Below are 288,358 nucleotides of genomic sequence, written 5' to 3'. Positions count from 1 at the left end.
TTTCAACTCACGACATGAGAGCAAGGCATCAATGAAGTCATGCAATAAAAATACTGCAGTAATGAACCCCCCACCCTGCCTTTCCTCTGTGAGTCAATTTTCTTCAATGAAACTGGATAATTAACTTATTTTCAACAAGCTAATTTCAGTGTCTCTGTTTTCAGCTCCAAGAGTGTTGCTGAAGCCATTTTAAATGCAGTACCCCTTCTGTCTCTGTTTTGGTGAGAACAAAGTCCTTGCTAATATAATGCTACAGTAGATTTGCTTACCTCCTAAGAACAGTGAGGTATGCTGTAAAATATGATACTCCTATCAAAACATTCATAATCAAATCCCAATAAAGTTACAAAGCTGGAATAGAAAGAAATTATTGTGTTTCCCTAAACTGAATGTCACAGTGTAATCCTTATAAAAGGTAATGATCAAAAAAGTCTTGAGAGAAAAACTGTAACAAGGAGACAGAATAAGCTGGCTCCTGGAAACAGAACAAGAAGTCCCTCTACTCTCTACCAAAACTGAGGACAGTTTTTAATGATGTGCCTTACAGTTTCTGATCATAATCAATTACATTCCAATGCAGATGAGTTTCTCTCACTCCTGTTGGGTTTTGTTAGAAGCAATCGTTAGTTCGTCCTGTTTAACATAGACCTTTAATTGTACAACAGGTTGATACCTCTGCTATTTGCAGTCATGTTAAAGGAATAAAAAATTTCCTTTATGAAGATGTGCCTAACAAGCCAAACACAGCACCTCAAAACATATAACAACATTTACAGCATAGAGCCTTTTTTCCTATATGTAGGGAAAGAACAACCTGCTTGCTATCAGAGCACAAATGCTGTGCACAAATGATCACTGCATTCTGGCTATATTCTGTAATTCCTTCTTTAACTTTAACTACTATTGTAAAACACCATGCTTAATTTCCCACTAAAGCATTAGCATATGACTATGAATTTCACAGTATAGAAAACCTATTTTTATGATAGATATAACTAAATCTCATTCAGAAAGATATTGAATAGGATCTATTGCCCTGTTATCCAGAGTCTTGTTACTCAGTTTTACATCCTCAAAATGTTTTGCATTCATGCTACACTCCATTCCACAGCAGTAATTTTTTTTAACAGTTAAAGTGCTGTAATCTCTCTACTACGGGCTAGGTCAGTTATTTCTTTTGTAAAAGTAGCAAGAAAGAATAAACCCAGAATGTTATGTTCTCCTCTCTGTGTTAGGGAAAATGGGGACAGAAGTGCACACAATGGAAAGTTTTCTCATGTGATCTGGGGAAGAAGGGGAATGCACATGGGGCTATGATGAGCTGTATCTTGTGTTTGCTTTGTTCTACTGCATGGCTGCATCCCCACAGTAAACTATTGGAGAATTGGACATTAATAACTTTACTCTCACTAATTGGTTATGGACTTTATGGTACTAATCAATAAACTAATTAAGCTGGGTCAGTTGGTCTCCTGAGCCCTTCTTAAGAACAACAAATAGGCAATTGTCAAACCCACGGGTCACAGACACTGCCAGAAGGAAGTGAGTGATGTACCTGGAGGATGTGGGCAAACACAGATGTCTGTGGGCCTGGGAGGGGGGCACCAAGGTCTGTGGAGGAGCTGCTGCTGCTGGGAGCAAGGACACCTACAGAAATACTTGAAGCATGGCCTTAAGGGAAAGACAAGAAAAAAAAAATTCTGAGAAGGGCATTGGCAGGAAACACCTCAGAAATGTCTTCCCCTTGTGCCTCACTAATTTAAAGTTTCTTTTCAAAAAATATATGGAATAGTATTAAAAGCAAATCTGCCTCTGTCATTAACTTCATCTTCCAAATAGATCTAGCCTATAATATTTCAGCATCTGTCTTAAGGGATTGGGTAAAAAAAAAAATTGAAGTGATTTTCCTTCTTTTCTCTTGAGCATACACTACCATTCCTGCCTCTGTAAATACTGAATATTATTTAGATTTGCTTCTGCGTGGAACTTCAACAAAGCCATTTGTTTTTCTCCTCATGAGCATATTACAGAAATTTACTTTCAGTTGATTGACCCAGGCAATATATGATAAACATGATCCTTTATATTATATCTGCTTAATGCAATAATCTGGTAAAGGTTGAAATAAAAGAAATACAATCATATAATCTATAGTTTTAGTGAATTGGAGTAAGTGATCCATACTTCCAGGACTGTCCCACTATAATTTTCTTTCTGAATATGAATTGACACCAAACATATTTTGTCTTCAGAGTAAGTAGCATTTGTTTACTGAATTCTACATGGTATTGCTAAGGATGTAACAATTCTTCATGTAATTGCACTAACTGCTTGGCACACTGAGCTTCTCAACTAAGCAAGTGACATATTAAGGCTAGACTGGGAGAGAGGCCTCTGCTGCTCCATAATTCCACAAATTGGTACATGTTATCAAGTAACATGATGTTTCTTTTCTTATTATAATTCTTTTTTAATAATTCCATCACTAGTAAGTGATATCTCATCATAAAGGACTGGGCTTTTATTATTTGTTTCATATGGATCCTTGGGTATGGCTTGGCTGAACATCTGTTGTTTTGTACTGAGAGGAAAAAAAACCATGCCCAGTAACACTTTATATGTAGCATGAAAGGATAGTTTAATTCATTTGTTTTGAACAATATGGTGATTTGTTTAGGTGTTAACTTCTCCCTCATAAGAAAATTAACTCTTCTGTTAACAAAACAGTCATCATATTTTTGCAATTTTTCCTTTTCTACAGAACCATAAAAGTAAGTGATTTTCCTCTTAGCTTTGGATGTAATTAAAAATAAAAATTCACTTCAGTCAACCTGAACTATTTTTTCTTACTTCAACCATTTTTAATGTTATTTTCATAATATATATGAGTAATTATATTATTCATATATATTAATGAATATATAATTATATGAAGAATTATTTTTAACTTACATTGGAGTATTTTGTTATGACACAGTTTCATCCATGTACGTTTTGTACTGATATTAAATTTGATTTAAATTTGAAACAAAAGCCTACTTTATAGCAAAATAGATTTAAGAAACAATGAAGTACTGAATTTAAATGAATATATTATTTTTCTAAATCACATTCAAAATTCTGGCCCTAATCTCTATGAGGTTTTTCTGATTACAGGTCTTTTCTGCATACTTTAAATTTCTAGCCTTTAAATCGACAAAGGCAGTGTGCTAATATAGAGACAACACCACTAGGATGTCCTCTATCTTTTCTTATTTTCATGTGTAAAATGGAAGGAAGTCTATTTTCTGAAAGAGTAGACATATTGTGGAGACAAAGGGTGAGTTCTTTGGAAAATGATATATTGGAATGTTTGTTGAGAATGAGTTTGGTACATACTTCTAATGCTATGGATAGTGTTTCATCATGAATCCTTTTTGGAGGGTTTATCTGTGAAAATTTCATAATCTGTCTCTAAGGGGATTGTATATACAAATGCATTAATTCTTTGTTTGAGTATCTTATGACCATCCTAAACATGGGATCCTGCAGAAGGGTCCTGCCTAATCATGTGTTTACAAAGTTTATGTTTGTTTGCATACTGTATGGTTGCCAAAATGTCTGGATGTGGGACTGTCACTGCACAGCTGAGAGATGAGCTGTGCTATTTTCCATTCAGTAAAAATGATCTAACGTTTGCTGTTCCTAGAAAAGTTCCTCTCAAGACCATATTTTAAAGGTCGTTGTAAGATTTTCTCAAAAAAAAAAGAATAAAAATATTTCTCATTATAATGAAAATGTTTTCACATTATAACACTTTCAAATGTTTGGAATTATCTTTAGAGCAAACTTGACTGCAAGGCTTAAGAACCTACTCATTTCTTTGGTTATTTTGTTTTTTTTTATATTAGCTAGATTCTTGGAAGGCATTTTCCATATTTAGTTACTTGTATGTGTCCCAAAACTAAGAACATATATAGGAAAAAATACACAGACATAAAGGAATCTTGATCTTTATTGCAGAAGTAAAGTTTGATCTGTATTACATTAAAAAAAATTGGCATAACAAAGCATTGTTTTAGGGGCACTGAGTAATATGATGATTAATGGAAATGAGAAATGAAGGGATGTGTTTTGCTGTAGAGTTATGCAGTTTTCAGCTCAGAGACAAGAAGATGACTTCTTTGCCTTCCTTTATTTATCATATAATCCAAGTACATTAAAACACCACATGATCTCCTCCTCGCCTAATGACATCTTGCACCTCTATTTAAATTCAGCTGGCATTTATGCATCCTTCAAGGTATAGTGTAAACAATTCTTGGTAATCCCACCACATGATTCTGTAAGAAAATAAAAGCAATTTCCGTGTGTTAGAAATTACTTCAATTAACAAGACATTCTTTTTCTTTCAGCTCTGACATCACTGGGAATTCTCTTTACATGGCAAAAATAATTTCAGATAATCTTTACCAGATATGCTTTCCTTCTTTTCCAGTACTTGTAAGCTCTTTGCTACATTGCATAGTGCATGGTAATTCTCTCACAAAATATTCATGGGATATCCTGAGCTGGAAGACACCCATGGAATCATCAAAGTCCAGCTCATGGCCCAGCACAGGACTATGCCCCAAGAAGCACCCCAAGTGTCTGAGAGCATTGTCCAAACCCTTCTTGAACTCTGTCAGGATTGATGCTCTGGCCACTTCCCTGAGGAGCCTGCTCCAGTGCCCAACCAGCCTCTGGGTGAAGAACATTTCTCTGATTCCAACATAAACCTCCCCTGACATAATTTCAATCCATTCCCATCACTGGGCATCAGAAAGAAAGATCAGTACCTGCCTGTAAACATCTTACTCATGAGGAATCTCTGGACTGAGAAAACTTTCAATCTCCCGCAGACTGAATAAACCAGGTGATGTCAGCCACACCTCAGACCTTCACTGTCTTTGTTACCCTCCTTTGGACACTCTCTAACTGCTTAATATTCTTCTTATATTGTGACACCCAAAACTTACCCCAGGACTCAAGGTTAGACCACCGCAGAGCAGAGCAGAGCAGAGCAGAGCAGAGCAGAGCAGAGCAGAGCAGAGCAGGACAATCCCCTCCCTTGCCTGGCTGGTGATGCTGTGCCTGATGCCCTCAGGGTGTGTTTGGCTCTCCTGGCTGCCAGGGCACTGCTTACACATACTCAATTTTCCAGTGACCAGGGTTCCCAGGTCCCTTTGCACAATGCTGCTCTCCAACCTCATTGCCCAGTCTGTCCATACATTCAGAGTTGCCCCATCCCAGGTGCAGAATCCAGCACTTGTGTTTGTGAGACTTCACACAGCTGGTGATCGCCCATCCTTCTGATTTGTTGAGGTCTCTTTACAGGACCTATTATTATGTATAGGCCCTCTGCAGGGGGTATATCATAGACTACAAATTTTTCAACATCCACCTGATGCGGCCCATAAATTCCTCCAGTAACCAATGTCTTCAAGATCATGTTGCTGAAAGCGTTTTTCTTGGTTCTCCAAATTTCTATTTGCACCATCTATTGTACTTGCTTAATGATCTGTCACATTTTTTTCTTGTTCATAGTTATGCTACTTCTGTGTAGTGGTTTAGAGGAGCTTCTACAACACAAGTGGAGGGAAATTATTTAAAATCACATGCCTAAGAATAATTTAACTGAAAGCTCATCCCTCCATTAGCATTCTGATTCAGTAAATCTGTAGCAGTTAGAAGAGAGATTGCCACCCACTGAATTATCAATACCAATTCTGTTCACATCCCATGTTTTTCTTACAGATTCCTTAACTTAATACTGATAAAGCCCTGTACTAGATGGTTCTGATGTTTGGGTAAACCACAAACCAAAGAAGTATGATTTCACAATTCTTATAACAGGAGACTGAATTTTTAGGCTGTTGAAATGAAATATAAAAAAAGAAGCATTAATATAGTTTGCAATACATTGCATTTGAAAAGGGAAGCAAGTAGAATTTAAGGAGTTTTATGCAATTAAAAATTCTGAGAATCAAAGTAGCATCAACAAAGATATTTTATATTTGAAAAGGAGATACTTGTGGATCATAGACCACAATACTGTTAAATCTCTAAAATCTGAGCCAGGTGTAGTTTATTCTGAAGTAGATCTGTAAACTTAGCAGGTTTGATCTTGAAACTACTGAAATAAAATAGTATGCAAAAATATGGGCCAGGGCTATTTTCCCTGTGTCAGTTTGCCTTCAAGAATGTGCATAACCCAGGGGAGAGTAAGGCCACGAAGAATCTTCTTACAATGTTTTTTTCTGATGACAATCCCAGTTCTGCTATTCTATTATGCCACCCAGTCTTATGCAATAGTCACATTGCCATTACAGCCATCCACATTCATATAATAAAAAAAAATAGGTTATTACTTGTAAGGTCAGGCCAGCATTTTGGGTGTAAGTGTAAATGACCTTTGCTATACTTGGTAGCATTTTTTTATACAGCAATGACACTCAAAGGAAGAAACAGTAGAAATCAGTGCAGCTTTCAAATTAAGTAGATAATGGCATTAACATCTGCTGTGTAAAACAAAGAGAGCACAACTCCCAGTCTCAATTTTTTTTGAAATTAGGTCACATCATAGGAGAATGAAAACCCTCTTCTAAATGATACATCTGAATATAACAGTACGTTTTCATATCCTATAGTCATTCAAGATAATTTAGAATAAGAACTTTATTTGTCATTTAAATATGCACATTAGCTCTGAATACCACAAAGAAAGCTGTACTCACATTCCACTCCAGAGCTGAAATATTATCCCATAATTCATATGGAAATTTGTACCTGAAAAACAAGGACAAGAATCATTGAGTCCATACTGTTGTTTTGTATGGCTATACTAGGCATAAAAATGAATTTCCATTTGTGCATTTAATTTTTTTTATATACAATTCAACAACAGATATAAATGTTTAGATGTTGTAAATAATATAAGACATGGACACAAGCAATAAGAAAATACCTTATTTTTGAACAAAACTGACATGCATTTCAAGGGTACTTAAAATAATCAATCATCCAAATAAGAATATGTGCTTGGTAGGGTACTGAGTCTCACAGGACAGGGCACTGATCTGTTAAGCCACATATGATGATAAGTAAAAGAGAGGAAAATTGGCTGGCAACAACTGACATATTGATACTGAATAAATATTTCCTGGGCATGAGCAGAAAGAGACGGAGGACAAGGAACCTGCCTTGACCATCGTCCAGTGCAGCAGAGGCAGGGAGGGAGCTCAGAGGGGGCAGCAGGACTGTGCTGCTGCTGTGCTGTGGCTGGCAGGTGCAGGCCCCCTTAATCTCCCTTGCTAGGTGAGCTTGCGATGACAGTCCAGCACCTTTCAAAGCTACAAGTACTCAACAATATGCTCAGATAATATTTTAATGACTTAAAAAGACTTTTAGAAACAGCCTGATCTGAAGGAATGTCTATGGGCAGACAGCACTTGCTGTCAACCTTAAAAGTAATTTAATGTTAATTGATTAAAGTAACAAACATTCCCTTGGAATTTGTGTTATTTCCTGTAAGGAGATGTACAAAGAAAATCATAGTATGATTAACACTACTTTTAGTTAATTCTTCTTTTACCATTCGTACAAAACATTTTTCTCTCTGGGTTCCCCATCTCTGAAGTGGTGTAAAAACAACTGCTATTCACAGGGTTGTTGTGACTAGATGGTTAAATTACTTCTCATTCAACAAAGAAAGCTTTGTTTATCTAGGGCAAGCCATTTGCAAACAGAGTTCGCACTTCACAAATACAGCCTGCTCATAATTGTTTAATGGGCAAGATTTACAAAGACCAGTGGTAGAGTTGGCTCTGAGTGATTTCCTCTGCTTGAGATTTCCACAGGGTAGTTGGTCATTTTAGCCACACCATTTTGGTTCTGCTCTTCTTAAAAACTGAAGTGATTTAAGGAGGAATTGACATCTCTTAAGTTATGACAGTGAGACAGGTATGTTTTCCCATATGATGGATTTTTTTTTTTTATTCAAAGCTCATTGAATTTTTCAGTTTCTTCTGAAATAGAGTCTTGGGGGAGATCACTGAGGGCTGTCCCAAATAACCAAAATGCTTGACAGAAAGAGCTGGAAACAAGCAGGGAACAAGCAAACAGAATCACCACTTAGAATCTAAGTGGCATTTTTGAGCCTGGTCTCAAAGTATTCCTGAGCTCTCACTGCTACTATGAGGATTAATAGAATATGTAGAAGATGCATATAACCATTACCTTCTTAATATATCTCATTGCTGGGGTTTTTTATACCTGATAATACTTGATTCTTTTCTTTAGCTTATTTGTCACAACATAAAGTGTTTTTTATGAATACTATTAGCATGGTCTTTCTTTGAGTCCCAGCAAAACAGTGAGCACTGCTGTTTGATGATAACATATGATAACTCACAATATTTATTCAAGGTTCGGTTCCTACTACTACCATTTTCAGGCCAATCTCTGTGTTTTGGCCTTAATCCCCTCCCCTGCCACTCTTCGACGTGAAAGGAAACGTTAGGGAAAGCACAGAATGAATTAGAACTTTCAAACTTCCATCAAACAAAAAAGCAACAACCAAAAAACCCCTTCATCCTTCTCTCGTTATGGTTTGTTGAATCTTCTTTTGTCTTGTTGTATAATAGGAATAATGTTCATGGCACTGGAGTATACACACAATAAATAGCTTCTGTGGTTATCAAACACCTCAGCTTCACTTCAGTATTTAATCACCCACAAAAGCCATTTCTTGCCTTGTATACTTCTCTGCCACAAACATTATCCTGTAGCTAACATACACCCTGGAGTGCCAGACCTTCATTTTGCACTCTGAAAACTGAATTGGAAGAATGAAAAACCCAAGACTTGCTTTTTAAAATAACAGTTGAAAAGTTAAAAAGGGGGTAATAGTAATCAAAATCCCCATGCTCCCATTATGTAGTAGAGAGAAAGGGCTGCCTTAAACAGTCTCCCAAAATTACCTGCTGGAAGGATTCCAAGAAAAAGCATAGTTATGATAGACATATGCTAGCAAATTATGATAATAACTTGTTTCTGGGAGGAATTAACTTTTCTCCCATGTTAAAAATAACCCTGACAGAGCCCAAAATGCTCTTCATTTTGAAAAGTTTTGAACAATAAATATAAATGACTCTCTCAAGCTGCACCGGCAGACCCTAAATGTTAATGACCTGAAAGGCATAAAGAAACATAATATAAAATTAATATTCTCCTAGTTCATCTTCCCTGCCTTTTCCATTTACGTCTCTACACCATTCCTCAGTTTGCCTCTTTAAACTCTTGACAGCACTGGAGAGCTCCTGATATGCTCAAAACTGCTGAGTTCTTTATTCTTTTATTCTTGGGCAGTTTTGTTTTAGCAAACTGTGTGCTCCTGGTCAGTCCAGCTGTACTCTTCATTTATCTCACCTTGATCAACAGTATTTGGTCAAACTAAGTTACTCCAGTTCCTACTTGGATATTGTTTGTGGCTTCTAAGTACTTAGTCAAAAAAAGGAGAGCTGAGGGAGAACTGAGCCTGTGGGAAAGCAAGGCAATGAATAAAACTTTCTCTATTAATGTCAGAAAAGAAATATTCTGGGAGAATATTAAAACAAAGAAAACGCTTCTGAAGAGAAAGAAAAAAAAAGTGAGAAAAGGGTGGAAGGCATAAAAAAAGAAAATGATAATGGAATCTCTACAGAGAGAAAGTAGTTGGTTAACCAGAGAAATTAATGCATCAGCAAAAGGAAGAGAGATCATGCTATAAAGAGAAAAATAGAAATGACAAAAGAAGAAGGAAGAAATAAACAAGTTCCACAGTGACTGGAAGTAGAACTGAAGTTTAGTAAGAAGGGAAAGGCATTAAAATACTGGAAAGAGGGACAAAGAACTGGAAATGAGTAAGAGAAGGTCAAAAGAGAAAGAAGGGATGAAAAGAAAAAGCTAGATAGAGGGAAGAACAAAGCAGCTAATGTTTGGCTGATGGATGTATTTTTCAGTGCTTTGGCCACCTTGAAATTATGAAAGTGAAAACCCAGGAACTACTGTGTTATACATTCTGTTGTATAAGCTAGAGTTGGATGAGAAACACCATGCACATAAAAGCAATGAGAGCTTGCACTGGAGCTTAGCTCTTTTCCTACATCCTTTTGATTTATTCTGAATTTGTTAACTTGATTTCAAGGGAAGAACTAAAAGGTGAAGCTGCAAGATGAATGAGCCTGTTCTGGTGCATGTTAGCTGCCTCCCCCGACTCTTTAGAAGGAATTTAAATGCAATAGTGAGTGTCTTTTGCCTGCATGGGAAGGGAGGCTGCTCCAGGTTCAAAACGTGGCACAGGAAGCACTTTAGAGACAGACATTGTTTGAGCTGTTTCTTCTAGAAAAGCAGAGGTTGTTGGAATGTTGCTCAAATAAACTTTTCAATGTTAATTTCCAGTATGTGTGGTTTCAGGTTTGATCTTAATATGAGGCTCACAGAGAAAGACTTGTTTAAGAAGGTTGCACATTTACTGTGTTAGATAATATGATGCATTGCAGCTTTGCCAGTCTGTCTCCAGAAGGCTAGAAGAGAAACAGGTAGAGTGAAGTCAGGAATATCTCAATTTAGATATATTATTGAAAGGTTAATTTTAATTAAAGATATCAGCTGGTGTAGAGAAGATTTACACCAGGTAGTCACCCTGGCCCCTCTACTGCATAACACACATCCAACTACAGGAAAAAAGGAAGGAAGTCATCTCAAGGGGGAAGTGAACAGAGAGATTTATTTTCTGCTGTGTTGAACTTTGTCATGTTAAAGCATCCTGCCATCTAATGGAGTTCCCAGTCCTGATTTGGTCAGTTCTCAGGGGCTCCCTATACAGTGAATAGGAAGGGGTGGATATGAAGAATCACATTCATGAAAGCAGAATGATGACCTTTTTAAGGAGAAGGTTTTATTTATATTAATCTCATTCAAGTATCTAAAAAAATCACATTTTCTTGCCTTTATCCATTCACTAGCCCAAATAAATGTTGCATTATGTCATATAGATTCATATGATAGACAGAGGAGTTTCTGTTGCACATCACCTCACAGCCAAGGGTGTTCTCTGGGGCACCAAAAGATGTGATCTGAGGGCCCCACAGCAAGGAAAGATTTAAAGATTTTAAATTAAAGGACATTTCACAATCCAAATTAATAGAAAAGCCACAGACTCCCCAGGTAAAAATGTGGAAGCAGTCACTCTCCTGTCCTCTTTTTCTGTTACCCAAGCCTGACAAATCCAGTCCCACTGGTGGCACACAGGAAGACTAACCTGTGACTAATGCACAGACAGTGAGCCTAGGTGCTTTGCTCTCTCTGGAGTTAGCAGTTTCTTGCTTTCTCAAGTGTCAGGGAAGCTGAGGTACCTACAGGGTTAGACAAGGTGATACAGTGTCATTAGATACCAGACATACCTACCTATGTGTTGGACTCAGGTGCCAAACGAGGCATTGTGATATGTAATAAATTGAGCCCCATGTTCTGTCAGCATCCTTTTTCTTTTCATAAAAGTTCATTTTGATTGTGTTTTTTTCTTTTGTAAAACCTAATTTTCATTCTTTGTTGTTTCTATAAACATGTAAAATTACCCTGTTTTATAGAAATGTAAGTCACTTAAGTCAACTAAAAATATTAGATCTGTTCAAGACACTCAGGGTAAAACAGCTGTATAAGCTTTAACCCTTTGTGCCAGTCTCTGTTTATTATCCTTACTTATTTAACTCCCACACTGAAATAACTTCCTCGTCCTGAGCCATGCACTTCTGACCCAGCTTTAATATCTTCAGTTTGGAATTCACACTGTTTTTTCAGCACATTAGAGCTGGGACTGGAAACACATCCTGTCATTTACCAGACATTCTGCCGATTTCAAGGACTGACAACTTAGCCAAATTTCATCTGTTTGGGATAAAATAATGTTATATGCCTTCTGTCTGACCCAGGCTGCGTTCTTTGACAAAATTTCAGCAAGGGTAATTGAGTCCTGTATTTCTCATTTTGAAAAATATTGGTACCATTGCTGTGAATAATGTCACCTTTTCTTTGTACTAAGGCATGGACTATGGCTTGGACTAAGTGATCTTTGTATCAAGCCACAAGCAAGATAAAGCCAGCCTGCATAAGGCTGCCTGTCATCTCAGTTGGATCTGCTGTTGAAAGCCAGACCACTTAAGTGGTAATATATGCCAGTGTAGGTGGTCAAGGTGGGGAAGCAGGCCAGCTAATCTTATTTTCTCCCATGGCCTGCTCTCCAGCTGGAGTCTTATATCACCAGGATAGGAAGGCATGGCTAATGAGGGAATAAGTCTTCTTCCTACAAATGTGCAGCTGGTGTAAATTTGCTGGTCCCAGGTCTGCAACAGAACTGTGCAAAACAATTCTTCTCTAACAAAATTTGTCCCAGTTTTTGCTGTGACGTGTATGCACTGCTGCTCAGTGGGATGAAGCCTTCAAGGAGTGTGGCAGGGAGGCCACAAGTGGCTACAGAAAAGTTTTCATGTGACATGCTGAAATGAGAGGAGTCAGGGAGCACAGACCTTCGAATGAAAAAATGGCACCAAGTCAGATTCGTCACACCAGGGATAAGAAAGGTCAGATGTCTGTGTACAGAATGGATGTGAAATTGCACTAGATATCAGGAAGAAATTTTTTCATATGAGGGTGGTGAGGCACTGGAACAGGTTGTCTAGAAAAGCTGTGGCTGCCCTGGAAGTATTGGAGGTCAGGTTGGATGGAATTTAGAGCAGTCTGACCCAGTGGGAGGTGTTCCTGCCCAAGGAGGGCAGGTTGGAGCTAAGTGATCTTTAAGGTGCCTCCCAACCCAAACCATTCTATGGTTCTACGATTCAGACCACAGCAAAAAGAGTTGGACCAAAGCAAAATGTATTGCATAAAGTGTCAGGATTGAGTGATGTTGGACCACTACTTAAACCAGATTTTCTACAATGTTTCAGTGAGCATATTAATTTCCTGGGTTCTAATTTCAGAGTGGGATGTTTGTCTATGTCTAACCAAAATGAAAGAGAGGTGTTTATATGTGCAGGGATGCCACAGAGTCCTCCCAAAGACTCAAAAAATCAGATCCTAGGTATATCTGGTGGACAATTAGAGTAAGCTTTCAATTTTCATGAAAATTTGTTTCATCTTTAGCCTGTAAATAATAACAGCACCATAATTACCCACATGATGAGACTTTTTGAGAAAAACGAATCAGTCAAGCACTCAGATGCACTGCTGGCAGGGCAGGATTTGTAGGAGGCACTGCATGGCATGCACTTGCAGGTGTTGCATCTCCATCTTGTGACACTGCAGCAGTTGCATGGCTCTCCCCACTGCTGTTACAGCTACCAATGAGCACCCGAGAGGAGCCCAAAAATAACTGACTGCCTTTGGGGAAGGTATGAAAAGAGTGCTATAAATACAGTCACAGCACACACTGAGCAATGAGGAGACAACAAATGCAGAACAAAAGCTGATGAAGTGGGGATTGTCCATCAGGTAGGATGGATGAGGAAGGGCTTTGTGCACAGCTAGATGTTAGCCATGCAGTTCAGGGCTGTACCAGAATGAATGCAAAAATTGAGCCAGATCAATGATGCCCAAGCCATATTTTCTAGCATTTGAGTGGCTGATTCTGAAAACCTTAATGAAGTTCTTCAAAGCTTTTCTTTGTGTGTATGTGCATGTATTTATGAAATTAAGTACTTCACTCGGTCATTTTCATAAGCTACTTTTGTTCCTTACTTTTTGCATATATTCATTAATCTTCATTTTTATTTAAAATTAAATGAAAAAAGTATTCTGATATCAATGATAATGGTACTTTATTAAAGACTATTATCTACAGATGACACCTGATATTTATAGTGCCTGCATTCATTGTGGTGGCATCATAATACTGCAATTATTTGATATAATAAAAGGTATTATTTCTCTGTGTAAATCTCACCCTAATCCAAGTAACCAATTTGGCTCATTGATTCTTCCTACCAGGAGTATCCATCCACCAATGATTTCCTGTAAATCTAAACCATGATAATAAGGAGACCAGGCCATGTTCATTATTTGTTACTTTCATCAAAGGCAGTGTATCAAGGATACATTTGACCTTATTATCTTTAACTCAGTGTTAAATTTATAATAACATTCATGAAGATGTTTAACTCCAACACATGACACCAGACCCAGATTAAAACCATTAGTGAACAAAATCAACACGTAATTGTTTTAGGAGTTCAGGCTGTTGCAGAAGGCTTGCAAAATCAGCCTAGAACTAGATGAAACATTTTTAAAATGCAGACAACAAAAGTGAATGTTGGTGTAAAAAAAGTATTGCAGTAAAGCTAAAGTGTGGTAAATGCAACTACCAAAATGCTTTCTTGAGTTAAACAGATAAGCAAGATTTGGTGTTTCTGTTTATTTGGGTTGTGTTGATTAATGCAAGAGGGGTTTTGGAAAAACCATGTAAGAGATACTACATTTAAACAGGAAACAGATGGCCCTTAACTGGGCATGCAGGTGAGGAAACAGTAGCTTCCTAATTTCACTGAGCCAGCAAAACAAAAAGAAATGTGATGGCCTCTTTGTTCCCTTCAGTCCAGTATACCCTGGATTTGATATTACTTTTTAGCTTTTTAAAATGTATTTTAACTTTTTTTAAAGACTTTCATAACAAGATTACACTCTGACCATGGGCTTATTTCTGATGAGTAACCTTCCTAATTATGTATTTTCAGAGATGCAAACCATTCCTGTTGAATTACACTTATGGTGGTACTACAGCAAACAACAGAAATCTGTGCAAAGTCAACTATTTGCAAGGCATGACGGGCCTGGAAGAAACCACAATAATTTATAGAATGCATTAAAACTGGATTGCAAGGAAATTTATGATAGGCAGACGCACAATAATGAAAAAAACACAAAGATTAATTAACATAAAAATTCTAGCTGTCATATTTCTCTAAGTAGAAATAATTACAAGGCAATTTTATTTCACTGAATGAACCTCCAAATGGGCACAGAGTAAAGTCAACATGAAAATGAAAGTCACCTTTAGACTGGTAAAAGAACAGGTCACAAACTATCTGGGTGGGCTGGTAATAATGCAATTTCTTTGTAAAATGAAACTGAACTCGTAACAATATGAAGTTAAAGACAAAACAATTTAAAGGATTTTTAAAAATTTATTTTCCTTGCCTTTTTGGAAATATAGGAAAAAAATAAAAGCATCCTTAAAAACAAATGCATAAAGAAAGGGTAGGAAAACAGGGTTTTTTTTTTTACTTTTTAATGTCAGAGGAAGATTCTCTATGAAAAGTGTTATAATCCTGATCTGTATAACAGTATATATATATTTATGTAACAGTATATAAGCACATACGTGTGTGTGTGTGTGTGTAACAGTATTTAAGCACATATATATATTTACCTCACACAAATATACAAAAATCAAACACAAAAGGCCACATCTTAGGTACAAAATGGAATAACACCAAGTTTCAGTGTCAAAGAAGAATTTTCCCCAGAATTTGAGTTTAGTCTCTTTTGCATTGCTCTGAATGGGGAGGCAGCACACTGAAGTCAGTAACATCCCATCTCTGACACTGTGTTAAAGGGAAAGATTAATATATTCCTCCAGCTGACCTGGAAAACAAAATCTGAATACATTTTTTTAAGTCACTCTTCTTCTGCAACCCATGACTACTGTTGCTGTATCAGATATGGCTGATGACACTGAAGTGGGAAGTGGAATGTTTTCTAGAGAAAACGTCTGTGACAGAGTGCTGAGGAGGCTGACCTGTATGCCCTGCTTTCATCCTTTCTAATTAAGCTGGAGCAGATACATTCCTTGTCAAAATTGATAGCTGGTGGCAGATCCAAATGAATTTTCACATATTTCTGATGATGTACAATACAGTCTTGTTGTTTATGCAGCATCATGCTGTATGCCAATATGATGCACCATACCATGTGAGACTGGCAAACTTACAAAGGGAACAACCCAAGGGAACAATTTTAATAGCTTTCTTTCAGAGTGGATTGTAGGTATCTGATCTAAACTTTAGGTGATTTCTCTTGAAGTACATATCAGTAAAGGTTGATGATTTAAATATCTCCAAATACTTTTAATCTTCAGATATTTTAGTGCCAAGTTCTTTTTAGTGAATATAATGGATTTCAATGTTGAGAGTGATGAAGAGGGTGGGGTTTTCATATACATGCAGCTCCAAGCTTCTTGAATGCCCTTTGAAATGTAGTAGAACAAAGATGCTTTCTTCTCTGATTTAGCCAAATGGAAGTGAGGGTTTATTTACATTTAGACTCATTTAAGGCTATATTTCTTCCTCTTAATTGTATCTATCATATTATATTTAAGAGATTCGAATGGACTTTATCTACTCTTTCAAATCTATTTTTCAGCTTATTACATTAACTGTCTCATCAATTCTTAGCTAGTTTTCTAATTTTCACCTAAAATTTTTCTCTTCTATTTATATTTTTGTATTTCGGACCTTTTTCCTTTATGTAAATTTGATCAAAATATACATATTTCTAGTAAATGGGGAGAAGAATTGTGGTCTTGTGGTTAGACCACAAGGCCAAAAAGAGAAGTGTGTATGAAACAAGCCTCTGGTTTTGTAACTTACACCCCTCACACATCTGTTCCGTTAGCATTGTTTCCCTGTCCTATCATGGACCTCCAGCTTCCTTCTTCTGGCTTCTTATCCTGTGAGTTGCACTTTCTTAGACTTCATTAATGTCATTTAAATGTTTGCATGGATCATCTTGCATTTCTTCTCTGCATTTTGGATGGCAAAGCAGGAGTCAAAGATATTTAGTTTTTCATTCACAACTGGGTTCTTCAGGTTTTCCAGTCTTTCAGTCTAGTGTGTTACAATCTGCTTCACAGGAATGTTGTGATATTTCAGTAACTCATTTTTGTTATTAAAGCACATATGGGAGCAATGATGATGCCCTCTCATTTGTGTGCATCTGAACACTGCATCTTCAAACAGCAGATCTGCACACAAAGATCTCTGACCTCTTGTATGACATTAAAGCAGCAAGGCAGCGATCTCTGTGTAAAGTGCCACATTTTCAAAATCACCTCACCAATCAGCAGTTCCTAAAATTTGGCCTCAATTACATGAACTGAGCTCTTTGAAGGACCATTCTGATTTGTATTGAATGTGCACATTAATCAAACATGGAGAGTATGGCATGCTGACAATACTTTGTTCTGTAAAAATGTATCTGTGCTGATAATGCCTGGATTTGTTTTCTCTGAACCAGCTGTGAACTCACACTGATGAGTGTGAAGTAGGTATGAGATTATGCCAAATCAGAAGAGCCTTTATTTTATGTCCACTTTCAACCAGTGATGAACCTATGCAAGGAAGAAAAATATGTGTGCCCAAACTAGTCCAAATCTTGCATGTGGTTACACGTCTGCGTACTTCTTATTTTGTAGGAGGATGAAGCATGGTGGGAGACTGTGCAAGTCTGTGCTACCACTGCTCAGTGCACGGCTCAGCAACTGAGCAGCTGAACAAAGCCAGTCTGTTCTGAAAGAGAAGAAGCAGTGGTTACTTAAAATGAAAAAGATCAATATCATGAACAGGTTCCTTAGGGCAAGCTTGGGGTAGAGGGAAACAGTCATGTAAGTTGCAGTAAATAAAGGAAATGTCATTTGTAAGTCTTATAAATACAATACCATTATTAACTTCAGTAATAAATAAAATGTGCTGTACTATCTGCAATGGTTACACACACTGAGACTATTATTTTTGGTAACTAGTTGTAAAGGTTCTGGTGCATTGCTGAAATAACAGCTGAAATCTCTGAAATAGAGGGTCTGGGTAGTGATGAGACTTTTCCTTCTCCAGGCTTCCTTTCGCTGCCTATTGTTCAACAATTTTTATAGACCTTGTAAAAACTGGAATTCCCTATCCTACTAATGAGACATTAGTATGCAAAATGGGGTGATACAAAATGCAGTATTTTTATGAAACAAGCCGTATTCCTGTAATCTTCACAACAGCAATTTTCCTTGATGATATCCGCTCCATGATTTTTACCTTGCCTGACGTTGGATTTGTGATGTGGTAAAATTAATGCATTAAGACAATAATTTAGCAAAAACTGTCCAAGAATGTGTAAATCAACTAAAACTGAAACATTAATCCACTTTTATGTTGTGTGTTATTTTACTATATATCTCTCTATATAAACATGTTCTAGTTGAAATAAGGGGTGATCATGAATGTTGACCAAAACAAGAATATTCAAAAAAATTGAGGGAATTGAACAAATTAATGCTTGGTAGTGATTTGTAAATTGCAATAAGCAATTCAAGAAACACTGAAAATAGAAGCAGCAGTGGCATATGCAGTATTTGAACATCCTATCTTTTGTGACTGTGCCATCAAAGTCCAATACAAACACAGTATGCTGTACCTAGAGAATCACTTGGTGCAAAAACACTACATATTTAACAATCTAGATGTTCAGTTATGATGAATGTCAACAAAAGCAGCCACAAGAATGACCCTCCTGACTGCACTTCAAAATCTTGCCAAGAAATGTATTCCCTATACTGTCATAAACAATCTATTTACCTTCATTGTCTACTGATAAACATTTCCTATCCGTTCTTTTGAAGCACGTAATATTGACATACACTGAGATAACAATAGGTACTCTAAAACAAAACCCATTTGGGTTAACTCTTATGCTCAGTGTCTACTTTCCTAATAAATAAAGTGATTTTTAATTGTCATAAGCAGTCATCAAATGCTGTGAAGTGCTTTGGGTGTTTCAACTTTAGAAACACAACTGTGTCTTAGCAGCATTATCATTTTCCAGTGGTGACAGAGCTTTCTTGTGCAGAGGTGATACTCCTAAATTGGCAGCATAGTCTGAAAAAAATCCCTCAAAAATCAGAATACTGTTTCATCATGCAGCAGTCATGAAGTGGCTTTTTGTTCTTTAGCTGAACTGGTAGAATTTGAGTCAGAGCATCCTGCCAGTTATCAGTAAACAACTGATCCATAGTCTCCAAGAGCCTTTTATCTCTAAATATATTATTTATCAATCAATTTGCCTACTTTGTATTAACACGTACATTGGCCGTGTTCACAATGTCAGGAATGTTTACTGAATAAAGCATAGCTGTCATGCAGATAATAGTATTAAACCATTGGTATTAATATTGACTCACTACAGTTCCCAACTATGCTTTTAATGCATAGTATTTTACCACAGATAAATAGAACACATAAAAAAAGTTACTATAAATGTGAATTAATCATATGGTGCTATATTTAACTGATGTCTAAGTAAAACGGGTGTTTCAGAAGAAAAAAGAGGTTCCACATGCATTGATGTTTCATCCTGGATTAGTCATGTGTCAACAGTCATGGAACACTTCCTAAATAAAATTTCAAGGCTTTTTTAATATTTTATGTTGAAGGTTTTCTGAACATGTATCACATCTTGTCCAGTCCATAAGAGAGACTTAACTTCTACCACATCGCTTTTACAGCTTGAAAGAGTTAAAAAACCTGGCACATATATATTAGTCATAATTCTAAAGGCAATTGTGTAAGCCAGGCACTGGGGCTCTGTGTCCATACCAGAGTACTGTCAGTAACTCTGATAATGCACAGAAATACAGGTATATTTGTGGCAATTATATTACACAGAAATGCAGATATGTTTAGAACAATTTCTAAGGAGGCAGGAATAATAGAGTTGAGATTCATATTTTTTGCAGACTCAGAGAAAGAAGTGATGAGAGAAATAAACACATATTCAGTTTTGTTTTTCTTTACCAAGTAAATTAGAAAGGCTTATTTCTAAAACCATCAATTTTCCAATACTGTGCACAATATTCATTCTAAGATACTACATAGCTAAGACATCTCTCTGAGCCACAATAGCTGAATTATGCTGTGTATTCCCAAATAAACACTCAGAGCCCCAGCACCTGCTGCTTGAAGTCGGTAAGGAAATGCCTTTCTGAGTAAGGTAAAAATCTCTTAGGAAAACCGGCAGTATCACCCAAGAATCTTCAAGATGTAGGGAAAAGTGTGTCATTTTCTCACCAATAATCTGCACTTTTATCTTACATGAAACAATTTTTCACAAAAAAGTCTGCACTCCTTGTATTTGATAAAGAAGAATTAGAAATAGGTCCAATTTCCTTCTGAAAAGCAGGCTTCTTCTGCTTTTGATTGGACTCTATACAAGAAGACAGATAATAAATATAATGATTTGTATTGAAAAGAAAACTGTAAGGATAATGGCCCAAACAGTGTAGCTTTTTTATAATGTTACCATAGTAAATAATAGCAGTATAGTTCATATGGTTATAGTTATGGCTGCATCCGTGTTTCCATTATAAATCCTCTTTTTCACAAGTTTATAATTTCATTTTAATAAATTTTCCCTTGGATGAACTGCAACATAGAAGGTTTCAACAAGGAATGCTTTTTCTTTAATTAAAAAAATAATAATTTTTGGCTAGTCTCAAGCCATCTGTTAATCAAAAAGAACAATTTACTTGTTTATAACAATGTTTTGCTCTATCTAACAGAAAAAAAACCCCAACTTGAAATGAAGTAAGGAAACGAGGCAATTGATTAACCTATAGCAAACTGTCATCAGTCTCGATTGTGAAACAAGTTTTTTTCTCGTCTGCTGAATGTACTTTTTGACTACACATACTAATATCTCCTCCAAGCCCCCATTCTGCAGTTAAGCATATGCTTAAACTCCCTCTTCAATAGGAATGCTTTGCAGAGCTCAGGCCCTAGAAATATATACATATTTAATTAGGTGGTAGTGCTTGAAGATAATTCAATCCTCTCCAAGCAGCATGTGGTTTTACTGACTTCTGCATGTCTAACAGCAATGAATTTTTTTGTCTGTGTATTAATGATCAAATATTGCTTTCTTCCCTCCACACTAGTCCTATATCTTGATGGGCATGTTTTCTAATAAAGGAAAGGTGAAGGTACACCTGAATATCTGCTTAAATTCTACAATGCCTCTGCAGACAGCACGTACTAATTTCACTAAGTATTTTATATTGCACGGCCTCAGCAAAATGATGGCTTGTTTACCATATATTCATTTGATTGGTCTGTGTCAAAGCACTGGAATTACTTAAATGCAGAGATGTGTGTTAATAGGGAATATTATTCATTAAACATAATGGCAATGGATCTATTTTACTACATATTAATATACCATAGTGTTTCACAGTACTATGCTGATCTATTTTACTTTACATGGTTAGATATTAGTGACATAATTTATTAGTGACAGAATTTAACATTCTAAATATAAAAATAATATTTCATCATTGAATAACAATATATATATATATCCGAGGTGCAGGGAGCTGCAACATTTTAAGCAGCCATGTTTAGAAATTTGGAAAAGATGTCTGGAAAAGATCTCCTGTAAACAAGTCAAAAACCGAACCTGGGCAAGCACCAAAGTGTCAAAGGCCCCCAGCAAGAGTCACCAATTATTATTCTGCAACAGCCTTTCTAGTTTCTCCTTTTTAGAAAGGGAAATACCTGCTGTGCTACTCAAAGACTCTCTGCAGCTGCTGAGACCAGCATGGTCTTCTGCAAAGCAGGGATGGGATAATCCTGTTGAGGGAGGTGGGAGAACTCTGCTGCCGTATGCAGGGGAAGCAGCATTGTGCTAAGACTTCTCAAGTGCTCCATGGATTATGAGGACTCTGTCTGTGAATATACTTTACATTCAGGATGCTGGATAAATTCTGGTCTAAAAATAGGATTCAGTTTTTATTCTTTCATCCTGCACACCAGACTCATTCTTGGCCTTTATCCTGCACTAGAGCATCTGCACTTACTCATATTCAGTGGAGCTGCTGCCTTCCCACCGCTCAAGGATGCCAAAAAAGATGGTTTATGCCAACTGCTGGTGTCTGTAGCTGGGGACTCAGGGTGGGTGAAAGGGACAATGCAAAGCTATGGGGCAGCAATATGGGGGGCCACTAGGCCGTGGGACTCCCCTCACATAGTCACATTCCTCATCTCATCCTCTTCCTCCCTGCTTGCTCTGATGTGTGGTCCCACGGGGTAGGAATGTAGTAACTAAAGAGAGCACTGTGCTAGGGACATTACAGCTAAAAGGAGTATACTAATAAAACATAGGAGCCTCCATATTACCACTTGCCTGCATGATAAACAGCTCTAGAAATGTTAATTTCTGCAATGTTACTAGAAGTACAAACAGTACATATTGCTTCAATGCTGCTGCACACGGCTCGTGCATTCAGGGGGAATGTGTTTAGTTTTTCTATTTACTAGGGACACAAATTTTAACAACATGAAATATTTTGCTTGTATGATACGAACACCAATAGTTTAACATAAACTATGGAAGGAATCCAGGCTGTGTTGACATATTTTATGAATGTTATGGGATGCCAGATTGGAGGTGTACATCTGTGTGGGTTGGCCAGTCATCCCACTGCCGTCTGTGTATCTGTATGCTTAAATGAATTAGCTATTATAAAAACACTGCATAAACAAGTTTAATGCTGTACACTTTCCTTTTGCTGATCTAAATGTATCTGAATTGCAGCAAAGCAAGCTAACAATGGTATTCAAATATTCTTTCACTACTCTCATGTAAAAAGTTGGAAAGCTATGCACCTTAAATCGTTTCATCTCCAACGCTGATGGAGTCCCTTTGACTCCATCTCCCTCCATGTCATTGGCAGCAATCTTCTTGCAGCCCCTCATGGCAGGAAGTGCCACTGCATAATCCTGCAGTCAAAATCATTACCCAGTGACTGCCATCCACAAGGTCATTCAAGGTCGCTGAAATCCCTTCCAACCCGCTCAGCCTGGAGCAATGAGTGCCAGAAAGCAGCACCAGATTGCCCTGCTACCAGTGCCAGGATACCAATATAGAAGTCAGGAGCTGTGAGATACCTTAGGGATTCCTCATACCTGAGGCCATCGTGCTGGCTATAAAGTCAGACATGGGAATTGTAAAGAAATGACAAAGAAAACGTTTTTCTCCTGTGTATCTGAAAATGCTACAACAAGTCTGCTGCTACTTTCTTTTTGCACAGCACATAGCAACAAAGGCTTTGGGTTCAATTATTGTAACATTTACATTTGCCAGAGGATAAACATAGGAACCTTAGTGCTCAACACACTCAGTTAGAAGTTGGATACTCAGCACTGAGACAAATCACAGGGGAACAGGAAAATCAAGCAGTTTCTATCTTACTGTATGAATAAACATTTATAACCTTGACTTTATTCATCTTGTTCTGAATACGCTGGTCAAATGGAATAAAAAATGGATTAGAAGAAAAGTTTCTGTGTTTACTTAGAGAATTTGATCTTTGAATCAAATTAGAAACAATAAAACATTTTGAACTTTTTTTTTCAGCTAACAGTTTGTAGGCTAATTTTGAATTTGAATTTGTTCCAAGCATGATAGCTTAGATTTGCCCCAGATGGACTTTCAGTTCTGTTCAAATCGCTTGACAGCACCATAACAGCCATTTGTAACTAAGTCTGCAGAAATGGGCTGGCACTAGCAGCCTACTAGTATTGCTGATCTTTTTGTATGGGAAAAGCACCCATAAATCACAGTGCATTAAAAAGGCATACGCATCTCAAGCAAACATCATGGAGAATCCATTGTCCTGTAGATAAGTATACAAATAAGTGCAAAGCATCACTTAAATTTTATATAAGGCACATATTTTTTGGAAGGCAACCAATGCAGTTTCACATGCTGTACTTTTTCTAATCTGACTGACTCACAGTCTTGTGATAGTGAGATAAGCTAGGTAGGCAAATTTTTACAGAGTTGCAATTACTGAAATTGTCATTACGCTGCTCACTGTAAAATAAATATAGATAGAAGTGAAATTATGCACAGGCTAGAAGTAGAAAGTGTTTTGCTTCTGTTTGCTAAATTAATCTCTTCCTAAATGGCTGCAGGCCAGGTAGGTTAGCATTTGTGGTTTCAAAGGTTTTCAGCGCTTGCAATGAGCCATGAAATTACTGCATGCTGCTGAAAATGGCAGCTGATGAAAGGAAAAGAGCGAATCCCAAAGGCAGAAAGACAGGAGGAAGCAAAATTACAGGCAGAAAGTCTGATTTTTGATGTTGCTCATTGTGAAATGTACACCCAAACTTTTAATAAAACATAAAACATTAATAAACCTGCTAACAATTCCTTACAATTTCTTTTGAAGTCTCAGTATAATTTCTGAATACTTATTAAAACAGGCAATGATTCAATGGTGGCTGAGCAGTTTCTGTCTGCTGGATATGGTATATTGGTATACTAGTGACTTTTGAAATTAGATTTTTATTGATGTTTTTTAATTGAATTATCCAAAGGATTGATGTTTTCTGTTAATAATGTGACCCTAAACTCTTGAATTGTTGATCAAGTTTAACTAATATTAAATTAGGTATTCAATGGCAAAACACACTGTATGATCAATGCTACTTCACCATTCCAAATCCTCTCAACTCGGTTGGAAAAATAAATGTGGCTTCAGCTAATCATATTGCTGAAAGCTAGTTTATTATATTACATGTGTATGCCACAAGAATGACAGTGTTACTTCTGGGGAGGGACGAAACAATCGTTTTAAGCACTAAGAAAAAGAGGACACTGGAAGAGGAATCATGCACAGCAGTAACTGGGATATTTTAGTTTAGTACCATCTTAGTTTAAAAGAAACATGCAAATGACAAGCCCTTTGGGTCAGTATTGTCATCAATTCTTTGGCAGCATTATCTACTAATTTCAAAGACTCACAGTGTGGCAGGATCATTTGTAATTATTAAAACACAATTTTTGATAGAAGAAGATTGTTGACAAAAAAAAACCAAAACAATTTTCAAGGACATAATATTAAGAAATCGTGTTTCTATTAACAAAATACCGAACAGATTAATGAATTATCCTAGAATATGGTTATGTTCTCACGGGCTCTGTGCAGGCAGATAACTTGCTTACTGTGATCAACCCCAATGTACTTTGGGGTACTTCCTTGCAGAAATAAGCCTGCATCCAGTATCTTTGGAGACTGAAGAAGCTTATACCTTTCTGGTATGATTGGCTGTGTAAAGGAGTGTCTGTTTTTGAAGCTTATACCATTCTGATATGATTGGTTGTGTAAAGCAGTGTCTGGTTTTGTGGTCCCTTTAAATAGACAGATTTGAATCAGGCAAGACAAACAGGCAAGAACTGAATGCACTACTATGTCTGCAAGGCATAGAAATTAAGATCACATCCTAAAATTTCATTATTAGAGAAGAATGGCTTTTAAGATTTCTTTACCTTTACCTTATTTCTGACCTGGATTGTCTCCAAAACTTTTTAAAAGTGTTCTTTAAGATACTGAAATTATCTGCAATTAAAGGTGGCCACTAGGAGTGCAGTATAGGATGTATAGGGAGAAGGTATTTTGGCAAAGGGACCTGGTCAAGGGCACTTCTGGAAGGTCACGGGCTTCTCGGGGTCTGTTGGCTTTTAATGTATCGTCCACCTAAGGAAGAAGCACACAGAAAATTGCATCCAGGCAATCACACTGTAATTTGAATAGACCTAAAAAAATCATAGCCTGCCTGAACTGTGTTGCCACTGTATCCCACACAGCAGAGCTGCTGTGGCCAAATATCTTCCAAACAGAAGAATACAGAGGGCAGCTAAAACTGCAGGAGGAGTGTCACTGGTAAGAAGAAAGCAACTGCTAAATTGGAATCACAAGCATGTACATGCACACAAATTGGGATTTTGCGTGCATAAGTTCAGTATGTGGTAATGCATGTGCAAAATGTCACGCCCTTATCTATTCAGGTGCTCATTCATACCACACTAATCACTGTCTCAGCACCTAATTTTGAAGACTATAAATATTTTATTATCCACACAAAAATCAGAGGTGGAAACTGAGCTCAAGCTGTGCCCTGAGGAAAATAAAGCAAATTGTGCTACATAATAAAAGATAGATATACAAAACCATTGCATGGACATAATTCATATTCATATTGAGGAGTCCTATATTAGATCTAAAGTAATCACATTATTCATTATATACTGTATGCTATAGAAATAGAAATTGTGTACTACATACATATATTGTAGTATAAGAAGCATTTTTAATTATGTTTTTATTAAAACTTGAAACATAGAACATGCTTACCCCTCAGTGTGATAGGAAGAATTTACTGCTGCACTACAGAAAAAGATAGCACAGCACATGTCCAACATTTAAAACCAAATTGTGTATACTCAATCTATGTTATCCCTTACCAGACTGAAGGAATCTTATATTCCTGTAACAGAAGACAAACAATGTCAGCATATACCAAGTCCCACATGCACAAAGAATAGCACTGAGCTTAGTGAAAAACATGGCAATTTTGAAGCTGTCTTAAAAACCTATGGATATTTCTGATTTTTAAATCTTAAAAGTCAAGCCACAAAAGAAAGAAGGAAGGAAGGAAGGAAGGAAGGAAGGAAGGAAGGAAGGAAGGAAGGAAGGAAGGAAGGAAGGAAGGAAGGAAGGAAGGAAGAAAGAAAGAAAGAAAGAAAGAAAGAAAGAAAGAAAGAAAGAAAGAAAGAAAGAAAGAAAGAAAGAAAGAAAGAAAGAAAGAAAGAAAGAAAGAAAGAAAGAAAGAAAGAAAGAAAGAAAGAAAGAAAGAAAGAAAGAAAGAAAGAAAGAAAGAAAGAATCCCAGGATTAAAAGTCTATTTAAAAATACATGAGGAAAAAAATAGTTGAGAATAAAAGAATACTCATGAGTTTTGGGCTGAATTCTGTTGAAGTCCCACTTTAAAAAAATACTGTTAGAAATGAAGATAAATCTACAGCTGAGGCAAACTAAATGTTTGCAATGTCACTCTTTCTTCAGAGTCATCTAGAAGAGAATTTTTGGGTGGATGCTCCATAAGGAAACAATGCTACATGTGATAAGTAGAGATATAGAGGTATGCATTATTTGATGGATTATTCTGTAATGAATGCATGGGGAATACCTAAGTGAGTTTGGGCAGAGAAATAAATTAATTCCATATGTAGAGCACTGCAGAGTGGAAATATTATGCAGGCAGGACTTATAGAGGAAGTTACAATTTATGTGCCGTTTCTGTGAGGGAGAAAAGGGACAGAAGGAAAGAAGGCACCTAAATCACTCATCAGGTCATGCACTGTCTCTTTGAATCAAGAGAAAATAGTTCGAGCTCCCAAAACTGCTACTCTACTACTGAGAGAGCTTTAGGTGAGGTTGGTTACTTCATCACATGAAGTGTGAATTAAAATTGCATATGAGTTGGATGGGTGAACTGAACAGTAGAGCTTGCCTGCAAGTGTTTATCTACTGAAGATTTAAGTCTGATGCTATACATTCTTTACTACCACCAAGTAAAGAATTAAATATAATGATTACACCATGGGCATACACACCATGGAAAAGCAAATAGGTCTATACTGATGTGAATCAAAACAGTCTGCAATTCTGCCGAAATGACAGGAAGCATTTTCCAACTAGATTGCCACTTTTCTTTGTGGTGCTTTGGGCTCACATGCTCCCTCAGCAGGATTCATTTTGAAGATGGAGAGGTTTGACTAAGTGATTTGATTAAAAGTGATTAAAATCAAAGCTATTTCTTCCTCTGTAGCAGGTGGAGTTTCATAGTAAATGGCTTCATAGAAACATGGGTTTGTTTCGTTTCATTTGACCTCCTCTCTCGCATGCACTGGATTAGAAATGAAAATGAATCTCAGAAAAAATCTCCAAGGAACTGTCATGACCTGTACAGATTCACCTTGCAGTATGCCCAAGGAAGCTTGAAGATCTCCATTTTGCCCTACTGTAGTTATCTTTGAAAACTGATTCTTTCCTGTGGGAAGCAGATTTCATTTATTCCCTGTAGGATTCAACCATCTTTCTTCATATATTGTTACTAACACAACTCAATTCAAGTTGCTTAGTTGCAGATATTTTGCAGCAGAAATTGCAATTAAATGTAGGAAACTTACATGGTATGACACAGATTTCCCCCATATGAATAAAAAAAGTTCAGAAGATTTTTACCACTGAATTTGAAGCTGAACCATTGTTTTACTCTTGCACAAGGTTGATAATATGTGCCCAGATGACATCTTCATCTACTTGTGACTGTGAATATTCTTAAATCTAAGATTCTATAGGCTTGGTGCAACTATTACTGAAAAACTGAACATCAAAAAGTTGCAAGGAGTTTGGTAAAGGGCCACAGGAATGACTGAAAATGTAGATCTCCCCTGGTAGAGATACAAAGCTTTATTTCTTCAGTTTGTCAAAGAGAAGGTGAAAGAAGCCGCCTGATCAGAGCTTGTAAGTGAGTGTTGAGGCAGAAGGTCTCTGCTTGCAGAGGACTCTTTCTACCTTCAAAGAGTGAACAAAATTCAGAATATGGCAGGTAAAGCCAGAAAAATTTCAAGTAGATGTGGCATAATGTTCTAAACACTGGGAATAATTAACTACAAATTTTTACCTAAGGAGGTGATAGACATCACTGGGAATGCTACACTTAATATCTTTCTAAAGGCTACACTTCATTACAAGTGCATTGGAAGCAGTGAAGTTATAGCTTCTATTTTATGAAGTCAAATTATCATTGTGTGTCTTCTAGTTAAAAAAAAAAAAAAAGAAAAAAAGAAAAAAAAGCAGATCTACAGGCAAACAAAAGAACAGGTGGCAGTTATAAGAACAGACAAATCAGAGAAAAAAATTAGGCAAGCCAAGCCAAACCATCGTGAATTCCTCTTGTTGATTATTCAGGCCACATGTTCTCTTTTCAAAATTTGCCAAATCATTTGTGCTCACATAGGAGCCCATTCTACTCAAACAGATATCATTTTTCCACTCATAAAGTAGTGGTCTTTTGAACTGTTAAAGTGGTATTTAGTCAACAGAAAAGACAAAAGTACCCCCCCAGCAGAGAAGTGCATCAGGCTAAAAATGAGTAAAACCTCTCTGTTTCTGAAAGCAGTGGCACACTGGGGAGCGAGATAGCCAAGGCACATCCAGCTACAGCCCAAAGAGCCAGTGCCTGCTTCCTGATGTGCTGGATGGAGCCAGACATCAGTGCAAGTCCCAAGCAAAACTTCAACTCAATATTCCTTGTCATGTCCCTTAGCTGCACTATTATCTCAGTCCACCAAGGCTGCATGAGGGAAGAAAGATGAAACAGGCTGGAGATGTTTTAAGTTGTCTCGTTCCACGCAGTTATTCTGCTCCCAGTTACCTGCACCTGCTGCCACTGCTGGGGAGCTCCTTTGCAAAGTTACCACTCTGGAAAACACTACTAGGTACTACTGATAAAGAGACAGCCTCAGCTAAAGGTTGACGCTTCATCTGAAACACAAGCATGAAGGCATTCTTAAGATGCTTGAAGCAAAGAAATATCCTAAACTCATGACTCCACTCATAATGTACCTCCATGCACACAAGTGACAATACATGTCAAAGGAAATATATATATGGGGTTTTTTGTTGGTTGGTTTTTGGTTTTTTAAAATTTATTTATGCACTTTCCCCAAATGGTGACTGTGGTGTTGCTCTCTGGATGCAGCTGTGTGCAGGAGAACAGCAGGTTAAAGCTGCCCCAGCTGCCTCTGGGGAGCAAGCAGGGACTCCAGGAGGCTGAGCACTGCAGCCTGCTTGCTCAGGGCTTTGCTAATTGCCGAGAAATAGATGGTTTTGTTATCTTGATTTGTGTTTGCAAAGGCCCTTTCCTACTAACAAACCTCACTACATTTTGTTGCATTTATTTCTACTCAGTTATTTTACCAGCCTCTGTTTCACCACCTGGCTGGGTCATGGCCATTGGGTGAGTGAGTGGAAAGTGACAGACTCATCTATGCATTCAACATGTGAGAAAAAGGGACAAAACCCAAGCAGGACTCTGCAAAAGGCATATTCAAAAAGTATTCAGAATAGTTAAACACAGGCAAATGGGGAAATAAACGTTTGCTTTTGTCAAACTAAAGGAGCATGTGTATAAATTGTCGTTTAATTTCAGGAGTTCAGGAGCCAGTTCTGCTTTCCCTAAAATCATACATAAAAAAGGTCAAGCAGTTATTTATACACATCTATAAATTAAATAAATACATATATATACATACATATATATAAATCAATCCTCCAAATGGTCACCCCTCCACATGTTGTCATGTGTCATTGGGTATGTTATTATGTCTGGTTTGCAGAAGATGTCATCATATGTATTCTGAGCTTTAACATCTTTAGCAAATGGTTGCTTTTCATCAGTATATTTCTCCAACGTGTTCAGACTAAGAAAATAATAATAATTATGTTGAAATAGAGGGAATGGAGGGAATTCAAGGAATAGAATATCTGAAAGCTCTGTAAAGGAGAGAATGTCTCCTTATGAATAGCCTCAGTAGAGATCAATTTGTCAAAACCCAAGAATGACATTCAAGGTATTTAGAAAGACTATAAAGATGTTTTATGAAGATGGCACAGGGAAAAAAATACTCCTCTCTTATGAACAGGGAGTTCAACTTAGAATTTCAAATTAACTTATTGTATGATGCATTATTTAATAAATGTTAGCATTAATTTTTGAACAGTTCAATTTGCATAGTATTACTGGGCCAAATGGTTGATGAGGATCACAATTAAAGAAAGATGCACCATTCGTTTGGCTAAAAACGAAGTATCAAACGAAGTCAAACCCTCATCATTACACAGAATAAAGGTGGCCTCTAACTGTCAAAAATATCAAGCTCTGTGACAGAGGTATTTAAAGTTCTGATAATATTTAAATCAAATTTCTTGTAGTTTGACCCTATACAGAAACTCAAGATTCTCTCCTAGACTCAGTTAAAATATTTTAAGAACAAAAGTTTCTAGCCTAGATAAAAGACATAGAGAAAGAGAAGTAAATTAGAGCTTTTTTTAGGTCAATATCTGATGTAAGTGTTCATCACATCATCTCTTACTCACTTTCTGATTTTTTCCATGAAAAATATTTGAACAAAATTGTTAGCATTTACTTACCCAACCAGCTATATAGGTTTTACTAAATAATATTACAGCTACAAATAAACATTGGCATTTAGAAGAAATGAACCATAAAAGATGGTCTTACAGATTCATGGATTATTATGCTGAAAGAGATGATTGTGACCCTCTAGTGTGACCTTCTGCATAATGCAGGCCACGGGACTTCTTTGAATTAATTCCTTATTGAACCAGGACATCTCCAATAGACTTAGAGTTCAAAGGCTCCCATAGCCTACCACCTTTTCCATGGTACACAGAGATCTTCCTTGCAGATCCTAGTTTGCCACATCACCTTTGCTTTTGGATTCAGATAAAAAGATTAAATTAAATAATATTTTTCAAAGTATTTTTCATACCCCTAAAGATTCGTTTGTGGGGAAAAAAACCCAACCAAAAACCAAAACCAACCAACCAAACAAACAAAAAAACCCCAAAAGCAAAAAAAAAACCAAAAACAAAAAAAACAACAAAAACCAAACAAAAACAAATAAACAAAGAAAACCCCAAAACAACACACCCCTAAGTGAAAAATGTTCAGAATTTCCAGTCTTTCATCAAAAGCTGGAAAATCTATATCAAAATATATTTTGAGAGAGGATGAAGGGAGGAGTTGTTGGAAAAAAATGGTCCAGTAAAAGACTTCAGCTGTTCTCTTTTAACCTCAGTACAATTGCCTTCAGGGACAAAAATTAGTTTCTTTTCTGATGGGCCATTTTGGAAAGACTGAAACCCTCAGCTGATCTGGCCTGACATCTCTGCAGGGGATAGAGGGTTTCTTCCTCATCTTCATGCCTCTTGAATCCTGTCTGCTTTGTCAAAGCCATGAAAAGCCACTTCAGATGCTGTTAAGAGAAATTGATGCTGAGTACAATATTGATGAAGCATCTGGCATTTCTAGCTTTGGATCAGGACTGCATTGTAGTTGGGACTTCACAAAATGGAGCAGAAGGAAAATCATGTCATAGAGACAATGTTTTGGAGACAAAACGAGGATAGCATGTAGTTTCAATGTCACCTTCTCTTGTCCTAGAAGTCCAATACAGAAGAAAGAACAAAAACTTGAAAGTTGGCCTGCTGGGAGTCAACATCCACCTTTCAGCTATTGAATCAGTGCTGAGTGGACACTGGCTGAGCCTTGTACATGAAGACAAGTAGGGCTTATTTTCTGAGGTGATAAAGAGTAGAGAATCACTTGAAGACTTGGAGAGAGGATTCTCTTGAAAACCCATTCCTGCAAGGATCTGCAAAATAATTGTTACAATGACTAGTATTGTCTCATTATTTTCTTGAGCTTCCCTAGCTGCCTGCACCATCTATTATTTTTTAGAGTTCCTAGGCCATAATATGTAAAGCTGAGCCGTAACTTGGACATGAAAACTAAAACTCAAAGCCATGAGCAAAGACAATGTCCATGTTAGTGGTGTGAACAGCAGGCAGAACGGTGCCAGTGTTTATGGCAACACAGAAATGTCTAGGGCAGAAAAGAACGAGATTTTTCTTAGTCATGTTGCACTCGAGTTGAAAGTTGCATCCATGAAGAGATATAAAGGTTTAGCTTTTCAACACAAAGATCAGTTTCAGGACAGAGCATTAGAGATACATGTATATGATTCATCTGCACAGATATAGTAACTGAAGTTGGGTTATTTAACTAAATTGCCAAGGTATCAGATGCTGAGGAAATGTTATAGCATTAATGTCTTCCAAAAGTAGAGCTGACACACAGCATAACATTGGGAGGCCAATGTCCATGGAAGCTTTATCTGGTATTGAATGTTATGGTTCATTTTATCAGAATGGTACACTGTACTCATAGTCCGTGCTTTTCCCTGGCTACCCATCTACTGCCAGGTCAAAGTGTTGGTTATAATCTTTAAATCCCTACAAAGCTTTAGGGTCTGCAGTTCTGGAGACTGTCTCTCTATTTTATATTCTCACACAACAGTTAATCCTAGTTATGGCTGTTTCAGGTAAATGGGAAAAAGTAAAGGATGCTGTTTAATGAAGCCACAACTCAATTTATTTGAGAACTATTATCTGTACCATGAAGCCATTTGTAAATTTTTCCCAACTGAAGAAGACTGCCACTAACTCCACCCCACTGAGACACTGGACTTGTTTGTGTGTGTTAAATACTAGAAACTGGAATCTATACTACTATTTTATAAAGAGATACCTTTCCCTGAAGCCATTTCCAATGTAGATTCATGAGGAAATATTTTCCACCAAGGACTGAATATCCCCGTTAGAGGACCCTCTAAGATAAACGTTGGTTAATAGTAAATAGGTAACATCATGACTGATTAACCAAACAATGTAAAACAACCAGTCTGATACTGAACAGTTTAAAGGTGAGAGGGAAATTATTTTGAAATAATCTAATGTACAGTATCTCCAGCTGAATATACTAATCTTGGGGTAAGGACCAGTAATCCAGATATCTGAGCAGGATCAGACTTCAGAAAGCCAGCAGAGTTTTTATCCCTTTCTGTATACAAATCTACATCCAGTAGTTCATAGGAGTCAAAGGGATTTGGGGAAGTGGGGTGAGGGAGAAGGACCCTTAAAAAACATGTCCTTCTCAGTCTAGCTTCGTATACAAGGCATTTTTTCCTAGGAATTGTGGGTACTCCATTGTCCAAAGCTATATTAACATCAGTTACTACTTTGAAGAAGCTTTCTCTTCTCTTGATATGACAACGGCCAGCAACTTGGACTTTTTCCTATGCTGCTTACCCATTCATAAACTAAAGATGGTGAAACTTACCTTAACTACAATCCATCATATTTGAGAAGCCTTAGAAGTCCAGTGACATTCCCACTGATTGGAGAAGGGGAAGCAGAATCAACTCCCATTTTTAAAGCAGGAAAAAAGAAAAGACCCAGGAATACAGTCCAGTCAGTCTCCTACCTCTGTAACAGGCAAGATCATGCCACTGTTTAACATCAGTCCCTGCTGGTGACAGAGACAGTGGGATTGAGTGCACCCTCGGTAAGTTTGCTGATGTCACCAAGCTGTGTGGTGTGGTTGACATGCTGGAGGGAAGGAATGCCATCCAGAAGGATTTTGACAAGCCTGAGAGATGGGCCTGTGCAAATCTCATGAAGTTCAGCAAGGCCAAGTGCATGTGGGTCAGGGTTATCCCAAACACAGGCTGGGCAGAGAATGGATTGAGATCAGCACTGAGGAGAAGGATTTGAGAGTGTTGATTGATAAGAAGCTCAACACAAGCCATCAATGTGCACTTGCAGCCCAGAAAACCAAACTTGAGCTGTATAAAAGCAGCGTGGCCAGCAGAGTGATGGAGGTGATTCTCCCCCTCCACTCCTGCCCCATGAAAGCTCACCTGGAATTCTGTGTCCAGCTCTGGGACCCTGGCATAAGGGGACATGGACTTCCTGGAATGAGGCCAGAGAAGGTTCATGAAGATGATTAGAGGGCTGGAGAACTTCTCCCAGGAAGCTGAGAGTTGTGTTTTTTCAGCCTGAAGAAGAAAAGGCTCTGTGCAGACATAGCAGCCTTTCAGGGAGCTACTAGCTGCTTACAAGAGCACACAGTGATAGGACGAGGTGCAGGGTGGCTTCAGATGGTAAGGGTGTAGATTTTGATTACAAATTAGGAAGAAATTTTTTATTGTGAGGGTGGTGAAGCACAGGACTGCTTGGCTGGAGAAGCTGTGGCTGTCCCACCCCTGGAAGTATTCAAGGCCAGGCTGGATGGGGCTTTGGGCAATCTGGTCCAGTGGAAGATATCCTGGTCCATGGAGAGGAGATTGGAGGTAGGTGATATTTAAGGGCCCTTCCAACTACATCCATTTCATGTTTCCGTAGTTCAGTGATAATTCTGTGAAGAAGCTTTGATGTCTCTCTTGAAAAGGGCTACAGTGATGTTAAAAATTTGTGTTAATCTATTTGCATTTTGAAAATGCAAGCTAAGGTAGTAATAATCTTGCCCTAATTTGTTTTAGCTTGACTTGCTGTTGCTAGACCTGCAACCTGTAGTTGCCTCATTTCTAGTAAAGAAAAGTTGGGGATGTATTTAGAAAGTTTTGAGCACATTTAAGCAGTAGGTACCCAAAAATATATTTTATGAAATAAGTATTTTATAGCAGATTGTGCTAAGAAAGAATCCACCTGAATACACCTGTATTGAGAACCTTTTTCCAACTAAAATGTCTTGGCAGTTTGAAAAAGGCCCTTATATATAATGCTAAAAGTAATTACAACATACTATGAACAACTTCCTTGCCAAATTATCCAGCTGACGTGACAACACTTTCCAAGTTACACAACCACTAAAAAAAGCCTTAATAGAAAAAAAAAATCAAACACCAAAGCCATTATCTTTGGAAATTTATTTTATAACTTCGTATCAATCCCAAACTGAATCCTTGAAGCTCTGGATGCCAACTTTCAAACTACTGTTTATTTGGAGTTTTTTTAATATTGGGCTTTAAAACTCAGAAATGAAAGTTTATAAGGCAAGTAATTATCCATTCTTATTATGGTGTCCCTGGATGCTGCTATAACATATAATATATTCTTAGACTATGAATAGAAAAAAATACAACAAATATAAAATAAAGAAATAAAGGTAGAAAGTGAACCTTTTTTCAAGGTTATGCCACTATGATATTGGAGACTGATTTTAACTTTTTAGATGTACTCTATTGACCCTTTATAGATTTGCTCTTCCGATGACCCTTGTTACTTACAGTGAGATTAATCTATTCACATATCATTCCTCAAAAAAGAGCCATTAACACACAACAGTGCAATGTGATCTAAGGCAATGAAGTTAAAACATTCTCTAGTCAAGTTAATTTAAGTATTTTTTCTTCTGTCACTAATAGACTAATGGGAATTATGACAAGTGTTGTTAAACTGTTAAATATATGAGCCTTGATACCATCTGAAGCACTTTTTTTTTCCCTGAAAGTATTAGTATTTAGTAGTTTAGAAGAAAATATTATTTTGGTTTTGTTCTGTTAAAACAATGTGAAGTGGAAGTCTCTGTTGAGAATAAATAATTCAGGTAGGGTGTTGTCAGCTGAAAGATGTTGTCACCCAGTAAATATCATCAGTTGCATTGTCCAGTGGTGATTCAGAGAATTCTGGACCCAGCAGCCTTTGGGGGTTAAGCTCTCACAGCTATAGAAAGAGGGATAAAATGTACCATCTCTAGGAAAAGTTGAAAGTATCCAGAGTTTATCTGAAAATCTTCAGAATTTAGCTATGTCTAGTATTTTTATCATCTCTGGTGTATTTAGAACTTTTAACTATCTATTCATGGTATTGACAAATGAAGCATCAAGTGTTTAAAGCATCGGCCAGTATCAAAGCTGCACTTGTTTCAGAGGAGGTATTTAAATGTATGGCTCTTTCTGTTTGCTCTCAGACACCAGGCCAAGTGCTTTGCTCCCACAGGACTTGCTTCCTTTTCAGAGAAGGTCAGCCACGTCTGCAGGACTCTTGGCTCAAGATGTCCCAGAGCCACACCTGGCAGCTGGGAGTCCTGGAACTTTTATCTTTTTGATGGGTTTTCAGTGGAAAATGCCTGATGTGTCGTGAGTTGTGTCAGAGCCCACCAGAGAGGTTTTCAATTGCAAGACAATAAAAGCACCTTTTGCATGCCTTGGAGCACGAATGAAGTTTGAAGGAGATATGAACAAGAACTTTGAGGCTATTTGAGACATAAAGGATATTCTTGTATTTCTTTTTAGATCTAGCCTGTGCTAGAGCCCCATCATAGGGGGTCTGAACTCTCTGGGAAGGGCCAAGGGAGAAACACTGTCTCAGCTCGAATTACTGACAGCACAGTCACTTCCAGTAACACTGCTGGGATATAAACCTATATCTCTATTTCTTATGTGTATTACATTATTGAGAAAGCTAATAATCAGGAAAGAAACTAAATAGCAGATGAGATTTCATTGCAAATATTGGAAAACAAAAAAGAAAGGTCCATAAACTGAGCTCACCAAACTTCCACATGGTCTAACAGCACACTAAGAAAGAGAAACACTTTGGAGAAATGAGCAAATCTGTTCTATTGTGTTAGCAGGCCCTAACTCGAGGAACAAATCACACATTTTCCAAGAAATTTGTTACTCTGCCACAGACAAAGCAAAGAGCCCTTTACAATCCAAGATGTATCAGGTCTAAGTATTAATATGTGACTTACACGAATTTGAATACCCATCTCCACTATTAGTATTCCACATTACTGGTTTGACTGTATTCTATGATCCAAGTTCTGCCTTTCAATATCTCTGCAAATCATTGTATATCTCAGAAGATCTCTGCTGCACGTGTGCAGAAGGAACATTCTTCTTGTGCTGAATGGTAGAATAGAAAATCACAACACTTTGCATGCTAATATGGTTGCATGAGTGATGTCTGATACATTTTATTCAAGTAATTCCTGTTTTTACCATAAATCATGAGCAGAGAAAATTATTTATCATCCTTTTTTCAGTATCTTTATTTAAAAGATTAGTTAAAATATTTTAGTTACTTGTATTAAACCTTAATAAGAGCCTATAGAAATTAAAAACAGGGGTTGTGAGATATCAATTAACATAAGAATCAATTTAATGGTAATTTAAATAGCTAACTTATAATTTTTGCATAATGAAGTGGCCTGTGGGCTTGAAGTCCTAATCATGACTAATTAATTTAAAGGATGTTACTTTTTATTATCATTAAAATGTCTGACAGGTGATAAAACATTTAGGGTTGCAGTCACAAACTTTTTACATCAGCTATAATATAAGGTGACAGGCTATATAAACCCTTCCCCTGAAAAATGAATATTTAAGGAAAATAGTGTTAAGCAATTTGGATCAAATTCAGCTGTGGTAGAAATAGGTGAGAGTCCCTTGAAGAAATGACTTTTGCCTATGTGAAGGTTCAGTTTTATCCTATCTTTCAGCAGGACCAAGATTGAGAAAGTCTGGGTTTCTTTGCTATGTGTACAGACTCTTATTGAAATGATTGTATGCATCATGTAAGGAAGTCTTCACCAGGTTTTCAGACCGACATTTTCAGTCAAGAATTTCTTTCATTTTCCATCCATGAATCAGAAAAAAATTAAAAAGTAACCCAATCAAATCTTAATATGTAGTATCTTCTGTTAAAGGAAATAATGAGTCGGGGTGAAGACAACTCTAGTCCCCTCCCCCTAAGACACAGTAGCTGCAACCTGCAGTGTGTTTGTGTCTTCACGAGTTGTACCAGAGGTCAGTGCCCTGTGGATCCAGCATCCTGGCATTCTGTGAGGTGTCTGCTGGAGCCTGCTCTCTCCTCCACCTCCTGCTGGATTCCTGCCCTGATGGCCCTGAGGTTAAAAAAGTTCTTCACATCCTTCAGTTCTTCTGCTTGTAGGTAATCCAGGTTGTAGGAATCTCTAATAGCAGGGAAAGAGGGCAGGCCATAGAGTACATGAGGATAACACAACTCAGGGACCTGCAGTCAGTGTCAGGTGGGAAATGGAGAGAGCCTTCAAAGGGCTGCATAAGAGGTGCCACTCCAGGTGAATCCAGAGCCCTCTCCCTGTGGTCAGGAGTTTGTTCTTGCAGACTTTTTGAATAATCTGTGAAGGCAGCTTTTCCAAAGCAGGCATAAAGTCTCAACACCTAGAGCAATGGAATAAAGCTATATGGAAATTGAGACTAGGCTATCTCCAGAAGCTGCAAGAACAGGGCTGTACCAGGCTGTAAGGAGCACTGTAATCTGAGCAACTCATGTAACTAGATAAGCTGTCAGAAAATTTTCAAGATTTGTCAGCTGTCACCCAGCTCACAGGCCATGGAAGCAGCTTTCAGGAGATACAGTAATGTTTCCCTCCATTCTGTGAGAGATATCCTATGGGGAAACTTCTCAGGAACTTGCATGCAATATATTTGTTAGGCTAAAGAAGGAAAATTATTACTTAAGTGAAATCCAGTATTTAGACCCCTGCACATGCATTAAGGATTTAGCCTGTTGTCATGTTTCACCAAGACTAGGAATGTTAACCTAGATTTTTACCTATGTCTTCCAGGTGACTGAAGAAATTATTGGTATTTACTGCCCTCAGTGAAGAAACTCTTGATAGCTAGACTGTCTCTCAACAAAGAATTGAAAATGCATAATTTTCATACTGATAGGAAGATAAATGTCTTTAGAAATTAGATTTTTCAGATGCACTACTCACCTTTTTGTAAAACACTTTAACTTTAGCAATCTGTATTGAAGTTTTTAAAAAGTTCAATAAAATGAGACAATATTTCATTAAGAAATTATTTCATATCATAGGTTCCAGTAACAATAATGAAGAAGAAATTATTTGAACAGGTGAAAATCTGAGGAAAAAAAATGAAAAAAATATGCAACAGTAAAGGCAGGATCAGTAATGAAGTGTATTCTGAAATTATTAGGACTACACAGATGAGGAGAGGAAATTTGTGTACGAACCATGAGCACAAAACTGGCTATTAGTTCAGTTTAATAGTAGACTATATGTCTACTGTTAGTAGACATTTGGGTCATTGGTACATAAGAAAAGCACAAAGAAACTACTATACAGATACTAATGTATGGATGAGTAGGAGACAAGTTCAATAGATCTTACATGAAGTTACATTATGTGCTGGTTTTGGCTGGGATAATTTTTTTTTTTTTCACAGAGGCTGGTGTGGAGCTGCGTTTTGGATTTGTGCTGAACATGGAGTTAATATAGAGATTTTTTTTTAATTGCTGAGCAGAGCTTACACAGAACCAAGGCCTTTTCTGCTTTTCCTGCTGCCACCCTTGTTAGGAGACAGAGTGTGCATGAGAAACTGGGAGGACACCAGAAATCTGTGAGAGCTGAGCCCAGCTGAACAAAAGGATTTTCCAGAGCATATGATGTCATGGTGAGTATATAAAGTGGGGGAAATAAGGAGGAAGGGAGGGTGTTTGGAGTGATGGTATTCGTCTTCTCTTGACTACTGCATGTGATGGGACATTGCTCTCCTGGAGATGGCTGAACACCTGCCTGCCCATGCAAAGCAGTGAATCAATTCTTTGTTTTACTTTGCTTGTGTGCATGTTTTTGTTTTCCCTGTTAAACAATCTTTATCTCAATCCATAAGTTTTCCAGCTTTTATGCTCTGATTGTCTCTCATGTCTGGCTGGTAGGGAGGTGAGTGAGCAGCTGTGGAATAGTTGGTGGCTGGCTGGGGTTAAGTCATGACAATGCAAATAAACACTTTTAGCATAGTAGATTCCAAAATATAAAATGCCATACAACCCCCACAGTGAAGAGGGAGCATGCCAGACTCTTTGTGTTGCCCTAAATACAACTAATACAAGGGAAGAATCCAAATGAAAACCACATTTTGTTTATAGAAAGATATTCAGCTAATTGTGTTCAGTTATTATCATAGAAATTACATGTTTTCTGCTTTAGCTACATTCTGCCACAGTTAATAATTAAAACATAAACACGTGAAACACTAATTTAATGGCAGACTTCGTAATTACACAAGTACCGTAAATGTTTGTTTTGTAAACATATGTGAAATTCTTTTGTACATACTGTAATTAGGAGATCATAAAAATCAGAGACTATCTCAAAAGGAAAAACTAACCTACTTTTTTCTTCTAAAACAACTGTAATTGTAAAGGAGCCGTCATCAAAACAGGTTTTTCAGAAAGCCTCAAATACGTAAGTGCAGAAGATAGTCAACAAATGTCTATTGACTATTCTAGAGTTTTGTTTTTAGAAAATTATAGCTGTTGGCTCAACATACTCATAGCTGTGGGAAGAAACCCAAGTGTGGCAGTGCTTGGGGGCTCACTGAAGAAAAGGCAGGGCTGCTAAACCTGTTTTGAAGTCTGAAGAAAAGTGACAGTGACTCCAAGGGTCAGTCCAAAGATCACTTCAGTGACCTTTATTTGAGCAGTTACAGGGAAGGATTTGGATTTACATCCTATGGTGAGTTTGTCAGTAAAAAATGTCAGGAGTTGGAAACCTTTGTTTGCAAAGAACTTGCCCAAATTGGGGTTTTTTGTTACTACCTGGCTCAGTGTCTCTTCTTCTGTGTTTATCTCATGGCAAAGAGTAGTTGGGGAACAAGTAAGGCAGAAGAGAGATCCAAGGAAGTAACTTGAGGAAAGAAGGAAAGAAACATTACAAAAATAAATGGACTGTGCCACAGGAGAGCAGGACGCAGGCTAAGGAAAGCACTGAGGCCAGAGAGGAGAATGATACACTAAGGCAGATGGTAAGACAGAGGACAAGGTAGAAACATCTGAAGATTTGAAATAGAAATGAAAAGAGTGAAGGTCTTCAGTAAGACAGAAAGAAAATGAGACAGGCTTCCAATTTCTTACCAGGCCCTCTTTGCCTTTGATGCTCTTGTCATCCTCCTCAACTTCCTACAGAAAAGCTGGCAGCTTGGATGACCAGACAAACTGCCTTTCACACACCACAGCCACCTTTCTCCCAGGCAATTACTTTCAAGTTCTTTTGCGACTCAGTTAATTTTTGATCTTGAACCGTTGCATGCTTGCAGCTGGACTTCTTTATTTTGTTTGCAACAGGGATGTTTGTTCCTTTTTAAAAGAAACACGAGATGAAAAAGCTGGAATTCTAACCCCTAGAATTCCTATAGTCACTGGTTCTTGTCTACAACTACTCCGTTTCTCATCATGCTCAGTATTTTCTTTTCATCTGAGAGTAAAATCTCTGTAAAGCACAGATGCTGTGCTGATTTTTCCCTCTCACCTATTACACACCTCCCTGCTAACTCTTTTTTTTTGCCATCAGGACTCTCTGGGCTCTAGAAACAGCCTTCTCTGGGTGAAGAAGCAGAATATCCACCCTGGCCTCCAGAGCTCAACCATCGCCCACCCTCTGGTTATTTTAAAACATTAGCCTAGTTTTCTATTCAAAAGAGACAACTTTTGGACACTGTTCTAATACATAATTAGTCTTGAGTGAACAATTTTCGGTATTTTTCATGATTTTTTTTTCATTCAGGTCACCCTGCCTTCAACTAGAACCATCACCTCCCCTTCAAAGACTGTTTGAAAGCCAGCTCTGTCAACACACTTCTCAAATCAGCATCCGAACAACCAGACAAGCTGCTTCTATTGACTTCTGCTGCTGTTTCAGGACATAAAACATCTTCTCATTTTGTATCCCGTCTTCACCTGCCCTTGTAGTCATGTTGCCTCATTTCAATGTTTCCTTTGAAATCCACTCAGTCATCAGCAGCTGAAATCTCTTCTGAAATCCATCCATGCACAGTTCATGTATCCTGGTGAGCCTGTTCATTGATGCTTATCTTGGCACTGCTTTCATTGAACTAGGCTTTTACATTCACACCAAGGCTGCTCTGAAGGTTTACATAAGTACATGCAAGCAGTCCTGCACAGTGAAAAAAATTCAAAAGGAAGTACTGCAAAAACAGCCACTTCTGATTCTCTAAGGTCCAGACACTGCAACAGAGAGTACGTGTTCATATAGTGTACATAGGTAAAAGGAGAGCATCAAATGCATGCAAATGTCTCAATTCTTCTTGGGATGAGCATCAAAACCGTACAGAAGACACTTGGATTTACTGTTACATTTTGTTTGTGCCCTGGTCTTTTTCCTAATAATTCCTTGCATTCTGTTTTGGTTTTGTTAATTTGTTTGTTTTCAACAGCTACCGTGTGTTATGCTAATATTTTCTTAGAATTACCTATTATGACTTTGGGATTTCTTTACTGTGTGGTAACAGCTCAGAGCCTAATACCATGTTTGTAAAATTAAGCTTGTTTTTCTCCAACTGCATTACTCTGCATTTATTAGCACTGAATTTCATCTCCCATTTTACTGCCCAATTACTCAACACTGTGAGATTCTTCCACAGCTCTTCAGAACCAGCTTTCATTTTTACTACACTGAATAATTTAACATCATCAAGCTTTATCAGTCTCTACCACCTTTTCTAGATCCTGTACAAATATGCTGAATAGAACAAGCCTTAGCCCAGGTCTCCGTAGGGTGCACTATTTTCCCTCTCTTAATGACCATTTACTCCTACCTTTCTTCTGCTGTCTTTTAAGAAGACATTTATCTGTGCTAGATATTTATCTGTTCTTGCTAAACTGATCACAAGCAAGGTGAAGCCTCTGAAATGTCAGAACACTGTTATCTCATGTGGTGTGCACATGCTCAATGAGTCTTTCAAATAGATTACCTGAGATGTAAGTTCTCTGTGCAAAATCCATATTAACACTTCTGTCTATATTGGTCAAATTGTTTGCTGGTTAATTTCTTTTATGATAATTTCCACGAAGCTTCCCAGCCATGGCATCAGACTCACAAAGCATTCAGGAGACTGTTTTAAAAATTAGCATCTTATTTGCAAGCTTGTATTTCAAGGAGGAAGATCCATGTGATACGTCATGCTCTGTAAACAGGTCAAAACTTTTGTGGTATCGTCATAATAGGTACCCAGATACATACAATCCCCATCTGAACATTTTTTGTTGTCATAGAATATATACATTAGAGAATACCTATATATATATATATATATATATATATATATATATATCTCATATAATATCAACACATCAACACATTCATATAATATCAACACATCAACACATTTGCTGACATTTGGGTTCAAGCAGACTCTCTAAGGCATTTTCCAGAAAGGTTCTATAGTTGAAACCTCTTTAGAGTGAACATAAATGCAAATAAATTCTTCAGCTTTCCATCTACAGTCAAATTTTTGTGTTTGCTGTACATTCTGGTGGGCACTATTGGTCCCTAGGATCCCTGAGAACATCAGAAAAGCTTTTTAGTCCTGAAAAGTCCATAAAAAAATCCTAGTGATTAAAATTAATAGGTTCAGCAAACCTCTACATGATGCTTTACTTTCCCAACCCTTCCTTTATCTCTCTGGTGTTTTGTTATATGCTATGAATCCCAGATGCAGTGATAATCTGTGACACTTGTAACATTGCCTTTTAATTATCTTTGTCACTTTACTATTGGAACCAAAGGCATTGAAACATCCAGAAGAGTTAGAAGCTAAGAATGGATCTAAGATCTCCTCTGGCAGGTTTCAGGACCCACTGGATGACTAAGGCTGTCCCATGGGTCTATCTGCAGAAAGTTCTACATGCTTAGCTGATGATGTGCTTCCCTCTAGTCCCCTTTTCTTTCCTAAGGTGTGGCCCTGCTAATCCTTTACCGTTTTTTCAGTGTGTGGTTTTAACAGAGGAGCCAATAAAAATTAAGGCGTTGTCCCAAAATAGAGAGGAAATAAAGCAGAAAACTTTACCTTTACAAAAATAAGCTAAAGAGAGCTTATAGCTTAGGTCACCTCTGCTTTACCATAGGTTGAGAGTAGGTAGGACAGACCCCCCAGTGTGCACATATACTCTGCTGACATCCTCTTCTATGTTTACACCATATACTATGGTCAGACCAAGCTCCATTTGCTGAACAATCACAACATTATGTCAAACCATTATGGGTTTAAATTCTTATTTTGTTAAAATATCCACTCAAGTATGAATTGAAGAGCTCCCTAAAGTCTATTTCTGACACTGTGGAGAAGGTAAAATTGCAGCAATTGTATTTAAATAGTACTGATATTAGTAAGCTCTGCACCATCTTTTTGGTAAGTTTTTATACACTTATCAGAGAATCAGCAAGGGATAAAAAGAGAAAAAATGGTGAGAATATTATGAGAAAGACACATTCTAGTACGTTTTTCATTCCTATCTTTTGCACCAAAAGACATAGCATAACATTGGAAGTAAAACAGGAAAACTTAATAAGAGTTTGAAATACTTATCTGCAGAAGAAGAAGGAAAGGAAATAAAGAATAACAACTTGCCACCTGCATTGTTGGCCTTTGATGAAAAGAAAAAGTCCTCCTGTGGATATCTGGTATTAGGTCAAAGAAGACAGTAAAAATTCAACCAGAGTCAGAAAGGCTTGAGCTATTCAAAAAGAAGACACAAAAATAGAAAGGAGTGTCTGCTTTCTGCATATCTCAGCTATATCACCTGTTTTTTTTCACTGTGTCTGCTTGCATTTTCTTCTCTACAGCTTTCATCCATCTACCTTTCCTTCTTCTCTATACTGCTTTTGCCTTTCCATTTCCTCAGAAACTGGGCTCACTGTCCAGGTTCCAAGGCATCAGACATGAGTTTCTCTTTCACTGAATATTTCGTCTCATGTATCTCAAGTCCATTTTTGTACAAGATGAGTTGGCTCAACGCTGTCATATTTTCAGAAGCAATACAAAAAAGTATTTCTTTTACTATCATGTGACTTTTTAATCTGTACTATATTAATGAAACTTTTCATGGGAAAAAGCCCCACAGTAATGTTAGTAGAATACCTTTCAACTGAATATGCCAGCCCTCTCTACTGGGGATTTGTTTGAAAATCAGAGCTGTCTATAGCCCTTCAAGTCAGATGATACTCAGCTAAGGTGCACTACATGAAACAGGAGTTCACTTTTTCTCTCATCAGCACATACACAGGAATTGATAGCTGAGGGAGTTTGTGAAAATAATAGAGCCCCAAGAGTGATTTTAAGCTTGCATTCACTACATGGCCATCTGCTGTTATTTCAAATAGAAGTTTTATTAACTTTTCAATTTTAACCATAGTATTTCTACAAAGGTCACAATTAAATATTAACACTTCAACTTGTAAAAAAAATTAATCATTCCTTTTCTACTAATAACACTTGGTCTTTGCTTCTGAACATGTCATAAATGTGATAAAGAAAGTGCTAGAGTGCAAGGGAGGTTTCATCAGCAATCTGGTCAGTGAGGTTAGAAAATTTGTGTGTCATTTCTCTCTATCAAGTGACGAGTAATTAGGTTGTTTTGTGATGAGAAGAAAAATCATGCACATTTTAATCTTCATGTGCATGTTCTATTTTGGAAATACAGAGCAGGTCTTTTTTTGAGCATATTGCAAACTAGAATTAAAATGTTGGAACTACTAAAGTTGACATATTCACTTTATGCTGAAATGCTAAATAGGATAGACACCTGATGGTTTTTGTTGGAATCAGTTTTGAAGCACTGATCACATCTGTAGTACTTATTAGCTGATGTAAATTGAAGTATACAATGTTTGGGAATGCAGTGTAACAAGTAGTCAACAGGAATATGAAAAGACGCACTCATAACTTTGAAGATACCAGGCTTGAATATCCAGTTTAAGTTTTCTTGCATATGATTTAAATGTCTGAAATAACTGCCTGGGTTTTTTGGGGGATTTTTTGTGTGTTTTAGGTAGAAACCATGGAGCATAAACAGTTTCAATTCTGAAAAGGCTGAGATGAGTACATTATGAAACCATGGATTTTACTGCTTTTTGAATGACCATTCTTGAAAGAACTTCTGATTCACAAAACACAGGTTAAGAGAGCCCACAAAACAGAGAAGATATTCTAAAAAAATGAAGCCAGTGAAATAGTGATAGGGGTCTTGCAACGACTCTTGGATATCAGAAGATAACTTTATCAGCATAAGTGATATGGGAAAAACATAAACAAAAAGAATTTACAGCAATCATATCACCAGGAAGGCGACATCTCTGATGTTTAAAGTCATAGTCTTGCACCACTAACATATCTTTCAACATTGAAGACAACAACAAATTAGCAAGAACCATTTTGTCAAAGGCAAGCTAAGTGTAAGGAGAAATAAAAGTACATAATATTGAGTGGGAAACATGAGTATTGCAGTGCATCTTAGGTTCATTACATAATACATGGAACCATGAAAAATGTTTGGAAGCCTCTAAGTATTATCCTTATCAAAGAGTTAAGCCAGTAAAGAGTTTTTAGAAATCCATCTTCACATACATGTCTTACTTAAAAAAAACAAACCAAAAACAAAACCAAAAAAAGCCAAAAACATCCTAACCATCTTTGAAACATTTAGAAAATGTGGAGCTGGTAGTATGACAATGAAACAAAATCAAACACTACATTTAACACAGCATGGTGCAAGACACATGGCTTAACATGGAAGTAATTTCCAGACAAAAAGAATCCACTCAAGACTTTTTAATATATTACAATCATCTGGACTGTAGCATATAATGACTCACTGCAGAGCCTTATACTGAGCTCAGGTAAATCCTGGTAGGGACCTGGAGAACACAGAAAAACCCTGTGGTACCACATGAAAACCTACTGTTTACCAGAGTAGATTATTTTATCCCCCAATGGAAAATCTACAAACTCCAGATATCTTCTGTGAAGTGTTTCCTTATTGGCAAAATCTTTTGCTTTCTGAAACAAAAATATCTTGTCCGGAAGATTTTTAACATCTAAAGTTTGAAAATGTAACCCACTACCTCTCATTATTTCATCATAACTTGATTGTACTTCCAAGACTTTACTTTTCTGAAGAGGAAATGAGTCATATCGATATGCCAGGGAAGAGAAAAAGGATCAGATAAAGGGGACTGTACTGCTCTTCTGCTGTAAACACTACATAACTGTAGCTCCTGGCAAGCAAACACCAAACCCAGGGCAACAAATGCACTAAAAGCTTATTTCCTGAGCATGAAGGAACTCCCTATTAGCTGCCAGCAGCAACAAGTTTGGACAAACAGTGCCATGAAGTACCTAGTGGGTATCCCCACACAGGGCAGCCATAATCCCAACATGGATCTGGCTGTGTTGTGGCACATGCCTTCCCACGTCTAATTGTCTCCTTGATCTGATGCTTTGAACAGGCACAGCACTTTCAAAGTGCTTTTGCTTCAAATTCTGTAGTTAATTCATCTGATGCTGTCTCAGATAAATCTTTAGATAGAGAAGAAATCTCTCCTTTACTCTTACATTTCAAATGAAAATAACAGTAAAACACAAATGATTTTCAGTCCAACACCAAAATGTACAGAGAAGCACATCTTCATGGAGCATACATTTTGCAAACTCTTGTCTCCTGCTGAGATGAATAATAAAAATACACTTTATATGGAAAAGTGATACTAGGAAAAGAATGGAACAGAATCCAAAATGAGGGCTCTGACACAGGTTTTAACCATTGTCATTGGATACACTGTGAAATCTACAGAAAGACAAATATGAGTGACATCCATCCTTATTAATATGTTTCATATCAACTCATGGAGAGTTTCACTAAGGCTGCAGAAACTGGAATCACTCTAAGATATCTTTGCATTCACTTGAGAATGCAAGCTCTGGAAACATCTAGCCTTATTCTCGACTTCACAGAAAGTGAAGCCCTTAATGTCAGGTACGTAACGTTAGATAACTGAGTATGCGTCTCTGAAGTTAACAAACCACAGATTAGGTGAACCATAAGTTTAATAAAAGTATTGGAGAAAATACATGGAGCTTTACTATTTAAACATAAGTATTAAGAAGCCAGATTGATGGAAACATTGTTTTGCTTTATAAAGAAAATATTCAACTACTGTAAAGGCATTCTGTTCTACACATAACATCTTTAAGTCCCATATGCAAAACATTGTTGTTTAACACACACACCCTCAAGCATGTGTGTGCATCACCACTGCTTGTTCTCCTGATTCCACTCAAAATTTTCATGTATTATAGCAAATTAAGCAGGTTTTTTTAACATTTTAAAGAAACTTTGAAGAATTTTCTATACAAGGCTTCTAATATATAAATGACCACTACAGAGAGACTTTCGTTGGCAGAGCCCTAGGACTACATAGATGTTTAACACTTTTTTAATTCCCCAAGCTTTTCAATCAGCTTTGCCCAGTGATTCTATTGACCTTGACTACAGATTTTTCCCTGGGGACCACCAGTAATCTGCCTAAAAGCATTCGGCCTTCAGGCTATATTATTGCTATCTTTGAAATCCTGAAGATACTGTAGCTTTGGGATTTGGGAGCATTAGGAAAAGTCTAAAAGTTCTGGTATTGTTACTTTTTTTTGTCTCTGACGATAATTTCATAGACATTATAGTTTGATGTAAATTTGTATTGCTGTTAATTCATGTTGTCTTTCCCCCTATCCTCCACCATTCCTTTCTGCTAACTCCACAGTGCTGGCAGTAGCCTTGACACAGCCCTTCAGAGAGCTGGGTACCGCTGAGAATTAATTTAAGGGATCACCCCATCATCTCTGAGCCCACAGTCCTGAACAGCCCTTTCACAGAGGGCGCACATTTATGGCAGATATAAGTAACATAACTACAACCTCTGCAAACTTATACTTCAAGTAAGATGTGCTTTAAAATGTCACTGCACAGTTCAAGTGTTAGGGAATTCTGGTAGAGGAGGGAAAGGAGCCTTAACACCACCATTTAAAGTCTTCTCTCCCCTAATCATTTTTCTTTCCATTTGGAAAACAACACCAGTATTTAAATAAATATTGTATAAATTGGATAGTGTCTTATAGTTGTTGTCAGACCTATTATAGAGACTAACCTGAAGCACTAAACAAGCTTCATCTTTGGATGAAGCACCTGTTCACAGCATGTAAATACATATGCAAAAAAAAAAAAAAAAAAAAGACATAAAATGCAAGGGGTTTCCTTTTGTTTACTAATTCCTGCCTTCACAACACAGGCATGCATTTCCTTCACTGTTAGATTCTATTCCTGAATCAAGGATTTGAATGGTGCAGCCTTTTATAATTGGGATTTCCTTAAAAATATTGAACATTTTTACTATTAACTGCTATCTGCAAAATCCTAGGGCAACGTTCCAAGAGCTTTGATTTTCCCCCAAATGATTTGGTTCCCAGAATGTTTCAATTTCTGGATTTAGCAACTCTGAGCTGTGGTGCAGAAAAATATGTTTTAAAAAATCTTTGAAGCTAAGTGCAGGGAAGAGCCCAGTAGCTAGCTAGAAATTGCAGCACGCATTATTTTATTTTTTTCAGCATCAGGATTCCAGCCCAGCAGGCATACAAACATCCAGTGTGTGCCAGAAAACACAACGAATGAACTCGATATCAGGACTTAACTTTTTCTAATAATAAAAAGACAGAAAAAATGTGGCTGTTGATATTAGTTTGGTAATTATCTGTCATTTTTTTCTTTCATTTCTGATGGACACAGCCTACAGAATTCTACTTTCATGTTTGTACTCCTAGCCATAGGTAAACCAGTGGTAGTACTAGAATGACTTAAATAAAGGTAATTTTGTTTCTATCCCCACCTCCTCATCTTCAGCAAAGGAAGTAAGCCCTTAAACTAACAGTAGCTGTGTGCCAAGGATCTCAGTTTTCAAGCCTGGCTTTGCTAGCTGATGAGCTGGCAAGAAACTCAAGGCAATAAGAGAGATTATACTTAGTCCTGGAGGAATCTGGATGGATATCCAGATACTCCCACCAACTAAGTAAAGAGGTGATGTCAATATTTTCTGAAAAATCTTTCTGGGAAGAGAGTGACTGTGTAGAAATTGGAAACATTACCTGGTGGATTTCTAGGAAGGTATTTAGGTCCAGTCTTATTTAACATTTTCATTAATGAGTTGGAAATGAAAGTAACTAGCCTGTAATTACATTTGCTGATACTAAATGGAAAGGAGTTTCAAACTTCACTAGGGACAGAGAAATAATGCAGAGTGACTTATGGTATAGATATAGGCAGAAAAATCACAAAATGAATGGGAAGGATGGGAGTGAAGGAAAGAAGAAAGGAAATAGAATACCATTTTAATTATTTTTTAATTGATTTGTGTGCATATCCGTTAATTTGCTTTGTATCACATACAGACAAACAGTAGTTCCAGGTATTAAGTAGTCATTCAAATACTATAATTAGGTATTTGGAAGACATCTAATAGGAATATGAAGCAGTTTCAGGGTGGGAATCAGGGGTCTGTGACTACCAGGACAGTTATGGGATCGTTGTGTGTGAGAAGCAGATTCACAAGCAGCAGATGTGATTTGCTCTTGATATGGTTTGAGAAGCCCTTGCCTTCAGTCTCTAGACAGAAGGTGCTTTTGTAAAAGTGCATGGACCTGTGCTGGTAAATCTGGGGACCAAGAAGTAACTGATTGTCTCTTTACAGGGAAGTGAAACCATTTTGTTCATTTGATTAATTCAGAAATTGAAGAAGGTTTTTTTTTAATGTTCCCCATGTCTTTTCATAAAATGATCTTTGTTCCATGGTGAGATGATTTGTTTTCTCTTATTAATTAGGAATTTTTGGTGACTTAAGTGTCAGAAAAATAGACACTTGTATGTGCTTATTCATACATAAAGAAATGACCAGTTAAAAAGAATGAAAACCAAATAAAGGATCTTTGACAGAAAGCAAAAGATGCAGAGAGCCTCCATCATGTTACTAAAAAAGGCCCAAGACGTCAGAAGGCAGAGCAAGTACTGTATGTTAAAATATTAATGTTAGTAAACATTGATTTGTTTAGATTTAATATAGAGGATTAAGGAACGAGGAATGAGGAAATGGGCATCAGGTTGTGCCCAAGGAAAAATGCAGCTTGGTAGTTATGAAAATTTAATTTGACTGCATTGGGAATAATTGCTCCTATTTGATAGCAGGCCTAAGCCAGTAAGATAAGAGTGACTCAAATGGACATCACCCTGTGTACACTCTTAAGCAACTGCATAATATTCTCAATTGGAGAATGATGTTTTATCCCACTGTTACAGGAGAACCATGCACCTGAAAAAGACACTAAATCAGACGGAATAGTACTCTACTGAAATATTGTTGCTGTAATGAACTTTCCTTTTGTTGTCACATAAAAGTCTTCTTAAAAGCCAAAAAAAATTTCTTCTGAAAGTGAAAAATCCATTACAACATTGAAAACTCAAATATTTTTCAGTGTATTTTCATTGAGGTTCTCCTTTCTCCTCTCCTCTCCTCTCCTCTCCTCTCCTCTCCTCTCCTCTCCTCTCCTCTCCTCTCCTCTCCTCTCCTCTCCTCTCTTCTCCTCTCCTCTCCTTTCTTCTCCTCTATAATAATGTAAAAGCTCTTTAAAAGTGTGTTGATTATATCCATATATTAAACAAATAAATTCTATTTATGTTTAATGCAGGATATTTTGACATTTCCAGGACAGGATAGAAGTGTCTTGTAAAGGAACTAAGTCCTTATGCTTAATCTGTCAGATTCTGTCTTTTAAATTTGCTGCTAGATCCCAAAAAAGTGACTATTCTGAATAGAACAGAGAATAAGTGAGCAAGGAATCAGCACTGCAGCTGAGGATTTACAGTAGCAAATATACTCATTCCCTGTCTGAATTTTCTATAACACTTTTCCCATTCATCCTTTTCCTCTTCTGTTTTCCACAACACTTCATGAGTACTGAAAAAATGTCATTAATAACTGATACAAAGAATCACACATGAGCATATAGATAAACTGGGGATGACAAAATATCAACTTGCAGCTGCTCAATTGGAAGCCGTATCTACACAACGGGTAATTGCTTTTAATTTAATTAGGACTCCTGGTATTGTTTCTATCTCATAGATTACATTATAACATGCAATGTGTTAAAGCAGGAAGGCGAACTGTGAGAAGACTGAAAATATTACCTATTTTGTCTAGAAGTGCCATACTTCAATGCCTCTAAGCAATTCCTGCTCATGGGCAATGATCAGTTCTTCCTTGCTGCTCTGTTTTAGCACTTTGGTATATTCAAAATACTCAAGTAATATGATTTAGAAATAAACAGTTCAGCTTTGCAGAAGTAACACAAATTGACTTATATATACGGCAAAATTTTCACCAATTTTATCCACCAAAAATTGCAAATTATTCAAAATAAACTTCAGTTAATCAGCTACAAAGTGTAATCATCAAGTGCAAAGACCAAAATATATGACTTACAGAAATCAGTTCCAACATTAAAGTCATGTTTTGTAAAATCCAGTGGGACAGTATTCCTACTGGTGTAAATGGGAATAGTTCCTTCTTCTTCACTCATGCCTCCAGAGAATATATCAGCTCTTAGAAGGGCAGTAAACTGAATGAAAAAAAAAATAGTCCCTAAAATCCGATAAAATCTTGAATTATTCATGTGAATAGATGAATTTCAGTGCTGTAACAGGCATTACACAATATGATGAGCCTTCAATCTATTATGATGCATAATTTTTGGATAGAACCTGATTCTGTACTCAGAATGCAGCCTCTCATTTTAGCATATACCAGAGCCCATAACTTTTATTGATGTTTCCCCTTTATGTAGCCATTTGCTATTTGTCAGCAAACCCCAATAAACATATTCAGCCAAAAGTTCAGATATTTTTGCTTTATTATTTTAATGAGTTGGTCAAACAGATCTATTGAAGTAACTCCTGAAGGCTCAAGGTAGCATCTGGCTCATCTCTTTCTCCTCCTCTCCTCACTCCTATCCACCACCATTTAAAATCCTCCTGCATTGTCAGTGCAGGACAACCAGGGGAGGAGAGGCTATGTACATGGTACATTGTCAGACCAGAATAATGTCCACTTTGTATTATATGTCATTTCCACTCACCCTAAGAACATTCCACAGGAAAATCCTCTCTTTTTATATTGCTCATTGGCTTCCAAAGTCCCTTTATCTTTACTACTAATGCTAGAAATTACTTGGAGGCTGATTTTAGCCATATAACAACCTGAAATTTCCTCACTTTATGCAATTAAATAAAAGTGAGCCTCAGACCATTGTTCTAGTTCCACAACAAGTAATAAACATATTTCCTATAAAAAGGTCAAATTCTGACCTTGAAAAAACAGTTTTTCATATGACTTCAACAGAAAATGAGGGTAACCTGCAATTTAGACATGAAGAACCATAGCCAAACCACCAGGGTTTCACTGATGGCTCTTTCAGTAAATTGTTCTGTGTATTGAGCAAGTTCAGTTCTCCAAGGCTGGTGCGTATGACTAATGCTAAATAAAAGCCTCCATAGCAGATATAGCAAACATTACGTGCAACCTGAATAATCGTAGTATGAAAACATCACTCTTATACACTGAAGTGAATAACATTCATAAATCTTCACTGCCCCTGCCCAAAAAATAAATAAAATTACATGGGAAACCAACTATACAGACAAAAAAAACCCCAGCTGTCAACTGCTGCACTTCTTATACTTTCTACTAAAATGATTCATCCTTTGAGAATTCCTTTGTAAATTTTCTCTGAATTTAAGTGCATGATTCATGCACCTTGACAGTCCTATCCTGAATCTAACATTTTGTTCCTGGAGTCACTCATACCACTTGCAGCATAATACTTCATAATATTCCTGGTAAAGGAGCAATATTTTTTATACACTTGTAAAAATATAAGTGATTAATTCTTTCCATTTGGACACATTAAAAATAGCCAAATAGCAGGACACTGAGGGACATGGATTCCAGAAGAGCCTGATGAAGGATGCTATCCTTCCCTGAGATGAGTGTGTTGGAGGACTGATAAACTCCCTGCAAACAGGAGATAACTGACAAACTTAGACCTTTCAGAGCTGTGCTGGCATCACAAGACATCATAATTCTTCAGAGACTAAGACTAATTAACAGAAAGAGATGAAGACCCAGGGCCCAGGTTTAATAGAAAGTTCAGAGCCACTTCGCTGAGTCTGAACCCAAATGTCATCAGTGAAAGTCTTAAAAGCTGGTATTGGCAAGAGTTATGGCACACAGTTTTGAAGACGTTTTCCTTCTCTAATCGTTTAATTTCTGTTTAAATACTGGCTACCCAAGGTATTCTAGAAGGTGACAATAGATATATCTCTTTAGCCTGGCTGGCTTTGCCAAAACCAAGATTAACTTGAAGACAACATTGACAAATTATGAAAATCATGACTGTTTTGCTTAAGAGGAGGAAAATAAGAAAGATTTGAAAGGACTGATAAGAATACCTCTTGGTAATCCCCTTGGTGGTAAGCATTTATTTATGTCAAGGGAGAACACCATGCATGTAATAACTGTACAAAATTTCATCTCAGTATGAATGGACTGAAACAATTTACATAGAATCATGGGATAGCTTGAGTTGAAGGGATCTATAAGGACCATTGAGTCCAACTCCCTGCTCCTCAGAGGGCTACCTAGAACTAAACTATGTATTTTGCATAGCTAGCAGCATTTGAAACTACAATACTCTCTACTTGGGGAGTCGTCTGATCTTCAGCAGAAGGTGGATCTGCTTCTGTCAACTCATCTATTTATTTCTCTCAGGTCCAAACTACGTGCACTCTGAAGTGCTACTTAGCATTTCCCTGACAATTATTTCACTCTGAGGTGAAACTCATGTGTGACCCTCTGTGTTTTTGCTCTAAGATGAAAGGAAACTCTGTTGAAGTCCTATGACAGTGAGCTATATACTTACAAGTATATGTGCCCCTGCCCATTTCATGTCTTGCCACTGCCCATAGTATGCATCACATTTGCAGCATGGCACTATAAAACACTGTGTCATAGGCCATGACAGAACTGTCACATCTGAGTCACTTCAAACTGAAAATAAAATTATATTTTAAAGTGCATTTCAGAAGAGTGCCTATGACCTGAAAATACCTGGAGCAAGCATTACATATCACATTTGGGGCAGTGGGCCTAGATCAGTGTGGGATATTTTTTTTCCTTTTGTTCTGTAGGTCAGAGACTGTTCCTACAGCACTGTAGATACAGTCAGAAATTATGAAACGCCTAAACAAATCCATCTTGTCTTTTATTTAACTTGACTATGTTCTTTAGCTTTAACAAAAGTAATCTTCAAGGAGGTCATTGGCATTGCCTACATTACCAGGGAGCATTAGAGGACTGGGACTGTGTAGCCAGAGGGGCTTTTGTCAGGCTCAGTGTCCACATCATGTATCAGGATAAGCTCCAGCCTTCCCTGGCCAGAAAACCCCATAGTGGCTGGATCATACCAGGAGCAGTCCTTTTAGAACTTTGCCTAGATAGTTTCCTCCAGTGGAAATCCAGGCTTTATGCTTTGAGACCGCCCTGCAATGTCAATCTTGGACCTGGTCAGGGGATTTTCTTAAAAACCACACTCATCAAACGTGAATGGAAAAATGCACCTATGGCAGGAACCTCTGTAAAAAGGACAATAAAGCAGACTATGATGAAATGTGGTCAGTTAACCTCTGCTAACATCTAAGCCACAGTGTGTTACAGGAAGAAAATAGGATGAAAAAGTGCAAGGGTTGAGATGAAGACAAGAAGATAACTTGCTATTTATTGTCAGTCAGGGGCAAAATGGGACTGGACTTGACAAAAATAAATTTATTTTACTGACAATTAAAATATATTTGAAAAATAATCACTTTTAGCATTTTCCTTTGCTGCTTAGCCATGCTAATTTTGAAAACTAATGATGACCCCTTTCATGTGACTTATAATTTCTTCCTGTCCATATTTCAAGTCTTTCCAAGCAGACTATTGAAATGAATGAGGAAGAGATTTATCTTGTTGTATTGATAGCTAATCTTATAGACATGATCCAGGTGTCACAAACATTGCTGATCAAAGCAGACATTAATACCATCTTTTTTGTCACTTGCTTTTTACTACCACGAATCACAAAATTCTGAGACTTCTCTCTCTCCAAATAAATGAACACTGTACTGGCTTTACCCCAGCTCTCTGAAAGACTCCAGAGATATCAATAGGTATTTGTTCTTCATATCTGAGGTTTTAATCCTTTAACCTTTCTTATTCAATTCCTGGGTGTAAAATGGGTGACATGGCCAAACTTGCAGTCTGTGGATTACACCCAAGAGCATATCTTCTTCAACAAATGGAGTCCAGGTAATAGTATTTCTACAGAACACTATCTGAAAAAAATGAAGAAACAAACAAATACCAAAATAAAATCATTCAGAGATAAGTTTAGGAAAGATAAAGGAAATATATGGTGAAAGAGGAAAATCACTGACAAAAAATTACATATTTCCAGTGAACAAAGTCAGTCAGTTTCCAAAGCCATGCAATTTATAAATGTTAAAGTATATTAAAAAAATCTACAGTTACAAAAAAAAATTTCCTCTATTAATTTCTTATACATAAGTTATTAATATTTATCAATTATGAAGTGCTAAACCAGCGAGACATGCCCTCCTCACCTGCAGACTAAAAGATACAAAAATGTAAGTAATGCAGACTGAAAGATCTTTCAACTTAAAAAAATTTATTAGGAGCAATCTCTAGAAACTTTCCAAAGTCTGTAAAGTTGCAAAACAAAATTCCAAACAAACTTATTAATCAGAAAAGAAATACCAAGTGGATTAAAAATCCTGGAACAGAGGTTTGACAAAAAATAAAACTAAAATCAGCAGCAGAACAGTCAAGAGATCCCTTAAGAAAAAAAAAATGGCAGGACCAGATGTTGTCCATATTTTTGGCTTTAGTATCTTTTATTTTGGTACGATGACCAGCTCAAAATTCCAGTGAGTTGTCTCAGGAGTAACCATTATGATGCACGTTAGAGTAGTATTAATTATGGAAAACAAAAGCACTGGCCATCAAGTAGTTCCCAGCTCCTATATAATCATATTTCTCAACTATTTGCAAACTGTTAACATTGATCATATCAGAAAAAAATCTACTCCGGAGTGGTTACCAATGCAAATTACACATGGGAATGAAAAGGATGCAAAAAGAAATAGCAGTACTTTTGGGGATTGGTTTCTGATTGACATGTAGAGTATAAAGACTGCCAAAACCAGAAAATCTCTGGACAATATGCAAAGACTATGAGGTCTTTGATTTTGTCCCTCATACATGAATAAAGAAAGCATTAAGAATGTATAGCAGTACAATAACATAGTTCTTGAAATTTACATAAAACTGTCGTGAAGACAGAGACCTCCCCCTCTAAGATTGCAGCTTATACCCAGTCCATAACCCCTTGGGAAGTTTAGGGAACTTGTTATTATCCCAACTTTCATAATTAACAGCTTGTCATTATTCAGCCTTCAAAGGAAAACTTGAATGGAAATTCAATGCAACTTGCAAAACATTACTAATAACCACCCTACATATAAATAATCTTACATGATTACTAAATCAGGTAGAATTATCTTAACCTCATGAAGATCATCAAGTCTTTCCAGAAATCACACAGCTCAGACAAGTTGCAACAAATGATTTACTTTTAATTACAGAAGAAGCCATTCAACCATTATACCTCAGAGAAAACTCACTCCTTAAACACAAAATTAGCACAAACAGCCTCTCTTCAAGGCAACTACTGCCATCCTCTATTTTGAATATATGTTGTAGGGACTTTAGTAGAACTGAGACTGTTGGAAGAATAATCAAAAAAGGGACTTGCTCCATAAAGAGTATTACACCCAAAACCAGGCACTGAGATATTAAATATACCTAGAAGGACAGCTGGAAGAAGTCTGAAAAACTTCTGTCTGGAGAGTTGTTTCTTAGACAAGCTATAAAGTTATCGGCTAGGGGAGTAATTGTGGAAACACGGGGAAAAAAATCCAATCGTGGAAAGAAAATCAGTTTTAGAGGCAGAAGGCCCTGATACAGGAAATGTGTGAAGAGACATTAAAATGTCAATAAAGACTCTTCTGGGTAAGATAGCTGAGCTAAAATCACTCACTGCAGTCCTGGCTGCAGTTGCACACTGCCTCTTGACACACAAAAGGAGGAGGGATAACACACGTGAAAGGCCATAAAACATAATGCCATAATACATTTGGCCCAATGTGTAAACCACAGATAGCATCAACATCGCCCTTCACTATGATCTGTGTGGCCAATATTCCTTTCCTAGACATCACAGACAATGAGATCAGAAGCCTGATCTACTGGCAGATGAAAGAAAAAAGGGAAGAAGAACCTTTGGGACTTTGTATCTGGATAGATCAGTAAAAGGCAGAAAAACAGATTCCAGAGACTTCAAGATCATCAACACTATCAAAAACACAGCCTGCCCATCAGCTTAACATATGACAGAAAGGGAAGTACAATTCCAATATTTCTTCACTACCACTTTGAACATAAGCCTTCAGGAGAGCACTGAAAAAGACAGGAAGGAGAATGATCAGAGGACTAATGATTTTTACAACTCCCTAAAAAAATTCCTGGGCAATCTCTTAACAACTTGAACAATGATATGAACAATTTCCATCAGACACTAGAGTTCCTGGAAACATGGCTGTTTCTTTCTCTGACATCTCTGACATTTTTCCTAAAGATCTTGGGGTTTAGCTGGAAGTGAAACATTGCCAATTTATAAACAATTTCACCAATACACTAGAATGTGATATGAGAAAATAACAAAAAAAAGACAACTTTATTTTTCCAAGAAACTAGAGGATAAACAAGACAGTATCACAAGGATAAAGTAATCACATAAACTCAGAGTGGTAATTGCAAGTTCTGCAGTATAGTGTTCAAAGATAAGAACTTATTCCTTACAAAAAAAATTGCTATCTGTCCTCTGTTGGCAAAATCTACTGCCCTCGACCATGATCTGTGAGTTAAGAAGGGTGTAAAGCTGAATGCAACTTCATATAGCACGAGAATAGCTACCACCTTGTGACAGAAGAGGGTGGAGTAAGGCAGGACAAGGTGGAATGAGTTGCTCTGAATATTAGTTACTTAAAAAAACAAAGAAATTTCTGACTTTGGAACTGCTTAGAATGGTTAAAATAAAAATTTTAAAAGTTATGAAAAATACTGTAAATGGTCAATAAAAAGCATTAACAAACTGCTGCCCAATCCTTTGGGTTTGACTGCTGTGTTCTTTTGCTGTCACAGTGGTGAAACTCATTTGCACACTGGGCATACATTGTCACATGCCACATTTCTAGTGAACAACTCATAAAGAGCTTTCATTGAAAAGCAATCTTAATCTTTGTTTCACAGGGTGGACAATAAGCTTCTTTATAGACAGGAAAACGAGTTTGACTTGAGCAGTTGGTCTGGATTTGCGCAGACAGGATCTGGCACACAGAGCTGAGATGCGGCAATGTTGGGGTGGAGCACAGCATGTGAAATCAAATGTGACCTCTTGTCCCTCTTCCTGCTTTTTCTTTTTGTATCATAGCACTCAGATCCTTCAGTATGTATCTTCTAGAGCTGTTTCAGTGCCAGCACTTTTAGTCTATGTCATTGCCAGAGTGAATTTTTTTAACACAAGCAGTGATCTCAACAGTACACTGCATTTGATCAATTGTGACTACTGTTCTCATTTCTCTTCTCCAGCATCATTATCAGATGGTCCTGTCTCTTATACAACTGGAGAAGAAATTATTTCATCTAGAAGAAAATGATACAGTTTGCCATGGTTCTGTATCTTCCTACATGCTGTTTAGCTACTGCAGATAGAGTTAAAGCTGTTCACATCCACTGAGGACACACACACACACCTGACTGAGAGCACAGGATGGCATAAAGCAGCTGCCTGTGAACCTTCTGTGAGAGAAATGACCCAGTAGAGTGGCATAAAATGATACAAGCTGCAGACATCCCTTCTGGGCCCTGCAGTGAGGAATCCATATGGATTCAATACTCACTGAATCATTATGTTATGGTTAACAAAACTTGCAGTAAAGAAAGTTATTTTATAACCACTGACATGTATGAGCTATAATTAAAAAACTTTCTATCATCTTTTTCAATTTAAGTAATATGTAGAAGTGAGGTGCTCCAGTAAAATTTCCTTTTAATAAAACTTCATTATTTTTTGCTGAACACATTCCATGCAGTGTTATTATAAATAATTAAAATTAAGTGAGAAAAAAGCCCCAAACCAACATATCTTGAAATATAGCTTTTTGGACTTCAAGTTGTGAGTTTTTGTTTTGCTTTTTTACTCACATTCAAAATTCACTAAGTTATAATGAGTCTCCAATGTCTGTAGTGCAAATCAAAACATTTCCTCTATATTGCTGAACATCAATTCTCTTTCAATCTAACAGGTTTTACACATAATAGTTTATGCTTAACATAATAAGTAGGATATACCAATACCAAACAAGATATTGATGCTATAAACTTCAGTTGTCTGAAAGCTGTTGTCTACCTTGAAGGTTCTGATAGAAGAGGAACAATGTTTAAAAACTCAGCAGCAGAAGGAAAATCTGCTTTGCATCTGTGAAATGACTAGCCAGCCTAAGGCCAGAACGCCTGATCCACACACAGATTTACTACTGGTCCTCTACTCTGTCCTATACAGGTTTAAAGGCTGCAGTGCTTCAGGAGCTCATTAATATGTAGATGAGATGCTTCCTAAGGGCAGAAATATTTTGCAGAAATTTGGGTAGATGTCTGTGGGGCAGAAACAAATTCAGTAAAACATTTTAATGTTCTGCAGTATTTTATCAGAGCTTATGCTTGTCATCTAGGCTCCCTCTGTAGGCAGTGGACTGATACTCTTCATCATAGTGCGATGAATTACACTCGAATTTCCTCTCTCTTTACTGACCACAGAATAAGTGGCTAGCTTAGGTTATATTTCCAACTCCTATATAGTCAATTTTAAGTACACTGAATCCCACTTCAAGCTCTTTATAGTTGTCACCACATTGACCTTCTTTGATTTGACACATGACTGTGTTTCTTTTCTTGGTGCTTCATGTTAACTGTGTTTTAACTTGCATCTGTCATCATTTTAAAATTTTGGTGAATTTAATGAGGGTCATAAAAATCTTAGAAGCTTGACTACAATGCAAGTTTAATTGCTTAATTGTTAGAATTCATCAAAAGCTCTATGCCTATCAGATTTTCTTGACTTCATTTTGGGCAGAGTCTAAAATAGCAAAAGGTAAAAATCCTTATTTCAAGGCAGGAAACACTTTTATAAATGAAAACTAAAAATCAAGAAAATGAAGACATGCAGTTTTCGTAGTCAAAACAGTGCATCTTATTGAATATTTTTTCTTTTCTGGGAAGACTTCACCCTGAGTTTTTCTCTCATTTATGTTTGGTGGGTTTTTTCCTGTTGCTAAGTGCTATCTAGAGCTTTTCTAAAATGACTTGTATTTTCTATGTTCTCTTTTTCTTTGAAAGGTCTGAATTTAGGAAGTATTTTTTCTTTTTCATTTGTTTCACATTTAAGAGAATAGAAAATTCCAAACATTCTTTAAGGCTAAATCTTACAGACAAACAGATAAAACAGTGATAGTTTTGACTAATATTCCATGCCTGGCTAATTCTGCATTCAAGTAGTATCTGGATTGCAGTTTCAAGTGTTTGCTACAATGGTGTGATTTTTGGAATTTTTGTTTGCTTGCTTTGATTTTTGTTTGTTTGTTTGTTTTTTAAATAACAGTGCAAAAGCTTCTTGTGTCTCTATAATTATTTACTGGCAATTTGATTTTCTAACATATTTTCTGACTATGTAAAATACATTTAAATAAGCTTATAGTCAATTGTAGAAACAGTGTGTGACTCCATTGTCCCTGCGACAGACTGGGCTTTTAGACTCCTTTTAGTCTTAGCAGCTTTGAGGCTTCTGCTATCACAACAGGACTTCAGTTTTTCTGAAGCATTTAGTGTCCTGGATGCTGACTTTTTAAATATTGTCTCTCTGGAAGGCAGCAGAAGAACCTGTCTTTTGAGTGGTAATGCTTTCACCATGGTTTCCACTTCTTTTCTTCTGTTGGAGTCATATTTGAGCAGTTTTGGTTCAAAGGATTTGCATAACCATCTTGTGACTCTGCCTGTTCTGGTACTAGTGCTGGCATTCATGACACTATAGCAAGAGTTTGCTGGAAGTTCCTTCCATTAACATCTGATTAGTTTTAGTACAATAAAATGCTGCTGGCTCATGCTTAAAAGTTCTAATAAAAAATTCCTTACTCCCTTTCCCTAATTCTATCCCACTATTCTCTCTCTCTTTTCCCTCTTCTCTGCCCCCCAGTCCCCTATTGTTTACCTCTGAATGAAGAAGCATATACACATGCACAGGTGCAGTCTCCCCATAAATAATACCCTGCCCCTGTTTTGGGTTTTGACAGATTTCTGCCTATTTGGTGGCTCTCTCAGCATTGCAGCTCCAGTCAGACTTGCTCTTCACTGGAATCCTAATGGGCAATTTTAGGTTCATGATGAAGAGTAAGACAAACAGGCAAATGGCTGTAAGCACGCAGGCTTGAAGGGGTTTCATTGCCAGCTCATTATAGCTCCACTAATGAGATTTTCATCCAATTTGTGGGATAGCAGAGCTCAACTCAAAAGAGGGACAGAGCTACCAATACAGTAGGATTAGTATGCCTTATTACAAAAAATAACCTTTGTTAAATCAAGACTCAGTGTTTAGGGCAGTGACCTTATACACTGGCACAATACAAAAACAATTGCTGGATTATTTACATTACACTCATCAGCTTGGCATAATTGCAGAAGTGATGTAAAACTCATATAATTCACTTAGGCAATAACAAATATATACTTTATGCACAACCTGGAGTAAAGTACAATGAGTAAGATTTTTCCTAGCAAGTTAAAATAACTGTGAAACTGCTTTTACAATGAATCTTGGGATGCATAAAGAAAATGACATAAAACCTAGAGATTCTTAGACACTAAAATAGAAAACTGTGAGGAAATATAAAGGCATTCCCCAATTCTATGAAGAAAGTGAAATTCAAAAAGAAGTGACCAGGTTCTAGAAATTTAGCAGAAGTTTCTTTTTAATTTACCCAGTAATCTGCCATTTGCCCTCCACGGTTACTAACCTTCAAGTCTCAAATTAATTGGTATGTGTTACTTGCTTAGGTATAATAATTTCTTTTGATTAACCCAATCCCTATATAAACCCCCTTGAAGCACAGACCTACCTCTTTTAGTTGTTACTGAGTACCTAAACTCATTAACAAAAGGTGATCTCTTTGTTATTCAAGTATGCAGTTATACATTTCAATAGGCCTTTTATAAGGACAGAACAGGCATGTAGCCTTGCTGAAAATAGTTATAAATTTGTTTCATATCTACCAGAAGTAGATCTTAGCTCCCTAAACTGTATTGCCTTTGCCATAACCACAAAGGATATGATGTAGGTCTCTGTGTTCTGAGGGCTTCACTATCCTGGACTTCAGGAAGTAGCAAGAAATATTCAAACTAAAACTAACATTTGTCCTCTCTGAACACTGCTCTGTCTCCATGGAGGCAGATATTTCTGTCTAAATCCACGTGATTTTTTTTTAAACTGCAAAGCACTGTAACAGGATTTTTTTTCACAGTAGCAAAACCTCAGTTCTGTAACCAAATGGAGTCATTCTGGTTTAATCAGGCTATCAATCACCCTGCAGAAACTAGAGGGGAGGCAAATAATTTTTTCCATCTCCTGCAAGGCACAGAATACGCCATCAAAATGTCTCAGTGTTGCAGTGGATCAAATTTGGCATGAACTTCCACCAGAAGGTAGAAATATCAGTCTCTGCTAGCTTAGAACACAGCAAGTAATTTTAAAGTCATGCTGGGAAAAGGGAAAGCTACATTTAGGGACCTTCTTAAAAATGTTAGAGGGTAGAAAGATCATTAGAAGATGCTATCAGACTGCTAATCAATCAGCCATCAGCCAATATTTATTGCAACAGGCTGGAGGTTCAAAGCACCTGCTGGTCTTGTAAGGCAGGTTCTGAAAGCAGCACACACATGCATCAGCCTGCCAGTTTTCACTGCACACCACCAAGAGCAGCTGCCAGCTGAAGTGTCCTGGTAAGAACCAGACTCAGCAAGGAATCCTCCATGCTATGGGCTCTCAGGGCAGCAGGAGAGCTGAGCAGAGCTGCCTTGAGCTCCACTCCCATGTACCAATTATGGCCTTCTCTGCAATTACAGCTTCATCTTAGGAGGCTTTAGAGTTGAGCATGCCACACCAGACAACTAATATCCCTCATAAGCAGCAGAAATGGAAGACTTTATTAAAATATCAGTGTTCTCAAGTACTCTATTGACATAAACTGAAACAATTCAACACTGGCATCTAAAATAAAATAGTTTAACTACAGACAAATCTGGCAGGACCTGCTGGTGTCATTAGTATTTTCCTCAGGGCAAACCACTACCTTGTTGTTTAACCCACAGATATAGTGGGAGATAGATTGAATATCATGACTTGTCTATTTTAAAGCCTCATTAGTTGTATTTCTCACCCGGTGTGGGAGAGCATCAGCTTGCCCAAGTCAGATATTGATATGTTCTGGCATAATGATACTCAAAGGAAATTGGAGGAATGTGCTGTTTGTTCAGGAGCCTGCAAGTAGCTCTAGCATTTTTGTACAGATAAATGCAACAGTTTTATAGTTTGATAAGGAAAGAAACCACCACAATCTGCTGTGGCAGCATGTTCACTGTGATTTCTGCAGTGTGTGAACACAGCAAGGAGAGTGACAGGGTTTGGGGGATTTCTCAGCCAAGCAGCATAAGTCAGAAACAAGTTCAACTCGGGAAAATTCTCTAAGTCTTTAATTATCATTTCCTTGTGTATTTCTAAAATCTGCTTGCTTTAGGACAAGTGTTAATATATACCTGGGCTTTTTAAAATTAATTCTTTCTCATAAACTTATTAATTGCTTTTCCTCTCAACATAAATGAGATGAGAGATCTGGCATGTTCCTTGTGGAGTCTAAAGAGAAAGGAATGATTTACAATGGCTTTGTGCATATGTTACTTTGGAATTTCAGTCTAAGTATTCTCATGATAAAAATTTTCAGACATGGAAATTCTCCTGATTCTGCACAATTTCAGAATATTTCTCACCAAGTACTTATGCCAGTAGATACTTCAGGAGTTCGACTGGATTAATAGTCTCAAAACTATTTTGGATCAATGCACACCAGACACCATTGCTATCCTGTTTTTCAATAGTACATTATGGAAGGAAGCCTCACCGGACTGTAGGCATAAAAATTAGGAAAAACTTCGAGGAAATTCGAGGTTTCTCAGGGAAATACATTAATATCCATACACCTTCCAGAAAATTTAGCTCAATAACTTGCTTTAAAAATTTCCTGTTTTTCACAGAACCTTGTGGCAGCAGATGTAGCTACAGCCGCTAATTATGAAGTAATTTCAGACCATAGCTTTTCTAATGGAGTCCAAAGAAAGACACTCTGTTGCAAGGCACGCCTTAAAGAGCAGGTTGCAGTGACTAACTCTATTTCACCTGAAATAACTGGTTCATATCTTTTCCTGGTCTCAAACCAGAGGCAGTGCAGAATTTAGGGCACTAATTTGCTTCTATGAGCTACAATTGTTACATTGCTTGATTCATATGGAACCTAAAGGACAAATATAGCAATGGAAATCTCTTCAGCTGAGGACATTCTGCTTTATTTTTCATATAATTGCTATTGAAGGAAGAGAGTTTTCCAGGGAATGAATGTAAGCCATAGGAATTAGCTTTAAATCAAGTATCTACCTGCTGTAGGAATTAGATTTTTAAGTGTCTTCCTGCAAACAAAGAATTTACTCCATGACTACAAAATTAAGGACAAAAATTTTTTATGAGTTCCAGCTCAAATCCATGTGGTAAAATAAGCTTCTAAACTGCTTGTCAACTTGTCAACAGACTATGAAAAAAACCTTTAAAATAAGTATAGTTTCCTTCTTTTCCCTACACCTACTTTATGAACATTTTTTACTTTCAGATCTGGGACATAAATACCTTACTTGTTTTTACATTAGTATGGCTTGTATCATGACTGATTTTGGCTCAACTAGCTGACAGCAGGGTCCCTGTCTCTTTGTCTCCTTCAACCCAGGGTGGAAAATCATTCTCATGAGGCCCATTGTCCCAGTACAGAGCTGTGGAAGTGAGCTGAGGAACAGGAGGGGCTGGGACACTCTGCTGGGAAAGGAAGGTGCCTGTGCTGGGAAGGGAAGGAGCCTTGGCTGTGCCCAGGCACCAGGCAGAAACCTGGATGGGGGCTGCCAGCCTGGGTGCACTATCAAAGCCAGGATTGCTAAAGAGCATGCAGCAGCCTGGTGTTTTAATTAAACACCAGAGTCTAAGAATTAAGGAGTCGGTTCCTTATTCTACCACAGAATTTCTGTGTGACCATGCTAATAATACTCATTTTTTCCTGGAATAAGAACTGTTTCAAGGATATGCAGACAGCAGTGCATTAGAGAGATAACTGAGCTTTAACCAGGAAGGATAACTACTGCCTATCATACCATGAGACTATGCACAAATATCTGTACTGCTTTTGGTAGCCAGGCTACCTTGGATATCTTTGAACTGTGCTTGGTTTATACTAAAACCCTGTCCTTAGTATGGCAACATCTACCACAGATAAATCCTAACCTAAGATGAGGCTTGCAGTTGTGAACATCGAATAGCTGCTGAGATGTACAATTCCTGAGTGTACTTCTAATTTAGGCACCATTTTCTGGACCAGGCAGTGACACTTCTACTCAGGGCAGAGCCATTCTTTTTCTCCCTGGTTTCAGCAATCCTATTTGTTTTAGATAGAGTTACTGCTCAGTAGTTATGATGGTCATAGCTTGGCTAATTAAGGGAAACAGACAGAAACTTTTGGAAATTTAATTTTTTTTTAAATTTCCAGCTGTTTTCTTCATTTGCTGTTGGGACATCTCATTTATCCTTCTCTAACCAGACATCTTCAGTGTGCTATAGTTTTTGGGAGGTGTGCATAGAACTGTATTTTAGGAGTTGCCTTGGGCTGAGATAGGGACAGATGATGAAATTTTGAGAGCTCTAAAAAACAAGCAAGAACATAGATGAAATATGGTAGAGGGCTAGAGCTGTGGAACAGTCACAAAAATATTCTCCAACTTATTCAGCACTTAAATAGTTAACAATTGTTGCACTCCTATTTTCTTTAAGTTTCACAATGGACAATCAAACTGAATGAAGCAGTTTGGTTACATCTCTGTTACAGATAAAATTTCAGGCTCCCTGAAGATTCAGAAAAGAGTGGGGTTTTTTTATCATCTCGTACCTGGCGCACATTTTAAAAGATCACAGTGATGAACATACAGTAGCTGTTTTCATTTTTTTATAGTTTTTTTGATTCAACATCAAGGAGATGATTCTGCAGCCAGTGATAACTATGAAGAGAAAATCCTGGGGGTTTAGTTTTAAACATAAAACAATGCAATAATCCCTATCAGCTGGGTGACTGCAAAAATATAGGTTAACCAGACCCCTCATCCCAACCAGTAAGAATTCTATGGTCTTGGTTTGTAGGCTTGCATGGGTTTTATTTTCTAAAACCTGACATCTCTGCCTTTAACTACCTCAAGTAACTGACTCCTTTCAAGTGAACATGAACAAAACTTTACTACTTTATACCATGGTTGAATCATAGCTGCAATTTTATCACTTTCATTACTGACTTTCAGGGAATGAGCAAGCCCAGAAGCAGAATTGTCTCTCTTTTCATTTGTGAGATTCTTGACAATATTGGAGTGGTAAAGGAATCCAGAAACAAGGGTGGTCACGATGGAGCTAAAGGACTTATTCTAGTGATAATATCAGTGATATTATATGTTGTCAATCTGTTCATGGCCTCTCTGTTCTTAACCTCTTTATGCAGTCATACAGAAGCTTTGTTGTGAAAGCCAAGAGGATTTTTGCAGATCTTTACCTGTCTCAGCTAACAACACATGCTTCATCCTGGCTCTTGCCATGCAACAGCAAATCTGCCCAGTCATAAGGCCAAGATATACCTGGCTCATTTGTAAAGGAAAAGTTCCTTCTCCTGCAAAAGTCTGGATCAGAGATTTTTTGAGGTACATTCAAACCTGAGCTATTCTGCATTTCTATGCCATTAAATGTCACCTACAGGGTCTCATTTTCCAAGTTTTGATGTTAGTTTTCATGCTCAATTTGTAGAGAATTCAGTCTCACAGAAAATGCTCATTATAGGCCACTTCAGCTTTTAACTCAAATTTCCTTCTTTGTGTAGCATCTACTCTCTGTTGATTAAGAATAATCTTCCTGTACTCAAGAGCTGATCATCAGGCCTTTTTTAACATAGTGATTCAGCTAGGAATGTCCTGGTATTCCAACACTACTTTGCAGAAAGTTTCAACGTGTCTGTGGAGCTGTGTCTTCATGCAGAACTCCACCTCAGAGCTTACACAGGGCTGATGCTCACTCTGCTGTTGGTGTCACTGCAGTTTTGATGCTTCATCCCCCTTGTGCATCATGTACTGAAGGAGTCTGTGCTCTGTTACAGACATAAGGAGGCTATTGTAAACCTCTAGTGGATTCCACCACAAACAAGTTTCTGATATTTATTTGTTATTCTATGATGCCAAACAATGTGTGAAGCAGTGACTAGATGTAATTTCAGCCTCTCAAGTCTTAGCAGCTATTGTTTTGCAGAACATACTTCTCAGCCACAATGAAAAAACATAATTGTTCAAATATCCCCATACACTTTTAGGATAATTCACCTGGCCAATATATTTAAACTCCATGTCTTAGCCACTCAGACTTTTATATTCAGTGGAGTGCAACTGGCAACTGGCAATCTAGAATAGAAATCTAAAATAGTATTCCTAAGATCCTGTTCTTTTCCACTAAATGAAAGCTATTTAACTGTGGGAAAGTCAGGTGTAGAGTTACTTTTACTGTACATCCCTCAATATAACGTGTTTAGTCAAAACAAAGGCTATGAAGTGACTTTATAAGCATTTGTTGTGAGGAACATAAAAAAAGACAGAGGATATTAATGGGATAGTTTCATTCTAGCAATAGCTTAAGATAAGAGAACATAAAGAATGTAAACTAACACTGTTAATATGTAACAATGATGGGCAGAAAGGGTGAAAAACAATCCAACAAAATTTTCGGTGACATAACGTCATTCAGAATGACCAGCACACACAAAGATAAGGAGGAGCACCATGCAAGACTGTGTGAACAGGCATCCAAAAAGCAGTCAGGTTTTTTTGGCTAAAGACAGAAATAATGTATAAGATTGAATAAAGACTTGGATATAAAATTACCCTGACAAGTTAGGTCATAAACAAGCAGCTCATTCCCAACTTGAGCACTATGATCAGCTGTGGTTCTATCTTAAAGACAATAGGTAAAGATTTACTGGCAGCTGATTACAACTGTTAGATTTATGAGAGAACTAATTTAAAATAATTCTGAAAAATGTGTTTGGTTGTTTGAATAAACAAAAAAATTAGCGTCAAGTAATAAAAAGTGTGTAGTAAGGGATAGTTGGTTTTGCTACTTTGTTCATGTTTCATTCATGCTCCTAGGTAACAAATACAAAATATTCTGACTAAGGACATGTGCATAATGGGAAAATAGAGTGGTGAGGAAACCATCTAGTATTCCCCCTGCTCTGACAGAGGATCTAACATGCAATACATAAGTGTTTGGTTTACTTGATATGAAAAAACATCAATTGAGATTGCCTAAGTTTCTTCATTTGGGTGCTCTGTTGCTGAAATATCTAATTTTAAAAGTCATGTCTAATATATAACTCAAATTTTTACAGAAAAACATTCCAATTTTTACTGAATCTACCTGTAGTCAACAAGTAATTTCAGTCCTTTTGTAACAAACTTTTACATATTGAAAGGCTACTACCATGTCTGTCTCCCAGTCTGTTTTCTCGTAGACTAAACAAACCAAATTCTTTCAATCTTTCTTCATAGACCATGCTTTCTAAACCTCTAATCACTCTTGTCACTCTGTCCTGGACTCTTGCCAAACTCAGTTTTTCTTAAAGCATGGTGCCCAAATCTGGATAAAATATTCCACCAGTGGTAGATAGACCAGAATAATTACCTCCCAAATCTCACATCCTTCTTCTGCATCCTTAAGGTTTTATTTTTGAAACAACATCACATTTCTGCCTCACATTCAGTCTGTGGTGCTGAAGATATTATCTGCACTACATTATTCCTTCTTGTTACTGTCCACTTTGTGTTTTTGCGTTTGACTTCTTCTTTCTGCATGTATCACTTCATATTTTTCCCCCTCAGGTTCAATCTCATTAATTGCAGATTTCAATGTTTTATTTTATTTTATTCTTCAAAGTGTGTGTAATTCTCCTTCCCAGTTTTGGCATTCACCAATTATGCTTTCCAGGTTTTAATCCAGGTCACAAAAATGACTGTGCATGGTTCAATTTGCAGTTTTATAGAACGTTATTGATGCATTCTCTTTGAGTATTGTTTTCCAACCAGTTGTTCATCTAAAATGTAATTATTTAATCAAGTTAATATACGCTTTTCTTGAGAATGTATTATGACAGCATAAAAATCTTTACAAATGGCAAGATAAATCATCATTATCTTTTTCCAGTTTATTCCAGTCACTTTGACAAAGAAAGAAAATAGATAGGGTTGAGATCATTTTGTCTGGAAAAAAACATGTTTATCTTCTATGTACTTCATATTATTGGCTAATAATTTGATCCAAGGTTTGTTTTTTTTTTTTTTTTTAAAAAAAAAAGCTTACCATGTCCTATGAAATTTTTTGTGGGGTTTTTTTTCCATTTTTATGAGTTGAGTGCTTTTTTTTTCCCCTATTCCTTGGTCTTGCGAATCTCCTCCACACATTGTTGGAGTTCCTAAACATGATAATTTACTGGATTGTTTTGACTGGTGAAAATGCATCTCATTTGTCAATGTATTATCTAGTCTCCTTCCCTTCCCTTCCCTTCCCTTCTTTTCTTCATTTTTTGACTGCATTAAAGATTTCAATATTGGTTATGCATTGCTTATGTTCCACAACTATTTACTGCTGTGACTTTAATCTTGTCTCTCTTATGAATGACCAGTTCTTCTGAACTTCATTTTGCTTCACAAAATTGTTTCCCAAGGAATTTACCTAACCATAGCTTACCAACATTTTCCTTTTCGAAGTTTATTGTGAATACTTTCCTATTCTTCTTCCTTTCACTAGAATCAGGACCTTTTCATTTCATAAATCTTCTGCCCACAAATTTGTCAAAGCTGCTCCCAGGCTAAATCAAATATATATTAATTATCCAATTTATCTTTTTCTCCCAAAATAAAAGCTCTTTCCCCCAAAACAGTCCAAAGATTTCTATGAATAATAGGAACTGACTGATCTATATTTTTTCATAGTACAAAAGAAAAAAAATTAGTAGTATTGAAATTCGTTAAGTTTCAAGGTAAAGAAACGATGTTTTTTCCCCCACAATAAACACATTATAGAACACACTCCTGCTAGATATTGTGAAAGCAAGGAGTCAAATTTGCAGAAGTATTCAATTTAAAAAATATTAATGATATAAAATACTGGGGCTCAGGGAAAAATTCAACCACTGTAATGTCTTAGAGTAGGTAATTTGGAAACATCCTGTTCCTTTTTTTCTCTTTCCCCTCTCCTTTCTTTCTAGAAATATCTGGGGTTAGCCACTGTCAAGATAAGAAAAGTGAACTCCTAAGCTGATCCAGTTCTTCTACTTTCATGGATAACCTTGGCATTTAGCTTGTCTACAAATTGTTTCTAGTCTAAACACCAGAAAGTAAATTAAAGCCGTAAATAAAAAAAAAATTGGCAAGCCAAAAAAGAATTTGAGGAATAACTTTCTAACAGTATAAGAAGCTAACAATAAAACCATCTTTAGACCATTAACAAAACCCAGAAGTCAGCCAGGGAATCTATACAGCTGATAGATGGTAAAGGTGCAAGAGGGAAGTTCAATGAAACTAAAACTTTAACAATTAGAAAACCTCAGAGAATTACTTGCACTAATGTTCACTCTTGGGGAGCATAAAGGGAGTCCAACACTTGCCTCTCTCAATGAAAAGGACAAGTTAGAAGAACCATCTCAATCAAGAGCATAAATTAAGCTTTAGAGCCTATGGCTGAAATTAACAACAAATCTCTAGAACCATTCACTCAAGAGCTGGGAAAGGTCTCAGTATGTTGCTGGACTCTGCTCTGATACTCTGATACTGCTGTGCTCCAGCTCAGTCTCAGCACAGAACATGAGAACAGGAAAATGTGACTTCAGTTTCTAAAAAGAGCTTCAGGAGACACTCTTTACACCATGGGTCAGTAAGTCTCATTTCTGTACCAGAAAACCTGGTAGCAACAGACACGAGTTAATCTTGGAGTATAAAGGAGGGGAAACAAAGAATGTAGTTACACTGACAGTGGACAAAGACTACTAGAAGGTACTCATGCATCTTTGTGGAGTTTCAATGAATCTAAAGTAAGGTACATTGGGAAAGTAATCCTAAAGGGTAAACGAAATAGCAATAATAGAATAACAGATAGCTGTTACTCATCAAAATGAGATTCTGAAGATGGTCTGGCTATTTTTTTTTGCAAACCTCAGGCCAGCACTGTACTGCAACCACTAAGTGCTGACAGCACATTAATGAGCTGTTACATGGGCAGCCTCTGTCTCCGGAAATCCCTAATCCATGATGAGAGTATGCTCTATACCAGGAAAAATACTGTTCTCTTCTTGCCCTGGGTTTATTTGCTTGGTTTGGGATTTTTTTTGAATCTGCTACTGGCAACTGTTGGACACAAGACAACAGTCTAAATGGATGTTTCATCATCTCCAGTACAAACATTCTAATGTTCACATGAATTATTGTTGGATTTGAAAGCTAGCCCTGAATTCACACTGAAGAAGCAGCCACCAAATTCCCCACGTCATACAGTGATATATTCCCCCCTGGAACCTTTTCTGGTTTTGGTTGAATATTTCTTGAGTTACCTGAAAATTTATGGCCAGATTTTTAAAACTGCACATAAACAGATTTTTTTAATCAGCTAATGCAGCAGATAAATTCATGTTTAGACACCTAAAACTAGAGATAAAAACATGCTTAGGTGCCTAAATACCTTTAAAATATGGCCCTACACATCTTTGAAGATGATGCCAAGACTTCTGTGGACATCGTTAACATAGGGCTGAACTTCAAACATATTCAGCAGGATTCAGATAATGCACAGAGCCCATCTTGGCATGAGCTCCTCTTAAAGGTTAAGAACTAAAAAAGGAAATTCTCCTACAGAGATGGATTATACAAAGAAACTTTTGGGAAATAGACCGTTTTGGGGCCCTCCTTTATCTTGATGAATAACACAAGAGCAATGAAAAACAAGGAAAGATAGATAAGGAAACAGAGATAAGAAAATAGATAAGAAAAGAACGCCAAAGTTTTTACTATTTACTGCCATTAGAGAGCAATATGCCAACTGGGTAAGTGAAAAGATTATAAGTTTCAAAAACAGCATCTTGGATACTTTTTTTTACCTGACAGAAGCACCTGAAGAACTTCTCAGTGATATGAAACAGCTTTCAGACACAGGACGGACTCTATGGATGAAAACTTACAAGTCTATCCCTTTTTAAGAAAAAAATAATACAGCAGATATGAAATAAAATGTAATTAATACTGTTTCACAGATCTGAATTGAAACAATCTTTGAGAAAAAAATTGTCATGACCAAATTCTATCCTTTTTTTTTTTTTTCTTTCGAAGATACACACCTTTTTGGAACAGAACATCAATACTAAGCGATATTTCAATTAATTTGTTTGCAGTGAACATTAATCTATTAAAAATAAAAAAAAATCCATTATCTTCCCAGGATCCAGTTTCATTCTGCATTATGAAAAGGCATTGCATCTCTTTCTGAAGACTTTGGTCTTCTGGCACTAATTTTACTAATTAGCCTGACTTAAGTCTTTAGTCAAGATGATTGGTGACCAAATGACTTTTAAGAATCCTTCACTGCTCATGTCTTGCAGTGGAATTGCTGTGATGAATACTTCCATGCCTATGGCCCTGAAATCTACAGCAAATTTACTTTTTAAAGATTTCAGTAACAGCTTTTTACAAATATTAATATTTTTCTGGTGGACTAAGTCTGGTCTGTGATTCTGCTCTTTCACCTTTGACTCACACTTTTTGTTGCTATTTATGGCTGAGAAAACTGTATTCTATTGTCCTGACATAGAAACATTCCTCATGTAAACTATGGAGATGTAAATGAATTCATATGGGGTTTATATAATAAAATACATTGAGCATGTATTGTTCCAGATGATGGGCATTTTTCTTACATTAGTCAGCACGTATACTTCTCCAGAGATCACACTGGCAATGGAGAATATCCTGATAAAATGGACTAAAACAACACCAGAAGGAAAAAAGATATCTCTCTGTAAATCAGAATTTGCTAATAAACCTGAAAAACTTGAAAGGTTTGTACAAGTGAAATCAAGAGCAATCACAATATGCAGTGGTAGTTAATGCAGTCAATCAGTTCCACAGCTATATCTGTCTATATTGGACTGACTAACAACAATTCTATTGCTATGACTTTCTTGATATTGAAACTGGGTTTTAGTTCACATTTTATAAGCCTTAAAGCAGCTACATAGTTGCAGCTAAATAATGATTATCAGTTCCATGTTATTATACTGAGCAAAATATATTGTGATAATTGTAATGGACTTTTGATGTTATTTTGCTTATCAGCTGCACCATTTTAGTAGTTTTCCACATCTGTATATGTGACACTAGTTATGTTCAGGAATTCTTAATTAAAGAGAATTTAAAATAATATACAATCTCCATAGCATGTGCAGCAACAAAATATGTGAACTATCTTCATTTCACATTTCTTTACTTAGTTATGACCTCAGTTATATATTCAAATAAAATTTAGTTCATATTCATTTTAAATTTCTAATAAAAGACTTAATTCCTTTGTCTCTTTGTCAATGTTGATTTTATTAACTTCAATTTTCAAACATGCTTGTTAAACAGTCAGTAGTTATCATGAGGTTATGTAAATGAAAAACAAACACAATGCTTCCTTATATTCCAGACTGGAAAATAGTACAATATCTCACAGCCCACCACTGGTAAATGCTTTCCCTTGTTCCTCACTTGAGTTTTTTACCCAATTTTTTAGATAATGTAATTAAAAGGAGTGCTGAACTTAAAATATAGTGTTTATTTAATAAGATTGATTGGCCTCAGGAGAGTATCTAAACAGATTTGGTACTTTAATACTTAGGGGAAATTCATTCTTGGCTTAACTCTTGATAGATACACCCAGGAATGTGTTTTGTCCTTTTATTTTGCAGAAATAGATTGCATTGATTTATCCCTTTATTCAGTTTGGCATCATCCAAAACTTAGAAAGATGTAGGAATATTATGGACTATCACTTTAAATCCCATTCCACTCAAAAATCCTTTGAGTAAAGTAAGGCAACTAAATTTAAAGTTTAAAATAAGACAATCCTTGCAGTAAAAATCAGCCACTTATCAGTATACTTCCATGCAGCTCATTTGGAATTCAGAATTTGGAACACAAATTTAGAATATTGAACATGGCATTATTCATTACCTGGCACACAGTCATTCAAGGCAGTTAGCCAAACAAGCTATCTCTCTACTTACAGGTGAAACAACATTTTTGAGAATCTTAAAAATTTGAAAACATTCATAAATCAAAATATGAGGATTTCTAAAAGGGAAGCTAACATCATGCCAATTTTAAGTATACTGGATATGGAAACAAGTCAGCAGTTTAAAAGGATTCTCTGACAGGCACTTCCACTTATTCAGACAATATCAATTAGTGTCTGCAGAGCGGACTTACCCACGATGATATTTCAATCCTTGTGTTTTCCACATGCAGAGACTCTATTAAGAGACTCTATTTTTCCTCTCTGTTTTATACTGCTTCAAAAGGAGCAATTAATAGTGAAGGTTAGGACATGAATTGGGGTATAGAATTGGTGTTTAAACATAAGTTTGAAAACCTGTCAGTTCCAGAAACTTTTCCTGTGATTGTCACCACTCTTCACAATGATTTTTCTTTAACAGCAAACTATTTTACTCTTTTTTCCATGGCTATACACAGTGAAGTAAGTGGCAGGATTGCAATGGTGGGAAGGGCTGGTGGAAACTGGTCCAGGATGGGACAGAGGTCCCAGCCACGTAGCCTGTTCCTGGGGAAGGGCTGCCTGCCTGTGCCTCAGCCACTGCACTGCTTCCAGCCCCTTCAACCTTGTCATCCTGGGAAATGAGCAGCAATTGCCAGGATGGTGGATGGGATGGTGTGGTGGTTTGTGTAAATTTTCTGAAATAGCTCCCTGAAGAGCTTGGATGTATCCAGGAGGAGCAGTCCCACCCCACCAAGGTGCTGTACACCCAGGACCTTCTTCCCTCCTTGTCGGCTTCTCCCAGAACCAGTTCCAATAAAAGGAAGGGAACTTGGGAATTTGAGGTAGACATTTACTTAGTCACAAGACTGATGACTGAGCAATAGGAATAAAGTCCAAATGGACTTACAGCCTGTAAGTTGTGATTTCCAGGGTGGCCTCATATCCATGCAGAAAAGGAGATCCAGAAATAAACTGGCTCTGAGGCGTTCTTCTGTTATGGTGCCAGTGCTCCTTTGCACCATCTTACCAGCAGCTTACTGGCTGAGAGTGAAGAGAGACCTCCAGGACCATTTGGACAATTGCAGTGGTTGAATGAATACAAGAATTGATTAATTTTGAAAAGTAAAGTGTTAACACTGTTTATTTCGGCCACTGTATCTTAGATATGCTGAAAATTTCCACTTTGCTTAGAATGTTGTGATTTCAAAGACTTTTAGTATTTTCAGCATTAATATTTATATGAATACAATGTTTTGGCATTCATTTTACATCCTTTGGTATTCCATTCAATAAAGGATGCACAGGGTCTTAAAGAGTAACCATCCATCAGGAATACAGAGTATTAGCATAACGTTTAGATTATGAGCTATGCCCTATGGATAACAAGTATTAATTATAATAAGCCCCCATCAGTGCTTAAAAAATATATTGATTGTAATATCTTTATGATATTACAAAAGCAAACACTGGTGAATAAAATATATCCACATTAATATTACCCTTAGTGGATGATACAGTTTATGATACAACAACAAGGTTCAGAAAAATAGCCCTAAATTCAGGACTAAATGGGGAAAAAGCATTCACAACAAGTAAGTTAATCGCATCTGCAAATATTCTGTCTGCTTGGAACCCCTTGGAATTTCGGCTAGATTAGTTCTCCTTCACTTCCTGTCCTAAACATTTGTTTTGTGTTTCTGTCTCCTGTTAAACAGAAATTGTCTTTCGTTTCAATGGATGCCAGCATTTCAGTGATGCAGGAAGAGTTTTACATGTGTATCCTATAGAAAGTTAGAAAGAAATATAAGGATAGATAAATGGGTAAGTGTGTGATATGCTCATTAGTATAAAATAAAAATCAACATGTCTGTGCAATACTTGTAACCTGAGCTGGATTTATATCAGTAGAAAAGGGTATCACTGCTGTAATTTCAATAGTGCGAGAACTCATGTAAACCCTTCTATCCGAAGAAATCAATATTTATGTAGGTCCTTCAATTCAAAAGGATTCTAAAGTGCCTGGTGTTTTAGTAAAAATCTCTTATCTGTATTATAGCCGGATGGATAGTACTTAAGGAATACATTACCTGTGAAATTTACCATTTTTCATCAAATAATGTGTTCAACAAGTAATTTTATGAGGTGTTAGAGTAACTCAAAGTAGTTGAATACTACACATGCTTAAATAAAGAATTCAGTAAATAATGGTAATATTTACCAAAAATGTGTTCAATTATTTTACTCCTTTAAAAATGAAATTTAATTTCTATGTTAAGAAATACTAATACAGCTCTAATGCTGACCACCTTTAATATTGTATCAATATTTCCCTACCCTTACCCTCCAAAGGAATAAACATCTGAATGAAATCTTCTATTCTCATCTCACAGACCAGAGACCCAGGGATGTGAAATATAGACTCAGATCTATTTTTCCTCGTGTACACAAACAGAGAGTAAGTCCCTTCTAGGAACTTCTGATTGTTTGCAGTCAATAAATGACAGTAAATAGGATCTACATTTCCCTCTTATTCTCTGGTTCTGTTGAGGGGCTGACAAAGGGTGGATGTTTCTTATCCTGCTGATCATTTCCCCACTCAGAGATCTTCTGGTTCACCTTTGTCCACCCAGGGTGCACAGCCTGGCTTTCTTCCTTTCCAATTGCCCATCTCACCTTTTCTTTTAAAACACTGTAACCTCCACTGATGTAATCTACTTTTCGTAAAATATCATACTGATTATCCCTTCACACAAGAAAATATCAGACTTCTTTTAACAGCCAGCTCACTCTGAATGGTTTAAACACTCATCCAACTGGCCAGAGGAGTAGAGTGGTTGACTTAGAAAAGGTAGAGTTGAATTTTTAGACACTGCTTAAGAAAAAATCTGTACTTGATAGAAAGAAAAATATAGAAATAAATCTTGAATCAGGTCTTGAGAGGCAACCCTCCCACTTCTCTGCTCCCCCTCCCTTCTTATCCTCTCCCTTTCTCTCTCTCCCTCTCTATCTCTCTCACCAGAGAAATCATGTTTTATTTTGTTCATCTGCTACACCCTCTGCAACAGACTAAATCAAATCCAGGCCTACAGTTATGTACTAATTTCTGGATCAGTCTTCTTCCCTACTTACTGATACAAACAGTGCAGAATATCTCAATAAAAATGTACCTCCGATATAGACATAGTTCTTTTATTAAAAGCATAGCTCTTTAATGAAGAAGCAGCAGACATAGTTGCTAAACTCTTCAGTATCCTACACAATGAAAGGAGCATTATAAGTTACTATTAGTGGTACCAAAGCCTTTGTAGTGTATTATCCTGGACAGATTCTTACAGCTCAAGAGACAAGGATATATTCAGTGTTTTAAAAATTGTGATCTACCACGATCATACCTAATTTTATCTCATTGGGATTCTTCTGCATACATTTAAATAATGATCAAATCTTCCTTCATCTTTATCTTTTCCGAGTGCTCATGCAGCCAGAATTATATCAAGGTATTAAAATTCAAGTGTTATTCTTTTAAAAACCAATTTTTCTTTTTCTATAAGTGTATGGTTTAATTCCATCTAAATTAATTTTACTCACGAAAGTATTTTTTCACTTCAAGTATCTTTTAAATGCTTCTTTTTACACCCAACCTGCAGGCAAAAAAATTATAAAGCAAACAAATGAGATGACTTGTGGTGAAAAGATGGGATGCCTAAAGAGCACAGTATATAATTGGAAGAGCACAAGAGAATGTTTAAAATAAGTTCAAGAACAGCGATAAGGCTAAAGATGATGTTATCTGTTGGACAGAAGAAGCCATTAACATACACCAGAGTGTTTTCAATCACTTAATCAGAAAACCCTTTGCTTGAGCACTGTTTCTTGTCCGCGTGCCATGAACAAACATAAATATTTTGGATTTCCTGCATCCTTCACTCTGATAATGGGCTCTTAACTATAAGCCCTTCCCACCTCAAAGAAAGAGCTAAAAACAAATGATAAAACATGAACCCTAGAGATGATTTCTAGACCAGAGAAGTTACAGAATTCAACTGCGTGTTCAAAACAGCTTTTTCATTGCCCTGTTAGTCCTAGTTTAGTATGAATGTAATTTAATATGAGACAAAAGGAGAATGGATGGATGAGGATGAAAATGTTCTCAATGAGCTAAAATGACTAAATTATCACTGACTGCAGTGGTATATATTCAGCAACACAGAAACAAAAGCTTAACTGTTCTACTTTTGCATAAATAGAAGCAAATACAAAATTCTGATTTTCAGTGAAATAACATTTAATTTCATAGAAGTAAAATTAGAGAAAGACAACCTTGTGAGGTATTTTTTTCCTCTTCATATGCATTTTATATGTGTGGGAAAAGTTCAAGAGCTCAAATATGTACTTATTCTAAAGGGGATCTTTGAGAGGGCTTGTGGATGTCATTGTCTCTGCCTCTGGAGATTTTTCCATTAGTTTCTAATGATTAAAGGAAAAAAAATAGGTGATGTTAACTCTTCTATATAAAAACAGCAACTGGATGATTTCTGTAGCTGCACAATTCCATCAAAGCTTCATTCATATATTCACTCTTCTTCCTTACAGCTGAATGGCAGTCAAGTCCTTATAGTATTGCAAATCCAAATATTGCACCAGGAAAGGGCAAAACAGCATTCACTCTATACCACAGTATATTATCAAAACTATCCCAACTTTGGCAACAGCATTAAGGCTTCAGGGGCTATTTTCAGATCATTCTGACCCTGCTGATGCAATGTTTTCCTTGGTCCAAATGAGCTGTATCAGTCATTTGAATTATAATGAACCAGAAACTGCACAGTGTGTTTCAACAAATAAATCAATGTGGAATACTTGGGCATCTGGTGAAACCAACTTTAAGTAATCATTACATGGAAAAAAAGTAGATGCACTTTTAAATGGTTTTGTAATGCTGCAAATGACCAGGAGACAAATTTGTTTGCTGTGTTACAACATATAACGGGAAAAACACACCATAGAGTAGATTGATCACTAGTCAAGATTCAACTTCTCAAAAGTTATGTGAAAATAAATAGTGCCAGACAGTCAGCTGGTGTAAGCAGCAACTGTGCACTGAACAATACCAACTTACATCTGGTAAGGATCTGGCTGTCACACTAGTTCAGGTACTCAAAAGTGATAATTTTCATGGTTTTAAAGTAAACATTTTAAAAAGGAAAGAAAAGTTGTTTTAAATTTTGAATTAGACTACAGGAATATAAAATACATATAAATGTATAAACAAACAAAAAAAAGGGGGGTATTCTGGCATTGAAAGTCATAGAAAATAATTTCTCAGTTCCATTAAAATATTTGGAAATATTATACCATTGAATAAATGTGTGAAATCTGCATTTTTTCCAGATGGCATGTAATAGTTATGAGTTTTTTACTTAGAAATAGAAGGTCTTTATTTTTTTGCCATCACAGAATGTGTTTATGGGCTCACACTTGTATTCTACATAAAACAAACAAAATCTTGCATACATGCAGAATGCTGAAAGCAGAATTGAGTTGATTCAGTGTTTTTGGTGTATATTCCCTTTGTATATGCGAAGTAGCAACAGTAAAATGTTTATGACATTTTCCATTTGTTTTTCTTACGGGTGAAATGCATTTTTTTATAATAAAAAGGTGATTTTTTTTTCCTGTGGTAACTGCTAAGGAAATCTGATGGCTCATTAGAGACACTGTTTTCCCATCATAAACATTTCCTCTCATTACTGAGAAAACTGCCACTAATCAAATGCATTTCTGAAGCACTACAAAAGGATTTGGCATTAAATTTCAAGATAATGGTTGTTAAGTGTGGCTTGTTTCCTTCTTAGGCTTTATTTTAGTCGGTTACTGCTTTATTCTTTTTCCGTACGCTGGAAAATGTGCAGCATTGTTTGTTGTAGAGTATGGGACACAAATACGAATCAAACCTGTTTACATTTGATTCTGCTTTTGGGGGGAGGAATTACTTCTCGAACAATCAGACTTAATAACTGCTACAGAAACAGAATGCAAAGTTGGTTTGTCTCTCGTTTTAAAAAATGTTGGTTGAATCACATCAGAATCTCAAGACAATTCCAAGATGAACTGACTCTGAGAGTAAATGACCTCTTCATCTCAGTGATAAAGTTCCAGCCAAAATATTCTCTCGGCCTGAGACGTGATTCATTAGAAATATGTGCATGGTGTGGAGCTCTACTTTCTATCTGGCAGAGTCCAGCCTGCAGACTGATAAGAAGCAAATGCAAATGTCCTGATAAGAACTGAATGCAAATATTTATGATATGATATTCCCTGGGAATTATGTGCAGATAAAACAAAGTGTATTATTTTCCCGCTTCTCTTTCAGGTTTGCCAAAATGCCCTTTTTCGCTTTCGGAATTTGCATTTCTTCAAAATTGATTCGGCTTGCGTATTATGTTAAGCTATTTGTTTGCTAAGGATGGTAATTAGTTACTGTAATTACAGCAATGACAGTTGCTAAATTGTTTTTAAAGCATTACAGTGAGCCTGTGCCAGAAGATTGCAGTATTTTTTTGGATTTAAGCAGAGGCTGGAAAAACTCCCACTCTAAGGCCAGCATGGGATTTTCAACTACAAAGCTGCTTTTCCTGATTGAAATATTTTTTTTAAGAAATCATTAATTTGCATTGATTGTAAGTACTAACTTTAAATTTTGGTTTATTCACAGATCACAGAAATATTAGTGATAGTGGGCCCTGTGGGAAAGGAGATACAAGGGGGACTCCCATCGTAAATAAAAGTGAAAGCTGATAGCAGAGGAAAAATGGTATAACTATTACTCTGAGCCTGTTAATTAAACTCTTTAGCTTAGTTTTTAGATAAATTAAAAACAATTTAAAAATGCCTGATTGAAAGTCACTCCTGAACTTTTCTGAGGTGCTCAAAGCTAAGCAAGAAACTCAGAAACAACTATATTCACCAAGTTCTTATTGTATAACATGCTCTGCATCAAGACAGAGCAGAAAAAGGAAATGGACAGCTCTTGTAAATAAATTCACAGTCACAAAGTCAAATAAAGGTTTATTTCCTGTGGCATCTTGACATTGTAATCATTGCTTTCCATTTTTATTTACAGGCTAACACTGGACACTTGCATCCTGAGAATGTCCAGGGTGACTATTTGATGATTATCCCAGAAAGCTCCAAGTTTCATCCTTCCCTCCTTCCCTCTAGCATTTCCTCCAAAGGAGTTATTGTCACAGCAGGAAGAGTGTGCAGCTCAGCAGTGGAAGAGCCCCAGGCGTCATAGCATGAGCTCTTCCTCTTCCAAGACATGTGGTCTCGGGAGATTAGCTGGTGTGTGTGTGTGGGAACCCTAAGGCTTTCACCCATCTCTTCATTCTGTTCCTCCTTCCACTCCACCCCCGTATAATCTCATTCCCCACAGTTTATAGGAACAGACATAATTACTGCACTTTTCTTCCTTCAGAGAAAAGGCAGCCTCCTTTGAGGCTACAGTTCAGCCCTGTAACCGGGAAGAACACCTGTAACCCACCTTCCATACGCTTCATCCCTCTCTCGGGTGCCAATTCACCTAAAGCCCTGATGCCTCAAGTCCTGGGATTTATTTTGAGATTCCTCCCACCCTCAAAACCAGCCTTTCCTGGCTGTTTCTCAGCGTACCTTGATTCCTCTCCTGCCCATGTGCTGCAGATGGCAGCGTGCAGTGCCCGCAGGCAGCACACCCCGCTGCACTTGCCTGGGTGGAGTGCACACATCCTCCGAGCCTCATGGCACTGGGTTTAAGCACACAGCAGCGTTTGCTTCATGGTTTGCAGGTCTCTGCTTTCATTTTGACATTAGAGTCAGTCTTTCAAAGGTGCATTGTGCTTTGCAGCATCATTTATCTAGTTACCATTTAATAGTCATTTGTAGACAATTAACTGAATATCCAGAACACCAGCTTGAATCAGCTACTATCCTCTGACTTACCCAAAATTCCATTATTCTGATGATATAGAGGTTTTACACTTATTTTCAGGAAAAAAAATCTGTTCTCTGCTGTCTTTATGAAGTAGCTAAAGATCCAGAGAAATGCAAGTCTCATGATATAATCAGATCATTCAACACAGGGGAATCTTGCAGTTTCTAATCATGAGGGAATAGCATGCTAACAGCTCATGAGAAACACATGGTGTGACATTCTGAGGTCACTTTTCTATCCCATATATAAACTTACAATAGTGGATTTTGACTGAGCAGTATTGGATCAAAGAACAACTTCAGGAAACATAAGTTAAGATTCAAATATCAGCTAAGTGATTGCTTAGCTACAGAAAGAAAACCATTTCTCCTGAAGTGAGAGAGTTTTCTTGTCCTGAGTTTCAAAGGCTTATTTCTTACAAAGTTTATTAGCTTATATTTGGATTATACTCTTCACTTTGAAACTCCTACAAAGGATTTACTTCCAAGGCCCTCCACTAGCTACATAGACAATACATCAGGACATAACAGCCCCATCTGCTGCTAAGCAGATTCGTATCTAATTTATACTTGTATTTGGATGATAGTGTTTTAGAGATGGATGAGAGATATCTTTAGGCATTAATTTGGATCAAACCTTATATGTCATTTTCATCTTAAAATGGAAAATAAGTTGATAGTGTGATCATGGATGGTATGTCATAAACTATTCTCAGAAAGGAGCTGTGAGAGATGAATACAAGAATCTTAATTATCATTAGGCTTTGCAAAAACTTATAAGTAGTGATAATTCAGTGGGTAACACATCTGGTAAGCATTTAGTACCATTTATTGACCTTTCAAAATCATCATATAAGATCTAATCAAGCAAATGAGAAATGTTCATATATTGTGTCTCTTATGGAAAGTGTGATGCTACCTACTTTGGGGTTCTGAGAGCAACACAATGGCAGAATATATTTATTTTTAACTTACATAATAAATGAGCAAATATGTTTGATTACTGAAAGAGTAGGCATGACTGTAAAATTACCTTCTACCTCTATAATGACTTTCTTTTGTTTTGTGTGTATATACATATATATGCAATGCTATCATTTGCATTATGCATGCAGAGCCTCAAACTGCACTACTTGTGAGTTCAGCAGATATCATAGAGCTAGATGCATAGTGAGATACATGTGAAAATATGCAACGTAAAGCACAGAACAGTGATATACATATTTGCATAAACACACAAAACATAGCAATCTACTTCTTGAAATCAGGACCAAGGCTGTGAAAACAGGCATTGATCCAACTCAAAGGTTAGCACAGCAGGTTACAAAGGACATATGCAGATATACATTGCCAGCTTGATTTTAGAGTAAAATAAGTCTTGCAAAACACAAATTGGTGTCTGTTTTGATTTTTCCTGGGATACAGGACAGTGACTTTGTCAGGGAAGAGTCCTGGAGGAAGGGGCATGTTGCACTGTCTGAGCATCTGAGGCGCTCTTGGAAAGATTGCATCTGAAATCCATGCTGGGTGGGAACGAAAAATACAGGGACTCACAGAGATGATTTGGGATTCTCAGGAGAAAGTGCTGGGAAGGGAAGGGGAAAAATGCACAGCTAGGATGGGCAAAGCTCAAGGACAAAAAAGGAGTGTGCAAAATGGGTGTGATCCAGCTGACAGTTTCTAAGTGGTCTGAACCATGCAGGGAAGCAGAGACAGACCTGGGAGGATTCATATGGTTGTAGCAAAGGGCTTTTTCCCCTGCTCATGACTTCTCTGCACTTGACCCAATTATTTTGGTTTTAGTCTGTATGAGAATTTATTAATTACCTTAGTTTGGATTACAATAAAAACTGGCATTTTGAATTAAAAGCCTTTATTTTGAGTGAGGTTTGCCATTTGCAGTGGATAAAATCTAGGCAGAATGCCCAACTACATTAGGATTCTATTATTCTCCTTTCTTGTTTTTTTTTGTTTTGTTTTGTTTTGTTTGATGTGTTTTGGGTTGGGTTTGGATTTTTGTTTTGAGGTTTGCTTTGTTATTTTTTTCTGAAAATTCTCATCTCTTGGAATCACAAAATAACAGAAGTATATTCTTTAAAACACAGTCCCAGACCATGCAGAAGCTAAGGAAATATTGAAATTCACTCAAATGAAAACAAAAATGCTCAGAACACAAAACATTCACAATAAGGAAAAAAAGCCCTAAATGGTATACTTTTTAAAATGTTGTTTTTAAACTAGTCTCAGGTTTTTTGCAAACTTGAGGTTGCTAATGCTTTAACTGTTTTACTCTGTGCTGTCTAGGGACTGTGAATACAGAGTATCATAATACCATATGAAGAAGTTTTACACTCTCAGAATAATAAAGCAAATGATTAAATAGATTTCTCTGATGTGATGCATTGTATAAGGTGTTGTCTTCTTGTGTGAACCCTGGCAAATGATAGGGATTAAAATCCCACACAGCATCTAATTAACATTAGGGCTCTGGCTATAATAAAAGTTCAACAGATAGATGCAATGCATAGAAATGAGTGTTTGTTGTCTAGCTTGAAATACATGAAAAAGATGAAGTTAATAAATGATTGCAACTCTCTCACTTGACCAAGGCCAAGAGACTCTGATTATTGTAACAACTGTTGATTTTCTTCTAAGTCAAAGACAGAAAAAGAATGTATCAACACTTAAGTGTGAATTTCTGTGTTATTATATTCTAACATGAGAAAATACGGATGCCTTGACTCTGCTTAGGTGTCTGCAGTTGACTGTGCTTTTTCTAATAATGTCTCTTCCTGCAGTTCTGTCACTGCCTTGCACAGGTTTGCTGGAACTGATGATCTATCAGGGACGACTGAAAAAAAAGAGTTATGAAGTGTGGGTCATTATCAGTGAACAACCTGTCGTCAGCCCCATGGTGAGCCAGTGACTGGATGCAGCTGTGACGGGGACAGGGTGAGGAGCAGGCTGGAGAGTCACTATGGGATCATTTCCCCAACTAGGGCAGGTCACACTAATGGGATCTGAACGGGGAGGAAGCAGTACTTGTCCTTTTGCACTTTTTCATGCATCCACTGTAAATCCACCACTGACCTTGCTATAACTCAGTGTTTTACATTATTGCCTAAGGTGTTGCTTAACTCCTCAACTCTTAAAAATCTCTCCTATGTGCTGCATGCTATCCATTTCAGTCTTCTGCACAAAATTTGAACTACAACTAAATTGACAGGAATTTTCCACCTGAAGTCTTTTTTTCCTATCACAGAATCTTCCAAATGATCAGTTTAGATGCTATTCTCACATACACCATGAAGTCAAACTCAGCTTTAGTATGGTTGTACTGCCACTCCTCATCCTGTGACATGGAATGAGCATGCTGCACTGGAAGAGGCTAAGAGAGAGCAGTTACAGCCTCTATACCTAAGAAATTCTTAATATCTTCTTCTTATGCTAAGTGCTTTGAAGAAGTATGTTGAATCTGATGAGGTCTCATCAATACACAAAAAGAATGTCAGTGGAATGGACCAGGCTGTTAGGACACAGAGGTCGGTGAGATTCACTGATTTGGCCAATTCTGCCTTAGCCACAGGACTGGAGATCTTTCAGGTTCCCTACTACAACTTAGAGCTGTCTACATAACTTGCTTCTCATGAATCTTGGAACCCTGTCAAAACCAGGAGAATGGAAGTTCTGCAGTACTCAGTATGAATTGACTTTCTAGACTTCTATCCTTCCAGCTTTGAGACAGAGGACTTTCCCAAATGAGAGGACTTCCCCAGAATAATAAAGACCTTTCAGGCAAATCAGGTTTCCCCAGTTAAGTCCCTTGAATGAGAGACAGCTTCTGTGTCCTTTGACAGAGGACAATGTGGTGAGATTCCAGGAACTAGGATATCCGCCTTCTCTTTTCTTTTTCTTGAGAAATATAATAAAACATAACAACTTATAAAAATCCCACATGGCTATTTTCTCAACACATAGGTAGATGGTAGATATCTGCTTAAGATGAGTGTAGTCACTCTTCAGCCTCTATTAACTAGATTCTGTATTAACTATAAGAGAAGCTTAGGAACATTATGGCCCATGTGGACATCTGCTTGTAGAGCCCTGAATTTAGGTGCTAGATCTTATCATATAGCTGACACCCCAAGAATAAGTTATATCAGCAGTGTGTCGATATTTGCCACCAGTCCCCCTTAGTGCAACACTATTTCAAATCATATAAAGGAGAATTGACAATTAACTGACACTTCACAGCTTCATCTAACAATTTGATAGAAGACAACAATTTGATAAACAATTTGCTTATTTGAGAGATTTTCAGTTGTTAGTGTAAAGAAAAAACCAGCAGTAAAATAGAGTAACTTATGAATGAATTGTCTAAGGAAAACTTGTGATAAATGTTTTTATGGTTGCATACAGGTATGAGGAAAGTACGCCTATAACTTTAATAACTTTAATATTTTAATAAATTTAATTTTAACTTGAATAAATGCACACTGTGCATTGTCTTAATGTGCAATGAAGACATATCTAAATAGGATAAACCAAACAAGTTTAGGTATACATGACAATTCATCTGTGGAAGAGTAGGGATCAGAATTACCTGAGAAATTTCTGCAGTCTATTGGGTGGCTATATCCTTACAGGTTTATAATGACTTATGATTAGGAATGTGCTACAAATACAAATAAAATTTGTATGTGTATAAAATGCATCACGGTTTAGGAAGGAAAATAGCCTTTCTGATCAAATGACTAACAAATGAATGTATCCAAATCTAATATTTGAGGAACTCTGAAATATGTATGATGTGTTGACACAAACCAAGTCTTGCTAACACCAATTAGAAGATGGCTCTGTTGTGTTCCATTAAGAGGATGAATGTGTCCTAACCACAAGTCCTAAAATAGTCTCAAACTCCATCAAAAGAAATTAAATTCAGTCCAGGTGCACCTCTTTTCCAATAAAGTCTTGATGGTAGATGATAGCTGGTAAATATAAATTAGCTGCACTGGATCAAAGACCAGCTGTAATGATGGGAGAGAAGAAAGGCTGCATTCATCACACCATAAAGCAGAGAGAGACATGAAATGGTACTGGTGAAGCAGAGCTGAGTAAATATGAAGAGGAGAAAAACTAAAGGAAACCTAAGATAAAGAAGAGAGATTATGAATCATCATGCACAATCAGTATCCATATCTTATAAAAAAACTATAATAGAAAAGTGAAAAAACTATTATTTCCCAAAACACTCCATAGGTCATTTTAGATCACTTTCATTTCCTTGTGCTGAAGCCTCTCAAAACATTGTGAAAAGAGATTGTAATCCTAGTTTGGTTTTGAATTCTTGGATGTTTTAATGTTAACATTAACTTTTTACCAAAATATAAAATCCATGTAGAAGCCATCAATAATCTTAAGGCTTTTGCTAAGTAAGAAATCCACTTGTAGATGAAAGCAATACAATTTTTACACAATTAGGAAAACACATGGACTATGGAAATTTAAGCTTTTTTCCCAGGTCAAATTCTTGTGATTTGTGTGATTTTATACTGGAAGGAGAAAAAAATCAAACGAAGGCTTTTCTAATCTGACAATTATTTAGCACAGCTAAACAACCCCTTTCCCACATAGCTCAAGATGCAGTTGTAAATAGAACATGAATTGTTTCTGGCTCTTCTCAAAAACTTAATTAATCTTTTGTCAGTAATTAATTTTTTCAAGAATCTATCTCTTTGGACAGAAACTTACTTCCTCTTGAAGTGCTTGATAACTCAAATGTATAGTTCAGAACTATCAACATTAAGATCCAGCCTCTGAGTTCCATTAAGTCTACAGCCACAGGTCTCAGAACTTGAAGAACATTGAGCATGTAAAGTGGAATCAAAATTGCTCAAAGCCAATGCTTGGCCCTTTGTTGAGTATCAAAGGCTGAAAAGAACTTGATGCTTTTCTGTAGTGGTCAGAACTAAGCAGAGAAAGCTGCTCAGTATTGTTAGGATTTTGCACTGTCTAGTCACAAAACATGCACCAAATGTATCTTCACTACAATACATACATACACTCAGCAACTCTGATTAATACAGAAAGTCACCATCTCCTTTCTTCCTTTTCTGCACGCCTAACTGTTGCTAGGATTCCTATGTTGACTGAGGCAGAGCTAAGGAAGGTTTTACTAAGTTTGTGCTTCATCAACCTTTGTAAAAGGGACCATCTGTGTTTATATACCACTTACAGGAGCGAGGTCCTATCTTATCCTAAAATTAGATCAAATAGTTAAAATAACAATAATACTCATGACAGTGACAATAACAGGCCATCAAGCTCACCTGAAAGCTATATTTTAGCACACCTGATGATATTTCAATTACTGTTTCAAATACTCCTTGAAGCATTTGAAAGTTTCAGTGATTTTATGCAGTATTTATTTGGCTTTTCTTTAAGAGCTGTGTTGAACAAAGACACAATGAATCCAAAACTAATTGATAATGCATTTTCTCACTTAGGCAAAGTAGTTTAACTTCAACACGCAGTAAAGTAATTGAAGGTTTTACTAATAGATTTCTTTGTGTTTATGCTTACATTATGACTTATGCTTACATTGTTGACCTACCAGTACTGAAGAACAGACTGGTTCTACACAAGACCTTGGACCTGTAAGCTGCCTCATAGACCATCCATTTCCATGTTAAACAAGCCAGAAGAGCTTTACACTTCTTAATATGAGCAAGTGTTAAAAAAGACAAAATAGATCTGTTAATTAGAAACCTCCCCTTTCCCTTTATAGCAGAAAAGTACTTGAAGGGTTAACTCTGCTTCTGATTACCTAGTAAATAAAGAAATGTATTGCTTCTTCTGGTGAACTATTCAAATCTACCTGGAAACAGCATAGAACTATGTCTATGGTTTAACATATTTATGAGGTGACTGTGTTTTCCAGTTTTATGAAAGATTTCTACTATTCAATAGATGTTGCAAGACTTTACTTGAGTTTCCTTTAAAAATAATGGTGGAAATTTTGCTGCATATCAAGCATTTTGTTATATTAATGTGTTTTACTGCAGTATGGCTGAGGTAATGAAACACGAAAAGGATATTTTTCTAGCTATAAATAATTTCCCAGTACCAAGATGCTAGAGTATTAGATATATTCTAACACAACAGAGATAAACTTCATCTGCATAATATGATGTGAATTATTTTTTCTGGTTTTGACTGAAGTTAAATCAGTAACAACATCATTTTCATGGGTGCAGACTCAAACAGAAGAGCAATAGCATCCCTAGACCCCATGCTCTACATACCCTGGAAGACAATTTCAGTAGTTCATGTCCTGCCTCCTCACAAAATGAACCACTCTATCTGGTGGTATTTCATTTCTTTTAACCATTGCTTTTGACAACACTGATGAAACTGCTTCCTTTGAAAATAAATGTTCATAATTGCCTTGGCACTTGAGTATTTCAATTGCTGTTACAGCCATGATGATTTAAAAGTGCAACTGAAACAAAATTCGTGAATTACTCAAAGAAAGGCTGTGCAACTGGAAGTAAGCCTGGTTTTTTCAGCTCTGTATTATTTTTTTCTTATAAGTTTTGTCTCTCCAAGAGTGCATTTATGAACATGGACATTGGTTCTGCTTTCTGTTGTCATTCTCTCAGGAACTCTGACTGTATTTTCCCATCAACTTTCATACAGATATAAGGTCTTCATTCTAATTTTCTCTTTCGCAGTTTTTCCCATAGGAGCATGGATGAGGAAACAGTAGATTTTTTTTCTCTGTTTGGCAGTGCTTTGCTTACAAGGAAGCATCTTGGAACTCCAGGTAATTGGATGAAATTTAGAGCCATTTTAAGGCAATCCTAAATTATGCTGTCAGGATTTCCATAGGGCTGAGGTATGAGTGCTGGCTAAGAATTTTTCCCCTGCTTCTAGACCATATGAGACATAACTTCATCACCTAGTTATAAACTTAGATACATTTCAAGCAATGAAAAACCCCACATTTTTATCTGAGAACATACTAAACCAAGTGCATGTAAGTGAGAGATGTGATTTTCACATAATGACTAATTTAAGGTTCAATGAACAAGTGATTCTAAAAATGTACTGACCACCTTGGATCTGATCAAATATATATTTAAAAGGTTGTGGTTTCTATTGAGAACGCTTTAATTAACTTAGATAAAACACATGATTCAGCAGAGGGAAATCTGCCTATACTTCTTTCTTAAACTGGCCAACATTTGCACAGTTGTCTTACCAAGCTACTGTCTTTCTATTGAAGTGAAATGCACAGCTTGGGAAACATAAGTAATTCTCTGTTTTGATGAGAAAAACATCGTTCTGTTGGTTAATAGTAATCAGAAGTCATTGAAGTGTTTACTAGATGGCTAAGCAATGAGACTTACTAATAGCTCTTCCTTCAGAAAGGGTTATCAGCCTCTGCTTCACTTTCATGTTTTGTGTCTTTTATCTGAAAAGCACTTTTTAGGCCTACAATTCATGACAAACATAATGAAGGTCCAAGCAGATTTCAGATTTCTAATCAACTCACTTAATTTGTCAATGAATGCCAACCTATCATATCTACTTAATGTATAGCATGATTAAAACAAGCAGAACTGCAGTGTATATTAACACAAAGAGGGTATTTCACTGCCAAAAAAGACTGTTGTACACAAGTTTTTAACAACGTGTTACTGATTCCCAAATGGTGTGTTACTGATAGTAAAACTGCCCTGTATAATGGTCCCTAGAATGTGCAATGCACAACTCTTGCATTTGTGGAGCACTACTTAACTGTTTGTCTTATAGAAAACAATTCCAGACCAGGATTCAAAATATTTGGTCGCTAAAACCTTTTGTTGCTGAGTTACTAGGAGCTAAATCATTTACCAAAGGATGCACAACTAAACAAGGAATTGCAGACCTCCCAGTGCTGTAAAGACCTGCAGTTATCATAAATGAGGTTGAAGCTATGTCTTTTATATCTTAAAGATTTGGGGCACATGCAAATGTCCTACTTTTGCTTTGAAACTACCACATCAGCTATTACTAAAAATCAAATTTTAGCAAGCTTTCTAAAGAATATGAAGGGCTGTTACCAAGTTGATGCTTCTAAATTTCAAAATGCTTCTATCTGAGCTTCTGACAGAATATTTGTGTCAAATACACAGTTAAAATTTTAAAACAAAAACTGGACTGTCACGTAATCTCTTTGAACATTTGTGAAACTAAACAGAATTACTGCAGGATTATATTGGTAAAGGAAGTATGAAAAATCTCCATATGGCATTTTCTGCATGTTTTAAATGTGAACACTGCTTTGTACATATGTTGCTCTTGTCAAACTGTTGTGTAGTTCTGCAGTTAGTCTGAATTCTGCAATACCATTGTGTATTGACAAATCCATACATCCTATGTATCTGGTCAGAAATATTGAAATGGTAACATAGGCTATACTTTAAGAACACTTTTCTGCTAGATATTGATATAATTCTTCCCTTGGCCGTGAAGGTTTGAAAACCAAGATGGAAGCTTAAAAGTATGGTATCAAACTTATTTAACAAAGTAACGCAAAATCCTTTGTTCATTTAGGAAATTTCCTATTACATGAATCCTTACTGATTTGGGTGGGGGACTCACAAAAGAAAAGTCAGTAAAAAATAGTAGGACACAAGCTGATTAAACATTCAGGATCATTATGGATAAGCAAAAAGCTTACACCAGACTCTTTCTACTCCAGACAATTTAGCCAAGAAGCGAAACTGTCCTCTCTCAAAACACAAGAGCCACAAAAGACAAAGAGGTTTTGAAGGATCATGTCAGTGCAAGTCTCTATCTGAAGTCCAAATATTAAACTTAGTTTTTCTGTTGTCTGTGACTTGGAAGAAACTGTGTAGTGCCTTAGTGCCTGAGCTTCACTTTCTGTAAATGAGAAAATAACTCTTTTTCTGCTTTGTATTGAGATGCATGATACTAATCCTTGTAGAACAATGTCAAAGTCTTAGACAAAAATAAATTTGAAAGTGCAAAATATTATTTCAAGGACAAAAGCTTTCAAAATCTTATATTCAGACCACCCTCTCACACAAATAATTAATGTATTAATACTTATCATAACTACTCCTTTACCATAGTTTAATATCAAACCCGAGTTGAATATGGAGTTTTTTAGGAAGCTATGATAAGACCCACCATGCACTAAAACTTCTATTCCCAGCACCTGCCCTTTTGCAGCTAGTGTTCTTCTTGGGGTTTGTGGCTGGCCAATAAATAAATTAAAAAAAAAAAAAAAAAAAAAAGAAATAAAGCAGAAAAAGAACAAAAGATAGGAAAACTGGGAAAATTAACAGAAATGCAAACCAAGAATATTAAGCTGATATTAGAATTATCTTCAAAGCTTGTCTGTTGGTATTACTGGCCTTTAAGCATACATTTACAAGTTACATAAAGAAAAAAACCTCTCAAATGGCTGTTCCAAACCCTAATTGTTGTAACTTATCCATGCATTCCAGCAAAAATTTTCAGTGCTCTGCAGAAATGTTTGTTCACTTGCTGCAAACCATGTCACAAATCTTCACTGCAACAGCTAATATTTTACAATTGATCAAATAAACTGGGATATGTATTCTAAATATGTGACTTAATGAAAACAACTAAAAGATTTATGCTCCATTTAATGTACTTAGCTGAAGTCTCATGGGATTGCCAAAGAAGATAAAAACTGCAACATGGGTTAATGCTTAGTTATCTTTGGTTAACTTATATAGCTTAGTAATCAAAGGACATGAAAGTAAAACCTTTGATAAAAAATAGCCTATTTTAAAATTCCACAAAAGACAGCTGCCTTTAAATATAGTACAATGTAAACTTCTATACTTCCAAACAAGAGCTCATAGCTAAACTTAATTTGCAATTTATAGACAAGAATGGTATTCTTAGTTGTTTGATATCCTATTAAATGTAAAAATCAGTTTGGGAAGAAAAATTAAGAATGTGAAATGATAAGCAGTGGTGAGAAATATACATATTTTCTTCTTGTCTTTCACTGGCTTTTGCAAGACAGTGGAAAGCAGGAATCTGCAATGTAGAATGTTACTAAAGAAAGAGAAATAAATAAATAATGATTAAATAGTCATCTAGGTCTCTGTGAAATTCCCAACATTTTGCAAACGGAAATAGAAGTAAAAAATGCCTTTGTTTAATCCACTGAAGAAGAGTGCTATTGATTTTTATAATTACATCCCCATGTGGGTGAATATTGCTGTTGATGAAAAATGGTCAAGTGGTATAACACTGCTTTTAGAAATGTTGAAACAAAAAGTACTTAGTAAATAAGAATTGCACCAGGCTGCTCCTGTGCTTGGAAGCAAGGTGCAAGTCCTCTCAAGGTTCAAGGCAGACAATCTCTTCTAAATCTGCTTTCAGTCTCCTTAAATGCAATGTTTGTGCTCAAACAGGACATCCAAATGCACATTACTAAGTACCAGTGACTGAAAGACTGCCTGAGACTGGAAATTTTAGATACTAAGCAACAGAGAATGTATATTGCAAGAAGAGAATAACTAACTGGACAAGACACTTAAGGTCAGGAAAAAAAAAAAAAGGGAAACCATTTATTTATGGGTGTTTTTGCTCTTTTGTAGAAGGGATGAGCAGGTTGGTTTGCCACCTGTGTGTGCATCTATTTGATGTCTCTTTACTGCTTGTTCATGCATACCTATGGATCCTACCCCATCTTCATTTTTGCATCTCACTTTCACAGAGAATGCAGAAACTTGTTATTCTGCTATTACTCCACAGTTTATTTGCCCTTGTGTTTATGAGGCTGAACTTGATGTTTAATAGTATTATGTTACTTCAAATCACGTTACTGACTGCTGAAATTTAGTGTTTGCTGCCCAATACAACTTTTGTAATTGAGAGATTCCAAGAGGAAAAAAAAATTCGTAAGAGCTCTATCTCAGTGTATCTTGCAGTACTTACTATGGAACTTCATAGATGTGATTATAAAAGGATGGAGTGGAGGAAAAAATTCTTTCTGTCTGTCCAAGCAGACAAGGAGAGACGAAAGGGCATGCTGAGAGGCTGTATGAGTAACACTAGGCTTCCCCCTTGATGGCTTAATGTCAGCAGGGCTGGTCTTGTTGAAATTAATCCAGTCACAATAATAGCATAAAGGCATGCATTTATACCTCTATTGACTTTTCACGTTCACAGGATAATTGTTGTAACATTTTCTTAAAGGCCAAAGACCTTTTGATGATAAATATATCTCATTACATGGAATTTTATATGTAATCATCATATGAATCTCAGTGAAATTCAATGGATGTATTTACCATATGTTAATCCTAGCATAACAAGCCTTTAACCTATGTGACTTAATTACAGGCATATCATCAGACTTACTGCAAAAAATGCGCTTTTTTTCCCACTCACATTTGCTTTTAAAAATCCTTTCACTTCTTTAACTCTTTTGTGAGTAGCCTATCAAAGAGTTCATCTTCTCTGCTCCTGACCTTGCTTGAAGGTAAATCTAAGGATGTGTGATACCACTATTTGCTCAACTGATGTGCAGATAGGTACAGCAGAGAAGGTTCTTAATAGAACTTTTGAATAAACCTAGACCTGCCAAAGACTCCTACTGTGTTTCATTTGAAATACCTCCCAATTTGCCAACATATAATTGATCACTTTTGATGAGATTTTTCAGCCAGAAGTGAGCGGCAAATACATTTTCATTGTACATGAACATGACATATAGAACCATGTTTAAGCATTCCTGAAAAAGAGAAATACTGATACCAAGCTCTCTTAGTAGCCCAAATTTTTATCTGGTATGAAATGAGTAGCAGATGCAAGAAAAAAGTGAAGAAAATGGATTTATTTAGATTAGAAAAAAACTCAATTGCAGGAGCCTAAACATTGGATACATGTGAAAATATTCACGTTTTCCCTGACTTCTGGAAGAAGGATGGGATCATAGAATCACAGAATGGTTCTGCTAGGAAGGAAAGTCTGGAGGTCTTCTGGTTCGACTCAGTTTGTCAAGTAGGGACAATAAGAGCCAGTTGTACAGGACCATGTCTAAGTGGTTTTTTAATATGTCTAAGGAGGAAGACTCCACGATCACCCTGCACAATCTGTACAGTGCTCAGATATCCTCACAGAAAATAAGTGTCTTCTTATGTTCAGACAGACCCTGCTATGTTTCAGTTCTTACCCATTAACTCTTGTCCTGTCACTGGGCATTATTGAAAAGAGCCTGGGTCCATCTTTGCACCCTCCTTTCAGGTATTTATGTATATTATGAAATTGCCTTAATATGCATAGGGAAAAATAGAGTGTTGCTAGCAAAATCATTCAATAATCAGAATTCTAAATTACTGTGTTTTGATGGAAACCACACAACTAGAGATATTAAAAGCTGGGTATAAACTATTAGCTGGAGCTTACCTAGTCCCCTGTGATCTTCATTCTGTGAAAGTTTTTATACTGCACAATCTCTTGAGGTGTCTTTCGACCTCGCAGTTCAGTAATTCCATTACTCTTCTCTTTTCAGTTTCCCCATCCTATTTCTTCTGACCAGTTTCAGTTCACTACTGTCACTTCATTACAGACACTCCTGGGAGCAAAAACTTTTCAAAACCAGTTCTTGTAACCATACCATTTTTACATTTTAAAAATGTAAACAGATTTTAGAGATTCTTTCAAACATATACTTCAATATGGCAGAAAATAAATCCCATGAAAGCAATGCTTCTTTCATGAAAATTCATATGATAGTTTGAGCAATATATTGAGAATAGATCCAACAAAGTCTTAATTAAATCAGGTTAAAGACCTGATATGTACATAATTCAAATGTATTCAAGTTTATAGTGCCAAATGGTATTCAGTCACTGAGCTGTAATGATCTATATGAAGTAATTTCTGGACTATCAGTCATTATGTCCAAATTTTTTTCATGTTTGGGAGAAGTTCCAAAAGACTGAGGATGGCAAATACAGTAACTGTCTGGGGTTTGTTTTTTTAAAAAAAACAAACAGAAGAAAAGAATCTTCGAATTATAGTCTAGTTAACAACAGTCAGAAAAACACACCAACAAATCATTAAACAATCCAGCTGAAAGCACCAAGAAGATAACAAGGTGAAAAGAAACAGCCAGCATAGATTTGTCAATAACAGATCACATGAATCTAATTTCTTTCTTTGACAGGATGACTGGATAACAGCGTAGCAGAAGGCAGATTTGATAAATCCTGACTTCAGCAGGTCTTTCAACACGACTCTGCATACTGTTCTCATAAGCAAGAGAAATGTGATCTGGATGATTTAGTGAAGAGTGCAATGAAGTGTTTGGAAAACAGCACCCACCACAATGATTAGTGCAGATTCCCTGTCAAACTGGAGGATATTTCAAACAGAATCCTCTAAGAATCCCTACCAGTGCCTCTGTTCTACTATGATTTCCACTAAAAATCTCAGTGGTGGAATGGAGGACACAGTTATGTGTTTTTATACTTGGCATTTGTTCCAAGAGTACATGGAACAAGAACTGCAGAGCATTTTGACAGTTCAGACAGGATGCAAGCCATTTGTCAAATCCTGGAGAAAGCGTTCGCAAGTGAACATGAAATGCAGTCAATATACATGCAGAACACTAAATTTAGAGACGTTATATGAGCAATTGTTAAATGAAGAATAAATAGGCCAGATTAATGTAAAACACACAAACACAGGAGGCCATAAACTGAATTGTTTCTTGCTATTGCAAAAACTGTTTAAGTGAAGGGGAGGTCAGAAGTGTTGTGTATAAGCTATTGAAGGTGCTGTTCTTGATGTTCTGTTCTCCTTGGGTATTCCTCAGACCTCAGCTGGAGTAATGTTTCCCATTTTGGTCACCACACTTCAGAACAGATACAGACAATTTAGAGAGAATCCAGAGGAAAGCAAAAAGAATGATAAGAGCTTTGGAAAACGTGACCTACAAGAAAAGGTTGAAAGAGTTGGATTTGTTTAGTCTGGAAAAGGGAAGACTGAAGGCAGACATGATAATGTCTTCAAATATATAGAGCTTGTTAGAAAGAGTTCAGCGATCAATTATTCTTAGGGCCTGAGTGGGATTTGTAGGAGAAGAAAGCCAAATAATTTGAAGCTAAGGAGATTCAGGTTACAAGGTTTTCAATTGGAAGGGCAGTTAAGGGTTGAAATAGTTCTCTGAGGCAGGTTGCAGAATCTCTTTCACTGAAGGTTTTTAAGAGCAAGTGAGATATGTCATGCTTGTTTTATGTCCAGTGAGGATAGGGAATGAATTATTCTATGTCTGCAGATACCTTCCAGCCCTATATATCTGTGATACCCATGACAATGAAGCATTGATTCCACAGACACCAAAAAGGATATTGTGGGATGTATCTATAGACTGCCTCTTGACAGTAATTTGTATGACTGCATTGTAGACTGTACTGTGTGTTCCAGAAATTAGAGAGCTAAAATGTCCCTAGTAAAGACCTCTACTAAGCTGGTTCTTCAAATAATAAATTATGTTGGTTTACACACATAGATAAAGTGAGAAAGATGTCCTATTTACTCTTCACATAAGTGAAATAAACACGTTTCCCTTGGAAATACGAAATATGGAAATATTTTGTTTCTTAGAAGAAAAATGATTACTTGTCAAACCACGAACCAGTAAGTGGCTAAAATGAACATAAAGACAATGCCCACTGGATTGGTAGCCTCCTATCTCATTATAGTGAATGAGATACCCATAAAATTCTGTGATTTTGTAGCTGATAACAAACACCACATAAACCGAGACCATTATCGCAGCATTTCATCAATGGCAGGAATTCACTGCAGCATCTGAACCTTGGAGACTAGCAAAACTGTGCTACCCATGTCCAGATGAGTATCTAAGCATAAACAAAGTCGGAGTGATGTGAGCCAGAATATAAACTAAGTACTGCATTGCTCTAAGTATGCATAAGTGGGTTTATTGCATTATCATATGAAATTTGTTAATGGCAATGAGAGCTGAACTGCTCCCATGAGGATTTCAGTGGAAGAATAGCCCTACTTTGGTAAATCAGCACACAGGGATGTCAAATACTTAATATCTGTAAGTCAGGCCCCTCAAACCATGCAATTGGCTTACAATGTTTGTTTCACTTGCCTTTAGGTTTTGAGCCTGCAGTATGGACCCAGATCACATTTTCAGCCTTTTTACAACAACCATTATAGTCATTAGCTTTTTAACTTTTGTAGGAAGGAGGAAGAGAAGTAAGGAAAAAAATACACTTGCAATTAAATCTCTAGCCAGTACCCGTTCCTGTGATGGTTTACTCATCTTATGGATATAGGTGAACTGCTTTGCCTTGGTTGACATCTTGATAGCCTGGTTCTGAGCACTAGAACAAAGGCAACTACAGTGCTTTAATGTTAGTGCACTGCCTCACAAAATTTTCATTCATGCCGTACAGTTTTCTTTGTGAAAACACCTGGATACAACTTGTGTTACAGCGCAAGTCATGGAATAAGAAGAAGAGAAGCTGGAATTATATGACCAACAGTACACTTTTTTCTAAGTTTTACTTCCATTTGCCTAAGAAACAGAAAAGCACACAATGTGTGTGCATCTCCAAACAAGATTAAGTGACCAGCATCCTTCAAAATCCAGGTGCCCAGTGCTTCATTTAAATTGCATGTAAATAAAGCAGAAGGAAATCCAGCTGCCACTAAACTCTTGACAATATTTCACCTCTGGATTTTCACATAAAGCTTTATTGAACAAGAGGATTGCTACTGGGAGAAAGAAGAGCAATTAGTCCTAGAAGGAACGAAAAAGTCACTTTTGGTTAATTCTATGCTGTGCCATGCTACATTCAACTGTGATGGAAAATAGGACAAGCTGGATGCAACAGCCTTCACACAGAAAATAAGAAAATGCAGTGAATAAATACAGGAAGATATTTACATCACATATAACTATATACAATATGCAATATTTGCATATGTAGATCTAGATAGGTGTCCCGTTTAGATATATATGCTAATATAGGTAAATATATAGGTACAGATATAGATTCATACACACAAACACAAATATGGGGTATATTTATACTCCTTCCTAATATCTAGGACATCTCTCTCAGCAATGGCACATTGGAGCCTTTCCTGAAACCTGTTTGAACTTTCCCTTTACTGTGAAGACAATAAATTAACTTTAAACTAACCTCTAATTTGGGATTTCATCTCATACAAAGTAAAGTCAAAAGCCAGCAGGTTACCAGTGCAGCATTAGAGAACATGGTATCTGCACTGATCCAGTGGGTGGGGAGAGGAAGCTATTAACATGTCTGTAACACTTCGCTTTATACACAACTACCCTGCTTTTAACTCCAGCCTTGGTCGCTGAGGTCAGGCAAGCCAGAGCTGACTAATAGTGCGGCTTTGCCGCTGCCTTCAGCGCTCCCCCGGCACAGCCAGCGCTGCAGGGCTGGGGTAACCTCAGCACGGATGGGAGATGGCAGCTCTTCATTAATGGGGGATGCCTGGGAAAGAAGTGTCACACTGACACAGCTACAAAGCTGCTGAAAAGAGAGTTCCTTTGCCATTCATGAAACACTGTTATTTTAACACAATAATGAATAGGACAAGGTCCCTCATTGTCAGGAAGGTGGTGGACTTTTACTCGGCATGAAGGGACCTGACTGCCCAAATTGCTCTAACCAAGTGTAAAGAAGCTCACAAAACATAGCTGTCAACTCATTATTTCAAGTTTAAAATATATGTGATGAAATGCTCCTACAGAAATTGAATCTTCAGAAGTTTCAGTTCATAAATGCATCCTCCAGACTGATGTATGCAGAGGGGAATTCATATAAAGTTATAAGCTAGTGGAGCATGAAGCATTCATTCAATCATGTCATTTTTGAATATGAAATAACAGCAGATTTTTTTAGAAAAAATCTGAAAATCAGTTTAAGCTTTCACCATCACTATGATTGTATTTGTACCTGTCATTCAATAGAAAAATGAACCCCAGAGTAAGGGGCTCTTCTCAAGGCCAGTCAGTCCACAGCTCACCAGCAAATGGTGCAGAGCAGTGAGGGCTGTAGGCAATACACCACTGCCACTTTTCTCCAGCTTCATAACTTTCATGCTCAGCACATTAGCGTGGTTAAGAATCCAGCGCTTCCTACTGAAAATTTCCAACAGGGAGGCAATGGGAATTTTGCCACTAACCCCCAATACAGCCCCACAAAACTGAGTCCGTCTCTTAGCCTCAGGAAAATACCTAGACCAAAGAGAAGGCTATCCTCCAGCAGAAGAGCTTGAATCCTGAATTCATTTTGCTTTTTCCTTGCATCCTGAATCCAAAATACTTTTTCACCACTCTTCTACGGTAATTCAGATTTCAAGAATTGGAAGATAAGCAGTGTTAATTTTATAGGTGATCTTTCTGATTCATCCTATTGTAAATTCTTTCAAGATTTCAAGCAACTCAAGATCCATTTTTTTTCTTCCTGATACAGTTTTGTTTAGTTTGTTTTTTAAATCAAATATAGCATTGGGTCATTTTCATTCATAGAGATCTGAATACACCACCCTTAACTAATGGGATAGAATACTTGATGTGTGCTAAATGCACTTGATATAACTAAATTTGTTACTCATGCTTATAATGTAATTATTGATGGAATGGATAAAAAAAAAAAACCACAACAAAACTAGAACCACAAGAAATTTTGTAGAAAATATATCTGGGACTTCAATGGCATTCTGAAAGAATTGATGAACACTTGCATAAAATATAACAATTAATGCAGAATCTCAACTTCTGTTTTTTAATTAATTCTTTTTACTGGAAAATGAAACATACATTTTCTCATCATATATGTGGGATCACTTCTTTATTTATAGAGAAAGTTAAGACAATAGAATTATAGAATCAAACTATTCAAAACATGACAAACACTTCTAAAATGAAAAAAAAAAACCCCTAAGAAAAATAAATTAATATAACAACTCAAAAATAATCTACCAAATCCAAAATGTTTCACTCAGGCATTCTTCCTGATACCAGAACTTTTTCTTCCATCTCTCCTGCTATTTTATTTTCTCTACAAAAATAAGGCAGTATATAATGGAAATGATAAAAAATATCACAATGACACTAAAAGAATTTCAGAGGTGTCACAGGCTGCCCTGTGCAAAGAACTGCCTATAAAAAACAGGAAGGAGTATTAAACCGGAGGACTGAACCTCCAAACAAAACAGATTCTTTCCTGTAGGCAGGAACAGGTAATTCCTCTAATGTACCCATGTGGAGCAGATTTTCCAGTTCCTTACTCCTACAGTTTCCTAGCAATTCTGTTCAGTTTGGTGAGCTCACAAATAAACCAGAAAGGATGTAACAACTCGAGTGTTTGCTTAGCCTTTTTTAATTAGAAATTTATTTTGAACAATGATTCCTAGATTTAAAATCAGGCAAGAGACTTGACCATAATACCGGATGATTCATCTCAGTTTCTCTAACGAGGCTATGGATTTAGACAGACATTTGTCAAAGATGATACACTGAGAAGCAATTCCACATTCAGTAAGGACTTCAGTGAAAACACACAGACAGAGCTGAAGCTTAGTGAGACATCTGCAATACTGCATCTGCTTTTGATAATCCAGCCTGAGGACACATAAACTTGGGCTAGTTCAGTTTAGAACTTTTAGGACAAGGTGGAGAACTTGCTCTATAAGGAGAGACTGGTGTGTTGAGCTGCTCCAACCTGAAGCAGCAATTCCAGGCATCAAAAAAAACATCCTGCCAGCACCTGCTGGGCAGTTTCCATCTTTCTTGTTTTTCAAGACAAATCCAGATAAAGCCCTATGCCCTAACAGCATAATAAAGACAATATTATAGTTGTGTACCCCAACTATCATTGTTTATACTGATGATCATATTTTCTTGGCTGAATCAATAGGAATTTAAGTCAGTGTAAGCCTAAGGAAATGCTAAAAATTTGTCCCCACTTCACCCACAGCCAATAAAGAGTTACAGGCTATGTCAGAGAGTCATGCAGTGCAGCACTGTCTGATTTGACCCCTTACTTCTCTCTGTGGCTAGACAGAAGACAACATAACAGGAAGACTGATCTTCCTTAGTTTCTCTCATATTCCTTCTTCTATATCTCATATAGTCACCCTAGAACAGTAGGATTCTGAGTTAGTCGAACCTGAATTTTGCTGTGATACCTCCTTTACTTTAACCAGAAATATTCTTAAAGCCCAGCACACAGATTCTTGGGGGATGTTTCACTACTTCAGTGTAGCAGTGGGATTTGAGAAGCTTGGAAGGTCCTGCATAATGTCTTCTTATGCACTTCTCCTTCACAGACAAGAACAACTGAGTTAGGACCAAAGACTCCTATTAGTTCTGTGAGCCAACTCTATATTTTCAATGTGTCTGAACTTCCCAGTAAGGGAGAGGAATCAGTCCTGAGTTTGAATGTACAAAGAATTTAATAATTTGTATAAATGTTTAAAAATTAAATTTTCATTTTCTTTGTTAACATTTAATTTTCAAAGTTGTCTTTGATACTTACACTTCAGAAATTAATTAATGGGAAGAGTATGTCCATTAATGGGAACTAGAGAATCAGTGCAATGCACATCTGAATTCACTCAAATGGAGCCAGTCACAGTTTACAGCTATGAAGACTAGTACAAAATCTGGCCTATATTTTCTTTTTCACAGTTTTCAGCTAAAGAATGATAGCATGGCCATCTTCATGATTTTAATTTAAGTCTTTTCTTGCTTGTATTTCACCCCTGTACACAGTATTGGAGGTTTGAGTATCAGGTGGGTTCTTGCAAGAAATCAAAGCAGTTCTTCTCACTACAGATCTGGGCTATAGATATGAAGTGCAGAAATACAGGCTGCACACATTTAGAAACACCTGGGCTTCAAACAGCCCCTCATCAGGGGATTTATCTTTCTAATAAGTACTCTTTAAATACCAGTTATTAAAATGAGAGAAATAAAAGACCTTTTGTTCCTATATTGAAAATACTGTTGATGCTTGGTGAATCCTTTCTGGGTAGAATAACTACTTGGAAAGCAATTTATTGTACTTGGTCACAATTTCAGAATGCAAAAAGCCAACATTTTTTCAACTCCAAGGCTGTTTTAAATGTGGAAAAAAAGCCACAAAACATAATTTTTAAAATATATTTTTGAATATGCCAGCAACATGAACTTGTTCTTTTTTTCCTACTGGCAACAAAACAAGGCATTTCTACAATATGGATATAGTAAATGCTAACTGTCAATAAAATATAGGCCTCACAGGGACATGACAAGATGAATATTTTTACAAGGCTAAGCTGCTATACACCTTAAATATCACAAAACTGGTAAAAGAAAAGTCATTATAAAGAGTGATCGAGTTCTCCATACAGAAATGTTCTAAAAAGCTTGAAACCTATTTCAGAGTAGCTTGCTTAGGAAATGCACCCTCACTTCATAAATGGCTGTGTGTACTTGGGAGCACATGGACATATTCTGCTGGGTTTTCAATCTATTTAGGTTTTCTCTTGGATAGTGTTGTCAGAACTTTGTTCCAGGCATCATATTGAGCTGGGGAAGAATCTTACTTACAGACTGGCCTAGATAACATTATTTTCATTTCAGGTCTCTCTCCCACCCCTTGCTTCTCATGCCAGCATATTTTTCATGACTTAGGTGTCAATAAGCACTCCACTGGGGCTTGCTTTGCTGAGAAATCAAAACTCAAAGCTGGAAGAGGAGAAGGTGGGAACCAAGCTGGGGGGTGTGTAATCAGGTAAGACATTGTACCCTATAAGAAAGCAATCCCTTCTTCCTCTTTGTCTCGTGCAGTTTAGAGGGCCCTGTAGAGCCTCAGCACTACTTGCTGGTCAGAGGTTAGCAAGAAGCTTGTGGCTGAGGAGGAGGAAAACTAGGTAGGCAAGGAAATGATAGTATAGGAGGAAGAGTTTTGGTGCTGATAGTTGCCCTTGACTAGCTGAAATGGATAATAATGGAAAAGATGTACAGGATAATCTACTGCCACAGAGTCCCACACACATTAGTACAATTATGACCAAGTTACAGCACACCTGTAATACCTAGTCCTTTCTTTTCATGATAATATATTACAAGACTTTGTGGTAATAGCTAAAAAATAGAAGTAATTTTCTAAACCATTATGATTTTGAATACATTACCCCATCTCAAACTCATTCCAGCATCACTGCAGATTTAAAGGAAAATAGGAATTTTAACTGTACACTGGGTACAGGAATGGAGAAAAATAAAAATAAGGCAACTGACCACTGTCATGGGTGTCACAGATAGAAACTCTTCCCCTTAACTTTTGTTATGCAAATTTCCATCAATAGATCATGGCTTAAATTTCTTGCTCAACTACTCAGAGTAAATCAGTGAGCATCATTAGGCATCATTTAGGCATATACATATTGGATACAGAATTGTGTCCCAGATTTTTCTAGAATGACAGTAGACTCTTTCTGGGCATGAGATTTAAAAAAATAATTAGAGGATATGTGAATCCATGCCTTACAAGTAGGAAAGTATATCATACAAAATATATATGAGTCAGGATAAAAGGTCCTGTGAAATAGATTGCATTCTGGTATAGCAGTTCTGTGAAAAACTATTTTGAAAGTTAGTTTAGAAAATAATTAAATGTAAAGTCATATTAATATACAAATGTCTGACAGGAACTTGAAGTCCAACCCTTAACCCTCAAAAAAAAGATAAAATAAATTTAGATTAAAAAAGGATTTGAATTTCTCTAAAACCCACAGAAAATGTTACCGTTTAGTAATGACATTCCTTTTCCATTTGACCCCAGCTTGACATGCTGAATTGCTCTGAACATCCGCCACCATGTACAGAAAGTCTTACTTCTTAACTCTTGCTATTCTAATTTGCACACAAAAGTACATTAAAAGGGATGTTAAGGCTGTGACATAGAACAATAAAAGCAGAAAATTCGTAAGTAATTAGGAAATATACTATACAAAATGTTCTCTAGTGCAAAAGGGCTCCTAATACATCACAGGCAATAGAGTTCTATGCGAAAACAATGGAGTTTTCTGATACATAATGCCATGCTTCCATTTCACAGGGAAAAAAGAATAACTGCAGCTAGTACAGAGAGACTAGAACAGCTATGTATGTTCATAAAATATTACGACTGATTCAAAGTCAGCACCATTCTTTTAAAGGTGTAGATATCCAAAGGAGTGCCTAAAAATGTTTTAGACCTCTATTCTCCTATGTAAACTATGTCTATGAAAGCATCAAAGGCACCTTCAGTACTTTCCTTCATCTTTCCTCTTTGTTTGCTCTAAATCCCACTGAAATCAGGTGGAGAGAAACAGCACCAAACAGTACAAAGGTGAAAGCTCTTGATTCTTCCTGTGTATGGGCGACTGTCTGCTCTCCTTAAAGGAAGGCTGAATGCGCTAGACAGGTGTGAACAAAGACTTAGACACCCATTTTACCAAGCTGAAGAATTCCAGCTTCCCACAGGTTTCAGGCAAGGACAGAGGTAAGCACTAAAATGTTGGCAGAAGGATGGCTCTGGAAGTAGGATGGGATTTGTTATTTACACACTGATGTCAGTGAGATAGAGCTACATCATGTGCCTCTGGAAGATGACATTAAAAGCTCTTTGGGAACCTGCTCTGAAGAAGGGGAGCAGGAATTGTTTTACATATCTGAAATACTCAGAACAATTGTAGGTGCTAAATAATATAGCAGTATGTTCAGGGGCATATAAACTCTGCTGAAAGGGGAATAAATTGATAATAGTATTAGGTACTTCTGGTATTATCTATCAAGATGATATAAGTCAAACTTCCCTGAAAATTTTAAGAAATACTTTAAGACTGTGTTTTTTTTGTTTATATCTCCAAGCCTTATTTTGCTAGCTCCTTTCCCAAAGGTCCTTCACAGATGCTCTCAATACAAGCTGACAGTGTTTCTGCACACAGTGTAAGACTCTCCAGGTCAGGTCTGCCATGGCTATGCTCTGTGTCTCCTCCAAACCACCTACTTGTCCTCCATTCACAGTGGTGACCCAGCAAAGGGAGTAGACACATGAATGGTAACAAAACAATGACCTATTTTTAACAGATTTGTTCAGAATCAGCACACAGACTAGGAACTAGCAGTCAAAAGCCGGTGAAGGGAAGACAGATCCCACCTAGATGGGAATTATGAGACCGCAGAACTGGGCTCTGGGTCTCTTCTTTTCTTGCATTCCAGCTGTTTCCTGCCCTTGCACTAAAATTCCAGTATAAAAAAGATATTAGTACTTTTTTGTACATACATTTTGTTAATATATTCTGGTTAGAAACATGTATCTAATTGGAAGGCAGAATGCTAACTCTATAAAGGATTTAAACTGTTAAATTTATGGACTACATGTCATTAAGGATGGTGGTTTTTTCAGAGGAATCTTGCTCAATCTAAAGCAGAGTTGTCAGCATTTCTTGATGGTATTTTGTAATTTTTTATGGAAATTGAACAATGGAAAACATATTGGGTTTTTTTTCTTCTCCTAAATGAACAAATCAAGCTTATGCTGATTCACATGGTGTTCAGTTCTTGCAAGTGTTCAGACGATAACCTAGTATTTGTAAAAATGTTTTCAGTTCTGAAATTATTGTAGAAGAAGCAGTTTTCTGGGAATCAATGTAAGAACTGTATTATTTTTATTTACTGTTTTAAAAATTACATTTTTCATTCACTCTTTTTAATATATCATTTTTGTATTTCAAAAATGTCTTCCAATAAAAGAGCAGGAAAAGATCATATTAAGTCAAGTGAAAAAACTCAGTCCTTCTACCAGCTGGAAAAAGCAAACAGCCATCTGCCTCAAAATGGAAGCCCAGTGAAGATACTCATAGTACTTGCAACAGGATTTGATGTCAGGTGCCAGCAAGCATGAGGGTGTTCTAAGAGGGAAGACAAGCCCAGACACGATAATACCAGTACAGGCAGAAGCAGTGCCCTCACCAGTGAGATGCCAACAATTCTTTCAAGAGAATAAGAGAGGTAAGAGGAAAATAATTTCCCTCTAGATGTTAATAAAATAAATGTTTTTCCATGATTTTTAATATCTTAAAAATGTAAATACTAACTACCCTAATTTTGGGAGTCAACATTTCCTTTGTAGTTCCTTCACATTATACAAAGATTTATTCTTCTCAGTAGTCTCACTAAATTACTTCATAGAATTTTGACTGAACCCAGTAAAGCAACAAAAGCCTAATTTAACCACCAGCAACAAAATATACATACTTAGCTCTAGGAACAAGCTCTAGGAACACATCTCTTCATTAAATGCTTCTAGAGTATTTTCTGTGACCCATATGTCTGTGTGCATCTCACGTATCATCCAGTTTGCTTTCTTCTATCACTCCTACATCTCCTATAAACATAAGGTCTCTGATGCTATCACTCTGATATCTCTTGTTCTTTCACTTTAAGGTCTCTTGTTCTCTCACCCCCATCTCCTGGTATAGCAGGTTTCTTCAAGTTTCACCCACTCTTTAAGTCTGTTGTTGTCTGTTGTCTGTTGTCTGTTGTGAACTGTTATTACAAGTGTGAAACAACTAGAAAATTATGTATTTTGTCTTAAAGATAAAGCAATGTTGTTATTTCTTTGCCCACATTTCTAACCTTTCTATGACCCTTTGTATCATTTCTTGTTTCTTGCAATATCTTTCATCCAGTTTAGTACACAATAATATTGTTAACATGCTGGCTGCTGCTTCATCTTGAGATCATTAATTACATTATTAAAGCCTGTATTTAAAGCTAGTATTTAAGAGTACCACTGCCCTCCACAGGAGAGAATGACAGACATACTGGATTGTGTCCAAAATACCATCTCGGTAGAGCCACACCTTACAGAGAGTCTTCATTTCATCTGGAAGAAACCATCACTTGTCAGTGGTCTGAAAGGACAGAAACATGACAGTGATATGTTCCACGTACTGGTGAGATCACCCAGGCAATGAAGGATCTCGCCAGCCCTGCCCATTTATTCTCATTAGCCAGTGTCAACTGGCTGTTGTTTCCTTATCTGCTTCTGGGTAAAACACAACATATGAATACTCCCTCCTTGACTTTGCCACTTGATCAACAGTAGAAAAGTTAATCCTTTGCTCTTCGTCTTGTGAAAGCATCATCCAAATACGTTCTATGTGTTGCCTCCATCTCTGTTAATCCATATTTCCCACAGAAAATATTCCTTCGTTCTATGAAAGCCTTCCATTTTGGAACCTCCTCACTTGCAGTATTTCCTTACTCTCTAGTCAAAACACTTAAAGTCTTAAAGCCAATGAAATAATTTAGTGGATCATTTGCCCTGTAAATCTAATCCAGTAATTATCTTACATTGAGAGACTTACATCTTCTTCCTCTCAGATCTACCTTTCCCACTGACTATGAAGTGCCCCAGTCTTCTGCAAAACTTACTTTCACAGGGTCAATAGCTGCTACTGACCCAGAGCAAACAGAACAAGAAAGACCTCAATGCTTTCCTAGTGACACTTTAGTCTACTGAACTGCATCCTTACTTTGCTGGTATATGGTCCTGATTTACCACTACTCCCAGTCAATTATACCTAAGTATGGTAAATGCTGAAAAACTGAATTTGAAAATAATAAGTATTTTGCACAATGTAACATTTATTTGGATACCTGAATGTGTTTCTCATCTAGAGACAACTGATTAACTGCATTACAAAAGATCAGTTCCCAACACAGAGAATTAGGACTAGCCACATCACTCTCATCAACATTAACAGATGTGCTCATCTATAAACTCAGTCCTTTACCTTTACATGTGGTGAAGTATTCTGAGATAAGACAATCCCAGAGGAAAAGTGAGTAATATTCACTCCTTCACTTCTGGTTTCGCCTGGAGTAATTCCAACATCAGCAGTGACTTGCCTTTTTTTTCCCTCTATAAATAAACACAAGAGTGGCCAGTTTTACTTTTCATTATTTATAAATAAAAATGTGAAGTGTTATCTCAAAAGGGAATTTTGTAGTGAAGTTACATATCCTTTACAAGAAGGATTTATAATGGGAACATATATAGAAAGAAACTATACCCTTGGTATTGTAATTAAGCTTTTAAAACACCCGATAATTCAGTGTTATTTGTTTTTCCTTTCTTTGATGAACCGATAAATGTCACTTGAATATTTGCATGAGCACTCAGTAGAGAAGCTAGTTTTCTTCAAAAGAAAATAGCACGCACACTTTTTCCTCCTCTGCTGTACATAAATTCTAAATAGCACCTTGGCAGAATTATGAAATAAAAATGGATGTTTTTAAAGGCATTTGTGCAGTCTGGGGAATAAATGATAGAATTTTCTTATATTTCTCATATATGCAGATAACAGATACATTTAATGCAAGAAGGAAATAGAATTTTAATAGAATTTTTAACTAAAGATCTTGAAACAAAACTAGACATACATTTTAATTGAATTTCTGGCTCAAATTACAGCAAACCATTATAAATCATTAGGAATCAGTTTTAAAACTGCTTTCACTTTTACCCGTATTACAAACACAGAGGTAAGCTTTTACAGCTACAGATAAGTGTTAATAAATTACCCGAATTTCAAAATTAATGGCTGCCCGGCTGCTTTGGGGAGATATCATTGTGTTTCATGAATATTTTGATTTTGTGATTAGATCAAAATGCACTGAATTCCTAAACAGTCATAACTAAGGTCTGCTGATCATAAACTGTTCTTTTTTAATAAATTATATTCCTCACAAATCTGCTGATATGGAATAATTAGAAATTGGTTGCCTGCATTTACTGTAATATTTGCATGACTTTAGATCTCCACCTACTGATCTAGTGGCTGGCAGGAAATGTACATTTTGTACATTTCTAAATATACCTTGCCTGCAGAGATAATGGTTTATATTGTGATGTTAAGAAGGTTTTTATTTGCAAAAAACAAAGAGGTGTCACTTGCCAGTTCTGGAAGACATTGATTAGGCTGTTTATGTCATTCCTATTCAGAACTTATTATTTACAGCTTTCCTGTTTCCTTTCCTTTGTAGGAGATAATGATCTGTCTCCTGTAAACTGCTTAAAGTGTGCCTATTTTCTCTCTTTTTTTTAGGGAGTCTTGAAATACATTTCATAGAAGGCAAGCATATTGAAATGGAAAGTAAACTGTGTAAAATACAGCATATTAATCGAAAATGATATCTTTCAGTATAATCTTTAAATTAAGTGGCATACAAATATTTATAGTTAGGGAAAATGAAAATTGCAAATCTATTTTTCATTGTGGAAGGCACATGCATCTGAATGTGATCCTGTAAGACATATACATTCCACAATTAAATACACTTACATTTTGGGAACTATTCATTTTAACAGTACTGTACATGGGCATATCTGTTTTTTGCTACAGATCTTTATTGAGGGAAGGGAGTGCTCGTTGCTGTCTAGCATTCAGGTCTCAGAATGGCCTAAGCACACAGTGTCCCTATGGATGCTTCATAACCACGTGCTTTAGGGCACATTTCAAATACAGAAAGGTGGCTTCACTTTTTTGCCATACGCAGTAGAGATTTAACATAATTGCTAATGTTTACTGTATTAATATCAGCCAATTTTAAAACCAACGCATCAAAGGGGCAGGCTCCAGCCTATTATATAACATATTTAGATGACAGAACAAGTGTATTTGGGATAGCCACATGCTAAAATAAATTTCCATTTCAAAAAAAGCAAATAAAAATTGCCATGGCTTTGTAATGTGAGTGATAGATCAAGGAAAACATATTGATATTTGGTAAAATATTCAGCCAGTTTACAAGACTTATAATTTATTCTAGTGATTTCTGAAGCAAATTCTACTTCATTTTGAAAAAAAAAATTGACCTCATTCTCTATTTTGTCCCCATTGCTACTGTAGTTGTTTCTGCAGCCCAGTGAACAGCTCTTCCTCCCACACTGGACAATCAGTCCTGTAAACTAAAAGATACGTAAAGCAATCAAGGACTAAGCTGTTAGTTGCTCACAACCATGCTTTTTTATCATTTCAGTCAAGTCTTTGTGCTGTTTATTTTATGGGTATTTATTCCATTCTCCCTGGTAGTGTGACCTACTTGCATTAAAACTTAATATAGAGTTTCATTACCAAAGTATCCTACATCAATTCCAACTTTTCCCCAAATAAAATCTGTTTTCTTTTTTAAGACAAACTAAATAAGTGTAGAACAACTCCAGTGCCTCCACTTGTTGAATCATGTTTGATTGATGCTTCATCATTAGCCCTTAAAACCTGCAATTGTGAAAAACCTGATAATTTGGCCTAACACATTTAACAAAAATAGTGAACGAGAAGGGAATCATATGTGCTATTCCCTTTCCACGGGAATATAACCAGATTCCTGGTTTCCATGTTGAAAACCTGGCACTCTGGCTGAAGTCCATGCTTCAGAGTCTGGTGAAGTGCTGGCCCTTCTTCAACACATTGTTTCTAGCCCATGAGTGTTTTCTGGCCAGAAGCAAACCCAAATGTGGAGAGCCTTCTCTGTCTCCACAGGTTGGGCACATTGCCTGGGCAAGGGGGAATGTGACCTACAAGAAGCCGAAAAGAACAGGCTCTCCTAGCACCAAATAAGGTACTTAGGGTGCCTAAACTGGGCATCTTTGGTTCTACCAAAGGTTTCTTTGGCAAATTTTCACAGAGGAAATCGACTTAGGAAGCCTAAAGTTTGCTCTAGAAGAGATAATGTCCTCATTAGCTATATTGGAAGCTGAGAAAAACCAATCTCATTACTTTGGTGTGCAAATTAGGTATCTGAAGTTGGCCAAGGAACATACTAGCAAAAAGGAAAATTAAATATAAAAATAACAAATAACTGTAGAAAGCACACAATGCAAAACATTTAATAATTGAATTGAGGTAGGGTGGTATTTCTTTGTTTTGGTTTGTTTTGTTTTGTTTTGGTTTGGTTTGGTTTGGTTTGTTTTTACCTAAATTTTTAAATAAGAATCTGCAAAATAATCTGGAAAACAAGACTGAAATTGAAACAAATAAATAACCATAACTCCTGACATTTAAGGAATATTTGTTACTCTGTGGAACAGAAACCCATAGAGAAAAAATTGCATGGCCTAGAGAGAGGAAAAAATGTTTTACTTTGAAAGCTGTGTTTGACCAGGATATCCATAAAAAGTACTATGTAGGACATGAGAGCTGCTATGGTTACAGCAGTGAAGATTGTTTTATTTGAACCTAAAGATTTCTGTGAGAATCCTAATTCTACCCTTAGCGGATATAGCTAACTCCCATTGATGTTAGTTCTTCATGGGACAAAGTTTGGTCTGGAGGATTGTTAACTGCTATAATTCTTATGAAAAGAGAATATACATTTCTTCTTGCAAAGAAATAACAAGGGATAATCTGAAGTGCTCTAAGCCACCATCAGGAGGAAGAATTATTATCTTTTCTTTTCACAAGAAAAAAAGAACCTACATTTAAGCTAATATTGACAGATCTCTGCAGACCAGAAGAGAAACAATCCCACAGCCTAAGCAAAGCAAAGAGATCAGTCTCCGACATCCATTCAGAGACCAGCTGCTGGTGAAAGAGAACAGAGGAGCCAGGAGCTGGAGGAACAGACGTCTCTGATGAGATGTGTGCAAGGCATATTCCTGGGACCCAGTAAGCAGGCCCAGCTATTTAGCAGATTTTGTAAAGTACCTTTTGTGTGAGGAATAAATAGACTAAAATATGATCCTGAAGATTTCAGGATCATACATAGCATAAGAAACTTGGGGAGCATCAGTGTTCTGCTGCTGAACTATTTGTACCTGCACATGTTTGCCTTAGCGATAGTGACTTCAAAGCACTGTGGTGACAGTCATTCTGCATAATACCAAACAGCCAAGCCTGTTTTAACAAGGGGGCAGGATTACATTTTCAACAGTTCTGGTACTATTTGCTTTGTGAAAATGTTTAATTGTATGTTAAATTGACTGTAGACATGATCTATTAAAGCTCGGTTTTTCAAGGGTACCTCAGGGAGTTAGCGCCCACATCCCCGTGACACGCCATGTGATTGGGGCAGGGAACTCCCTCAGGCTCATGTGAATATCCCAGCCTCATTGTACATTTCTGAGCAGAATGGTGAGCATTGTCCTCATTCATGTGGGCTAATTAGTTCAATATTTATATTGTGTTCTGCGGGCTGGAAAGTAGGAGAGAAGTGCTAACTGCTGTTGTTTTTATTATTGACTTACAACATGCAGAAGTTGTGGAAACCTCTCCTGGAGTCCTCAAGTGACAGCTGTGAGCCATAGTCATGTTCACACAGTTAAACACAGTGTTCACAGTGTTAAAATACCCAGCCTCAGGAATACCCTTGGCAATTTTTGAACATTGTGCATTTACACGTCCTCAGGCCTCCTGCCCCTGAGATACAGAAACTGCACACATATGACTTAAACAGGCAGCATCATAACCTTAACCCAGGGGAAAAAGGGCCCAATATGTTTGCCTGGGTTGTAGTGAAATGCAATGTAAAGGACAGAGCACCACAATCTCTAGTGTTTCCTACCAGTACCTAAACTGCAGGACTAGTTCAGTACATAGCCAAAACCAGAGTTAGTCTGTGTCATGCAGACTTTGGAGACCTGGGATTTTGCTTTTAACTTTCCTAAATCCATCCTCAAGAAGATGACTGATCCCCTTGTTGTCTTCCATTCCTATCTGATCATCCAGAATCTTCTTCCTTCCATCACGGGTATGACACACATCTCTTCACAGCAGAGCTCCCTGGATGTGGACGTGATCAAGACAAATGATGTGGTCAAGGGACTGGAAAGATTGCTTTCCACTTTTGGGTCTATTTGGTAAGGACCACAAGGGAAGGAGAAGTCAGGATTATATGACTAGGAAGTGCTTGTTAGGAGATCTGGAATTATTGAGCATGTTGCTACTGCAGTCCCCTGCACATAAAGTTTACCAGAGGTAAACTGTGAGATAGGTAAAATTTGGCATGTCAGAAATCCCTCTTTATTTGCCTCAATTCCATCGGAGCAGAGGATGGCAATGTTCAGAAATGAACAATATATTTGGGACAAGCTGAAAAAAGCCAAGCTCCACTTAACACCACTTATGTGGTACTAAGACTTTCCAGTTCTCCCTGGAACCAATTTATTTCCTGATGTGTGTGAGAACATTCCTGTCATTATTAAGTTGAAATTGTATGCCTTCTATTCAAAGCCATCCTTGTGCCTGATTTTGTGCTTATTAGTGCACATATTACTATGACACGGAAAAGCAAATTTATTCTGCAGTGTAAACTAACATGAATTTCGAAAATGAAACCCTAACCTCTACATATTTAAAGACTTTTTAACCAATTAAGAGTATTCCATGAAACACAATATTGCGTCACACATTATCTAACTGCCTTTTGGAGTAGCCACTGATGATGTGCTCTTAAAAGATGGATAAATTATGGTTCTGGTGAAAAAAAGGCAGATGTGCAAAATACTGGTTCCTTACCTGGATTCTGGCTCACCAGAATGGCAACTGGATATGGCTAAGTTGGCTAAGGGGAGCATTACCTACGAATATTTGTTCGTATTCATATGTGTGGTAAATTTCTTCAAACTGCAGCTGAAATTATGATTGACTAGAAAAAGAGATTACATACCTGAAACAGGCTGAAGTTAGGTGGAAAAAATCAAGAGAAGAGAGATATCTTAAAATATATGCAACTCAAGAGAGCAGGAAAGTCCAAGAGTAGGCCCCCAAGGCACAAGCGTTCATCCTAGAGGCACCAGTGTTATGTATGAGCTAGGATGTATGCTCACACAACAAAGAAAGGTGGTGTGAACAACATACTTTGTAATTCAGAGACAATATAGATGCTTTTGAAGATCATTCCTCCTGATGTCAGGGGTAGTCCCCAGCTCCTGTGTTAGTGTTGTGCAGATGTCCATTAAGATCCAATGGAGATTGCAGAGGCAAGGGCATCCCTACTAATTGTTGTCCTTGCTGCTGTCTTCCCTATGGAGTTTTTCTGCCTGCAAACTCCACCTGCAATATGGAAGAGGGAGATCACTGTCCTTCTGACAGGATTCCTTCTCTCTTTGGTTAACTGCTTAGACTGTTTTGGGGCAAGCACTACAGACAACATTTTCAAAATTAAGTACATCAACCAGACACTTCATCCAATGTAAGTAACTTCAAAGAATGGACAGATTTCACATCATGCAGGAGTTATATCTTTCACAAGATTGATCTGGAGGTATCTGTGCTCAGCAGCTCTAAAAACTAGGCCAATTTTATTTAGACTCCTAAAGCCAAAATCACATACTTAGCTTTAGGCAACTTCATGCTGAACCTTGGTCCTAATCTCTTTTTTAATACTCTGCTAAGTAGAAAGATGCAAATAGTTACTGTGTACATAAATCAGTGTTGTTTCAAAGATTAGTTAGGGCTAATGTTATGTGTTAAGGCGAACGTCATGCGACACTTCAAAGTATTTCCGTTTTTATTCTGTATAGACTGTGCAAATAAAAGACAATCACCTTTATCTAACTTTTTCTGTAACTCAAATTGCAGTATTATTCAAGTTGTACATTAAACTTATATTTTCCACATGGCTTGATTCTCTCTAGAGTGAGAATGAAATTGTTGTGGGATGGTTGCTTTGGATTGTGATAATTTTGTTCTAAATTTACAAGGTTCTTTGGGTTTCTGTTAGATAATTCAATGAAGAAGAAGTTTTCCACTAACTAAGAAGGAAATTTAATAAAGTTGCTGTGGGGAAGATCAAGAAAACTTTTACTTGTACTGAGAAACATTGCCATGTACTTCATGAATTAATGATAGGAAGGCAAAATAAAATAAGTATTTCATGTGTAGCTATAGCTAGACAAATTATGGATAAATCTTTATTACATTGGACTGGTGGGAATGTATTTAAAATTTTTTCACATCTCCAAGGAGTTTAGAATTACAGATATCATGAGAGTTTTTCAAAAAAGTTGGATTCTAGATTTTACTCTAAATATCCTGGAATTTTGCCATTAAAAAAAAATTCGTAGATTTTGGTGGTAAGAGCACAAAATAATTTAGGTTCTTGGAAGAATCTCTACATGTAATAATCCATTCTTAAATTTCTCCAAGAAGAAGCTAAAGAGATTCACTGGGCAGGCTCACACATAAATTCTGTCTGAATTTACTGAATTTACTTCAAGAATAACTGCACATCCACAACTATGGTGATCCATACGGATGTACTTTTCGGAGTAACTACTTGCCAGCAAGGAGTACATAATTAGGCTCACAGTCTTCTTGTAACAGTGATTGTCTCTGATTCTACAAACCACCAGCAGCTCAGAATTGGAAACTCCCTGTACATCATGGCTACACTAATGCAAAACCTCACCACAATGCTAGTGTGAAGTAAACAAGTGATTATTTGTTTAGTAATGGTAAGTGCTGCAGCTTTCTGCATCATTTTTAGTAAAGTAAGTGATGCAGCCTTTCTCCCTAGTCATTGCTATTCCTGTACATTAATTAACCATTTCAAAGCCAGACTTATTTAAAGAAAATAGAGAAAATTATAGATTTCACAGAACCATTCAAAGAAACATAGTCCAACAGAGAGTCAAGCACTGATTATTGTTCAAGCTGTTTTCCTGTTAATTTGTGATCTAAAAAAATGTATTACATACAGAGCTCTCCATTTGTCCTAAAGGCTAAAAAACCTTCAGCATGTCCAGGATAAAATCATAAACTTTCAGTGTTCTGTGGAATGACTGCTGGATGGTGTGAGGTCTTGGTAGAGCTGGTCATCTCTGACACTTGGAAACACCTCTTTCACTATACATTTCTCAAGGTCATATGTTTTAGTCCATGAATTCAGAAGAATAATTTTAAAAAAACCAAAAACAACAACAACAAAAAAATAACAAACTATTATTTCTCACATAACTTTATTAACCAGAATAGAAAAATTCATCATAAAAAGGAATTTGTGTTTGAAAGTTTGCCTACCATGTTTATATATCCAAAGTAAGAAACTATGGTGTATGTTCCAGTTTATCAACAGGATAATCATTTTCAAAACATGCAATATCCAATTAGAAAAGTGTATACCCACACTTTGCCAGGTACTAAGAAATGCATTTTATGCCTAAGATCACAGATCTCTTCAAATGTATATGCCAACAAAATTGGTTTCAAAGTCCTTCCTGTTGCAACGAAAACACTATAGAACAATATTTATTGACTCAAATTAAACACTGAAGTAAGTTGCATATTGCGGTACTCTAAATCAAAGAAAATATTCAAATTCGCTGGCTAATTAATGCATTACAAAGATGCAATTCTGGAAAATATAATTTGATAATATAACCTGACCTTCCACATAAGGTAGGTATATGTAATCTGCCTATACAATTAGGCAGAATTGTAACAAATAATATCCACATTTTTTATTTTCTCTTCATTGGAGAATCCAGCATGAGATAGTAATTAGTAGTTTTTGTATTTTACCATAAAAGGAATCACTCTTTGTAGAAATTCTCCATACTAAGACAATGTTAGTCATAGCAATTTTGCTAAAAAAGCCTGTAAAATTTCTGCCAGGAGGACTGAAGAACCAAAATTACAGCCTGAAAGACATATCTGCTCAGACAGTCTTCATGCTCCTGAAGAGGGAGAACACTAAGTGATTTCAGCAGATCTACACAAGCAGATCTCCTGCCTCTGTTAGAAATCTTTTGGCTTTTTGGGCTGCACATGAAAATTCATATCAGGATATCACTTTTGGAGCAGAAAATAACTCTGTCCCTGCTCCCTATATCATTCCCTCCTTGCCTCAACAAGCAGCTATGGGATAGTTCTGAAAAGAAACTGCATATTCCAAACCAAAACTTCTCTATTATAGAGAAATCCCCAATGATTATTATGGTAATACCACACCTATCACAGCAACATCATTCTCCTGCACTTTTAGCTTCCTAGTTGGTGAACACTTAGTGGGGAGATATTTATATTAAAAGCCTTGTAAAGTGAAGAGAATGAATTTTGAATAGGTTAGAGTGTCTCAAGATGGGACTGAGGTGGAGTACCTTTTCTGATCATTTAAAATCTTCCCTCTGTCTTAACGACGTGTGTCTCCACACCATAGAAAAAAATTGGAAGAGTGAACAGCCTTCAGAGCATGACATATTTAGAGTTCATCAAACTTCTAACTTAATTTTTTACAAAAGCTGAAGATGCCAAAACTATCCAATAGCTGTTTGCATTTGAAGTCATACATCAAAAGGAAATTATAGTGTTGAGACGCTGATAAATACAAGCAGAGCATGGGGCTGACCGAGGAAACCACTGGACAGATTGTATGTCATATCCCAGGTAGGTACCACTACACTGACCTCAAAAGTAGTCACAATGTTATGAAGCAAAAACTATTTTGAAGGACATTATGGTCCAATCAGTCTCTGGTGTTGAAGCTGTTCTGAACACCTAGCTTCTAAGTCTCTGCAATGAGAATTTCAATGTGAATTAATGCCTGTCAAATGATCAGACTTTAAAAATTCTGTTCTCTAAAGCTATTTAGAAGTATGTATTTCAAAATACATATCTCAAGGGCAGCAGAAAAACATTTTAATGAATGCTAACATGTTTGTAAACACAATGAAAATGGTATTTCCTACTGAGCAGTATGGGATCATTTAAATAAAATATCTGCCTTTGGACATCAGACCCTGCTGGTCATCCCAACAGGACTTGTGCTTCATTTTTCTGTTGGAAAACACATCATATATGGACATGTTTTATGAGGACTGATAAAAAGAGAAATCTCTGACACATGCCATCTGTACAGATTTCTCCTTTTAAAATCTGTATATCTTAATAAACTTCCAAAATTCATCCCTCAAACTGTGTTGACTTGTTCCTAATGCCTCATGCTAAGAGGTGAATATCAGCATAAGAATTCATTATTTTAATAGAACTAAAGTCTGTCAGAGGTAGGAGAGCAGAATACAAATGTCAACATTGCTGGAGGTACCAGCAAACTGATAAAGCCCATTTATTTATATGACTATATTTCCAGTAGAACAGTGTCGCTTGAATATCTTCAGTCACTTTATGTTTATCCTACTTTCCTTATAAAGTGACTTCCTTCTAACACCACAACCTGATGTCCTTACTCGGTAAATAATTTTTGGGCTAAATCCTGAAAAAAACAATTAAAACAATGAATAGAGATAGATTTTCATTGTGCTGTAACCTTCTGCAATGTTTGAAGACCTTTCACTCTGAGTAAATGAGAGCTCCAAGTAAGAGAGCATGAGCACGTGAAGGTGACCAGAGATCCTCCCAAGGGTCAAACTCCCTGTTTTGGTGGGGACCAAAGCCTGAGGACCCTGATGGGTGACCAAGATCTCCTGCCAGCTGTGTTTTCATCCACTTTCTCTTAAAGACCTGCTTGTTCTTGTGCAGTCAGTGGCTGTTAGGTTGAACGACATCTCTCTGTGACCCCATAGAGGTAGTAGTCATAACTCCTGTAATTCTGTAGACATAGCAAAAGGAAGATTTTTCTCCTCTGAGTTTCTTTTCCCCACATCCTACTGTTAGTCCTTCTACAGTGCTTCCAGTTTGGATAATTTTTTTTTTAGAGAGCAATGTCAGCTTCTTGTACAGAGCAACAAAGGAGACCTTATTAGCACAGTGTGTGACTGCCCTAATACCTTTTCTTTCTCATAAGTTCTCTTCTGTATTTGTCTTCTTCATCACTGCAGATTCTCAGCAGCCTTCAGGCATCCTGTGGTGATCTGGTACACCAGGCCTTCCTCCACTACAGGCTTTTCCAGATGGTGACCTCTCAGGACAAGTTTCTGAAGGTATTTTTTTCCTAATGAAGACCAAGCCAAAACTCACACATCACTTTCAAAATGGTCCTGTGGGATGTGAGCTGTATGTCGCTATCAAATAGCTGTGTTTCAAACCACTGTAAATTCATGTGCTATAAACTGCCCTATCTATTCAAGTCACAATGTATTTTAATTTATCTTTCTTAAATAAAGCATATGCAGAGGTGATTTTTTTCTTTAGTTTCAGAATATTATTTTTATTTTGCATTTAGAATAGCAGAAAAATTTAAGTATATGTACTCACAGCAACCATATCTACCAATATTTCTATAGCTCATTACTGACTAACGAAGGACTATTCACATTCACATCAGTGATATATATTCAGTAGCATAATTTATGACATTTGCAACACTGGATGGATACTGACTAGGAAATTCTAGCTCTGCACGATACAGCACTGAAAAAAATCTGAAGGAACACATTTTTAAACGCAAGGTCTGAGTGCTGATTGACATGCTTTGTATGATAGTAAAATCTGGCAGGTGCATTAACTTGCATTCCTCTGATCTGTACACATCCACACTTGTCTTCTTAGGGTACTTGGTAATAAGCTTCTTTAAAGATCCCTGAGTAAGCACTGAAGATAATATCTGGAGTATGTAGCACTCAGTCCTTTTAGAATGGCTTTTTCCTGCTCCTTTCGTTTTCTTAAGAAAATGTCAGTTTAATCATATCTTAATGCTTTGATAATGCGTTTCTTTACATAGCTGTAGAACACTCACTTCAGTGTTTTAAAAGAATTAATGTAGATGTAAAAATGCCAGTTAAATGAGATTTCTTCCAACAGGCTAACAAAACTGAAGTGCAAGGCTTCAAAACTTGCAAGACACTCACACAGCAACTCAAACGTGCCATAGCAGAGGCTGCTCTGTGTTTATCATCGCTGAAGAAATTCTGTCCCCATTTGGCAACTTCAGAGAATCTACATACAAGCTCACCTACTGTCAAATGCTATAGTCAACTTTTTCGGAAAAATTAATTACTGATTTGTACCTAGCAGTCCACAAACTTTACCAGCCCAGGAACCCCTGTAGTAGTCCTTCAGTAATAAATATTTGTTTCCAGAACTAGCCAAACTCATTATAGTATACCCTGCTTATGCTGAACAAAGTGAAGAATTGTACCATGTTTCCACTGACTTGCTCCATACCAATAAACATGTTACAAAGCAGTAACACATTCTTTTAGGGAACTACACACCAAACTCCCTGTTCAGGTTGTCATGAAAGAGTGGGCACACCATAGATGGGGTTGAGGGAAGAGCCTTCAGTGGCAAGCCTATGTTCCTCAGCTGAGTTCTGCTTGGTTCACAGCCTCCATTAGATACATCTCAAACTGCTTGTGGCTCTTAGCCATGACTTTACCTTTCAATGAATTTCTTCTTACAACACATTCTCAAATACAAAACTTTTTTATTCACTTAAAGTATGAAATTAAATGTGTTGCAATGGCAAAGTTAAAAATGGCCCAGGGAGTATTTATGTTTGACATTTAACTTGAGGATTTTGTGTTCTTAGGAGATTCCACAAAATTCTTTTGTCGCAATTGCATTTGACTATGAAGAGACATCTACTTTTTATTATTGATTTCTAGACCCAGCTCCTCAAATTAGGTATAATGGAATGGTTTTGTGATTCTTGTACATTAGTTGCTAAGATTAAAAGAGGCTTTTTCCTCCAAGAAGAGCATAATTTATGATGTACTGCAATACACATTGCATGAGATAAATCGACAACTTGCATGTCTTCAGCTGTAATCACTTTCTATAAGTAGAAAATGCTTCTTATTCCCTGTGTGTCTTGCAAAAATTAAATATCTACTCTGAAATCCAAATGCAATTTGGCAGAATACAACATCAAGTAAGATGATCCTACCTTCAGGTATTTTGCTTGAGATGTCAGCCAACACTCTTCAGTGTTTCAATAGGCATAGAATAAATCCAAGGAAAATCTTCATCCACACCCATATGATTTTAATGAAATTAATTTAATGGATGAATGAATACATAGGTCTGGAATATTTGTAGTCTGATATTATTTTTAAAATACTTTTACCACAAATTGGTTTCATATGAATAAATGTTTGAATGTGTCCTTTTTATGCCCTATGCCAGAAGAAGTATGACCAAGGCCAAAATTATTACAAAAATAATGAAGCACGATGATTCAGAGAGTTCATCTTTCATTTATGCCCTTATCTAAAGCATGTGTAAGTTAATCAAATTTTTTTCCAATGATACAGTAGTCTTTGGATGAAGCCCTTACAGAGGCACAAAATATACAGCATTACATAGTTATATAACAAGTGAAAATGTGAGAGAATCAAGCCTTTCTTACCTTACAAATCTTCATCCAGGAGATTTTGAAAAATTCATGTATCATTGGTCCAGATTACTATTTGAGCAAATTTCATTTTTTGGTTTTGCTCCAAGAGGATGTTTCACTCCCTTACTGATGAAATCTTCAGCCATTTTATTTTGAGATATGTTGGCTTGATTCCAGCCCTATTGTTTGACATCTCTTTTTTTTTTGGCTATTTCTTGTAACTATACAGACGAGTCTGTTTTTTTTGCCCCCCACCATACCCATGGCAATGCAGAATAGATCCATTTTTGCTTTGCTTGGTTTGTATGAGGGATAGACAGGGATATCTAACATCAAGAAGAGCCACTAAAGCCATTACTTCTTGGTGAGTGTTAGGTGGGTCACAGCAGACTATTGTGAGGATTAATAACTGGACTTCCTAAGTAAAAAGCCAAGATGCACAAATCCTTTTAAAACTGAGAAATGGTAACAGCATTTCAGAATTCAGAATAGAAATTGCATTAACAGGACTTTTGTCTTTGAACTCCAATATAGATATTTCAACAACAAATTCTTTGCCTGGAGAAGATATGCTCTACTGGCATACCCAGAAATATAACTTCACTTAGATGAGAAAGAATAAAGCTCAGAAGTGTAATGTAGAGTAGCAGACGAAAGGAAATAGGAAAAACTGCTACTGTTGAAACAAAGTACAGAATTTGACACACAGATAAAATCTTTCTAATAAGTAACTTACATCTCTTAAAGCTAAATTTTAGCTGTTCTCATCCTTCTCACACCTTTAAAACTCTGTGAGACAGAGCCTGTGATTTTGCTATAAAGAGTTGTGGGTAAAATACGTGAGCAAAAGATACTTAGAGTTCTTGTTTTGTTCTGCAACTAAATATTATGGTTAGTTCTCATCTAAACAACAGGATGCATTAGGACTTTAAAAGTAGGTCTCAACAAATCTGTGGGACATAAGATACTTGGAATTAGACTTTAAAAATTAGCATTTCCTTCTCTCAAATGATTATCTAGGGCTATATTTGATAGGTATATCTCAAAGTAGGCTCACTATGTTCAAATAAAATGAACTCAAACTACCTAATAGAAAATACTTAATCTGCTGTTGAAAGAAGGTGTCACAGTTTTGACAAAAAATAGAAATTGCTTTTTTATCAAGTCTAATGAATGCAAAGTCTAGCCTTCCAAATTTTATTTGTACCTTCCTCTCAATCTCTTTTTGCCCTCCAATGAGCCATAAATTGTCAGTAATTATGAAGTAGTAAATGATGCATCAGCTAAAGGATGTGACCTCTTTATCATTATGCACCTCTAACATTCATTTTCTTCTATTGTATATTGCATTGGCCTTACAATGAACAGGAATTTTGCAGGGCATGGACCACATAGCATTTGGATTGTGTGTTACCCCAAAGAAAGTCCAGTCTTGACTGGACTTATTACTGTGAATACCAAAAGCTCTTAAAATTCACTAAACAATTATGGATGTTAGTCTATTTGATTAGCCAAGATTACCTCCAACTGTTTAACTTTGTACTATTTCATGCTGCATAAAGCTGTCATTATATATGAATTCCAGGTGTGGATTTGTCACTGTAAAAGTATCGAAAAGGAATAAAGATACCAGATAATTCCATTAACTCAGTTTTCACCTATTTCAACTGGAGGTCCTGGATCCTCTAAGGAAAATTTCTTAAGGACTCCACAGAGAAGAAATATGTTTCCCATGGTGAAAACTGGGGAAAAAACACCTCCTATTGGTAATTTTTTTCTTAAGAAAAGGCAGACTGACAAAAGCTTTCAAGCATGAATTTATTTGGTCCTTACTCATTAAATCCTCTTCTGACACTAATTTTCTAGTGAAGAAATTATTGTCTGATTGCTAAACCTCCCATTTCTGGGCAAGATTATTGAAGAGATAATAAATAGCAAATAGTGTCTAACAGCATCTGCTCTTAATTTTTAGACGCCAATCAGTCAGGTTTCAGATTTTGACATGGCATCTGAAGGGCATCAGTTTCAGTGACCAAAACACTCCCTATGGCACTAGGACAATGTTCAGTGCCTCATTAATAAATCCAGGTCTCAGTGACCTTCTATCTTCAATTCCAGAGACTGCCATGTGCTGTTTATTTGACTGTGGAACCTAACGAGTGCTAAAAAAAAATTAGTTTATCCTTTCTTATGCTGGAGAGAATCCAGAGGATGGGTTATGATCATTCACTTTTCTTCTTTAGGGGCTTTGCCGGGGCTGCCTCTGAAGTACAGCCCTGACAGCCTTAATCCTCTTTTTCTCTGTGCTGAGGGGAAGACAAACTAGGAAGCAGGAAAGTCAATTAAACAAAACTGGGCAAATTTGCAAATGTAGAGCCGATGATATTCCAAGTGGCCTCCTTTTTTTCAAGATCCTGGCCCTGAATTAAATACTGTCAGGTAAAGGTCTTGCTGGCATGGAGGCAATGCTGGCAAAGGAAAGCCTGGTAGCAAACAAATAAAACTTGCAAGCACTCCATCAACGAATATTATCTTCCTTTACATTTATAAGGGGATGTGTAGATATGTGGCCATGCCAAATTAAACCTGGGTCTGGTTTCCCAAATGAAAAGGATCCAGTTAGGACAGAGGCAGATGCCACCACTCTCAGCACATTTCCCTTTTCCTAGGATTACACCAGAACATGCATCACATCTGACCTGCCATGAAATGTTTGTGACATTCACATAGAAAACTCAATGGTCAAAACACACATGATTGGAAGTTCTTTTCTCTCTCTTCTTCAAACCCACCCATCTCCTGCAGTGCTAAGTGGAGCCAACCAAAGGGTGGTCTGGACAGTTCAGAGGGCTTGTTCTCTCATTCTTTATGTGCAATCCAGGACACAATGAAGTAAATACAGGAGCAAATGGCTGTGTCCAGGTGATGGTGGTGGTGTCTACCTCTTTTTGATTTTGAGGCTTCCTCCCTCCCTGCCAGGGAGAAAGCAGAACTATCTCCTGGGAGGTGGCTGCTTTTTTACTCAGATGAAGAAGCATTAGATCTCTTGGATTGAAGGCTCCCCTCCACTCCTCCCACCCCCTCCAAGAAAATCCAAAACAGCAACAAGGTAAAATAAGGATTAAGTCAACCAATAAGATCAAAGTTAGAAGCCATGGATTTAAAATCTTAATGAGAAAAACAGATTCTGAAACAAGCTCTTAAAAAAACCTTGCATAAAAAATAATAGATTGCTGCTTTTTCTACAATGTATTTGATAGACATAAAGCATTGAAATAATATTGTGGACACTGAATCCTGAATTTTCAAGTGGTTTTTCACCTTCTCCCTTTCCCCACTGAGGGTGTCCTGTGTGATGAACATTCCCCACTTCTGGGTAATTATGTAATATGTCATTCAGCCACTTACCAGTCTAGCTAGAGTCTCCCTCCTTTCACATCTGGCACCCATTAGGAGTTTGGAAATTTGAATCCCACTGGCATCAGTGAACACTGCAGCCTTCCCCTTCCAGCTTCACAAATTCAAATGCTTATAGGAGATAGTTTAACTGAAATCAGAGGGACATCTAATAATATGTATTTAAATGCAATTATGAGCCAATGCCATACATTCTTCAGAGCCTGCAAAAAGCATTTCTTGCAGTACCTCAGCCTCTGCATTGCACTACCCTGAGAGATTTAAGGCACATTATATAATAAGAAGGAACCAAGAGAATAAGTGAATTTGCAAATAAATATGAAAGAGACTTCATACAGGGTAACAGATATTGAAATATTATAGATTAGGAAAAACAGAAACCAAATTTTTATGAATTTGAATCTTGGTTTTCTCTATTGATACCTCTGTTTTTATCGTATCTCAAAATGATCAGGAATTTACCATAAGAGAAATCTGAGAACCCAAAGAGAGCAGCACAGAAAAGCAGACCAAATACCACAGGGCATTTTGCACAACCTGAAAATTCGCATAAGGCATTTGTACCTATAATTTAATTTGAGCCAAAGTCTAAATTCATCCCCAGAAAGAATGAAGTAAAAATACTCTCCTTAGATATTTTGACAAAAATATTGCTTTGCAGACATATTTTCCTAGTATTAAATTGTTCTAAAATCAATGGAAACATGTCAGTAAGAATACTTAAAGGAGGCTAGCATAACTGGCTGGAAATATTATTTGCATATATTTTTCCAAAATCATGAGGGGTTTTTGCAAACAAATGATTGTATATCAGATTTACAGAATTCACATAAAAAGCTAAATATAACCACAATTTCATGAAAAATATTGAGCATTCTTATGTATTATACTTTCAGTACTCTCTGAAGGGAAGTGTAGGAAGCTTCATCACTGCAATCTCTTAAGGCTGGATTAAGGAAAACACTTAGGGAGGAAAAAATTGCAACTGGTAGATATGGAAGACTAAACATTTCTAGCAACAGATCTTTTCCATTTCCCATTCATTTTTGGTTTATTAACACAAAAAAATACAGAGATGTAGAATTATGCATCATCACTGCATAGTGTTACTTTCCACAGACAGAATTTATCTGATGAGATTTTAAAAATCCTGATGCTGCACCAGGGAAAGCCGAAGCTGTCAGAAACTAGGCTGAAACCTGAACAGTATGTACAGTTTCCAGTCTGATTACTCAGATCCACACAGTTGTTAGAAACTGAATAAGGACTTGTCTGTTGAAAGTCCTTGATTACTGCAAACAACTGCAGGGCCACAGACTCATTTAGCTGCTTCTCTTAAAAATATTGTTGAGCTTTTGAACTGCTATTATTAACGTGTATTTTTTTTGCCTTCTGCAGCAATTATCCAGTGAGTATTTCTGTTATGGAGAATGCATAATAAATACTTACACAACCTGAAAAGATGTAGTTTCCAGCCAGTACTCAGTAATAGCCCTTTTACTTTAAATAAAATTTTGTATGTATTATTGTCGGATACAGCTTTCTTTTAAAGCTACTGATGAAACAGATTATTTTATGAGAGACTTCATTACAGCATTCTTTTTCTCTATTGTCACAGATGTTGTTATTTGGTGAAAAAAATCAATCCTAATGGTTAAACTGTAGCTGGAATATGTATCTGTATTCACAAATCCAATATTTAATAATTTTTTGTACCCAGCAAATCATGCAATCACTTTTCCCTTCATTCCTCAACAGAATGGGTGATGTCCTCTGCCCTGCCTCATATAGCTCAGCATCAAGCTTTGAGATTTAATTAGCTAGAATCCATTAAGTGTTTTAAAATTCTCAGACAAAATATGTAGACACAATCTGAAATCACCTCTGCTTTTTGCAGGTCTCTTCAATTGCCCTAAATATATACAGAACATGCATTTAGTTCTTTTTCTTTTTATTATTTTCTGATTCTGGCAAGGTTTGTTCTTTCTGCTATTTTAATATCTCAGGTTTTGGATGGGAAGAATAAAAAGTCCCTGTGGATGTATATTACATGTAGCAGCTGCTAAGATACCACAAAATAAAGGTAAAGTCAAAGAAACACATTTACCCAAATAAAGAGATACTGGCAGGGAAAGTCAGGAAAAACCTTTACCCATCTCTTCGTAGAAGTAATAAGAAAGGTATCAAAAGATTTCAACATTTCAGGATTTCAAAATAACTGGAATTCATAAGTCTTAAGAAAAAGGACTTTGCTAAAGTGAAGTTCAGTCTTTGCAATGTAATTCAAATTGCACTTGTAATTCAGGTCCTGGAATTAACCCACTGAAGCAAAGCTTGAAAAGATTTAGATTTACTCAGGCTACCAACAATACAATAATATCTTACAATTTCACAACTCCCTGTCTATTGGTGATACTGCCAAATGGCAGTAATCTGTCAGTTTGAGGCTCAGACTTGCTAATTGTTGAAAAATGAATCTGGACATCATTCCTGAATTTCTCTGGCTGAAAACTTGTAGAATCTCAAGCACTTTTTAATCAGGATAAGATAACAACTGAGCTCTTAATTGAGATACTTAAGGAATGATTTCTACTGTAGTGCTGCAGCCTGATTTTTTTAATGTTCAGGAGACAATTCTTGCATTGTCCAACCGTTGACTCTGATGAAAAAATACTCTCCCAGACCATTGCTATCCTTGAGTTAAAATTCAGGTCAGCTTAGGTATCAATATATTTTCAGAGGATGAACTGCTTGGGCATTGAGTACAGGGAGATTATTTCATATTGATATTTGTTTATTTATTTATTACATTATTTTGTTTTGTTTATTAATAATATTATTATTGTTATTGGAAGGAAATAAGTGGGAACCTGGGAGGAGAAAAAAAATAAGGGGAGGTGGGCTGTGAGAAAGACTTGGTTGAGAGTATCAGCACATGGCACAAGCAGCACATGGGGCTGTCTGTTGGCCTCCTATACAAGCAATTTTGTCTAACTCTGCCATTACATCTCTATCAAATTTGGCAACAGTTCAGACAGTAAAGTAAATTGGGTTTAAAGCTTCATTTTTGATATCTATTATCTTTGACACTGCACCCGCCCAAATAATGCTACCAAATGAGTAATGAGTAACATTATTGTGATGTAAAATATAAAATTTCATCAACATACCCAGCTATTTTTAGAAGTGTTCATGATTATTTGGAAAACCTGTCTGAACCTCCAGGGGACACTGAATACAACCCTTCTTTGTCTTAATCTCCATTCCCAGGGGCAAGTCAACTTCAGCTAACAGGGTCCCTCCAATGATTTCAGTGGGTTTTGGATCCAGCTCACTCAGAGTAAGAGAAAGCTGCAGTAATGTACTAAAATTGGTGCTATGTAAACAACTAAAATAATAGGAAAACATAACGAGTTCAAAATTGCACACACAGAGAGATAACAAACAAAACGCTTCATGTAGATGCTGCTCCTACATGAAAAAATAAAATTATTGGGAATAGTATAAGGGAAGTATTGCTGGTGAAATCAGAATTCTTTCCAGCATTTTATATGATATCCCTACATTAAAGATATTTGTTATCACAAAATATGTATACTTTTTGTCTCATAAATAAGATACAATTTAGTATTAGAATACTGTATTTTCTGCTAAAAGCAGCATATGCAAAGCAGTGCAGTTTTACATATATTTAGCTTCCTGCTTTCTCTCTTTTAAAACATTTATTAACCAGAAAGACCTCACTGACATGTAAATTTCATTTTCTATGCCCAGCAGATTAAAATACATCTGTTTCAGACATCATTCAGTAAAGAAAAAATTTGAATAGTTCATTTTATTAGAAAAAGATTTATGTCAGCATTCAACTACAACAAGAGAGGGGATAGTGGCATGTGCACAATACTGGAAACAGATTTTCCATGAAAAGTATCTGTATTGAACAGAATTGTTCCAGAAATAACATGAGCTTTTTGTGAACAGGTTAACCTAGTAGGTTGTGGACAACACCTGTATTTCCAGGTAAAGTTATTCTATTCCTTCACTGTATAATTTACTCATGCTCCTAAATTAGCAGCTGAGTCAATGTACATTTAATGCACACTGGCAGAATGTGTATGATGAAGTAGATGGGAGTCAGTCCTGTCTCACTATATGGAGCTCCAAGAGTCGAGGAGACAAATTTCATTCTGTTGAGGATTTAATTGTACTGTCTCAGGAAAAGTTCATTTTATCTTACTTTTACTTTTCTTAGAGTTTGAAGCAAGATCAATAGGCTGAACATCTCTTTCATAAAGGCACAGTGAACATAAAGCATAATTAATACAGGAATAGCACATCAGCATGCAGTATCCTGGGCTATATGATCTAGCAGCATATTATAACACACTGGCATATGAAAGGTGATAAAGTGCCATGCATGGCTAGGTAGTTTAGGGAGTGAGAATAGAATGCAGATCCCATCTCATCTAGGTCACTACTCTAACAACAAATGTTTTTTGTGATGGAAAGTCATTTTTATCCAATATATTTTTACCACTCCACATGGTTAAGATCAACATAACTTCATATTTTAAGAGAAAGTATTCCCTCCTCACATCAGCTGAACTCTGGTTTCTTCCAGGACTGAACAAAAATGGCTACTGTGTTTTTAATATTTGATTCTTTGAAATGTCAGGATAGTATGCATACTATCATGTATTAATAATGTAAATATCAAATAATCATTCATTTCCTTGGCATATTCACACTGGCCTACGAAAAATGTTTGATCTTGTCAAAGTTAAAATATGCTTTTCAAAACATGCCTAAATACAGAAGATGGGAAACTTTCTTGAACTGGAGCATACAAGGAAAAGGTAAAGTGGAAGAAAGGATATCTCTACTAAATAACTTATTTGGGAAAGATTTTTCAAGTTAGGATTGTTATTAAAATATACTGGCAGGTAGATTCAGAAGAAATAGATATCTCTCCACCTCTAATACAGTCAAACCATGCTAGTAAATCTCAGCTGCCGGTCTAGGGACTAAATTACTGCAAAACTTCAGATGCAAAACATACACAAAAAAAAGTCACACTGTTTGAGCATATTGCAGCATTGCAATGTGTTGCTGTTCATACAAATATTTTATAATGTTGAACATTCAATGCAGGGGGATGCAGAAAAACAGAGTATCAAAATAGAAGCAGAAGGAAAATATCTTCAATACAACCAGTATTGTTGTATTATCAAGTTAAATCATGATAAAAAATCACACAAAAACAACTTTATTAAGTTGCCAATCCCTGCTTATGAAAGATATTTTCTAAAACAGGATTTTAAAGTACTTGCTTTAAATACCTATGAAATATTAAAATAATCTTGAGACTTTAAAAAATATATACTACTCTCTTTGAGATAAAATATTGATAGAATAGAAACAAATTTGGAGGAGAGTGGTAAGAGTTTTTTTAATACTAGCTATAGTATTCATCAATCATCATTTGTGATCTTCACAACTATATATAAATTGGCCTCATGAAATCTTGTAAACCTTTGAAATGTCTGCATTGCTCTTGTTCTACTCTGCTAAAAAGACCTGGTAAGAAACTGAAAAACTGGTTTACTTGAAAATCCTCAAAATTTTTTTTAATTTTTTTGAAAATTTTTGAATTTGACTAGCTGTAACTAGAGATTTAGAAAACAGTTCTTCACATTGCAATACAGTTATAAATAGGAACACTATAACTTAGTAAGGAAATCTTGATTTTGTACAACAATTACTATCTAAATGCATTGAAATTGTGTCTTAAGTCTGTTCCATCCTTTAAATATCTGCACAATTTATTTTCCACATGTAACAGTATTCAATTTTGTGTAATTATCTCAGTATATGTACAAGCTAGAGTGAATAGTGGATTATGTTAACATATATGTTATGTTCTGCATACAAATAAACACAAATCAAAAAGTTTTACAGATTAAAATTACTTTCACACAGATTTTATGTTCATGTTTGGAAGCCATTACAATATGTTTCTGAGATATATGAGTATTACCCCGTTTTCACATTTTAAAAATGGAGTAATAAATGAGGTTTTGAACACCTTTTCCTGTCTGCAGTGTATTGCAACTCTCGGTTAGATCCCTCCTGAGAAGAACATTTATGATGAGAAGGTACTGTACATCTCAATTTAAGGATCACCTCCTGGTTAAATAAACCAAATTAAACTATCCATAGCAAAATAACAAACAGGAAAGTCTTTTGTATGATGCCAAACATCTCCATTCCTCTTGTCGTTGTAGATGTGATTTCCAATCATTTGTATCTCCTGAAGGATTAACAATAAATGAGAAGTAGAGAAGATTGCCAGTTTGTGGTGTGGGACCAGGCTTGAACCCATACACCATTTATTTTTTATTAATTAAATCAGGCATGGAAAGCCTTGTTTAACCCATTCCTGCTTCATGCAATCCCTGTTTTATTCAACGTAAAATAGCCTTAAAAAAAAAAAAGCAGACTAAAGAAAATCCTTTGAGAACTGTGTATTGAAAGCCGTTTCCTTTAATTAAATTCTTGGCAATAAAAAAAATATTTATTATATCTCTCAACCAGATGCAGTGACATCCTCATAAAGGACCAAAAGCTATCTCACAAAAAAGTGTGTGTATGTTTGTCAAGCCCACAGTTTCACAAGGAGGTGAAATTTTTCAGAACAAACAGGACAGTTGCTTTTTAATATTGGAATGGAAAAGGGTGCACAAAGATGCTGCTTGGCATGATTATATTTTTCTTTTATAGGAAGAAAATTCAGAGAGCTCTCATTGACTGGAGTTTGGAAGGAAAAGCCTGGATCCAAAGTGGGGGTGCAGGGAGGTGAAGCACCACAGCTGAGCTTGCAGGATTGGGCTCTCGTGCTCTGCTTGGGCGCCGCTGCTCTGGGGGAGAAATTGGCTCACAAGGGTTTCATCACCCACACTTCAAGTTAAATATCGTTTAATTATTAAGGCTTTTTAAAGCAAGAAAGACTAAAAGAAAGAAGAGATCTTGGAAAGATCTGAAGGGAAAATGGCATTTTTTATTAGTATAGAGATTATTTAACTTTGGAGCTCTACTAATGATAATTTCTGTGACCAAAAATGTCCCCTTATGATTAATCAATTATGCAAACCATTCCCATTTCAAGGCTAGTAAAGACTTATTTAATGACATTTTTCATGCATCTCATGTCTTTAATATATTATTTTTTCCTTTTGCTCTGGCAGAGCAATCAGCTCTGCAGAAGCAGAACTGTGTGTCATCAAATAAAATCATTCTCCATATCGAGAAACAATTGTTTATATATAATACATTCTAAAAATTGATCCTTTTAAAAGAACTGATTTGGTGTTTAGCTTGTTTCTCTGCAGCATGAATTATTCCTCCACCGGCATGCTTCAGTTCAGAGTGTTCCAACAACAATGGCATGAGGCACTAGGAACAACGGGCCACTGCAGGGTTGGTTGTTTTATTTTCCCTCCTTTCTGCTGCCTGAGGAATGATCCTATTTCACCTTGGATATACCCTGACTGCACAGATGCCGCAAGAAGTCATTCAGTCCTTTCACTAATTCCTTCCTGAGTATTTTCTGGGAAGAAACTGGCAATAATCCCAAACTGCATGTTACATGGTGTGGGCTAGTGTGTCCCTACAAAATGAGCTGAGACAGTCAAACTCACTTTAGTTAAGACCAGTCCACAGCAGTGTCTGAAGGTGTGAGGTTGGTGCCGAACGTTAATGCTTCTTAACAATGCAATTTGCAAAGCCCAGTTTACTGAATGAAGAAGAAAGAATCCTTTGAGAAAGGAACTATTTGAGACAATGGCTCAAAATATGATTCACGTTTTAAGGCTGAGCTTGACATCACATGAAAGAAAGAGGTACTTACTAAACAAACAACAACGTGGTAACAAGAGAGATTATTATCATGTACACAAGTCATACGGAGATTTGGGGAAGATTGAAGGAAAGCAGCTTTCACAGTTGTATTGCTCAGGTTTAGTTAGCACACAAAGATCCCATTTATGGAAATAACAATGCTTGGGTCATTAGTACTGCCGCAAGTGAGCGACTCTGCTGCCTCTCCCCTTGTCATAATCTGTGCTACACAGCAGTAAGACAATTGTCACTGTAAACTGCATCCCGCACTGAAAAGTGAGAAAACAATTGCAATGTGGATTGGAATTAAACAAATAATTAGGACGAAGAAGAGCATGTGCTCTACAGTTCCAGATGCATTCCCTTCTGTTTTGAAAGATGCAATGTAACCTTAATTAAACTTGCGTTTTGAAAAGTAAATATTTATTTACTGTAGATTACCCTTCCCCCAAAAAAACCCTAGTATAAACATAAATGCCTGAAGAGTAAACTTGCATTGCATGTACTCTGTCCATGATAAAAGAGATTAAAATAAAGAAAAAGCAGGATAAAGGAGTCTCTGGCATGACTGACTCAAGATCCCCATCTAGCGTCCAGATGAAGATTAGCGGAACCTTTTAAAAACTAGGGTTTTAATGTTAAAAAAAAAAAAAAAAAGGCAACCAAAAAAAACCCAGCCCACAGAAAACCAACAAAACCAACACATACACACAAACAAAAGCACGAAAACAGAAAAAAAGCACCAAAATTTTAATTTTTGTCCACTGTTTGTTTTTTTTTTTTACTTCCCAAATCACTTCCAGTCTAGTCTAGTTTATTCATGTCTTTATACTGCCCTCTTAACCGTGTTTTAGGATCTTTAATGGGTACACTAAGTACCCCTTATTTAATGTATTTTTCTTCTATCTTCTCTTCAGTAGCAATTATGTTTAGGGATATGTTTAACTAGGGTATAGAATGGAGAAAAGTGGTTTGAGTCCAACTGGTTCCTGCTAATAGCTTTTTTTTGTTGTTGTCACTGCACATGCACATATTTGTCAGAATATTTGACATAAAAAGCAAGGTCAGTATAAATTTCTGAGTGCTCACAGCAGTAAGTTTCATAGCTTGAGAACCTGGGTCCTGTTGCTACCATTTGGACCCAACACATTCCCTTAGAAATAACCACACTGAAATAGGGTGCTATAGTCATGGGATGTTCACACGCTTGATCCTGCAATGGAGAGCAACACAATAACAAAAACCAGGGAAATAAAAATTATTAATATTTATTCCAAACCTATCATACACACTAAAAATAGTCTTCAAAAAGACAAAGTAGAGTTGAAGGAAGGAAATTTCCCCTTTTCTCCTCATTCTTGTTGTACTCCTCTATGCTTCCTATGGTTTGGGTAAGAAAAATGGATGGGATTTTAATTTCTTTTTTGTTTTGTTTATAGTATGCAGGACGTATATCTCAGCCAGCATCCTTCATCTAGCAATGTGGGAAGAAGCAGCTTCATGGACTCAGCAGTGCACAGGCAAGATGCACACTCCTCTTGGCTGCTCAAGCCTAGCTCTAACTCACAACACCCAAAAGTGGTGGCCCTGAGTGCCAGGTAGAGCCCTGCAAAGGCTTGTTTATCCAGGGACACACAGGCTTCACTCTTCCATTCTGTGGTCCTGGAAGGGGTCTTAGGGCAGAGGATGCCTTGATGGTTGCCTGGATCAGAGCCTCTCTCAGGTGCAAAGTTTTCGATGCATCTTCGGTGCTGGGCACAATCAATTCAGGAGAAGGAGGAAGAGCATTATGGGATGAATGTTGTTCTTAAAAATAAACCACAAAAGGCTGAGACGCTAAAAAACGTTGGGGTTTAATATTGCTTCCAACAGGTTCGTAATGAGTATACAAAAATTTGCAAGAAAATGTCTTCTCCTGAGCTATTCCTAGACTAGAGCAGTTTGGGTGAAACGAGCCTGCAACTTCCTGAGGCTTGTGCTCCTTCTCTTCCTGTGAACTGAAACACTTTATGGGCACGATTTATAAAGCTGCCCATGGTTTTCACAATTTCATAAAATCATAGAAATATTTAGGTTGGAAAGGACATTTAAGATCATTGAGGTTTCCAGGCTTTTGCAATAGCCCTTATATTTACAGTGGTGAATGCCCCTAGAATTGGTAATATTTCTGAAAGTGGAATCAATTTTTCAAGATCAGGACTGTAACTAAGCACATTACAGCCATGCTGAACTCAGCGAGTGAACAAGGCTCTCTGAGCTGGCTCCTAAACCCAAGTGGATATTCTGTAAGGCAAGGATAAAACAGTCTGTCTTTTCTATATCTAAACTTTCAGAGCAGGAGTGGGCTTTCTAACACATGAAGACCACATATGCCTGCTGCATATAGACACTGAGGTAGTGCCTCCCAGCTTTGCTCAGACGCTTGTCACAGGAGTTGCACAAATGCAAAAGAATAAACAGGAGTGAACTCCACATGCCCTAATAGTCAGATAGATATAGACAAGCTTGAAAGAACAAGACAGTTTTTGTAAGTGGTGGACAGTTATCCACAAAGCAGTCATCTCAACAATGGCAGATTCTCTTGAAGACATCAAGACAAAGCTGTTTTAACTATGAAGGCTAAGGAGACCATTCTCTTAGACATTTTAGAGATGGAGGTTAAGGAAGCCAACCTTTTAGACATTTCCCAAGCTTGCGGTGGGAGCAGCATGGGAGAAAGAAGTAAGATGCTTCTGGGAAAAGGTAAAAACAGGAAACAACAGCTGGCACTCACAAGGCAAACAGAGGTTGGAATCAACCATGCCAAAACCAAAACAAGATATGAAGGATGAAAGAATGAGTATCTAAGCAGTGAAGCAGCAGAAACATAGAAGCAAAAGGAAGTGAGGGGATAAAGCTCTTTATGGGGCAGAGCAGCGTCTTTTCCTTCCTCAAGACACCAAGGGCTGAGAATCGGAGACATGTTTTGGCTATTATTAATGCTGTTATTCCTTTCTCAAAAAATCAACTACACCTTTAAAAGAGTAACTGGAAAATTATAAATTCATATATAATTATGTACTGTATGCCAACATTCTTGGATTGTTAGAAGCAAAAATCTCTCCTTTTTTCTTTTTTCTTTATATTTTTAAAGCTAAATCTTCTGACTTTTTCCATTGTTCTGGGTAAAGCAGTGTAATTGCATATAAATATATGTGCACGTGTGCTTCCTTTAATTCACTAATAGTTGTTCCTGTCTGTACTTATATAAACTGTTAAATATATTTTTTAACATAAATGATGGAGAAACAGCAAACTGACTAATAAAATGAGTATTAAAAAATTTCTCGTAATCTTTTACGTATCAGTGAAATAATCACTGGTCACAGCATCCTTTCCTCCCATATTCATCAAGGTTCATTATCTGTGCTCCTCATGCTCTTAAGAGGAGCCTTTGTATCCAAATTTCTTTCCTCTTCAGATCAGTTCTGGAATTCTTCCTCCACACTTTGATTCCCTCATTTCCTATGATTACCCAAAACAGGTTGGCTTCCTGTCTGGTATGTAAACACCTTTCCATTAGTAGTTCAGTGGGGATACTTTTTGTAGGACTACGTGCTGCTGTTTGATAAGATAGCAGGAATGAAGCTATTTTCTGATTTAAAGATAAGGTGTCTTTCCGGAATGCTTGTGTGGCAGTTAAAAAGTTCTAAAAACATTTGGATTCCCATTAGTACTCTGATGGCACAGATAAAACATGTCAACACACAGAAATTTCTTCAGTTTTTAAGGTGTAAATGACATCCTAATACATCAAGCATTAATTCTTTAGGCAAACCAAAAGTCACAGAAATTAAGGGACCTGTAAGGTGGAGAAGACTGTACAACAAACCCTGGCCTCATTTGAAAAGTTTTTATCCAAGAAAGGGCAACTTCACAGGCACTTCTTGGTGAAGAAGCTTTCAACTATAAAAACTGACAAGGTTTACAGTTATCAGTCAGTTCTCCAGTATCATCAGTGTTTGACCACCAAGCATGCTGTCTCACTTATTTTGTGAAATGCACTGAGAGAGTTTTACTGACAGCATTGGCAACAGTAATTTCCTAACATTGTGGGATTGACACACAAAAGAAGTATTTGTTTTCTACTTAAATTAATTCTTTTTATAAATAAATATGTCTTCAGAGTGGTGCAGTATCTTTTGAAAAATATCAGTGAATTTGAGGAGCAGTCTCCCATTGCAACTGTGGGAATGGCTTTGGTAATGTTTTCTCACAGGGCATGGGTGGTCTCTTTCTTGGGCATGATGGTAGTATTTAATACTAGGCTCATGGCCTTTTCTGGGGCTGTCCACACAGATTTAAAAAATTCAGTAGTTTTTCCTAGCATATAGTCTTTTCCTCAGTCCTGTCTCATTAGTCATCTTCTGATGATTTGGTATCATTAAGATTGTATTTATGTAGCCCTTAAGCAGTGTGCTGTCACCTGGTACCAATGAAGTGATAGACAAATTGAGAAAAAAGCTGTCCCAGACTCCAAAAAACCACAGGGAACAATATGTCCAGGCCTCCAATCTAATCTAAATCTATCTGGGGTGCAATCACCAAAGCAGGAGTCTCAGCTTTGGGCTGGTAAACTCTCCCTTTGTGCTCTTTGTATCCCAGGGAAATCAACACTCATCTCCAGCCATGAGTAGTCAGAAACTGAAGTATAGTTTAATATTTAAACCAGACATTGTTTATTCAGAGTAAGAGAGATAGAAGATACTGACAAAGCCAAGAAATGAAATACAAGCCTGACCAGAACTTTCTTAGAGGAACCTAAACATCATTATGAAATAGTGGTAGCATTAACCTTCCATGGTGCTGACTCCCTCTCTGATACCAGCAATTCTTGACAGGACTCGCAAAAACTTTTGTTCATCTTCCAAAATGTTTGGTACTGGCTTCCAAGAAGAAACTGTGGCAATACCACCCCAGTTCCCCTACAGGCTCCAGACAAGAAAGAACCTCTGAACTGTGCTCATCTCAGCCACAGCAGCGGCTGCTGCTTGAGAACCGCTTTAAATCAACACATTTACCAGATGCTTGGCCCTGCCAGCTTTGGCAGCTGCACCATCTGTCTCAGTCCCCATGACGGAGTAGACTTGGTGAGATGCTTGTAACTCCCATGGGACCCTCTGCACAGACCATACACTGCTGAGAATGGCAATGTACCGGGGCTCTGCCATCAAAACACGAGGAATTAATCCCTCTGAATGCCCTGGGGCAAAAAATGAGGGTAGTATCTGCCACAAACTGTTTCTCTCAGTCTGCATCCCAGAGGAGGTAATCTTTATTTTCATGTAGAACTCCCAGTTTCAGAAGAGATGACAGCCTTGGATTTTAAATCTACAAAGGCTTTTTAAAGTTCTACCAACTCCTTCTTTCTTGTATCTTTTGGCTGAAGTCTGGAGAAATTGTTATCACTTGCCCTTGGAATTCAATGCTTCTCTCTTTCCTGGCTGCCTGAAGGATCTTCTCCTTATCTCTCATTTCCACTAAAGTCAGAAGCATTGTGTTCTTGGAAGGAGTACCCTTGAGTTGGTTGTGGGTGAGTATTTTATAGCATCAATCAATGCAGGAAACATCCTCATTTTCTGGCAGCTCACAAATAGCAGACTGTAATTTTTCTAGGAAATCCACTAGATCTTTTCTGTCATTTCCAGCTAAAGATACCAAGATTTATTCACAACAAGGTCTCATTTAAATACTTGGTTTTTTTCTGAGCATGTCAGCACTCTGACTATAGATTACATGATTCATTTTAAGAGATCTCGGTTTAGTCTGCATGCAGAAGGTTTTTGTGTCAAGCCATTGATCTGTGCAGTCAGTCTGATTTCCTCTTTATCCATGTAGAGCAGTAGTACTCACTAACTTTGCTAGAAGCTAAACATCATCCATATGACAAATCCAACATCTGCATTGGTAATTAGGATCTGAAGAATCATCAAAGTTACCATCCCCTCCTCATTCTTTTTCTCTCCCTTACTTTGGAAATCAGTCATTGGCAGGAGTATAGAAGAGAGTGTTGGCACAAATGACCTCTGATGAAATGTCATTTAATAAAATTGATTCAACCCCTGAAGTACTTTTATGATCCAGAATAAAAGCCCAAAGCTGTAATGGCTTAAAAATATGTGGGACTATAAACTTTGCTTTACTGGGGGACAATATCAGTAAGAAGACAGAGGAGGGCAGGAGAACCACATTGTGCTTCTGCCTCTGCCACTGAAATGTGCTGGGCAAATCACCCCAGCTGTTGCTGCCTCCTGGCCCCCTCTACATTTTGCACATTTAGTTTGGGGTGGAAGGGTATAGCATGTGGTTAAAAAGAGATTTCAATCTCTCAAGATTACTTACAGTACAAATTACTGTTAATCATATGACAGTCTGCAGTGGCTCCTGAATATGCACCCGAGGGATGCTCATGATTTCCTACTATAAGGGGTGTGGTGGGCAGCACTGTGTACCTGATGACTTTCCACACCTTTGCCTCTGAAAGCATTGCAGCCAACAGGGGAAACTGTGGCAGATGGAAGAAAGGCCTCTCCTTCTGCAGCCAGTTTGTGCAGAACTGGGGGAGTGAGGAGGGTGCTACAGCCATCCTTCTGCTCTCTTCAGTATCACCTCTGAGTAACACAGAGGCAAGATCCTTGGCTGCAGAAGGCCTGGCTGGGCAAGCTGTGCCTCTATGTGCCACTATGGCACAAGCCGTAGTGATGGTAAAAGAAGCAGAAAAGCGGCAGTGAGGGTGTAGCAGAGAAGAGGATAGGAGACAAAAGCCCCACAGAACTGAATGGCAGCATGGTCCAGGCCTTCGAGGATGAGAAGCAAGATGATGCAAGAGCAGAAAAATGGCAGATATTTGATGACAAATTCTTTTCCAATCTTTTTTCAATCACAAAAGCTGACATCTACTGAATGCTACAGCCTTATGCTGATGACCACAGTGCTACTACACTCATTAATATCTTCAAGTCATACTGAATTATAGGTATGAATTATCTCCTTTTCCTCTGTTATTTTCCTCATGAATTTCATTTCTTCATTTCTCTTTCTGATTTTGCTTTTTGTTGTTCACTTTCCCATCTCTTTAAAATTACATTAGCTGTCTGAGATTGCAAAGATTTCATTTAAAAGTTTATATAAAGATAAAGCATCCCTCACTGAGTACCTGATCAAATGAAATTACATATTAGTCCATATTAGATGTATTACAGGAATGACCTTCGCTGCTTCGCTGTAAAGTTCCAGATCTCATTGTGCTGAAGGGGTGGAGTGTGGAGAAATCCACAGATTCCAATTCATTGACATCAGATACTCAAAAAAAAAAAAGATGGGTAAGCAATTAAATTTTGCTGTGTCACCTCTGAGCCATGTTGTGATTATACCCACCCTTCTTTCACTAGATGTGCTGAGGAGCAGAAACCTAGGGTGTGATGGAAATAACTCCACAAATTCTCTACCAGCCAGAGCTCCTCCACCCCAAGCACCTCCACCTCTGGATACTTTCTGAGCTGTTTCTGGTACCTTGTTTCAGGCTAGATCTTCACGAGGACTAAATCAGATTAGCTCCACAGACTGCAGGGAAATCATATCAGTGTAAATCAATTCAGACTGCGATAAAATCTTCTTGAAACTAATTGAAGTGGTCTTCATTAGGAAACTTTCAAGAGTCTAAATTGATTAAAATTAGGAGGTTATTATTTGACATAAACTACAAGAACCACATATATGGCAATTTTTACTTTTTCCCTTTTACAAATTAACAACAAATGAGTTATAAATTTGTCATATACACTTATTATTTGAAGTCAGTGGAAGCTATGAATAATTTAATCCTTAAATTGTGTATCTCCAGGACTTATTAAGAATTTGGTATTCACAGTCTCCGATATTTATTTTTGTTTTGACTGAACACACAGATCAGTGATGGATTTCTGCTCATTAGTATGAATTTTATGTTGTTCCACATAAGATTTACTATCCCATAAATAATATCAGCAAACTCATTTGTTAGTATAGCCTGACAAAATGAACACAAAACGAGTATAAGCACAGCTGCATATAATGTTGCTAGAAACTGAATATTCACAGAATTTGACCTTTTCAAAGCCTTTTTGTGTGAGTCCAGTTTTAGTATGCTGCAAAGCAGTCAAATCTCTAATGTACTTGGGAGAAAACTGAATTTATGTTCCCTTACACCTTTATAAATAGCCTCAAAGGGAATTGAAAGTATATGCTGATGAGATGCTGAAAAGGTAACAGCTGGGGGAAAGGTAGAGACAAAGAGCTGGGCAGAAGGTGAACCTTGGGCATATGATGAGAAAATAATAAAGTAAATTCAATCTGCAAATATGCTGGGAGCAGAGGGAGGCAGCACCTGCTCTGGGGCCACATGGTGAGCCAACAGTCAAAGCAGCCATGGCTGGTTAGAAAGACAATTACAGAGGTTAGAGAGGTTAGGCATTGTCCTTTTTTTTCCACCCTCACACTCTGCCTATTTCTTGCCATAGCTCCTTTTCCTTGAGGGAATTTGTAGCAACTGTACGATCTTTCTGCTGTGTTTTCAGAGCTGAAGCAGCTCTGGGGTACCCCTGCTGTCAAGCCTCACCCACAGTCTCAGGGTGGTGGCCTGAACCTCCCCAGAGAGTCTATGGGGCTTCGTGGCTCTCTACAGGACGCCTGTGAAACTCCACCAACAGGAGTATTTCACTTCTCCTGGGTCAATTTGCTGTGTTTGAAGCCTGTTATGTTTGCCCTTGAAATAACTTCTCCTGCAGTGGAAATCTCTATTTGCTCTCATTTGATATTGTTTTTCTCAGGCAGTGGCTTTTTGGTACAGCTTTACGCTGGTATTTGGAATAGCTATCTTGAAAGCAGACAGTTTCTGTCCAAGTTCTGTCCAGAATTTGCTGGAAGCTCACTTACCTGAGCAGAGGTAGACAATATAAATGTTTCGGTTTTTTCTATATGCAACTACGAAGTGTCATGTTATTTTTTAGAATTAAATTAGTAAAAATCCTTCTGTGTTTTTTCAGGTTTTTTTCTTTGTTGTGGGTTTTAGTTTGGGAGATTTTTTTTTCTTTTGGCTGGTGAATGCTTTGATATTGTGTTTAATCAAAGAAACATAGAAGAGTTTGCATTAGAAGGAACCTTTGCAGGTCATCTAATCCAATTCTCCTTGCACTGAGCAGGGACATCATCAGTGAGATCAGATTGCTTAGAGCCCCAGTCCAACCTGACCTTGAATGTTTCCAGGAATGGGGCATCTGCTGCCTCTGGGCAACCTGTGCTGGTATTATACCACTCTCATAATAAAAAATGTATGCCATATACCTAATGAAAATTGACTCTTCTTCAATTTAAAATCATTACCTGTGCAATGTCCCATTGCAACAGGCCCTGATAAAAAGTCTGTCCCCATCTTTCTTATAAACCCCTTTAAGTATGGAGGAGCTGCTATAAGATCTACCTGGAGACTTCCCTTCTTTAGTCTGAACAACTCCAACCATCTCAAGCTTGTCTTCATGGGAGAGGTGCTCCAGCCCTCTGATTAACTTCATATCCCTTTTCTGGACTTGCTGCTGGAGGTCCACATCCTCCCTCCCCAGAGCTGAACACAGTACTCCAGGGAGGTCTTACACAAGTGGAGTAGAGGGGGGAAATCACTTCCTTGATCTGCCAGTCATGCTTCATTTGATGTATATGTTGGTTTTCTGGGCTGCAAGTGCACAATGCTGGGTCAGGTCCAGCTTTTCATCCACTTGGTATGTCTGCCTGTTCTCTAAAACACGAGTGCCATAAAGCACAATTAAGGTCAATGTATTGTCACATGCTCAACTTACTTTCAGGGTTTATACTGTTCCTTCTTTCTTGATGCTGCAGATTGTTTCTTTTCCTAGATTATTTTTACTGAAAGATGAGAAAAATGCAAAGCCCCAGCTTACAACCTCAGCTGAGAAATGAGTCATACCACCATGGACACTTCCCAATAATACTGTAAGATTTGTGTGCACGATTTGTAGTCATAGTTTGCAGGAGAAAGGAGAAACTAATTATAACTATGTGTCATGGCAATGTTTCTTAGTGAAAAAAAAATAGAAATGTTGTCAGGGAAAAATGAGGCCTTAAAGGCCCTTTAGAAGGGAGGGCGTAGCTGACAAAAATAAAAATGGGGGAGGTAGGGATGCCCTGGAGAAGCTGCATCCTCTTGGACTGAGCCTGTATTTGGAATCCCTCCGAGAGGAGGCTGTTTGTGCAGCCTGCTGTCGATAAATAAAACATTCACAAACTAGGTCAAGATTAGAGCTATGAGACACTGACAAAACTGGATGATGAGAGGCTCTTTTATGTTGTTGAATAAATACACCAAGACCCATGAGCTGAAACTACTAAAAATTACTTGTTACTAACTTTAAAAGTCCAGGGGAAAAAATGAGGCCCATATGAAAGAATTCTCTGGAAAAAGTTCTTCGGGCAGAATAAGTATCCAGGATATGGCTGTACAACTTTGGTTGAAACTTTTCAGCTTCAGGAACTTGAACTCTGAAGAATATTTATAAATATTAAATATTTGTCAGAGACCTGTTTGGCATATCCAGCCTTTGCAAATGAAACAAAATTGGAAATTAAATAGGAAATAGTTCAAATAAACATGTTTTGTTTATTTTATTTGTTTACAGTCTTTACAATTCAGCCTATACAGTGTAAAAGGTTGTCAGGAATGGCTTGGCAGAACTACTGGAAGCAAAAAAAAAAAATTTTCTATAAGTCAACTTTGATAGGCAAAGCAGATATCAGCTTGCTGAAGGCATATTATTGAACATGACCTATCCCAGGCCACTGTTCTAGTTTTCACCAAGTTTCACTGCCATGTTTACAGAATCAGAGGATCAAAGAATCATTTCAGTTAGAAAAGACCTCTGAGATCATCGAGTTCAATCTTTGACCAAACAACACCATGTGAACCAGACCAGGACACGAAATGCCATGAGTCATTTCTTGAACACCTCCAGGGATAATGACTCCACCACTTCCCAGGACAACCCATTCCAACGTTTAATAACCCTTTCTGTGAAGAAATTCCTCCTGATATCCAACCTGAATCTCTCCTGGTGCATGTTCAGCCAGCTGCTGACCACCACCCCCAGGTGCTTTCCCCTTGGACAGCCTTCCAGCTACCCTTTCCCAGGTCTGTAGCACTGTCTGGGGTTATTATGGCTGAAGACTAGGAGTGGGAAGCATGCTTTGTACACCCTATCTCCCTGAGGATGGGAACTGGGATGGTGCAAAAGGAATAACAAATAGAGGATCTCTCACAACAGTTTAGTCTCACCAGCTGGGACTGTCAGCTGGGACAAAATTTTGGTTGTGGTCTCGTTCTAGATCCTGGCAGTGCAGGTCTGATTGTTATGGTAGTTCAGTATTTTTACAGTCTGTATGCCTCTGGTGTTAGTATCACATGTTACTCACACTTTGATTTCAATTGCTCTACATCTTAAGAACAAAATATCATTCTTATTGAAAGGTTAATCAATCTCCAGCATCATACAACCCTGTTTCCAGCTCAAATGCCACTGGATGCTATGCTAATATAGATGACCAGAGGAGTGTTTCTGTAAAATATACCTCAAGGGCTTGATCCAGAACTTGTCAGTTCATGGGTTTTCATTCAGACTGATGGTGTTGCTATGCTGCAGGATGTGCTCTGTCAGCTGAAGGGTCCACTTCCAAGTTTACTTCTGAAGGACCACTCCTGCAGCTTGAGTTGCTCCAGAATGTGTAAATAATATTTACTGAATAGGCCAATAAATTGTAAATTAATAAATTAAAGTGCTAATTAAACACAGGGGATTCACAGATCTACATATCAGCATTTGGTCACACACTCTGAATTTGGCCAGATAAATGCAAACTGTGAAAGAGAAAACAGTTTTTCTTGATTTCTGACAGAACGCATTCAATGCGTTTTCCTATTTATCTGTTCATTCATGTGGACATACCTGTTTGGCATTAGTGAAAGGACACTAATCTGAGCTGCTAGATTAACTGTTGGCAGATTAGTAGCTGATTGATGATGCTACCTCCTTGGCAAGTCTTCTCATTTTCACACCTCTTGTTTCTCGTTCCCCTGTTTTTGCCTGCTCAGTGAGCTCACCCTAGCTGGACACCTCTGAAGACATGCATACGGCCAAGTTCTGGATGGGGAATGCTGAGTTTTTACAGAAAATTGTTGCCTGCAACAAGAAGTTAGTAGCAGGCTGGCATGAGTAACCTGAACAGGGGTAGATTGCTGAACTGAGCTGAAACAGTGACACCTTTGCATTGGATGGAGACGAGTCTCTCAAGGAAGAGCCCGAGCTGGGCTATGGGCTTGGTTTGCAAGCTGCGCACCTGAGCACACAGCACCTGCTGAGTTCACAGTCAGTGGTGCGGGTGGCAATCGTTCACCAGCCGATTGTAATTCCCTGTGTCAGGAAACAACGGCAGGGCAGTGGCTACGGAGTCTTTAGCTCCTCCGGCCCAGGCCCCTGCCCCCGGCGAGGCCTCGGCCGTGCCGGCAGAGGCTCCTGTGCTACCGGCAGAAGCCGCTCTGTGCCGGTAAAGGCTGTTCTGCGCCGGCAGAGGCCCCTGCGTTACCGGTAGAGGCCTCTCTTGTGCCAGCAGGGGCCGCTCTGTGCCGGCAGGGTCCCCTGTGTTGCCGGCAGGGGCCGCTCTATTGCCGGCAGGGGCCGCTCTGTGCCGGCAGGGGCCGCTCTGTGCCGGCAGAGGCCGCTCTATTGCCGGTAGGGGCCGCTCTGTGCCGGCAGGGGCCGCTCTATTGCCGGTAGGGGCCGCTCTGTGCCGGCAGGGGCCGCTCTGTGCCGGCAGAGGCCGCTCTGTGCCGGCAGGGGCCGCTCTATTGCCGGCAGGGGCCGCTCTATTGCCGGCAGGGGCCGCTCTGTGCCGGCAGGGGCCGCTCTGTGCCGGCAGGGGCCGCTCTGTGCCGGCAGGGGCCGCTGTGGCGCTGGCACTGAGTCCGCCCAGGCTCGCTCCGCCGCAGGCGCAGCCACCGCGGCAGTCACGGAGCGGAGACGTCCCCGGGAGCTCCAGCAAACTCTGGCTCTGTTCTTTATAGCACCAGACCCAACCCCAGGTAGGATAAAAAAAATATATTGAGTACAGGTATAATCTATGGAACAGTTCTAACCAGCAATGTTATTTAGGCAACACGGTTCTTTATCAGGCCAGTGTAGGATTTGTGACATAGTGGTTTTAAAACTGAGGGAGGGTCGATTTCGTTTGGATATAAGCAAGTGTTTTGCAATGAGGGTGGTGAAACCCCGGAACAATTTGCCCGGAGATTTCCCATGCCTGGAAACATTCAAGTCCATGTTTGATGGGGCTCTGGGCAAGCTGGTATCCCTGCCCATGGCAGGGGAGTTGGGACTGGCTGACTTTTAAAGGTTTCTTCCAATCAAAACAATTCTGTCGTTCTATAATCTATTATTATGAACAGATCATAAGTCTTGCATACTGATACTTTTCTTCTCCTGCGGTGGTCCAAGGATCAGTGACTCGTGTTATGTAGGCACAGTTCCATATCTGGATATTTACACATCTCTTGTGGACACTTCAGTTGTGATCACTTACTCTAGGCTGATCAAGCAGAGGTCTTCCCTCTGCACACAGAGGTCTGGCTGATAGTCCCTATGTGCTTGAACTCATGGTTGTGCTTTTCCTTAAAGTGGTCAATTTGAGCTCTAATATATGAACCTTCCCAGCTCTGTATTTGTACTGTCATGAAAACAGGATTTTCAGACTAAAATTCTCTCAGCACCAATTTTTCCAAGATTATTTACACACTTCAAGTGAACTCTACACTAAAGTACAAGTTAATGCTTCTGTGTAGCAATGCTGCAAAATTACATTTTCTAATTTTAAAAAGCTGGGTAACCCCCTTTTCTTTTTTTTTTTTTAATTAAATGTCCATAAATTATTTTTTCACACTGAATACACACACACACACACACACACACACACACACACACACACATCTTAATCCATTAATTTTCAGAATTTTCATTTGCAATGACATGCCTGTTCAGCAAATAATAACATGGGCCATAATCTTAGCATAATGGCATCAGAATTGTAGACAAGGATTGTTGACTGTAACTTTCAGCTACTCTTCTGTTGTTCAGCATGTTGTTTCTGGGGTCAGGCTCTGATCATGACCTGGTTTGCCCACTGAGATACCTCCTGCTGCTGCTGCTGCTGAAGGATATTCATTACTTCTAAAATTATCTCTGTTCACAACTCTGCTTTGAAAACTGCTTCTACTTTGCAGTTTAAAAATATTGTTGCTAACAGTGTCTGGATGCTACACAGCATCTTTAGTCCTTTGTAGTAGTTTGGTTGTATCTTTTCAATGTTAACACTAAGAATAACTAAATTACATCGGAAACAGCTCTTCAAAACACTGTAAGCTGCTGTATTCTTTGTCTACTCCCAAGTTTGTTAAAAAGGAAGTCACAGGTCTGCATGTCAGCATTTGGTTCTGGAAGTCCGTAAGTTCCCTGATCCATGAAGTTTACTTAACTATGCCCCACCTGTCCTTTCCAGTATTTGTAATCATTTATCTCACTGACAATTCTGATTCTGAGGAGGGAGAGGCAAACAGAATTTCTTCTGTACATTGCTCTACGTTCATTCAAACTGATGGGGACCACGGCCTTCCTCTTCTCTCTTCCCATATTACAAATACTTCTGAGACACTTCTGCATTTTATTCTTCATAGAATCATAGAATATCCTGAGTTAGAAGGGACTCACAAAGATCATCTCGTCCAGCTCCTGGCTCTGCACCTGACAGCCGCAAATATCCCAGCATGTGCCTGAGAGCATTGTCCAAACGTTTCTTGCCAAACTCTGGCAGATATGGTTGTATGACCACTTCTCTAGGGAACCAGTTTTAATGTTTTCTCTTACAAATGTTGCAACTTTAAGTAACTTTAATATTCCATACAGGCCTAAAAGACTTTTTAAACTGAGTCAGAAAGCAGAAAAAATGAAATTAACTCTGGCATGGACTTGTGTGAGAAACAAAATAATGTTTTGCTTCAACCACTGTTTCATCCATAAGAACATGCACTTATGTTATGTAGACAAAGATGTAGCTAGCAGGAGGCCAGGCCTCTTCAACATGGAAGGGAGAAAAAGAGGAGTGAAATGATGCTTGTTACTTGGAGTCCTTAGTTCTCAGAGGGATAGAAAGGGAAGGGGAAAGGAGGTGTCAGTTTTAGCATGGTAGATGGTCGGAAAGAATGTGAATTCCTGAGCACTCAGGCAAAGGGAAAAGGGGACAGGGACCCCTGCAGTTGAGGAAGTGCTTAAAAGTTTGTGCATTTTAGAGAGGTATGCCTCCTCAGTGAGATGTGCCTGACTCAACTTACTTGTTTATACCAATAGTTTTGCTTTGATGATGTTGTCCTCTTTCAATTTTGTAGGCAAATGACTGTTTCTCACAGCTAGAAGGATCATCATCACAGACAAAGTAAATTGAAGGGATCAGAAACAGCAATCCACTCTTTCAAGGATGCTGTCTTTACTCCTGAGAGTGAAGGAAAAAGAGAGAATCCTGTCCTGCAGGTGATTAATCCTGGTTTTCTCACTAGTCCAAGCTCAAAGGTTCATCTACAAAACCACAGGGGAACGTTATAGTGAACCAATATAAGAAGGAGGGTGATAAGAAAGAAATTTGTGTGTGTGGGAATACTAGATCTGAGCTGCCAGCTCTGGACTACTTTTGAGATAGAGAACACTTGGTGGGGATGGAATAAAATATTTAATTTCAGATTTCAATTGAAGGTAATAATGATAAATGCTCTGATTTTTGTTGAATTCAGAATTGCTGTCTTGAAAGTATCAAAACAGAGATGAAATTTAGGAAAAATATCTCATTTTTTTCCCACTGTACAACACCAGGTTGAGTTGCAGTGTTGATCTGCTGAGGAAATGAAGGCTCTTCAGAGAAGTAAGGACAGACTGGATCAGTGGGCTGAGGCCAACTTGTGAGGTTCAACAAGGCCAAATTCTGGTCCTGCACTTAGGTCACAGCAACAGTGCTACAGGCTGGGAGCAGAGTGGCTGAAAAGCTGCCCAGTGGTAAAGGACCTGAGGGTGCTGGTTGATGGCAGCTGAATGTGATCCACTGTGTGGCCAGGTGGCCAAGAAGGCCAATGGCATCCTGGCCTGTATCAGCAATAGTGTGGCCTTCAGGACCAGGGCAGGGATTGTCCCCCAGGAAGGACATTGAGGTTCTGGAGTGAGTCCAGAGAAGGACAATGGAGATAGGGGAGGGTCTGGAGCACATGTCCCATGAGGACCAGCTAGGGGAGCTGGGGGTGTTTAGCCTGGAGAAAAGGAGGCTCAGAGGTGACCTTATCATTCTCTACAACTACCTGAGAAGAGGTGATAGGGAGGTAGAAGTCAGTCTCTTTTCCCAGGTAACAAGTGGTAGTTTGAGAGGGACTGACCTCCTTGGTTTATATTGGATATTTCGAAACATTTCTTCACCAAAAGAATTGTTATGCTGCGGAACAGGCTGCCAGGGAATACCCTGGAGGTATTTAAAAGACGTGATTGTGGCACTTAAGGGTATGGTTTAGTGATCAACTTAGCAGTGCTGGGTTTATGTTTGAACTCAATCTTAGAGGTATTTTCAAACTTAACTGGTTCTGTGACTCTACAAATCTATCGAAAACAAGCAAAATTGTTTTAATCAATTTATTTTTTCTTCAAAGGAATGAGGAAATTTATCTAAAACAGTACATCACTTACATATATCTATATTGTATATATATATATATAATTTATAAATTAGCAATCCTAGCATCTTAAAGGAGGGCAATGTACAACTTTACCATAAGGCACAGAGCAAGTCAGGAATATGACACTAGTCTCAGAGAATTTGAACTGGAAAGAAAAAAAAAGAAAAATTATAGAACTGTTGATTATTCTGCAGAAGGGCCAGCTTTCTGTAGCATCAGGTACTCAACTACATTAGATGGGAAATGGTCTCTTATCTGCTTTGTTTTTTAACAGGGCACTTTGATGAGAAATTGTACTTACTCTTGCAATTTGGCATCTTAGCATAGAGCCACACCAATGTTTAACTGAAGACTAGATCCTGTCATACCCTGTTTTAAGTAGCAGTAGTCACAAAATAACCTGTCCTGCCTATAAAGGACTCAGTAGGGGCCCTTTTGATCATGAACACTCAATGCTTCTTCATCCTTGTCTCCTCTTTGCCTGCTTTTCTAAGTATTTGTATGCCTTCACTATGCATTAAGTGAACTCACTGAGATTTGTCACGTGTTGTTCTTTCCATCTTTCTCTCATCCCTTACTCCGGGAAAAAAATATTTATCCAACTTGTTGATGCATGCAGTTATGAAAGGTAAGCAGCATTTGAAGCAGGGCATGCATAGTTTTGCCTTTCATCCACAAAATCTTTTATGAACAGGAGGGTAGGGATTGAAGGATGAGAAATGCATTCCAAAATAAAAAATACAATCTCCCAGATTTCTTAACATCCACAAAACCAGAATAGGGATTAAGCCATTGTAGCCATTCAATTGTTTTTTCTGTTATATCAGCATATAACAGGAATCAAAACATATTAAGCAGAACTGTATTTCTGTACTGACAAAAAAAGTAGTACAGAAAAAAACATCAGAAGGGTAAGGATGTATACAGAGAAAGGAGCTATGCAGAAAGAGACTGCAGAACAGTTTTAGAAACAATGCTGAAAAGAGTTACTCTGTATGTTGCCCCAAAGTTCCATCAAATCATCTACTCATTCTGCCCCTCAGAATCATTAGAGAGTCCCGTGCTTCTTGACCAATCCTCTACTACATGCTCTGCTCAGCATGGAGGAAAAGGATGCTGTCCTTAATGCTTATACACTGACAGCACACAAATGGCAGGGAAGTGTCCAACTAAGAGTGATTTTCTGAAGAAACTATGGGTTTAATAAAAGCAAATCACTTGGGATCCTATCTGGCAAGGTGGATCTCAAGATACCTATTGGCTGGCTGCTCTCCCTGCCTGGTGGGTGAGCCACCTCCCTCCCAAAAGAGCACTGCATTGGTCTACTTAAAACGTGTGGGTAGTGAAAGCTGACACACCAGCATCAGGCTGCTGTAAGCCTCCTCCCACTTAGACCCAGCTGAGCATTTTCTGCTGAAGGTGAGAATATGCTTCAGGGGAATTTGAAGTTCAGCACCTTCTTGGCCTGTGCACCTTACATGACCTGGAAAAATACCACAACCACTGGGGTGAATTTAAGCTTTGGGAAACATTTCTTCTCCTACTGATGAAGGACTGCCTCTGTGGGTAATGCAAATGAAACCCACGTGGGGAAAAATGGGAATTACATAGTGTAACTATGTAATTGTCTGTGCATTTTATACTAAACATTCATTAGATTAAAAGAATAGAAGTAACCCAGGGAACAAATCCTCAGTTCCTTTCTTGTTGAGCTGACAAGTTTTTATCACTGCTGGTGCTTATTTTGGAATTTGAGAAATAAAAACCCCATGTTCTTAGGCATGGAAAAATTCAAGTGAGAAGTTACAGGAAACTTTAATGGTCATAAAAAATGCAGCTTCTCAAATTTGGCTGACAAAATCACTTCAGCTGACAGTTTCCATTGTTAGGGATGTAATGGGTTTAAAAAGAGATAGGAAGCAAATTATATGCTCTCTACAAATCAAACCCACCCAGCACATTTCTGTGGTATGCAGCAGTCATTTCTGCAAGTCTCTGCCAGGCAGAGCTCAGGGTAGAAGGCATGGTGTACCTGCAAGAGGCTGATGTGCAATCTTGGTGAGGTGAATACACTGAATTGCAGAAATACTTTGCAGAGATGTGACATTAAACTTGTAAACTTTTATCCTTGACTCACAGTGTTTTTTAATTGATTCTCTTGGACTGCATCACCTGGCACATATTTTTGAAGGACTGTTCCACAGCTTCCCTGGTTAGCCTTCTGTAGCTTTCCTGGGATCTAGCTTCCAAGACTCCCAGTTACCTTGCCTAGCTTAGACAGATTTGGTGTCACCTTCTCCCTTCACCCTTTTTGAAAACCCATTACTGGTAGAGCACGCTTGTTGCTGGGGGCCAGCAGGAAGAGACCAGCAAGTAGTGAGAGGAGACAACAGGGCAGAATCAAAGCAGATACCAGAGGGGAGGCCTCAGCTGGTTTCCTCTGTGCCTACTGCCCTCCCTCTGGGTACACTGGGGATAACAGGATTGTGTCCTGCTCCCCTCCCTCCAGGAACACTGGGGATAGCAAGGGGGTGAAAATTGTGTTGGCATCTGCTGCACAGATGTGAGAGTGTGAGTCCCCTCCTGACTTCTTTCCCCACTCAGTAGTGGCAAAAAGGTTGTGGCTGGCTTTGTGGCAATCATTTGCCATCACAACCTGATTTAAAGCTGCTATTATAAATGGCACACAGGACTCATTCCCTGTGCAGCTCTACTCAAAATGGCACTTAACTGTGCTGAGTGAATACTGATGAATGATCTTTAATTAAAGTGCTGTAATAAAAAACATAGAACATCTGTGACAAGGTGCTAAGTAATCTGTCTAAACAGATGTCTAAGTTCAGTCATATAATTCAAAAATTACATAAAATTTTCAAATGGGAAATAGGGTGGCCAGTTTTCATATGTGCATTGTATTTCTCTTCACTCAATGCAAATCTCAGTCTACACTTGGGTTTTTTTGAAGTCCAGGAGCTTTTCTTCTCCTTTGGGTTTCCAGTTAAGCAGCAGACATGCTCTGTTGGACGACTAAAAAAAAAAATTCCCTCTTTTTTAATTGTGATTGAACATCCCAGTATTTATTGCATCTTAACTACTGGAAAGAAATAGATGTGCAGACATGAACTTCTATGATAAATCTGGTGTGCAGAAAATATTTGGAATTGCTTTTGTTGCAAACAATCCTTTTGATAAAGAGACCTTTACTTGAACAAGCTGACCCTGTTAATGAGCTCTGCAGTGCACCACGAGCCTCTCTTTTTAGCAGTGAGCCAACAGGCTCCAGCATAGCCTGACTGCTGACCTTGAACACACAAACTGCACATAATCCTAAACTCCACATGGGAGAGGCAACAGACAGCAGCCTGAGCTTTTCTAACAGATGTCTTCTACAAAACACAAAGTGAGATTTGATTCTATAAGAAGTTATCTAAAAAAAACCCCAAAATTTATTTCCAAGAATGATCAACCTGGTATTCACAAGCTATATCCACATAATTGCATCTTTTCACTCTGTTTATTTTATATCCTCTCTGTAGAAAGGAAGTTATAAATTGGTATAACTGCTCCTTCTCCTGTCACTAGCAGCCACTAAAAATGAGATGACACCTTTAACTTCTCTTTACATTTAAGGCTCTCCCCTTGTGCTCTAGCCTTGGTGTCTCAACTTGTCTTGGGACAAAATGCCAGCACCAGTAGACTTTTTGAATGTCAGAGCTCTGGAAACAGTCGACAACCAGTTGGGTACCAGCAGAGCATGGGGCACCTCAGGCAGCAAGGCACACTTGGTGTGGTTTCAGTAGATGGTTTCTGGGATAAAGCCCCTTTCTAAAAATAGCTTTAATTAGGGTTTGTCACATTCTGTTAAGGTTTTCCCCAAATTCAGAGAAATAAAAACATATTTTCATTGTCCTTCCTGATGGCTGAAGTTTACCCCAGCTAAGCTTGTCACTTACTACCCTATAGGAAGAAAAGCATGAAGGTTATTAAGAAGTAAACAAAAAAAACCCCACAACAACAAAAAAAAAAAAAAAAAAAAAAAAGAAAAAAACAAAAACAAAACAAACAAACAAAAAAAACCACAAAAAAACCCAAAACAAAAAAACCCCAAGGAAAAATAGGAGAAAGTCCTCTAAGCAGGGGAATGTTAGCTTCACTTGCAAATCTAAACTGTATTGAGAGGTAGAAGGGCCAAAAGACCTTTTGCCTGCCAGTTTTTATGTGAGATGTGTAGTTTTTTCCAAAGGGAAGTGCAAATGGCCCTGACACTCCAAGCCAGTGGCCACTGGAGACATAATCAGGGAAAAAAAAAGAAGAAGGAGACAGGGGAGAGGGAATAAAGCTTCCTGTGTTCTGGGGGGGACAAGATTTTATTCCAGGGGGAGGTGGAAGGTGGGGATATAAAAAAAGTGCAGTCTGTGTGGAGTGAAAAATTCAGAAAATGTTCAGTTGTCAGAAAAGACAGAAAAGGTGTGTGTGGATGATCACAGGAAGATGATGTAGGAAATGTGTGCAGAATCCTATGTACATCAGGAGGGTAAGTAAATGCAGGTGTGGGGAGACAAAGAAATTTGGGCAAGTGAATCCCAGGGAGAAGCTGGGTGTCGGGAGAGGGGCAGGAAAGAAATTAGTGGGAACAGGAAATGTAGACAAGTGTAGAAGCTGGAAGGATTTTCACTCTCTGTTCCCAATAGGTTGTGAGTGACCCTTGGGTCCTCTGCACAGGTTGAAAGATTGTCTTCTTCTAGACTACAGCTACTACACAGTAAGGTTATCTCAGATGCATTCTTCTCCTGTCTGAAAACTTCTTAGGTATCCCATGTTTCCTGGCATGCAACAACCTTGCAAACCATAATTTGTCAGGTATTCCAGCCTCTGTGCTGTGTGTTCCAAATCCTAAGCAACACCACTGTGAAGTGAATGCCAGCACTTTTGGGAAGAAGCAGCTGTGCTGTACATGTACATTTTCTGCGTGTGTGGGAGATGCAGGCTCTCCCAGGTGTGTCTGTATCCAAAGTGTGTGAACAGTGGGGGTCGGTATGAAGATACTGTGGAGGAACCACACAGCCTGTGCCAGGCAGTCTTTACATACCAACCTTAAAAAGGGACAACGGTTCCTTGTTTTACTAAGATTTTCCAAAGAATTTTGTTGAGAGATGTAGAATTTACTCATACTTCTGGCTGCCAGTCAAGTAGGTCCCTATTACTTCCCGGGAAAGAATTGGTGAGGCACACAGCAAAAGCAGTGTGTCCAACTTAAATCTTTTCTCCTTTGGATAGTCCTAAGGTATTTTCTTGTCTTGCCTGCATGTGGGGATTGGTTATGCTCTATTTCCTGCCCTCTCTATAGTCATGCTCTGTGACCTGCTGCAAAATAGCAAAAATGAAGCCCCTCCAAGGATATAACTTTGCTCCAAGGAAGTAGCAGCTGTGAAGTTCTCTGCATTTGGTAGCAATAAAAGGTGGGAGGCAGAGACTGGAGGAGCAGATGATCCAGCAGGATGGGAAGACAGAGCCTGGCAGTCAGCTGGGTGGGATGTCCTGGGGGCCATCTGGTTTGCTGTCCTGGCTGGGCTGACGGAGCCCTGGAGCATGAGATCTGAGTGTAATAGCTGGCTCTGATTTATGTCTTCACTAGCAAAAGTGCTGGGCAGCAAGGAGTAAGTGTTCCTGCGTGAATGGTTTCTAGAAGGCAAATGCCTTGATGGAATGAGAGGAGAGGAGCTGGAAAAGCTGTCATTTGATTTAATTGTGCCACTGACCCTGTCAGGATGTGGTGGGGAGCAACCTATATTGTGTTACACTTCTACAGAGAGCAGCTTGAAATTTCCTTAGTCAGTCCTGATGCAAATGGAAACCCAGTTTCTTGGGTATTGGAGTTGCAAGCAGTTACACAAATGGGCAGCCATCCTCTCCTTCTGTTACCATGTCCTAATGCTAAACGCTTATGGGACCTGTAGGTTTGAATGGATCTTTGTAAATATTCATCCTCTGGTCTTTAAGATAAGTCAGTCTTTATCATCTGAAGACTAATTTACAGTAATTGCATGCAATTCCTGCAAATATACTTCTGCATTTTCTATGGTCTCCACAGACTTTCATACAGCCTTCAAAGATTTACCTCAGCTGTGACTTCCTACTCCCTGCTCCCTGATTACAGCTTGGTTGATAGTGAAGTAAACCTATTCCTTATTTACCAGAAGGACCAAAGCAATGGAAAATACAGCAAATGCCATATTGATCTAGTCTCTTAGTGTTGCAGCTTAGCATATCTAATTCTCAGAACAGCAGGCTTTCTAGAGCAAGGATTTTTTTATCCTTGTTTGTGTTGTTTCTAACATAATGGAGTCCAAGTCCTTAATGTGTGCTGTATTAGGGACCAACACATTACCTTTTTTTTTTTTTTATGGTGAAGAAAATGAGGGAAACAAGAAGGAGATTTCTAAGGGCAGTGCAGAGGAAATGGCTCAGAGGAACATTCCGTGGTCCAGTGCACCTGAGTTTGTAGGTAGTATAAATGATCTCTTACAGGCTTCTTTGTCTTCATGCACACAAGTGCAGGACCAGCATCCAAGGAAAAGAAACCACAGGCTTAGGTTAAGAAATGGTGAGCACAAAAAAAGAATAGGTCTCCTGTCAGAGCGAAAATACCCTTCACACTGCTGCAAGGATTTGTGCTTGGATATCTGTCATTTCTAACCTAGGTGAAAGGATCCAGACAAATGTTCCAATGTGAACTGGTTAAAATATTCAGACTAAAGTGTTTTGAAAGCAGGATAAGCTCTGTGTGCACTAGTTGGAGAGGAGGCGATATCTGGAACAAATGGATTTTCTGAAAATATTTTCTGAGAATGTGATGTAAATGGAGTACCAGGAAGGAGGCAGATACTTTTTTTAATTAGACACTCTAAGTCTCCTCTGTTATTTCCTTTCCTATTGGTTATTTTTCTCAGAAAGTAATGTAGGAATTAACTAGAACAGTGTAGGGGAAAAGTGAAACTCATGGAAATCAAATGCTGATTGTATTTACATAAATGCATGGGCAGAAAGGTCTATGCACAAATGTATATTAACTGTTTTGCAATATCTCTGTTTTTCCTCCTATTTTTTAAGAAGTTATAATTTAAGCAGTGAAAAGGCATGACTTCTTACATGCAATTCTGCTGCCTTTTTTTTTTTTTGTTTTAAGTGGAGGCAGTTCACCATGTGGTTTGTGTTCTGTAGGAATGTGGTAAGTATTTATGCAGCTCAAAGACTTTCCTGGTAACTGAAAGTCATGTTTGTGCAACTGACAAGTCATAACACACTCATGTTTTATTCTTACTGGGTCCTGAGGATGTTTAATCAACAGTGTAGTCTGAACAAGTCTAGAAAATGAGTGTAGTTGATTAATAACTATTTCTGTTACAAAGATTGAGATGTTTCCAGTCAACATAAGTAGAAGACAATTATACAGTGTGAATATTTTCCTATTTCAAAAATAGAAATATTTTATTTAAAAAAGGTAGAAATAAACATTTTCCTGCTGATATGGTAAATAAATGCCATCAAGCCATTCACCATAAAAGTTTGTTTCAGTCTGCAGTTGTTTCTGTTTGCAAACTATTAATAGAACATATTTAGGTCTTGGAAATCTTGGACATGTTGTCAGCCCAAGGCTTCTTCCCCTGCTTTGGCTATTTGTTCCTCATTCTTGTTAATAGGGTTTCATGAAGTCCTGACAAATCAGATTGCTTCTCATCTCTAGTCAGCTGAAATTTAAAAAGGGGAAGGGAATATAAGTATCATTAATGATAGCTGAGTAAGCAGGACTAATTCATATTTTTTAATTTAGCAGGCTAGCTGCCTAAATACCTCAGTTAACAAACTTTGTGTAACTCCACTTCTGAAACCATTCATGATTGGTTCTATAGGCCATTTGACAACAGAGAACCAGGCATTCTCATGAAGCTATTTTAGAAAGCAAATATAGCTATGAGTGAGCAAATTCAAGGAAATTGAATTTGACAATAAATGTGGAAATTGAAAAGAACTAAAATCAGCTAAAATATATTTACTTTCCTACCTGTAGCATTCATGCTGTGCTTGCTGCTACCAATGGCTTCTTTTTTGTATAGCATATATGCCTGACTAGTTGATACTAAACCATGTTCTTGCTGTTACATAATTTCCTCAGCCAGCTTGTCCTGTCTTCATCTCGCCCTGGTTTTTGTTGGTCTTATCCAGTATTTACATACTGACTGTATGTATTCTAGCCAGATGGGTGCTGCCTGTTGACTTGTGTAATTTGGCTCCCACTTGCCCCAGACACCTGTGTACCCCACAAACAAAATAACTACTAGCTACTGTACTCTACTATGTGATTTGTGAAAATGAAAATCATCACATATCTGTGAATTTCAAATAAATTTTCAATGTCTGTACCATGTAGCAAATTGTAGTAATTGAGTATCTGTCTTTATTACTTGAAACAATTTTCTTCTTAGTCAAGCAACAAAGGAGGATCCTTTGGAGGATGATTCTACATTGCATATTCATGATCCTATTTTTTTACTATGCTCATGTATGATGATTCCAAAAATATTTATTTATTAATTTAAAAGGAGATACCATGCTCTTAGGCACTGGAACTTGTCTGCCATGGGGACTCCTTGATAATTAATTATCACCAGCTGTGAGCAGGAGCAGAGTTGGTGTTTGCTTTGGATGACACTGCAGAAGGCTGTGCCCCTCCTGCTTGCATTTCCTGTGGCAAAACTGGGAAGGTCACTATTGGAAGCAGAGCTACAGTGTCAGGATGAGGGCACGTGTGGACAGTGCCCAGTCCTTCTCTCTGGCAGCAGCAAACCCAACAAACCCTATACCTTCACAAGATTCCCGTGGTGATTCTGCCCTTTCCCATGGTCAAAGCCCTCAGTCTCCATACTTGGAGAGGCAAAATTCAATTTTGCTAATGCTAATGCTCCTGGGGAGCCTTAAGAGAGACATCTCTATACTGCAACTCCACACTTCATTATTAAAGTCTCTTTTTTATCCTCCTCCTACACAAAAATTTTTGTGTTGAGGACCTCAGAAAATTTTCTGCATGGCTTCTTTGGCCTGAAAAGTAGCATTTAAGGGATTACTACACTGAGTTGTATTCAGATTTTATCCAGTATTGAAGATAATAAAAAATCCTGAAAATTATGATCTTTATGGCTGAAAATAAGTGATGTTAAAATAAAATATATATACATAAAGTATCTTTTGATGAGTATGAACAGGTAGGTTATAAATTGCATAATGTAACAAGTAGAAAAGTTAACACAGTACTTGATCTCAAAATGAGGTTATTAGATAATTATAACTATTCACTTTAACTCATTTCACTTTTTTCTTCAGTTCACCCTTTTATAAATATTGTTAGATTGCATATACAATCACCTTCTCACTTACCTGTTAAGGCTAGTGGGGAAAAATGCATTTAACTCCTAATTTGTAAATGACTGCATGATTCTGACCTTTTATTAATAGAGGTAAACTTGATGTAAACTTCAAATTTGAGATATGGAACCAGAAATGGGCACACTGAAACGTCCATACTGGCTCAGAGCCATGTTAGAGATTAATTTGCTTGCTAATTATTTCTCCAAGATCAAGTGGGCCAAGTAAATATATTAATCTTCAACACCTTGTTCTCTAGAGGATATATGCAACCCTTCAACATTAATTTTAATTTTTGAAATTCTCCTCTTAAAATAGATATATGGCTTGGCCCCAGAAGGCAACTAATGTAACATTTTATCATGCAGCTTTGGAAAACATTTTCACAACTGAGTATTTAAGATTTGTATATATGTTTCATATTTTCATGCTGAAAAGTATGCAAAAATATTCCATAATCACTGGAATGCTTAAACATCTGCATGAGGGTAATCCACTCTCTTGCAAAATTCAGGTAGATGTCAGAAATAGAAACCTGACTGAGCTGTGCCTCCCTTTGATCCTTGTCAGACTTCCATAGAAAGAAATTCAGTGTCTCTTTGGAAGCTAATGATAAATTCCTCCTGGTCTCAGGGGCAGCAAAGCTTCCCTCAGCACAGGCGGCTGCTCCTGGCAGAGGTGTGTCACCGAGTCAGGGTGGGAAAGAAGGGATAGCCCAGCACCTTGGATCATTGATGACTCCTTGGTAAGAGGATGAGTACTGAAATACCTTTGAGGGATCTGGGAGTTTTATTGTCATTGTTTGTAACTGGGTGTCAGTTAAGCCAGTAATTAGTTAGCAAACTATTCCGAGCTTTTAAGACCCATCTGGAGCAAAAACATGTAAATGGAAAAGGGGGAAGCACATTTAACCAAGTTTACTACCATCAGTGCTGCATCTCATCTTCTTTATAGATTTGCAGTCTATGAAAGAAAAACTGCTTGACTCTGGCTAGATGTATTTTAAATGTAATTACCTTGGTTGTTCAGCCCGTCAGGCCTAAACCAGATTTAAGATGACAGAGCATGGCATAGAGTAGAGTTGTTTTCCATGGCAACTGTAAATATGAGCTGTCTGTTGTAACTGCTCTTTGAATATACAGTTTTGAAGTGCTTATCCAAGCATATCTGGGATTTGTTACCTGGAAAGGGGTAGAATAAGAGGGTGCAGAAAGCTATAAATAAGGCAGAACAAGCCCTGAGGGGTCTAATTGTGTAAAACTTTTCACTGCACAGCTTCTTCCACCTGCTTTTATGTGTGCTGTAGTTCAGTGTTCAGTGTATCCTACCTGTATCTACTACAAAGGGGGATGTAGTTCATCTTTAATGAAGTGCTATGGCAGTCCTGAGGGAAGCTGATGCAGAAGATGCTCTTTCCTTGGGGAGGACTTTGGCTGCCAGGACTCTTTCAGAGCAAAGCAGCAGAATGGGAATAGCAATAGGAAATTTTGGAGAGTAGCTGCAGGTCCCGTGCATGCAGTTGAAAAGAACTTGAAAGAGTTGGTCTCAGTTTTGATTGTAGGGTTGAAGAAGGCAGATGGCAGCTGAGAGAACCAGATGCACAGGGACACAGCTCAAATGCCATGCAGCTGTCTCAGGGCTGTGTTCTTCCCACACTAAATGAGGACTTAGAGAAAAGTTTGGAAACTAACCTTTAATATGTTGTTGACTGAGAAATTCTGTGTGTGACTTTGATGTGACAGAAAAGCTAAGGGCTGACTTGTTTTCCAGCTACAGCCTGTGATGGAGAACTGATGAATGTCTGGGTTTTAGTGTTGCAGATGAAGATGTGACTGGTACCCAGTAGTACATGCTTGACAAAATCTAGTCTAGAAATTAAAACGCAGAGACTTAACTTTCCTTCATTATTTCTTTGTTATTGTTTGAAGGGTGAGGACAAGCAATTAACCAATGAATGCTGCAGGTGGTTTACTATCTTTATTGTTTCAAAAAATCTGAACCACTTCGATAGATCTACATGGTTTAAAGTGGTTGCTTATTCAAGGATATTTTATAGCCTTGTCCATTAGAAAGAAAGATTATGATCATGGTTCACTCTAGTCTTTTAATGTGGAAGATTTTGTTGCTACTTAAAATACAAAGCCAAAACGAATATGTATCAAACAAGCATTGAATTTCCCACAGTCCTTGCCCTCAGTCTGGTGGGAAGAAGAGGAGACAGGAAAAAAGATACACAAATAAATACCGTGTGAACTAAAAATAGGATGTGCATAATGATTTTCAATTGCTAGAGAAGGGGCTTGATGAATTCCCACAGAACTGGCAAATGACATACATCACCCATTCTAAGTCAGTAGTAGGTCAGTAGTCATGGGGTGTTTCATCCTTATTCCTCCCTCCTGAAATCTACCCAAGGAAACAAAATATGGGGAGAAAAAAACAAACAGAACAGATTTGCTTTTTCTTGCTGCCGGGTGAGTTTGAAGTAATTTCCTGCTCTTGAACTTCCTCTACACAGCTAATCCTTTCCCCTCTGTGTGACTAGAAGGTACACATTCAGTCTAAAACGAAAAACCAAACAGGATGACTAGCTTAAAAACGGTACCTGTACATTGATTCCAGAACTTTCTTGTACCTCATCCTTTAATGTTAAATGTTGTCTCATGGTTGTTTAGCTAGGTCATTTTCATTTTGCTGTGGAGAACCCCAGCCCTCTACCTGCTCAGAAATCTTTAAGTCTGTATAAATATTTCTGTATAAATATTTCTGTATAAATATTTGGGAATTTTAATATGTGCCACTATGGTGCCCAGTGTCCAGTTGCACCAGGATGCTGTTGTATTGGAACCATAAAGGAACACATGGAGAAACAGTCCCTTTCCAACACATTAGCTGCTTAAGTAGAAAAGTACTTTCATTTCATCTGACAAATGCAAAGATATGAATAGAAACATGAATTGCATTGGTAAATACAAGAATTGACTCTAGGTTTTCCTACTGTAAACCCAAGCTGTTAATCACACAGCAATCCAGCCAATCTCTGTTCTAGTAGTGGGCTGTTCTTTCATTAAGTCTTTTCTTTATTGTTTTCTTTTTAATCTTTAGGCAGGTGTTTTATGCAGTGGTTGCTGCAGAGACTAACAGATTACACTTCCTTCAGTCTGATCAATTGGTTTATCATAATTCTCCTGGCGTGGCTGGGAAATGGGTCATTTACAAAGCTCAATAATGATAAGCATATGCAAAAGGACACTTACAAACCAAAATTTATTATAGTCTGATCTTTCTAAAATGTATACACATAATAAAAACTTTCTGAAATCAATGCTGTTGATCTAAAGATGCATTAAGACCAGGTTATCTCTAATACATGAGATGAATTGATACTTTTATTATGGGAAGAGTGCTAATGTTCTTATTAGCAATTATATAAAAAGATCACTTAGCACAGTTATAAACTATTGCTTTGTAGGATTAAAAAGTAGTTTGGAACTCTTAAGGACCATGTTATATATAGCTAATCTTTTCTGTTTGACTGGAGAATGTGCTTCTATTGAAATGTATGTAAATTCAACACACCAGGTCAGTTCTAAAAAAGTAAAGAAAAAAGATTAGCAGTAACTAAATTGAATGAATTATGTACTTACTGACAAAGAACACCGGTATTTTCTAATCCCTTCTAAGACTTTTTGTCTCTGTGCAAGATTATGGATAGTTTTCCTGAATATAATAATGTTTCAAAGTTCCCTAAAGGCTGACACATGAATCTTCTTACCTTTTAGAAAGAAGAATTATTTCTTAAAATTATGGGGCATTATTAACACTTTCAAACTGGTTCAGAAAGAGATTAGAAAGTTATACCCTTCCAGATGACAGTCAACATTTCGAAGAAAAAAACCTGCCTCCAAAGAAAACTAAGAATTTTATGTGGGGTCAGTGTCTTTTAAATCACTCCAGAATGGTCTTAGGTTTCCAACATTTTGGCTGGTAATTATAACCAACTTCCTATAGAAATTTACTTTACATTTACTTTCATATGGGTCAAACAGTGATGAATGATATGCCCGTATAAAAAGTCCCTCTCCAGCTCTCTTGTAGTTTCCTCTGGGCACTGGAAGGCTGCTCTAAGGGCAACCCTGCTCTTCCTCTGGCTGAACAACTCCAACTCCCTGAGTCTGTCTTTATAGGAGAGTTGCTCCAACCCTGTGATCATTTTTGTGGCTCTCCTTCAGACTCACTCAAAGCTGTTTCACATTCAAAATCATGAAACTATGATTATAACTTCTTTAATACAGTATTTTTAAAATTATTGTTCTTTTTTATTTTGAGGAGAAAACTAAAGAAAGGACGTCCTCTTGAATACATTTGATCCAAATTAAAATCTTTTGAACTGCATTAAAGATCTCTGAAATCAGTTCAACCTTTATGTGTTATGGATGGTTTCACGGATTTGCACAAATGTTTTGTTGCCCTCCCGTACTCCATGGTCTGAGCTTCTGTTTGCCTATACATCTCTCTCATGATGCATTTTGGCATACTGTCATGGCAATCATGCACAGCAAAAAAGGCTGCCTAACTCTTAGGCAGGAGGGAGGGCTCTAGAATGACAGGTCCCACGAGGCACTTTGACCTCATAGACTGCTGCATCTTCATGTGGCCTTCAATCAACTTTTCTTCAGTTGGTTCTAATGCAAGAAAATTAAATGTGCTGATATGAAAATGCTGAAATGATTCTTTTGGATTTGGAGAAAAAAAATATTTCCTGTTTTTTTTTTTCTAAAACATTTAAAACAATTTCTCAGAATATTTTGGTATTCAGTCTGGTCCTGGAACAAAAGTAACATCAAAATATTTGAGCTTAGAAAACATTTGAGTGAATGTTCATGGGTCTCAATTGATCCCAGAAATGAAGAAAAGATGCTGTTGAAGACAAGTAAAAGGAAGAGGAGTTCCCAGAAGACAGTAGTGGCACAATGAAATGTACATACAGTAGATCAGGCTTTTATGTGAATGTCAGGGAACTTGTCATGTATACAATGGCGTTCATAGAATCATGAAATAAGCTGAGTCAGAAGAGACCCACAGGGATCATTGAAGTCCAACTCCTGGCCCTGCACAGTGCCATCCCTTAGAATCACCCCATGTGCCTCAGTGTATTTTCCATATGCTTCTTGAACTCTGTCAGGCTTCATCACCTCCCTGGGGAGCCTGTTCCAGTGCCCAACCATCCTCTGGGTGAATAATAATTTCCTGATATCCAATCTCCCCTGGCACAACTTCATGCCATTCCCTGGGGTTGTGCGTTTGGTCACTGAATAGAAAGAACCCCTCCACCTCACCTTGTGAGGAAGCTGTAGACCACTGAGGTCTATAGTGAGGTCTCCCCTCAGTCTCCTCCAGGCTAAACAGACCAAATGATTTCAGACGCTCCTGATACGGCTTCCCCTCAAGGCCCTTCTCCATCCTCATGGTGCTCCTTTGGGTGCTCTCTAAGAGCTTTATATCCTTCTTAAATTACGGCACCCAAAACTGTACACAGGGACTTGAGGTGAGGCTGCACTAGCACAGAGTAGAGTGGGATGGGAGTTGATGAGGCTGAATGACTCAAAATGCTCTTTTCTTAGCCTTATGTCTAATGTGTGCTACTTGTTTCCTATTCCTCATTATTATTGTATTGAGCTGAGTTTCTTGAGAATTTTTTTTTCTTCTGTTTTATTTGGTATTTTATTTGACCAGAGTGGTCAATTGAAAATAACTGGCCAATGTTGCTCATGAATTTTTACTTTGAGAAACTCCATAGATGGACCAATATCTAAAAAGAACTTTGGTTTATGGCTTATTATGGAAATGAAATCATGCTGCCTTTGTGCAAGCATATACAGATGTGAGTACTCTTCTTAATCACTTTTAAACTCATTGTCCTTGCAGAAATCACCCCGCAGAGATAATTGCACTCTGTGAAAACATGATTGTTCAGAGGAAGAAGATATTGTACATGCCCTCAGGAAAAGGTGTTGAATGAGCTCATCCTTTTTTATGCACTAGGTAATCAACAGCAGATACACAAATGAGCTAGCCTTAGAACTTTCAGAGGAGCTTGCACCTTTCTAGAGAAGTGCAACAGAAGTGACTTACAAGTTGTATAAACCAGGCAAAGTTCATATTCAGTGTTTGAAGAGAAAATATCTCTGTGATGCTCCTATGGTACTCATTCACTCATTCAAAGTGGAAAGTTTCTGAACCCGAATTAAGGAGCAGACAAAGAAAAGTTTTTCAGTGAGTTGTTTGTGTTCCCGCAGCTCTCCAAAGTGATTCCGGTCTGGAAAGTGTCAAGGGAAGAAAAGAAACTAAAAATACAAGTTAAGTAGAGCTAATGTATTTCTCTCTGTCCTGCCATGTAGCTATCTCAGTGTATGATCAAGGGATGCTCTGGTCTCTCTTTATGCCACAGTGCTACTCTTGATGCAGGGTTGCTACAGAAAAATGTTGGATAGAAAGAGGCTTATCGACTGTACTCTGTTCCCTTTTTGTTTTGACATCCTGCTATCAAGAAGGTCTTCTGAGGAAAAAGAGATGAGATTGTTAGATAATTCATCTAGGTCAGACTGGTATTGTAGAGAAACAAGTAAAATTCTTGCATTTCATGAAGTATGGAGTTAATATTTTGTGACATTCTGATTTAAAACTTTGCTTTGTTTCAGAACTGGGAGTCATTTTAGTGTATTTCTAATACAGAGACCAGGGAGAGGAAGTTCCAGAAGGACCAAAATACCTTCTTTAGGAACAATGCTATGCCATAAAAATTGTGCTAATTAAATTTGCATATTCTGCAAAGAGAGCTGAAATGAATTACCAAGTGATGGATGTTGCTTAGTCAAATGTCACTTTGACTTTAGTGTAAATGTTCAGCAGAAAGCTTTTGCATAAGATTTAGATCTCTTTCTAAAAGTCATGCTTCATCCATCTTCTGTGGAGGGAGGGGAATTCAGCCTAAATATATGAGATCAGTAGAGCTGACTTGCTTTTATCTGAGTCCAAGAGCTGCTAATATTGAAAGTTGGTCTCCCTCTATACTGACCCTAAAACCCAGCCAAAGTAAACACTGAATCTGTGAGGAGGTCCCAGTCAAAATTTGGATGCCACAGCTTATGTGTAATGTCTAAACTTTTCCTTCTATAGTTGACAGTGTCTTAGATTTATCTCTGTTATACTGCTGTCAGTGCTCATCGATTTTGCACACTCCAGCTTGACGGACCATTTAATTAACATTAATCTGTTTTGAATATACAGCCTGCATAGGTAAGATGTGCACCCTGTTCCTTGTTAAGTGCTATCTTTGTAGAATTAACTGTTGATAGCCTATACCTCATTTACAGATAAGCTCCTTATAAATTTCCTGTAGTGTGACAATTCTTATTTTAATTTTTTTTTTTTTTTTTTTTTAATGCAAGGTCATTGGGAAAGTTGTAGGAGTAATTTCTTACTGTAAAGCCTGACTTCTAACACCATACTGGTAACTGGACTATACAGCTGGTTCTTGAAAATAGGCCTTTGAATCATTTGCCATCTGGTTACTTTGAAGTTTATGGAAAATGAATTTGGTGTCATTCCCCAGATGTCCAGCCTCTTTTGCCATTTATGTTAATTGACCCAGTTTGTTGGCCAAGTTCAAAGAAGGAACAAAAAGTTAATACACTGTAGAGATCAAATTTCTCTGTCTCTCACAGGAATAACTGAAAGACTGGCAGAATGGGTCAGGAGAGATGGCACTCCTAATTTACTTTCCAAGAGGAGAGGACTTCTCGCAATAGTCAGGGAATTTAGAGAAAATCTGAATGACACTTCTTGTTTTATTTGAAGAAAAGCTTTCATTCCCTGTGGGTATGGTGTTTATTAGAACAGTGAAAATATACATTTAAAATGAGCAACCACCATGAGCCAAGCTGAAAATTATTATAAGGGGTCACTTAGGAGTAGCTTGTTGCATTTTTTTTGTCCTATAGTCAAGGTTAGGAGAGAAGGACTAAAGATCCATTTAAAGTATTTCATGTACATCTGCAATAAAAAATTGTCTATCCTTCTCAATGTAGGTATCAAACTACAGAACTGTAATTTCAATAATTCTTTAGGAAGAGAGGAATATAATGAGTGAGAATTGTAGAAGGTGAACTTACTGACTGTAAAGAACAGTAATATTAGAAATATTATAAGATTTGTGGTATGCCTTCCTCTTACAAAGGCTAATCTCTCAAGTCACTGAAGCAAAAAAATTATTCCAAGTTATGATTTTTTGATTCTAAGATTAACCAGGATACAAGAGTTTTTCTAAGAGAACTTCAGACATGGGAATTTCAGTGTATGTGGGATGCTACTGACACAATGGGCCTATGCAGGCTATATCTTTACAGAGGTATTCATGGGAATCAGTAATGAGAGGGAACTGAAAAACCCCCACATCAAAGCTGGAACTTCAGGTGAGCAAGTACCAGATTTACCTTACTCCAAAGGTAAATCATTAGCTTTGCTTCAGAACCTGATTTCTGGTTTTTAAAAGGCAGACCTGTGTTATACATCTTAATTACTGCTTTTTTGAAAGACTGATTATTATATGAAGACATGTGATCCATATGGTAATCAGTTTCAAAATTTTGGATGCTGTTCAAGGCAAAGATGTAATGTCAGGTCTACATCTAAAATCTCTTGGTGTTTCACTGTCATTTTTTGGTTTCTACAGGCAAAGACTTTACTGAGAGATGAAGTTAAAAAAGATAAAAAAGAAAGCAGATGAACAAGTACTACGTGCCTTAATTTTGTCCTGGGAATTGGTAACAGTCAAGTCAGCAAAAATACTATTTTGCTGGTGTAAGTGAGGCTGAGGACGCCCCTTGTTGTTCAAGCTGACGGCACTGACTGGAGATATTATTGTACCCCAGGTGCTCATTGTAATCCTGTCCCCATCCACAGCTTTTTGAATGAAAACAATCATGCCACCACTTCTGGGCCATGTGAATGAACTGAAACCAGAGACCTGGGTGGAGTGATCCCCCTGGCCATGCTGACAGCAAGTGTAAAAGGGAAGTATCCCCCTGATATTGCAACTGCAAAATGGAGATGGCAAGAGCACGCAGCAAAGAGTAGGCAATTAAGAACCAAAAATGCAATAGCATACTCAACCTATAGGGCTGCCAAAAAGCTTATTTCAGGATGGTGTGCTGCTATGGCTCTTAGAGAAAAGGAAGGTTTTTCTAGTGAAAACAGGTTTAGAGTATTCCATAGACAGTAGTGTGAAAGAATATGTTCAAAAAAACTGCGTATAGAATATGCAAGAGGTTGTGCTGACACATTTAACTTTTGCTGGTTTGGCAGTCTCTATGTATCCTGAAGATAGCTTTTGTATGGAATATATGTGTGTGTATATATATATATATATATATATACACATATATATCATATATATACTCACACATACGGTATTTAACATAATCCAATGCTTTTTCTGTATGAAAGACCATAAAAAATCTTGGCTTCTTGTGATGACAAATAGCAGAAAACTCTCAGAACTAATGCATCTAAATTGACTGATATAAAATGGAGGGTCTTTTTTTAACGGCTCTGAACATTTTCAGCAGTACAGACACTAATTCATGTTCTGTGCTTAACTAATGGCAGCTGTATTCTCCCAAATTGTACGTTTGGTCCTGTCTTCCTACATGCTCTAACAGCTAACCAAGAAAAGCTCTCAGGAGCTAAAAAAAAAAATCTTTCTGAGCTCTGGGCAAAAAAGGTTTTTACACTGATACTATGTTGCAGGCTTTTATAAATCAATTTATGGAAGCAAAGAAGCAAATCTATAGTTTCAATTCTAACTATGCATGTGATAATTATTGAAAAACTGATGGATAACAGTTGAGTGTTTATGATGTACTGAATATTAGTTCTGCAGATGTCTAATTTACATTGCTTTCAACATTCAGATATCAAAATAAGTCATTAAAACAACTATTTTGAATTAATGATAGATGATTTTATTGGAGCCTTAATTTTTTAGAGAACTGATACTTAACATTACTGATGCTAACAGGCAGACTAGTTAAAAGGTTCACTGATCACAGTTTTATTTATACAATTAAGTTTTAAGTAGCCAGGTTTGAAAATAGTGTGTATAATTTAAGCATTTTTTGGAGTGTCATGTTTAGGTGAGCATACTAAAGACAGATGTTTTTAAAAAAATGTTAACAATCGGCAGAAATGCCCATAGCAAAGGGAGAGGAAGAAATTCCTCTCTTTTTCCAGAGGCAACAATTAGTAGGAATGATATTTATTGCAGTATTTACTGTGTAAGGACGTGTATTGGTACATGTTATTTTACTCTTATGGTACTAAAAAATTCCAACAAACTAGCTTGCAATGCTAGAAAAATTATGTCAATAAGTAAAAAACCTAACCAAACAAAAAAACTCCCCAGCAAAGCAAAGCAAATAAACCAATGCATTTGGCTTATAGACTGCGTTATAGATTTACAAGAGGTTTCCCTCCACATATATGAATAGTCTCCAGCTATGGAGCAACCCCTTGTCACTGTGTGACCTTTTGTGCCAGAAAAAGACAGTCACTGTCTCACAGGCAGACTCTGTGTTCAGTGTGGCTGTCTCATCCTTCCTTGAAGTTCATAGGAGTTCTGTGACTGTGCAGAGCATGAGCATTTTAATCACTCGAACCATTCATGAAAATGTTAGATCAGCCTGACCAGTCTTTGACCACCAATGTGCATTTAGTTTTAGAAGAGTTTGAGGGTTGTCCTTGCACCAGGGCCATCAGTTGTGGCACTGCCTGATGCTGTTGGATAATCCAAATACTAGACTGTGGTTATCCTTGGGGCACTGCTACACCCCTTCATTGTTTACAGCTGGACTGTTATTGTTTTCCTCTTTGTTAACCACTTGAACTTTTGGCTGAGGGAAAATTTTGATAGACAGTCTTTAGGGTCAGGATTAGGATCTGTGCTGCCAAATGCAGAGGATATGATTTTTTCATTGTGTAAGAGCACTGAGAGAAGCAACAGCCCAACATCATTTTGGTACAATAAAGTATAATATGGATGATTTTGTCATCAAAGGGCTTTCATGTGCCAGCTTTTCACCCAGAAAGATTTTCGAGACTGGAAAAAAGATCAAGTCTGTGCAAACCCCAGACATTTGGCAGCCTTGCTTACAGTCAAGGGTGTCCTGATTTGTCCCCACATTCTACTGCAGTGCCGTGTGTTGTGGGAAGCAGTCAGTCACTCTAGAAGAGATGTTGCTTGGTCTCATAAATGTCGTCCCCACTTTGAACTGCAGCTACCCTCCAGCACCTAGATCCTGTATGCTGGAGGTGTAGCAGAGAGGGGATGATACAGAACTAACTGCAGAGTTTCAACTCCTTTTGAGCCTTTTGGACTGGGAGACTGAAATGTTATTGGTTAATGAGTCAAACAATTGGCCATTTGCAAAAACAACAGGGTGTTTTGGTGAGGCCAGATTTGCACGCCCAACAAAAGCGGAGGAGGAGAGGTTTCTGTGTGGTGGTGAAATCTCTGATCCACATAAGACAGAGGGGGTGAGCACTCATCACCAGATGACCACGAGAACCAGCCTTTGTTTAGTAACAAGCTGGCCTTTTGAGTAAGGGAGAGGACCAATAAGAAAAAGATGCTACTTGGTGGGATAATGCTTTTTATCAAGCTAATTTCCTCCCTCACACAACTGTCTCATGTAAAACTTCTCCCCCTCCAGGGAAGTACGAAGACATTCTCATGTAGGACTGAAGGTATTCATCCCTTCTGATGGGGCATAACTGGCTCAGCTATGCTGGCTGGTGTGACAGCTGTCATGTCTTAGACGTGTCATGTAAACATCAAAAGCGCCCAAAGTGCCCCAGACACATTTCTGAAGCCTTCCTCCTCAGAAGACTTTGCATGACCCACAGCGCTGCAACAGATCTACAGGGTTACATCAAGCATGTAAAACTACCCCCTCAGGGAGGTACCTGAGCATTCCTACATAAACCTAAATTTATATTAACCCATTGAAGTCTGTGTTTTGTGGGTCTCCCCTACTCTGCTGGATCAAGATTGTAATAACCACTTCAACCAGCAAGATCAAAATTGAAATGATCAAGTCTCATTTCTGGATCCACAAGTGGTGATATTTTCCTCTCCATGAGCTACTCCTATCCTTTCTTTTTCTTTCTTTTCCTTATATATTTTCTTAAGTGATATCTTTATACTTCTATACTGTTATATTACTATAGAGTAATAACCAAAATGGCTATATATCTCCTTTCTATTGCAACCAAATTGTTCCAAAATAAACCCTACATACGTATTTAAACACTGATCATTCACTGTTGTTTCACTCTTATCCACCCCAAGGGAATCTACTAAAAAGAACTTCAGTTACCCCCACCTTCAGGGACAGGTCATAACACTGAGTCTGTAATTTTAACAACTCTTAAGTATCGAGAGTCTAATTCCATTTTCCCACCTGTGTCATTATTCTAGCATGATGCCAATGAAAGGCTTCTGGCTGCTGAAAGTGGGAGTTGCATTTAAAAACAGCAGTCAGTGATGAATCTAACATATGTTTTTTATCTGCAGGCATTTACTAGGACTGAGCTGGTAAAGAAGGACATGGGACTAAGCAAGGTAAGAGGGGAAATAGATAGAAATTAATAGCAGAGAGCTAGGAAAAAGCAAAAGGACAAAAAGAGCCTGGGAGGAGGAAAGATGATGGAAACAAAAGAATCATTGCTGAAACAGAAGGGTGCTTCCAAAATGTACTCACAGACATGGTAGCACACTGGGGAAGGAAGACGTACAGAAAAGGATGGAAATTAATAATGTATTGCTCCATTGAACTTCAGTTCTGAACTGGATGCTGGAATTATTACTGCAGTTTTAAAGTTTTCCAACTGAATTGGAATCAAGCTCTCACTTCAGCCTTCACATCCTATTAGGCAGTTCTTAGATCATAGCTTATTTATAGGTGCTTGTAATCTTCCATCCTGACTATGGTGGTTTGCTGCAGCTTGACCTCCTTGAGCCTTGTCTTCCCTCTGGCACAGACTAAATACAGCCAGCTCTGCATCCATCTGCAGCTGGCCTCCCCTTTCATCCTATCACTCAAGAGTTTCCCCTTACAGAACCTTTCTAACAATTTCTGTTTACCTTATATCTTTTTGCATCATTCCATTCACGGCATTTACAATGAAGGCTTCCATGTACAATGCCTGTCACATTTTATACCATGCTGCCCTCTATAACTTGACTCTCAATTAAGTCCAGAAAATGATATAATCAAGGAGTGTTTCATGAACCAGAAGCTACTACTTAACAGAAGTAAATTTTCCTGCCAAGCTCAGGCACCAAGATGTACCTATTGTAAACTACATCCTTTCAATTACTGTTCATGAATTTTATGCTTTTTATGACAAGTTTTGCATTTTCTCCACTGGTTGGAAAATACATACTACATGGGTGTTATGATCCAGTTCTTTAAATTATTAGAAATGTCTCTGCCCGAATTGAGGTGCAAACAAGACCATGTGCCAAAGTCAATAGTATGGATTTTATTTAAAAGTAAATGAAAGAGAGAAAAAGAAAAAGAAAAAGAAAAAGAAAAAGAAAAAGAAAAAGAAAAAGAAAAAGAAAAAGAAAAAGAAAAAGAAAAAGAAAAAGAAAAAGAAAAAGAAAAAGAAAAAGAAAAAGAAAAAGAAAAAGAGGTGGGGGAGACAGAGAGTGACAGAGACAGATTAGGTAGAAAATATCACCACTCCATGGATCCCAACAATGTCCTGTTGATCCTCTCCATCCAGTCTTCCTGGTGGTGAGGGTGCCTCCCAAAAACATAGAGTCTGATGGATTAATATACATTTAAGCCAGGTGGGAATACTCAGGTACCACCCTGGAGGGGTGTAGGCAATTTTGACACTGTCTCTTGTAACAGACTTTGGATCCATTGAATGTCTTTGCATCACATGCAGTGCTCTGGTGCAAGGCCTCAGGAATAAGTCTGGGGAGCACTTAGGGAGTCTTTGATGGGTTATAACATCCCCTTAGCTGCTAGCTGCTCCTCACATCAGTGTCCCGTGGATATGGCCTTCCTGGGCTGGAGGGTTTTACAACTGAGCCTGTTTGTGTAAGGGAGGAGGCTGTTGACTGTCTCTGAGCTGAGGTTGTGCCACACACCCAAAACTCTCCTCCTCCCCTCTTGGTTGGGGCAGGGGGGAAGTCTATGCAAACCTGCCCTCAACAGAGAGCCTGAGGGCTGTAGCTTCCCCCACTGCATGGAACTCAGACAGAGATGATTTTCGGGACAGCTTCTGGCTTTGGCTTTCTTGTGGATGCATTCTTCTCCCTCAGCCTTCTTTGCTTTTCCCTAGACCTCAGGCAATTGAATAGTGTCACCTCTATCTTATGTCAAGTTGCCTAGGATGTCTTAACTCAGTCCAAAGTTCCCCTTAGGAGGCATCTTCAGGGAGGGGAGGGCTTCAGTCATCACACCTTCTTTATACAGTTTTGTCATCATGGGCAAAAGGTCATAACAATGTTTAAGCCATGAACCATAATATTTCAGTCTCTGACTATTGGTGAAAGAAAAACATTTCAGAAAGTGAAGACAGTCTTTATGAGTAAAGGTCATAATAAGCAAGCCTTGACTTGCAACCTGGCTTGCTAAGGTTTTGCTTTAGGTTTCTGGTTTTTCTGAATTTCTCCATGAAAAATAAATTGAAAAGTAGCACAAAGGTCATCTGATTTACAACTGAATGAATTTTGAGGCTGAGAAGAGACAGCTTGACTGCCCATCTCTTATCCACCTCTTGCCCACCTTTAGCCCTTCCATTGCCTTTACCCCTCCCTCCATCACCAGGGGATTTAAATTGTTGTACTTCAAATTATTTCATAGCTTGAGGTAAAGGAAATGCTTTACTGCCTTCATCTACATGTATTGTATAGTGCAGGGAATTAGCAAGAGGTGGTGACACTGACACCTTCTCTAACACTGGAAGAGGGACTGCCAGTGCTCCAATTCACTGTTTATGTAATTACAAGATTTCTGAATCTGAGTATCTTTGGTGAGCCAAAGCAATCACCAGAAACAATTTGCCCCACCAGCCCTTCATCTGTTCACAGAGCAAAGGGCAGGTCCTATCTATGACAGTCCTCGATGACAGTCCTCGACAAGAGAGGAAGAGCTGATCACACTCAGTGAGAAATTGAATTATTGTCACAGCAGAAGGCCTGCTGTAATTTCATTTGTTCCTTATTGCATTCTTAAAATTATTCTGTTCTTGCTTAAAAGTTATTGTTTGGCTTCAGTGATCTAGCAGTCCAGGATATGTAAAGCAGGCATTTAAAATGTAATAATTAGATTAAAATGTAACATGTGAAATAAGATCAATATATAATTTCAGCCTTCACTGGATTGTTAGGCATCTGCATGACCATGCTGCCTAGTGCTCCCACAGCTGACAGCAAGTCCCATGAGACCTGTAACTGGAAAGTCACACGATACCTGCTTCCAACTCACCCGTACTTACCTTTTCTGCAATATCAAATGGAACAAATGCAGGTTATGCCACCTGATAACCTTCTTATGCCTTCTCTACACAGTCAGCAGCTCTGGAGAACCATCTCTGTGTGGAACTCCACTGGGTAGAGACATTACCAGCCACTGCTACTGTATTTGACTACATCAGGAACAACCATCATTATGTATTTGCCTTTTTGGTTTGTTTATTTCTGACTGCACAAACAGCAGAACCAAACCATTAAAGTCATAAAGAATGTTTTCCCCTCTTCATATAAATGTCAGCACCTGTATCTTTTTTTTTTAGCTATTGAAACAACTTTATTGGCCACGTAACTCAATGGGTAGATAGGCACTGAAGTGATTTGATTTTGGTAAAGTCCTAAGGTACTTTACAGTTCTGAAAACATGGTTTAAGAAATATTTGGCCAAACTTCCAGTCAAGGATGGACTTGTCTGTTCTTTGTAGTTTGTAAATAAAGAAACCAAAATGCACTAGTGAGATCACTTACACTGCCCACAATGTGCACAAAACCTCAGGAGGAGGAAAGTATCCTCTCCTTCTGCCAGGAGCTGACTCCCATGCAATACCAAAGAGCAGATATTTTCAATTCAGCAAAACAACTGCTCTATGGCAACTCTGCTGCTATAGAGCAGCAAAAAAACCCCTCTGTCTTTTACATCACAGAAAAGATGCATCTGTCTCTCTTGGGGGAATAATCCTATCCAGAGGGATTACTGCTTTTTACTTTTCTTTTTGTGGTACCTGTACCTCAAAGACAAAAATCTCATTATTCTTCTCTGTCCATCTTGGCCTTGAAATATTTTTAAATATTCCCTCTGGGAATCAGGTCTATGTTTTCCAGAACATATGTTTAGTGTGTCCTGTTACTCTTTCAGATCTTAAAAGGTCCAAATTCTGTGTTCCTCCCTATCCTCTGTGTTTGTCTCTCCCTGACAGACACTGCTGCATGGCTTTGGCAGCTGGGTGCTACAGAACCTGTGGACATGCTGTAACACCTCTGATTATGGGCAGTTTAACAGGAACGGGCAAAAATCAGAAACTTAGTGCTGGTGTTCATATTTTTTGTGTCCCATTTTTCATTTCTTCATCCTCTAAAGTATATTTTGAGCATGTACTTACAGCCACAAAGTCTTCTAGGAAAAAATCTTTACTCTATTCTGCCTCCCAATATATTGGAAAAGAGAAGACAGATTCTACATAAGAAGTCAGGGTCCTGCTAGGTCACTACTCATTCCTTTGTTGAGGCTGGGCTGACTTCTCTGCAGGCCTTGATCCAGGAGAATTGCCTGGAAAAGATCTGTGGCCCCAGGTTTCAACACCTGGTTTCCTGGCAGATACAACTGTCTCCCTGAAGGCACCATGCTAAATGGTACTACCCTACTGTCTGTCTGTCTGCCTGTCTGTCTTAATGCTTGACCTACATCGTTAGAGAACCATGGCTCCTTCATTAGTCCTTGGAAAGCAAAACGGGCATTTGGGCTTAGTGAAGTGGTGGTGTGTTCTGATTATAGCACCTTTGCTCAATGCCACATTTACCCACATTGGACAAAAATGTGATCTAGTCTGGAATGTTATAACTACTACAGGCTGTTAACCACAGCCTGCAACTAATAAGGCTTGAAATTTGCTTGTTTATATGGCTGATAGATGAGGACTAGATTTGCAGTATAGGCTGAGGAGCTGCAAGTGTGACTAGTAGAGTGTAGAACCCTTTCACAGTGCTTGCTTTACTGCTGGGTGGATGAACAGAGAACAGCAAAAATGCATATGTGGATGAAACTGGGAGAGGGGGTAGTCCTTTGGAGAGTCCTCCTAATCCCAGGCACTCAGCTCTGGCCGCTGGCTGTCAGTTCACCCTCCATAAGCAAGTGTGTGCAGAGCATGTCCTCTCTCTAAAGATGGCATTGTCTGCCCTTCAGCCTTGCTCCCCTCACCACCAGAAAGCATACCTGCACCAGCTTGCTTGCAGAGTAATGCCATAATGCTGACTAGGTCAGGCAGCTTAGCTTTGACTTATCCTGGGCTGCAAGAAAAGTGCCACTGCCATGGCCACAGACTGGGCTTGGGAAGAAACTTCTTCTGTGTCTTGGAAACTAATATCAACAGGATGGATGATCTGATTTGATCATAGACACTTTGTAAAGGATGACGACCAGCTTAGTAGCAAGGGTAAATCTGGTGAGCTACTCAAGACTGAAGACTTGTTTCAGGGGAACAAGGATGTTCCACTCTGGGGTTTTATTGCCAAGTGAAATGGTTTCCTGATCTGTGTGTACCTGGCCCGGGGCAGATTCATGCAACCAAACCATTACTTGTGAGAAAACAATGCTCATGCTCACCACCTTTGCTGCTGCTACAGCAGAAGTGAGTAGGTGAGAGCTGCTCACTGCAGCACTGGATGTCACAGCATTGGGCACAGTTATAGTGCCTTGTGCCTTGTGGCACGAAGCAAGGAGGAGGCAGAGTACATGGGCAAACTGAAATCCCAACTGGAATCTTGTCAGCTGTGACCACTTGCAGTTGTTTTGAAACCATCTGCCTTTTCCTTGCAGACAGAACAACACACAGGCAGTATGGATGATTGTGGACTAGAACTCCTATGAGAAATTCAGTCCAACAGTATAAACACATGCTCTCATTACACATTGCTGCTGACAGTGTTAAAAGATCTAAAGTAATATTTTGTTTTTGAGAAATCATGCTATAGATATCTGTGATTAGGAACTTAGCCACAAAGCACTGGAACATTACTAACAGGATTATGTGAAAAAGCTATGCAATTCTATTATATGGGTTTCATGCCCTAAAGAATGCAAGTTTTCTCCCTCTCTTGAAGTTTTGTGAGCAGAATCTTTGCTGAAATCACAAATACTTTTCCATCAATGACACATGGTATCAGTGTATATGTTCCTGTCTGAGACAGAGAAAATGGAAAGCAAGGCAGCTGTGATGAGCTTATTAGTAAATTCATACTTTCCTATTGGAGTGTCTAGAGGGAGGTGAGAAGTATTGTTAATTCTCAATTTCCCCCAGGGAATGGAAGCTGCAGTCAGTTCATCACATATTGTCTCTGCTGGTGTTTCTTCCTCAGGGAAGGACTCCTCACTTTATCTATGCCAGTGTGGGATGACTCCTGTGTCAGACAGTCCTCCATGAATTCCTCCAAAGTGGGTTCTTCCCATAGCCTCCAGTGTGGGTCACTTCCATGGAGTGCAGTTCTTCAGGAAGAGGCTGCTCCATTGTGGGCTCCCCTCAAGGATAAAAGTCCTGTCAGAAGGCTGCACCAGGGTCTCAGGGTCTCACAGGGTCACAGTCTCCTTCAGGCTCCATCTGTAGCTGCACAGGTCTTTTCCCCTTCTTAAATCTCATTACCCCAGAGGTGCTGCCACTGTCACTGATGGGCTTGGCCAGTTGCAGGTCCATCTTGGAGCTGCTTGGCATCAGCTTCATTGGACATAGAAGAAGCTTCTAACAGCTTCTCACAGCAGCCAACCCTATAGTCTTCCCACTTCAAAAATCTTGCCATGGAAACACAATACAAAGACTTAAGAAAACTATTTAGTTATCTTACAACTTAACATTTTGCAATGCTGCTTAACATTCAGCTACAGTAAGTGAAAGCCAGCACTGGCTACTGGGCTGTACTTCTTATTAAAGTTAACAGAGCAGTACAGAGAAAGATTTATGGATACTAGCAGGGACAGAGGGAATGTTTCCAACAAGAGGGAAAAGAAAATTATTCACAATGCAAATATTACTTTCATTTAGTTTGTGTACACTGTTATTTATCTATGGCCCCAAACTCAAAATAGGAGATTCTGAATAAGAGGAAGCCTTTCATTAATGAAATGTACTTTCATGTCAAATGAACAACACTCATTACAAATAAAGTGTTATATAATTGTCTCAAGATTGAAGACATATCCATAGATTTAAACACTAAAAGACATAAACTGCCTAAATTACACGGATTAATTTCACTGTACTTGGTGAAGTTGCTTAGTGTTCACATCTGTATGTGGCAAGTCTTTTGTTCCTGTTAAATCTCTATGTGTGCTGTTGCATTCTTTTGACTGTTATATGATAGTCTGCTTAATTTTACCATAAAGCACAAGGATACATAGGTTTATTTAATAATAATATTTCTTCAAGATTTTATCAAAAAGGCATATGCACATTTATGTACATAGCATCTTCTAAGTTCCCCAGCCTCATTGTGTATTGGAGTGCTGCAAAAGAAATTATTTTGCTTTTGCATAATGACATTAGATACAGAGGGATAATTTTGGGTTTTGTGAGCTGGAGGAAGCAAGTTGATAATGAGTCCAGCCACTGCTTAGCTGGAATCTCTCCTGATTCTTCACCCTTCTGTTTTGAATACTTCTTCTTCAAAAATGGTGAGGGCTGGTATATGCCTTCTGCACTGAAGCAAAGATAAATAAAGTTTAGTAAGAAATAAACTTTCTTTTTATGCCTCCACCTATTTATTTACCATCAATTTCCCATTTGGTAGAGGTGATTTTCCCACATCATCTGTATTTGGACTTTGCTTTGAAACCTGAAGAGGCGTGAAAGAAGTCTGCTTTAGAAAGGCAGACTATTTCTAGTGTTTATGCTTTTCAATGCTGGTAGTAAGAAAGAACCTCTGAGAATGGTAACACTGAGCACTGGGGATAAGGCTGAAGAAGAAATAAGTTGTGTAATGTTCCAGAACAGACTTGAAAAGATTCTTTTAGTAACTTTTCTACTATGCTCAGAGATTTATCTTGTTGCTTTTTGATTCAAGTATTTAGCCAGTATTCAGAGCTGTGCTCAATTAGTCGGCTGGTAAGGGAAATTGACTTTTACAATAAAGTCTTTCTTTAGAGAAGTTCAGTTTATTTACAAAGGAATCTGCACTGTGTCCTGCTTCTGTGGATTTACTAAGACCAAATATCCAGTTCACTTCCTCACATTTTCCAAGCTGTCCTTTCCAGTGACTTTCGCCTTGGGAGCTCAGCATTTCCTTCCCCACACAACTGCAGGCATGGGTGTTTGGGGTGAAGGCTCTGCCCTCCTGTCTTTCCCTATGGCCTTGGATAAAAGATGCACATATCTGCCATCAGTCCATCTGCTGGTCCATGAGGCTTAGCTATGCTCTGGCCCTGCCATCCTGCCATCTGGCCCTGTGAATATTTGTTTCATTTTGTGCATATTATGGCTAGCACCTGTAGAAACTATAAGAAAATATGATACTGCCTGTTCCAGTTGATGTGTTTATGGGATTTCTTCATATATGTTCATGCTCACATTACACTAGGCATCCCTTCAAAATGAATAAGGAGACCCTTTTCATATGTGAATTTAGAAAGGAATATGAATACCCTGTTTGAGAAGAAATGTGCATGTCCCAGTGTCACAGATGAAGTTTTGGTATGGACCATCACTGTTAACAGTTCTGAGTTCCCCAGCATTCAAAATATACCAGTGGGGGCTATTTAATTTTATGCAAAAGTATTATAGATCCAGATTTTTTAAAAACACTATTGGATCATTTAAGAGAAAATACTGAAGAGTTTAAAGCAAGGGTGAATGTGAAGTTTCCTAGGGAAGCAAAGAGATTTCTACTGGTCAGTATATGAGAAAACTTCAAAAAGAGAATTAAAGTAAATGTCTTGCTTGGTAATAGCATTGATGACCTACAGATAAAAAAATTTTCTTTTATTATTTTTAAGTGGTAGCATCTAACATTTTACTGCTTATAGAAGGAAGTTAAAGAATTTAAGTTGAAATCCTAACTGTGGTCTTACTTTGATGCTGTTTTAATTCTGAGACTGTTGTCATTATGTGCAATTATAATGAAAAGAAATTTTTGTAATTTGAAGAGCTATCCAAAGAAACCCATACCTTATTTCACAACTAAAATATCAGTATTTGGTAGTAGTCAAAAATTGAGTTATAGTTTTGATGCTGAAGTTATTTATTATTCTAATATAGTAACTAAGATTTAACTGCAGCTGCCAGTTTTTAAAATGCTGACTTTTAAAATATAGTGTTTGACTGGAGGGGAGGAGACAACCTCAATAGCTCCTTTATGTTGAAAATTTTCATGGGGTGACTTTCCCTGCTTTCCCACATGTAAGGACACTGTTGTTTACATAATGCTGAACTTGTTTTTTCCTGCAGGGAGTGCATGACACACGAGCTGAATGTTTTCATAATTGTAACAACAAAATATGATGGTGTTTAATTTTATTGCATTTGTAACGGGACTTTGTTGATTGTTCAGCCCTGAATTCTTTTATAAAATGTTGCCTGTTACACTGGAAAAAATCACATATGTTTTATTTGTTTTCAGATCAAGGAAGAACCGTATTTGAAGAAATGCTACATCAGAGGTATAATCAGTACTCTTAAAATGAAATACCAGATGATTGATCTGTTATTTAGGTGTTCCCTAGAGTTAGCAATATAATCTCTAAGTGCACTATTTAAACTCAATATTAATTAGAAAGATGTAATTTCAGACATTGTCATTTGGGTACCATGTAACACTACTTAAATCAAGAAATGGGCATTTTATTTAATTTTTTTATTTCCATAATTTTATATCATCTGATTACTGAAATTCTGTCTTCTGTATTCCACCAGTGACCAGCTACAGCAGCATTTTGGTTTGTTGTTTTGTTTAGGTTTTGGGTTTTTTTTACTTAAGAATTATAACAGTAGATCGAATGGTAAATGGGTTATCTAACAGATGTTTTACATTTTTCAATTTACCAGTCTTTGATGATGTTTTGTTTCAAACAGTATCTTTCTGATTAAGACACTCTGTATGATCCCTTTGTATTCTGCAGCAGTTGACTTGACTTCTTTAATTTGTCAATAATCACTCTTAAAAGACCTGTTTGCTAAGCAAGCTAAATAAATGAGATAGTATTCCACCTCCACCTCGAGGTCCTGCACGATAATCAGGATAAGCTACTCTTCTGAATTAAAGATGTACAAAGAGGAAGATTCTTGGAAATTAAGATACTTTGGACAGGATGAAATGTAGGTCAGATAACTCAGCAGAAGAAAGACTGGCAGTGTAATGCCATGAAAGTGAAATGTTGCAAATTCCTTTACTCCTGCAGCTCCTTATTGCTAGCACTCTCGTAAGAGCCATACGGCCAGGCTGGTGAGGAGATGTACAGACATGGGCTTAGACCTTCATCCTGGCAGCCTCCCTGGCTCCTTTCAGTGGCCAAATCCGTGTGGTAGCCACAGAGCATGTGTGCCTGATACCTCACCTCCTGCAGCCACATCCACTGAAGTCTTCTCCTACTTGCACTGCAGTAACCTAGCAGGGGCTGTCCATTTCACCTCTGGAGAAAAGCACACCACCCAGCACACCTTCACTTCTGCCTCAAGGGAACAGCTGAGTGGCAGATAGATGGCAGTCATCACCCTAATGCCCTGCAAAATACTCAGAGACCATGGCAATGAATGGAATGTAAAAACTTTATGTTGAATAAAATACTATAAAATATTGTCTGCCTTCCACAGGAGTTTATGGGTCTTTTATTGTTGACTTTAAATTTATGTAGACTTCCACCCACGTTTTTTCAAGCTAACTGGAAAGTGTTCTTGAAAATTTCTGTTGAATTTGGAATAAAATATTTTTTCTTTTTATTTTTTTAAATGAAGGCTTTCTCTGTATTTAACTAGGCTCAGCTTGTTAGGGTATGGTGTTAATATCGGCAAGGTTGTAGGTTCAATCCCCATATGGGCCATTTACTTAAGAGTTGGACTTGATCCTTATGGGTCCCTTCCAACTCAGAATATTCTGTGAATCTGTGATCTCAAACTCATATTGCTGTTGACTATGGATTTTCTCCTCTTTCCATAATTCCTCAAGTACTGTCAGATTTTATAGTTGTATCTAGTAATCTAATGAAATCTAAAACATTAAGGTGCCATATGCCTTTGCATTTGTATCCTTTGAATTGTTATTAGTCCTCACTGTTGTAGATACTTATAGATATTCTTATTTATGATCTTAATTGAATTTATGATAGTTCAAGGTATGTTTAGCAAATTGTAATTACAACTATTTCTTTATAAAAAATTAATCAGTCTATCTTTTCATTTCCAATTCCTTAGATATAATTCTGGTTCTCCTTTAACTTACAAAATACAATTACAAGTCATAGAGTAATTTTATTCGTGAATACCCTGAAGACTACAGGATGCATATCTTCTAGACTGGCTCATCCTTATATATTCTGTTTCTTCATGTATTCCCTTACCTGTCGAATCACCAGATATAGTGGCATAATCTTCATTACTTAATTATAATTATTAGTCAAGGGGTTTCTACCCCAGACATGCATCTTTTGAGCAGTCTGTTGAAGAGATTAGCAACAAGTTTAAAAATAAGTCATCTGATAATGGGAATATAATCTGCTAGCCATCTAAGAACAGTAGGAGAATAAATACTCCTTTACTATTTGGAGAGCCCTATATAATGAGCACAAATACAGAATAAAGGCTGTTTGTGCATCCATTGCTAAAATGTATTCACTTTTGAATGCACTGCAGTTTAAAGTACTTTTTCATGTAATATATGAATTATGCATGTATATATATACATATATCAAAAATATATGTATATTCCTTATGTGGGCTAGGGCATTTCTTGGAGGAATTAAAATAAGAGAGGAGGACCTCTTGGTATTCCAGTGAAATCTAATTCACAAGCAATTTGCAACTATAAATTTCACTCAAGACATTTCCAGGTGTTTGGTGCACATCTACGCATAGGAAGAATTTCCCAATAAATGAACCTTAACGGCTGCAGTAAAATGGATCAGAGGCTTTACCTTTGCATATCTACTCTCTGTGAATTTCTACTTTATGGATCTGTCTTTTGCTTTTGTAGTGTCCTTGTTTTTTTAAAAGAAGGCAGATGAATAGGCTTTTTGTTAATAAGTTGTACTAAGAGGCTGCTGGATTTCCAGACATACATCATGAATTATAGTTATATTTTACAAAGACAGTTTTTCAATTCAGTTTCCTAAACACATTGTAGCATGCTTAAAATCAGAATCCTTGAATTATGGGCACTGTACATTTTTGCAATGAGACATCCACCATCAAAATCTTCCCAGTTTAAAGAAAATGGTGGGTAAAAGAGTATTACCTCAGTCTTTGCCTTGGAAACTCAGAAAAATCTTGGTTTTCACAAGGGCAGTGAGGATAACTGGAGCAGAGAGAAGTTATCTCTTGATTTAGTGCCAGTTTGTGCCAGCTTCCATGGATGTCCTGTCAGCAGCACTCCAATCTTCTATTACTCTTGGCCTTCCTTTTTTTCTTTTCTGGCAAAGCCTAAATGTCACAAGTTGTCACAGAGCTAAATAGATCTTACAGGTAGGCTGGATTATCCTATGCAGAACTGTTCGTACTGAAAGTGATACTTTAGTCTAGGTCTGTTTAATCAGCAGCTGAAGGGGTCAGCAAACTGAAATATGAAGGTTCCACTTCTCTGCAGTCTTCTCTTAGAAGAGCAGGAAATGAGTAACTAAGAGTCTACAGGAAAATTGCAGCAATATATGGAACTTTCAGTGACCTTTTCTTTGTCAAGAACACTGCAATCTTTAGAACAACAAGTGCTATGTCTGTACTGGGCTTGGTCAGGAAAAGCCAGAATGTTGCCTGCAAACAGCCCAACAGCAGCTGAATGCGAAGTTGTCTGGATAAGTTTCTTGATGCCTCAGATTGCTGGAATGAAGTTTTATAGTTCTGTCCCTTTTTTCATCAGATTTTATCTCCTCCTACTGGAAGAACCTGCCAGGATTTGTTCCTTCACTTGATGTCCACATTCAGGCTAGTTGAAGTCTTCCAAGGAAGCAACCTTGGGAGTTTTTTTAAGGGAGTTTTATCTTCTCGTTGGTGTCTACAGCAGCTTCTCTAGAAAGCTGTATCTATTCAGGGCACATAAAGATTAACAGCATGGCCAGAGTGTATGCTGTCTCTGGACACACAGATTTAGTGTGAGGAAATACTGGCTTCACCTCAATTTTTATCTTTCCAGCTCTAGATCTGTGATGAATAAGGAGGGGGAGAAGGGCACACAGGGGAGTAAAATGAGAGGTGGGTGCAGCAGTGTCAGCTAGCTGGCTTTCTGTGGCACAGGCCAGTCATCAGGGACAGTGATAGAGGATTTAGTGCTGACAGAGCCTGTGTCTTTACCCTTTGGCCCTGGACAATCATGAATAAACAAGTAATTGTGAAAAATAACAAAATGTCTTTCTGAATTTTAAGAGCCTCACGTGCTAGTTCTCGTGAAAACGATCCCTGCTGCCAGCCTTTCCAGGAGTCCCAGATATCTCCTGCAATGCAATTACGCATGCTCAGTAGTAAACTGTTCTGCACATTTGGAGCTAAAAGACAATGTAACAAATTACTTCAATGAACTACATTGATATTGTATCAAAGTGCATCTGAATCCGCTACTAGTGAGTTTTCTCGTGTTGAAAATCTGCCCTGCGGGATCTCATTGTCCTCTTGTTTGTCTGCTTACATCCTCCTTGATACTGCAATACCAGTGTGAGTCCAAGGTAGATTAGGAGCAGCTGTTCTGCAGCAAACAAACAAAAGCCTTTGTCTATTAAACACTATCACTTTTTTCCAGTGGGGGGAAAAAAGCCAGATGTCTGTCTGCAGACAAGTGAAAGTTCATCAAATGCTTGAACTTTTCACAAACAGAAAATCTGAAGCTTGATTCGAGAGTGATTTCAGGCAAATCTGATATTAGTGGACTTTCATTCACTTTGAGGAACAATGCTAATTCCTGCAGTTCATGATACAGCCTCTAACTCAAAAGTCTCTGAATATTGCCATGAAAATATTTCAGTGTTATTGTGGTACTGCTCACTTGGAGTGTGTCAAAGGCCTAACAGGAATATATTTTAAAAATCATGTCAATAAATAAGCAGCATAGCATAGTCGAATTGCCTGGCACAGTGTTTTACATTTAATAAAATGTAAAACAACTGAGTCTAGTCCTAAATGTATTTTTGGTATATTGAAATGCTCCTCCAAATCATCATTCTAATTGTAACCCACTGATATCTGTAGCTGCAGGGAAACAGGGAATATGAGGACATCTCTTATGCTGTGAATCTCCCATTGTCACTCACGGGAGATGCACTGAAAGATGCAAATGGGATTTAGACACTCAGGCTTTAATTTACTCCTGTAGCTCTAATGACTAGATGTAAAACATACCGTTGATATGTTCTCTGAAGAATTGGTGACAGAATGTGAATGTAATAATTTTAATCTTAACCTTTCACATTTTCTTGTCTTTTAGTTAAAAGATGGGGAAATGCTAAAACAAAAATGTAACACATCTGTCTTCACCACAGGATATCACCCTACCACAAGGTCCAATTAAAATACTGAATTATTAAATTTAGGACATTTTATTTTATTTTTTATTTATGTTACTTGAATATACTAAGGTACATCTTCAGGAATACGCACAAAGATTTGAAATGCACTTGCTCTGTCTTACGAGCGGTTTACAGGTTTGCTTTTACAAATAAGGAAAAGTTTGTGTATGGGATTTCAAATAAAGGTGTTTTTTTTCAGAGTAGTCTAGAATGGTCTACAAAATGCTTTTGTAAATGGAAACAAACTACAAAATTCAATCTGCTTTGAGTTCTAATTTACATGCATATTTTGTACACACTTCAGGACTAAAAAGTTCGTGTTCATCTTGGGGACATCCGGAGCTTTGTAAATCCCTGGCGCTCTTAACATATTAGCATATGGCTTATGTCTTAGCTTTACAGCATTGCCAAGTTTTATGAGTCAAGTCCTATGCAAAGTCTTATTGAGAGCCTTACAATTTTTTAATAACCATGTAATTTGGGGCATGAGAAGGTGAGAACTAGAATGACCTTCTAGGATTTTTTTAAACAGGTACTATTAAGATTAAAGTATCTAAGTAAGAATGGAAGGTGTAACAATGTATTTTAATGTAATACATATATATACACACACGCACACAGAGGTATGTATTTATCTGCTATAAATTTGGACCTTTTCCATAATGACTGTCATGTTCAGAAGTTTAGGCAGAAAAGTTTGGTAATCCTTGGAATGCTTTTGCTCAAGCCAGTAGCTGTCAATTTCTCCATCTGTATTTAACAGCTTGAGAGAAGCTCTTAGAAGACCCTCCCGTCTAACCCTGGCTACCCTGTTGCTTATCTTAAGGTCTTACTATAGTTAGATTATGTGACTCACAGTTCTCATGAACCTAAGAGATACCATTGCTTTTGGATTTAAGAATTGTAGTTCCTCTTGCCAAATCCAGTTCAGTCATGCCTTAAGACTCAAATTATGGCTGTGAAGATAGTTTCCACTGGTTAGAACAATGGAGAGGATGAATCCCACACTGAACATCTGGCTCATCTAGGGGTTCCTCTCTTTGAAGCTAACAGTTATCCTACAGAGTGCTCATAACCACCTCTACAAGTATAGACCCCATGGTTTTCTCCAAATCACAAATCACATCAATGAAAGGGCATTAGATATGGCTAAGCCAAACAAAATCTGATAAGGATTTCAAAACAGCATCATTTCAACTGCCATCATGCAAGAAAAACAAACCATTCTTGATCTTGGAGAATTGTAGACATAAGTTTGGGCATCCACTAAGGAAGGAGACTGGATTAAGTCCCTGAATCATCATAGAATCGAGTTGGGTTAGAAGGGACCTGAATAATCAAGTCCCAAACCCCCTGCCATGGGCAAGGACACATTCCACCAGGTTGCTCAAAGCACCATCCAATCTGGCCTTGAACAGGCCTTGGCCTTGAATAGGCCTCTGTCCCATTTCCAGGGATGGGACAACTGTAACTTCTCTGGGCAAATGGTTCCAGTGTCTCACCATCTTCACAGTAAAGAATTTCTTTCTAATGCCTAATCTAAACCTGCCCTCTTTCAGTTGAAATAAATTCTTCCTTATCCTATCAATATCCACCCATGAAAAAAGGCCCTCTCCCTCTTTTTTTATAAGCCCCCTTTAGCTACTGAAAGGTTACTCTAAGGTCTCCCTGGGCCTCTCCTCTCTTTTCCAGGCTGAACACCCTTAAGTTCTGTCAGCCTGTCTCCATAGGAGAGGTGCTCCAGCCCTCGGATCATCTTCATGGTCATCCTCTGGACTCACTCTAACAGGTGCACAGCTTTCTTTTGGTGAGGACTCCTGTGTCTGGAATCCTTCCCTCTGATTCAAAGTCTTCCACTTGGAGGTTATGGGTGCACAGTAGAAACAGATGATGTGGAACTGTGACTAAATACTAGCTGCACTCAACAAGATTAAAAAATTTATTTGGGCAAAATATTAACATATTATGCTTGTTGCCTTTTCTTCCAGAGCTATCAACATGCAGAACACGATTACTGCTATAAAACCACAACTTATTGTGCTTCTTCAAAATTTAATAAATTCAGTAAACTTTAAACTGCTCTACTTTAGAAGTAGCTCACTACTTCAGACTTTGTGCTATTTCTGCTTTAATGACCAGTGGAGACATAATGTGCATGTGCAGGCCAGATAAAGGAGGTTCTAATTTAACCTAATTAAAAATCAAGAATACTACCAGCGTCAGTATGGAGCTTGAAAAGATAAATGCTTCAAGAATTGTATGTAAGAAAAAAAATAATTTAGAAAATGAGAAAATCCATCAAAAAAAAACCCAAACTGTGTGCTTTTTAGTAGTTCTTTCCACACTAACTAATTAGCCTCTTAGGTTTTGAAAACTCTTCATGAAATGTTCTGTTAGTATTGAAAAGATTTTTTGGGTTTTTTTGCAATCATGAAGTCTTTTGTTTTCGCTTTTTCTTTTTTTTATTTTATTTTTTTATTAAGGATTTTTTGCCTTTTTCTTCCCTTTGGTCTTTGGGCTTGCTCTAAAATTAAAATAATAGTTTAGTTCTTTATTTTATCCACTAATCAGCTGAACAGTTTTACTCATTCTGATTGGATAATTATTAAAATATATTTGAAAGCTTTATACAAATATCTTCAGCTATAAATACATTTTTAAACTAGACTTTAAACTCAGGCCTTCCTTATGGGTTTATTATGTTTTATACAGTAGTGTGTAAAAATCACACAGAGATTTCAGTGATAGAAGTTTCTTCCAGGTATCAACAAGCAGATCTGGTTCCTTAATCCTGAGAAGATAAATCCAAAGGTAAGAGAATGGCTGCAAAGAGCAGCCTAAGATCTCTAATAACTGAAGTGAAAGACTAAATCTTCTTCTGGGATGCAATGCAACTATAGACTCTGATTATATCCTATCTTCTGATACTGTTCAACCACATGAGATACTACTGCTGTTTATCAAATGCACTGGAAATTTTGTAGTAAAACAATGCTAATATAATAGTTCTTAAACCACTTCTGGGTCTGTTATTAAGGAAGCAGGCAAAAGAATGAAGATATCACCACACTTGTTGATCTTTGCCTGTCATCTAGGTCCACATTGCCACAGTAAGAGTTAAGCTGCTTTACTTAACAGTAAGTAATGATCAAAAGCAGTTTTAATACCGGTGGTGTTACCACATTGTACTTATCTAAGCAATAAGTTATGCAGTGTAATTGCAGGCTGAATTAGGTCACACTTTGTCACATGGCTTATTCCAAATTGATGTTACTTCTGTTTGATTGTCCTTTCAGGAGCAGCGAAGTACTTCAATAAATGAATAAGCTTCGGCAGTATTTCCAGAACTGTTTAAAACTACAAAGTTAGGCAATTGCTATTCATGCAGCATATGATAGAAGTGCTATTACTGTCAGAGAAACTACAGAGCTTATGACCACAACTCATGATTTATTCTGCAGTCAGTTGAATATAAACCAGTTGTAAAAATATTTAAAGCATAATATCTGATACATATAAGAGAGACACTCCAGATTTGGATGACAAGCAAAGGAAACCCCAATTAGTGTCACATTAGGGACATGAAGTACTTTTAACTGAAGTAAGACATTTTGTAGACAGTTCTTAAAACTTGTTTGTACACAAATCCCTTTCTCCTGAGGGGGATAATGCAGTTACCTTGTTGAGATTCTAGGCAAAGAGCTTACAAACTGTCTACAAATAGGTCCTCAGTCCAGAAAGCGTGGAAAAAGAGCAGTGACTTACTCCAAGTGCTCTACTGTGGTTTGAAGAAACGAATGTGAATCCCAGAAGCAGCTGGTGGAGTATAATGCTTAAACTAGTATTTCCTACAAAATCAGTTTGGCTGGGTGCAAGCTACAAGGATGCAGCTACACTGTCACTGCCTCCAGACACACTTCATTTGCCATTAGCTGAACTATATTTGGACTATTTTCACTGATAAATGTACAGCATGTCCTATGTTTGTACAGTCCTTAGCAAAATGGGACCTTGCTCTTGACTGACCTCTAGACTGCACAATGATACTAATAATAAATACCAGGGAAATAAATGATGACTTAACACATTTGATATACTTTCTCCAGTATGGAAGAGCAATATGAATATGTACACCAGCACACTGTAAGCAGATTCTGATGTATGCTATATATTTTTAGCACAATGGCCTTGATCCAGATCTTCTACTGTCTTTCATCATTTTACAGTGAAGTTATGTAGGGTACTCTAGATTCGAGGTAGCTGTGGTCTAGTGTTAAAATTAATGTTGTATAAAAATGTAGTTTAGTAGCACCCTTTAGACAACTGCTTTGCAAACAACCATTTCTTGGAAAAAATAAATGACTGAATAGATGGCACAAATAACTTTCGTCCCAGTGTTCATATGTTGTGCTGCAAGATAAACATAAGTCAAGAAGAGAAATTTACTTCCTCTGCTGCCTAATTGCTATGCTTTACTGTTTATAAATGTTTTTTAAAAAAACAAACTAATAAGACTATTTAGAATTCCATTGCTGTCCCTCTTATGAAAAACTTCTGTAAAAAACAGCTCAAGTAAATTCAGATGTCATAGAGGGCTCACCAAAAAGTTAAGTACTGGTACTGATTATAGCAATATTTCTTATTACTTCATGTAAAGGGAAGTTATGGGACAGAAAATAATGAGATTGGTAAAGGAAGAATACTATTCCTTTATTTATCTGAAATCCTAGTCAACATTTTAAATTTTCCTCATTCTCACTGTGTATTAAAATGTTGCTGAGAGGTTCCAACCAGGACTTGGCATTAGAGAGACAGTGTAAGATTTTCTCCAATTTTACACACAGTCTCCAGTAGGGTCCTACACACGGAGCAAGAATAGAGAGAAAGGAATTAAATGTGGAGTAGTTTTACAATGGGCTATAAAACTGCTGTTAAATCTCTGGGTAGCATTTGCTAACACCATAGTCTGAACTGGGAGAACTAATGAGGAAAAGGAGAAAAAAGGCTGGCAAAAAGGAAGTGCATTTAGCAGAAAGTGAAGTGAAACTGAAGTGACTATACCCAACTGATAATTAAAAATATAAAAATGCTGCAAAGAAAAGTACAGGAGGAAAAAATCATATGCTGATATTGTGAGTGCCTAATAATTCTTGATGAAGCTGCCTCAGTAGCTTCATGTGCCAACCTAAAGCATCAGACAGAAGAATAACTGCCTGTAATAGCAATCTTGATTTGGTTCAAGGTGAAGCATGTGTGCTTTGAGGATGTTTTATCTTCACCTGCCTTTAAATACAAAAGACAGATGCTGTCAACATCTGTGCCAGTTTAAAATTATTCCTAGTAACAAACTTCTATTAGTCATCTTCAGATAAGAGTACAGAAAAACAATCCAAACAAATAATGCAGTCATGATTAGAATTTCATGTAAATAAAATTATGACTGTGATTTACAACATAATTTTCAGGCATAGGAGTAAAGATACTCTCCCAAAACATCAAAGAGATAAGAAAGTTCTCAGCAGAGACCAAAAGGAGTAGCAAAAAAATGCCAAAAAATGAATAAGACTTTTTATTCAGATAATTTGGCTAGGAAAGAAGTTCATAGATCTGGTGGACTTGCTAAGGGTGTTAAGTGAGTAGATGTTGCTTGACATCCTGAGCATTCTATCTGGACTGCTAACACATTTTCTTCCCTGGACTTAGAAGATCTGGCTCATCTCATATGCAGGCAAACTGCTCCTGCAGTTCTTTTTTTCTTTAGATTATCACTTTGGTATCTCACCTTTAGTTTGCCAAGCTCATTTAGTACTGAGGCAACACTCTTTTACATATCAATCTTCATTCTGCATCTTTAAGAAGGATGTTGGAATAAAGCCCCTGATACCAGGGGTTGATGCTCTGCTCTCTGTCATGAACAATCAACTTGGGTATAAGAGTAGCCACTTGTGCAGTAGGTTGAAAGTAGTTTTGTCAACAGAGATATTTGAGTTGTTTGGAATTGCATTTAATCTTAAAAGATAATTAGTGTTGTCTTCTTTGTTATGCAACAAAAATCTTTGGAAAGAGAATCATATCACACGTCTCAGTTTCAGCTGTAATTACTGTGGGAGGGTTAGAAGTTCCTATATGTTCATAGGCTTTGTGTGGTGTCTGTTCATAAAAGCAGTAATGCCTCTCTCAGTAGCTACAGACTAGACTTCCTGAGCATTCCTTCAGTGCCCTATTGTTAATAATTAAAAATAAAAAAGGAATGGGGTAGGGTGCATAAAAAAAGGACACCTGAGGTTTCACTGAAGAAGTTGTAACTTGTAACTAGAAAGAAACCTAAATGATTGCTGGCCAAGCTGCTGTGAATGCTTTACTTATTTGTATAAAACTATAGGCTGTGTATTCTTCTTCCATGAAATGCTAATTTTGTGTGCAACCTCATGGGTTTGGAGAGATGAACACTCATAAGTTCAAACTGTGACTGTACAAATGTACTGAAGACCAATCCATTGAGTACTGTTAAACTCAATAATGCCATCTCAGGACCACAACTTGGAAAGCATTCATGCTTGGTTGGTTTACCCTCCTTCTTTCATGACAATTATTAATGCTGAATCTTCATCCTGATGGTGACCCTTAAATAAATATCTCCTCCCTTTCAAATATCCTCCCAATATATTTCTCTTCTGTCCCAAATAGATGGGTATTTGGAAACAAATGCAGGAGAAATCATAGAACAATAAATGAAAGGATGTGACATCAAGTTGTGACAGAAAAAGTTATTGCATATTAGGAAACATTATTTCACAGAAAGTGTTGTCAAGCATTTTAACAGGCAAGTAGTTGACTCACCATTCCTGGAGGCATTTAAAGGATATGTAGATGTGGCATGTGGGGACATGATTTAGTAGTGGACTTGGCAACAGTTGGACTTAGTGATTTTAAGGGTGTTTTCCAACCAAAATGATTTCACGATTCTATGAGAAAATTTCATGAATGAGAAGAAATAGCACAGAACACTCTCCATAGCAATGACCATTTGTGGAGAAAGTACTCTGAGACATCTGCTTTCAAGGTGCAGCTATAAAAGCCTTACCAACATTAAGTAAACGTTTGCTTTTCTTGGTAATGGCAATATTTTGTTATTCCAAACAAATGATGGGCAAGTCAAACAGAGTCAATAAACACTTCTCATGCCCTGCAATAGGCACTGAAAAATTAAAGCTAAATACAAAAATTGCACTGTGAATCCCACTTGTTTTTGACAACAGATAACTATGCAGCAAGAAAATGGGCAACCCTAATCGAACAGGAAGTGTCACAAGGAATTTCTATGGGGTCCATAATTTTGCATCTACAGGAGTTGCGCTTTTTGTGCTCCCACGGTAATTTTTCGGTCTCACTGTTGAAATGCAGATTTGGAGGTCAGAAGCACAGCAGCCGCCAGCTGCCAGAGTAGCCCTGTGCTTTATAGACTGGGTTTGGATTCGGGCAGCTTTACTCAGGGCGGAGAGCCAGGGCACTCAAACACCCACTGGGTTATCCTGTGTGGGCCGCGGAATTCGGCTGCTCAGCCGCCGGGACTTTCACCCTCCCTCCTCCGGATGCGGCCTCAGCCTCCACGGGTGGCGGCGGCCGCCTCCTTGGGACAGGGCGGGCCAAAACACGGCGGCTGCCGCGGCGACGGAGTGGGCAGAGAGGGAGGAGGAGCCGGAGGAGCCGGCAGGGCGGGGCTGCGCCGAGCGCGGTGGCCCGGGCCCGCCCCCGCCGTCTGGGGGCCGCCGCTCCGCCCCGCTCCGCCCCGCTCCGCCCCGTTCGCCCGCCCGGCCCGCGGCTGCCGGGAGCGGCTCCATGCGCTCGTGCCGGCAGTGCGCAGCCGCGGCGGAGCCCAGCCGGGAGGAGGAAGCGGCGCGCGGGGAGGGACGGAGGCCGAGGCCGGCGGCGGTGGCGGCTCATGGCTCGGCGGGCGGGCGAGCGGCCGAGGCGTGCGGGCCGCTAGCGCTCCCCGAGGCGGCGGCTCCGGCGGGCGAGGGGACGAGGCGCCGCCGGCCCTTCCTGTGGCGGCGGCAGCTCCGGCTCCGTGTCGGGGGCGCGGCGGTGGCAGCTCCGGCTCCGCGCCGCCTCCCCGCGGGCGGGTGTTATGGCCCCTTGGGGGAGCGCAGAGGGCTCCCCGGCTTGGAGGTCAGCGCAACTCCTGCTCCTCGTCGTCTCCTTCTGCGGTAGGTACCGGGCAGTGACGCCGCCCGTCCGCTTCCGTGTCGCGGGCCGGGAGGCGGCCGCGGGGAGGGGGAACAAAGCGGCCTTTCTCCCGGCCGGCATCGGCGGGGTCCCTGGAGCCTCCCAGCACCGCCGCCAGGCCCGGCTGGTGTCCCCGTACTTCCCTTCTCTGCCCCCAGCCCCGTCTCCTCCTTCGAACTCGACTGCTCCAGGATTCTCTCCGGGGCTTTTTGTTTGTTTGTTTTGTTTGGGGCTTTTGTGGGCTGTTAAGTTATTTATTATTTATTATTTGTGGGGGTGGACGGAAGTCTCCTCTGGGAAGTCTTCAAAACTGCGGCCGGGATTCTGGGATTTGGCCCGCCTGCCCTGGGCTTGCTCTCCCGCAGATGTGCGTTGCCGGGAACTCCGGAGTTGGCGCGGGGCCGCACAAACAAGCCAGCCCCAAATCCTCTGAGTCACGAGTAATCGCTGCCTGTGGATAATAGGGATGGATGCTTGGGAGATGTTCCACGTCCGGCCGGGACGAACGAGGCCTGGTGTCGGGGGCAGGGCGGCCCCTCCGGGCCGCGGGGTCAGGGGCTGGCAGTGGTGATGAGTTGGTGACACATCAACACAGGCCTGGAAGACCTTCCGGGGACCTTTGCTTCTGCTTAGCCTATCTGCAGTTCATACCCGAATAGGTTTCATCCCTGCGTATAAACCTATTTTTAAAATAGAACGGCTAATGAAAAGCATTTGTGCGAATGTACTGGGGTTGGTTTTTACAGTATAAAGGTGGCCCAGTAACGCATGACAGATCAAAACAGATACTTGACAAAGAGAGGCGTATCATGTTTTCTCAGGGAGTCGTGTTTGCTTTATGAAGTCGAGCATAGGTTGTGTCCGTGGGCCTCAGGCAGGAGAAGCAGCCTTTGGCACAGAGCTGGGAATGTGCTTGCCCTGAGGAGGACAGCGACAGGGGCCTTGCTTCAGCAGTTTCTGAAGTACATGCCTTTGCTCTAAACACGCGATTGAACATAAGAAATTGGAATCTCTTTCACTGTTAAGAAAGCAAGCTTGTGTCTGGAACATCAAGATATTTCAGTTTTGCCTTTGCCAAGTATTTTGTCCAGCACATGCCTGTGCCACAACAATCTCTAAAAATGTAGATGTGCTGCATAAACTTGTAGGAACATTTCCCATTTCATATTTACATGAGTAGAAAAGTAAGGAAGGCCTCTTCAAACAGAGCTACAACTATGCCAGTACCCGTAACCAAATAGCTACAGCGGTAAAGTTTAATTTTTGAGTGGGTGTATTTGCATGAACAAAGTGGGGTACTGACCAGTCTTTTAAATGCATATTATGTAAAGCAAAAGAATTTCATGTCAAAAGATAAACTACAGGCACAACTGAAAAGGAGTTAGCTAATGGTGGAGCAGGAAGTGGTAGCAAAAATCTCAAGTTTGGATATATTAAGCTGCTCTTCTCTTTGCATACATATGTTTTGCATGCTTAATGTACTTAAATTTCTGTGAAAAGGTTTTTTAACAAACTCGGTGTGCTGGTTTTATTACACTCATCACAGAAATGGAATTGCAAGTCAAAATTATAATTGTCAGCCTGACTTAAGTAAGACGTTTTGAATTATCATACTGTAACTTAGGTGTTACTGTCAGCATTTCCCTTACAAAAACTTAAATCAAAAGCATAATCTTTGGTTGGAGAAAAAACAACCAAATTAAATTCTTTCTGAATAACATTTTCCATAGACCTTTAATCAAGACTTTTGAAAGTTCAGCCAAAAAGGCTTCATGAGTTTCTTCTGCCTTGCGGAGAAACACGTCACCATCCATTAGTGCCACTGCCAGGTAGGAGAAGGTGCTTCTGATTTTGATCAGCACACTGTGTCACTTCATCCTCGTGAGGAACTAGTTTCTCTTAACAGTTTTTCTTAAAAATGTCTGAAGTTCTGACCAGTTTCACTGCTCAAAGGAAAGGAACTTTATCCTCCCCAGACTGTAGTATCCAAAACAAAAGCAAGCATTTACTGTGTAGCATAGCCCTTTCTCTAGCTTTCACTTTGATTTCTCCCATTTATTTTGAGAGAAGAAAGTGAGACTGGGAACCATGTCCTATTAAAGCATTTTACCTTCTTGTACAGCTGCTTTTAACTCTTCCAAACTGAACTGATTTAGTATTGACTTGAATTTGATCAGGACACTTCTGTCAGCATAGGTCTGGACTGTAATGTTGATCCTGAACAGAGCCTTGCAGATATCATTACATTAAGGCTTTGAATGCAGTAGGCAGTACCCAAGGTAAATGCATGCTTGGAAAAGCAATGGTGCATCACTTCAGTTGCCTTCCATTATGCAGTTGCACAGCTAAAATGTCTAGAATTTTCTGCTAATTAAAATACTAAATTCACCAAGGTTGTTATGTGGGCATTGAGCTCTCCAGAGAATGTTTCTCTATTTCCCTGTAGTTGGTGAATTTTTCAAACCTTCTTTCTGATGATGACTATAATTATAAACATTTGAGAAGGAGGAATACTGATGAGTGAACTATTGGAATAGCACTGACTAACAAGAATTATGGCTTGGTAGGGCATTGGGCAGTGGTAGTTTTTGGTTTATATTTCCAGCCTTCCTGATGGCTTGAGAATTTTATATCCAAGAAATAATTGATTTTATGTGTCTCTATATAATCCTGGCCTAGCTTTTACTGGGACAAATATTAAGACACTTCTGCTTATCTCAAAGGCCATAACAGTTATCTGAGTGTAAAACAGAACCATATGTTGTACAAATAGTTTTTTTAGAGGAAAAAATATTGTTTGAGAAATCAGTCCTGTTCTTGAGGGAAGTATTTTTCAAGCCAAAGCTCTGTGATTGATCATCTGGAAATTAAGTAAATCTTGGAATCATAGAATCATGTAGGTTAGAAAAGATCTTCGAGATCATAGAGTCCCACCGCAAATCCAGCCCTGCCAACTCAGTCATTAAGCCATGTCCCTGAATGACACATCTACACATGTTTAAAGTACCTTCAGGGATGCTGGTCTTACTTTTTTTCTTGCTAAAACGTAAGCTTAGGTTAGAAAACTGAATTTCTAATGTTACTGTTTTGTTTGATTTTGATTTAACTCTTCATGAGGATGGTGGTTTATATCTAATTGGTATTGTGATGGAGCACTTTCAGGAAAAGTTTTTGAGGGATTGGTGTTCAGAGCAGAGACTGAGTTATGAAAAGTCTCTGAGGTGGTGTAATGCAGAAACTAGGACATGCTTTTCTTTGGAATGGAGTCTGGAAGCACAGCTATTTGGCTTCTTCAGATTTCTGGAAATTTAAACTTTATGTAGTCTTAACTATATTTGTCATCCAGGTATATTAATTTGAATTTCTGTCACACTCAGCAGAAAACTACAGGCAATTTCTGTAATGTTTTGTACAGTTCGTAGCAGTCAGTGCACTAGTACAGCAGATGAATATCCCTGCTTCTGACTTTCAGATGTAAATGTGTGTCAAAGAAAAATATTTACAGTAGTAGGACAGGGACACCAAAAGATTTCCAAGGTAGAAATGGAAGCAGAAGAGGTTAGTATTAATTATCCTTATCTCTGGGTTGGTTTTTGGTTTGATGAGTACTCTTGGAAGCATTAATGACTGGGAAACCTTAGTGGAGATCAGAAAAGGATTATTCCCAAAATTGTGATTGAGACAGTGTTTTATGTTAGACTACTGAGACTGCAGTGCTACTGATATTATTTTGTCCTGTTAAAGAAAAACATAGTACACTTATATACGCTTTAAAACATTTAATTTTGGATTAGAACCATTCCAGGTTTCAGTGGTGCAGATGTTGCTTGAAGTTATAATAATACTGTATATATAACTCATTCTTCATTTGGTTCTAAGGGAAGACAAGTAGAATTGTCATAGAAGTTCACTTGTCAGGACCAGAACTTTACTTGAGTGTCAATTTGATAATGATGGTATGAGATGAGGAAGAATAAGTAGTTCTTTGGGTTTATTCACCTTGTTTGAAATAATAACCTGAAACATGTAAGCAAATAAAGTCTGCCAGCCAGTTTATTCAATTTTCTAAAGAAGTTGAACTCTAAAGCCAGAACAGACTGTCCTAAAGGAATCACTTGACTTAATAAATTATTGTTTCTTAAACTCTTGAATGTCAGTCTTTAGTGATATTTTGCGATATACTGAACAGATATATTTTGCTAAGCTGTAAATCATCTGTTGGCAAAACCACCGTATTTAATTTATTGGAACAGTTTTGTAGTCCTTTAAGAGAGCATGTCCTAATTTTAACACCGAATAAATTTATGTTGTCTACTAAGTTAATCGTATGTCAGCTTGTCCAGGTATGTACACATTCAACTGAGCCAATATTGCATCTATAGTCAAAATGTCTGTGAGGTCATGTGGAGAGTATTTAAAGCAACATTCATTCGAGGGGAGAAGCAAAAACCCCATATCCTAAACAATCTCATAGCAAAAACTTTGAAGATTGAATATGAGGTAGTCTGTGTGATTTATTATGCAGTAAATGAGAATACTGTCAGCCAGAGAATGAGTAGAGGTGTACTTGTAACCAGAATCATGACAGAAGCCATCTGACTCCATTCCTGTCATCAGAGCAAAGCGTGTAATTAGCATGGCTTTTTCGTCTGCTCTGTCTTTGCTAGGAGAGGAAGAGCTCTACTGCATTAGTGTTGGAAGGATCCTGCAGGTGAATCTGTTTGATTCCTTTACGTCAGTCACTCCTGTTTTAATATCAAATAGATGTAAACTGTATAAGTATTACTTTCAACTAAACACTAAATATTTATTGTTCAGTACTAGGTCTCGTGAAAACTTACAATTATGGTTGTCTTGTGGTTTGTTAACAGATCTCAAATTTTTAAACTTTGTGCCTTTGGTGTGTTAGGTATGTTCCTTTACACATTATGTACCTTTTACCAGATGCTTCAAGTTTCCCAAGGTGTAGATATTATTTCCGTACTTATTAAGTATAATTCACTAATTTCCGTACAGGTTTTTTAAAAATTCATAAGTACTGTTTGTACTGTGTAAATAGTGTGGTTTTGTTTTCTTAGATGTCTCTGCATTTTCTAGTTTTAGTGTTCCACTTCTACTGTCCTGGCTAGTTAATGATTATGTTAAAATACTGGAACAGCTGAGATATCTAGCTGGGCAGTAATTGAGAGTGTGATTTGTTGACAGCCTGGGATTTTAGTTTGCATGCATTTCAGAATTACTAGCTGTGGTGTTTGTGCAGTACCAGTTATTACTTGAGGTGTGTGTTGGTTGGCAAAATTGAGCCTCCATAGTTCACATGGTTTTAAGAAAATATTGGATACCAGTGCACTGGATACTAAAAATTTGGTTGTAGATTTGAGTTCCTGTGTTTCTGCTCTCAGTAGAAATAAATGCTCGGAGTGGTTTATAGCAGGCTGTATGATACAACAATACAGTTCTTCAGAGTATGGTATCTTCTTTTTTTGTTCCCTACACTTGATTTTTTGCTGCAGTTGTTACTTCACTGATAATTCATTAATCAAAGATTTACAATTGCTTTGAAATATATACTACTGATTCTTGTGAATATCTAAGTTAAAACTACAAAATTCAGCATAACTGACAGATCAATGCAAACACTTCAAAAAAGCCCTAATATAAGTTGTGGTTTGGACTTGTTTCTTTCAACAGATGCTTTAAATTTGGATATACTGTAACTTTTGGTACATTGTTATCACGGTGGTAGTGTCTTCTTATGAAAGCTAGCATATTTCATAGCTATATACAAGATTTTTTTTTCCTGCTATTCTGTTTGACACTGAATTTTAGGTTATAAAGGAATTTCTGTATATCTTAGCTGTTTTGTGAGGAGCAAATTTTTTTAACTAGTCAGGAATTCAGCAAGTAAAAATAAGAGCCTCCCCAAAATTAAGAAAGCTTACAAGCACAGCATGTTTTGAAGGCGGGAAGGGAGTCACACAAAACCGTTTTGTTTTGTGCCCTGAATCAAGGTGGTCTCTCACTTAAGCTTCTTGTTAGTTTTAGTACTTGTAAGACTTTTCCAGATACATTTATTTGGTTGTGGAATATTTTGTTGTTTAAGAAAGCTCAATGTGCTCACACTTAGTAAATGATTCCACAAAGCAAGTTGTGGAAGTGAAAGTTGTGTTTCTTTGTGAGTGGAAAGTACATTTGAACTATATATTGGGGTGGGAACTGTGTTTTTCACCCGTCTGATTGTGTGTAATTCATGACTATCCTTTGCTTAACCTTGGAGATGTTTCCTCTACTAAGTGGATGCCCCTGGGACTGACTGTGGGTAAGTAGAGCAGACATTCAAAGTCAGGTGTAGCAATAAAACAGTAGAGTGATCCTCTAAAAAGCACTGTGAGCACACTTTGGCATGTGATGAAAGCCTGTAATGAAGTTACTTGTATGTAAAACTTAAGAAAAAATTAGTCTGCTAGAGGGTCCTGTAACTTGGTTTTATTACTCCAGCTTCGTATGCACCTATTGGGAGATACAGATAAGTCCCTCTGTAAGTCCAGAAGGATTGTGAGAATAGTTCTTCTGTGGAAAAAATAAGATTTTCTTCTCATTTATATCTAGTGCTACTAGAAATAAGTTTGTTCTAGTCAATGATGTCTCTTAAAAATTTAATGCCCCTACTCATGTAAGGAGGTGCTCCTTTAGAAAGAGCTTTTCAATAACTGAAGGTGAGCCGTTTAGAACAGAAAAATAAAGTCTTGTGTGGTGTGCTTTGTTATGGGAAGACACACACATTCATATGCTCTGACTTTCAGATTTTAGCTTTATGTGGATTTTCATAAACTTTGCTTACTGCCGTTTTTCCCATGCTTCACAAAGGGTATTATAATCCAATAAATTAGTATACCCTGGTAGGATATTTTCCTTCTATGAAATTGTATGGAGTAGCTCAAGTAAAAGCTTCTCTAAGAATATTGTAGTAACTGGGGCTGAGATATTCCATCACGTGCAGTAAACAAATCTATGTATATGTGCTTCTCTTATCATATAGATTAAAGTGGAGACTTTAACCTTCCGTTTCTTTATTTCCTGCACATAGAGTTCAGCAGAGTAACTTTCAGAGATTCATTCTAGAGTCCTAATTAAGATGGATTTTTAGTTTTTAATATTGTTGTATTTACTTCAGCCTGCTTTTCCTATTACTAAAGAATTGTGGTTTTCAATTTGCTCTCTTCTAAAGATGTGCTCAGGGAGAGTGCACAAGGATTTAACTCAAAATGTGTGTTTAAACCACACAGAAATATTTGTAACTGGACTTGAGAGAATACATATTTCATTTTTTCCAATTTGTCATTTTTTAAAAGTGTGGAGAAAGAACATATGTCTTTTCCATGATGTAAACATCAGTTAAAATAATCTGAGAGAGATGTCTACTCTTAGGTCAGGAAGATGAATGACATCAGACACATGACTCTTGATCACAGCAACTTGCAGCTGGAAGCACTGACAGGGATGGAATTGGGTGACTGTGTAATTAGTAGAAGTAGCTTCCCTTGTCAGGGCACCTCCTATTTGTTCTGTTTCCTGTCTAAAGGTACTGAATGAGCAGTCAGTTCCATTGCTAAAATTCAGCTCGTGTCTGGTTGGAGAGATTAATGAAGAGAGGAGAGCTGGGATTGCAAGGGAGGGAAAGACTGGGATATCCTGTTAAGGCATGTTCACAACTAAAGGTGGTAGAACTGTTCTTCAGGGTGGAATAGGAGGCAAAGATGTCTGCAAGAACAACTATTTTTTAAGAGGTTGGGCAAATAGAAGGGAGGAAAGGAATCGGCCTTTTCTTTTGAGGGCGTTGTGGTGGCTGAGTGAGCATCTAATCAGTTTAAGAGATTACTCTTACAGGCAAGCAAAGAAAAGGGGTTTGAATGCAGGAAGAATTTGGAAATTGCTTGAGGTCTTGATCTCTGGCCTTCCAAGTACTTGCAGGCAGAGGGGTGTTACAGGAACATTAGGTTCCTGCATTTGACCTGGACTGTAGCATGTGAATAAACAAGTAGAGCTCTTTAAACATTTTGTAATTCAGTGAATGGCTTTTGTCAATATTTTTAAGCGTCCTTTTTTGTGATCCCTTTTCTGGTTGATAATGGCATTTGGCATTTCTGCACTCTAGCAGCTTTGCTGCAGGATGTGCCTGGGAACTGCATGTTTATTGAGTCCAGTTACTAATGACCTACCTCCCTGTTGTTGCTGATCCAGCTAATACTGTTTCCAGTGCCTGTTGCCTAGGTGTCCTCTGGTTTATCTCACTTCAATTCCAGATTTTAATTTATCTGTTGTGTCTGTCATCTATGCACACTGTAACAAGCCTCAGTAGTATCATAGTTCTCATGCAAATGACAATCCAATATACCACAACTGAGTGATAATGTTACTAACCTCTTTTTAGGTCCACAATACTAGCTTTCCGGTTTTCCTCATCCATTCTGGAAATGTGGGACAGTACACAGGCCTTTAGCCTTTACATTGTAGGTGAGTAAGGCTTGAGGGAAAGAACCATACCTTTATCCTCTGGCTTTAGTGAGGAGCACAGTCCACTTTCCCCGTCAGTTGGAATTGCAAAGCTTGTGTATGGCAGTGTAGTGAGCTGATCCTGACTGAACACCAGGCACCCACCAAAGCCATTCTAACTCCCTTCTGCAACTGGACAGGGTAGAGAATGTATAACAAAGGGTCAATGGGTTGAGATAAGGTCCTTGAGAGAGCTCACTTACCAAATGCTATCATAGACTAAACAGACTTGAGTTAATGATATTAATTGAATTTAACAAAATTGGAGTAAGAAAATGAGAAGTAAAAACAGATCTTAAAGCACCATCCCCCATCCTTCCCTCTTTTTCAGCTCTACCTCCTCCCCACCAATGGCAGAGGGAGACAGAAAATGGGAATTAGGTCAGTTCATCAGAGTTCGTCCCTGCTGCTGCAGAGGGAGAGGAGTCCTTCCCCTGCTCCAGTGTGGGGTCCCTTGCATGACAGACAGTTCTCCATAAACTTCTCCAGTGTGAGTCCTTCCCATGGACAACAGTTCTCTGTGAACTACTGCACCATGGGCCATTCTTCCTTGGGGTGCAGTCCTTAGAGAACAGCCTTCTCCAGCCTGGATTCCCCACAGGGTCACAAGTCCTAGCAGGACTTCTCCTGCGAGCTTCCCTCTCCATTGGGTTGCAGATCCTTGCCAGGAGCCTGCTTCAGCATGGACTTCCCATGCTGTCACAGTCTCCTGTCAATATCCACCTACTCTAGTGTGGATCTCCTCAATAGGTGCCGGTGTGTCTTTGCATCCCTGTGGTCCTCCATGAGCTACAGTGCAGAGATGCCTCACATGGGCTGGCTGCACCATGGTCTGCTGAGGAATCTCAGCTTCAGTGCCTGGAGCACCTATTCCCCCTCCTCCTCCACTGACCTTGATGCTTTCAGAGTTGTTCCTTTCACATATACTCATTCTGCTCTTCTCTGGCTGCAGTTACATCTGTACAATAACTTTTTTTTCTTCTTGAATAAGTTATCACAGAAGCTTTATCACCATTTCTGATGGGCTTGGCTTTGGGCAGCAGCACATCTGTCTTGGAGCTGGCTGGCATTAGCTCTCCTGGACACAGTGGAAGCTTCCAGCAACTTCTTGCAGAAAGCCACTCCTGTAACCCCCCTGCTTCCAAAGCCTGGCTATGCAAACCAGATATAGGTGCTTTTAGAGTCCATGAGGAGCTTTCCTGGAATAAGAGCTCCTGTTTTCTAAGTGTGCAGATTAGGATGAGCAGCAGCACAAATGTCTACACAGTGATGATGTCCTTCAAATCAGATCTGCCCAGAGAGTAAAGTTAAGGTCATGGCTGGGAAGTTGAGAGGCATCCCACACTTCTAACTAACAGAAAGTTTTATTAGTGCATGATAGTGACTTTTTAAAAATTAATATCTTGAAATATTCAGCTGTAGATCAGTCTTAAAATGTTAAGTAAAATAATGGAAGCTTTTACTTAATTAAGTGAATAGGTTTGTGTTTGACCTTCTTTCACCAGTTTTCTGAAACCATCGTTTTTTGCAGCTTTACAAAGGAGGTGGAACTGAAGTCTGAGATAGCAGTTTAGAGTGTTGATCATGAAGGAATTTGGCATAAAATGCAAAAGCTTTCAGAAATGATTGATGATTAAAATAAAGCTGAATTTAAATTTTTAATCTAAGGTCTTGCTTACTGACCATACTGTGCATTTGGGAGCCAATAAAGTGCTCAAAGCACCTAATTTGAAATAAACACTCAGTTTCTCTAGCATATGTATTGCTCAACTAAAACAATCACATCAAACAAATTTTTTTGGCGAGATGAGTTACTGTGATTGCAGAGAGGTCTGAACTAGCTTTAAACTTGAATTGTTGAATGTGGTGTATAAATTACTGCTATGAACATAAGGATCATGTTAGATTTTCACTAAGCAACTCCTTCATGCCTGTACTGAAATACATTGAACTTTGATGTATTTTTGAGGTGTCTTGATGATATTTTAATTTATTTAGACAGGTAATCAGAGTTTGGTTTGCACTTTATGAGGTTCCATTGTCCTGGGAATGCTTTTCTCCCTATATCTGGAAATCTGCTCTTAAACAGGAAGGATATGTACTTAAATTAGCAATATACTTCATTATATAAAGGCAGATAAATAGGAATTTGAACGTGTAGGCATTATGTCTGACATTGATCTTGTACTTGTCACCATACTGTGTCACATTTTTTGCTATTTTAAAATTCAGTGCCTCCCTTTAAAAAGGCTGTAGGAGCAAGTGCTGAATTTTGTTATCAGGTTGGCTTTTAATAGAGTGAAATGTATGTAAAATGAAAGTATTTTTTACCCTTTATTTTAGAGCTGAATTAATGCATTGGAACCTAATATACCTGTTTTCCTCTTCCAGCTACGTCTCCTAAAAAGGAAAGCCATAGCTTTTGGAGTCTTAGAACTTTTAGAAGCAGAACAAAGTATCACCTGTTGTAGCATGATCCATGATTATTTAAAAAAACCCAAAACACTCATTTGCAACACCTGCACCGTGGTGAGGACAAAGGCCGACAGAAATGCCATCTGTGTGGTTGCCTTTAGCCACAGCAGCCTAACCAGTCACCTTCTGGGGACTGAACCAGCTAAAATACTCTGAGTGAATACACAAACGTCTTGAGAAATAACGTTGTCTTGGTGCCTTAACAGTATAATGGCAGATTCCATCTAAAAGTTGCCATGTAATGTCAGTGCTGAGCCTCTGAGTACTTCTGCAGATGATCCAAAAAGGAACAGCAAGGAAATAGTCAAGTGGATAACAATCAGTGTGAAGTATAAACAGTGTAAGAATTTGCAAGTTTGCTGTCTTCACAATATCTGCTTTATCACAAATGAGCCTTGCTCTTCAGTTTTGTAATCTCTATCAACTTGAAAATTCTCCCTAATTTTAGAAAGTTGTATATGTATCTACCATCAATAATAGATGGGAATGGAAAATTCTGATATAATGAAATATTCCAGACTTCCTTTATACTTCTTTCCCAGAACTGAACCCCTTCTAGAGATACCCTTTTCATTTCTCAAAGAGCCAACACACAGCAAAGCCAATGCCCTTAAGCTGTGACTTACTATTATTATTCATTAGACAGAGTTACTGGTAAGGAATTGGAAGGGATGTAATCTGCTTTCATCAATGCAAAAGTGTAACACTGCTTGTCATGTGCATTGAAAAGAAGCTACATCCTAAAGAATACAACTGCCTGTCAAGTTTGGTAAATGGTATTAACATAAGAAATGATATATTTTTCACTTAGCTCTTTTTCCAGAGCATTCTTCATCCCTTTCTTCAAGAAACCATTTTTTTTTCAGTCATACACAGATTGAATCTGAGTGTCCCAACAAATGGCTGCTGTTTCTTACCCTAGTTGGCTGTTAACTTCACATGTGGTATCTCTTTATAAAAGAGCATTTATATACCTAGGGGTGACCTGCTGGTACTGGGATTTCTTCTTTAAGAAAGGCTTACTCCAAAATAATTTTATTTTACCTGACTTGCATCTGAATTTACTGTGCTCCAAGATATGACATGGTTGGTAGCAAACCTTCAATAATTATTTTTGTTTTAATATATTTTTTACATAGTCTCCTTAAAGCTCTTTATTATATGAGGTTTAATTATTAAGATAGACTAATACTGACAGTATTCCTCTCGAGTATATTGAGCAAAGTAGAAGCTGAAGCACAAAAAGTAAGTAGCTATTTCATGGTTGTGCATGCGTAGTCTCTTACTCCACATTTCTGGTCCTGTACTGATTATGTGTGAGTGAAGTGGGGAGTTTTGGTTTGGTGTAATTTAAGGCAGTCAGTGTGGGAAAAGGCAGGCTTATTAAAGGAATTTGAGGCAACAGGAGCATGACTTAATGATCTGAACTCCTCTTCAGAGAAGTCTCAATTCTCAGTGTAGGCAGATTAGTCTAGCCTTTAGAGAGAAGATAGAGAATGAAGAATCGTCCTAAATTATTTAAATGCCAACAGCATCCTTCTGGGAAATACCCGGTTGCTGAGTTTTTGTTGTGGATCAGGAAATAGGCTACTTTCAGAGCAGTGCCTGTTCTACTTTATTTAAAACTCCAGCTCCTATCCTTGTCTGGATTTACAGATGTTGCTACCAACTGATTTCCTCTCATCTGCTCCTTAGAAACACACTCTATTGTATATTTCAGCTGTGTTTAAGTGAGTGGATGCAGAGTGCTTTAAAAGGTTTAGTGATCTGCTGCTGTCACTTGAAGAGCTCCTTCAATCAGACCAGATACATTTTCTTGGAAACAGAGGTAGAACATTCTTTATCATGGATTACTGTATTCTGTGTGGAATCTGTTACACTTAGTAACAAATCCACAACGAAACCTCTATTTGGAGTACATATAGAAAAGTAAGAGTTTTTTTTCTTTAAATTTTTAATAACTGGGTTTTTGGTACTTTTACTCTTTTGCCAAATGAAGAAATAGTCCAAAGCATTTGGAAGTTGTGGGGAGTGTGCAGGTGTGCACAGCTGAGTAATCCACAGGAAGTGAAGCAGTATTGATAGTTATATTGTTGGGTAACAGTGAATATGGTCAAATTAAGCAACCAAAGTAGCCTTTGGAGGATGAGGTTGTGAACTGGATGGACAAAGGAGTGGACAGTTACTATGTAACTCGACCTTCAGTCATCTGGTATTAATCAAAATTATCCTTGTCAGGGTTTTCCACAGAGAGTAAATTTTTTTTTTAATATTATCCCATATATTTTAATAAATATTTTTAAGAAGCTGGATTGCCAAAAGAAAAAGCTGTTTAAAAATACCCTTAGGAACTTAATGATTTTTGTAAACAAGTAGTGAGAGTGGTTTTTGTTCATGAAAAGCATAGATCAGAAGAGCTTGTGTCAAAGAAATGAGGTGTACTAGGTATAGGAATAGCATACCGGAAGATAGTTATAAATATGAATGTAAGTATACAGTGATAAGGATTATGGAAATACCTGTTAGATGGCATTCTCTTCTCCAAGGTGTTCATTCCTCCTACGATGTTGAAACCTCACTTCCTATTTGTGCTTTTGTCATTTAGAAGCCTGTCCTAGAGCAAATGCTTGTGCGTGTGTGTGTGTGTATGTGTTTACTCGCGGCTGCCTGCTTTTCTCTCCCTGGGGAGCTGATGGTTTGGTACAGTTTTTCAGAGCACCGCAGTGTGATTTTCTTCAGTTTTCTCAGTGCACATCCCCAGGATGCAAGTTTCTTTGAACTCCTTTCCTAGTTCTGCTGGTGGGACTGGCATGTGGGTGAGTCTGAGAACAGGAGTATCAAAAACGGGCAGCCTGATATTGGCCGCTTTGAAACTCAGGGAGATGGTATGGTTCCAAATATGGTTTCAGTGAAAGGAGGAAGTTTATGTCTTTGTCATTCATCTCCATAGGCCTTTTCATTCAGCTGGTAACATTAAGGGGGAGCAATAATTTCTCTTGCCTCTATTCCTACCTCCAGGACAATCAATTCACACCTCTGTAAATGCACCTATTTCAACTACCTAACTTCCTGGAAACCTCTTTGCTCTTTTGAATTGCAATTAAATTACATCTGAAACATGATGATTCAGAGTGCAAGGTACCACCACATTTGAGTTAATTTGACCCTGAGATAAACAAGTATCATGACTTTTATAGATGTTTCCAATTCCTTGTGAAGCACTTTGATAGAAATTATGGTTCTGCTGCCGAGGACTACATGGATGTAGTTGACAGACAGACAGGAATATCTGTGCAGATTTAAGAAATAAATTGGATGTAGTTCAGTTTTCATGTTATATATAAGAACTAAAGATTCTTGAATGCTTAGTGCTACTGTAATATAATAAAATTTGGGATTTTGTGACCCATAAAATGTGAGACTTGTTTTTACTGACTACTGAGAGTAGGCACAGAAAGTGCATTTAGGGTCATGCAAAAAAGCCCTCATTTGTAAACTATGGCATCTGTGAGTAATTGTGATCCTTTCGTTTCTGTGACATACTGTGCTATGTAAAAAGCCAAAACCAGAATCCATATAGCAGATTACTTCTGTCTACTTTAACACATTTAAAGTTCAGGGGTAATTTGTGAGTCTCAGGGATGTAGTTTGATAGTCGGAAATTACATACTTAAGTGTTTTGAAACAGACTTTGTTGTGTTCTCTTCGACCAATGTTACATATACTGTGGCTGTCTTGAGGTTGTGCTGTACTCTGCTGCACTGCAGCTGCCTAAACTGTATCTAGTGAAATGCTTGTCTAGCTCTACAGAAAGGATTTTATTTTTCTTTATTTTGCAATTACGGAGTCATAGTACTATTCAACACTTGCATTTGTAGTCCCTGATTACAGAAGACTGTGTTTGTCTTTTCTAACTACTGGGAACCCCCATAGCAAGAGGCTGTAGTACCCTACAGTCCTGTGCAATATGAGAAATAGTATTCTGGCTCTCAGAAGTGCACTTGTTTCCAGTGCATATAAAGGTGGTAATATTAACTGTCCTTATCTTACAGTTACTATATTAAAAGTGTTGTCACATAATCTCTCGTTTCTATTACTACCTCCAGGACAATCAGTGTAATTCAGGCTTTCTAAATGTTTCATGAAAGGGACAAGTCTTTCCCTTTGATTCTCAGAATTTTGTACTTTTTTCTCAGTGACTTGGGGGAGAGAGGGAAGGTGAAGCAGAATGAGGAGATAGTTGTTAGCACAGGATAGCTGTATGTCGGAGTTCTGTTTCACTCAGTTTTACTCTCCTGTTGTTTTGCTGTGTTTCTTTAGTGCTGATGGCTTTATCACTTAGGAACATTACTCAAGCCTAGCCATTCTTTCCTTTGTGCCTCCCACCACCTGGGTAGTCCTGTCCATGGGAAACACAAAGTCATCCTGTGTGCTTTTCTTCAACCCCACCTGTTTCTGCTGTGCTTCCTGTAAAGCACTGCCATTTGATTATGTTTTGGAACATGGTGGGCTGAGATTTCCAGTTATTTTATATATTGTGTGTTGTTTTTATTGTCCTTTCCTTTATCTGATAAAAATGTATCATACCCCGTTTTTACAAAGCAGTGAGTTCTGTGGGGCAAGAGTTGTTTTTCTTACTTGTACAGTTCCTGACACAATAAAGCTATAATAACAAGAACTGCTGTACTGCTACAGGAAAAAGAGCTATGCAATGGTAGGTTACTGCATCATGAGCCAAGTAAAGAAGACTCCGAATTTATCAGAAATTTATTTTGAAAATTTATTTCTAAGATACTCCATGATGTTTGACATAAAACAGGTGTACTCATGCTAATGTGCGAGGTAGAGCACCAGCATTATTCTTGCAGGACAAGAATCACAGGATTTGTAGCAGATAACATGAAAGGGCAGGAGGAAATAAGGAAAAAGATCTTTTCAAAGAAAGGGAGAGAATTTGGGTCTTAGCAATATGCACCTATTTGTCTATTGATTTTGAAATTTTAAAAATACATATAGACGGCTTCTAGACTTTTAAAAAATATCCATGAGGCTCTCTGGAGTTTCCTATTTAGAATCAACGACTTGAATCAATGCAGCAGCTGTAGTGGAATTTTCTCAAAGAATAATATAGGTCTTGCATAAAACACTGAAGACAAAATAATTTTTACGAAATTATAAGTTTCATTGGCTATTTCCCTTATCATTCGTTTGCTTTGATGAATCAAGTCTATTGAACAAAATAATCTAAAAATACCAAGGCTGCCATGCACAGAATTCTTTCATGGGTGCTCAGTGTACCCATGCAAATATGTGCACACATGTTAATACTGGGAACATGCTTTAGCAATTTCAAGATCTGATTCTTATTTTAAGAAGTTACTCATCTGGGTAAAATAATTTCCATGTCTTGCAGGCAATCTATCTTCTCTTAATGTCTTGTCTTTTTTGACTTGCTGCAATTCACAGTACATTTTGAGGAATGCAGTAGGTTATGACCAGCAAGTTACAGCAAGTTCATCTCTTACTCTTCCTAAGTCCTGAGGATATTTAATAATCAGCATTGTTTAGACAACTCTAGAATTAGCTACACTGGCTAATTAATAGCATTTCCTTATCATAGCAATTGAAATTTCCCAGCTGACAATGTTAGAGCAAGAACTCTGTCAATTCCATGTCTTTTCAGTAGGGAGAATAGAAGCACCTACATGTTGTGGTTGCCTTGAAACTTGGTGACATCTCTGCTTCTGTCTGCTGTAACTAGCGTAGATTAAATAGCTTGTAATAAATAATGAAATTAATTTTGCACAAGGTTGTTTGCATGAGATTAATGAAAAGCATTGTTTCACAGGTGTTGAAGGGGCAGGCAAAAAAAGTGCATTGCCTTAGGAGCTCTACCCCTTTGGCTTTGCTTTTCTCTGTTGTGAATGGGTGCAGGGTTACACCATGCAAGGTTACTAATACATTTTAATTAGTTCAGTGAAGCATTAACAAGGGGCCAAGACTATGTCTTGTGTTACTGGAAGCTGGGCAGGCAGCATGGCATTTGGTTTAAGTTCAGTTTCACTGTGAATAGGTGTGTGGGGTCCAAAAACTCCAGTTAGCACGCTATGCATAAACAAGTCTGAACAAGTCTTTGCAAGGTCTGTAGTTTCTGTGAACTTTTCTCGTACATTAAAGGAAACAAGTTTTCTGGGGAATTCTGCAGTGCTTTTTAATTCTATCAGAAAGAAAATAAAACACATTAAAAAGTATAAAAAGTTGTCAAAATCAAAGTTTTATTTCTAGTAATAGGTAGCAAGAAGGAAAGAAAACACAGTTTTATCTTTCAAATGAGGATATTTTTCCTAGATGAAAGAAACATGCAGTGTTTTTATGATTTTTATATTTGATATATGTGCAAAATATGCTGTAAGTATACTGTTGCTTCACTGCCCTTCCCAGTAAACTGCTTGCTTTCAAGTCACTTATGTCACTACATGAATTCAGCTGAGATGTGTTGCTGTTAATTCTAATTTATTGATACTGTCATAAAGGTAGAGTTGAAGCTCAGCAGCACTATACCACTGACTCCAGTAATGCCTGGTTTGCTCAGGCTGATGTTCCAAAAAGAATATAGCAGATCTGGAAATTACAGTTTCATTTGTCAATCCCTTATTTTTGCTACAATCAGAACCATGAAATTTCCTCTTTGATCTCTGTCTGGATTGTGTCATTTTAGCCCTTTCTGCTGATTAAAGACTTAAAATAAATGGATGTTGTAACTTTATTTTATTAATCCAGTTAGCCTTCTGGATTTTGAAACCATTATTCTCTGGATGTATCTTTGGGTTTTGGTTTTTTTTTGTCACATGAGATGTAGGCTCACTAATAAAGGTGCTGCAGTAGAGCAGTGTTTTCCTTCTTTTCAAAAACCCTCGTGATTCTCCCCCACCCTCCGATATCAAGTACTCCTACACTATTTCAGTCTTTTTTGGAAAAAAAAATCAGTTGTAAATCTGAGTCATACTGTAATCTGGAACCAGAAACTTGGATATTTTGTGGGTTCCTGGTAGAGACTCGTGGAGTGATAGCAGATTATATTTTCATTTCTTCAACCTTATAGTAGGTTTTTAATGGTTGCAGTTATTATTTATGAATAATTATTTAATTTCTTCTCTTAGCACTTTTTCAGGATGGCACAGGCCCAAATCATTAGAGGAAAAGAGGAAAACCAGCACTATTATATTTTAAGAATATATGACCTGATGAAGTCCTGCTGTTACCATCTAACTTGTGAAAGAGTAGTAAAATCTTCTGTTTGTTTGTAGATAGTTATGGGGTTTTGACTTTAATTTTTAAAAATACAATACACCAGCTCTACTTAGATTGCTGTGTGTTAACATTTGTTCCTGTAATTAAAAAGAATTAAGATGAGACATAGTTTCGCATGATGAAAAAACAAAACCAATTTTTTTACTGCAACTGTAATTTAAAGAAACCAGTAGGTAAAAGTACAAAGCATGTGAAGAGTATGAATCAAATTTGCAATGCTCTTTCCTCTACTGTATAAGCACTGTACAGCCCACACATCAAAATTTTCCCCTAGTCTGGCACTTCTCAAATGTGAGGTAGTTTAAATTCTGAAATGGGGTTTCAGAAAAGGATAGTTACTGCAGTCGTACATGTACGAATAGGCTAAACAGCTCTTTCATTAAAAACCCGAGTTTTGGGGTTTTTCTAGTTTTTTAAGTAATATAGCAAAGGATGTTTCCAAATAGGAGGGCAAAGTGTTAGGTTCAAATTAATGCTAGGGTCTAATCGGTTAAGAATAGGCTTCTAAGCCTCATCATAATGTAGCTCATTTAAGCATGGGTAGGCAGTATAGTCTCTCTTGCTTCCCCTGCTAGTTTTGGATCTACTCCCTTTTCCTCTGATTTCCTCAATCTTTTCTGTTGAGATTTAGTTGTAATTTAGGTGATTGAATTCAGTGTTTGAATTGTTTAATTTTGGTGTAATAATTTGGGTTTTTTTTCTACTCCCTGTCTAATGCAAAATGCTGTGTTAGATTACCACCTGAGAAGATGTACAACATCAGGCAGTGGTCACTCAGGTAACCTCCTTTATACCTGACAGGGCAGAAGTCGGGTAGGGTGTGACATGAATAGAACTACTTATGTGCTTAAAATCAGGAATCTTGTTGAAGCTGAGCCAGTGTCTCTGCTAGATTTCCAATTTCCACTGCTTGCTGCCAAGTATATTAGAGCTGTCTATAAATAGTTTGTGGAATTTTTGACTAAGAATGAAAAATAATGTCAGGTTCGTTTCTGTCCCTGCCTTTTAAAACAACAACTGAAAAGCTTTAACTTTTTTTTGTTTGTTTGTTTTGAAACTTTCACACAAAAATCATTAAGTCAGATTAGTTTAGCTGCTACTTTAAAATTTTGTATTTTAATGACAGCAGACAAAATACAAGGAAGATTGGAAAGTGACTGGGAAGCCACACTTACAGTGCAGGAATGTGAACCATTTGTAGACTGCAGCATCTTCCAAACATTTGCTTGATGTTTCCTGATAGTGCTGTAGGCTCTGTTTTAAGACTCCAGCATCATCTGGCTGGCAGCATCTGTGTCAAATTTGTATTATGCTAACATCTCAGATGATAGGGAATTTTATACATTTTCCTATGTGTGTTGTAATGGCATTCACAATTGGTGTAATATTGGTGAATAACGTATGCAGTGCCTAATGAATCCAGAATGAGAACTTGTGTGGTTTACACTGAATGGCTGCAGAGGTTGAGCTTATTCCTGAAATAGAGGCAGAGCCTCCCTGGAGCAGTGGTGAGTAGAGGACATGCTTGGAATGTGTGTTGGTACATCCCACAGCCTGGCAAGAGGAGATTTTTGGAGCAAAACAAGTTATGCTGAAGACATAAGTTTGTGCTATATATGTTTCTAAAGGGTTTTTCTTGGTAGAGGTCTAGTGTGGCCCAGAAAACTCAGTACCTGTTAGGAGCATGTTGTTTAAAAGAAATCCAGTTTGCTGGTTCCAAGGTCCCAGTGTAATGTGTGTGAAAGCATAGGAAATGGAGCAGATGAGGAGATTCAGAAACATGCCCCTTACCTGAAATAAAATACTAATCTAGACAAATCCCAAGTTCACACTATAAAAGTATCAGGAATAAAGAATGTATTATGTTTTGGTATAGAAGCTAATAGATATGTAATTTGTAAATTCAAAGCATTCACTGATGTAGTGAACTTAAATTTTTAGAATATGGGTTGTAATAGTTAATTTTTGAAGAAAGAAGGCAGATTTTTTTATAGGTATTACAGGTGTTTTAGGAGGTAATTACAATGCTAAGAAACGTAAAAGTAGTAGGATATTTGTCTTTGGAGATTTTTAATTCAGTGTTCCAAGATTATAAAATCATATCATAGAATGGCCTGTGCTACTAAAGGACCATCTGCTTCACCTGCTGTAGGCAGGGGACCTTCCACTAGGCCAGGTTGCTCTAAGCCCCATCCAGCATGACCCTGAACACTTCCAGGGATGGGGCATTTCTATGGGGAGAAAACTTCTCTCTTCCTCACCAGCCTCACAGTAAAGAATTTCCTCCTGGTATCCAAACTAAACCTGCTCTCTTTCAGAGCAGTCATTACCCCTTGTCCTGACACTGCACGCCCTGTCCAGCTCTCCTATAGGTCCCCTTTAGGCACTGAAATACCCACAGCTGAATTATCACAACTCTCAGCCTTTCCTCATAGCAGAGGTACTCCAGCCCTCTGATCACCTTTGTGGCCCTACTTACAGCAATAAAGGTAGGTGTGATGTTCATTCAAATACTGATGAACTTCTGAATTCAGGCGTTTTAGAGCAAATACGGATTTGGAAGCTTCATGACTGTTTTATTCACCAAGAAATGAATAAAGACCTCTTTTTCGAAAGTGTCATGCAACTACATGTTGTACACAAAGTCCCTCTGAGAGAAGGAAAGGACAGTGTGAGAGAGTGATTAAAAGAAAACAGTGTTAGACAAGTTTTGAGTATACAGTGCAGACTTTCAGCAGCAGCATACCTGTTATTTTATACCCAAGAATAATTGTCTAAGCACAAAATGGTAGATGCTGGTTGTTGTAAAAGGTAAAAATAAAAATCTAAAACCTACATAAAATTATTTTATTGCAGAATCGATTCTCTAGTTTTTGTCTTCTGTTTACTAAATAAAGTTACATCACAGTTGGTCTAAAATAAAAATGGTGCCACATAAAATAACACTGAGTATTGTAAACAAATTCTGTGCTTTATCTGCTTTCACAGTGAAATTTTATGTGGTTATTTCTAGCTTTTGTATTGTTAAACATTTAAATAAGCCACTATTTCAGTATAGTTTCATCTGTTAGTCATTTTTATTCTGAATTAAAGAAATTGCCTATGCCATTGTAGTGTTTGCATATACAACACTTTCTCATTTCTTCTGAACATTGGCTTTCACTGTTTGAAACTTTAGATATATTAACTGTATCCTCTTTGTAGCAAACGATGTTCTGTTACTGGAATTTGGAATCAAGGCTGTCACTGTTGCTGTGATTGCCTTTAGTAGAAAATTCTGACTGATGCCTGGTTGGCAGTAAGTCTTTCTCTCAGTGTTTCAGTGTATTGCATGTGTAATTTTCTATTAAAATAAATGGTTGTTTAATCCATCCCTCACATAAAGGATACTGTGCATCTTGCTGCACATTTTAAATCAGATTTACAAATGATTACCTGAAATTCTGATGACTCCAGTACTTAACCATAAGGACATAAGGAAGAAAAAAGTGAACTTAACTAGTTAATGCCAAACTGTTGATTTAAAAATAAATAATACAAAATTTGTCAATAACTCTTCCAGAGATTCTGCAGCTGCTCTGGAGTTTATTGGTCAGTTAATGCCTAAAAGTCAGTATCATCCCTTCTCTTGATACTTTTTAAATTGCCTTTGGTCATGAGTTGCCCTTTGTCAAGGAAGTAAGCAGCAGTTGGGTGTAGGACAAAACCTAGTGGTCAAAGTGCAATATATTATGTAAAAAAAGTCAGTGAAGACAGGAAAGTACGAGATAACTGTGGTTTGTGAATCTTATTCTGAATAGTTGATCCAAATACATATTGGAGCACAAATTAACTTTATTTCTTACATATCTCTAATAGAAGGAATGTAGTGATTGCAAACTAAACTGTCAAAAGCCAGGAAACAGTAAAATGATGGTACCTGTAAAGGCTGGGACTCTTATTGTAGAAATTTGGGGATGATACTGCTGCTTTGTTTTTTTACTGGATATAGAGATGGTTGCCTGGTTTCAGTGGACTGTATGTTCTGAGCTCTGCCGTGCCTTAGTTAGAAGCATTCCCTGTAGTAATAACTCCCTATTTCACGGGCTGTTCTGGGAGGGTAAGTTTCAGACTGCTCTCATTTTTTTTCCTTTTGTTGCACCGTTTGCTTCACTTTCAATTCCTTCACTCATGTAATTTGAAGTGCACATGCAGCTCTTCCTGTCTTCTGAGGAAGAGAAAATTTGAATTTCTGTAGTTCGATTTAGCAGTGGTTGGAGAACACATGGTGCACAGATAGAAAAGAAACTACAAGAGAAACCATAATTTTAGAGACTGGGTTATAAATGAGGAAAAACCATGTCTAGTCCTTTTTGCGTGCTCATGGCCAACTGAGAGTACAGAAAGCTTTTCTTTCAGTTGATACTCTCAGTACACTGAATACTGATCCTTCTGCAGTGCAGGAGAGCTTTGCAGTATGGTCATGTAGCTCTTGGCTGTGGTTACAGCTTTAAATTCCTGCAACTAATGCATTTTATTCTAAATGCACATTAGATTAACAAATATAAGGAAAGTGTTCAAGAGATGAGATTGTAAATGACGAGTCAAAAGTCTGAGAAGACTCCTGACCTGATTTTTTTTTTTTGACTCATTAATTGTAGATGGCCCACAAGTAAATAATTCAATGTAGTATTTTGGGTTGCATTCTGAACTAATGCTTTTATCATAGAATGGTTTGTGTTGGAAGGAACCTTTATAGATCATCTAGTTTATCTGAAGAAGAATAGTAGCACTTGTTTTTCTGTTGGTCTCCCACATGCCCAGCTGTAACCTGTAACATGATAACCATGGATTAACCATAGGTGTGGTAGGCAAGAAGCGGCCTTCGCACTTTTCTGTTACAGGCTTGGCTGAGGAGCCTGACTGGGGTTCAGCAGGACACAGGGCATCTTCAGTGGAAACTTGTTTCTGCACAGCTGTTCTTAGGTGTTTGCAGGATGTGGGCCTCTGGCTGGAACTGTCACAAAATGTGGTATCAAAAAGAGTCATTTCCAAGAAGTCTGGTGGAATATTGCAGGGGCGTCATGGATTTTTCCACCTCCTGTATCTGTAGATGAAGAAGGTTATTTTTATTTTTGAACTCATTAGTCGAAGTACAATGGCTAAGTGGGTTTTTAGTGAGGTGATACGGAAAGCAACACCAATTCATTCATGAAAGCATACAGTATTTTTATTTTGGTCAGTTAGAAGCAAGACTCGGTGAAGAATAATGCAAGGTAACTTCAGGGCAAGAGGCAGCTTTGTAAGGTAGAGGGTGGGAAGGAATTTTGGGAGTAGGATGAAGAAAGGATGTTTGGTCATGAAATACATTGTCTAAAGTAAAGTAAGTGGAAGGCATATCACAATAAAGGGTGTTTAGGAACACATTATAATACAGGAACTGTTTTTGCTTTCTTGCCCTTGATAATTGTGGTTCAAGAAAAATATCCTGTCCAGTCTGCTTATGTAGGATTCATTATTCACCACACTACCTTTTAGCTCAAGATAGTTTAGGAAAAGCTCTCTCTTCATAGCCAGTCAGTTACAGCACTTCTTCAACTTACACAGTTTTATTTATAGGGAATTGTAATTTGGCTGTTGAGGATAATGGCACAAGCTTTATCTTAATACAGAAGAATTTAGCTTCAATGGAGATAGGTGCATGTGATTTTTCTTTGTGGACAGTAACTACTTAGAGTAACAGCAGAAATAAAGGTGACTTAAATAGCTTTTGCTACTGTGATTTTTTTTTTCCTTTTAATTTTTTCATTTCAACAACCAATTTTTCTGTAAAACACAATCTGGATTTAACTTAGTCACAAGTTACATGATGTTCTTTCAAACTGCAGTTACAGAGTTTGATTTTGTGGTCACAGTGGACAAAATTGCATATACCAGATCTTTATATGTGCTTTTGCAGTATTTATTATTTCAGGATATTAGATTAGTATTACTAATTTTAGTCAATTTGAAATCAAAATGGCTTCATTTAAGAGTCATTATTTGCTGTCTTAAATATATCAGCATTTAGGTAAACTTGTTCTTTATCTGAAGTCTTCAAGTTCATATATATATGTATATATACATGTTTATTTATATATCTGGAGAGCAGAAGGTTATCTTGTTTAATCTGAATATTTCGACTACGGGACGCTTAATTATAGGAGGGTGAAGGTAAGTGGGGGTCTGTGGTTATGCTTTTGTAAATGCATGAATTTGGATAAAAATCAAAGGAGTAGCTCATATCAGGACCATAGGCTTAGTTATATGCTCTGAAGTTATATGCACATAATCCTTTGCGTCTGATAATCAACCTGTTTTGAGAGCTGTGCTGTGCAGGCTATGGGGAAGGATGGATGTAGGGGTGTAACATCCTAAAATGAAGGTTGCTGCATTGTGGTTAGACTCCACAGTGAGGCTCAGCATCACTGCTGCTATCTGGGTTTCAAATATATAGAACTTGGCAGGTAATTTTTCCAAACATGTCATGTTTTTCAAGTGTGAAAGCATTCTTTTCCTTTGCTCTTTAGTTGAAGTGTTTGCTGCTGCCACATTTTCTTTGTTGCCAGCCCACTCCCCTGGCCTGTATTTAATCTCCTATCTATGATGAAACTCAGAAGTAGTTAGTGAGTCAAATACCTTCCAAGGCTGTGCGTTTTACCTTTTGCCTAGTTCTGTTCACCTTTCCAGACTATGTATAGGAGTCTTGGACCAGAATATTGGGAACTGATGTTGTGAGAGTGTCAGGATTTTCTGGGTGGGGTATGGGATGTTTACCATAGTTTCATATGGATTTGTAGGGGAGAAATTCTCCAACTGCTGGAAAATCTGAAGGCAGACCTGCTTGTTTCTGTGGTCAGATAGCTGTGAGGCATGAATCAAAAGGATTCAAAAGTGTCTGTGGAGCTACCTGACTCTCTCTGTCTGCTCCTTAGATGAGATGGCATTCCAGCCCAGAGGATTTGAATGGGACAGAAGAAAGTGGTGGAGGTCAAAAGGTCTGGCTTTGTGCTGTGAAAGTAAAATAAAATTCTGTGGATACATCTGTAAGAATGGTTATCTTCAAAGTTGTTCACCCATTCTTCTTCTGAACATTTGGGACATTCTTAAACTTGTTGCAGACAGAAAGGCACCTCAAAAGTTGGAGGTTGTTCCATGCTGTGAAACATTCTATCAAGAGTCCAACTCATTTAGTAACCAGTTGGGTGAGTTTTGTTATATTGCAGTCAAGCAATCTTAGAGATATTACAATGAATGGTGGCAGCAAAGTCACGTGCACCTCAGTACAAAGCCATTAAGAAGCACTTTCCATACTTTTCTTAACCTATAGCTTGCCAGTAGTTTAAAATCTCATATTCTGTTTATTACTTTATTTTGTTTTGTTTAGAAAAAGCATATTAAATGCTTGATTTTTATCTTGATCCTTGTCCATTTGAAATTCTAGCTTACATGCAGTTGCTGAGCATATCTTATGCTGCAGGGCTAAAGCTGACATACATTTCTGTTCTGTATTTGTGCTAAGTGTTTATAAAAGGACATGAAGAACATGGGTATAGTCCTGGTTACACAAGCGATTTCTTCTAAGAAGTCATCAGAAGAAAATAATGATGGAAGATGTTGGTTTTTTAAAAAATCCTGTTTTCTCACAGGCAGCACAGAAGGCAGGAGCTTCTTGGTGTGTAGCTTTCAGTGCTGTGCTGTCACACTCCTGTAACAAACTTAGTGCTAAGTTTTATTAAGTGACACCTGTTTCAGTTTAAAACTTCAGGTGGAAATGGACAGAAATAGTAAATATTTCTTTAGGACATAAAGAAATACAAAAAACTTAGTGGTGACCTAAGAAATTTTATTTAACATTTTCATGTTCTGATGTGTTAAGTAGACTAGCTGGAATTTCAAAGATAATTATGTTCCCATATCTTAATGGAAATTACTGATCTGTTATGTGATATTTTGGTCTTCTGGTAGGCTAACTTTATATTGTGATTATTTGTTGAGATCGTAGAACGATCATTGCCTAAAATTTTCATAAAGGTTTTAGCAGTTAATAACATTTAAATGGCATCTGAACACACTGTTTCAATGACAGTTTTCAATAAAAAAGGAAGTAATAATTTGAGATATTTGTCATCTTTAATGTAATGAAAGTTTATTGGGAGTTTATTTTAAAAAAATACCTTATTTTGATACTACAGTACTTGGATCTGAATTTAGACTTTATCATCACACATTAGTGCCACTTCTGACTAATCACTGAAGTTAGTTTGACAGTAAATCTGACCACTTTATTTTGAGAGATTAATTGTTAGATCGTAAAGGATATTTAGATGGAAAATACTCAAGTGTTCTCTCTTTAGGTATTGGCTCAAGTTTTTTTAACCCATTAATTCTCAGTTAACACATACAGGATTTGGATGCAAATTCCCATTTTAGTATGCTTCTCATTATTACTGATTTATAGTTTTTGTCAGTCTTTGATATATATATACACTGCTTTGTTTTCCATCACTCCAGTGTTATGTCAGTCTTTTCATGTTTTGTATTTTTATTAGAGCTGATTTCCTTAGTATTCTGGGTTTTTTGTTTTACTGGTCTTTATGTACAGGCAGCTTGTCAGGAATTTATATTCTGGGATCATCAATGGGAGTGCTCAGATACTGACTGTCATCAATGTAATTACTTCTGGGTTTTTCATATTTCTAGATGTTTGTGAGTTTCTTCTTTTTTACACATCCTCATGATGATCGTTTTCAGTGCTCAACAACAACTACAGATACAGCTGTATATGCTAATGCCCCTTTTTACAAATAAAAAGGTGAATAATCTAAGGTGTATTTGAAAGATGAAATGTCAGTAGGTTGTTTTTAGGTTCAACAAGAGGTTTTGAAGTGTGTTAATGTTTTCTTTATGCTGGTGGAAATAATGGAAAACAAAACAATCAGAAATGTGCTTTTTTTTTGTGGAATTAGTTGGAAGTAAAATCATTTTCCAGCAAAGATGTTTATTTTGTAAATTGAGAGCTAAGTGTTACCGTACACACAGAATTAGAGTGGCAACATCTCTTGGCATGTCAGTGGTATACAAAGTGGAGAAATTATTTGGAGAACGGTTTTTTAAAACTTAGATGTATATTTTACTTTGAAAATAGTTTAATTGAAAAAGAGTTGCTCACTAACACAGTACTTGAAATAGCTTTTGTTTTTAAAATACTTCAGTGTTGTGAACATTGAGGAGAATTGTTGCAGTGTGGAATTTTTTTAACAACTGAGACAAAGCAACTTGGTATGTAAATATATGCAGTGAAATTAGTACTTTGAATAAGGGGTGGGAAACATGTCACTTTGAAGAGCCAAGGAATTTCGTTTTAAAAAATAAATAAATTAAACTTGTTGTTTTTCTACAAATTGTGCTCGTCGGGTTTCTAACTGTATTGTGTCTTTAAGAAGCTAAAAATTATGCCTTTCTGTATTTGGTGTCAGCCCTGGGAGCAATTTCTGAAACATCCTATGTGTAATCATTGTACCAGAGGAGTGCTGAGGTGCTGCCTTAGGTATACTGTGTTCTTGGTCAACTTGTAACAGTCTTTAAATTGGTATAAAAGGAATTTGTGTTTTGTTCATATATTTAAGGTTCTTGTTACCTGGACATAGTACGCTGACGTTGCAGTGCTGGTAGAACAACTTTTATCACATGCTTGGAGATCTGTGTGACATGGCAAATCTTCAGTGTTAAAAAAACTTTAAAGGACTAAGAGTTGTGGGTTTAAGATTTGCTTAGTGAAGTATTTTACATTTTAGATTCACTGCCTGTGTTGAAAGGAGCTTATGTATCAAAGTAGCTCTTTGCTCCTGAAACTTCTGAAAGATTTTACTAAAAATTTGTTGTAAAGGTTAAAAGAAAAGATGATGGATAAAGGAGGGGAGAAATGCACACAAATACAATTTGATGTGTCACATCATGTACCAGGACTGCCACCTGCCAGCAAGTATGTTTGCTTTAGCAGACTTCTTTTACTTTGGAGAGTACAAACATGGGGTTTGGAGGGATAACTTTTTTGGTCTCTTACCAAGGCCAAATGGGCCTTGTTCATCTTTGCAAGTTCGTTTTGATGAACATTTGGTGGGATGTTACTCTCAAATGTAGCTTGTTCCCTGCTGTATCTGAGCCACCTTTCTGGATAAAAGGTATATAGTCTGCAGTTTCTATGAAATAGGGGGTATAGTCCCCTCGATGTCTTTATTTGCATAGCATTTACTTACAAATCTTGCTCCAAAAAGAGATGGGGAAGATGTATTGAAACAGACCTTTCTTGAAAATAAAAAAGCACTTAATGTCTACTATCTAACATGTGTAAAGTTTCTCAGAACTGACAGTATCAGTCTCTGCTTGTTCCTTAACTTTCTAATGTATCAAATTGTTCCTAGTAAACTAACAATGCTCGGGTGGGAGTATTTTTATTGTAACTTTCTCTCTAGTTTTTCTCTTTAATTTATGATAAAACTTATGTTGGACCTTTCATGTTTAATATTAATTAAAATAACTTCAGGTTTGTTCGTTCTGTTCTGTAAAAAGGTATCTGAAGAATTTTTACAAATTTTATCTTGGAAATTAGCTTATTCATTATGTTTAATTTTAGGAAATGGTGCTCTTGCAGAACATTCTGAAAATGTGCATATTTCAGGAGTGTCAACGGGTAAGTCATTTTTTGTAATGTTTAAATTTCATGCATGACTTAAATAGTAAATATTGAAAGCCACCTGGTATCTTATGAAGAGATATTTGGCTATAAAAATTATTACTGCCTTTTGCAGCATGTAATAAGGAATGAAGCAACTGGAACATGGAAAAATTCTCATAAGATAAAACTGATACCTGCATGCTCATGAACAGATTATGCCTTTCTAAGTGGACTGCTTAATTATTTTTCCATACAAACATTGAACTAAGAGAAAAGTTGGTTTAAGTTGAATTGATATTTTCTTTCCACAGTAAAGTTTTTGTGAAATGAAATTTACTGAAAGGTAATTTTGGACACCGCTGCTATCAAATAACATAAATCCAGGAGTTATGCGTTTCACCTGATTAGATTTAACTAAAACGACTGTACACTTGACTGCACAGTTTCCTTAATACAAGAAAAAAAATTTAGAACTCATGAAACTGAGAAACTCGTGAGATGCTGTGAGAATATGGGGTATAAAAGCAGCACACACTGCTCAAAGATTTGTGTTCTCTTCCAGTAAGTCAGTTTTAGACCTCTTCTGGGCAGAAGCACAGTCGAGTCTCTTGTGTTTGTGATGGGGCTGTGTGGCCATTGAGGCATTGGTGTGCAGTCTTTGTTCTTCAGATGCTGTGCAGTGTCAGCAGCTGCTGGGCGTGGTTTATCTTACAGATACCCAGAATATGTGCAAACGGGGAGATAAAGGCTCCTCAGCAGGTAGCAGGATACAAGCCTGATCCTTTCCCTAGGAAAGCTGCCTCTAATCCCTAGAATTCAAACTGATTTTCACACCCCCTTCTCCTAAAATAAGAGTCAAAATGCAAAGTTGTCCTTTTTGAGAACAGCTTGTATGTCTCACTGTAGTTATCCTTGCAGTTTTGCTTTAAACATTACGTTGCTACTTGTATGTTTGAGTTTTTGAATAAATTTGTGGTCAGTGGATGGTCTCTGTGACACCTACTGCTTTCTATTTCCCTTTTATTGTTTGCCACTCAAAGACTGTTGAAAGTCTAGAATGCTGTTGCTTTTTAACTGTACTGGTGCACCAAGAATCATGTACACTGCATTTATGGCACATTGTAAATAATAAATATCAACAAAGCTACTTGCCCCTCTTGGAACAATTATTGCTGGAATTTAAATGGATGAGAGACACTGAGTCAACCTAAAATCCTGCTATGCAGCTTTCAGGGTATGTTATAACAACCCCTCATGTCTTTGTTTACTGCAAGGGTTGTGTCACAGGTCACAATACAGGCAGAAAAGCATCTGCCGGGCAAGAGGTGAATGGAATTTTTGACTCTGCTTCCAGTACTTTGGCCAGCAGGCTTGCATAGGCAGTGCCAAGAAGAGCAGAACACGACGTACTTTGTACACAAGATAACAGCAGCTGGTAGATAGAACTTTAACCACTGAGAAGAAAGATCTATTTAGAAATAAATAATAACAACAACAACAAAAAAGTAAAAAGTTATCTCTTGACGTTCTTATATTTTTAAACAGCTTTCCAGATCAGACAAAATGAATACTGTACTCCTAAGTTTCTTTTTTAATACAAAGTGCAAGTTCTTCACTGGGGAATTTTAAGGTAAAGAATTTTAAGGGGAAGAGGTGATCTGTTAAGGACAACCTAAAGAAAGCATATAGACTGACCCAGTAGCATTTTCCTTACTGCTCTTCGTATGTACATCTTCAATTTTAAGTACATAGCCCAAGTATAAAACATGGTAGTGAATGAAATTATTTTTTAGTTCCTTTTAAATAAATTGGATCTCCCAAACATATTTTCTAACTTGCAGGTTATATGTTTCATCAAGTATACCTGGACAGCCTTATATTTAGCAGAACAATTTTAAGCAGAGTTTCAGTAAAATAGAACCAAAGACGTCTGGCCTTTAATCTTTCTAAATCCAACTTTCACTTGGTGTTGAAACCAAGCAAGCGATTTTCTTGGACAGCTGTACAGAGACAGGATTTAAAATGAAATTTTTGTCTTGATGGTAGATTTCCTGTCATGCTGCTGCTGTAAGACTATGTGACCTACCTTACAAAATTATGTTTCAATAGCACAGACCTCTGTGGCCTTTGGTATTTATGCTTTTGCTGTATACTATATTGCCAGGTTACAGGTACTCCTCTAATATATGAACATGCTCAGCAATTAATGGAATGTTGTCTCTTTGCATATAAGCTATCACTACAGAACAAGTGTTTATGCCTTTAAAATCTGAAGAGTTCAGAAATATTTTCAGGTCTATCTTTGAGGTATGTTGACCCATAATTGTCACAATTGCAAAACCAATTCCCCATCTCCCCAACCCCTCACTCTGCATTTTAAAGAACTGCAGCACTGTTGTATATATATGTATAATGATTTATTTTTACTGAATATGTCTCTGTATTGCAGAGCAAAGGGCATTTTAAATTAAAGCCTTTGGGCTTGATCTAGAGGCAAAAAATCCAATGCCTTCTTCCCCTGTAGTTCTCCACATAAGACTTTCAGTTGCTCCTGAGAGTTACAATGCAATAATTATCCTCCCTGTTCACGGTTTAGACTTTATCACAACATTATTCTCTTTTTACTCTAAGCTGTTTTAAACACCTTCAGATCATTTATCCAGCTGCATTCATGTCCTTACCATGTCCAATATAATGCATACCTTATCATCCTGTGGTTCACATTGAAAGCTAATTCTTTTATCTTTTCAACTAATCTCCTGGCATTACTGTGAAGATAAATCCCTAATCTCCCTCTCCCTGCTTTTCTGAAGTGACTTTTTTCCTTGACATGTTGTTCACTCTTACTACAGGTACTTTACTTCTCTAGATCTTGCAAAAGAATTTTTACATAGGTTTCTTAATTATTTTCTTGTTATAACTTGCTAGTTGAGTTTGGTACAGTAAACTTTTAGTTGGCTCTCTTCTGTTTACCAGTCAACATCCTGTAGTTTATCATAATGTTCTGTAATGTGGGATGGTAAACAAATTTCAGGGAGAAGGAAATAAGAAAAACTGTTGTGTCTGTTTTTAAAAAGTCTAATAAACACCAGAAAAATATGTGCAAGCTCTTTTGACTATTATTTTACACTGTAATATATGAAACATCCTCCGTCCTAATTGCACTATTGCAGTTTACTGAACAGTTATATCAGAGTAACAAACAGAATTGCAAATAGATTAATACAATAAAGATTATCAAAGGAAACAGTTTGAAACAGGTAGGAGATGGATGAGCAGAATTGTGCCATAGAATACAAGAGCATTTAAGGGAATGTAAGCAGACACAGCATTGATGTAGAAATGGTTGAGCAAGAGGAATTTGTTCCCCTCTCCAAATATTAGGGCCACCAGCATGAGATTTGAGGACATCTTGGGCATGCATCACTGGGTGTCTTTGCTTCTCTACAATGCAACCTTCTCAATTTCGTTCCTGCTTCTATCTTGATTGCAGACTCATTTCCTTTTATCCTGACTCATCTAATTTTCATTCTGCTGTTCTCTTATGTATTTTTAATACTTTAAATAAATTATTCTAAACCTAATCAGTTTTCCTGTAATTTTAAGTTATCATAGACACAACTGACCTGTATGACAAATGCTTGCAGGGCTGCTAACAATTGAGATTAGAAGTCCAAATTTTCCTCAATTTAAAGTAAGGCTATTTGCCTCTATTGATGCATTTCTGTTTTACATACTGCCAGTTGGATGTTTTTTTTTTATCCCATAACCTTCTGTGATTGTTGCTTACGTTCTGCATGTTTACAAATACACGAATAAAATGTTTGTTACATTATAGTCTATAAAGGTGTACAAGAAACATCCTAACCCTAGTTAGGCAGAGGATCAGGAACTGATTTTAAAGGTTAAAGGCTATTGTCTTTATAAAGTATATTCCCTATAAAGCTATTCCCCTTTAAAGCTCTTCTATGTCCAAAGGTTATCCTTGATTTTCAAAATCTCTTTGAGAAATTATTCTCTCTCAAAAAGACAGCACTTCTGAAGTGCAGCTTCTGCACCGTTGATCTTGACCTTTATACACTTCTTAAGCAAACAGATTTCTGTTGTCTCCTGAGTTAAAAGTTTAGTGCATGAATATATACCAAGTATGCAAGTGTATTTAGCTTGTCTAGCCAACTTGAAGTTAAGAAAGCTATAATCCGCTTTTCAAATCCATTCCCCTTTTTTTTGAACCCCCACTTTGTCACATGAATACTTTCTTCAGTGTTTTCTCTTCTACAGCACTTGTATAGTTTTGTTTACCCTGTATTATTATGTGGTCATTCTTGCTTCCTTATGCCCTCCACAGTCTGCTTCTCTCTCCTCGTATTGGATGCTGGTGCAAGTGATCATCTTTTGCTCTCAGCTCTGTAGTGTGAGCTTTACTGGAAACAGAGAAAAAGACATCTTAATAAAAGAATGTAGAAATTACAGGGATAAGGTTGGTTCTGCAAAGGATAAAAAAATCCTGAGTTTGAGTAAAACTGGAAGCTTTCATGTGCTCTGAAAGCACTGCCTGTGTTATATAGGATTTTCATGTGGAATTTCTTCCATTCATGCTTGTGTACAAATACGTTACTTTTTGTACTGATGTTTGTAGGGTTTAGCATGTTAACGTTTTTGGAGGTGAACTCTGTAAAACTGAATGAACCCATGTTGAATGGATTGTTTTTTATGTATTTTAGTGCAGTTTCCTTTGTCAGGTAAACTTAATATCTTCTTTAGAGCCTCTCAGTGCCAAAATTTTGTCTGTCAGTTGTAGTGTAAATTTCTCAGCAACTTTTTTGAAGCTGGGGACTATTTCAGTAATAACCAAGTATGTGGAATTGTTGCCAGCATTTAAAAGCTTGGTATAAGATGTCTTATACATTCTTCTATTTTTTTCATGTTTTTGTTCTTTATGTTTTTTGGTTTTTGTTAAAACTATTTTACTTTAACAACTGAATAACCAGCTTTTATTTCAAGTCCTTATATTTATTGCCTGAACAAATGTTAAGTATCAAAAGATCACTTACACAGGAATATTCCAAATTATCATGGTGTTAGAGCACCACCTATAGGGTTTGCTCAAAAATTAAAAAGAAAGTGAATGATTGCATAGTCAAATGAAATATCTTTCTGTATTTTGTGACTTTCATTCTGGGATATTAGAGCAGCCCCTGTGTCCTACAGTTGAGGTATGTTAATACTTGAATGTGAAGCATGAATAAAGCTCCAAAAGAGGAACATGTGAAAAACTATTTAAAGCATTAATTTCTTACATATATATATACAGGAAAATAGAAAATTTCCTGAGTTTTATTTTTGCTGTGGTTTTTAAGTTAATATAGAAAATTCAGACATATGTCAGCATTTCTGTCATTTAGTCCTTCTAAAATATATTTTAAAGTGTATTTGTTATGCCATACAGAAATACCTTAAAGTAATAATAATTCAAGTTTATAACTTTTTTCATTTCAGTTCTGATTGGCTGTTTTAATCAAATAGGAATTTTAAAAACTTTTGATGATCAGACAATAATGGAAGTACTTGCTTACTTGAAATAGTTCTTGTGTTCAAACTACTGTGTGCAATTTACTGGGCTACCAGTAATTTTGACAGCTTGGCAGATTTTGGAATTCAGTCATAAAATTGAAAAATAAAAGTACTCGGGCAGTTATTCTTAATGTATTTTCTCACCACTGAGAATTCCCCATAATTTGAAGGTCTGCAGCGAGTGTAGTCTAGCCTTTCTGTTTATGTGAAGGCTGTGTATATGCAGTATGACAGGTGTTGGACAGAAGGCTGCTAGGAGGGGGGAAAACCAGAACAAAATGCACAAAGTGTAAGTACATTACTTCAAATCAGAAGAATTGGGAACACTTGAGCTGTGGAAGGAACAGCAGCTGAGTTAAGGCCAATGCAGAAAGCTAGATCTATAACAAAGTAAGAGTACAAATGACTGGGTTACTTCAGTTGCATATAATTAGACCTATAAATATCAGCTTTCTAGTCCATTATCAGAAATGTAGTTATGCAATTGTCTCTGCTGCAGTAAGTGCTCTTTTCCTTTCAAGCATTTGGAATCATGTGTATGGAGATCATTTCCATGCCAAGAACTGGAAGGGGGAAGATATTTATATGATGGTCAAACACTGGGTCTACCTAAGACAGGAAATTTCAGCTGCTTGATTATCTAGCTTTAATTTGTTTTCCACCTTCTAATATACTTGTCATTATAAGGTGTTAATACCTGGTTAATTGAACTGAATCTTTGCAAAGACTAAAAACAAAATTTAAAAATAAAAAATCTTTAACCTAATAAAGTTGTCAAATTCCACATTGAATAATCTTTTTTTTAATCTGTAATAGTGATTGACATAAATAAAAACTGCTGCACTGGCGGTGTTGGAAAACATCTTTTGGCTGACATATTTCATTACAAACTCCTTTAGAAGTTGTGGGGTTTTTAATTGGTATGTCATCTAACCCACTGATATTCGCTGATTGATTGGTTGGGGGTTTTTTGTACTATTGGCTTTTTAAAAAATGGAATTAATCAAGTTGCTTTCAATATATATGTATTTTTTAGCTTGTGGAGATATTCCAGAACAAATTCGATCACCAAGTGGGACGATCACAAGTCCAGGGTGGCCCTCTGAGTATCCTGCCCGAATTAACTGTAGCTGGTACATCCATGCGAACCCAGGGGAGATCATTACTATAAGGTAACAGTGCTCTTGTATTATCCATGTGGATCGAGAAGTACCAGACATTTTTAACTGCCAGTTGTGCACATACCAGTTTTCTCTTCCTTCCTGAAAGTGAAGGACTTCAGTGCTGCCTGATTTTTGTCTTTCCTTTGACCTAATTTGCTTGCATACAGCCATGTAGCATTTGTTTTTAGCTAGAGAATTGGTAACTAGAAAAAAATCTCAGTGTGCTCATTTATTTGAATTTTTTCCATGTGTTCAAAACATAGGATTTTTTCATTAAAAGTGTGTAGATTAAATGCTGTAATGCTTCACTGCTGTGAGGTCTCTTGGTTTGCTTAAAAATGTCAAGGACAAATAGCAAGTCAATAGATACAACTGTAGTTTAGGAAAGGCTGAGTTTTGATGCAGGGAACTCCTCACGGTTTCTTTTCAGTTGTATCTTGTAACTTTTTCTAAAGTAGTAGTAATGTAGAAAACCTGTGGATTCAAGTTCTCATCTGTTCATTTCTGATTACTGATTTCTTTTAGCATCAACAGTAGTTAGTACTGCTTCTCAGACTTGATTGTGGAATTGCATTACATGCAGGTTTTCTTCAGTTTCCAGTTCAGACTTGCTGACCCAAAAAACTGCTCTTCATTATGAAGTATTTGCTTTGACATCAGTTACTTGCTTAAATTCTGCTTCCTAATTTAAACAATCTTTCTAAGTATTTAGCTGGCATAAATACAATGTAAAGTAGGTAAAACTGTTCAGCTACTAGAATGCTTTCTAAACTTTTCATACTGTTCATTTTTAATAAAACCTTTTTTCTTTCATGTTGTTTTCTTCCACTCACACGTATCACATTTCAGTTCTGACAGTGCTCTGTTGTCTGTACAGACCTGTTTTGCACAGTCTCCCCCTTACACACCATTACCATTGTCTTGACTGAGTACAGTCCATGACGTAATGCTTGGGTAGCCGAGTAGTGCAACTGGGAGAAAGTCTTATATGAAAACATAATTTTGAACAATTTAGATGTATTTGTTATGTCAAATCCTATTATTGCCATAAGTGTAGCATTAGCTAAAACAGTGGTTAAATTTGAGTTAAAATCACTTAGTAGTGTATGAAAGTCATAACACAACACGCACAAGGACGATTTCCTTTCCAGAATTACAAATTAGGGCAATATGTGTTTTTGTAGCAAAATTGCATTCCTTGCAATTCCACAGAAGTGGTGAATGCAATATTTTGTTTGACAGAATGGATCCTTGCTGTCCTCATAGTAGAAAGTATCAGCACAAGGTTAAACCCTATTTCTACAAGGGTAGAGAAGCTACTTTTTTATTTCAGAAGCAGAAGTATTTATTTAAAAAAATAATTTCAAGCTAATTTTCATGTGTAGTAATTCAGCAGCTTGATTGTGTAGTATTCAGTTCAGTAGCAATTTTGACCTTTTCTCTTTTTCAGCTTTCAAGATTTTGATGTTCAGGGATCTCGACGATGCAGCTCAGATTGGTTAACAATTGGAAGCTACAAGAACATTGAAGGCTACAGAGCATGTGGCTCTTCCATTCCCTCACCATACATCTCTTCACAGGATCATGTTTGGATAAGGTTTCATTCAGATGATAGCATCTCCAGAAAAGGCTTCAGATTAGCCTACTTTGCTGGTATGTTTCAGATGATGCCTAGTATAATTTTATGGTTTCACTTTTTGTTTCCTGTTTCCAGAATTGTTTCCTTCTAACAGGGTACAGTACTGACTATGGGTCTTTCCTGTAGTCACTTCAGAGAAAATACAGATTAGGTAATGTATTTTGATCCCGTGCACAATTTGAATATTCAAGGTGGGAGTAACAGTAAGAAGATTGAATGGTATTTGGGAAGAAAAGGTTATCCAGTGGTAGTTGAGATCTGGAAGTTCTTTTAACATAGTAAGATTTTAAATGTTTTCATCAAACTAAAATAAATTTGTTAAAGTAGTTGGGTAAACTTCTGAGTATTTTAATTACAATGAGAGGAAAGAAATGGCAGGATTTTCTTTTTTTTTTTTTTTTTTTTTGCATTTCTCACAGAATTTGCATCATTTTTCCCATCTCCAGAAGGCATGTTATCTTTGAAAAAAATAAATCTTAAAAAACCCCACCACATTATTATGATAGATTAATCCAGCCGAGTGCAGGCAGAGTTCTGTGCATGCAAAATTTTTCTTCTGTAATTACAGGATGTGATAAAAAGCTAGTTACCAGTAGTAATAGTTTGAGACTGTTTTGTGAGCCATTCTTGTCCTATTAGAGGTTGCCAAGAGAGAGACGAGGAAGCCAGTCACGGGTCGAGACTAGTTCTAAACTTTTCCTGGCTTTAAGAGGTATTACAGTTTTATGTAATAGCATGATTATGGTGTTCTACATCATGATCATCTCAAATACTGGATTAGATTTTTCTTGGTTTTCACAATGATTTCATGTTACCTTGCTCCCTCTGAGTGTGGCTATATCTACTCACTGGCCTGCTCCAGATCTCTGTGCACACCAACTTTTGACTCCTCCATAAAACAATTCATACTTGTAAACATATCTAATGCTACCCACCTTCAAAACTGTTCCAACAAGATTCAGTAAATCTACCCCTGATCTCCTTTAGTCTAAGCTGTATTTACTCCTGTTTTGTACTCTTCACTCTTCTCACCTAGTAGCTTCCTCCACTATGTCAGTCTCTCACAAACAAGTTTCCAAGTAGGCTTATTCCTCTCTGTCACCTGTTCTCCAGTCTACAGAAAATCTCCTTTTGTGGTTCAGCTCCTTGCACTTTAGCAGGTCTTGGGGGAAGTAATGCAGCCTTGTATTTGATGCTGGCCCAGCTTTCAGGGCAGTGGTCTGGCTGGGTTTTGTTCAGTGTCTCACCAAAAAACATCAGGGAGCGGGGAAGAGGCCACTGGTTTGTCAGGCATCCTGTGCTGCTGTTTCTGCCAATGGACCAGGTGAAGACTGTTACCCTGTCAGGCATCAGCTTCTGCCCTTTTCACCTCCCTCGAAGCAGGTGCAGAGGAAAGGCAACATTTCCTTCCTGAGGGGTTTTGAGAAGGAAATATACCTCGGATAAAAGTGTGGAATGGGTAGGGGAGGTAAGCCATGGGCTTTGTAGAATTATTCTGAAAACCCATTCCTCTCTTTTTCTCTCATCTTGAGACAATTTCATTATGTAACCCCTCTTGGAGGAAGATGTAACACTTTCAATAATAAGCAGTTTTTTGTGCTAATTGATTTCTTCTATTTTGTGTTATTACTTAAGATTTTAATCTTAGGTTTACAAATGTCTTTTTAAAAATAAATTTTATTTTGGGGAGGTTTGTTTGTGTTTTAACAAACAAGCCTTACTGAAACTTTGGCTTGATTTTGCTCCCTATGTTTGATACAATACTTAGGAAGTATTTCACAATTGAGGTGAAAGTGTAGTGTTTCAGTGATCAGAGTGGTCTTTTAATGTTTTAAACTAACCTGTTTATAGGAGAAGCGTTGACAGTTGCTTTAATAATCAGCTGGTCATTTCTGCCTTTGAGTGTTAAAATAGGCTCCTGAAATGCAAAATCTTGCTATGCATTCAACTGTGCCATTATGTTTGATTTCTCCTCATCAGCATCATGCCAATAGTGTTCAGATTAACACCTCAATAAACTATTTAATTCAGTGTTTTTAAGACTCCTCTCAGAGTTGGCAAGTCATCATAGAAAAAAGTCACTTGGTAATACATTAGTCATTGGATGTAAGTTAGGCTTATCTGTGCTGGAATGACAGAAACTACAGATTCCAAGTGTGAAAGGGACCATTAGGGAGCCCCATGTTTAATATCTGATGTGGAAGATAGGTCATGGGAATTGTTTGAATTCTTGTTTAAAGAAAATAATACGTAAATATTTATATTTGACTTAAACCAATAATAGGAAAGAAAAAAGAATTACAGGTAGGAAGGGTACTGGACTAGAAAGTAAATTTCATGCTACTTTTACTTGTCTTTCTTCCCTCTATCTTCCTCCCACTACTTAGCATTTATCAGCCTTTTTAATTATGGGAGTTGAAATGGGACATTTTAATAATGGTGATGTAGAGTGGAAAAATAAAGTTATCAAAAGCACAGAGGTCAATGGCCACTGTAAATGCACGGAAGACTTGTGTTAGTCCTTTGGCTACAACTGTATGTGGGTGCTGCTAATAATCTTGTGCTATCCTGAAATCTTCTGTGGTACCACTCCCAAAGTTAGTCTTATTTAGTGTATCTCTTATAATTTTGATTCATAGGTAAATTTCCTTCATGTAAGAATTGTAGGATTGATGATTAAAAACGCTAAATCAGGATCAGGTATCCCAGCTGTTTTCTGGGATGTTTAAAAGCTTGTAGAAGGAAGAGCTTGGGTTGAAATTGTATCCTGTTTTGTTACTGCAATATTCCCATCAGTATTTATAACTCCATGTTACAACTTTCTTCTCAACCTCTTCCAGGTTCTGCAATGCAGAAGAGCAGAACTAGATTATAATCAGTACTTGAACAGGTTAAATGATGCATATTCTATACCTCCTACCTACTATTCTGTTACCTCCACCTATGGAGCACAGTCATTTAATTTAGATAGGACTAGTCTAGTAGCTGAGTTTTACTGGTTTTAGATTCAAGGCCAAGATTCTGACTTTGCCGTACTAATATTGTTAACCATATGTATGTGTGTGAGTGTACTATATATATAAATACTTATATATCTGTAACAGAACAAGAAGATGGTATCATTTATTCTGCATCTGTTCTTTGGAATTTTTTTAGTGAAATGAACGTGTTCTGAAAATTAGTCACTGCCAGCACATACATTTTGCTCTCCTATCATTCTTCAGTCTCTGAAAGTAAATTTGCAGACTTAAACATTCTTCAGCAGTGCTTATAACATTTATCACTCTTGATGATTTCATTTTTTTCTGCATTCACTTTTTAAAAGCATTTGTGAAATGTAAAAATTGTGTTACACTTTTCTAAAGAAAAATTATTAAGTTAGAGTATTTCTATTTAATGCTTTCTAAGAGGTGTTAAAGTAGAAAAAAAAGTGTGATATGACTTGACCTATCACAGCAGATTAGTTCCTGCAAGAAAAATTCAAGCTAGCTGTGAAAACTTTTATCATGTTCTATAATAAAGCACACTGGAACTTTAAAAATACTTGGTTGGTGAGGGTCCTGAAGAGCCTAATCAAACACCAGTTGGTCTTGTTTTGAGCAGATGATTTTATAAGATGCCCTCCATTCCAATCTGAATTGTTCTCTTATAAAAAATATAGAACACGATTCTCCTGGGAGCATTAGGATTTCAATGAGTTCATCCTGCTGTCTTTCCTGTTTCCTTGTTAAAACCTTAGGTATAGTGTTCCTTAGAATGCATGTATATTTGTCTAGTTTATTTTCCAAATAACTGCTTGTAGGATCATCTGCATTGCAGACTTGTTTTAGACCATGACAATTTGTTTTATAGCAAATTTTGCAGTCTGCTATTGCTTGTAGAAATAACTGGTTGAAAATGATACAGCAGTGTTTGACTCAGCTGAATTGTTGCAGAGCTGAAATGACTTGGATCCCAGGTATGCTTCTCTGTTCAGCATGGCTGGAACTTTAATAAGTAAAGGCAAGCATGCATTTTTGCATTTGCTGCACTCCCATCCTAGTTGCTGCAGGAGAGGCAGGACAGAGGTTTCTTTCTCTGGTTGGTGGTAATATGTAATCTTCAGCCGGCAGCTTCTGTCTTGCCTTAGATCCTTTGGTACAAGGTAGGAACCTCCAAAAGCAGAAGAGAGTCTGCTTTTCTGGGAAGGAATCTGAGGAGATAACCAGTACTGCAGCACAAAATGTTTCTGTGTTTTGAGTGATAGATGAGTGTTTATCTAACTTATTTTTAGCATATTAGAAGTCAGATTTCTCAATAGCTATAAATGAGCATTGTTTTCTTCCTTGGGTTAAAGTTATTTGACTGAAATCAGCTAAGGATAAGGTTCATGCTGATGTGTTGATGGAATTTTGACTTGAAAAAACTGTTTTTGTCTTGAAATTTGCTGAAAGTTGCCATGGTTTAAAGACATTTTGCTTTGCCCTTCTGAAATACCTGGTTTAGCCAATAAATGTGCAACACAAACCGTAAAGCACGAAACTCTAAGAAAAATTTTTCTTTTTACTTTCAGGGAAATCTGATGAGCCAAGTTGTGATTGTGACCAGTTTCATTGTGCTAATGGGAAGTGTATTCCAGAAAGTTGGAAATGTAACAATATGGATGAATGTGGAGACAACTCGGATGAAGAAATCTGTGCCAAAGTTAATCCTCCGACAGTTTCTTCCTTTCAGCCTTGTGCAAGCAATCAGTTCCAGTGTCTTTCCCGCTTTACCAAGCTTTACACTTGCCTTCCAGAATCTTTAAAATGTGATGGTAACATTGATTGTCTTGACCTGGGAGATGAAATAGACTGTGATGTGCCAACATGTGGGCAGTGGTTAAAATACTTTTATGGTACTTTCAGTTCTCCCAACTATCCTGACTTCTATCCACCTGGCAGCAACTGCACCTGGCTGATAGACACTGGTGATCATCGCAAAGTAATCTTGCGATTCACCGATTTTAAACTTGATGGTACAGGTTATGGAGACTATGTGAAAATATATGATGGATTAGAGGAGAATCCACGGAGGCTGTTGCGTGTACTGACAGCATTTGACTCTCATGCTCCCCTCACAGTTGTTTCATCCTCAGGACAGATAAGAGTGCATTTTTGTGCTGACAAAGTGAATGCTGCAAGAGGGTTCAATGCAACCTATCAAGTTGATGGCTTCTGTTTGCCCTGGGAAATCCCATGCGGTGGAAATTGGGGGTGCTACACAGAGCAGCAGCGCTGCGATGGCTACTGGCACTGTCCAAATGGAAGGGATGAAACCAACTGCACCATGTGCCAAAGAGATGAGTTTCCCTGCTCCCGAAATGGTGTTTGCTACCCTCGTTCAGATCGCTGCAACTACCAGAACCATTGCCCTAATGGTTCAGATGAAAAGAATTGTTTCTTCTGTCAGCCAGGCAATTTTCACTGTAAAAACAACCGCTGTGTGTTTGAGAGCTGGGTTTGTGATTCTCAAGATGACTGTGGCGATGGCAGTGACGAAGAGAATTGCCCAGTCATTGTGCCCACTAGAGTGATAACTGCAGCTGTCATTGGGAGTCTTATTTGTGGATTGCTGCTTGTCATTGCACTGGGATGTACTTGCAAATTGTACTCACTCAGGATGTTTGAGCGAAGGTAAGTAGAACTCAACATTATTAAATGTTTTGATGTTTTCTGTTGTTTATACTTGAAGTAGTTTTATTGCCATACGGATATTGTTGTACGTGATTTGTAAAGACATTCTCCTTTTTCTTTGATAGTGAAAAGAGGTTAGTTAATCATAGAGTTTATCAGGTTGGAAGGGACCCATAAGTAATATCAAGTCTAACACCCTGCTTCTTGCAGGACATCTAAAGCTAAAGACCTATGGCTGAGCATTGTCCAGATGTGCCTTGAGTTTTGAAGGCTGGGTGCCATGACCCAGTTTCCTGGGGCGCCTGTTCCGGGGACTGAATACTCTCCCAGTGAAGAAAAGAGGATAGAAATATTCTGATCACTTCACTGTAGAGGGTTAAAGCTTTCAGATGGTGTTACCAAAAAGGAAGTGTGGGAAAACTGCTAATTAATTTGTAACTTATATCACAGTTCTGTATATAACAGCATGTTTCTTCTCTTGTAGGTTAGTTCATTCCAGGATTACATATCCTTCAATCTTTTACAATAATATAAGCGTTATTCATGGTGCTTTTTATATTTAGCCCATGGGTTTGGGCTGGTTTGTTTGCTTGTTTTTAAGAAATTTATTGTTGGGTGGTTTCTTTGCTCTCATTTCAGCTGGACAGACTCACAGGAATGACTTTATATTCTTTGCCAATTAAATTTCAATTAAATTAGCAAAACTTCAACTTTTGAAGTTTTTCATTTCAGATAATAATCTTCTGATGTACTTTCATTCTTTCTCATATATGTATATATAAATATATATATATATCTCAATGTCTTATGTATTCTGAAATTTCTTTTCTCTTTGAAAGATCATTTGAAACTCATTTGTCAAGGGTTGAGGCTGAACTGTTAAGAAGAGAAGCTCCTCCATCCTATGGACAATTAATTGCCCAGGGTTTAATTCCACCAGTTGAAGATTTCCCTGTTTGTTCCCCAAATCAGGTAAGATTTCAAAATAGCAGACAGACCCCTTAAATTTTAAGGAGATTAAAATAAAGATATTTTGATTTTCATTTGCTTCCTTTTCCTCTACTGCATTTCCTTTTTCTCCTTTTAAGTCAATAGTGTTATACAAATTATTAGCCCTTGAACAAAATTAATTATATAGTAACACCACACTTTCTTTTGCAGGCTTCCTTTTGTTGATAATACCAGAAATGCACACTATAGAACCCCCTTTTGAATGAAAAGTAATAGATTGGTAGATCTAATTGCATGTTCCATATTACTGGTGTGAAAGTAAAGATTGCAAGATGGCACTTTCTGATTTGGGAAAGAAGAACTAAACTTCTAATGTGGGTTGGTAGTTCACATGCACAGTGAGTAGGTGTGTTCATGCCTGCTGTGCATAATAAGATGATGGAGAAAGACATGGTGTAATATATAAAATTATCATGAATGAGTAACAAAGAAAAGCTAGTAAGTGGCACTTGATAGTTTCTGGTCATCCAGATTCAGAGGTGGATGACTGGGGCATTTCTTACTTGGTTGATAAATTTATTTTTGTCAAAAAACTCTTTAAGTAGTTAAAAATGGTTTTGGTTATAAAGCTCTTGTGAGAAATAGAGGAAAAAGTCTTAGTCTGGGAATCCTGCTGTGTCTATTAGGGTTGGCATTAATTATGTTTTGTTGCAGTTAATACAGCAAAGTTATTGTAAGAAAATTACATGACTATCACATGTTCTTTCATGCTCACGTGTCCACAAGCAGCTGGGATCTGTCACAAAAGATTTTGTAGAGGGAAAGAGGAAAATAAATTGAAATTTGCATGAGGCTTTCAAAAAACATTGTAAAGATTTTTTGGATAGCTAAATTAGCACTGAACTTCATCAATGAATTTAATAAATGTCTGTAGTGAACACTGTAGAATCCCTTGTTCTTTTTTAGTGGGTTACTGTGGTTATAATAAAGATCAGTATGTTTCTGTTTCAAACCAATTCTGTACTTTTACAAATTTGGCTTGCTGTCCTCTTTTCCAAAAAAAATAATCTTCACCAGTTTATGATGGATCTATGTTTACAAGTCTCTTTAGGTAGGGTTAGCTCAGGAAAGTCTTTGGAGGCAATGCAGTTGTCATGCCCAGATGTGTAAGTCCTTCTTACAGATGCCTACCCTGTGTGAGGCACTTTAGGTTTGGTGTATGTGAATATGTGTAGGAACAATTACGATTTTTAGAAAAACCTTGCTTGCTCAAACCCCTTTTTCATCTTGAAATCCCATAAAGGTGATGTAAGGATCTTGGGTTTTACTAAAATGAAATTTCCTCATAGAGAGGACAGTTCTGAAAAACGCAAACATGTAGTGACTGCAATCAGAGACTGGTACTGGAGCTTTTAAAAATCTGTGTAATTACTGAAATTTTCTTTACTCTTCAGTTTGACTTAAACTGAATTAACCACTGTTTCTTTGGATACATTTTAAGTTCATTTCAGAATATACTGAAATTATATGGCAAACTTTTGTAATTAAACATAATAAAATGTAGTTGCTTCATAGTTTTTCTATGTAAAATCATGATTTTACACTCCATAAAATATCGATGCATGTAACAATAATTTCAAGCAGTGAGAGTTTTACTGAATTCTCATTATGAACACCAGTATATCAAGTGAGACTTGTGGCCTTGAAAACTGAAGTAACTATACTGTGCAATTAACTAGCATAGAAATAAGAAATAGTAGTGAGCAGGCCATCAAAAGTAATGAAAATGTCATTCTAGAACATTGACACTTCCATGATAAAAGCTTTACTCATATTTAACCAATGAAGTTGCATTGTTTAAAACCTTTGTTCTGTAGAGGAGACATTAGTAAAAACTCAAGGCAATGTAAATTGAATTCTATGAATTACAAAACTCGATTTTTAATATGGTAAAGTGTTGGGATAAGGGAGTCAGTATTAAGTCAAGGTGTGTAAAAACTTGTTTTCAGCAAAATACTCATTTTAAGATTGCAAGTCTTTGTAGGACTGGAGATAGTTATTCAAGATTTGCTAGAAGTCTCAAGCTATAGGAATGTTGAATGCTCTAATTTCAGTATAGTGCTTTCTGCCTAAAATATGCCTTCAGAGCTGGATTTTCAAAGATGAGTAGCAGTCTCTTCAGTAGCATTTAAAAGTAAGGCTGCCATACATACATACTGTGTGCTTGAATTCAGTCATCCTGTGAACTAAGGGAAGGGAAGAGGTAGGTTGTGCTTGAAGTATTGTTTGGATATTCTGCTGTGTTGTCTGAAGGATGGTGGAAGGGAGATGAAGGTGACAGCATGAGAACACTAAATTTCAGGTTTTATAAATGAAGGGAAATACATGCATATATGTTAAGGGCTCAATTGGGAAATGGCTCTTCCGAAGAATATTCTACTTTTTTGCTTTTTTGCCATAATCTTCATGAAAAGTTGTGAATATGGGCTTTATCCTCTAATTAAACACATTTGTGAATATTTTTAGATTGATGGGCATCTGGAAGATCTTCTACCCTATTTGAGAATTGAGCTACTTAGCTGAGGCAATGCTTTTTTAAGTTTGAGTTCAGGATCCCCAAGACAAAGGAGTTTGTTTTCTTATGTTTGTGTTACATAACAGTTAGAAAGTTATACAGATTTTTAAACAGAAAATTCAGGCATGCATTCTTCTGTAGCTAAATAACTGGAAAATGTATACAGAATTTGGGAAGTTTACAGTTTAGAACACATAAGATAATTTTATTTGAACAGAAGCATTCAAGCATTTTGAAATTGTAATTAACCGATTATGCCAGAAAGGGGGAAAAGAAAATCAAACTATAAGCCTCTGCTGGAGAAGTTACTTAATTTAGCCTCTTTGAGACAGCCCTATGATAGTGGATAAAGAAGGCAGCCACCTTTATTAAATATTTTTCAGAAAGACGTTGTTTACAAATTCTAAACTTTTTGAGACAAGGTTATATGTGCTGCACTCTAAAATCCACGGTGACTACCTTTTTGGTAAGACTGTTGGTAATAGATTTTGTATGCCTGCTCTACCAGCTCTGTACTTGTACTTTTCTTTAATCAGTGGTCCATATCCAGACTGTAGTGCCTGTAATGCTTTTCACGTTGTCTTTATTTAGAGATCCTTGATTAGGGCAGAAATATGTCTTGTATAGAAGTCATTGCTCTTTTATTGCCTTTACACATGTATTTCCACTTAATTTGCCTGTTTATATTTTCCTCTAGAGCATCTAGACTTTTGTCATGCACACTTTTTTTTTTAATAGCCTATTGCTACATGTACCAGATCCTTATTAAGAAACATGCAACATTTTCTAATAGTTATGATTTACATTTAACTTTGTTAAATGCTGTTTTGCACAATAGTCATCATTCTTTCTTTGCTAGAACAGTACCAGCAGACTGTCAATGCTTGATTGTTGCTTTTCTTCTCATTTAGGCTTCAGTTCTTGAAAACCTGAGGCTGGCAGTACGATCTCAGCTTGGATTTACCTCAATCAGACTTCCTATTGCTGGCAGATCAAGTAATATTTGGAATCGAATTTTTAATTTTGCGAGGTCACGTCATTCTGGATCGTTGGCATTGGTCTCAGCGGATGGAGATGATGTTGCCAGCCAAAGTACTAGTAGAGAAGCTGAAAGAAATAATAGTCACAGAGGTTTGTTTTCAGTTGAATCTGATGATACAGACACAGAGAATGAAAGAAGAGACACAGCAGGAGCAGTTGGTGGTGTTGCTGCCACCTTGCCTCAAAAAGTCCCTCCTGCAACAGCAATAGAAGCAGCAGTGGGAGCATGTGGGAATTCCTCTGCTCAGAGCAGCGGTTGCAGTGGCACGGATGGTGGAAGAGAAGTGACGAGTGTAGAGCCCCCAAGCACAAGTCCCGCGCGCCACCAGCTCTCGAGCGCACTGAGCCGTATGACTCAAGGCTTACGCTGGGTACGCTTCACTTTAGGGAGATCAAGCTCAGTGAATCAGAACCAAAGTCCTTTGAGACAGCTTGATAATGGGGTAAGTGGAAGAGAAGAGGATGATGATGTTGAAATGTTAATTCCAGTCTCTGATGTAGCATCAGACTTTGACATGAATGACTGTTCAAGACCTCTACTTGATCTCAGCTCAGATCAAGGACCAGGGCTTAGACAGCCTTACAGTGCAACACATCACAGTGTAAGGTCGTGCAGTCGAGATGGCCCCTGTGAGAGCTGTGGCATCGTACACACTGCCCAGATACCCGACACTTGCTTAGAGGCAACAGTGAAAAATGAAACTAGTGACGATGAGGCATTATTACTCTGCTAGGTACGGATTGTTTAGGAAAGATTGTGTACAAGTTGGAGCAATATCTGTCATTGTTTTGTACTTCACAGTTAAAATTAGTTTTTAGTTTTAAAAAATCCAGGACAACATTATGTTAATGCTATTTTAGCCTGTGTGGTTGATTAAACTTGTTATACTGGATGACATTATGGAACTATAAGAGTGAACATTTTAATGGCTCTGAATACACAATGTGTGTATCCAGTATAATCGGATTACTCTTTAAACTGAAGTTTTCCCCATTAGTTTCAAATTTAGTTTATCCTGGTACTCTAGTTCAAACCTGAAACATGGCTGCTCAAGACTTATTGGCTGCCTGTTTAACCCCATATTAACAGGTGAATTTGTACAGAATTATTTTCCTTTAGGAATTGACTCTGTTGTATTATTGCCAACATACTTGTAACTTAATATACTAAATACTGGTAAGGATTGTTAATGTAAAATATGTACTTTTCTTTGAGTTTATTCAACACTTTGTCTAAATATTCTTGAAATTTCATCATAATGTGAACTTCCTTAAAGGGAGGAGGAACGTTCTCCAGGAGCATTGTTTTTCTTTCAGAAGTACAAAATGCAATGATACATGAAATTTAGGCATAATAGATAAACTGATAAAGCTTTTTTAGCACTGACTTTCCTAAACTGCAATCTACTATGGTACAAGCCAAATAGTATGTAAAATCCCCAGTCATTAATCTTTTTGATTTGAAGTAAAAAAGGGCCGAAGATATTACAATATGTGTTAGTTCTTTAAACATCCGATATGTACAAATACACTACAGAATAAGTTCCAACTGGTAATAGATCTTTCCCTAATACTGTAGGGTTTAAAGCTTGTTTTGGACTCAAGGGATTTGCACTAAAATCATATTAAGGTCTCTAATGAGCTTAGTGCACAAGCACTATCACTTTAAGTACTATTATTGTCTAATATTGCAATGGCTATATATTTCCATGGCTCTTTTCTTGGGGTGTTGCGTTTTTGTTGCAATTGAATTTGCTTTACTAATTCCCTATTTATTCATTGTATTTAAAAACTGGTTTACTCAGTCACAGACTGGTTGTTTAAAAGAAACCAAAAGAAAACCCTTTTAGTGTATTTTTTTTATGATATTACATGTTGGAGCAAAACAGATCAGTGAGAAAAAAAGCTCATAACTTCCAATTTTGTGATAAGCAGGTTAATTTGTGGCTACTAGTGTGACAACAAGAAATTACACCTTTTAAAAACAAAACTGTCAACTACTGTTTTATTTATTCTTTGCCAGTCTGTTTTTAGTAGGCTTAAAGATCCAGTATGAAATGTATTTGTGTGTGATTGTATGCTATTTATTAAATTTTAAATACTTTGTTGAATGTCATTTTAAAGCATGTTTAAAGTCTTGTGCATTTCTGTCGTGTTATGCTGTCGGGCAGAACTGACTAAAATTTTAATATGTATCAAAATTAAATTGACTTTTTGTTATGTTTTTGAGGTACTTTTAAAAATAAATCCAAGGTCTGTCTGGCTTTTTATTTTTTTTAAATACTCATCTCTGAAGTACAAATCACATGCAGAAGAAACAAACAATTGAATGGATTCCAAAGTGTATATATCTTCTCCCTCTTCTCTTCATTCACTGACACTGGGATGAGAAAAATAAATGATTTTACCATCTGGTTGATTTTTTTCATGAGAGTTAGCAGGTAAATTCTGAGTTCAGGATGCAAAAATGTAGATTTGTGCTTTTGAGGAACCTTATGTGCAATACAGTTGTAAAAGATTTTATTATAACCCATGCGGTTTCAAGTTTCAGAACAGATCACATCACACTGGTACCAGATCAGGTACAAGTTGGCCCATAATTACACATACTCAAGTAAAAGTCATCAATGGCCATTTTTATTCACATTGAATAATATCTAAATCTGTGGGTAATCTTTAGTCTGATTTCAGTAGCATTGCTTATAGAGCAGGCAGCTTTGCAATAGGAACATGGTAACACACCCTGAAGTATATGTGAACAGTATGTCCTGGTATAAAATACTGGGTTTTTAAACCTTCCTAATAAATTGTCATTAAAAAGTGGTTGTAGAAATGCTTGTCCCTGAGGCAAATAAATTTTAAAGGAAGAGTCTTCACAGAATACCTTCGGTGTTTAACACATATAATGACCTAAATTTGTTCCATTAGATGCCCCAAATAGCATGTACCTATGGACTCCATATTGCAGATGTAAAAAGAATACGATGTTTAATTTGTTTTAAAGGACAAATGCTACACATTTAACTGAGAAGTTGGATTTGATTGATGATTTGGAAAATTGTAAATAAAATTCATATTTGTATGAGGTGAATTTGTTGTGGTGATTTTTTTTTCTTAGTGATAATAAAAGGAGTGATTGATTTTTCTTTTGAGTAATGTATGAGTGGTTGGTTGCATTTGTAGTTTGGTTTTATTGAAGTTTCCAACAAGACGTTACTAACTTGTTTCTTTTTACGCTGGAGAGCTTGAATTAGTGTTTTGTTCAATTGTTTCTTGATTTAGCTATGCTACAATACTAGGGCAGTTTGAAAAAAAGTCAGTGTAATAAATCACTTTCATCTGCTAACTTTGAAGAATCTAGGTTATTGTGAGGCAAGTATTTTACTCATGTAAAGTTATTTAAATATGGAAAGAGTTGGTCATCATTCTTTTTCAGATACCACACTTTTTTTGTCATTTGATTTGCACTGAAATATTGGGGGGGGGCTGACTGAGCTTCACATGGTGCAAGGGCTTGTTTTGTTTCCAAAGTAAAGTTCATTTTCAGTACAAGTTCAGCAAGTGTTGCTGATAATTTCTTTCAAAACAGGTTGCTGGAGCGGATGCTGGAATTAGTTACTGTATTATGTGTTCCACTTTCTATCTGAATGCCAAAGCATGAACTTGTTCCAAAGCTTGGATTCAGTCCAGGGAAAACAAGTTCAGGTTGGGACACAAATTGTGTTTCAGTGAAGTTTGTATATTAAATACTCACTGCAGATCAAGTCATGGCTTTTCCTGTTGGGATGAAGTTTTGCTTCCTTTCTGAAATATGAGTGTTTTATTCTCCTACATATATCTCCAGATATTCAACTGTGACAATTGTCCTGAGAAAGTGCTGCACATTTCCCATAAATCTTGATTTAAGTCAAAAGTTTTGATCTTCCTCCAGTTGTGATGAAGCTTTTTGTGAAGTATTTTGTCAGTTTGTGGTTTGTTTTTTTTTTTTTTACTGTATCTCTTTTCTTCCTCCCTTGAGTTTGTGAAAATAGGCAGTTGGTAATTAATTCCTCCAGGGCATCAGCTACAACTCAATTGCCCAAAGTAGGGTGTGTTTTGACCAAAAGTACATAAGAGGTAAGCAGATTGATTGATGGTTAAAACTCTTCCCCTTCTATCCTCCACTGGGATTTCATTGTAGTTCACTTTTCCTTCATCCAAGTAAATTAAGGTCCATAATTATTGGACTTGATACAGAGAAGTTTTATAGCACAACATTCATATCAGTATGTCCAGCTGAGGTTTCTGTTCATATGCAGTACTCACTATCTGGTGAGTAGTAACTCGGGGAGAGTATAAGTATTCACTAAACTGAAGTATTATATAGGAATTCAGATGGACAAGACTCCCCATGTCATTGATGGAGGAAACAAGAGATGTCACTCTGAGCAGTGTCAGTTAAAGATTCCTAATCACATTTTGAGAAAGGACATTTACAGTAAGCAGAATTTAGCTAATCTTTGTGAAAATCCAAACACAAATTAGTGTTTGTGATATTTTTGCATGCACACTGAAATCTAGCAGAAGAGTTTAGCTCCAGCATTAATATCTTCTTATGACTAAGTTGCATTCTGATATCAAAGAAATTACTCAAATGCAAGTTTTTCACATTGAGATTATTTTCAGATCACAATTACCCTGTACATTGCTTGTACAGGAAAGAAATGAGTGGAAAACACAGGGGGAAAAGAAAAGATAAAAATAATTTGAATTTGAATTTTGGAAAGGCTGTAATAAAACAGACTAGAAACTCTAAAGGAACATAATTGTATTACATTGTACAAGGGATTTTTTTTTGAGACAAACAATTGCAGGAGACCTTCCCAAAAATAAGTCATAATGGGTGGGACATGTCAAATCAGGAATATATAAAAGAAAGGAGTTAGGTACAGTGTGGACTTCCTAACAAATAATGTAAAGGGCAAAGAAATAAACTTGTTTTAAGGAGTAAGGACATGATCCCTGAAATAAGCATACATTGTGCATATTATCTAACAGAGGCAGGTGTCTGAATTCAGAGCAGAAATCTCAGATTTCATCACAGCATTGTTGACTTGTGGTGTTACAGAGGTTTAGTAGAATTGTATTTGTACCTTTGCAATGAAATAATCATGCATCTGAAGGTATGCCAACAGAAATTAGGAAATAGGTTTATCTGCTTCTCCAGTTGTATAAAATTGAGGAAAAACAACTGGTAAAATTTATTGGTTTAAATCTGTCATCTTTCCTGTAGTTAGTTATGAACCACCTTGAACAGCCACAGTTGAAGAAAGAAGTTCTGGTGCACCAGAGGAAAAACGTGCAATATACAGGATAGTGAGGAATGTCATGAACTGACATTGTATTTCTGCAGAGGCATGGCAAGGAACAAAGATACTTAGTTTTGCATTCTCTCACCTACTCTATTGAGCAGCAGTTACAGTTCTGACTTTGTGTTCCTTCAGTAGATGTTGAGCTTGAGAGTCGGAGAAAATACAACTAATATTATGCAGTGAATTTTTTAGATAATGCATTAGTAAAAATAGGTTTCCAAAAATAGCTAATCCCTGTGCTTTTGTGGTTATGTTTCTTGGAGTTTGAAAAAATCCCACCTAAAAACTTCGGTTTTGACCGAGATTATACACCAGGAAGTAACTGACAGGTATGATGAGTTGTTTGGGTTTTTTTTTCCAGCTCATTGTGAGACTTAGAACTTAATGCCTGAGTTGAACTGTCTCACATATTTAGAAAGTGGACATTTTATTGGACCCTTATGGAGCCAAAAGAGCAAAGAGCACAGTATGAGGGTTTCTTAGTTGCTCCTCTGCTGGATTCCTGATCATTCTTTTTTCTTTATTGGTTGTATTGTACTGTGTGTGTGGTTCACCATTTGTGTTGATCAGAGAGGAGAGGACACTTGGCCTTACAAAAATGAGAAAACAGTCATTACTTATTGTTGCTCTAAAAAGTAGAATGGTTTTCAGCCTGCACGCCTTTGGCTGCCTTCCTTCGTGTCACACATGTGGGACCCAAGGCTGGGTGCTAATGGGCTTCATTACTGCTAATGTATTTGGGGAGAGACTGGCACCAGGATCTTGGATGTAGCCCAATACTTAGGAGAGCATATTTATAATAGTTCAGGTGATGTGGAACTAGAGGATTCAACTCCTTTCTTAATGTTCTTTAGCCTTGTTTTATTATAGAAAAGCATGGGGCATGCTTGCTAGTTTTCGAAAGCTTTTACAACTGAAGAAGGCTCTACAGATTAGGTTTTGAAACTTCACCACTTATTTGTGTCTGAAAATCTATCTCATGCAAGTACCCAGCAGACTCTTCTGAAAACTTTTGAGGTTTTGACAAGGGCACCTGACTCGTCTCACAATTTTGAAGACTTTACAGGTGCAATTATGTTTAGACCATTTGGTTTTATTGAATGAGTATTAAATTCCCATTACAGAGAAGAGGAGTGTGAAAGTAAATCCCAAGAGAACAGGCATTATGGATTTTTTATAGGAGTTGCAAAGAAATGCCTGCTGAGTATTCAGTCCTTCTGACTTTCTGAATATGGGAAAAGATAACCATTTTTTCCTTCCTGCAAATCCAGAGTGCACCTCAAACTCACACCAATTCTCCAAAACTTAGTGCTTTATCCATCGTTACTGAAAGTTGTTGGTACCATTTTTGTTAATTTTCTCATGTTGCAAATGTGGTTCATGATCTCGTCTTGCTTCCTTGGAGGAAAGTTGTCAAAAATAAATAATGTTATTAATTGCACGTTTTCATTAGCTGAGCTTTCTTCCTGCTGGTCATTATCATCCTCTAGTTTCCTTCACAAAATGTCTCTGTTTGTTCAAAAGCCTATTTGTCTGCAGCTCCTGCATTTTGAGATACATTTCAGCTTCAGCAACTTTAATTTGAAGGTTAATGCCAGTAAGAGTCCTGGAGTTAAGAAAAAGCTGAAGACTGTGTGATAATAGAAGAGCTTTACAGCACTAGGATATGGTAAGAAGAATGTGAAAATGGAAGCAAAGGGAGGATAAGGGTACTGTGTGATAATTAAAGGAAAAGTTAAAAATTAATAGTATTTTATGTGGGGACGTAGCAGTTAAAGGTTCCAGGATGAAGTGGGTGAGAGTGTGTGTGTCTCAGAAGACTTTAAAATGATGGTGTCATTATAATGACTTTTAGAAGATGTTCTCAAGGTCTGCTGGATGTTCCAAACTTCAGTCCTCTGTTTCTTGCAAACTTTTTCCTAAATTTGCTAACTTATTTTCGTTTGTTAAATCCTAGGAATGGATTGTATTTCTTCAGGGTTGTTCAAATGGAATCAGTTAATCACTAGGCTACTGAGAAACCTCCTATGATTGCACTTCTCTGATAGCTACATTAAACAAGACACTCAATGTTTAGATTTCTAGGATTGTTTGCTTTGCTGGACACAACAAAAGCATTACCATACGATTCAAATTTAGATTTGTGAGCTTGGGCAGACTTCCTGCCATGGCTCTCAAATCATTGAGCTACTATGTAACGTTTTAAGAGCAGTAAATGTTTCATAACAGGAAACTTCTCTGCAGGGTTGTGGTTTAAGCACAGCTGGTATTTTATCACTGCACAGCCACTCAATCGATTTGGGTGATAGTGTGAAAACTCGTGGGTTTCAGATAATGACAGTTTAATAGGTAAGGCAAAAGCTGCACTTGTGAGCGGAGCAAAACAAAGGAATTCATTTCTCACTTCCCAGGGACAGGCAGATGTTTTGCCATCTCCAGGAAAGCAAGGCTCCACATCCACTAACTGTGACTTGGGAAGACACGTGCTGTATACATCAAATGTCCCTCCCCTTCCTGCTTCTTTCTCCAGTTTTATGTGCTGGGCATGACAGCAGATGGCCTGGGGTATCCCTGTGGTCAGTTGGGATCAGCTGTCCTGGCTTTGTCCCCATCCAGCTTCCTGTGCACCCCCAGCCTCCTCACCGGTTGGGCAGTAGGGGATGCAGAAAAGCCTTTGATGTAGTGCAGGTACTGCTCAGCAGGAATGAGAGCTTTCCTCTGTTACCAGCACTGCTTTCAGCACAGATGCAAAACAGAGCAACACCAGGTACTATGACAGAGTTTAAATCTCTTCCAGCCCAGACCACTACGACAGTGCAGAGTCGAACATTGATTATGGAGCAAAGATTTGTTTTAAACTCTGCAAAGAAAAGGATAAAAAAAGTAAAAGGTTTTGTGGGTGAGTAAGTACTACAAAGTCAATGAGGAGCCTGAAGCCCCATTGGAGCAGCAGTAGATATTCAGTGATCACTAAGAACGTAGGGCCAGTTGTCTTCTCTCAGTATTTTAAGAATAATTTCTGTTCCACCAGTGGTATTTCAGGCTATTTTTTCTAGGGACAGCTGAGCTGTGAAATATTAAATATTTACCAAATATGCATAAATGCAACTGATGAGAGATTATCTTTTTGGTCCACATGGTTTAAGTAAAAGGGCTGCTTAGACAGAATCTTGTTCTATAACAATACATTATTTAATGTGTTCAAAACCACCTGTGGGATAAATTCAGTTTTCAGGCACAGAATTGTAAGATGGTATCTTGCTGGTTTGTGGGCAGCTCTGGAATTCTGAGCTGGGCATGAAGTTGCAGATAGGAAGGTTTAAGCATTTAAGAGTAGGATCCACAAAGTCTAAATTAGCCAGGAGGAAATCAGAGAAGGGGAGACAGACTTCAAGCCTGTTCTTGTTCAGAAACAGACATAAATAGGATTTTGAGCTGTGTTACTCTTCATGCATTTATGTATCAAAGTTGGATCAGCTCTCTCCTGTGCAACACACGCAAACAGGGAACTGGATATCCCAGTGCGCGCTACAATCTGCTGTGATGTGGTTGATCTGCCTTCAGATTTCCCTCTGCCCAATTTGGTGGAAAGATTTGAGCAGAAACAGTTTACCACTGCCACTAGCCCAAGAGTGTACTCAGAGATGACTATCTAGGTCTGTCATGTCCAAACTCCTTTCATAGAAAATACTAATCAGCATTTTGGTACCCTATGTGTGCACCCTCTCATAGCCCTCAGAGACACTGTTCTATCTTGCTAAATCATCACCACTGAACTGGAGGAGGAGAAGGGATGAAGATGGAAGGTACTCAGCAGTTTTAGGGACACACTTGAGCAGTGTCACTGCTGAGTGTGTGAATCCAGAGTTATGGGAGAAATGGGAAAATGCCTAAAAACTAGTGCCTCTGAAATGGTACAGAGCAGGTCTTTCCTCTCCTGCTCCAGTCTTTAGCTTATTTTCCAGATGTCTTCGTTTTACTTTCCCACCTCTTTTTCCAGGTCTATATTTTGAACACACAAGCCACATCTTGCCAAAGTTGCACCAGCCCTGTGTGAAACCCAGCACAGAAGATCCTGACTTTCCCCTGGTCCTCAGGAAGGGCTCCCCCAGGGCATGCAGATTCGAGGGGCCACCATGGGCCAGGGCTGCCCTGGGACCAGCCGTGGTTGTGTGGCCAGTGTTAGGGGCACAGCCTGGGGGTGCCCTGGGGTCAGCTGTGATTGTGTGGCCAGTGTTAGGAGCACCTCTGGGCTCTCTGACTTCTTCTGTGGAGAGCTCAGGTCACCCTTGATTTCCTCAAATGTGGCTGCAAAGAGCTTAGTTTACTTTTTGGGCATCACAAGGTGATAAAATAGCCACATTTTCAAGGCAGCTCAGCAAGCTGCAAACCCCCAGATGCCCAGAGCAGGCTGGAGTGAGTGCTGAGAACAGCCCAGATGCCCCAGAAGCCTGGATCACTTTGTCCAGGCAGAGTCCAGAGCAGAAGGGGCCCCATGCCAGCACTCTGCTCCCATCCGTGTCACTGGGCTGCAGGGAGGAGGGAGGTGGAGCTGCCAGGGGCAGAAGGGGCAGTTCCTGCAGTGTCTATTTAAAGAGCATGGCGTGGTGTGTGTTTAGGGCTATTTGGAGAGAGCTGCTGCTCTGGGAGGAGGGACAGTGAAGTGCTCTGAGGCAAGATCAACCTCCTGAGCTGAGGCCTCACTCTCACCTGCTGGCATGCCACCCCAAATCCAGGCTCAGCAGAGACTTTTGATCAAAGGGGGAAAAGTTGTGAATGATGACCTGTCTGTGATGGCTGATGTGTATGTGGAAGATGGAGTGGTGCAGCAGGTGGGACCAAACCTAAACCCGGAGCCTTCGCCTGGACTCGTTGTGCTGGATGCCACCAACAAGCTGGTGATCCCTGGGGGCATTGATACTCACACACACATGGAGTTCCCTTTTATGGGTAGCAGGTCAAAAGATGACTTCTACACTGGAACTAAGGTGAGTGCACATGTGCATGGTCTGTGTGTGCATCTGGGCTTTCTCAGAGAGGGATGTCTGCTGGTCATCCAGTATTGCTCCTAAAAGAGAGAATAGAGTGTGAATCAAGCATGGCCAATTGTTCCTGTCCCTTTGGCTGGGACATTGTCATAAAGCAGTTGGGGTACTCAGAGGTCCACTCTCAACCAGTATGTTATTTGGGTCCTTCAGAAGCCCAAATAACATTGGGATTGCAGGGATCAAGTGGGGCAGGCATTTAACCTGGCTGTCAGCATGCAGGCTACAACCTGCTTTGGTACATGCATCAAGCTTCATACTTTTCTGAGCAAAGGTTAACTAAAGCAAGTTTAATTCCACAATGGTGTTTGAGCACTTCTGTGGTAATCTGATCTTTCTCCTCTGTCAGCATGAGGCAATGCAGGCTTTTCTTCTGTCATTCACTTTGGTGCTTACTGTGTGTCTCAATGAAAGTCCACTTCAAATACACTTTATGAAAGTACCTAATTTCTCCCAGTTTTACACTTGTAGTGAGTGTTTTTTCAGCTTTTTAGCTGATCTTATTATATTCCCTGCATATGAATAGAGTATCAATTACTCTTATTAACAGTATTATGCATCATCTCCATACAGTTTCCATTACCAAAATTTTCAAGACACTTTTCTAAGAGCTTTGTTGTGCAGACTGAAATCTTTTGTTCACAGAAAAGATCACATTGCCCTACTTGGCTTGTCTGTATGAATCCATCACCTTCACAGAGACTGTTATACCCAGTTCCTCTCACAGGAGAACTGGGGTTTATTAAAAAGCAGAAAATTAGTTTTTAAGGTTTTCTGAGTAACTCTGAGGTATTTATAGGACAGGGAACCTGCAAAACAGAGGCTGTGTATACAAAACAGGATGTCTAGATAGTCACTTCAGTGCCTACAAGAAGATTCTAAATCCAGCTTAGCAATCAGATGTCAAAAAGTTGGATATTGTGAATATTCTTAACCCAGTTCAAAGTGTGGAAAGAGTTCAAACCAATTCACTGAAGATCATCATCTAACAAATATTTTGGCAAGAAATTCAGGGAGACAGAGTTGCATTCCAAGTATTGCAAAATATGCTACAATGATTAGCTAAGATTTACCCATTCAGTTGAATGAGTAAAGGTATCTGTCTTTACAGATAGAGAGGGGAAAAAGATGTAGGGAATAAAAAGAGACTTTGAGTGGAGTTGTGGAACTTATGACTTTTTTTCTTGAAATCTATACATTTTCTTTAAATCTTGTTTAACAAATAAGTCAATCAGTGTTGTTGAAAAATATTTAACAGTTTGAACAACTTTTCCTAGAGAAAATGTTTTGTTCAATTCATTAGATATTTGCAAATACTTGTGTCACTCTCCAAACTTCTCTTTTTGCAAAATATGCCGACATATTTAAAAATATTCTTCTGATTTCTAAGCAAACAGAAAGAAGAATGAGACTAATTGTTGTAGAAAAAGGCAGAATAATACAGCATGAGGGACCTGGACAGGCTGGATAAATGGGCCAAGTCCAACAATACAAGGTTTAACAAGTCCAAGCATCACATCCTGCATTTTGGCCACAACAACCCCCTGCAACGCTGCAGGCTGTGACAGAGCAGCTGGACAGTGCCCAGGCTAAAGGGGACCTGGGGGTGCTGGTTGACAACAGACTGAACGTGAGCCAGGGTGTGCCCAGGTGGCCAAGAAGGCCAATGGCATCCTGGCCTGGATCAGCAATAGTGTGGCCAGCAGGAGCAGGGCAGGGATTGTCCCCCTGTAGTGGGCACTGGTGAGGACACATCTCAAATCCTATGTCCAGTTCTGGGTCCCTCAATTCAGGAAGGACATTGAGGTACTCAAATATATCCAGAGGAGGACAACAAGGCTGGTGAAAGGCCTGGAACACAAACCCTGTGAGGAGCAGCTGAGGGAGCTGGGGCTGTTCAGCCTGGAAGAGGCTCAGGGAAGACATCATCTCTCTCTACAACTCTGGGAAAGGAAGGTGCAGCCAGGTGGGGCTTGGTCTCCCAGATAAGCAGCCAAAGGACAAGTGGACACAGTCTTAATCTGTGCCAGGGAAAGTTTAGGCTGCACATTAGGAAAAGGTTCTTCACAGAAAGAGTGATTGGAATGAGCTGTTTAGGGAGGTAGTGGAGTCACTGTCCCTGGAGGTGTTTAAAAAAAGACTGGATGTGACACTCAGTGCCATGCTTTAGTTGATAAGGTGGTGTTAGGTCATAAACTGGACTTGAGCTCAAAGGTCTTTCCAACCTAGTTATTTCTGTGATTCTCTGATCCTGTGAACCTGAACTGTGCATATTTTGATCTGAATTGGTTGTTACTGTTTTGCAAACTGATGTTGTTCAGAGCAAAAGAGAGGATTTTTTTGCTAATCTGGACGAAAGCAACAATTTCAGCAAAGGAATTTTTGTATTGGATCAATTTCTTTTAGTCAAGGATCTGGCATCTGAGAGCCTTTTTCCCTCTCCAAAGGCAAGAAAAGTAATAATTCAACTGTCCATAAAGGAGAGTGGAAATGATTAGTGAAAAAGCAATTTCTGATCATCATTAATCTATTAAATAAAGTTGTAGTTTATTTATTTACTTGGCAACATTTATGTAGAGGATGTAAATTACTCATTCTATTTAAAACTCTCTGCAGTTTTACTAAATGATATCCTGATACTAATAAAAATACACTTTTCAAGTATTTTGGTGTTAGACATGAGTTTGAGGGTTTTCATATTGTATTTTCAAACTCAATGGGATTTTTTGTTGTTGTTGTTGTGTATTTGCCCTTTAATACTTGCCTGTCACTCAGGCTTGTATTTTCTACCACATAGACTCTGAGGAAACATTTCTCAAGCTGACTGTGCTCTTCTAGTGCTCTTCTTCCTCAGTGATTCCACACACTTGAGGAAACTCAATGGTGTAAGAGCACTATAGACACATCTCCAAATCTTTGATAAGTTTTTGTACACAAAAAGAAGCTTCTCCTTCAGCTCTGAGAATTTCACTTGGATTCTCCCAAACACACTTTTGAGAACATTTTTCTCAAAGCAAATTAAATTAATCTCCATAATAATTTTTCGAGTCTGGACTTTACTCAGGGGAACTCCTCAATGGCTTTTGGCTTTTCAGTGTATCCAGATTAATTGATGTAAGGGAGTTGGAGAGGGTGGGAGGAAATTTACATTCTTTCTGATTGCTAAATATTAACTTTCTTCTTTTCAGGCAGCTATAGCAGGAGGAACCACTATGATCATCGACTTTGCCATCCCTCAGAAAGGTTGTTCTCTTACTGAAGCTTTTGATACATGGAAAAGCTGGGCAGACCCTAAAGTCTGCTGTGATTATTCATTGCATGTGGCAGTTACATGGTGGAGCAACAAGGTAGACACAAGAGCTGATTTAATTTCCATAAATTTGTACCACACCTGCTTTGAATTAGTCTTCACGTGCTAAATATAGCTTACTGGTTAGTGTTTTTGTGATTAAAAACAACATTTGAAATAGCCCACGCCCTTCTGATAGTATATGCATTTTAAAATGTTTTCATATAGCCTATATCTCTGGATAATACTGCACAAAGTTAAAGGTAGGGATTGTGCAAGACCAAGACCAGGCAGTTTCAGAGAGGGAAGGAGGTGTTTACAATAATTTTGTCCTTTGTTGCTTGAATACTTTGTATTTTATGCTTCTGGTGAGTTTTGATGGTTTTGTGGGGTTTTTTTGTGGGTTTTGATGTTTTTGTTTGGTTGGTTTTGGTTTTGTTGTTGTTTTTATAAGGGTATACATAAAAAATATGGTACTTGGCTACTTTTGTAGAGGAAGACTTCCTTTCCTGGATGACTGCAGTAATGGCCCCTTAAAGTAAAGCAGGACTGTAGCCAATAGTATGCTGAATGTGAAATAATTTATAAAACCTTTTGGAGTTTACATATGGGAGAATCATCTTTGCTGAGTGAATGTTTGCTGATAGCCTTAAAGCTTTACTGATAAATTGATTTTTTTGGTGCTTGATATCTATTGGAATGATATCATGTTTTACAAGATTATTTTGGATTCTCAGAGAACTATGCATCAATACACAGATATATTAAGTAAATTCCTATTTTATATATGAGTACTTCTTCTAAATTTCAAATTCTAAAATATATGCACCAAAGCTTTCACTCTGCAAACAACACATCTTTGGTATTCTGTGTACTGAGTGCTAAAATAGGCTAACCACCACTTCTAATTTAAGGCAAAGACAAGAAATAAATTCTCCAATGAAATTTGAGTAATGTGCATTTAAAACAGCCTCAGCAGACAATAGTGGAATTGTACTGACAAATCCAATAAAACGAGGGAGGTGTAAATCAATGAAATGTTCTAGTTTATATCAAGAATATAACTATTTTTAAAAGCCGAGATTAAAAGAAATAGAGAGATTGGGCATTGTGTAGCTGCAAAAGGCCTGATAAGAAGACTGATATTTCATGCCCATCTGACCATCTCTCACCTCACCAGAACTTGTGTTAATTAAAAGCATACATTCTTTACAATGCCTTCTGTTTGTTGTAGTAAATATTGAAGAGGATAAATGACATGCCTCTGTATTTGTGCCAGAGCAGGGCCTTTTGTCAGGTAATTTGATAATTCCCACTCAAGATGTGTTCCCATCCCTCCTCTGGATAACTAAAAAAAAATTCCTTGAGTATTTTATATATCTTATCCTTCTTGGGCAGACCCAACCAGATCATTAGAGAGAAGATGAAAAATAATATTTTACTTTTTTGAAAGCAATTAATCCCATGGAAATTGTAATAGTATTACAGATGCATGTCAATTACTGTAACCATCATTTTGCTGGGAAGAGAGAGCCAAAATGATGTAATACATGCTTCTAGCCAAAGAGTCATACAGGAAGCCTTGAGACTAAAATACGTGTCTATCTTTGTGATGTAATGTTGTATTGGGCTTCATAGGCTCTAGCAGAAGCAGGGAATCCTAGCAAGCAGTGAATACAAAGAAAAACAAACAAACAAACAAACAAAAACCCCAAAACAACAACAACAAAAATAAACAAACAAACAAAAAAAATAGCAAGCCTGCACTTAATATTTTGGAGCTGTTTTGTTTGACAACAAAAATGATTCAATAGGCTGTGTGTGTTGTTTAGGGTCAAGAAAAAGCTCTAAAAGAGAAACCTTTTTGTCACTGTGTTGTTTGCTAGAAACTGAAGCCCATTGCAATCCAATTTTGAAAATCAGTTTTGCACAAATATCTATGTTGTGAGTTGGACACGTTGACTGTAATATTAGAACGGGTGTATTCAACATCAGGTTTATTTGAAATTAAATTCTGCCTCATTACCTTTTGTAAAAAGCATTCTCTCCTGTAATTAGCTTGTGCTTCCAATATTTGTGCTACTCTTTTATACACTGAGAATCAATTTGATACAAGAAAAAAAGTCTAAGTCAGTCTTTAAATATGTGACTTGGGCTATTTGTACTGAACATATGTTTGATGGGTGAGTAAAGGCTCACCCTTCAAACTTAAAATTTCTTTGTACAAAATTATTAACATGTAAAATATAATTATTGTATTTTTCAGGTGAAGCAAGAAATGGAAAGTCTTGTTCAAAACAAAGGTGTCAACTCCTTCAAGATGTTTATGGCCTATAAAGATGTATACATGGTCAATGATGAGGAGCTGTATGAAGCCTTTTCATGCTGTAAAGAACTTGGGGCAGTTGCTCAAGTCCACGCAGAGAATGGGGAACTAATTGCACAGGTGCACATTGGACATTTTGTCCATCAAAGTCAGGAATATAGATGTTCCTAACCCTTGGTCTCTCCAGACATAGTCAGCTCATGTAACAGAAGGAAATCCAGAAGTGTGGAGAAAGCTGACTGGGCATAGAAGCTCCACATCCCTTTATGCATAATTAGCTTCACTTCATTCTTGCTACTGGCACCTTAGTGCTGTGTGGAGACACTGAGAGTTCCGAGGCCCTGAGAGTATAACTACACTGGTTATACTTGACACCAGTGATAACTGTAATAGAATAGTTTCTTCAACTACTCCAGTCAACAGTGCTTTGACTCTGCCCCAGGTCCTGTAACCAAAATTAATTCATTGTTAAATAACCCTTTGCCTCTTAAAATCTTGGAGTTTTCAGAGGCTCTGGATATGCATCTTTGTGCTTAGTAAGGACTTTTCCTTTTTTTTCCTCTCCAAAGAGGGTTAGTAGTATCGTTGGGCATTCTTGGCCATGATATTTAAGTGTACATATTGAGAGAGAGGTAGGGTTTTCAAGAACAGTGATTTAATCCCGCAAGACAGTGAAGTGTGTTCTCTGAATTTACTTAGGCATTCTGCGACCTTAGCTTGCTAGATATATTAGATTTCAGATAGAACTACAGTAACTTATTTCAGAAAAAAATAGTAACTGCCTACTTATTTTTTTCCTAGAACTGGCTGAAATGGCTAGTTCAGGATCCTTTTGATTGACAGCATGCTCACACCATAGATACACTTTAAGTGACTCTTACATGCTTTTGTGTGGTCCTCAGGGTGCAAAGAAGATGCTGGCAATGGGAATAACTGGCCCAGAGGGTCATGAACTGTGTCGTCCTGAAGAAGTGGAAGCTGAAGCTACACAAAGAGCAATTACCATTGCAAATGCTGTAAACTGCCCCCTTTATGTAGTCCATGTAATGAGTAAATCTTCAGCAAATGTGATAAGTAATGCACGAAGAGAAGGTAAAAGTCCTAATTCTTTTATGCTTGGACAATGGCATTGGGGGAAGGGTCATGGAAAACCAAACACAACATTAGTGTCTTACTTTTCATGGGTGTCATAAGCCTCAGATCACGGGGGAATTTCTTAGAGTGTCTAAATTGTGTGTGTGTGTGTGTGTGTGTGTTGTTGGACCCAAGGGGAGCAGTGTGGAAGAACAGCAACCAGAACTGGGACTTTCCCTTCTCCCCAGAGCAATTTTTTTCTCTTTGTACTGCACCTCCAAGGTCAAAGTGATGGCCAGGACAGCATTATTGTGTTAGAAATTATGTGACAAGTTCAAGACAATAAATACTCTCCTGTTCTCCTCTCTTGAGTTTGTCTGCAAGACTTTACCAGCTATCTTGATGAGAAATTCTGTAACAGAGACCACACCATATTTTTACAGACAGTGCCATGATGTGACCATGACTCCTATTCACTGGGCGCTTAAAAGTCATGATGAAGATGACAGTGTCTGAAAGCCTTGATTTCCACCAGTGCAGGGTTGCTCGGGTTTGCATTGCAGTGTTCACAAATAAGTCTGGTCAGCCAAGGGGGCCAGACTTTCCTGACCATCTGTTAGGTAGACTAGAAGCAGCCTGAAGGCCATAGGTACTCAGGCTGTTTTTTCTCCTCATCTGTAAGTTCATCCAGAGCAGCACATGGAACAACAGCACCGTGAGGAGACGTTATCAAGGTGGAAGGAGCAGGACAGGAGCTCAAGATTTGGAGGACTTAAAATTATCTGTCCTCGTTATCTTTTTACATATTTTTTACTATATTTTTACTTCTTTTGCATTTACAGCTTGTTTTCACCTGACTTGATATGAATCTCATACAGACCTCAGTTTCGCTATTTCTTGTCTTTAGATAATGCCTAAATAGGGGGCATAGATTATTGACATTAAAACATAGAATATGAGATCATGTTAAATCAAAGCAGTGTGATGTCATTGTGCTAATATAGACGGATATGTTTATGCACAATATTTATGACCCTGACTTCTAGTAAGACTTAACAGTAATCCAAGTTTGTAAAAGAATTTACCAGAATATATTTTATTGGCACGTCTTTTTGTACTGTGCTGTACTAGATTTCTCCACTAGATGCCAGTGCTGCCAGGAATCTGGATTATATCCATCGGCTGTTTGTACATTCACAGACATCTTGTGAACAGTAACTACAAGAAGCTATGACAGCAGTTGAAACAGCCAGATTAAAGATGAAACACTGGCTGTGAATATAAAAGAGCTAAGACAGTGTTCTATAATGCACTGTTCAAATAAAGAATTTTATGCTGACAGTAAATGCTCTCAATATTGATTACGTGTGTGTTGTAAAAATAGTCTGCAGTGCCAGTTTGGTTACTGAGGATAGAAGTGTGCTTTTCCAGTATGTACTAAGAAAAAAACTGGGACAATTGATGCACATTGTGGTTCAAATTGTATTTTATAGCTTCCTGGGCTGATGGAGTCAGATTCACCAGTGCTTGCCTTTGTGCACAGCAACATATAACATATCTTCATAATTCATATTGATCTGCACAGAAGTATGCTGTTTAGAAAAAAGAATTCTAAGATTGATTAAGAAATTTCAAGAGATAACTGGAGTACCAGAAAGGTAGTTACAAGAATTGGAGTTTTTAATGAGATTGATCTGTATAAATTTTGGTGATTGTAAATTCACTGTTGTTTGTTTCAGTAGTAGTTATTTTCCATCTTTAAGTAAAGAGTAGCAATCGAAAGCAAGGAGTTCCAGACAAGAAAAAAAAATTCTTGAACTACTGTATGAATGACATAAATAAAAGTCAAATATTTTGATGAAAGACTTTCAATTTGGACAGGTTAAAAACCACTCTAACGTGAAAGCTGTGTAAGCTCTTAGATACTGGAAACCTCTCAAGCGTTTGAAATATTCACTCCAAAACAGTTTCTCCATGTCTTGATGCTAGCTTCCTGCTATTCACAGTTGTGAAATGTTCCTTTCCAAGCACTTAGCTTGAAATACAAAGTATATGTTCATATTCATCCCTGCCTATGTCAAAGGAAGACTGATATCCCTTCCAACTCCATAACTGACCTCAGAAGGGGAAAAACAGATCTTCAGTGAGTGAAATCTATTTTCAGGTTGACAGTGTGATACCAGAATTGAATTGCAATTGTATTGCTTTTCAAATTCTATGGGATAGCGATTTTCCTAGTCAAAAATGTAAGTCAGAGCCCAATTCTTCCTTGTCCCTCATTTAGCTATACAAGGTGAGAGCTAATATTAGAGGCTGAAGGCCTGATAGAGCTTGCTCAAGACAGTAGGCATAATTCTGTTGACTTCAGTGAGCTCAGACCTTGAAGGTTAAAATCAGTCATACATACTGTAAAGGAAGAGCAGTTCTTATTCTAGATAAAGCAAACTTTAAGAGAATGAGGTGAGCAAAAGTCTTTTCTTCTCTCTTTCATGCCAGAGTTCACCATCTATGTCTGCTCTGATGTCCAACAACACCACTCAAGGAAGGAGACCTCTAGATTGTAGCAGCATGTCATCTGCAATAGCTGATGAATATTCAACAGGGAATCCAAAATTCCATATTGTGATGATGTTGGAGAGAGACAGGCTAATTCATGCCCCCGTCCTGTTCTTTTTGAGGGGCCTTACCAGCCTGTTTGTTAAAAGCAGTGTTTCATCTGTTCTCCACTGAGAGGGTCAAAGACAGCACCTCTGTGAGAATTGTCCTTTCTTGTCTCGGTGGGCTGTTTCTTCATCCCTGTGCAAAACATGGCCTTGAACCTTGACAGAGTAGGTAGAGGAACTGTATTCTTCCACAGAAGAGCAGTTGGATATACTTGTGTGCATGACACTCTCATTCCCTTAAGTGGGAAGACAAAAGGGATTCTCTTCCTGCTATTGTGTAAAATCTTCCTTCCAGTGAGAATACAAGGCTGTAGAGCTCTGGTGTCTGGTGCAGCTTCTTCTCCTTATTAGGATTACCAGATGTGAACTTACTGGAGAAAATTAATATGGCCTTGTCACCCATTCCTGCCACCAGGAATGCTTGTGGAGAGAGCAAGGCTAATAAAATGTGATTTAGGGGTACATGATTTATACTATCTCCCCCTAAAAAATGCTTTCAATCTAAGCTGAATCCCAGCTAAAACTGGAGACCATAGAATGGTTTGGGTTGGAAGGGACCTTAAAGATCATCCAGTGTGATGATTAAAGATCATGTCCCTTTCCTCATTTAATGTGCTGCTATAGCCAGGAAAAGATGACTTTCTAGTGGAAACCTGGAGAGCACAGTCTTACTGAATTACTGAAAAAGTAATTTTTTACAAAAGTTTCTCCTTTTCAAAAAAGTGCATACAAAAATATGTCCTTGACTAGATCCGAAGAAGCTTACTTAGCCTTACAAGATTGGTTCCTACCAAGAGTCATGGGTTATGTCTCTTCTTAGTGAGAGGAAAAGGCACGTCCATTGCTAAGGGAATATAAATTCTCAAGCTGATTCTGAGCACAGGAATGCACCTAAAAATGTCAACTTTTTAGCTGTCTCATGCAGGACAGCTCAGGTCCAGACTGTATCTAGCCTAATGGACGAAATGCTATCCCTGATTCAATAAATCCTGCCTTGCAGTTCTGCTCCTTTCAGAGCATAGCTTGTGAGTGTCTTTGCCCCATACGACCTTATCTTAAGTGTTTCTAAAAATTCTACTAGAATAAGAACATATGAACCAGTTCTTCAAATCTGTAAATGTTAGTTGGGGTTTATCAGTATTGCAACTCTTTTTGAGTTCTGGTAGGTGGAAAAATAAATTGCAGTTGAATGCTCTTCTTTTTGATAAAGTAATATGTTTAAAAATAGCTCTGCTAGCCAGTTTGGGCACCTGATAAAAAAGCCACCAAATACACAGCTATTTACCAGCTGCTCAGAGGTGTCAGGATGACCAAACAACAGAACACATGGTGGTTCCTTGGTTTTATTGAATGCTGGAAAACATAACAATTTGAAAAACGTGATTTCTAACTGCATGACTTCACTTCTATGTCTACAGGCAGAAGCCAATCAAGCTAGAAGAACCTTAATGCGGAATTTCCTTGTTGCCAGTTGAGCTAAAAGAACCTCAGTGCAGAATTTCCTTTTTTCTAAGTTTAAAGCAGAATCTTGATATTATTGTATCCTTCAGTCTGGCTAGTCATGGTCCAAATGAAATGTGAGAAATTGCACATTCAGCAGAACTGTCCAAAGGTAGTCTATTGAAACTGCAGTGTTCAGACTCAAAATCACTTGAGGTAATAACTTCTACTCCTCCCCACTCATGGGAACAAAGGGAGCTGTTTAGCTCAAACTCTGACTGCAGAAATACTGTCATCAGCTTTGGTACATGAGTTAGAATCAGTTCAGCATATCCAAATGGGAGCTTGAAAACTTATTTTCATGTTGTGAAACTATGATGAGAAAATTATTTTCTTATTCTCTGAAGTATTTATTAAGTAAAAAATTTATTATTTTCCTGCAATTTTTACTTTAATAATTTGTATCTATGTCCTAATGATTCACAGCTCAGGTTTACTTTGGATGAAAGCTTCTTTGGCTTGTTTAAATGCAGTAGGAATGACACAAACCACACTTCTCTCTCCCTCGGCTTTTTGGTGGCTTTGATCATGAAAAATCTGTCAAAAAACAATAGGTAAATATGACAGATTGGTTATATACACCAGACCTTCTCTAGATACATCTGGATTGGTGGCAGTTGACCCTCAAATACAGTGTTTGGAGCTGGCCAGGGAAGGTCAGAATTGCTGCAAGAGGCAGGGAAGACCCTGAAATAGGGTAAATCAGGTTTCATCCTAATTTCATCCATTCTCCTGGTTTTATCCATGTCTCTTCTTATGTTTCATCATTCAGCTCTGAATTAAGAAAACACTAATCTGCTTAAACCTCCTCATCAGTGAGAGGTCATATCACTTCCATGCATGGCCTCATAGTCAGTGCTTTTGAGTTCCAAAAGTAAGATGCAAAAAATCCAGTAAATAACTGCCAAAGTCATGTTTTCAAGTCTAATAAATGGTGGTCTCCCTCTGGGCTCAAGTATTAATCTATAGCATATGTAGATAAGCGGGACTGAGAACTTAGACAGCTCCAAGCCAAAGCATCAATATGGGAGAAGCACATTGAGCATGTCAGAGCACACTGAGGTGGGTGGAGGAAATTAGCAATGCTAATAAGGAATCTTTAGGCTGTGGACGAAGTTGTACTAAGTAGTACTTAGAATAAATGTACAATACAGTAACAGCCAAGCAGACCTTGACAACATATAGAAATAAAATTGTATGAGGCCTTTTTGCAAATCTAGCACCAAAGATTTCAGGAATGGCACTAGTGCAATAAGAAATGTATTTTGAAAATAATTGAGCTCCTCAGTAGCTACATGCCCGTGCAGGAGGTACAATCCAGTAGCTCACAGAAGTAATGTCTAATGTACCAAGAGAAATCTGGAAAGTTTTGCTTTTTGATTTCCAGCAGTACCATGACTGTGTGATTTGCACACAGAAAGTCAGAGAAAGGTCACAATCTTGTATCACCAAGCAATCACCAGCTGTGGCCTTGCCAGAGCAATGCAGTGATAGTTCTAATAAAAACTGTGCCTAGAGTGAAATCTGGCATCCAAAGCAAAATACCCACTGTCTGTAGAGATCAGGGGAGGGAGAAGGCCCTTGCTGGGACCCAGCAGAGATTTTAACCAGCACCAAGTGGCTTCTGAGTGAGTGTGGAGGGTCCCAGTTTATTCTGGTTCTGTAGTGACCACTGCAGTTGGAGGCAGTGCAGTTGAGAGGCACCACATGTCAGCTACAGAACTGCAAAGTGTCTGCACCACTCACTCAAGGAGTGAAACATCTTGTTCTGAGGATTTTCAAACCCATGTTTCCCAGGAGAAAAAAGTAGTTAAAATATGCTAGCACTGTCCAAAGACTAACAGCTAGTCTGGATTGGTGTCTTCTTCTGAGGAAAATAGGATACTGTGCATCAAAGCATAAGAGATTAAAATTTGGGAGATAACTTTTAAAAGTAAGTTATTTATAGCTTTTGATTTGGGAAATCTTTCTATACTTTCTGGTTTATGTCTCCTGCCATATTGTTCTTCCTGGCATAATTATACCACGATAATTATCACCTTGCAAAGTCTGTATGCTGTATATATTAACTTACACTGTTATGCAGTCACTAATTTCAGAGCACTAAACAGGTGCTACCAAGTATATGAATCTTAAATATAATTAATGCAACTGAGAACTGCATTCCTTTTGAAATCTCAATCACATTCATAGTAAACAATGTGTAAAACCCATTATAGTATATCTGTCAACAATTTAATTAAAAAACTTGCCCAAGCAATGTTCTTAGGAGGAAATATATTGGGAAATCACCAGCAGAATATTCAGAACAAAGATGCTGTGCTATAGCTTAATTTATTATGTCTTTCCACATGTTGGTGTTTAATTTGAAACACTCATTGAAATTTAAATTCATTGCCACCAAAAAATCCTCAACAGAGAAAATACAAGTTATGCATGTTTATGTTGTTTGATGATGATATCTTTGCTTTACATTTTTCAGGAAAGGTGGTTTATGGGGAGCCTATTGCTGCAAGTCTTGGCACTGATGGCACCAACTACTGGAATAAAGACTGGGCTCATGCTGCAGCATATGTGATGGGACCCCCACTGAGACCAGATCCATCTACTCCTGGTTTCCTCATGAATTTACTGGCCAAGTAAGCAGATGAACCAACAGTGACCGCTGATACCCAAATGCACAGCAAATTTTGTCAGGAGCCCATAATAGCAGGCTGATGCTTTGGAGATTTTCTAAATACAGAACGTTACATTAGCAGAAAGGAGAAATGGAGGGTGAAATCACAGATTAAAAAAAAATACGAGTTCATATTTTATTTCTCTGAACTCTTATGGTCTTCTGTCCACATATGATTTTATTCAATAAGCCTTGCCTTGCTCATACCACAGCAAAAATTGCAACATGACCAGGAAGATAATAAGGCTGCAAGTCAGGGTGAAATATGTAAAAGATGGGGTCACAGCTAAATTTTCTGGGGTTTGTTGTCAGCTGCCTTTTTCACTTGAAATTCAAATACTGCATAAAACCTAAGCCTACTAACTTCTGAAGGTACTTATAAGGTACCCACTTCATAACGTCTACTTCAGAAGGAAGTGGAAAAAGAAGTATTTTTAGGATATCCGCACTTAAAAAGAAGTGTGGTTTGCTGATATTTCATTACCAGTAAAAGTTAACTCCATAAAAGGCTTGAATTTGAACAAAGAGCCTGTAAAGGTATGTCTATACACAGGCTAACTGTCTTGCAGATCCATAATAATTTCGTAGGTCATATAGAGTAACACAGACTAAAATTGTTCAAAGTGAGGGTGAAGCCGAGCTGCTTGCTCTGGGCAAAGTGGACAGTCCTCCATTTGTGGGATATCGAGAGCAAGAGTGCCAGTACTGGTGCTTGTTTTTTTCTGAGGGGTTTCTGAAGAGGAAACTGCTTAGTTGGGCAACTGGCTGCTACTGTGGAGCCAGTCTTGGAGGATGGTACTGAAGGCAGACTGGCAGGGGATATCAGATTTTGTCTTGAAGGATGGATGTCTTGATCTACCCAGCCTTACAACAGATTTTTCTCTGTGGTACAGTCTGGTATATGCTCTGATTCATAATGAACTTTGTTTCTGTGCAGTGGTGACCTCTCTGTGACAGGGACTGACAATTGCACCTTTGACATATGCCAGAAAGCTCTGGGAAAAGATGATTTCACAAAAATCCCTAATGGAGTGAATGGTGTGGAGGATAGGATGTCAGTCATATGGGAAAAGGGCGTTGTAAGTATATTGAAATGTTCAAACATAGAGGTAATTGATCTCTCCAACAAAACATAATCTCTCAGCAGGTATTAACTCTTCAGTTTTATCAAGTGTGTTTATCATAGGATAATTCATTCAATTGAAAACTATAACACTCCTTATTAGCTTTATGCTTCTGGAAGATGGAAGAAGATTCTTGGTGCTTAAAATATTTCACTAAAGAATAATTTCTGTTGTTTAGCAGTAAGGGATTGCTATTGTTTCAGTGGTACTGCAAGTATATTTCCTTGAAGCATTTTTTAAAACTAATGAAATTAAAATAAAAGAGCTGCCTACAGTTTCAACTCTATCAGCTGTGTGTTTTTTCCTCTTTTATCTGTCTCCAACTTAACCATTGTATGAGTTTGCACAGTGATGTGCCTGTCAACTTCTAATTTATGTTTTAAGAAATGCTTCTCTAATGTGTGGTTCAGCTATGTGATAAGATGATATGAACACCTTCAAGTCCCACTGACTTCAGAGTCTCAGTGCCAACACAAGAATGGTCAGTGCCTCTCAGATAATGTCTGATGAGGAGGGAGGTAAGGAAATCTCTCAAGGAATCTGATGCATACCAGGTCTTATGATTGCTCTGGCTAATGCAAAACTGTTACTTTCTGGAAGCTCTAGTTCTATTTAAACTCTCTTGCAGTAGTGAAGTCATGTTGATAATACTCTGTGAAGCATAGTAATTTGTCACAGTATAGTTACCTACCTCACACACTTGGTAAGAATTTGATTCATGTTGTCTTTTGTTTATCTGTATTTGGGATTCAGCTCCAGTTGGTATGTACAAAACACACACACTTGTGCCTACACTCACCTGTGGCACAGCTCTAGTGAGATTTCTTATGGTGTAAACAGAAATCTGGCTTGTGGTTGGTGTGAAACTGAGACATGAATATGTTCAGCAGTGCTGCTTTTGAACAGTGTATCCTGTTGGGCAAGTTAATTTTTTAAAAGTTCTTAAATTGATAATATCCTCCTTTTTTTCACTTGTAAAATATTGCACAGCTCTGTGAGTTTGTCTGAACAGCTTTCCTCCCTTCCCACACACCATTACTTAGAAGAGCAGTGTTCACCATTTTCATTACACTTTTCTTCTCAGATGACTGCTCACAGGCCACCATAAACATGTTTTTATGACATTCTTTTTCCTAGACTGACCTATGCATAATATTACTGCCAGTGTAGGTGGCTTTCCAAACAAACAACACTCATGGAACCTGGATTAAATTAGTTACAAAGCAGTTTTACAGTCCCAAGACCCATGTATATCTATTGTTATTTGCTTTTTTGCTGAAATGTCACATCAGAAAATCTGGTTTTTATACTACTTGATTGTAGCATTTACTGATCACGACTATACTCTGTGTCATTGCTAAAGAAATTTGCAAATCAGTTTTACTATTTTACACGTTGTGCCTTGCCATGCCATTATCACCTTCTAGGCTCCCCTTAATATTGTGTCACCGTTTTCCAAAACAAAGATACCTGAGAGATGTTATGTTTCCTGATGAAATTGCTGAGCAGGACTACAGATTTAAAGCCAGCTAAAACATTTGATTTCAGTTGACTTGAGGCTGGATCCACAGAGTGTTTGGTTTAAAGTTGTCTTTTTTCCTCTTTGCTGTGAGATAAAATAAGATAAAGTTATGGTATTTAGTGAAAGTACATTGCATTATGGGCATCTGAGACAAATAGTTACTTTTACTTCTAAACTCCTCAGTATGACATTTAAAAAAATTGATGTGATGTCACTCATCCTAGTTTTTTAACCAGAAAAGCATTTTTTCATTCCTGTTTAAAAAAGTAATGACTTTGCGTTTGTGCACTCTTCTGCAGCACAGTGGAAAAATGGATGAAAACAGATTTGTAGCTGTTACCAGCACAAATGCAGCAAAAATCTTCAACCTTTACCCAAAGAAGGGCAGAATTTCTGTGGGCTCTGATGCTGACATTGTAATTTGGGATCCTAAAGCTACAAGGTATGTATGGGAAGTTATTTCCTCCCCTCCTCCCATCCAGTCTTTCTGCAAGAAAAAAAGCATCACAAAGACATTGTACAACAATAAGCCTTTGGGTGAGGTTATGGTGGTTTTAAATAGCACTTAGTGAGAATTAATTAAAGGGTTTTGTCTCCCACAACAGTGTGTGTAAGAAGAGATCTTTGATCTCTCTAGATGGATTAAAAAGTATTCTCTCTGATTGCTGACCAAGTGCAAAAATTAAAAAGTCTGTGTATTATGCAACCAGGGCTTGGTATCCTAAGAGTAAAAGTAACTCCTTTGGGATTTTAGAGCAACTCTTTTTAGTGCTGGAGTATGTTTGAATTCCTCCACTGCAAAGGGCAGGGAGAAGAGCCTGCTGCAGCATGACCCTTTACAAACTTGTGTTTTGAACTTAGAGCCACTTAAAACACGTTCAAAGGTGGATTGAACTCACTTCTGGAGCTCAATCTGCTCATGTTTATGCTTTTATTTAAGGAGTTTTCTGATTGTGTGCACAGTAATTCTACTAGAGCTTGTCATACTAACAGATGAACAGTGTCCTGATGTCTCACCCTGCATGACTTGACACCATAATACATTTTTGCTTGAAAGAGCATGAAGTGTCTTTTCACACAGTGTACTGTGCATTTCAGCTGATTCCTGTCCTCAGGTGTGTTTACACCATCAGATCAACTCCATATAAATATATCCATCTATAAATATTTCAGGAATTATGTCTTGAGTCTTGCTCTGGTTCTTGTGCCCATCCCAGTCTTGTTTAAACTGTCTGGAAATGGTCTGACAGCTGTCTGTCACAGAGCCAGATCAGCTGAGGAGTTGTCTCTCAGCTGAGATGCCTACGAGCTCTGTGAGTACATTTCCACTGTGCCAGTGCTGCACAGGGTAACTTAAGTCTGCAGGAACTTTAACAGCCAAGCCCTACCCCTGAACACCCATGCACACAGCAGCAGCAGCTCAGGAAGTGTTCTGGGGTGGCAGTTTTCTTCATGGGCTCAGCTCTAGTGAGCGGTGTGACCATATAACTCTGCTTTCAACCTTTGATTTTTGAAAAGAAAAAAGTTGAATACTCTGCTCCTGGTGTAAAATGCAACTGGACATGTCTGATTTTGGTAGCCAAATAGATAACATGCTCCATCCCTTCTGCCCAATCCTAGATTTACCTTACACAAACAGAAGTCTTTTGACGAATCTTCTAGGTTGGTTTTTTTTATTTTTAATATGTAATTCTCACTCATTTCAGTATGAGTATCAAAAATATGCATGACTGTGGAGTCTTCTGTTTCTAAGCTACAGCATTTGAGGATATGGAGGTTGTTATTCACAAGTCCCACAAAAAAACCTGACAGCACCAGCAAAAGAAGTTTCAGGAGTGTCAACAGCCCAAATAAATATAGAGGCCTGCCCAGTGCTGGGTCAGGGAGATTTTCATGTGCATTATGCCTTCTGGCATGTTGAGCAAGCATATTTAGAGATACCAGCACTGAGCTATTTCAAGACAGTGAAGCTATGAACTCTGATTCTAAAAACCCTGAAGGATTGTTTTCTGAACTCTCTTCTGCTCTGCCTGGGGACAAATGAATCTAGGAGAGCAGAGTTCTGACAATGTTGTCAAGGTGCTTTGTCAGCTCCTGTAATTATCTTTTTTGCCTCTCAAACTTTGCTTCTGCTTTCCTTCACTCTCTCCTGAGTGCTCTAATTGCCTATTCACCCACTGCAGCTGTGAAGGTGCAGTTTTTCTTTAAGCATTTTTTAAACATTTAAACTGTATTTTCTTACTGAACAAGTTTATTTTAAGTTTAGCCAATATTTTTCTTCCTGATCTGGTACTGTTCCCATTGTTTATCCATTTGGGTTTGCTGAGAACAGTCTCTCTGCAGGGAGAATTTTGTGAACTATATGAGAAAGTATAAATAAATCTCACTGGAACATGTCTATTAATTTCACTATAAATCCTGAAGAGGGCATAAACAGCCCAGCAGAAAAAAGATATCTAACTAAAGGATTTCAGCCATTTAAGATGTTACATAAGGCGTAGCCTCCCGTGCTTTGCTGATTCTGAGGAGTGATTTTCAGTTTCACAATAGGCTTCTTCCTGTTTCTTGCTAAGTTCTTCCTCTTATGTGCATGACATTTTTTCTTGTTTGCAACCACAAGTCTTGCAAGAGGAAAATGCAATTTTCCAGTTCTGGTTTGAGATTTGAAATTCTGATTGATACCAGCCTAATGAGTTAGACAGTTTCTGAAGTATTGATTGCTGTGAGGAATTGATCTTATCACAATCTGTCAGGGAAAGTCTATATAGAAAATTCTAGAGTCATTTAGAAAGGTAGTGCAGCTATTTAATACAGAAACTTATATCCCTACAAAATCAGCTTCATTTCCCCACCCTCACCATTGCAAAATAACATGTTTGGTGTATCTGAGCATACAGGATTTTCTCTTTCTAGGTTACAAAACCCTAGTGAATTCAACGTGATAGCTCTGCAAGCTGGGAGCAATTGCAATTTAAGGTTCTGCTTCCAGCACTCTGCTGCTCCAGCTGAGGCTTTCCTTTTAAGTGTCAGCTTCATTGACTGGCCTATTTCTGTAGCATTTTCTGGTAATTTCTGCAGAAAATAATATATCAACAATTATCACATTTCCTACTGTGTTTAAAAGCATCTAAATATTGGTTTTAGCAGGTCTGCATGACAGCAAGCATTATTGGGAAGAAATATTAAATGTACAAATTGGTTAGAAATTGCATTACAAAAAATGGACTTTGAATCCTGCCAAAGTAGGTCTTTTCGTTAGTTTCCTTATACTTATCCCATTCATTAAAGGGCACAAAAATACAAAATGGATCTGGTTTGTTGCAAGCCATGTGCTATCAAATATCATATTGCAGACCTCAACACCCTCAGCATCCCAAGTACAGTCTGTACAAACAGGATTGTTCTGTGAAAACTCCTTGGGAAAATGCATGTAGGCAGCAAATGCGTACTCACTGTACCGTCTTATTTTAATCTGTGCTTTGATCAAGACTGTTCACTGACTTCTTTCGGCTGCACACCAATAATGTAAAAGCCCCAAGTCTGTGAAACAAAAGCAATTGTAAAGACTTTTTCAGGAGGAGAGAGCAGAGTAAGTAAGGGAAAGGGAGTTTCAGCCGTCAGCAAGTCAGTGTCCTCTATAGCTGATGCCTTTAGCTATTTGAAAGCAAGAAAATGTATAAAATCTCTAGGGTTTGTTTCAGAAATACCCAGCAAGGAACCTAAATACTGCAGTACCCAATTCAGGCAGTGAAAAGAGCTGAGCATCCCTTGTAAAGTAGGTGCAGAAGGTCCTAAAGGTCTCATAAAGAGGCACCCAGCTCCCAGCAGATATTAGGGCTCAATTAATTCACTGTAGCCTGTTGGAACCTTGCAAGTAAACTCTGGATCAGATCCCAAAGGCAAATTCAAACACCCAAAATAGATAAAAAACCTGTCTCAAATAGAGTTTAAGTTTCTAAGTCCAACCACTTCATTATAACAACATGCAAATTGGGAAGCCACACTCTCCAGGGGTTTTCCCTCATTAAATATAGCTGAGAAGTTAGATACTTCTGACTGCAGAGGCAGAGCTGGCTGTGGAGGTAGCACCATCCTCTTTGGGCTTTGCTGGAGGGCCCCACTTTGGCAGGCCCAGTGTGTGCCCCACGTATGCTGGTGGAGCTGGGCTCAAGCCCTGAATAGGGCAGTGGTGGCTGCAGCCCCAGTACAGCTGCCAGAGTGGGGCCCCTGACCAGCAGGAAGTGTGGGAAGCCTGAGGTGGGGATGGGAAGGAGGAAAAGGACAGGTTATTCTGTAATCTACCTGCCTGATATGACAGAGGAAGATGTGTTTTCTAGTTTGTTTCTAGTATTTTTGTATTTTAAGGGAAACAGTAACTGGATGTGAATCGGCAAGCTGTCAGAGTTCCCCTGTCTGCTGGTATATGTTCCCTCAATGCCTTTGTTTGCACGTAGATCTGTTCATGGCTAAATCTTTTGCGTTTGTCAGAACCAAAATCTGTAGCCTATGTCTGTCTCATTTGTAGTCAAGTCTTCAGCCTCAGAGGCTTAAGTGGGGACGATACAACATTTAAGCACTCTGCCAAATAACTGCCTGTAATTTTTAGTAACATAAGGGAGGAAGAAACCAAGATATTCGCAGAAGATTAGAATAAATAATGCTGCAACTGTTTTACTCTTTTGATGAATAGCATAATTTTGAATACTGAATATATGGATGACTGCATCTAGTCACAATGAGACAGAATGAAATAATGTGGTGTACAAATATCTATGCATAGGACAAGTATGTTCTGACATTTTCCATAGCTCCATGTTCTTTTGCACAAGTGTGCATGCATGGATGTACACTAATACACTAGAATCTTGCCAAAGATGTCTTACCTCAAATTAAGAAAATGGGGAGAAGGAAACAACAGGCACAAATTAAAATATATGAAATTCCATTTCAGTATGATAAATAATATTGTTTTTCTGTGATAGTGATCAAACACTGGCATAGGTTGCCCATGGAGATTGTGGATCTCCCTCTTTGGAGGCACTTAAAACCCGATTTAACATGGCCTCGAGAAGCCTACTTTGACTGACTCTGATCAGAACAGAGGGCTTGGAATATGTGATCTCCAGAGATGCTTTCCAACCTCAGTGACACTCTGGTTCTGTGAACTGTAACAAGATAAGCCTCGCTGAGAGTGCATGATGTACGTTTCCCTAGTAACTTGCTGTCTCCAAAATGTCACTTGGTCTCTTTAGAGAAGTGAATCTCAGAAATGTTACCCAAAAAATGAAATAATTCTTTATTTTCCCCTTACATAATTTGACTTTTTCCCTTTGTAAGCTCTTCAAGATTTTTTCTAGTCATTGAATAGACTAATCTGTGTTCTTCTCTTTTTGTATGCTTTTCTGCAAGCTAATTTTTCATTGCTGCTTCTCTCCTGCCCACAGTTTTTCACAAATGTTCACTTCCATCCTATATCAGTTTGGAACAATTGGTAGAACCAGGCTGGATAATATTGTTGACAAATGAGCTACTTAGCATAATAATAAAAATTATTTTGTTGTCATTCTCTATGCCTCTCAAAATCATGAATTTAGGAGATATGATTGCATGCAATAAAGATCCCATTATTTCAGATAAGCCACTTTGATCTGAAGCTCCCAAACATAACTGCCTGCCTCTTCTTGCGTCTGTTTTTATCTACAAATCTTCTCAATTCATATGACTACTCAAAAGTAATGTTTATTGAGGATATTTTTTAAGAGGCTAGGAATACAACTTTACAAATAGTTGCCTGCATATATTTGCATATGCAGTTATTGCAATTCCTTAATATAAAGTAGGCCATGAGGTTTTTAATCCACATTATAGGCTTATAGCTAGCATTTTTACACACAGATTTTAAGACCTTCTTATTTTTCTTCTATTTTATTTTTCCTGTTCTTTGCTTTTCTATTTAATAAAACTCTTAATCGTCATTATAAATGAGTGGTGACTCAGAAAACACAGGTGAAAGATTTACTTTTTCTAGATTTTAGAAAAGCGGGTTAACAATATGTAGAGTTCAAAGGCATCTGAAAGTGATGAGAAGAGGTAACTTGCAAAGGCTAATACTGTCTTCAGCAAAGTGGAATTTCTCATCTACCCCCAGCTCTGAAAATCTCAGATACTGCACTATAAGCATTGAGAGAAGTTACTTACAGCTCAAATACTCATTCCTCCATAAGTTGGTTTTCTTTGGCAGCTGTCAACAAAGCAGGTGTTTTCAATGACAGACTTTATTACTATGTTTTAAATTAGGTAAATTGATTATAAAATAGCTTCCCTCTCTTGACTGAGATGTTGAACAGCTATTCTTGCTTAAGGGCTGTTGTCTACAGCAGTCCTTCATATTCCTGTATCTGAAATTTTAAAATAAATCTGGGTGAGGTATGTAGCCATTTCCATTGAATGTAATTAAATTGCTCATTTGCTTGTTTATGTGACCTTGAAAATTCTTCAATTTTTTTACCATAAGGACAATCCGTATGGTAGTCAAAGTTCTGGTTCTAGAGCTGATGTAGCTTCATGTCCTATGCATTACCAAAGGTATAAGATCACTCTAATGTCTAATAGTTTCCCTTCATCCAAGTCCCCCTCCTGCCCAACTGACTGTTCACTGTTTCAATCTCTGACTGAAGCATAGACATGTTTGTTGAGATGAAAACTGATCCCTCTAACTCCTTAACAAAGTTTTAGGTTATAAATTCAGCTGACTACCTGTATAGTCTTGAATTTCACCCTATGTGTTGCTGCATTACTCTAAGCTGCTGCTCTTTTTCAAGTTTCAAGCTGCAGTCTACAGTTTATTTAGTTACAGTAGTTTAGGAGTGGCTGTAAAGTCCTTTCTCTCATAGAGCATAAATAAATACAGTACTACTAGTCACTGAATCACTGAATTCACACAGTTACAGCAAATCTGTCAGTTGTTCTTAGACTAAATTACTCTGAATCTAAATCAGTTGGAAGTATGGTGGTGAAAAAAGAAAATTTCAGAAGCATGTCTTCCTCTTTGGTACAAGAGTAATGGCAATTTATACGTTAATAGCTTCAAATCACTTTGCAAGCCAGGTGTATCAAAAGCAGCTGAAGTCAACTGCATGGAAACACTGATGTAAGTAAGAACAATATAGGACCTGATGTTTTTAGAATATCCTCTTTGTAGAGGAAAATGTTCTTTTAAACGTTGAAGTAATTGTTCTGATCTCAGTCTCCCTTTGAAAAAGGGTGATTTGAAACAAGAGCCACTTCAATTTATAATCAGAATTAGAGAATTTTACAAGTTTTATTTTAAAAATACAATACACATTTTGAAACCTGGACTCAGAATCTGTTCTCATGATGAGTAACCCCTTATGTCAGGCATCACTTAGGATGATGGAGACAGCATAGACAGACTCTACTATGGTGGCAGTCTTTTTCTTGGATGATTAGTAGGTTACAACTGTTTTTGCTATTAGCTGAGAGCAAACATCAGAACTTTGCTAAGCTGCCTGCTACTGAAATTGGTGATATAGCTGTAAACAGTCTGTTGCATAAGGTTGCTGAATTGTGAGATTCAGATGCAAACATACCATCTAGTTTTATTTGCTTGCTTGCCACCTGAAACTTTTACTGACATTGATAATGTCAAAGGGTTAAATCACAGGCAAATTTTTATTTCTGTCAGGGAAAATGAACTTCACCTTCAGAAAGGGCAGGGTGATCTACAGCTTGTTTCAACAGAAGAGTTATAAATTAATTCTGTTGATGTTTGTTGTTGAGGCAAGCTCTGGAAATGTGTTTTGTCCTATTATATGGTTTTGCTGTACAAATGGATATTACTTTTAAATGTGCTGACTTCCATTCATTTTGTATCTTTAAATAAAGGACAGACTTACCTCCGAGGCATGATTACCTCTAGTGATCATGTTCTAGCAAATTTAAACAGCTCACATGTTGATGAAGGATCTTACTTATTTTTCTGTTTCCTCAAATTACATCTTCCATTTTTCTTTTCATGTCCTGGTGCTATTGTGTAAATAGATAGGATATATACACAGAGAATGCTAAAGATTATTATATTACAGTTGTTCTTACTTACTGTTCGAGCAATTGGACCCACAAGGGCAATGCAATAAGCCAGAGGAACATGTTCACAAACTCCTTATAGGGCCATTACAGCAACCATGGATAAATTTGTTTGACAGCATTCAATTGGACCAGTGAAGACAAGAGAGGTTTGATTTTTCCCGACGTGAACCTACAAGGTGCTGCTGATATTGGTGATCAGGCATGCATAAGTTTTCTGTCCAAGGCATATTGTATAAGGCAAAATTTTTATTCCTATGGGTAGACTGGTCATAGACAGTATTTACATTTATATGTAAATATAAAACCTTGGAAATGTCAGCTACCACCAAGATTTAAATGTAGCCCTTAGCAGAACCAATTACTCTTAGTTCAACAGAATGATATGAAAGGAAACTAAGTACCCTTCCATGATTTCTTTTTCTCTTTATAAGTAATCATTCTGAATATTTAATATGATTGTTTTTTTAAACGGCTATACTTCAAGTAAGATACATATTTTATTGGTTTTCTCATTTTGATAAGAATATTGACTAAAGTTTAAAAAAAAATCTTCTCCAAATTGATCAAGAGTTTAATCTATTAATATTTCACATTGCTTTTGACTTTGATCATGCCTTTGCAGAAAGATGTAGTCTCTGGAATAATATGAATGCATGTAAATGCATTATAATATATACATGGTAAATTTTTGATTGTGTGAACACCCACCCTGGAAAAAGCCCAGCTGGTAGCCAAAAGCATCAAGCTTCTTTCTTTTCAGAAACGATAAATGGCAATAAAAATATAAACTCTCTAAATAATACATATATAATCTGTAGTTTTGATACAGAAAGTTAATAAAATAATTAACTGAAATTCAAAGTCTGTAGTTACAGTATATAGTAAGCAGCTTAGTAGGGAAAATAGACAATAAAGGAGGTATACACAGCCTGGACTTCCAGATAGTAATGTCAGCTCTAGCACTGGCTCTGCCTTTAAAGTAGCCAGTTAGGGTTGGAAAAATTGTCTAGAAAAATGGAAACATATAGAACAAGGTCTATATATACAAAAAAACAATAATACCATCATTCAAATGGGTACTGTTGAAGTCTGAAATTATAATTTACTTAATACCCTTGGAAGAAAGGTATTTAGAAGTGTGATGTCATTATTATTTAGCTGTTTTAAGATATTTGGGCTGTCAGTCATTGAATCAATCGAGCTCACACTCAGCATTACCAAAAATCATTCCCATCTACTGACTTTCCAATGAAATGGTCTTTGTGTTATGTGTGAGATTCAGTCTTTGAAACATTGCAGCCATGCTTTTCAAACTTGAAATTGCAAGTCATTCCAGCTAAAAGGTCAGAGCTTCTTTTGATTGAATTGTACATAGATATTTGCTTGACAAGGCAAAATGAAATCATGTTATCCAAAGAAAATATTACAACCTGATCTTTTTTCCACTAATCTCTTTTGTAGTGGAAAATTTTGCATTTAAAGGCTGCTGAGTTCTGTCCTTTTGACTCCCTCTTCATTCTTTTGAAATGCAATTACTGTTCAATGAAATGTTATTGTGCTATCCTATTTTTACAGCTGCTCAATGATGTACTGTACAGTGTCATAGTTAAATAATGTTGCTACATTTTCTTCCTATATCAATTTATCAAATTTTTTAATGAAGTCAAATACAAGAATCATAGTAATTTTGTGTGTTGTTTTGCAAGCACAGGAAAATATCTGCAAAGACACATCACCAGGCAAATAACTTCAATATATTTGAAGGAATGGTCTGCCATGGGGTTCCAGTTGTGACAGTTTCAAGAGGCAAAGTGGTTTATGAAGGTGGAGTTTTCAATGTCACAGCAGGAGATGGAAAATATGTCTCCCGTCCACCATTCCCTCCATATGTCTACAAACGAGTCAGGCAGCGGGAACAGGTTAATTAAACTAATAAATCTCTGTAATGCCTTGTACAACATGAGGATAACTAGCTCTTGGGAAGAGAAGTTTGGGGATTCAATGGTAATTTTCCATACTAATCAAAATATGCCAAGGTGGGAGGAAAGGAAACGAAGGACTTAAATTTTATTGCTCTTTATCTTACAGAAAAATATCATAGACTAGTTCCTGCTCTTAAAGTAATCTGTACAGCTTATGAACTAAGCCTCAGTACTTTTAAAAATAAATGTCCTACTTCAATAAAAGTGGACAAAGTTTTGCTTCTGAGTAATCTTTCTACTACATTTTATCACTGATTTCACTGAAAATCAGAACCGAAATTTCATACGCAGGACAAAATATTGCACTACTGAAGAAATAATAATAATAAAAGAAAGTAATTCTTTCATGGATCAGATATTTTGAGCTGCAAAGTGTTGAACATTTTGCTGTGTTCCAGCAAGAATGTGTTAAAAACTGAACACGTGCAAAGGGCACTGCTGGGCCAAGCAAGACAGCTCTGTTCAAGCTTTTGTTCTATTCTATTTTTCAAAGGGAAATATTTCAAATACATAAAGATTGGATTTTCAGTGCCTATTTACTGTGCAAGCATTCATAATGCTTTTGCATCCTTAGTGTACTCTGAATTGGATTTTCAAAAGCATACTAAGTACATTTAGAAATCACCACCTGAATCAGTGGGATTCACTGCAGGATCTAAAACCTGAATCAGACTAGTATCCATGTGAAATAAGGCCCAGCAAAATGCCCCCAAGGTAATTATGTATATTTCTTTCTGCTGTTGTCTTGATGGACTGAGAAAGTGGCTGAATGATGCTTTCCTCCAAAGATCACAACTTCACAGGATGTAGTGAGCTGCCTGCATGTTCATACACATAAAGCAATAACAAAACTAAGCTAAACTGAAATTTATAAGAAATTAAAGAATTAAATTCTGAAAGACTTCCATGTACATAGTGGTTTCCATTTCCCATCAAAGCTAGAGAGAGTTTTCCCTTAACCCAAATATCAATTGCAGCATGTCTTCAGAAGTGATTTTTCAACCAACTCAGCCTCCTGTATCCAGCAGCTGGAATAGCAAGTGATAGATATCCACACAAGGCAGAATTTGCTTTGCTTCATTGATATTTATTTACCTCTCTTACATGATGTATGAAAAACATCACTGGAAAATGTGAATACGCTAAAAAATAGCAGAATCTATAAAATGAGGTGGAACATGTTATTGTTTCTTTAAAAAATTGATTTAGAATTGAATTGTTACAGTGTTGAACAGATTTAACCACCCAGCTCCTGAAGAAAGCTGAGAACTGAACATTTTAATCTCAGTGTAAGGGATCTTTTCCAGAGAGAAGTTAGATGAAAGTATTGGGATACATTTCATAGAAAGATGGATTACCACAGGACTTCTATTTTAATTTTGTCCAATTAGCAATTTCAAGAGAAAACAAAATAGTGAAAGATTTAAAACATTTTGTTGCAGGTATGTCAACCTGTTCCTGTCAAGAGGGCACCATACACAGGCACGGTCTCGGGAACATCCATCACAAGAAAATAACAAGCTCGTTCTCCAGTTTTGTCTGTTGCAGGTAACCATCTCTTTTGTTTAGTAAAAACTACCTAATGCTTCTCTGAAACTTCAAGAAAGAAAAAGGGTAGCAGGCTGTCTATCTGGTGACAGGCTTGTCAGAAATAAGCCCTCTCAGAAGCTGAGTTGTCTTGTTATCTGTAAATTCGACAAAAAATGTGGCAGCCCAGGCATGGAGAACCGCATTTTGATTGGAACTTTATTTTAAAAGTTCAGTTGAAAGAAACTGATTAATTTTAGCTGCTAGACTGAAACATGGGTTTGAGGGCCCATAAAAAAACCTGAGTTCAGTTAGCAACAGGAGTACAAAATGAAGCATCACTGTTTGACCTTCAAATTCACAGAAAAAAAACCAAAATCATGAACAAAAACTGCTTGATGGGAAAAATTAAACTGGTTAGTGTCCCTGTGTTACAGACAATAACCACCCCCCCCCAAAATGTGCTGGGTTAAGCTGATAGATTTGTTTTGGAAAAACAAAAGCTGTCTTCATGAATAGAGAAAGCTCCAGGGAGACCTCAGAGCAGCCTTTCAATACCTAAAGGAAGCCAATAAGAGAGCTGGAGAGGGATTTTTTACAAGGATCTGGAATAGTAGGATGAGGTAGTAATGGCTTTACACTGAAACAGAGTTTAGATTTAGAAATTAGGAAGAAGTTCTTCACTGTGAAGTTGGTAAGGAACTGGAACAGGTTACCCAGAGAATTTGTTTGTGGATGCCCCATCCCCAGAAGTGTTCAAGGCCAGTGTTCAAGCTGGATGGGGATCTGAGCAGCCTGGTCTAATGGAAGGCATCCCTGCCCATGGCAGAGGGTTTAGAACCAGGTGATCTTTAACCCATGCCTTCCAACCCATGCCATTCTCTGATTCCACAAATAAATGTGCTGCAGGTAGTGGCAGCAGTGTTTGAATTAGTGTGAGCACATCACTGCTAACAGGAGTAACACCCACATCTCCCCTTCCCTCCTCTCCAGTGTTCACAGTGTCTAACTTGGTTATTGACAGTCCTTGTACATGCCCTGCTGCTTGCAAACTTTTCTTTGCTTTGGCAAACTTTGGGCAGAAATCAATTAGCTTTGTTTTCTGGGTTAGTTTTCTGTTGCCTTGGTGAGTTGAAGTGTCTCTTGGAAGAACCAAGCACAGATCAGTGCAGTGCAGCATATGAGTGGGGTGAAGCAGCTGGGGACAAGGACTAGTGACAGCACCTCACTTTCTGTTTAACAAGCAGAGGAAATTCTTCAGGAAGAGGTAAACCTAGGCAAGTCCTTCAGCAAGCACAGTGGAGCCATGCTGCTGCTGTGTGCCCACTGCAGCTGAAATGTTGTCTGCTACAGCAGAGTTGATTAATATGGGATGGGGGAACAGTGAGTGACGGGAAGCATGCCAAAATCCAAGCTGAAGGTTTGGGTGCATATGTGTATCAACAAGGAGATCAGCTAGTTTGAGGAACGGTTTCCCAATAGATGAACAGAAAGGGTCAGTTTGCACCTCACATAAAATGAGTCTGTTCTTTGTGCTAATTAATATGGGACAGGAACAAACCTGCTATGGTAGGAGGGTAAAATAAGCTTTTCCACATTTCATGGTACCATTCCCTTAAAGCTACCTTAGAGTGAACCTCATCCAGGGCATCAGTAGCATCAACAGAATGCAGTATCCTATTTGTTTTTCTCTGTCCTAAGGGAAAAGCTTTTCTAATAGAGAGGACTAAAGGCTAAAGCTTCAGTGGAGTGAGGGAGCAATAATCATTCTTTCTAGCTCCTAGCACTCCTTCTCCATTATTACCTCTGAGTGACAAATTGCAAAGAAGAGATTTTCTTTTGAAAGATGATATCGTATTGTATTTTTCTTCCCTGTAGATAAAAGCAAATGAAAATGACCTTGCTGCCCCCACCAGCAGTCCCTTCTGGGCCCAGCAATCAATCCACAATCAACTTCTCAAGAACCAACATGAAACAACAATAACCAATAAGCATTATACTTGGCTTCCTACATAAAATTGTCATTGAAATTTATCTTTGAAAAAACTTTTACTGTAAGAATTGGAGAATTGTTTTTAGAAAATGGAGTAATAATTTTAAAAAGTACAATTATAATGTGGCGACAGCTCTTTACATTCTTAAAAATATTTAAGTTTTGGGATGGTATTTCTTAATGTTTATCTTTAGAAGGTATCAGCTACCCAATAAAGTAAAAGCAATGAACAATGGTGTTTAAGAACATTTTTTAAACTCCTTCTCTGTTGGGTCCCAGGAGATGAATCCTAATTCTCTAATACTATATGTTAGGAAGATCTCTGTTGTGCTTGGCAATGTAGAGAATTCTGAGAGCAGATGCTGAATTTTATTTTTTAAATTTTCCCTATCTGGAAGGGGTCAGTACAGAAATATGACAATTCAGGAGAACACTCGCTATTTTGGAGCTGCTGCCACATCTCCGTGTCACTGTCTTTAAAGAACTTTACCTATTGGTCCCTGCCAACTGCACCACCAAGCTTTTTTTAGTGGGTTCAACTATTTCCTTTGTTGTACCCAAGCCAAACCTATGCCAGCCATACTCATGAACTCACCTACAATAATAGTTTGTGTTCTGGCTTTAATGGAGAGGCACACACTTATCACCTGAAGACCTATGAAGTGAGATCACCAGAGCAAAACCATAATGCATTAATGTCAAAAAAACCTTTTTAACTGAAAATGTGAGGTTTTTCCCAATGTAACTAATACTTTGGGTTTTTGTAGGGTAGGATTCCTAATTTAAAAAAAAGTTCTCAATTTATCTAATTTCCATTTTTAAAGGCTGTTGTTTTTTCAGAATGTTGCACACAAGCAAAGTAACACAAGGATTTCCACCCCCATTGTCAGGCAGGTGTTCAGGCATCCCCAGGAAAGCACTCTGAATTTTCCCCCTACTTCTTCCCCCAGTTTTACATGCTGAGTATGAGCATATGGTCTAGGATATCCCTGGGATCAGCTGAGGTCATCTGTCCTGCTGTGTCCCATCCCATCTCCTTGTGCACACCCAGCCCTATTGCTGATGGGGTGGCCTGAGAAACAGAAAAGGCCTTGATGTTCTGTAAGCATTGCTCATTGATAAGGAAAATATCTTTGAATTATCAGTTCTGTTTCCAGCACAAATCCAAAACACTAGCCACTGTGAAGAAAATCAACTCTACTCCAGCTAAAAACACCAGAGAGAAATGAGGCCAACACAAAATCACCTGTGTATAGCAAGTTGGCTGTCCTATGTGTAAGAGCAATGTAACCTGTACTGTGCAACTCACAGGCCAAACAGGCACAGAAAGTGCTGTGTATTTTAGGACACTCACATTAAACATATGATAATTAGTATTATTTTTGACAGTGAAAAGCAGACTTGCAGTTCCTGCTGTACTCACAGGCATACAGTGATGTATGAGCTTGTATGAAAAACAAATTCCTATTAGGTCAGTAGTTCTTGTGTCCCTAAACAGAAAAAGAGGGTTTTCCTTGTAAGATGAAGGAGGATAGTCATGGGTGTGGTTGTGAAGGTCTAGCAACAGTTCCCATTTCTCAGGTTTATCTTTGGGGTGGCAGAACAGCAGAACCAACAGTCAGCACTATTACAATGACTATTAAAAAGAAATAGAATTCACTGCTTTTGTACTGTCATGCTCTGTATCTCAGTTTGTTGTCCAGTCTCCCTTTACTATCAACAGAGAAAGAGATGCTTCTGCAACTTTTTTGTCTCTGCATCAAGATTTCACACAGGTTAGACAAATCTGTCTGGAGCTGTTCTTTGGCAGTTTTCTTGCAATGCTGGTTTGTCTCCATTGGCTACAAAATTATGCAGGCTATGTAACTATGGTACAGATTTCTACTCTGCAGCTGCCTTCCACTCAGCCCATCTTTGCCTCTCAGAACTGGAACTTTCTTGTATGAAGGATGCCTGTCTTCTCTTATGTTTTGTCTCATCAACAGTGCAGGTCAATAATGAATCCATTCTTTCTAATTAATCTTTTGCTACATTGGAAGAAGAGCAGAAATTCGATAAGAGTAACCTCCAAATTATGAACATGTATTATCTATGGAAAAATATACAATATTTTTAGGGTTTCTATGCATTTTTATTAGATTAGAAGTGATCAAGCTTCTTCCTGTATAATTAGCAAAGAATTCCTGTTCCCTGTGTTGGTACTTACTGCTCTGTATTATGGACTACTCTTCCTATAGAACTATACTATTTTTGGCTAAGGAATACCTACCTTTTAATTCCAGTGAGTCTTAACTATTGTGCAGATGAAATAAATAACCTGCATATTATGAACTAGGCTTCATACCAAATCATCTGCTGTATTTTTACTTTCTTGGCTGCAACAAGCTATTGAGCCAGTCAGATTTGTTATATTTATGAATATTTGTTTTGCCATGACACATGCTGGCCCTAGTACCTGAATCCTGCCTCAAGCCAAAAGGTGCCAAGTAATAGCCCTTGAGGAACTGTGTGACATCAAAAGAATTTCAACTGTGCCATTCAGGCACTGCTACTCTGAGTTTAAACTCTGTCATCCTTGTTCTTTTTCCACTTAGAGAGGCAAAGCTATAATGGTGGGATCTTCATAGGGATGTAATTTTGGGACTGCCCAGGACTCTATTCCAAAACGCCAGTTAAGAATGACAGCAGAGCCAAAAATAGTAGCATAGGATTTTTTAGTAGGCATATAGTTTTGGGATTCAATGGGATTACAGTTATGTCAGCACAAGCCCTGAACTGGAGCACTGGAAGGACTGACTGATCTCTCAGTTGTACCTCAGTCTCTAGACTGACAAGACTTCTGAATTCATTCTACAGTCTCATCCCTGAGCTATCACTTGCTCATTACATTCTCAAGTTGTTACTCTGTCTGGTCTATAACTGTTGTGCTAAGACAACAGATGCCACACACCAGGTTGGAAAGG

General features: G+C 37.7%; 2 protein-coding genes across 6 annotated transcripts; both read left to right on the top strand.

Annotated features, from left to right (window-relative positions):
• The first annotated feature begins 149,142 nt into the window (after positions 1-149,142).
• LRP12 (LDL receptor related protein 12) lies at positions 149,143-248,304 on the top strand. 3 transcript variants are annotated; one of them, XM_088178073.1, is made up of 10 exons: positions 149,180-149,252; positions 168,647-168,717; positions 174,982-175,029; positions 184,276-184,315; positions 226,575-226,631; positions 233,227-233,362; positions 234,804-235,006; positions 239,545-240,646; positions 241,486-241,618; positions 245,084-248,304. In XM_088178073.1, exons 3-10 carry the CDS (start codon positions 175,015-175,017, stop codon positions 245,945-245,947), a joined length of 2,550 nt encoding a protein of 849 aa, XP_088034199.1. In that variant the 5' UTR covers positions 149,180-149,252; positions 168,647-168,717; positions 174,982-175,014; the 3' UTR covers positions 245,948-248,304. The 3 variants fall into 3 exon arrangements, with proteins under 3 accessions (XP_088034194.1, XP_088034199.1, XP_014734823.1); XM_088178068.1 differs by lacking the exon at positions 168,647-168,717 and having other exon boundaries at positions 149,143-149,252; XM_014879337.2 differs by lacking the exons at positions 149,180-149,252; positions 168,647-168,717; positions 174,982-175,029; positions 184,276-184,315 and adding an exon at positions 197,415-197,562.
• A 6,834-nt stretch (positions 248,305-255,138) lies between these two features.
• Positions 255,139-285,625, top strand: DPYS (dihydropyrimidinase). Of its 3 annotated transcripts, none has more exons than XM_014879370.2 (10): positions 255,139-255,552; positions 258,798-258,956; positions 261,165-261,344; positions 262,127-262,316; positions 268,944-269,100; positions 270,076-270,217; positions 272,084-272,226; positions 281,605-281,812; positions 283,318-283,423; positions 285,281-285,625. In XM_014879370.2, exons 1-9 carry the CDS (start codon positions 255,283-255,285, stop codon positions 283,390-283,392), a joined length of 1,524 nt encoding a protein of 507 aa, XP_014734856.2. In that variant the 5' UTR covers positions 255,139-255,282; the 3' UTR covers positions 283,393-283,423; positions 285,281-285,625. The 3 variants fall into 3 exon arrangements, 2 of the variants coding, with proteins under 2 accessions (XP_014734856.2, XP_088034167.1); XR_015808222.1 differs by having other exon boundaries at positions 255,173-255,552; positions 281,600-281,812; XM_088178041.1 differs by lacking the exon at positions 281,605-281,812 and having other exon boundaries at positions 255,173-255,552.
• The last annotated feature ends 2,733 nt before the right edge of the window (positions 285,626-288,358 follow it).

This window comes from Sturnus vulgaris, chromosome 1 (genome assembly GCF_052056855.1).
Source record: "Sturnus vulgaris isolate bStuVul1 chromosome 1, bStuVul1.hap1, whole genome shotgun sequence".
In the NCBI taxonomy this organism is placed as follows: domain Eukaryota; kingdom Metazoa; phylum Chordata; class Aves; order Passeriformes; family Sturnidae; genus Sturnus; species Sturnus vulgaris.
The sequence above is the reverse complement of the archived record's forward strand: the minus strand, read 5'-3'. Positions and strand labels throughout refer to the sequence as shown.

Excerpts from the sequence above, each read along its gene's own strand:
- LRP12 (XM_014879337.2), top strand. The coding sequence starts at position 197,484 with ATGGCCCCTTGGGGGAGCGCAGAGGGCTCCCCGGCTTGGAGGTCAGCG. Across the intron at positions 226,632-233,226 it reads TATTTCAGGAGTGTCAACGG|CTTGTGGAGATATTCCAGAA; the intron begins GTAAGTCATTTT and ends TGTATTTTTTAG. Across the intron at positions 233,363-234,803 it reads GGGGAGATCATTACTATAAG|CTTTCAAGATTTTGATGTTC; the intron begins GTAACAGTGCTC and ends TCTCTTTTTCAG.
- DPYS (XM_014879370.2), top strand. The coding sequence starts at position 255,283 with ATGCCACCCCAAATCCAGGCTCAGCAGAGACTTTTGATCAAAGGGGGA. Across the intron at positions 255,553-258,797 it reads ACTTCTACACTGGAACTAAG|GCAGCTATAGCAGGAGGAAC; the intron begins GTGAGTGCACAT and ends TCTTCTTTTCAG. Across the intron at positions 270,218-272,083 it reads TCATATGGGAAAAGGGCGTT|CACAGTGGAAAAATGGATGA; the intron begins GTAAGTATATTG and ends ACTCTTCTGCAG.